This window comes from Megascapheus bottae, chromosome 3 (assembly GCF_031878675.1).
Source record: "Megascapheus bottae isolate mThoBot1 chromosome 3, mThoBot2.hap1, whole genome shotgun sequence".
In the NCBI taxonomy this organism is placed as follows: Eukaryota; Metazoa; Chordata; class Mammalia; order Rodentia; family Geomyidae; genus Megascapheus; species Megascapheus bottae.
Window position 1 is genome coordinate 64,670,794 of NC_143511.1, and position 264,767 is coordinate 64,935,560.

The 264,767-nt window shown below is 38.6% G+C and overlaps 2 protein-coding genes across 2 annotated transcripts; one reads left to right on the forward strand and one right to left on the reverse strand.

Moving 5' to 3' along the window:
- The first annotated feature begins 11,908 nt into the window (after positions 1–11,908).
- Positions 11,909–240,894, forward strand: Plppr1 (phospholipid phosphatase related 1). Its single transcript, XM_090329153.1, has 8 exons — positions 11,909–12,207; positions 141,009–141,117; positions 197,555–197,743; positions 214,198–214,330; positions 228,398–228,648; positions 232,060–232,236; positions 236,272–236,403; positions 240,592–240,894. The coding sequence occupies exons 2-8, from the start codon at positions 141,055–141,057 to the stop codon at positions 240,622–240,624; spliced, it is 978 nt and encodes a 325-aa protein (XP_090185279.1). The 5' UTR covers positions 11,909–12,207; positions 141,009–141,054; the 3' UTR covers positions 240,625–240,894.
- An 11,426-nt stretch (positions 240,895–252,320) lies between these two features.
- LOC150065695 (acyl-coenzyme A amino acid N-acyltransferase 2-like) lies at positions 252,321–257,116 on the reverse strand. The gene is made up of 3 exons (XM_090329154.1): positions 256,619–257,116; positions 255,853–256,055; positions 252,321–252,956 (listed from the first exon to the last, which is right to left on the reverse strand). The coding sequence occupies exons 1-3, from the start codon at positions 257,079–257,081 to the stop codon at positions 252,363–252,365; spliced, it is 1,260 nt and encodes a 419-aa protein (XP_090185280.1). The 5' UTR covers positions 257,082–257,116; the 3' UTR covers positions 252,321–252,362.
- Positions 257,117–264,767: the final 7,651 nt, after the last annotated feature.

Sequence of the window (264,767 nt, forward strand, 5' to 3'; positions counted from 1 at the left end):
ACCAGAGTTCTTTTATATTACACCCAAGGGAAGGGAACTGGTGATAAGATTTCTTCTGCTATCCTTTGTTCAGGCCTAGAGTGCTTCATCTTCTCTTTCTTGCCCTTCCTTTCTTCCTTTCTGCCTGCCGGCCTCTCTCCCTCCTTCCCTCCCTCCCTTCCTTCCTTCCTTCCTTCCTTCCTTCCTTCCTTTCTTCCTTCCTTCCTTCCTTCCTTCTGTTTTCTTCTTTCCTGCACCCTTCCTTCTCCCTCCCCTCCCTCCTTCCCTCTCTCCCTCTCTTCTCACTCTTCCTTCCTCCTTCCCTGCCCTCCCCCTTCCTCCCTCACAGGTGTTCCTTCTTTCTGTTCCTTCTTCTCTCCCTCTCTTATTTTCATTTTTCCTCTCTTCCTTCCTTCTTCCCTTCTCTTTCCTCTGTTGTCCTTTCATTTCCTCTATCTTCTTTTCTCCCTTCCCTCCTTCTCTTCTCTCCTCCCTTCCCCTTCCATTTACCCATTTTCTTTCCATTTACCCTTATCTTTTTTTCTTCTTTGGGCTAGAGGTAGAACGCATAAGCCCACATGTGCTAAACATGAACTTTACAGGGAGCTACACTCCCAGCCCCTCTCTATTCATTTCAAACCAGACAATCCTATAAACGAGTGAAACACAGCAGAAACATTTTTCTTAAAGTGAGATACTTCCAAGAATTATTCCCTTACATCATACACTAATTTTAGTAGAAAAGCATAGTTATTAATAGTGACACAATTTCCTTTAAACTGCTAGTGCCTACGTTAATGATTTAAATTCTAGGCACTGCATTGAAATAGTGATCCAAACCTCTTTTGTTTGTTTCTAAAACTTCTCTCTGGTGAATGTCCTCTCTACCTCAGAGGCATCATTTGTAAAACGGGTACAAGTTTTAAAAAAAAGCAAAACACTTTTTTGGATTAACACATGGATTAAATTACACAATCTCTTACACAGGTGTTATTCACATTCACTTTGCATGGTGGAGAAAATCTGCAAATTGCCCATCTGTACGCGCCCTGAGAAGGCTCGGGGTAAATGAACTATAGGAGTGTGTTTGCTGTTGACTGCTTAGCAGCATGGGGTTCTGCTAGCTGATGGTGGTAGGGATCTCAGTGGCCACCACCAAAAGCCACACAAAATGTCACCACCCACTGAACATGGAAAAGGACAGTCTTGGCTGCTTGCCTCTCAGCAGATGCTTTGTTAGCAGCCCCTCAGATGGTGGTGTCATGACTCCAGAAAAGTAGGAATTGGAAAAGAATAATTTCTATATTCAATTAGTTTTGGTCTATAAATGGAGTCACATGTTGCTTTAGTGTGTGTGTGCTGGTATAACAAAGTATTTGAGACTGGGTAATTTTTTTTGTCAGTTATGGGGCTTGAACTCAGGGCCTGAGCACTGTTCTTGGACTTTTCTTAAGGCTAGAGCTCTACCAGTTGAGCCACAGCACAACTTCCAGCATTTTCTATGTATGTGGTACCAAGGAATTAAACCCTAGCCTTTGTACATGCTAGGCAAGCACTCTACCACTAGGCCAAACTCCTGGCCCCGAGACTGGATAATTTCTAAAGACAGAAATTTATTTTTCTCATAGTCCTGGAAGCTGAAAAGCCCATGGTCAAGGTACCACTATTTGATGAGACCCTTCTTGCCCATTCCTCTGTTGGTAGATGAGCCACGGCACCACTTCGAGCTTTTTCTGTGTATGTGGTACTGAGGAATCGAACCCAAGGCTTTGTGCATTCTCGGTAGAGCACTCTACCACTAGGCTACATTTCCATCCCCAGAAGCACCAACTCTTAACAGTATCACAGTAACCATTAAGTTACAGGGGAATAATTCTAACCATAGTGCACATATGAATGTGTCATTTCATACAATATGACAATTGCTAGGTAGATGTAACCTAGAATGCTTGAGGAGCTTCGAAGAAGGTTACTTCATTGCCTGTCCCCTACCTTAGGGTATTTCAAGGAGGCTTCTCAGATGAGGGGTGCCTGAGCTGACAATTGAAACACAAATTAGACTCAGGCAGATATGAGGAGGAAAGTGGAACAGCATGAAGAAAGTACTTGTCAAAAGAAGACTTGACACATTCAGGATGGCTGACAGGAAGCAAGATCAGGGTGAGTGATGAATGAGGGTGGCTGGGGCTAATCTATTATCTCGACCAAGGACATGATCTTGATCTTGAAGATCAAGCTGTGACTACCACAGTGAGGTAGTTTAGATTACTACTATATACAGAATAAAAGATGAACCTAGTAAGGAGGATGAGCCAAGAGAGTTCCTCTTTCTCTTTGAGGTGGATATTCCTTGACTGAACAATTCTCAGAGCTGTGGGAAAGGAGGAAACATCCATGGAGCTGATGTCACACCAGCCTGGCAATCCGGGAGTGGCAGCTGTTCTATGAACTCTCCTGACAACCCCTGTGGTGCAAGAGCCTAGGGGATAGTAGCAGGCTTTATCCTGCCTTCTGCCAAGGGACACTACTGGCCATACGAAGCTGTGACTGGCACACAGACCACATCACACCCAGGATTTACAATACCACTGTCACCTACAGGAGCCTGGAGAAGCTGACAGCAGAGAGCTCAAAGCAGCTTTAGCTGGATAAGGACAGCAGTGGTGGTTATGGAGTAGAGCTGGGCCTACAGCCAAATGAGTTGGCAGGGTTTGCTGGCCTCTGTCTTGCCCCCTTCAGCTCCATCTGTCTAACAGTGGGTGTTAGCCTTGGAGAGCACCACCTTTAAATCTGGCTCTACAGTATAGGGGGAGAGGACACAGAAGATGTGATTGAAACTGCCTAAAATACTCAGACTAGAGAACAGTCACAATATAGGCCTAAGGACTCATTAAACACAGTCCCTGTCCCTTGTTTGTTTCCCCTTTTATTTGCAATTATCACTCTGAAAAGAGACACCAAAGAAATGTGTCCACAAAGACATTACCAAAGGGGCAAGGGAATGAAAACCTAATTCAGAATTCCTAAGCACAAGTATTTTAACTATTGTTAACTGAAATGTCCGGTATTTTTTTTTAAATATCATCTTGTTAAGAATACCCTCTTGCCGGATGTGGTGGCTCATGCCTGTAATCCTAGCTACTCAGAAGACTGAGATCTGAGGATTATGGTTCAAAGCCAGCCGAGGCACTAAAGTTCTTGAGATTCTTATCACCAATTAACCACTAGATTAACCACTAGAAAAACCAGAAGTGGCAATGTGGCTCCAGGGGTAGGATGGTAGCCTTTAGCTACACTGCTCAGGGACAGCACCCAGGCCCAGAGTTCAAATCCCACAACTGACCAAAAAAAGAAAAAAAGAAAAAAAAACCTTGACTAACTAGGTTGGGGTTCTATACCCAGGTTGTGGGCAGGAGGGTTTGTTAAACCAAAAACAAGTCACATGGATTAGTAGGCAATGATGAATGGTTTCTTAAAGGAACTATGGATACCACTCGTGGTCAATAGAAGACAGCAAATAAAAAACAAAACAAAACAACAACAACCAAAACATAGCCAGCCTTGTATCCAGCTTACTGAGTGACTAATTCTGAGAAAGATTAACTGCTGATGATGTAGATTGTCATTGATATTTTGATGAATAGGTTTGTATGATGTGTTATCATGAGAGTTTTCCTAGCGAGGGGAATGGGGCAGGCACATATTTTTGGTGGTTAATGTATTATTTGCTAGTTATGTGGGACATAGGATAACTCAAGTATTTGGAGATAAAATTTCAGTCAAGTAGGGCAATATGGCCTGAGCCTGTGACCTTTGAACTCTGGGGGCTCAGGCACAGTCATTCAAGACTGTGAATTGGAAGCCAGCTTCAGCTGCCTAGCGAGAAACTGTTTCAAAACAAAGCTCACCAAGTTTAGGCCAAAAATTTGAAATCATAGGTCATACCTACAACAAAGTTAGTAAAAAATGTGAAAAGTCTTCATGAGATTCTTATCTCCAATTAAGTACTCAAAAACTGGAAGTGGAGCTGTGGCTCAAAGTGCTAGCCTTGTACAAAAGAGCTCAGGGACAGTGCCTAGGTCCTGAGTTCAAGCTTCATGACTGACCCTCCTACCAAAAATGTATTTTCCTGGGGATTGCCTTAAACCATTATTCCTTCCATCTCAGACTACTGACTAGCTAGGATTATAATCCTAGTTTTCTCTCTTCCCCTCTCTTTTTCTCTCCCTCTTCCTCTCTTCTTCTCTTCCTCTCTCTCTCTTGGTCTCTGTCTCTCTGGATCTCTCTCTCTCTCTCTTTTTCTCTTTCTCTTTCTCTCATGTCAGTTCTCAAACTCAGGGCTTAGACATTGTCCCTGAAGTTTTGTGCTCAATGCTGCACTCTACCATTTTAGTTACAACTCCACTTCTGTCTTTTTTTTCGTAATTGGAGATAAGACTCTCATGGGCTTTCCTGCCCCAAATGGCTTCAAACCATGATCTTTATATCTCAGCTTCTTGAATAATTAGAATAATTAGGATTACATGCATGAGCCTTTTTTAATAATCTCAGTGGGCATGAAGTAACATCTCACATAATTTTGATTTGGATTTCTCTGAAGATTACTAATGCTGAACATCTTTTCATATGCTTATTGGTCATTTCTGTATTTTCTTTGAAGAAATGCATAGTCAAATTCTTTCTATTTTTGTTATTGCTCTTTTTTTTTTTTTGCCAGTCCTGGGCTTGAGCTCAGGGCCTGAGCACTGTCCTTGGACTTTCTCAAGGCTAGAGCTCTACCACTTGAGCCTCAGCACCACTTCTGGCTTTTTTCTATGTATGTGGTACCGAGGTATCGAACCCAGGTCTTCATGCATGGTAGGCAAACACTTTAACCACTAGGCCAAACTCCCGACCCAGTTATTCTCTTTTGTAAGTATTCTTTATATATATCCCGAAGCCAATCCTGTGTGGCTCATGCTTATAATCCTACTTACTTAAGAAGCCAAGAGCTAGAGGATCACAGTTCGAAGTCAGCTTGGGCAAAATAATCCATGAGTCTTCATCTCCGAAATAACTAGAAAAGACGGGGTTGGAGGTATAACTCAAGTAATAAAGTACTAGCCAAGCAAGCTTATGGATCTGAGTTCATACCTCAGATGTTAATGTCTAACACATTAATATCATCTATTCATCTATCTTTCTAGATATAGAGATATATCACATAGCATTTTAAAATAGTTTTGCCTATTCCATGGACTTTTCCCTTCATTTTGTTGATAGTGTCTTTGATGTACAAAAGTGTCTATTTCTAATATAGAAAAATCTTTTATTTTTTCTTTTTGTCAAAAATAAGAAAACCACTGGTGAATCCAATGTTATAAAGTGTTTCCCTCTGTTTTATTTTTTTTACGTGTCATTGTTTTACTTGTTATGTTCACATCTTTTATTCATTTTAAGTTTACTTGAAAAGTGGGCAATGGTGATTCATTACTCAGGAGGCTGAGATTTGAGAATCACAGTTCGAAGCCAGCCTGGGCTTTCTATCCTTGCTTAACCACCAAGAAGCCAGAACAGTGGCTTAAGTGATATAATGCTAGCCTTGAGTAAAACAACTAAGAGATTATCCCCTGGCTCTGAGTTCCAGTCTTAGGACTGGCACCAAAAGAAAAGTTTGCTTGCATATGTGGTGGGAAAAGCGAGTCTAGTGTCATTATTTTGCATTTAGATCAGCAGTTCTCCCAGTACCATTTATTGAAGACTGCCTTTTTTTCCATTGAATAGTCTTGGCACACTTGGCAAAAATCATTTTGACCATATGTCTGGTTTTATTTCTGGGCTCTCTATTCTATTTCAGGGGCCTATATGTCTGTCCTTATGCCAGTGCCATGCTATTTTGATTAGCTTTAGAGTAGGTTTTGAAATCATGAAGAGTGAGACCTCCAATTTTGTTTTCCTTCTTCAAAAATCATTTTGGTTACATGGAGTATACTACGGTTCCATGAGAATATTAGGATGTAATTCTCTACTTCTGCAAGAATGTTGTTATTTTAATAGGGATGAATTTGTAGATTACTTTGTAGGAATAAATTGTTTAGATAGTTTAATAACTTTGGCTTAATGTAAAAGACCCAGCTAGCAGCTCAGTATGTATAAGTTGAACTCAGTATAGATGTTGTTCCTACACTGGGATTTATGTAAGATTTTTTAAAAATTGGGGTTGAGTTTATTTATCTTTAGAGAGGCAGCTTTCCTAAGTTGCTAGTCATAATTAGACTATTTACCTGTTATATTTTAAAAGGTAGGAATAACTTGCTGACATTATTTTTTCATTTTCCTTTAAAATATCCCTCTCATTAAACTCCTTGGGTTGCACAAATTACTTTTTGGCTAAAAATAGCATGGTTAGTGTTGCTGACAGTGTACCATGTGGAAAACATAATAAATGAATTTACAAATAGAAAAAAATTACTACATTCTTACTATGATGTGATTGCCATGCTTGCTGACAACGAGTTCGCAAGTCAATAATGGACTAAGTTTTTCTGACCCAATGCCCAGATTTTTTATGATTTTCTAACAAGCAGGATAGAAAGAAATGTTCAGGTTCTTTCTACCCAATATATTGCTAATGACAGACGTTAAAGACAGAAAATCAAGGATTACACTTAAGAGTTTCCAAACTACAGTTTATGGAACAAACCCAGCCCATCACATGTTTTATATAAAAAAATATACTGGAACAGAGCCATTCCTTTCATTTTAGGCATTGTTCATGGCTGTAGACTTGAGTAGCTGTGACAGAGACCATATGGCTCACAAAATCTAAAATATATATTAACTGGGTCCGTTACAGAGTAAGTTTGTTGATCTCTGGTCTAGACGACTAAAAAAGTGATGATTGAGTAATTTAATTTAGTCTTCTCACTTTAAAGATGATGAAAAGGAAGATCAGCCATTGGGAATGAAAGAGCCCAGGTTGGCAACATGCGGAAGAAAGAAAAAGATAAACAGACTTTGGCGATTCTGCCTGCCCTGGATTGGGGCATAATTCAAAGACAGGAAAAGTGAATGGTGGAACTGTTTACATCTTGTGAAGTCTAAAAAGGAAGTTGAGTCTGAATTCTCCTAACTCCCATATGGGCTTTTACTAGGAGGTAACAAGTAAGGTGCCAGGATGAGAACCAAAAAGTGGATGTATCGACGGCAGGTGCCTGGTGCTGCTAGCTCATGTATGATCATCTTGGTGAGGTTTCCAGGAACAGATACACATGGGCCCTGTGGACTAGGCCGTAGGAAGCATTAACCCAGAACGTAAAGTATGATATATATGGGGAAATCTAGATATCAAAGTACATGAAGTAGCAGCTAACCTTAGGTCCAAGGTGGGTGAGATGAGTCCACAATTTTAAAAGAAGCAAGGGAACCAGGTACTGGTGGCTCAGGCCTGTAATCCTAGCTATTCTGGAGGCTGAGATCTGAGGGCTGTGATTAAAAGACAGCCAGGCAGAAAAGTATGTGAGGCTCTTATCTCCAATTAACTCCTGGAGCCAGAAGTGGAGCTATGGCTCAAGTGCTGGATCACCAGCATTGAGTAGAAAAGCTCAGGGATAGAACCAAGACCTGTGTTTTATCCCTGGGACTGACACACACGTGTACACATGTGTGCATGCACACACCCACCCCCCCCACACACACACATACACACACGATTCATATCAGTTGGTTTTCTTACAAGAAGCACAGACACCCTAAAATTATCAATCAACTGAAATAATCTGATGACAAGTACCAGGATTGGTCTGTCTGTGTGGGTTTTATGACACAGTAGGATTGATGGTATGTTACTTCAGATCAAGTTATAAAAGACTACAGCATCTGTCTTTGGATCTCTCTTCTCTCAGATCATTGTCAGTAAACACCCTTACTAGATGTATGACTGAGTGAAAAAGACAAATAGGATACCGAGCACTTGGTTCTCTCATTTTCCTTTCCCTGTCTTAAATTGGTTTGGATCAGAGCTGAGCCCTTTCTCAGTTTAGCCTCCCTTCATCCCCACTTGAGCATCCTCATCCTCATCCTTGAAAATAAAACCAGCCTCTTATGGGTCCCTTTTCATTTCAGTTATGGAATAGATGCCAAAGCAGATTCCTTCGCATTTTGGATTATTTGTTTTGAAGACAAAAATGCCTGACCACTATTGAGCCGATTATTTAATTCTTAAATGAGAGACATTTAGCACATTATTATTCTGGTGGATTAGTTTTTCAGCATAAAGCTGCCCCTTGAATAATAATTCACTTTGAACCAAAATGCATTCACTTTCTGAACCAGAAAAATTAGAAAGAGCTTGAGTTATCTGTTACCAAGGGGATAAAAACTGTCTACAGAAACCTGCTTTGCCTTTTTCATCTAAGCTCTTATTTTTAGATAATCACATACAAAAGCTTAAAAAATTATTGTCTATTGACTTCATCACCTATTAGGACTGCCAAGTGTCATAGCACTTGAAAATTCTTTTTCAAAGTCAACGTATTACCAGCATAAAGTAATTCTGGGCTATGTACTCATTCACTCTTTAAATATTTCCTAAATTTGTACTACCTATGTACTTCACAAGGCATTACAAATAAAAAGAAATTTCTGTCCTGAAATGGCTCATAACCAACACAGATGGGGTAAGTTTGAAATGCAGAAAGAATTGACGGGCCAAGAATACTTTCTTTTATGTGTATAGGGTGATAGGAATATTTTTATAATTATAGGTATAGTATATAGTACAAATAAGATGTCTATCCCATTTGAGTGGTACTTGGAAATGATCATAATTACAGATAGGGATATAATGCAAGTGAAAATAGGATGCCTCATATTTATTGGAAGATCAAAGCAAATCTTTTATATTTTATATATATACACATATAATTCCTTGCTAAAAGTGCTTCTATTGTTTCACCAATTATTAAATTCTGGCAATGATTTTCACATAATTTCCCAAGAATCCAAGTATTTGTATAGTAGCCATAACTCTTGGGAAGCTTACTGTACAATTGGCTTATCTATTACTTATTTTTATTCTAGAATTAGTTTGTATCAATATTATGTTCTGTTAGATACAATACTTGCTAACATGAAGGGTAAAGCTGTAGACATTTGCTGGTCTCTGGAGACAGGTGTAATATTTAGGGATTGTCTTTCTCTGGGAAAGGAGGATAAATGTTAAATATGCAACCTGAACATAAGGGACCAGTAAAAATATCTGGAGCCCCTGGAATTCTTTGTCTCTCAAACTTATCTGTCTCTCAAAATCATTTGCAGATGTAAATTAATTAATTGGTGCTAGGAATTCTATAGCTAGTAGAAATAATGCATTTAATAGATAAAATTAGAACAAAGGAAAACAATACAAAGGCTGTTTGCCAAGATAGTAGATTATTACAAGAAATGGAAGACAGGTGGGATTCCTAACCATGTGCTATACAAATAGTATTTTTAAAAAAGCTTGAGGTATATTACAGGAAGACAATATGTTCTCAACCTATGTCTAGATTTGAGTTTGGAGTGGTGAGAGTTGGAATTATCCAACATTCATACCATTTAGCATTTTGTTCTTTTTCTCTTTTATACATGGAGTTAAAAGCATCAGGATGATTGGTGAGGGGGGCAACAGAAGTAGCCAGAAAGAAAATTGTGAGGCATGTGGCTTTCATCTGTTTTACTTGTTTTAGCTTAAGAGAAAAGATGTTCTTAGCGTTTGCTTTAAAAATAATCATAGTAGTAACAATGTTAATATTCAATAATAGCTACATATTTTGGAGAGCTTGTTATGTGGCTGGCCGTTGTGGTGTTGTTTTATGACTTCATCTCATTTAATGTCTCCTTGTGCTTCTCAGATTTTCCCTGAGTGATACAATTTATTCTAGAATGACCCCATCAGGATCCTCTACCACAAGTGCTTTAATCAAGGGATTCTCCCTTACTTGCAAGCCCAAACTTATAAGGTCCCCTTCATCCTTGACCTTTATTAAGAGCTATATTGTATTTTAGGGTGGTGAATGGGCTGACCCTGAGTTCAGATCACCCAAAGGTAGGCTCCAATAAATGAGTTTTGTTCTTGGAACTGGAAAAAGGATCACTTTGGTCATATTCTCTACTGAGAAAAACCATAAAATTGAGACTTGTGCCTACCTAAGCCCCGTCTCTGTCTTCTGGGTCTCATCCAGTTCTTGCATTCATTCAAAACCATCACTTGCCCTTGCTCTTATGTAGTGCGTATGCGCGGGCCTGGCAGGGCAAGAGGCACAACTTTTCTATTGGAAGGAATCACTGTGAGGAGGCACCCGCCACAGCATTCATAGACTTTCTCATTGAAAGAACTTTGCCATTCTTCTCTCCTTTCCCTGAAGTCCTTCCTCCCCCCAGCTTGGGCTGTTGGGGTGTCATTTAAACATGCTGTTGTTCTCTCCATCGTTGTTAGATATACCCTAGGATTTGATCTAATTGCCCTGCTGCGTGACTGTCATTTGGCATTATTACGGGGAAGATGAATGGGCCCTGGGTCAGAGTTCAGGGGGAGAGCATCTGCTGGCTCGCTCTGCATAGTGGAAGCACTCAGAGGTGATCTTTAATGAAAGCTTGGAAAAGATTTGCACAGAGCAGCCTGGTTTTCTCTTTCCCCCCTCTCTTCCAATGGCAGGTAACCAAAGGGCAAATAAATGAGTCAACAGGGATAGAATGTCTGTCCGGGGAATTTCTTGGATTGAAAATGTCTTTTCTGTAGGGGATGAAAGGGAGGGAAAGGCAGTAAAGAGTCAACGGAGAGAGAGGGGAAAAGTGGAAGTTTCGGAATGGGCCCTCACCTGTTCTACACACAGAAGAGTTTCCACTCCACTAGCAAAGGCCCTGGTCGGCGTTTCCCGGGGGCCTCGGGTTACTGCGCCCTCTCAGGCTCAGGTTTTCATCCTGGATTCTCTTCGAGTTGACAGGTCTCGAGCTTCACCACATAGCCAGAAGCCCAAGCGTGATGAAGGCTTCTACACTGGAAACGACGGGACAACCATTCTATTGTTCCTTTTGCTCTCCTGAGTAGGGGCAAATGTGTCCTCTAACTGTGTCAGCCAGGGAGTGGGGGTGGTGGGGCTGGGAGACTCACCTTCCTCTCACACTCCCCCACCCACGCTTTGTTCTTAGGAAGAAAATTACTGTGTGTTTCTTTCCTCATCTTCTACCCACCAAACCTGTTTGGGGGCCCTTGAGTGATGACTGCCTTCCCCCTGCCACCCCCTTCCACTCCACTAAGTGGAAGTCGCAAGGTTCAGTTCAGTTCAGGCAGCCCCCTGCAAGCCCGCGTTTTCTCCTGGACCCATGGGGCAGATGCACCACGGATTTTCCCCCCTCTACCCTCCCCCGCCCCGGGATCCCCAGTAGAAGCACTAAAAATATCCAGGGCCAAGGAGAACCACGAGGAGTGGCCAAAAAGAAAAAGCCAAGGCTGGCAGCAGAAGCAATGTTCCAGGTGGGGTAGGAGCGAGCCTACTCCAGACGTCCAGCACCAGGGGAGCCCCTGAGTCCCCTGGCAGGGCGCGCGGGGTGACGGGCTTCCCTGCTGCTTGCCGGGAACCCCGGCGGAGGAACCCGGGCTTCTCCGGGAAGTGTGTGTGTGTGGGGGGGGGGGGGGGTCCACCTCGCTCGCCAGGCTAAGCAGCTCGCTCTACACGCACCGCCCGGGATTCTCCAGCGAGCGCTGGGTGTCTCACCGAGCATGCGCAGCCCCGCGCCCGCCCTCCCCGCCTCCCTCTCCGCCCCCACTTTTTGCCCCCCCCCCCCCCCCCCGCCCGCCCGCCTCTCCTCGCTCCTTTCCTTTCATTAAACAAACAGGAGATCCCGAAACCCGGACCCTGTGCCGGCGGCGGGCGGGCAGCTGCGCCGGGACGGGGGGGAGGAGGAGGAGGTGGAGCGCGGGATGGGGGCCGAGGGGAATCTGTGAGCTCCCGCACACCCCCTACGACTGCCCCCTGGCACACATTCACACACACTCACACACTCATCACACACACTCGTCCACGCCCGCGTTCCCCCCTCCTCCCCCGCGAGCGCGCGCGCGCCCCGGCTCGCTCTCCCACGCAGGCAGGCGGAGGCTGCAGCGCCGGCGGAGCCTGTGAGTCTCCAGCCGCGGCTGTCCGAATGCACCTCGCCGCCCGGAGCCCCACGGCCCAGTAGGGCGCACGGGAGGACGCCCTGCCACCGGAGGTGAGTACGGCGCGGGTGGCTCGCCCGAGGCGCGCGCGCGCGCGCGCGCGCACACACACACACACACACACGCATTCCCGACCCGATGTCCAGGTGGCCCCAGCCTGCCTTGTGAGGTTCAAGGTGCGGATGCAGGCAGAGCCCGTCCTGGGCAGGCGCAGGGGAGGCCGGAAAGGGGGCGATCCCCACCCAGGGTCCCCAACTGCCAGGTGTCAGATTGACCCAACAGAAAGCTACCACCGCCTCGCCACCGCCGCCGCCGCTAGTAAACTTTCCTCTGCTGTCATTTGGGAAACGTGGAGACAAAGGGGGCGTGGAGGCTCCTTCTGTCCGGTTCCACCCTCCTAACTGCATGCTGGGCTGCCTGGCAAGCGGGTACGCGTGGGCCGGCGTGTGTGTGTGTGTGTGTGTGTGTGTGTGTGTGTGTGTGTGTGTGTGTGTGTTGGGGGTGGGGGTACCAGGCGCCCCTCAGGTAGCAGATGTCAAATCCATCCAGGCAGAGGTTGGGATTTGTCATTCCCCAGTTGTAGGTGGTAAGATTGTTGTTATTATTATTATTTTTTCCTCAGGCGTGGGCACCTGCCATCCTTCTCTGCCACCATCCTGCGCCCTGGGCGTATAGTAGTGTGTGTGTGTGTGTGGAGGGGTGTCACCTGGAGAATTGGAGGGACAGGCATAGGCTTTTGCATTGGATACTAGAGCCAAAGCCGGGTGAAGCTCAGGTCAGGAAGGGCAGAATGATGAGTTACTGAAAGGCTTGCCATAATCACCTCCTGGTAAGGCAGGGCTCCAGCTTCTCTCCTTCCCAGGGGAAGGGGGCTGTCCTTCATGCAGGGCTGGGAGCCGCTGGGGCTGCAGCGGTGGCTGCCAAAGCTGAAGCTATATTTTTGCTCTGGATTTTATGACACGCACGTGTGGAATATGTGCAGGGTTCTGGGTTAGTTGTCTTTGTGGGGAATCTCTCTCTCTCTCTCTCTCTCTCTCTCTCTCTCTCTAAAATTCAATCTCTTTCATAGAAGAAATATCTTTTTACTACAGTTTGATATTGAGCTATTAAAAAGGCACCGTTCTGGATAGATATTTCTTCTGCTCAAGAGAAAGGCTTCTGAGAAAAGGATTTCTTAAAATGCCAGCCCACTGGGGGCAGGATCCCATAGAGTAAAGAGCCTGCCTGAACCAGGGCTTGGAAAGCAAGCTTAAAATCGAATGACGTTTTGAAACGGCCAAGACTTGGTTAGCACGTAAGGGGGCCAGAGCCAGGACCAAAGAGAATAGAAGAGGGAAGGGATGGAAATTTAGAGGAGTTGTGAAGGCAGGGAGAGGTCAAGGCAAAAGCCCCCTGCAGCCTTCAAGGAATTCATATTCCACTTCCTACGTTTGGATGGGCTGCTCCTATTCACAAAGTGGCACTGTGTGTCTGGAGTGTCCCATGTGGAGCAGAGAAGACTTGATTATTCCTGGGTTTACCTTTAGCATAATGGCACATTAGTTCTTTTGGTCTAGAAAATGCATGTGTGCAAGCCCCCCCCCCCCCCTCTCTCTCTCTCTCTCTCTCTCTCTCTCCATAGGTTCTATTTAGAGTAGAAGGCAGGGTGGGCACACAGGTATATGTTGTGTCTTCTATATCCTAAGAAGCTTGGATTTCTAAGAGAAGCCAAGCCCATGGTAGCCTAGGAGGCTCAGATCCCAGGACTGTGAGTCATCAAAGGGGCTTCTTTTTACTTTGAGATGAACGTATAAAGACACCTCCATGCTGCTGCTTGAGGCAGGGGCCTTAGTTGTTGCTTTAAAAAAATTTTTAAAAATGCTTTTCCAACTCTGAAGTTGGAAAAAGCATGATATAGGAGATTTATTAAGAAACTTAATAAATAAATAAATAAGAAACTTGCAGGGTTTGGTGGCTCATACCTCTGTAGTCCTACTTACTCAGGAGGCTGAGGTCTGAAGGATCTTAGTTCTGGGTAGAAAAGTCTGTAAGACTCCAAAAGTATCAAAATAATGCTGGGCTACAAGCATGGCTAAAGTGATAGAGTGCTAGCCAAACAAGCAAGCTGAGTGTGCATAAGGCCTTGAGTTCAAACCCCAGCATTAACAGAAGAAATAAAGGAAGATAGCTGAAGGGGGAGAGATTTTTTTAAGAAAAGGAAAACAGGAGGTTGGATATTGTGAAAAAGATGCATGTTGTTAAAACAGACTGTATTTTAATGTTTTTTTAAAGCTATTCAGTAAGACATGAATATTTTTTCTTTTGAATAATGAGTGAAGGAAAGACCTTTCCAAAAATATTTTCCAGCTGAAATTGGCATAGTAGGGGTCTAAAAATAATTGTCAGCATATGTCCTTTTGATTTCATGGTGAACATTCCCATCATTTTCTTTGCAAATCCTGGCAAGAAAAGATCAAGATTTAATATATATGTATATTACTAGAGTTCTTTATTTGCTGTTATAATGTATTTCATTTTATTTTGGTCATATGCAAATTCCATTGCAAGTGCTTATTGAGCATCTATCCTGTGTTTAGCATTGAAAGCCTATAAAATGCATAGCACAGTCTTGTTCTCAAAGAGTTTACAATCTTGTAAATACAAGATTTACATGTGTGCAGTAGTAACTAACAGAGTAGCTCTGTGTTATACCGTGAGCTCTTTAACGCATGTACCATATATTCCATTTCCTCTGTGTGGATCTTCTCAATATCAGCATTTTTTATGTAGTAAGGTTCAGAAAGGGGGAAAAAACAAAAGTAAAAAAGGTAAAAAAAAAAAAAGGGTCGCAACCTTCCAAGAAGAAAGAAATATATATAAAGCTCTCTGTGATGCAATCTGACTTATTCTCTATTATTTCTTCCCTTAGGGGATTCCAGTTAGTAATTTTTGAGATATTTTTGAAAAAGCTAAATACTAGTCTTCACCAGTGGGGGAAGGATAGGAAGGAAATTCTAAGCAGAGGACATGTATGGGAGCACTTGATAAATTTGAGTAGCTATAAGCCGTTCTTTTGGCTAGAGCCATACATGGATGTAGAGCACCCAGATGATATTAATTAATAACTAATTCTGTGAGTGAATGTTTGGATAGAGATATGGCTAGGATTCTAGGAAGGCAGAAAGTGTAGATGGGGAGTGGCTTGCAGCAAGAGGATCACGAAAGTTTCTTGGGAGGTTGATATGTGCGAAGTCTCAAATGAAGACAAGAATAAGTGAAAGACTTCTGAGCAGAAGAACTATGTGAGGACTAGGTGTAGTTCTCTGTGGCAGCAGTGAGTGATGTAGGGATTTCTGCTAGTTAAATGATCCCAATATCAAGCCTGAGACACAAGCAGCAATCAAATATGAATGGAACTGCCCCTAGCAATATGGCTTTAAGTTTGTGCAAAAGGCCAGGAGTGTTTGAAGGTTGGGAAAGTTTGAGACACCATCAGATGTGTATCAGAAAATGACCATAGCATGTAGGGTGGGTGGGGATTGGTGAGCCTGAAGGCTCGGACCTTGTTATGGAACTCAAGGTATGATGTGAAATGATGAAGGTGGTTAGTGGTGCAGGGTTGGTGATGGGGAGGTGGGGTTAGATCTGGGAAAAATAAAACCTGCTGATCTTGAAGGGCCAGTTCTCCCTGTGCTCCTGCAGTACCTCTACTTCTCCAGTATTCCTGTAGTATTTTGGGGGGGTGGGGGGGTGGCATGAGGCATTTATAGACATATCTTTAGCCTTTAGTACAGGTCTGATATAGAGACTCAGTAAATATTTGTTGAGTGAATAAGTAAATGAATGAATGAGAAATCCAATTGTGAAGTGATTGTCATTAGAATAATGACAGCTCAATCACTACTTCTGTTTCTTAAGGGGATCAACTTTCAGGAGATCAATGGCAAAAATGTGCCAGGAAGGCCATAGATCAAAATAAGAACCTATTTGCTGAGTGCTGATTGATCATTCATGCCTGTAATCCTAGGTACTGGGAGAGGCTGAGATCTGAGGATCAAAGCCAGTCTTGCCAGAAAAAGTCATGGAGTCCTGTCTCCAACTACCACCAAAAAGCTGGAAGTGTCACTGTAGCTCAAGTGAGAGAGCACTGGCTTTGAGCATAACAAGGATAGCACTGTGGCCCTGAATTCAAGTCCAGGATGAGCACAGAAGCACACTCAACACACACACACACACACACACACACACACACACACACACTTACAAATCCATATTTTTATAGCTACTTCTGTGAAAATCCACTAAGAAATAATATAAAAGCATTATAGTTTTTAAGCTGAGCACGGTGGCTCACACCTGGAATCCTAGCTATTGAGGATCTGAGGATCTCAGTTCAAAGCTAGCCTGGACACTAAAGTCCATGAGACTTATCTTCAATTAACCACCAGAAAACTGGAAGTGGCACTGTCTCAAGGGTTATAAGGCGGTAGGTAGCCTTGAGCTGAAGAGCTCAGGGACAGTGCCCAGGCCCAGAGTTCAAGTCCCATGACTGACAAAAAAAAGTATTATTGTTTTTAGATATACTTTAAAACCTATCATTGCTGCATCTTTAATGTAGCATCAGTTATACAATATTTGTTACATAGTAAGTTGGCAGTTATGAATGACTTCTCCCCCCTTTGTCAGAATTTCCTTATTTTATGTACTTTGTAACAACTTGTAAAGTCTTATTCAAAGAGTTCATGACCTCTTGTCATCAAGGATTGTGGGTTAATCCACCTATATCTACAATAGTTCACCTAGGACACAAGCTATTTACCGGATCAAATCCAAATATCTAACATTCCAATCTGAAATCTTATCATAAGAAGACTAAATGAAAAAAAGCACAGGAGTTGTTTTCAGATCTGACTAATTCCACCTGTGCCAGAGAAGGAGCATCGCAGACAGTACTTTGTGTTTGGCCTTTGGTAGTTGGACAGATGGCAGAGTGAGCTTATGAAGACAAAAGACTCAATGAAGTTTCACAGATGTGTATTTTGAGGTGACTCTGAACAGCTTGGTTAGGACTAGGAAGGACCCCAGCATTTTATGATTTCACAGTAAATGGTATCATTTGTGCCCAGGGAAAACATGGAAAGAACAGAAGGCATTTAGCAGCACGAAGGATAAAGGAGAGGAATAAACTCTAGGAGAGAACATGGGATGGGAATGCCATCTGGCTTAGACATCTATTACCTCAGCAGTTTACTGATCTGACTGGCTAGGCCAGTGTCCCTGTCCTCCCTCCCTGTCCCACTTGGATCCCTCCTGCCAAGAGGCTGACCTTCCGCCATATAGGAATACTGTTCTTTGACCATGGGTACAGAGTAGCTGCCTTCCCCTGCTAGACCCTCCAAAGAAGCTCTACAGAGAGCAGGGCAAGGGAATTCTCAGATAAGATGTGAATGGGAAGGAAATCGAAAGCCTTCAGAAAAATAGCCTAGGGGAAGCCTGCCATAAGAGCCCCCACAGGGAATCTCATTCCACTCCATAACCCACACAACTCCTTTCCTCACTTTGTAGCCCTGGGCACCTGAGCCAGGTCTCAATCATTTTGTCTATGCTTACCAGCTTAGTGACAATCAGGGCTCTGGTGCCGCAAAGCTCGTGTTTTATAATCCTACAGATTGTGTCCCTTCTTTAAAGGTGTATATTCCCAGGATGACTTTAATTGAAGAGAGGCAGGGAGGATTGATGGCAGGGAACTTTACAAATGACAATGACCATGAGTTCAGGGGTTACCTTCTGGGAGGAAGTTTCAATACGAGTGTGCTCCCAAGTAATATTTCAGAGGTGAGTGAAGGAGAGATATCCGGACAGCATATACCTGTCAGTCACCTAGGAGATATGGTGGTGAAAAGAGTTATGGGGCCTTGGGGAACTGGTGCAGTGAGCTTAAGCAAGTTTTTATCAAGGGAGAACAGATGGGAAGAACTATCTACGAAGAATAAAAGTATGGGAAATGAGAACAGGAGAGGAAGATGCCTCCTTCTCAAGAGTGGTGGGAAGGAGTTGGGGATGGATCTAGGATGCCCTTCTCCCCATAAGGAAATGGCTGTGTTGTTTTCCAAAGCTTGGACTGTCTCCATCCTTGAGTGTCCAATTATAGTGACATCACATGGGCATGCAGCAGACATGGCAGAGAATGTAAACTGTTTCCAATCAATTAATACCGATGAGTCTGGGATTCTCAGCTGACTTTATTCTTCATTCTGCCTCTGCCATTATCAACTGTGTGACTTTGGGCACTTGGTATATATACGCCTCTCTGTGCTTTCTAGTTATTGCTATGTTTAAGATGGAGATATTAGTGGAACCTATCATGGAGAATCATGAGGATTAGAAAAATTAGTTGTGCATTTGGGAGCAGAGTAAGTGTGCATAAGGGGTAGAAATGTATAATAACAATGAAGTTAAAAACAAAGCTTTGGCTCTTTGTGCAAGTCTCTAGAGATGGCATGCTTTGGTGTCTATTAAAATATTGTTTTGGGGCGACTCTAAATACCTGGCTCTTATTCTATCTTCTTAGGTGCAGCACTTAAATTCTCAGACACAAATATGGCAACCTCAGGGCAACTTGGCTGTCATAGTTTAGGTGATGTAGACATGTGTTGAGGGTGTCTGCCTAAAACATGTGGCTAATTGTCTCCTTTGCGCACCTGTCTGAGTAAGATGAAAATCTGCATGCCTTAGGCAGGTCCTTGCATTCTTCAGGGTTAAGCCATCACACAATGGGGACTTACCTGTTGTGCAAATTCTTTTCAGAGAACTGAATACATGTACTAATTACAGCCCCTCATTGCTACTGAGGAATCTAAAATCCAACTATCTTACTAACTTACATGAGAGGTATACAATATTTAATGCTACCTTTCTTCTCAAGGTAAGTTTGTGCTGTTCGAAAATAGAATTCCAGATGTGGGAAGCACTAGCAGCTGCGCAGAGACTAGAATCCAAGTTGCATTATACTCTATCAGATATTCTATTTTTCCCACCCATCCTACTTATGTTTACGTCATATTCAACTTCTTACATTGACAGTTTTCTTATCACCTTCAGCATTTTTGGCTTTGCTTTTCCTTCTTTCTAGGATTCCAACCTTTCTGTACTCTGCCTAACTCCTTTAATTTTTTTTTAAGGCTTATAGTCACTTCCTAGGGAAGGATATCTTTAACTCTTAACCTTCAGTTTGCTTCCTTTTTTTGTGTGGTATCAGTTGTCTCCTATTCTGTATTTTCAATGCCCAATTTAGTTCTTGGCATGTAGTAAGATCTCAGTAGACATTTGGGGTTAAAAGTCTAAAAGAATCAATCTTACCCATTTAATCTTTCTTGGGAGGTGGTTTCTGGTACTGGTTCTGGGGTCTGAACTCAGGGCCTGTGTCTTGTCCCTTAGCTTCTTTTGCTCAAGGCTAGTGTTCTACCACAACCCCACTTTTGTTTTTGTTTTTTTGTAGTTTGGTAGAGGTAAACTATTTTGTGGAGATAAACTCAACAGACTTTCCTGCCCAGGCTAGCTTGGAATCATGATGCTCAGATCTCAGCCTCCTGAGAAACTAGGTTTATAGGCATGCGTCACTGGCATCCATCTCTGAGTCATTGCTGATGCCCTCAAATAAGGCTACTTCATGTTATGAAAAAATCAGAATTCAAAGTTCAAAAATTGTTAGAATGTTATCTAATCAGATTCCTAAGTAAAAAGATAGGAGGAACTAGGAACAAGAAGCATAGCAATATGCCTGGGGACACTAGTTAGGAAAGAAGTGTAGGTAAGTAATGTCAGAACTGAGGCTGAAACCCTTGTCTTTTGATTTCTGACCCATACTGCTCAGTGCTAGTGTGAAGCAAAGGAAGTAGAGTTGCATAGCACAATGTTGGTCCCTGTCTTTAAAATTTAATATTTTTTATGAATGATGATTTAAAAATTACTTCATTACAGTATTGCTTATATTGCTGGTGATTTTTGAGATCCCTTTAATTTTTGTTATAGCTGTCTTGCTCATCTGACTTTACTCTCTCCACAAAGTATCACTTTCACCTATTCACCTACTCTGTATAAGCAACTGTAGCTATGTATGGCAAGCACCCACACTGAAATCACACTGATTGGGATAAGAGCTGCCAACAAATGTTCTTTGACCTGGCCGATCTGCTAACCAGTAAGCAGCTGATGCAGACAAGGCCAAAAGGACACAAATGAAACTTGAACCAAAGCCCTATCCCCCTATCAATTATGTTTATCTCTGTCTCAGGGCTAGAGGGAAATGTTGAGATTATCTCCACTAGTTCCATCCTGTATAGATTCGTGTACGTGGATGTCTCCTTGAGGTTTCTGAAAACTCAAGATAGGAAAGGGGAAAGCTGATCTTAGCTTATGACATTGTGGGTTACTATTGAAGAATGGAGATCAGAAGGAAGAAAGACAATTTGGCCATTTCTGGAAATAGTGGGGAATATAAGCATGAGTGGAAAAGAGAAAAGAAAAAAGTTAAAGAAAGAAGCTTCCTGTATCCGCAGTACTATATAGGTTCAATCATGACCTATACAAGGGGCTTTACATGACTTACCTCCCAATTTTTTTTTATAACACAGTGTTCCATAGTGATTGATAACCTCATTTGACAGCTGAGAAAACCAGGCTACAGGCAGTTGGGCCAGCTTCCCCAAGCTCCCTGAGCTAGAGCAGGGTTTCAAGTCTGCTTATGTTATTTGATTTGATTAATTCTCAGGGCTTGGGGTTTGAGATGGTCTCAGAACCTCCCCAGTCCCTGTGAAGGCTTAGGCAGTGAATGGGCTTCCATGAGTGTGGCTTGTCTGTGTTCATTTACTGGGGAGTCAGCAGTCAGCTCTGTATCCTACCATTATTTCTTCCTTACACAGAACATTTATCTTTTCTCATTCATCAATAACAACAGGAGAATAAATACATCTGCATAGCATAAAAAATTCTTTGTGTGAATATCATCAATTTTTTTCAATGACCTGAAAGCCCATATTTTATATTGTTTCTATTATATCAGAAAGGGCTTTTTCTTTGGGTATTATGGCATCAAGTGTTCTTGAAATGCTCACTGACACAGACTGATGAAAAGATGATCATATTGACTCGGGCAAACGTGTGGCAAAGAAAGTAATGTATTTTGCACGGCTGACCGGCAAATCTTTCTAGGTGCCCTTTTTATTGAGGTTTCTAAATGAGAAGCATAGAGCAGAGGCCCCTCATCAACATTTAAATTCAATGAAATACATAATCAAGTGGAATCAGATACAGTTAGCATGGATAGTGTCTGGTAGAGAGAGCTACTGCTCAGCTCAGCTGTACAAGCCAGGCATGCTTTATCATTCTTCTTGTCTTCCAACTCAGCTAGCTATCACTTTCAGGCAAACCCACTCACTCAAATAATCAGCCCATAGCCTTTCTCCTGAGGTTCACATGAACTGAAAAAAAGGGGAAGACCTTTTCATTCACACTTGAATCAATGGGAAAATCCATCTCTGTGGATGGCTTTCCCCGCCCCCCCCCAATGTAAGAGCAAAGCAATGTCTTTTGGTTTGAAAAAAAATCTTTTGTAATCTTTTTTTTTAAACAAATTAACATCTACCATGTAATAATCATGTAACGTATTTCTGGCCAGGCTAATTTGGAACAATGAAAACATTATATTTTAGCAACTTAAAAATTTATTTAGCGATGTAAGCTGGGCATGGTGGCTCTCACAGTTGAAAGCCAGACTGGGCACTAAAGACCAAAAAAACTCTTATCTCCAATTAACCACTAGAAAACTGGAAGTGGCGTTGTATCTCAAAGGGTAGGGCGGTAGCCTTGAGCTGAAGAGCTCAGGAGCAACACCCAGGCCTAGAGTTCAAGCCCCACAACTGAAAAATGCAGATATAATGATGTGTCTGGTGTAAAAGTTTCACTCAGATTTCTCAGAAAACCACTGATACTTGTCTGGTAGGTGTTCCTCCCAACTTTTTTGGCCCATGAGCATATACACAGAACATTTTTTCCTTTCTTTAAGTGGTAGTATTATATTTTACTTACTAATTTATTACTTTAGGTATAATTTTGAATGGAAGAAGTTTCTTTAAACAAGGAAACATTTACCAAATAACAGTATAGAGATGATGAATGCTTTTAATTTTAATTGAAATGAACAAATGACTTATGAATACACATCTTCGGTGCTTTTAGAAGAGTTCACATTCTAGCAAGAGATAAAATAATAAAAGCATTGAATTTGAATTTAATCCATGGCAACAGCTGCCAATTCTTGATTTACCAAATTGCTGGAAGGGTTCATCTGTCCCTATTATCTTTCTACCTTTCCAAATAAGAAGGTTGAGGTCCTCTGAGGTTAAGTGACTTGTCCAGGGTCCACAACTAGAGATTGGACAGGCCAAGATGACAGGTTATTTTCCAGCCCATTAACCCAAGGCTGATTCCACTACACCTGACTGCAAAACAATCCCCAAGACAGGAAGTAGGAAAAGAGGGATCTCTCTTTACAAAGTCTAGTTTGGACAACATATCCCTACAGACATTGCCTCTCCATCCTCCTATCCCAACCTGCCCATCCAATCCCTTCTACCCTCTTTGTTCTCTTCCTCTGGTATTCTGGAATGTATCTTTTGATACTTAGAAGCCAGGTAACAGCTGCAATGTGAAACGAGATGTGACCCTCATTAAAATATTCTTCTGTGAACATGTTGATAGAACATGTTGAAAGAACCTTCAGGATCAAATTCCTAAATTAATGCATTTTACTTGCCAAGAATTGAGCAATGAACTATCTTCCTTATCTAAATTTGTAAATTTTCTTTTTGCCTCTGGTGAAGTACAAATAAATATCCAATTCTTAAATACCTTATCATATCTTGCTTTCATACTTGCTTTGGAAACAGGATGATGAAGTAAGTTAGTTCAAGAACTATGGAGTGAGGTGAAGCTTATTCAAGCCCGAGCTTTGCCATTTTCTTGCTTTGTAATATTGGGTCATCCTATTAGACTTTCCAAGTCTCCTATCTTTCATCTGTGAGAAGGAGATAGTATAAGGGAAAATAATTAATTTGCCTTAGCACATGTAGTAAGGATGAAAGAAAGTATGACTACCATTACTTTTCATTATCTATGATACATTCAGCATATAGCTACTAATATATCCTCAGAACCACTTAGATGTCACCTTTATGTTCCATTTTCCCCTGCAATACTCAAACTCCAAAAAATAAGTCTTAAAGAAAGGAATTGACACTATTGTTGGGTATGATGCTGACCCAAAACTTTGTCAGGTCTTTGTTAGAATATCACCCTCATCACTGCTGACCCATGAGACAACCTAATGCATGAGATTCAACAACCTAATACACGGTGGAGAAATGGAAGGATTTGGCAACTATGTCAAAACTCAGCTTTAAAAATGCAGTCTCAGCCCTTCTTATCCTGCATGGTTCTGCTTTCCTGGAGTTTGGAAGCTGATGTAAATGCTTCCTTAAGCATGCAAACATTTTAAATACTGTTTTTTTTTTACATATGTGCTGAGTCTGATTTTCCTTTGTTGTGCTGTTAGGTTACCAACACACACACACACACACACACACACACACACACACACACACCACACACCACACACGTACAAACACCTGTATGTAATTAAAAAAAAAAACACAAAAAACCTGTCTTGGAAATGGTAAGAATTCCAAGCCACCCAGTTTTGGTGTCTCACTTATTATACCACGTGCCAAGCTGTCCAGTCTCTCCTTTCCTCTGTTTTTCTTTAGGTTGGTGACCATACCAGAAGTAACAAAAAAAGAAGCCAGCTAGGACTGAGCTATTGTTGGCTAGAATCCTTAGAGCTGGGGCAGAGAAAGTAGCCTTGATGCTCATCAAATGCTCAAACATGGTTTCACCCAGGTTCATTGTGACTGTGGTTTACACAGTCTGGAACACATGCTCTGTGACAATCTGCATGTCTTCCTTTCCTATCATAGCATACTTCTGCCTAAGGGTCACCAGACAGGCCTCCTCCAATAACTGTCTAAAACCAGCCCAAATCCTTAACCATGAACTCTAGTTAACATTCTTCCATTAGTGTTGACATTTTTCACATGTGTGTTTATTTGTTTATTTGCAATAGCTTCCTCTTCTAGACTATAAACATCATAGGATGAGGGAATTTTATTTTATTTTTTTGTCTGTGTTGGGGCTTGGACTCTGGGCCTGGGTGCTGTCCCTGAGCTCTTCAGCCCAGGGCTACTGCCCTACCCCTTGAGCCACAGTGCCACTTCTGGTTTTCTAGTGGTTAATTGGAGATAAGAGTCTCATGGTCTTTAGTGCCTGGGCTGGCTTTGAACCACGATTCTCAGATCTTAGCCTCCTGAGTAGCTTGGCTTAAAATGAAGGAATTTTTATGTTTTTGTTCTGAGTTATATACCTAAAAGTTCAGAGATTGTTTGTCACACTCACTAAATCTACCTAAAGTTCACTGAATAAATGAGAGAAAAGAATAACTGTGCTTTAAGAATGGACATAAAAAGTCAATAGCCATTAACCAGGTCCAAAAAGAAAAAGAGAACATCTCAAAATAAGAGATCATTCTAGGGATTCGCAGAAGGTTTGACTGCGTGATGGCAAATGGGTTCATCTGAATGAGACAAAGATGTCTTAGGGACAATCTTAGCTTTCAGTCATGTGATGCTCTAGTAGTTAGGGAATATGCCAGGAATTGTTTTTTTCTATATTGAAAATCCATTTCACTCTGGGAAACCTGAATTTGTGTGTGTGTGTGTGTGTGTGTGTGTGTGTGTGTGTGTGTGTATAGGTCATAGGGCTTGAACTTGGTCTGGGTGCTCTTCCTGAGCTCTTCAGCTCAAGGATATCACCCTACCCTGGGCCTGGGTGCTGTCCCTGAGCTCTTCAGCTCCAGGCTACCGCCCTACCCTTGAGCCAAGCCCCACTTCCCGTTTGCTTGCTCGAGGTTAATTGGAGATAAGAGTCTCAGGTCCTTTTGTGCCCAGGCTGGCTTTGAACCTTGATCCTCAGATCTCAGCCTCCTGAGTAGCTAGGATTACAGATGTGAGCCACCATGCCCGCAGCAACCTGAAATATTAAAGGGTTGTAGTTTGAGCTGATTTTTTTCTTCTATATACATTGGGAAAGATGGCCATGTTTAGGGTAAAGATGAAATTAAGAGGCACTCATAGAAATTAAAACTCAGTTTTACATAAAGGCTCATTTGTATTGTATGTTAGAATATTAAACTGTTTGATAACAGATGAAGGAATATATTTGGAAAACAAAATATTTAATTACATGTTCCTTATATTGAGTGAGAATATGTAAATTCATATAGTACATTAGCTGTCTGGAAATGTGTGTGCATGTATGTGACTGTGCATTGAAGAAATATAAATTCATATACCATATTAGCTGTCTTGAAGTGTGTATGTGTCTGTGTGTATATGTGCTTGTATTGGGGCTTGAACTCAGAGCCCTGCCCTTACACTTGGCTTTTTCACTCAAGGTTGATGCTCTGTCATTTGGGTCATGCCTTTACTTCTGGCTTTTGGCTGGTTAATTAGAGATAAGAACCTCACAGACTTTTCTTCTTGGGCTGATTTCTAATTATTATCCTCATATCTCATCCTTCTGAGCAGTCAAGGTTTATAGGCATGAGCCACTAGTGTCTGGCTTTGAAATCTTTAAAAATGAGTTTTCCTCTGGTTACTAGGTTTGGTTCTAGGTGAGATGTTGGCAGATATTCTGTGTGGTTTGGTGTGATTATTGTGGTCTAGGATGTAATAAACCTCAACAAATACTGCCAGAGGGAGCTCTTGTAGGACTACGGGCTCCTAAAGAGGCTGCGTGTCTCTCTGAAGTTGTATCTACAGTTTCCCCTGCTATAAGAGGCAAGTCTATATTGCCTGAGAACATAATCTCAGATCTTGATCTTTGTGGATTTCTTTGGAGAACACTTATTAGTTATTCTGTGGTACTTTTGCTTTGAATTAAAGCTTTTCCTTACATAAATGCAAACTGGATGAAGGTCATTTAACAAAGTAATTGGAGGAAAGTATAAATTCTTAGAAAATGTAGCCATGTTAAAAGACAGTATGATGCCATCCAGTGTGTGTGTGTGTGTGTGTGTGTGTGTGTGTGTGTGTGTGTGTGTGTATAGTGATGTTAGGGATAAAACCAAAACTTCATGCTAGGTAAGCATTCTACCATTGAGCCAGGTATCCCCAGATATCAATATAGTTAAAAGGTGTCAGCTTTTCAAAGTATTATCAAGAAAAAATGAATCTGGATGTAACTAGTGGCAAAAGTAACCTCGATGACTCTGAGCAAATAGAATTTATAGAGAAAGAACTGGAAGAAGAGAAATTTAATCATTCAGTGCTGAAGTCAGTGCATCCCTTTTTATAGCAAGAAGGTTAAAATCACTAGGGAAAAATTCAGAATTTATGTGATAATTAATAGCTTTCCCAAATAAATGTCTGGATCAATTTCACATATGGTATTCTTTCACCCAGAATCGTATCTTTAATGTATGTCTTCGTTACTCTTCTTGTTCCCTTTGGATAAAGAATTCAAAATTCTTTATCCAAAGAGATAATCTTAAGACTTGCCCTCTTGTGTTCTTATTCCTTTGGAATCACTTTGTGGCTCAGCCCAAGAATAATTTGTTTAGGTTTTTGTCTAGCCTATCACATCTTTCTGTAACAATGTAATGTCTGCTTGCCAAAAATTTTTCTCATTTCTTTTTTTACCCCCAGAGACTAGATTCCTTTCCCTATTTCATTCTGGAGACTATGGTGGGTTACCTTCAAGAGTTATTCTGTTTTTAAATCTGTCTACTTACTGAACATGCAGGAGTACAGAAAAAATATTTTGAGAAATGTTCATTATCTTCAACTATAAGTATAGATCATTTCTCAATTTGAGTTTAAGATACTGATTAAATGTTTAACCAAAGAGAAGCTGAAAGTATCATATTTTGTATTTTGGATAATATTTTGTAACTGAGAATGAAGTAACATTCTAATGATGTAGTTGAAGATAATAATGGTCCCTTCTTGTGAACAATGACACATAGACATTACTTTTCTTCAGATGTTTATATGGACTTCATTTTGCTAACTTTCTCTTGATATTTTCCTAGGCCTCTGTCCCATTTTCCAGAGCAGCTACTTCCCTGCTTTGGTGTTTGTCTATTTTTTTGTTGTTGTTGTTAATTTTAGACTTTCTTGCTGGAATCCCTAATTCACAGCTCCCATCCTCTCTCCTGGTCCATGTTTTCCCCCTGAGAAGAGAACATAGGAAGCACTTGGAAATGATGAAATGTAGAGGACAGAATGTAAAATGTCAATCAAAAGCCTTGACTGAGCTGACTGTAAACCAAGGCATGTAGTATGAGTCATGCACAAGCACATGTGCTGACAGAGGATGCAAACCACCCTACGATCACATGTGTTTCTCTTTGATAGGACTGGAGTGCTCTATTCAAAACAGAGTTCAGGCCTGACACTTTCACAGAGAATCACTTTACTTAACTTGCCCCAAATTACTTACCTAAAGCTATTAAGGCCTATGCCTGCTGTGTTCCTTTTAGAGTAGGAAGAGTGTCTGGGATTCTCCCAGGAGAAGTTAAGGAGGTTCTCTACCTCAATTGTGAAACTGTCATTTGGTTAATGGGGGGAGTAGAGACTGCTTATAAAAGAAAAAAACACAGAATAAAGGTGGCAGTGGACTCAGCTGAGCATGAAGGAATTGGCACATTCATATAAACTTAAATTCAAAATCCCAAGACTTTGCTACACATGACTGTATGGTTTAAAAGTTAATGTCAGAGCAAGGGTTACTGCCCTCTACCTCTAGAATTGGAGCAATCGAAACTAATTTTTACCAAGATCACCAGGAAAATTCATTTGGATGGATATTCTGGGCAACTGGGAAATTCAACAGGATGAACATGCTGGATAGACTATGAATGGGTTGATTGAGGTCTTGACAGGTAACAATTGAAAGTGAACACTGTTATTTGGCTTATTAGACATTTCAGTATAGGATAAATGTGTGTTGAATGAGTGAGTAAATAACAGTGTAATGAGTGAGTGGAAAAGAATGAATAAGTGAACCAAAAGTAAATAATGAGTGATTAGAATGACTGTGCATCTGAAAGTTGGAAGTTGGATGCGTAACTGGTAATCAGAAGGGAGAAAGTAAGCCAAAAACGCATTGGGTCACAGATTTCAAGTGATTTTTTTTTTAGAAGAGAATATTTTAATAAGATGGTAATATAAAAGGTGGGACCAGAGATATAAATACTTGGATGGTGATGCTACCATGTTGTTGAAAGGTTGTGATATCATTAATGCTCTGCTCCAAGGACAGCTCAGAATGTTGGGGAGCCTCTGGGCCCTGGATTCCCACTGATGCTTTTCAGATTTGATTTACTAGCATTGACCTGAGCAACATGGTCAACCTCCCTGATTTCTCATTCTTCCTCTGAAAATGGGCTCATCACTGGAAAATGGGCTCATGACTACCGGAAGGAGAGCTGTCTATAAACCACCTAGTATACTTTTCATTCTCAACAAATGTCAGTCACTTTCTCATTTCTTTAATATTAGTGTACCAAAAAATATGGAACCATCAGTAAAGCCCTCAGGATACAGACATGCTAAAAACAAGCAAACAAGCCTCACAGGTAAAGCCTCCAGCATTATGGAAATTCAATTCACTCGTCAAAAGTGGTTGATTACTACAAAATATGACCTAGACATCATTAAGTACATATGTGTCTTGTAGGAGTATCACACTGAGAACACACTAAGCACAAAATCCATCTTGTTACTAATTCTGTGTGGATCTCTCTTCTAATACTACTCTGGTCTTCCAGGATGACTCCGCTTATGTCTCAGTCTATTCTCTCACCTGTCATAGATGGCTTGATGTATCGTCCATGTTTCTAAGAACTGCCCAGTCCTACTTCCTCATTTCTATCGTGTATCTCCACTCATATTCCTAAAAATATCCACTAATGAGTCTTCTTCCCCTCCTTAATATTTTCTCAATATTTCCCCTTACTTCTTATTATTAACTAACTTGAAAATCCTTACTTTATTGCAGTGCTTTCATCTTGTTTATGTGTCCCATGAGTTTATGTGTCCCATGAGTTTTAAAATGGGACTTACTGAAGACTTCTCCCCCATATTCACATTAGTCTCCTCAGGTAACTCTTCTTTCCTTCCCCAGCTGAATCATTTGTCGTTTTGTGAGTCATATTTTTGCTCTGAGACTCCCCTTCCCCCATATTACACATTTACTGCTTTTTAGTCACTTGTTGACTTTTAGATAAAGCATTTTTTCCTTGTTTCTTCTGGTGCAGTCCTTGCAATGTGTCTGTCTGGTTCTCAGGAACTCTCGTGTTTCTGTTTTGAAATTATTCTTTGCATGTTTACCTGACAGTAGCACAGAAGGCATTACAGAGCACAAGTCTACTTATTGCTTTCCTCTGCCCACTGCGAAAGGAAATGGAATGAAGGCTGTGGGTTTGGGCCCTGGTCCCGTGATGATCTGTCCATTCATTTAAAGATTCTTGTGTTCTAGCCCTGCTCTGTCTCACTTTTGTCACTACTTTGTAGTTTGAATCAAGAACAGCAGTCTGCCATTATCTTCTTACAACTGTCTATTGCTTGTGTTCCCTGCTTTCACTGTTTTGCCCTACTGTAGCTGCTGTGAACCCATCCTCAGCTCTGAATTGTGTGAGTTCTTCCCATTGGGTGCTCAGTACTTGTAATTACTAAAACTATTCGTCGTTTGTGTTAATCATAATTAATCCCGTGTTCAAATATATCTGTGACTACAGAATTTAAATATGTGACCTGTCTTTGAGCAGCATTCAGCGCCTTTTTCCTCTTGCCCTTCTTGATTATGGCTATGTTTCCTCTGCTTCTCAAGCTATTGACCATATTAGAATAATTTTATGATTTTTTAGGAACTGAGTCTTTATTATTGAAGGAAGCAGTTTAGCTCAGGTGCACCTTAGGATTTCCCTCAAATTATATACCACGCTGGTATATAGTCCATAGAAGCTCAGTAAGCCATTGCATGTGGCATACACCTATGGGCAATACACACTGGACTCTACCAATGCGCACAGCTATTATGTATCAAGGAAAGGAATAAGAAATTTATTGACTGAATATATCACCTGCTTTTTTTTTTATCCCATTCACCATTCTTAGCCACGTGGCTTCACTTTATTTATTCTTTTCCTGCATCTCAAGAATTATGTCAGGAGAAATGTGCCAAAGAAACAGGTCCATAAATAGATCATTACTCACAGGGAGAGATGCCAAATGGCCTTGTTCTGTGTCCAAGAAAACACTGGGACTCCTGAAAAGCAAAATGAAAAATGACAACGGAGCATATCAATTCACTGGGAAGACAAAAGGCATGGAGGCGGAGGCCAAGATGATGCTTGAGTCTTTAGCTTTCTAAAAAAAAACTGTATGAACTTACCAAGTCTCTCTTTTTTTTTTTTTAACAAGATCAGGGAAGAATGCACTAGCACAAATGACACTCACAGCAAGAAAGCAAATCTTCATCAACCCAAAGAGATCCTCGGTTTAGGAAAAGCTTTCTTTTTCTTTTGGTGAGGTATAAATTTAGATGAATGTGAGGCTGTCTCATTTCAGAGAGATTCATAGACACATTGATTTTATAAGAGGAAGCATGGACATTTGCTAATGCATTTGCATTGAATGCTCAGACTTCAATAGCCACAAATCCTCAGGGGCCAAGAACCATTGGCTAGAGAAGACCATTCACTAATGCAGACAGATGATGGAATTTTCAATGATGGGAAGATCACAGTGGTACATAGGAACCCAAATGGGTTAGTAAATAAAATACAAAAGAAGAAATGCGCAATAATAAAATGGGAAACAAGTTTGAGCAAAGCAGTCATAAAAGAGAAAATGCTAAGCCAACAATGGTGGCCCCTGCCTACAAGCCTAGCTACTTGGTGACAGAGATTAGAAATTTGCAAGGGTTTGTGTCACCCCATGGTTAGATGTGACTATTATCCAGCTACTGCAGAAATACCATGTCTGGGTTCAGTGACATGTGTCTGTCATCCCATCAACATGGGAAATGTAAGTGGAAAAATCATAGCCCAGGCTAATCTGTCAATCAAATATTTCACTGAAACTCTACCATCACTCTGGATTCTCTTTGTTTATCTATCTGACTTCTTTGACAACATCTTTTCATGGATTCCCTTTTGCCTCTGTGGCTTCTCATTTTCAGTCCACTTTTCTAGCATATCTACTCCATTTCCCCTTAAATGGTGACATTACTAAGCTCACATTCTCTGCCCTCCACAATACTCCCAGCATTTTGCTGAAGTTGTCATTTTGTTGTTATGTCTATTTTCACTCATATCTTGAGTGATCTCTTGTGTCTATTCTCTTATCCTCTCCATTTTTTTGTAACTAGTTGTCTTATCTATCAGTATATCTAACATACATTTCTAATCATGATCTGCCTTTCCTCAGCAATTTTTGGGAGCTCACAATGAAATTTTGACTTCATTCTCACATTTCCGAATCTCCTACTACAGATTCTCTTCATCTTTTCTCCTATTTGTTCAAGATGAACAAAAAACTCTTGCCTCCGCACAAGCATACCCTGCTTATTCCAGCTTTGATGTTTTGATGTTTTTGACTTTCATGTCCCATGAGCACTCAGACACATTGTAATGACTTGTAAGGGCCTAATAACCCCTCCATCTTAGTAGATGCCTCTAGTGACAAGTTTTCATTCTCTTCTTAATTTTGTGCTGCATTTTGCACTTCTATTAGAGCCCATTTCATTTTTTATTTTTCTTTGAAGCTACTTCATATCTATGTTCTCTTCCACTTTCTATGTATCTCCTTGAAGGGAGATAGTATAATTACAATACCTACTAGCGATAACTACATTCAGCATTAAAAATGACCTTGAATTAATTTTACAAAAGAATCTTGATTCAGCTTGTCAGGTTATGTGTACAATGCATCTTAATCAATGCCACCTTTTTCCATCATAGTAATTATGTAAACTTGGCATATTTAATCTTGCTGAACTTGAATTCCCCAGTGTGTAAAATATAAAAAATAACACCTACCACTTATTCTTGAGGTCAGGTCAAAAAATTATACCCCAGTGTATATGACAAAATAAGCAAAAAAAAAAATCTGACCCTGTCTTTATTACATGGTTTTCAATGGTGATCTTTTCCCACCTCCTCCCCATAGGACTTTTGGTAACATGTAGAAACATTCTGACTCTCATGTATGAAGGGAGGAGTGGGGGAGGAGGAATGCATTGTTATCTAGTGGGTTGTGACCAGAGATGCTGCTAATATGCAGGCCAGTTCTTAAATGTCCATAGTGATGATGAGGAGAAGCCAGTGAAGGTGTCCATGAAATGCTTCGACATAGGTGGGGTATTCAGTGTGGCTGAGGTGAAGAGGATGCACTCTGATTGTCTTCTCTGGAGGAAGCTAGTGTGGGTTGTTCACCTGTTGAGGGAAGAGTGAGAAAGCAAAGTTTAATGTCTTTGCATCCTTTACCCATGTCCAATATCGTCTATGATCTTGATAACCATTGGCCCAAACAAGTCTATAGCCAAGCCCTGATTCAAGGGGCAGACAGATAGTTCCACTTTTTGATTGGTGCTGAAAACCACTATAACATTTGCTTGCTTGCTTGCTAGCTTGCTTATTTATTTATTTATTTATTTATTTATTTATACCACGCCTAGGGCTTGAACTCAGGCCCTGCACTTTTTGTTTGCTCAAGACTAGTACTGTACTACTTTAGTAACAGCTCTATTTCTGGCGTTTTGGTAGTTAATTTGGAGATAAGGGTTTCATGGACTTTCTAGTCTGAGCTGGCTTCAAACTGTGGTCCTTATATTGCTGCCTCTTGAGTAGGTAGGATTATTGGAGTGAGTCTTTTGCACCTGGCTTAGGACTTTTATTTTTCAATCTATCACATAGTGTGGGAAGATTTATTCTAAGACTCACTCTGCTAACATGTCCTTCACAAGGACTGTTCCAATTTATTCTATTCAATCGACAACACTTGTATTTCATTATCTCACAGTTATTTTTAAATTGCTACTGAAAAGTTATTATTACTGAGAGTCTCTGAGCGACTGGGTGAGTGTAAAAGAATAGGATAGAATTGGAACAAAATGGGAACTTTGGGTTAGTTCATTTTGGATATGGCCACTCAGAGTGACGTGTTAAATAGGAGGGCATCTCAATTTGGATGTCACACTGTACCAAAAACAAAAGAATTTACCTTCCCCCACAAACCTACATTTCATCTACTTCCCAGTTCAGTTAATAATGCCATCCATATTACCTAACCAGCCAGAACACCAGAACTCCTTTTGATTCCTCCTTCTCTTTTCTCTCTCTTACTTCTTTCCTTAATCAGTCACCAAGCTTTTATTCTCTCCTTGCTTCCCAGCTTGTCCTGTGTCTATTTCCCATCTCCACGGAATTCATTTGGATTTTCTCGGATTCTTCCTGAGTTCGTTGCAATTATCTTCTACGCCTATCATCAGGCCTCATCTCCTCTAATGATTCCAGAGCCTTTCCAAAGAAAAACTAGAACAAGTTGATTTGAAGACCCCAAATCCCTTGAATTTTCGTGTCCTTGAAGAATTAAATACAAATGCCTTAGCATGTCATTAATAGTCCTGCTCTGAGGGTCACGATGCATCCTCTACCTTCCTTCTAATACTTGAAATAAGTGTGCTATCATGTCTGTAAAATAAATGAGTATCCGAATTAGTAGGTATTTTTATGGAAGCATTTCTGTGTGGCTAGAGTAAAGGATTTTGAACACAGGAAATGACATGGCTTATAGGGTATTTTGGAACTTGATAAGCATTAGCATGTGTACCAGACATGGCTGCTGTTGTTCATGGTAGAGCACTCGCCATTTTCTGCTGCAGTGTAATCAGTCAAACAGCCAGGGTTCTTTAATAACACAAAGGCTTCAAATTCACAAGATAATTTCACAAACCTCTTTCAGGCATTTTTCATCATTTTTTATTGTAGTTAGTAGAAGGATTACATTATATTTGCCAGATAGAAGGTGCATTACTTCATATACATTGATATCCCTTCTCATGTTTTTGTCCCTATCTCCCCCCACCCCATCCCCTCATCTTGCTTTCCCCCCTTTCCTTTCCTATTTCAAATAAACAAATAAATGAATATACAATATACCAGGTAACAAGGTAAGATACTGTGACAATATGAGAATAACCAAGGGACAAAAAAAGAGGTAAGAAATAACAGTACATTAAGAACAACAATCACACATTATATGGCTCTTGTTTCCATATCCTGGAGGTCCTTTCATGTAGCCTCATCCTATATGGCCTTATGTTTTGCTTTATTGTAATCCTCTGCTAGGAGAGTCCAAGTTTTGTATTAATTATTACAAATGAGGGAAACCATTGAGCCTATGTTCCTTTGGGTCTGGCTTACTTTACTCAATATGATTTTTTCCAAGTCTTTCTATTTCTTTACAAATGGGGTGATATTATTTCTGATCGCAGCATAGAATTCCATTGTGTATAAATACCACATCTTGTTGATCCAATCATCTACTGAGGGGCCTCTAGGTTGGTTCCATATCTTTGCTATGGGTAAATAGTGCTGCAGTGAACATAGTTGTGCTAGTGGGTTTAGTATGTCCTTGTTTCTGGACCACTGGGTAAATGCCAAGTAGTGGAATTGCTAGGTCATAGGGGAGCTCTATGTTTAGTCTTTTGAGGAATCAGGCATTTTTTTTTAACATACCCTTTGACCTGAACCAGAATAGGTTTCTAACATTTCCAAAGTGAGTTGACCATGTCAACCTGAGCAGAATCCAAAAGGGTATTAGTGCACTGAATCAATCTCTGTTAGGTCTGCCTACTTGTCTTAAGCCATGCTTTGCACCATTCCAGTAGCCCTCTTTCAGACAGGATTTGTTTTTCACAAAGACTTATTACCTCTTACTCAGTGCCCTGTGATCCCTGAGGATAGTGCAGATTGATTTGTTTCAGAGCATTTTCCAGGTCTCAGCCATTGAAATCCTTGACCATCCAATTGAGAGATTCACAAATACAGAAACAATCAATGAACCTCCTTTGTTTCAATCTCTGACTCCCACTCTGCAGCAAACCTTCCCTGTGTGCCTTTGCTGTGTCAGCTGAAAGTGAGACAGGAGGAAGGCCGCTAGGAGCTGAAACAGCAGGACTAGAAAGGATGGCCCTGCTTCCAGCAAGAAGGTGATGCATTTGCATAGAAAGTGACAGAGGCACACTTTTCTGTAACACTTGTGCCCTTTGAATACAAACGACTTCAGGTGGACTGTGTAGCCTGGACTCCTCAGTTTAGTTGTTTAGGGCCCCGGGTCCCTTTTAGATGAACTGTTAATTGGGTAGAGGTTATTATGGGGCTGGTGACTGGATTTTTCCCACTTGGAATAAGATCATTTTTGTTGGAGGAATTTGACATCTCATAACAGGACAGTCTGCAATATTAGTTTCTGAATATTATACTAACAATGAAAAAGATTTAAAATTCCATCCTATGATACTTCAGGAAGCATCTTTTTACTGTTTTCTGAACAAGAATGTTATGCCAAATAATGGACCATGGAATGTATTGTGAGTTGTTTCATGTAAGACAGAACTTACCTGTAAGTCTTCTGCCAAGACAGTTGTGTTCATTATTTTTTCTGAAGGCAGTTAGGCCAATGTGTTTCAAGTAAATCACAAGATCAGCTAATCAATTCCTTACTGATTCTAATACCTTCTCTCATTTCAAATGGCAGCTTTATGTTTCATCATTGTCTTGAATAACTTTAAATACTCTATGCTGTCTTCCTGCTACATTATTTATGTAATCGCTGACCCTTGATATTCTGCTTTAGGTCATATAAAATCACTTACAGATATTTTCAACATGCACATGGAGGCCCTTTATTGTCATAATCCAATTTGATGGGTTTTTCTCCTTCTGCATTAGCTCGTGTGGGAATACTTGTTTTAACTTTATTGATCTGTCTGGTTATTACGTTGGGCTCGATGGCTCTCCTTCTCCTGGGTAGGATGGAGAGGTGAAGTGAGCAGATGTACATCTGAGAACACAATTAACTTCAGCTCTTCTGCCTGCTAGGCTTACGGTCATTGTTTGCTTAGAATACATTTGGGTTTGACATCATGTTCCACAAAGCAATTTGCAGTTGACAAGTTCTGCTTTATACAAGTTATTAACACAAAAGTCACAGTAAGAACAACTTCCATTTATTAAATCTTTGGAAGTGTCAAATGCTATGTAAGTGCTGTATATGCATTGCCTTATTTTTAGCTTTTTTAGTTTTATGTTACATTGCCTTATTTATGTTTTCTTGAGAAGCAGAGAAGCACATAGTTTTCTTTCTGTATCCCTGGGGGATTGATTCCAGGACATCCCCTTCCTTTCCCCTTCAGGATACTCAAATGTGTGGATACTTAAGTCTTTTCTTTAAAATGACATATAATTTGCATATGCAAATTATAACCTACACATAATTTTTTTTTCATAGGGTCTGGGCAGTGTCCCTAAGCTCTTCAGCTTGAGGTTAACCTTCTACTGCTTCTGGTTTTCTGATAGTTTATTGGAGATAAAAGAGTCTCTGAAGTCTCTTTCATGCCAGGGCTGGCTTTGAATCATAATCCTCAGATTTCAGCATCCTGAGTAGCTAGGCTTACAGGCATAAGACACCTGTATCCGGCTTTCACATAAATTCTCGTATAAATTAAACTATTGCTAGATTGGTTTTTGTATGTTTGTTTTATTGCTACTTGAGTGTGAACTCAGGGCCTCTGTGTTCTTGTTAGGCTTTCTTGCTCATGGCTAGTGTTCTACTGCCAGAGCCACATCTCTAGCCTGGCAGGTTGTTAGTTAATCGGAAATAGACTTCCTGTTAGACCTTCCAGGTTGCCTTTAAATCTCAGTCTTCCAGGTCTTAGCCTCCTGAGTAGCTAGGATTATAGCCAAGAACCACTAGCTGGCCACTGGCTTCTAGATTGTATATTAAATCTAATGCGATGCAAATATGTAACAACTATAGAATGTAACACCTACAGAAATAGTTGTTATACTGCATTAAGTGAATGATGACAATAAAATTCTTTTGCATATTTTTATGAATAATTTTGATTGGTAGTTAGTTAATTCCTACGATGTGAACTCGTGGATAAAGTTTTCTATTATTATCCGTAGTTTTCCAGTGATAAAAAAAGAGGCTCAGAGAAACTGCGTAACACAGCGAGTGAAGCTGAACTTCCATGTTAAAAAATCCATGGATTTAGCTCTCAAATTTCCTCATTATATGTACAAGAAAAATTGTCTATTCCATCTGTCAGTTGTTAGAAGATTTTATCTTCAATGTCATGGAAACCTCCTGTTTATTTATTTATTTATTTGTTTGTTTGTTTGTTTGTTTCTATTGTGACTGTTTTGGTTAGGTAAAATGGCTTTTTGTTCTCTCAGTGGATGATTTCTTCTTACAAGTGAGACATCCCTAATTTTATCTGGAGTATGCATTGGGCACTTGACTCACAGGATTTTATATTCTCATTTAAGTGTTATTCATCCTTCAAAACATGTATCTTTTATAGAGAATGCTTCTCTATCATCAACACTATTTCATCAAAACTATTTTGGGTCATTTGTCCTCTGTGCTGTTGGTTTTGTTTGTTTGTTTTGCCATGTGGCTCTATCTATTTGATCTGGACCAGACTGCATCTACACATCCTTTTTGGCTAAGACAAGGTCACCTGGAAGTTTCTGCTGTTGTTAAGGCACCGTTAAGATGGAAAGCTGTCTCATTGGCTCAGAATGACTCCATAGAAGGAGTCAAAGGATCTGATTTGTTCTGAGAGATCAAATGGATCCATCTTCATTGTCAAGCAGAATCAAAGGCTTATAACTTCTCAGGGGTCGGTGAGCAGCTCACCTAGGATTAAATGATATTTAGGCGAGTTGTCCTGAAGACTTCCTAAGTATAACTATGATTAAAATACATGCACATAAAGATAGATATGTGTATGTCTGTGTCAGTATGTCTGTAGGTGGAAAGAAATATACTTTGACAGATCCTCACATGTCCTGAGTCCTTTCCTTTTTAATATGGAAACCTGGGAAATTTTATTCTGGCAGATTGTTTGTGCCATTTAAAATGTTCAAGTTCATTTCTGAGTGGTCATTAATGATGCTGTTGATCCTCCGCTGCAGGGGTTGCTGACACAGACGTTGACCCACACTTACTTTCTGAGCTCAAGTTCACTCCAGGGCTTGGTCACTGGTGGAGGAGAAACAGCTTCTGGGAAATGTCACTAGTTCACAGGCCTTTTTCTGCCCGCATGTGCCCCACCCCCCTCCCAAGGAGAAATATCCAGTTTAATTCCATTTTCCCTTTTCCTTTGCGGTGACTTATAAAGAGTATTTACAAAGAAATTACCAGGCTCCATAGCTCAAGTCCTGTCATCACCTTTGGGTCCTGCCTACCCTTGACCATTTAATTAGAGATTGAAAAAAGAGAGAAGTATAATTTCCAGTGAGGCAGAATAAGAAAGTGAAAAATGGTTCCTGACAAATTAAAAACATATTGTAAAACATGGATGAGTCCACCTATCACAGTATAATCACTGTATAATCACAGTATAAATCACTGGGCTACTCAGTGATTTCTCTCTGAGATATTTCCTTTTGTCTAGCCAGTGACTACAGGCCCTGACAGGAGAGAAGAGAGACATTGTTTCTTATTTTGTCAACCATCTCCGCCTAAAGCTTCTCAACCCCACCCCCCCCAAGTGATTAGAGAACATATGTTCTGTCTATAACACCATAGGAATAAGGCATTTCCTTAATCTATGTAACATAGGCGAAATGGTATTTTCTATTTCATAACAATATCCAACAAAGCATAGCATTTAAATCTTCTGTTCCATTTCATTCATTTCACATGCATCAACTAGGCAAATAGGAGAGAAAACTGAAGCACAGGAGAAAGTAGAGTTACTGAACCTAATAATAATATGAATAACACTAATGGCAACTAATTAAAAGTAATGGTAGCAACAACTAATTAAATCCCAAGGCATTATGCCAAATAAGTTATACACAGTATTGTTTAATTCTTAAAATTACTATGATATAAGTATTGTTATCGCTTCTATACAATTGGTGAATACATTAAGCTTCAAAAAAGTTAACTTGCTCAGAGTTATACAGCTAACGAATTGTTGAGTTAGGTCCCAAATCCACCTAGTCTCCATCTAAAAGTCCACACCACCAGCTACCTGTTATTCTGCAGTAGGCAGAACTAGAACCCTGATTTGCTTTTTTCTTATGAAATAGCCTTTCTGTCTGCGTCTGCCTGCAATAGGATTTTTCATTCTTATGACGTGGCTACTGAAATACGATTTTCTGTATGATCTTTCATCAATGTGTATCTAAAAGGAGCATATGATTTTCAAATGGATTCATTTCCTATTTCCTCTGCTTTCATTAATTTGAATATCAAAGCATTTACTTGTTTATACACACAAGAATGAGCACAATAAAGGAGACAAAAGCAGCTCTGTGGAAACATTTTTTTTAGCGTGTTTTTGTGAGTGACAAATATTTGTGTGAATCATTCAGGGTTTGTGTGCATTACACACAGTAAACCAAATGAGCATAACAAGTTAAATTTATGAATTAAAGATCTAGTAATTCATCAGCCACCTGCCTGCAAAACACTTTTGAATTCAGTGTATAAAAAATACTTCCTAATATCACATGGAGGGAATAGACATTATGGTTGCAAAGCAATAAGATTTAAAATATACAAGAACTTAAATCTTTTCAAATCGTACATCTGATAAGAGTTTTAGTTCTAAAATATAGAAGAAGACTGCATGGTGACACATGACTATGATTATCCCAGATGGTACATCCCAACTGCTCAGGAGGCAGAGGTAGAAGGATCACAGTCCAGACAAGCCCAAGAAATGATATAAAAATATTAAAAATCCTAAAAACAAAGAACTATGAAAATGATGTAAGTGGGAGAATTCCTGCTTAACAAATGAGAGACCATGATTTCAATTCCTAGTACTCTCCTCCCCCACTTTTTTTCCAGTCCTGGCTTGAACTCAGGGCCTCAGCACTGTCCTTGGGCTTTCTCAAGACTAGCGCTCTACCACTTGAGCCTCAGCACCACTTCTGGCTTTTTTCTATGTATGTGGTACCAAGGAATCGAACCTGGGTCTTTGTGCATGCTAGGCAAGCACTCTACCACTAATCCAAACTTCCGGCCTCCCATCCCAATTTTTAAATATAAAATATACAATTTTTAAAAAGTAAAATGTAATTAAAAGTCCAAAGAAATTCATTTTTTAAAAATGGACAATGGGACCCGGAAGTTTGGCCTCATGGTAGAGAGCTAGCTTAGCATTCACGAAGACCTGGGTTCGATTCCTTGTTACCACATACATAGAAAAAAGCCGGAAGTGGTGCTGAGGCTCAAGTGGTAGAGCTCTAGCCTTGAGAAAGTCCAAGGACAGTGCTCAGGCCCAGAGCCCAAGCCCAGGACTGGCAAAAAATTGGATAAGGGACCTGAAGAGTATTTCTCAAAAGAAGACATACAAATGGCCACCAGTTATATGGGGGGGGGGAAGCACCTAGCATCACTAATCATCAGGGAAATGTGAATTACAACTAGGCTGAAATATCACCTCATATACACTTGAGTGGCTATTCAAAAAAAAAAAAGAAAGTTGCAAGTTTTGAGGATGTGGAGAAAATGGCACCTTTGTGTAGTATTGGTGCAAATTAGTGAAAAACAGTATACAATGTCTCAACAGTTTGTTTTTAAAAAATAGAATGACCATAGGATGCACCACTAGGTATAGATCCAAATCAGTGGATTAAAAAATACATCTGCTCTCTTATGTTCATTACAGCACTATTTATAATAGCCAATTATTTGCAACCTAAATAGCCATTAACTTATGAGTGAATAAGAAAAATGTGAAGAAGTAGTGCAGTGGCTCAAGAGGTAGGGCGGCAGCCTTAAGCTGAAGAGCTCAGGGACAGCGACCAGGCCCAGAGTTCAAGCCCCACGACTGCCAAAAAAAAAAAAGTGATACAGACAGGCAATAGAATAATACCCAACCACTAGAAAGATTTCCTGTTGTTTGCCATAACACAGATAAACTTGGAAGACATTATGTGGAATGAAATAAACCTATCACAGAATGGTAAATACAGTATACTATCACTTAACTAGGGAATATAGAATCTGAACTTATAGAAGCAGAGTAAAATGGCCATTCAAAGCTTAGGGGTGGGGAATTTGGGGAGATGTTGCTCAAGGGAAACAGAATTTCAGTTAGCCAAGAAGAGTTAAGTTCAAGAGGTCAATTCACCATCATAGTAGCCACTGTTATAATTTGAAACTTGCTAGAAGAGTGGGTTTTAAGTGTTCAGGTACCAAAAAGTGGTGTTTTATTAGTAGGTTAAGTTAGCTACCACATAATACATACATATATTAAAACATGTCATACACTTTACATTAACACTGACTACTAAAAATAACACATATACACACACATATATGTGTGTGAGTGTGTGTGTGAATTTAGATTATTCAATAACACACATTTTCTTGAAAATGCCTTAAATAATATATGAACATTCTGGTGTATGGTGAGCTGGAGAGAGTTTATTCATGAGAATATAGACTCTCTGTAACATTGTCACTTAGAATCTATATTCCTTCATTCCAGTGAGACTGCCATTTGTTTTTATTGGTCCTGGGGCTTGAACTCAGAGTCTGTGTGCTATCCCTGAGCCTTTTCACTTAATGATAGTGTTCTACCACTTTGATCCACAACACCTTCCAGTTTTCTGCTGGTTAATTGGAGGTAAGAGCTTCACAGACTTTCCTGCCTGGGCTGGCTTCAAACTGCGATCCTTAGATCTTCCTCTCGCATAGCTAGGATTTCATGTGTGAGCCACGGGTGCCTGGCAAGACTGCCGTATTTTAGAATGCTTGAGTTTATTTTTTCCTACATGAATCTCCCTGAGAGTCAGTTTATAGAATGGTCTGTTTCATCAATTTATAATCACTCCCTCCTAGAATTCATTTTGTTCACCAGACCTTGTTTCATTCTGCCCTTAACTATTTCCCAACACCAAGCTCATTGTCTTAGTGAAGATGTGTCACCACTGAATACAGCTACAGGCCTGAAGAGAAAGCCCCCAAAGTGTTTCCAATAATTAACTTCCCAGTATAGATGACACCCTCGCTGGAGCTAAGTGCCTGGAAGTGGATAGAAATCGCATCTTCCCTTTATAAGAGCAGATCCATAAATGTAAACCTGTATCTTTTTAGCTCTCAATTCCTCTGTGAAACTAGAAGTGTATTTCTGGCTAATGTAAGTTATTCTTTGGAGCTCTTCATCTCATTGAATTTCATTTGGGATATGTTTTCTTAAAATAGCAAATTAATTCAGATATAACTGGTAATACACATTGTAATTTTTTTTGAGAGAGAGATTGGCTTTCAGGAATTGAAGATTTTGGCTGCAAGATACACTTCCGGCATCTGATTCAAACACAACTCAGCTAGACATCTTGATTCTGGAGCACAAGTCATATTTTGAAGTTATTATTTTGGGTTCCTCTCTCAGATTTGAAATATTTCTTCCAGAGGGGTTTGAAGTTTCTCTTTGAAGAAGTTTATTGAAAGATAAATAAAAAATATGTATGTGTGTGGGGTGTGTGTATGTGTGTAGGCAATTTGTGATTGCAGGGGACTTAAGATATGCAAGGGAGTGTTGGGATCCAGGAGCATGGCCTAATGGTAGAGTGCTCGCCTAGCCTTCATGAAACCCTGGTTTCGATTCCTCAGTACCACATACACAGAAAAAGCTGGAAGTGCTATGGCTTAAGTGGTAGAGTGCTAGCATTAAGAAAATCCAAGGACAGAGCTCAGGGCCCTAAGTTCAAGCCCCAGGACTGACAAAAAGAAAGAAAATGAGGAAGAAAAAAAGGGAGCCTCATCTTAAGGAGAGATAAAGAAGTAGTTGAATTTTATCTTTGATGGACTCCCCTTTCATTCTGAGAACCCCTCTCTTAACCCACTGTCACTCCTGATATTTCTAGTTCTGATATTTCTAGAGTTGTTACGGACCATGGTTTTCCTATTATGCTTCGGCCATAGGTTCAAGTTGAGGCATGTACCACTACACTCAGCTTTTCCTGTTGAGATGGGGTCTCACGAATTTTTTTTGTCTAGGTTAGCTTCAAACCTCAATACTCCTGGTCTCTACTTTTCTGATATCTAGAATAATAGGTCTAATGACCATATGTGGTCATCCAATTCTTTTGACGTCACTTAGATAGGGTTTTGTAGCTGTGGTGTGGTCATTTGTCTCCATGGAAGTAGCAGGAGGAGTCACAAGAGCTGGTTGATCTGAGTACAAATTGATAGCCATGAATTAGTCCTATGTTCACAAGCAAGTAATTTCTGGATTCAAGGCAGCAGGACCCAGGTGAGTTCTGGGTGAGGCCTCTTGTTGTTTCTATAGCTGAGACAATGAAGTAGCAGAGAGTCTGGGAGGTGAGTAAAGCTACTACAATGAGTAAGCTACAGATGATTTAAAATACACAAGCAAGTGTACATAATTTTATGCAAATACAAGAGTCTGAAGGTCAGGATTTTAGGTTGCACCAGGGATAGTCTGAAGCAGGGCTTCCTGGAACCCATTCTCAGAGGATATTTCAGGACAATTATTCATGTATATTCTCTACACAAGAAGTGATCATGGACAGAAGGCTTAAGGCAGGGCCGGGAGTTTGGCCTAGTGGTTAAAGTGCTTGCCTAGCATGCATGAAGACCCAGGTTCGATTCCTCGGTACCACATACATAGAGAAAAGCCGAAGTGGTGCTGAGGCTCAAGTGGAAGAGCTCTAGCCTTGAGAAAATTCCAAGGCCAGTGCTCAGGCCCTGAGCTTAAGCCCAGGACTGGCAAAAAAAAAAAAAAAAAGAAGGCTTAAGGCAGAAGCTTAAAGCTGCATTAAATGTGAGAGAGGAACTTCCTCCACTCAATAGGAAACCAACAATGACATTCACCTTCACTGAGTGTATCCAACCACAGGGCAAAGGGGACCATGGTGCCCAGTAGACAGAGGCCTTGAATGAGTCCTAAAATAGGTATTTTGGGATATTAGTGACTGTTCTCTAGATTAAGGATGATGTAGTCTTTACTCAGGGTCCTCAATACATGGTTGTCACAGTAAGCACATAGTGAAACAGCACATGGTGAAACAGTAGAACATAGTGTGTGGAATGAGTGAAGACATAATTGGTCTGAGTTTCTGGATAGCAGTGTTAGCTGCTTTAGGATGGAAACCTACATCTCAAATAGGAACAGGATCTTCTGATGAGAAAATCAGCAAATAGCTACATGCTGATTTGTCTCAAGTCCTCAGGAGAAATAAGAACCATCATGCAGATGGCTCGATGGTACATGTCTGTAATCTCAGTTGAGGAACATTATGAGTTTGAGATATATAGTTATACTTTGTTTCAAATAACCAAACCAAACCAATATAATAACAACAACAACAAATCATGATATTTTGGGGGAGAATCTCTTTTTAATAATTGCATTTTTATGTAGCTGGTTACAGAATTACATTGCAAAAGCTAAAGTGACCCACATCAAAAATAATTAATGTATGCCTTTTCTAGTTGTTGGACAAATTGAGTGTCTTTCATGTATTGCTGGGGCACTCACAGTAATAATGGAGTGTGTGTATGTGCATGTATATATGTGTGCATGTTTTTCTTTTTTGTAATTAATAGAAGGGTTACAGTTATATTTGCCAGATAGAAGGTGCATCACTTCACAAACATTGATACCCCTTCTAATGTTTCCCCCCACACCACTCCCTTCATCTTGTTTTCCCCTTCCATTTTCTATTTCAAGTAAACAAATAATCATATATGCAATATACCAGATAACAAGAAAAGATATTGTAACAATATGAGAATAACCAAGGAAAAACAAAAGAGATGAGAAATAACATAGTACATTAGGAACAATGATCACACATTATATGGCTCTTGTTTCCATATTCTGGAGGTCCTTTCATTTACTATATAGCCTTGTGTATCTAGGTTTTGAGCTATTATAATCTTCTGCCAGGAAAGATGTTATGTTTTTCTTGATTAAACCTAATGGTTTTGTGCTGATCACATTAAAACATAACATAGTTTCTTGTCAGAGATTAAATTTGTAAATGGGGCTCACTGATGACTTAGTTATATTTCAGGTTAATGCTCATAAAGCTTACTTTCCTTTAATGAATATTACACATCAACTTTGAGTAATATCTCCTTTCTTATTTCTGGTTTGTTTTAAGGTTTTTTTGGAGTGAAATAAATTGAGGAAATGTATTTAACTTCTGAGACCCTTGTACATTTGTTTTATAAAGCACATGTAGTCCCACTTTTATAAAAGTTTCATAGCAGAACAATAAAGAAATATAACCAGTGGTAATTTATGAGTCTGTTATTAGCTGAAGGACTTTAAGAAGAGAGTGTGCACTGTGATTCTTTGGTAGTTCGAGGTCTGGAAATGCTGAGACACGAAGAATTCTTGCAAGAGCAGATATTTAAGGAATAATGAAACATAAGGGATCCCTCAGCATTTGTTTCTATTAACTGATAAAATTATTGAATCCAACCAGTCTCTATAATGTTTTCAGATTTTTAAGATGTAGAGAGAAGATGATTTTAAAGTTGTGTGCAAAGCTATGGGAATTAGAATAAATACAAAGTCAATATAGTGACTTAAAGTGGAGAGGGAAGGTTGCAGAGCAGACACATTAGAGTGTAAATGGTAAGCAGAGATACTTGAGAGAAAGATTTCCACTCAACTTTGAAAGCTTTGTTGGTCTGAATTTATGGTACAATGCCCTATATCTTGGTTACCAAGCCTTGTTGGCAAGGTCTTGTGAGTGATTTAACATTTGGTGTGTGTGTGTGTGGGGTCAAGATTTATGAACATACATTACCATGACCAAGGAGAAAATGCAAATGTGGTTTCATGGGCTCCATGATCTCTTTCTCAAATATCAAGAAATAAATATGTTTAGGACCTACCAGTTAGTGTGGGGGGGCATGCAATGATTTCATTATGTTGCAGACTCCACTAAGAGAGGATGTGATTCATGTAAAGCTATCCAAACTATAATCCACTGCTAGCAAGAGAAGACAGAATGCCACTCCAAGTGACATATCAGCGTTGCTTATTATGCACAAGGGTTGTAGAGGATAGCAAAGGAGATTTGTCTCCTGAACCACCACTTAGAATTGCTGTCTATTACCGTGGGCAAACATTTCATAAAGTAAAACATCAGCTTTTGCCTATGATAGCTTTGGGAGCTAAGGGCAGGGGAGGAAATTAACTATGGAAATAGTTCCCCTGACAGGGCTTAAGCTGATCTCAGGCTTCCCTGGTGTCTGATATTATTTTCTATGTGAAGTTCTGTTTAAAGCAGTAGCACCATCTGCATCTTTTATGTTTTTAAGCTGCAAACATCTTATGTTTAACTAGCATCAATAGCCTTACTAGTCTTACTCAAATGTATTGGCCCTTGCTACTTTTAAGATATGAGGTACAATCATTCTTCTCAAGCTTTCAGGAAACAACCCATAGGTGAGAAATGATTACTTTCATTAAAATAAAGAAATTGAATCTGAGCGGAGAGCAACTTATCCAAGGTCAAGTGATTAAGGCTGAGGTGGGAATCCTACACCTGTCATTTCTAGAAGCTATGATGAAAATTTCTGTGCTATCTCCCCATGTCATGCCCAGGCAACATGTTTCTGAGTTAGAAGGAAACTTGGAAACTCTACAGCTTTCTAACTTGTCTAAACATTGATATTACCTGGAAAGCTGGAAAATATACCAATATCTCACTCCCAGATTGTCAGATCTATTTGGTGTTTATGTAGCACTGTTGATAAGGGAAAAATGATAGCAGCCAATTTCCCAGTAGCTCTAATATATTAAAGACTGAATCCCTGGCCCTTTATGTAAAACAGAGTTTGAGGATGGACATTAAGGAAGGATAACCATGTTCTAGAAGAAGGGAAAAATAATGCAAAGGGCTGGGAAAGAAATGGCACTTAGAAAAATCATAACTATGTCTTTGTGCCTGAAATACAGATCTAAGGGGTTATAGGATCCATGTTTTCACATAGGCTAGACATGTGTCTACACCCAAAGTTTAGCACTGCCTGCTTCTTCTGTCCATCCATCCTCCTTCACTTTAAATAATACCATCTTGCAGAGAGCCTACAATGGTCTCATTGAAATGGTAACCTTTCCTCTAAACTTATCTCTCTTCATTTTTTTTCTATTTTTTCCCATAATACTTACAATGTTCTAAGATACAAGTGATGTTTACTTACTTTGGCTTGACTACATATCACCACACTAGAATATATGCTCACAGAGATTCCAGACCTTATCTTGTCCACTACTGTATCAGTCAGCACTGTATTTGTGGAGAAGATCATTAACATAAACCAGGGTAGGTATTGCTTACTTTAGCTGGTGCTTGATTGTAAAACCAGTCATGACTTTAAGAGAGTAAAGAACGAGATCACATTTATAATATATTTTCAAATCATTGTAAGCCAGTGCTTACAATAGTAGATTGAGGGAAAAATAAGATGTCAATATGGATAGTAGGATAGCGAGGGGAAATGAGCAATCAGGCGATTAGTAGTGCATCAGTTACGTAGGATATTTACTTATTAACCATCTCTACATTCATAGGTCAAAACCCTGGAAATTTGCTTTTCATTTTTGTAGGAGCCTACTGTTAGCTGGTTGGGTGACTCATGTGGACAGTTTGCCTTCAAATTGTAATTCAGTCCCCTAGCACTCCTTATATGTTGTGGTTTCTAGGTCTTTTCTGTACCACAAAGTTACTTTTGGGAAGATTCTATGGGATATCCAGAAGAGGCCAACAGCATTTTCAGAATATGATATTATAGGCACTGCTTACTGTATGCCCCGGAGGACACTGGCTTGCTATATAACTAGTTAGGCTCTGAGACAAGTAATAAAGGTGAGAGTAAAGATTAACCGGAGGAATAACAGGAAGTAAATTTTCATGGTTTCTGTTTGTCAAGATTTCAAGGAGAAAAGTTGATTTTAGTGCATTGTTTCAGAGGTCTCAGTCCATGGCCAGTGGGCTCCATTGTTTCTGGGACATGATGAGGCAAAACAATGTGGCAGGTAGCAGGTGGTGGAGCAAAGCAGCTCACTTCATTGTGGACAGGAGTCAGAGAGACAATAATGCACCTTTCTGCCTGGAATGCATCCACTTCCTTCAACTAGACTCTACTTCCTAACAGAATCATCAGCTGGTGACCAAGCCTCTAGTCTCTGAGGGACATATCAATCCCAAAGCACAATAGAATAGCTATTGGACAAGGAGAATTGACAATAAAATTGGTATTGATTGGTCCTGGGATGGAGGATAGGCAAAGAATATGTATTTCAAATGTCATTGCCACCAGTGAAAGTATGTTTATTTCTATTTTTCATTTTCTTTTATCATCTTCTTGTTTATTTCTTTCCTTCCTCTCCTTCTCCTTCCTTCCTTCCTTCCTTCCTTTTTCTGTCCTTGCTTCCTTCTTTTCTTTTTCTTTCTTTTATATGATGGCCCTAGGGCTTGTACTCAGGGCCTAGGGTGCTGTCCCTGAGCTTCTTTTGCTCAAGGATAGTGCTCTACCACTTGAGCCACACCTCCCCTTCTGGATATTTTGGTAATTTAGTGGAAATAGGAGTCTCCCAGACTTTCCTGCAAACCATAATCCTCAGATCTCAATCTCCTGAGTAGCTAGTGTGAGCCTCCAGCACTTGGCTGATATTTATTTAATATCCCATTAGAATCATATGTTACTATTCCCCAACTCTTGTCATGATGGGCTCTGCCTTTGAGCTAGAGACAAGAGAAAATATTATAGCAATTCACTGAGAAGGCACAAAGAGAAGCTTGCATCTATAGGAAAGCTTTTTAATTCTCCCATGTTGATAAAAGAATTTAATTTCAGCATGTATACTATTAAAACTTCAGGAAAGCAAGTATCCAATATAATGAGATTTAAGAATTCCTGTTAGTTTACTAAGGGACAACAATGCAGACATGCATTTGGGAAAATTTAGTGTTTTGCCTCTATATCTGTCTATATCTATATAGCTTGACAAATCTAGAAAATAAAAGGGAGCATCTACTATTACTTAAATGTAACAAAGATAGACAAATTGTACAAGAATGGACCAGCTCAGGTGAGCTGAACATTGAGTAATAAATCATAGCATATTCTCATAGCAAGGCAATAGGCTAAAATCCTATTTTTTGCAAGATTATTTCTCAGAGGGCTTCCAATTCAATTGTAGCCCACCAATACAAGATTTGCCATTGAAATTTACTTTGTAGCCAATCTTGCACAAATTGAAGCAGCTGTGCTCAGCGTGTGTTTCGTTTTGATGACTCTATCATGAGGAGGGTGTTATGCATAGGGCCACTAATCAAGGAAAAGGATCTTTTCAATTGGCAACTTCTCAGGGCCACTTGTAAAGGAAAAATTGCATGTTTCATTAAGAATGAATGAACCTATTGGTTTGTGAACAACCTGTATCATTTACATTTTCAGATTTTTTTTTAGAGAAAGAAAGCTTAGATGCTATTTCCAATCCCATGTCTTCCCCCAGTTCATTAGCCTGAATAAAGTAAGTTCCCTGGGTGGAGAAATTGATTGAAGAACCTCTGAGGGTTTCCTGGGGCTGGCTGTTGCAGCATATCCAGATAACCTTAATAAGATTAGTCTTGTCTTTTTCCTATGGGCTTTGATGATGGCAATCTACCATATTCTCCAATTAAAATCCTCGTCACACTTGACTTTTGTTTTGTTTAATTTTTATAGTGTGTGTTCAGCTTGAAGAGTAAAATAGATTGATCTGTTTCACTGACTTTGAGTTAAATTGTTTCCCTCACAGAATTCTTTGCCCTGGCTCTTGTTTGTGTATTTGCATTGAAGCATCCGGCACTGATCTATATGAATCTATTTTATAGGGAGAGAAGAAAGTATGAAACCATGAATATTAATATCCTATTATCATGTGAAGATATTCCAAACACATCCACTACAAACACCTACCGAATGAGAAAAGAAAGACTCAAGGGTAGCTATATAATTCCTGTCCCAAAGAACTGAAGCCAGGAAAGAGCAGGGAAGAAGCTACAATTCCAGGCCTAGCTGTAGTAGCAAACTGTGACTCCAAGGTTGTAATTCTTGAGTTTGGTCTTGAAGTCCCAGGAGATATTGGAAAATATGAGGAAAAGGGAGCATGTGTCCAAAGTTTGTGTGGATCGATAAGCTGTGGGACCTTAACTTGATGCTTTGTGAAAGCTCACATACATTTCAGTTTAGGCTGTCTTTCCCACATTATATGATAGTAACAAATTCACACAAGCCACTCCTTCCTTCCTTCCTTCCTTCCTTCCTTCCTTCCTTCCTTCCTTCCTTCCTTCCTTCCTTCCTTCCTTCTTTCCTTCCTTCTGTTCTCTCTCTGTCTCTGTTTGTCTCTCTCTCTCTGTCTCTCCATGTCTCTGTCTGTCTGTCTCATTTTCTCTGGGCTTCAAACTCACAATCCTCCTGCCTCCACTTCCCCAGTAACTGGAATTATTAGTGAGTACCATCCATCATATGTGGGCTGGACTCAGTTTAGTCTTAAACAAATGTCATTGTTCTATAATCTTTGAGAAACGAGGCAGTACAGACTACACTAGAAAATTGGTTTCCTTTATCTAAATATGACTTTATGACCCTATTTGCTTTGATTGGTGTCTTAGTACTTACTGAATATTTCTATATGGTAGAAATATTTTCTGCAAGTATAACAGGACAGCAAGAGAAGGATATATGAGAAGGCACTTGTTTTGCAGAAAATAGTCTAAATAACAGAAGCATATTTGGTACAACAATTACAAAGAGAAGACTACTGACACAGTTTATGAAGTACCATTAAAAATCCTCAGCAGGATCCAATTCTAAAGTGCAATGTTTTACTTCCCTTCGCTACCAAAGGAAATTAAGGGAGAGCACTTACTGTGAGTCACAACATTTGCACCAAACATTAAGCATTCTATGAAAATAAATTTCCATGGCCAACAGTTGTGAGAAACCATCCAAATGAGAGTTTACAAAATAAACTTTTGTTTTTAAGCACAAATGGCCTATGCTTGTTATTGTAGCTACTCAGGAGGCTGAGTTCTCAGGATCAAGTCCTAAAGCCAGAATGGTCAGACAACTTGGAGAGTCTTATCTCTGATTAAACAACAAAAAGCCAGAAAAGGAGACAGGGCTCAGATGGTAGAGTACCAGCTCTGAGCTGGTGCCTGGAGTTCAATACCCTCCCCCATACATGCACACACAGCTGAAGAACATGCAGCTGTTAAATAATATAGTGTTTAGAGCAGTGGTAGTTTATATATATTTTTAAACTTAATTTTATTGTCAGGGTGATATACAGAGGGGGTTATAGTTATGTATATAAGGTAGTAAATATATTTCTTGTTGGATGTTGTTATCCCCCTACATTTTTCTCTCACTTTCCCTTCCCATCCCCACCCCTAAATTATAGAGTTCATGTCCAATATAATTGTCTTGTGTGTGTTACTGGTACATTGGTTCAACCTTTGTCCTTTTTCTTTATTAGGATGGAAAGCTGAGTTCTTCAAATCGCCCTAACATTACAAAAAAAAAAGAGTATTTTGAACATTAGCATTTCATGTTATAGATTTCTAGCTTGGTGATACATCAAAGGTCTTATACCTGAGATAAAGAGAATATTACTTGTGTTCTATTTTAAATTGTTTCATTTTCTTATAATACTAAACTATTTTAAATAAAATATCTTGATGGTCTTCATTAGAATAAGGCTATTATTACCATGTTTATTCTCTGATTAGTCAAACTCCCTGATATCCATTACAAAAGGGGTGTAATACATCCTCTAATTGCAGAAGAGGTGGAGATGAAAGGTTGCTAGATGAGAGTAATGGTCTTATATGAGAGTAATGGACAGAGATCAGGAGAGGTGGAGTTGTTAGATGCCTGTAGGCCTAGTGATTTTTTTTTTGTGAGTGGGAAATTCACACTGCATATCTAGTCTTCTCACATATGCCTTGGTCATCCAAAAATTATTCATCATTTTCTCCCAATATTATAGATAAACCAGAGCTAGAGGAAGTGCCTCCATGATAAACCATGCCTGTAGGAGTGCCTCTCTCCATGGAACCTTCTCTCTGTTAAGAGAGAAGATAATGGGACTATTAGCAAATAGTGCCACATCTTAGTAGAGAGAGTGGTGTGTAGGTAGTTCCTTAAGCTACAGAGAGCGGGTCCTTCTGAGAAGATATGAAAGAATCAGTTTATGGGAAAAGACTTAAATGCAAAGACTGGGAAACAAGGGCCATTGTCAGATGTTGAAGGTCAAGAAACCACTGTGGCTGAGGCATAAAATATGGACAAGAATGAGGGCGCTAGCTGAAGCTAGAGGCTTGCCAGAGCCAAGCAGATGCAATGGTTCTCAAAATGTAGTACCCAGATGATACCACTATCATCTGAGTTTGTGAGCAATACTTCCTCAGGTTTCCCCCCCTCCCATCTCTCAGACCTGCTGAATCAGTCTCCAGCAGGGGATTCAGCAGTCTCCAGGCTACTCCCCTATCTGCTCAAGACTCATTGGTCTACTTAGTCTAGACTAGAGCCTTGTTTGCCATTATAAGGAATTTAGATTTTATTTTTCGATGGGAATGTTTTTAAGCTGGAGAGTGAAATAATGTGACTTATGTTTGGAGAAGATAACATTGGCCTTTGTGAGAAGAATGGACAGATGGATACTTATTCTTTTATGTATCTATTCTGACCAAAATTGTAGCTCAGTGGGGAAGAACAATTAGCAGATTCATGCTGAGCTCTGTTTACTTTTATTGTGAAGGATAATTGTGTTCAATCCCATGCCTAATTCCCAGATGTTAGGTACCTGAACGTGTAAATAGCGCTTCCTTGCTGTGAGGTGTCAGATAGAAGAAATCCAAACACACTTGTGGAAACGTGAACCCTTCATTAGTTGTCTTAAAGTAAGACTTCGCCTCAGCAATGGAATATAATTAGGCCAGTTATAAATTAATAGTAGCTGTTCATTCGAGATATCAGTTCAAATCTGGGACGGTATACTCAATGTGTGTATCTCTGTAAAAACTTATCTCTATAGTGGGAACTAAATTCTTCTATTGTAGATTGCTCTGGAAATTACAAGTTTCAATGGATGATCCAAGGTTTTTCTAGAACAGGTCTTTTTAGGTTACCACTTACACTTTCTGTTTTCCCTTTACTACTGGTTCCACTTCCACTTCTTGTCATATGTAAAGTTGTATGAGGATGTCCTGTCTGCATCACAACTATTCAAGAAATACCCATATTAGCACCTGTCAAAAAGCTGTTGCCTTTTTTTTTTTTTGACAGTTGTCGGGCTTGAACTCAGGGCCTGAGCACTGTGCTCTAGACTTTCTAAAGGCTAGAGCTCTACCCTTGAGCCACAGCACCACTTCCAACTTTTTTTTTCTAAGTGTGTGGTACCAAGGAATCAAACCTGGATTTTCGTGCATGCTAGGCAAGCCCTCTACTAGTAGGCCAAACTCCCGGTCCAGCTGTTGCCTTTTTTAATACGCTGCTATAACCTTGTACAAACATGCCTCCTGGATTAGTGCTTAGATTGCTTTTTTTTTTTTTAAAGCACACATTTTTGATGCCATAATTAGATAGACTAAACCCAAAGAAATGCTGTCTCCTTGCCATGTCACTGTTGTAAGGAAGAGTCCCCTTTCTTCCTGGGGCTCAGATAGAATGCCTTAGAGACCAGTTCTCTGTGGATGACTCTGTTTCTCTTTCTTTATGTATCATTCTGTTACCAACTCTCACTGTCCCCACACACCTGTCTTACTCAAGCATTTGCTTCACTTTGAATTTTACTGTTCCTGTTTTCCTGTGTTAGAGTAACAAATAGTATTGCAGATTGCACTGAATGCTTCCATTAGATTCATAACACTAGCCCTTTTGTTTGTACTTTGGTTTTTGATTTTTAAAATTAGCATCTATTCATTGAATAAAGGAATTTTTATTGTGGATATTTCCACACACGAGTGCCATCTACTTGGATCAAATTTATCCCCATATTAGTTTTTATTATCCCCCTTTAATATAGCACGTGATAGAAAACATTCTCAGTGAACACTGATAATCATTCTTTTCCGTGTATTTGGTCATCTATCAGGAGCTAGAATGGAAGTAGATATGGAGGTGCTGAGGGAAATGAGAAGACTCCAGGAGGAAGCCATGTATACAGAGGGCCATCACTGAGGCCAACAATAGAGAGGAGCCTGTAGTATAAGAAGAGAAACAAAAGCCATATAATGAATGATTGTTGTCCTTAATGTACTATGTTGTCTCTCATCTCCTTTGCTGTCCCTTGGTTATCTCATATTGGTATAGTATCTCACTTTGTTATCTGATATATTGAATTTATTTGTATTTGGATATTTGAAATTTGATAGGGAAGGGGGGAAAACCAAGATGGGTGGGGGGTGTGGGGGGGGAGGGAAACGGGTACCAAGACATGTGAAAGGGTATCAATGTATGTGAATTAATGCACCTTCTATCTGGCAAATATCATGTAACCCTTTTACTAATTACTATAAAAAAAAAGAAGAGAAACTTTTTCTTCTATATCTTCTGATAGCAATATTTTCATTTTTTTTCTCTTGACTGGTTCTAGACACAGAGAAGCCTGTTCCCCTGCCTAACTGTCAAATCTGAGGGCTGAGGCATGCAAAAGGACCGAGGCTTGGACATTCAGTAGACGAATGGTCAATGTTCTGTTATTTTCAATATAGCACCCTGCCCTCAACTATACCTGCGCCCAGTTCAGAAACTTTCTGATCCTTTTCCTAAGAATAAATTCCCACTCTCCAAGATGGAAGAACAGCAATAGGAAAAGACTTTGGGGAGTAAACCACTTCTTAAAACATTTATCTAAGTCTTTCCATTTCCTACAAATGGGACAGCATAGAATTTCATTGTGTATAAATATCACATCTTGTTGATCCACTCATCAATCGACGGACATCTGGGTTGGTTCCATATCTTTGTTATGGTAAATAGTGCTGCAATGAACATTGTTGTGGTAGTAGATTTAGTATGCCCTTGTTTCTGGACTATTGAGTAAATGCCAAGTAGTGGAATTGCTGGATCATAGGGGAGCTCTATGTTTAGTCTTTTGAAGAACTGCCATACTGCTTTCCATAGTGGTTGAATGAGTTTGCACTCCCACCAACAGTGTAGTAGTGATCCCTCCTGGCCACATCCCCTCCAGCATCTGTTGTTATTAGTTTTCTTGATCCTAGCCATTCTAACTGGAGTGAGGTGGAATCTTAGAGTTGTTTTGATTTGCATTTCTTTTATGACCATAGATGTCGAGCATTTCTTCATGTGTCTATAGGCCATTCTTATTTCTTCTTCAGAGAAGACTCTTTAAATCTTGGCCCATCTTTTAATGGGATGGTTGTTATTTTGGAGATTAGTTTTGGATTGATTCAATTTTTTGAGCTGTTGATATATTTTAGATATGAGGCATTTGTCTGTTGTGTGGTTAGTGAAGATCTTCTCCCATTCTGTAGGCTTCCTAATTAATTTACTAGTTATGCCCTTAGAAAAAATCATATTAAGTGAAGTAAGCCAGACTCAAAGGAACATAGGCCCAATAGTCTCCCTCATTTGTCATAATCAGTAGAAACCTTGGGATCTCCTAGCAGAGATTTACAATAGAACAAATAGTATTATTAGGCCAAATAGTATGACACTAAATGTAAGGAACTCCAGCATAAGGAATCAAAAGCCATATAATGAGTGACTGTTGTCCTTAATGTACTATGTTATCTCTCATCTCTTTTGCCATCCCTTGATTATCTCATATTGTTAAAATTTTTCACCTTGTTATCTGATATATTTTACATGTGCTTAATTGGTTATTTGAAATTGCATAGGGAAGGGGGAAAATCAAGATAAGTGGGGGGGACGGGGGGGGGGGGAGGGAAATGGGGACCATGTCATGAGAAAGGGTATCAATGTTTTGAAGTTATGCACCTTCTGGTGAATACAATGTAACCCTTCTATTAATCACAATAAAAAAATTTGAAAAAAAAACATTTATCTAACAAGGCTTCCTGTTTTTAGATCTAAACATCTGCTTCTTTTTTTTTCTCTCGTGGAAATATCTGCTGCCATTGATTCTCAAGCCTCCTTGCAGTTCTGTTTCTCGCCTTTCTCTTCAGCTGATTTAAAATTTTGCTTTCCCAAGTCTATCAAGTCAGGTACTACCCATCCATTCACTTTCTAACTGCCACCATTTTAGTTTATTGTCTTATCTACCACTTGGTGAGTTCATGCATTAAAAATACTTTCCTAAAAAAAAATACTTTCCTAGGGAGTTAATAGCACTTGAGAAAGAGTAGAAAGCAGTGCATTTGTTTAATGCACCATTTTGAATTAGAAGTTCCTCTGAGCTTAACTCCTTCTCTCTAGTCTGAATTTGGTTAGAAGTGGAGAATGACAAGAATTATAGCATTCATTCTATCCTTCTTCTCCATTAGAAACCTGAAAGAGCAATAGTTAAGTTCAGATTGGAAAAACTTTTCCCTTCTATGTTGTATGTTGACGTGATCCAATTCTGTTTCTGTCTAACACAAGATGAGCAGGAACGTACAGTTAAGTCTCAAGAATTTGAATGGAAATTAGATAATAGCAGAAATCTCCTGACTGTGTGGGATGCTTGAAATGCACTATCAAGGGACTCTGCCGAAGCCTGTGAGTGACTGGATTGACAAAGAGCTTCTGGCAAAACCATGGATCTTAAGGTAGCATGAACTGCCTTTGTGAGGCATAGCAATTAGTGTAGGTAAAGGCTCACTCTGCTCTTCATCTGGATGGAGAAATATCTGCTTTTAAGTGGATGCAGTGCATGTTTAGATATTACTAGCTTGTTCCTAGGAGGAGTCACTTACATCTAATTAGTGCCTGGACTTCATTCTTAAGAGTAGTATGTGTAGCTGCTGCCAGATGGACAGGGTAACTGAATGAGAATGTGGAGGTGTTGGGGGGGGGGAGAGGGCCCTCTGGCCACCCATGATGACAAACATCACACACAACCTACCCATTAATAATACATCTTCTAAGTCTTGCTGGGAAGGTGCTGTCTGCTGGCCCCTCCTGCTTTCATAGAGGATGACTTCCATAGACGTCCCTCTGCCTTTTGTTTCACTTCTCAGCTGTCCTTCACATTACTAATAATACTAATCTTTTCTTTTTTTCTTTCTTTTTTTAAATGTTGAAGAATAGGGCTGTTGGGAAGAGCAGGAAAGCTGTTGTTTTTTCAAGGAGAATAAGCACAGCCTTGTAGCACAGTCACCCTTTAGTGTTTTTTGCTAGTATAACTGTGAGGCCAGGGTTGCAGGAAAAAAATCCATCTTGACCAGATGTGACATTGGACTGGATTTATGTGAACAAAAGGAAGTTGTCACTTGCTGTTTTGTACTGAAAGGTTAACCATGCCTTTTTTTTTTTCCAGTACGGGGGCTTGAACTCTGGGCCTGGGCAATGTCCTTGGATACTTTTGCTCAAGGCTAGAGCTCTGCCACTTGAGCCACAGCCCCACCTCTGGCTTTTTCTTTGTATGTGGAACTGAGGAATCGAACCCAGGGCTTCATGAATGCTAGGGGAGCACTCTACCATAGGCTACATTCCCAGTCCTGTTGACCATTTCTTGCCTCCCTAAGTTTGAATTTGGAAGAAGAACACTGATACAAGGCTTGTTTACTTTGCCAGGATTTTCTAATCCCATGTTGCTGGCAGCCTTGTTGCTCAGTAGACAAGGAATGAGACAAGGGATTCTTACTCAATGGGCCCATCTGTCTATAATGCTGGTCTAGCTAATTTCTCAAATTCTCAGTTCCCTTATATATAAAATAAGGATAGTGTCAGTTCTCCTCTTAGGGTCACTGTGAAGGTTGATCATATGTAAGTAAACTGCTCAAATAACAGGAGGTCACTGCCATCATCCACAGTTGTTTTTGCTCCCATCACTGTTTCAAAGAAAGGGAGGAAAAGGCCTTTTAGAAGAGGCTGGGGGTGGGTAGGGTCAAAGGAAAGAGCGTAGATGGAAGAAGAGAAGGGGAGAGAAGGCAGTCACAAAAATTCAGTATATGTCTGACAAAATTAAGAAAAGTAAGGAAAGAGGTGGCTTGGGAAGGATAGGTGAGAATGTTGAAAAGGATGACATTGAACAAGATGTTCACAATCTATTTTGTTAAATGGCAACTTCTTGGTACAACTACTTAAATAAACATAAATAAATAAATATAAATACATAAATACATATATAAATAAATAAGTAACTATCTATGGGGGGAAAAAAGGAAGCACAGAATGATCAAAATTAAAAGCCAGCCTTCGTTCTCCATGGAATCTAGGTTAAGAATTATATGAACTTGGTTCCACAGCACAAACTAGCAAGCAAGTTCTGCTTTTATGAAATGTTCACTAGCTTTCTCTAGAATGTACCCATCACATACAGCCACCCTTTTCAGGCCCTAGAACAAAGCTCAGTGAAATAGTGCTCAGCCTTTTCAAATTCCCCTTCATGAGAACAACTCCCTGTGTTAATCTGAACAAGCAGCCAACATTGTTACTATGCAGAGAATACCAATAGCGCAATTGAATTTCTCACATATATCATTTTTAATCAGAATATTTTTAAATGATGAAACTATGTAAAAGAATACATATTGCCAGGAGTGGTGGCTCACGACTGTAATCTTAGCTACTCAAGAGGCTGAGATCTGAGGATCAAGGTTCAAAGTCAGGCAGGGCACAAAAGGACCTGAGACTCTTATGTCTAGTTAACCTCTAGAAAATGGGAAGTGGGGCTTTGCTCAAGGTAGGGTGGTAGCCTTGAGCTGAAGAGCTTAGGAACAGTGCCCAGGCCAAGTTCAAGGCCCATGACCCACCCCCCCAAAAAAAGAAAGAAAGAAAAAGATAAAAAAAATACTTGTTGTTCATAGCAATTAGCACATGGAAAATTAGCAGGATCTCCAAACCTTCTAGTTAAAGTATATGAACAAATCTGGAATGAAAGTCCATGTAGGAAAATCAAAGGATCTATGATTCAGAGCTAGCTTTTCAGCATTTTTTTTAATCGACTCAAAAAAAAATTGTACTTAGCAAGCAAAGTCTTTTCCTTTATTATGCGTCAAATCAAATACATTTCATACAGAGCAGGGGCCTCTTAAAATGAATGCAGTGAAGCCTGCTTTAAGCATTCACTCTAGGGACTGACAAAAATCAATTGGCTACTCAAAGTAGAGCTTTAATAAAAGATTGAATCAAAATGATACGGAAAACTGTATCCATGACATAAAGAAGTGGCTCTGTAAGAGAGGTGATAGCTTGCATCCTTGAAACAGGTTCCATTATCTATCTCAAAGAAGATCCAATTGAGGAATGCCACGCTGAATACAGTATGCCATGCTTCCACGTGTTTACTTATTCACGATCAGATCCTTCATCTTAAATAACTGAGAGGAGGGAGAGTATTTCCAAGCTGTGTAATAACAACAATGAGTATATTTATGTGCAATTCTCTGGACTATTTCACTTGGCTGATACCATCTAATTAATCTTTACAGTTCGTCTTCAAGCAGGACATCCTTTTAATGTGCCTCAATCTGCTGATCTAGTAACAGAAACAGAAAATAAATGGAGTTTGTCTTGAATGGCTGGTTATAGAAGCATTCTTTGTAATCCCAATAATGGAGCCTATTTTAGTTTTTGTGCACGGGGGCTTTCACTTACAGCTTGCTGGCTTGTATTTTGGGGAGTTTTTTTTTTTTTTTTTTTTTTTTTTTAAGTAGGGGCAGTATTAGAAAAGTCCAGGTAGTCTCGGCTCTTGAAGGAACAACACATTCCTTGATATACTGGGGAACTGCTAGAGTCTACTCTTTTTTAAAAAAATTATTAAATTTAAATTTTAAATTTTTTATTGTTGTGGTAATATGTAGAGAGGTTACAGTTACATTTGCCAGGTAGTAGGTGCATTACTTCTCACACATTGATACCTCTTCTCATGGTCCCCATTTCCCTCTCCCCACCCCTCCCAATCATCTTATTTTTCCCCCGTTCCCTCCCCTATTTCAAATAAAGAAATAAACATATATACAATATACCAGGTAACAAAGTGAGGTATAGTAACAATATGAGATTAACCAAAGGGTCACAAAAGAGAAGATAAATAAAATAGTACATTAAAAACAACAATCACACAAGATAAAACTCTTGTTCCTTTCATTTAGTCTCATTCTATATGACGTACGTACCTAGGTTTTGAACTATTGTAATCCTCTGCTAGGGGAATCCCATTGTGCACTAATTATTACAAATGAGGGAAACCATGAAGCCTATGTTCCTTTGGGTCTGGCTTACTTCATTTAATATGACTTTTTCCAAGTCTGTCCATTTCCTTACAAACGGGGTAATGTCATTCTTTCTGATAGCAGCATAGAATTCCATTGTGTATAAGTAACATATCTTCTTGATCAGATTATCTACTAAGGGGCATCTGGGTTGGTTCCATATCTTTGCTATGGTAAATAGTGCTGCAGTGAACATCGTAGTGCTAGTGGGTTTAGTATGTCCTTGTTTCTGGACGATTGAGTAAATGCCAAGTAGTGGAATTGCTGGGTCATAGGGGAGTTCTATGTTTAGTCTTTTGAGGAACTGCTTTCCATAGTGGTTGAACGAGTTTGCACTCCCACCAACAGTGTAGTAGTGATCCCTCCTGGCCACATCCCTTCCAGCATCTGTTGTTATTAGATTTCTGGATTCTGGCCATTCTAACTAGAGTGAGGTGGAATCTCAAAGTTGTTTTGATTTGCATTTCCATTATGACCAGAGATGTTGAGCATTTCTTCATGTATCTATAGGCCATTCTTATTTCTCCTTCAGAGGTCTCTAGCCCACCTTTTAATGGGATAGTTCTTTGAAGATTTGTTTTGGAGAGATTCAATTTTTTGAGCTGTAGATATATTTTAGATATGAGGCACTTGTCTGTTGAATGACTAGTGAAGATCTTCTTCTGCTCTTGCTAGCTATGTCCTTTGCCATACAGAAGCTCTGCAGTTTAATGCAGTCCCATTTGTCCAAACTTTCTTTAATTTGTTGTGTTTCTGGGTCTTTATTAAGAAAATTGCGACCTGTGCCAGGGAGACCTAGTGTATCTCCTATTCCTTTTCGTAGTTTCCAAGATATCTGCTTTTACCTCACGGTCTTTGATCCATTTGGAATTAAGCCTGTGCAGGATGACATAAAAAGATCCAACTTTAGTTTCATGCGGGTGCTTCACCCCTTGTTGTAGAGGCTGTCTTTCTTCCATTCTATTTTTGGCATCCTTATAAAAGATTAGGAGGCCATAGGTCTGTGGGTTGATTTCTGGGGCTTCAGTTCTATTGGTCCTCAGGCTTGTTCTTATGCCAGTACCAAGCTGTTTTGGTTACTATTGGAGATTCTGTGCCTAGTAAGAAAACTTTTTTCCAGGGGGAAAGAAGGACCAGACTTGAGTATATTAATAGTGAAAGCAATATGATGTCCACAATGAAGGTGTTGAAGTGACAGTGGCCGTGATGGCTGACTTTAATTGAGGACTACTCAGGCAAATCCAGAGCCAAGTGCTCTATTTGTTTTATCTTCTTCAATCAACACTACTTTTTATGACATAGGTACTATTATTATACCCCATTTATAGGGCAGAATGTAAAGACCCTGGCCTTTGTTTGAAAACAGAGATTTACAAAATGAGTAATGCTTTTACAATAAAGAATAAGGAGTCATTCATAAAGAAATGGAAAGATCTGGAAAAATTATATTAAGCAAGTAAGCCAGACTCAAAGAAACATAGAATACATGTTATTCCTCATTTGTAATCATTAGAAGGTACCTTTAAATCTTCAATTAAACCCAGTGCAGTGGATAGTAAAAGATGACAAAATTACACTTGGACATGATAAATTCAACAAGACTCTAAACAGTCATATGAGACCAAGGGGAAATAATCTTAGGAAGTGATCCAAGGGCTCAATACCAATGTGCACATAAGCATATAAAATGATGATTACCAAAATGAACTCCAAGAAATGGAAACAATATAGTTTTTTTTAGTTACTCTGACTTTGTTATCTATTTTACTTTAGTGATCCAAAACTTAAATTTATATGTTTGTTATTCTCAGAAAATGTACTGGAACACACAAGTAGCTGCTTTTTTAAACTGATGTAAAGAAGTGCCCATGTAGTTCATAAAATTAATTATCCTTTGAGTTGTTACCTGCTAGCTTATCTTGGAGTGGGGAGAAGTTAACTCATTGAACAATTCCATACACCAAAAAAAATCCTCATAGAATAAACATTTGGTATCATTTTCTTCAGAATTACCTAGTTACTGTTCACTGAGGCAAAAGACTCTTTCATAAATGAAACCTAAAAGTTCAATTTGTCAATATGTGGGGTCAATCTATCTCTGTCTCTTTGATAAATGCAGCAGAAACTTGAGAACATAGTCTTGGTAGAGATGTGTTTAATGCTCAGTGAGTAAATACTCTTCTGTAGTCCTTCTCAAATTTGTGTTAGAACAGGACCCCCGACTGACATAGTATAGAAATGCACAGATGCATTTGAGTCTCCTGGGCTTTTGCTCTTACTTTTCCTTTCCCCTCTAGATGACAAATTGCATTTAGAAGTAGCAAAGAACTTCAAGCTGCTTTTTCTGAAAGATGACTTTATTAGCATGTATTAGTTGTGTGAGCAGAAGTTCATTATATTTCTATACATATGTACATATAACATACCCTAATCAAAGTCATCCTTTCCCTCTCCCATTTCATCTTTTTTTCTCTCCTTCTTAAAAGCATTTCAGCAGGTTTCATTGTTCTATTTTCATACATGCATATGAATTACTTGGCTCATATTTATCCCCACTCACTTGTTGCCTTTATTGGCCTTCCATGGGTACCTGTTTCCCCATCAGTATGGAGGTTCATCAACAACTAAAAATATGCCCCATGACTCAGCCATACCATGAGTGAGTGTGTATCAGAGAGAGGATAAATGAAGATACCTGGGTAATCACATATGAGGCCATTTAGAGAGAGAAGGTAACTTTAAAGAGCAATAAAGCATCTGTGATTAGAATGCATAAAATCTACTTTAAGTAAAATGTTGTACTTCATGAAATAATGGCTGTTGGCTTACTTGCTGAGAGTAATGACTTCATTATGTGTATACATATCAAATAGTGCTCTGTATCTTAAATTTATGCAATGAAAATAAGAATATGATAAATACTACAAATTTCAAAGCATAAATAAGTTCTAGGATTTAATTTTTGCCAGTCCTGGGGCTTGAATTCAAGGCCTGAGCACTGTCCTTGGTCTTCTGCAAAGATAGAGCTCTACCACTTGAGCCACAGCATCACTTGTGGCTTTTTCTGTGTATGTGGTACCAAGGATTCGAATCCAGGCTTTGTGTATACTAGGCATGCACTCTATAACTAGGCCAAGCTCCTGGCCTGTGAAATGTATTTTTTTATTAAAGAATTTATTGACGTTGGTTTTTATATCATATTTCAAGTGACATGTTTAACAAACAAGTATTCAGAAGGGAATCTCTATATGCAATCACTGGCACTTATATTTTAGAATATAATTAAAATTAGGCTGAGGGTTTATATGTCATATATATTAATCTATGTAATAAAATATTATGTCTATAGAGTCACAAACTTTTATGTCTATATAGTTCTGTTTATATTTCCAGTACCATGTCCATAGCATTGGGTATGCAACTATTGAGTCCTTGCTCTTGTACTGTTTGGATCTAATAGCCACATATTAAGGATACCATGCGCCTTTTGTTCCTTTGGTCTTGACTTGTCTCACTCAACATGATTCGCTCTAGATTCATCCACTTCCCTGCAGATGCCATTATTTTATCTTGGCTGTTGGTTATGTAGAATTCCATTGTATATATATATATATATATATATATATATATATATATATATACACACACACACACACACACACACACACACACACACACACACGTTCTGTATCCATTCATCTGCAGTAGGGCATCTAGATTGTTTCCATTGCCTGGCTATTGTGAATAGTGCAGAGATGAACATAGCTGAGCAGGTGTCTTTATAATATCCTGGGTCATGCTGTTCAGGATAGATGCCCAGAAGTGGTATGGCGGGATCATAGGGAAGGTCTATTTTCAGTTCTTTAAGGAACCTCCACACTGCTTTCCAGAATGGCTGAACTAGTTTACAATCCCACCAGCAGTGCCATAGGGTTCCTTTTTCTCCACAACCCCGCCAGCAACTGTCATTGTCTGAGTTCAAAATCTTGGCCATTCTTGTTGGGGTAAGGTGGTATCTTAGGGTTGTTTTTATTTGCATTTCCTTTATGACCATAGATGATGAACATTTTCTGCCATTTTAACCTTTTCTTTTGATAAGTCTCTCTTTAGTTCCCTTGCCCATTTAGTGATTGGTTTGTTGGGTTTGGGGGTGGAGTTAGTTTTTTGAGTCCCCTGGAGATACTGGATATTAAACATTTGTCTGATGTATTATTGGTAAATATTTTTTCCAAGTTGGTTGGCTGTCTTTCTACTTTAGTAACTATGCTTTTGTCTGTGCAGAAACTTTTTATTTTTAGGTAGTCCCATTTGTCGAGTCTCTCTCCAATCTGTTGTGACCCTGAGATTCTGTTCAGGAATCTTTTGCCTGTGCCTATGAGTTCCAGTGTCTCTCCTACTCTATCGTGTAGCAGTTTCAAGGTTTCTGGTCTGACATTGAGGTCTTTGATCCACTTTGAGTTAATGCTTGTGCATGGTGAAAGGCTAGGGTCAATTTTTAGTTTTCTGCATGTGGCTGCTCAGTTTTGCCAGCACCAATAATTGAATAGACTGTGTTTGTTCCAATGTATATCTTTGGCTCCTTTGTCCAATACAACTTGACCATAGGTATGTGGTTCTATTTCTGGATCTTCTATTCTGTTCCATTGAACTTCTGGTCTATTTTTGTGCCAATACCATGCTGGTTTTGTTATTATGGCTCTATAGTAGAGTTTGAAGTCTGGTATTGTAATACCACCAGCATTTGCTCTTTTTGCCTAGAAATGTTTTGGCTATTCTAGGTCTTTTCTTGTTCCATATGAATCTTTGGATTATATCTTCTATTTCAGTAAAGAATGTCTTTGGGATTTTGATGGGGATTGCATTGAATTTTTTTTTTTATCAATTTTGACAGGATGGCCATTTTCACTATATTGGTTCTCCCTAGCCATGAGCATGGGATGTCTTTCCATTTCCTGGTGTACTCTTTAATTTCTTTCATTAGGCTTTTATAATTTTCATTAAATAATTCCTTTACATCTTTGGTTAAGTTAATTCCTAAGTATTTTATTCTTTTGGGGGCTATTGCGAATGGGATCATTTTCTTGATTTGGCCTTTTGTTTGTGTATTGTTGGTGTTCCTTTGTGATGTATCTTGATTGTCATTACACTCAAGAAAATTTTGAATTTCTTCTTTGATTTGTTCTATAACCCAGGAGTTATTCAGAAGTGTGTTGTTTAGCTTGCAAGTATTTGAATTTTTTTTTATCTTTTACTGTGTTGTTTGGAACTAATCTGACTCCACTGTGATCAGATAGAATGCATGGGATTATATCAGTCCTATTGTATCTGTTTAAGTTTTCCGTATGAACTATTACATGATCTGTCTTGGAGTATGTTCCATGTGCTGCTGAGAAAAATGTATAAAATTTCTCTGTTGGATGGAAGACTCTGTGTATATCTGTTAAGCCCATCTGGGCTATGGTGTCGTTAAAGTTAATGGTGTCTTTGCGTTCTTTTGTTGAGTTGACCTGTCATTTGGTGAGAGTGGTGTATTGAAGTCTCCCATTATGAATGTGTTTGAGTCTATCTTGTTCTGTAATTCTAAGAGAGTTTGCTTGACAAATTTGGGTGCTCCCGTGTTGGGGGAGTAAATGTTTATAACTGTAATATTATGGGCATGGATTGTACCCTTTACTAATATGTAGTGGCCATCTTTATCTTTATGTACTGATTTTACTGAGAAGTTAATTTTGTCAGAGATTAAGATTGCTACTCCTTTTTTGCACAGTATGTTGGAGTATAAAATTCTTTTCCATCCTTTCACCTAGAGTTTGTTTCTGTCTTTGGCAGTGAGGTGGGTCTCTTGGAGGCAACATATGGATAGGTCTTGTCTCTTAATCCAGTCTGCTATTGATTGGATTGTTCAGCCCATTCACATGATGGGAAATTATGGAGAAGTGGTTGGTGTCCTTTGTCGTTATTTATTTTTACTTCTGAGTTTCTTTCTCTCTCTTTTTTCCCCTTTTGTGTTTAGTGATTTATAAGTGATAGCTTCTGGATGGGAGTTTTGTTGTTCTGGAATTTATTCTTGATTATTTAATATATTTGTTATGCTGGTTTAGTGTGCATGTATTCATATAGTTTCTCTTTGGAATGAAATATTCTTGTTTCTCCCTCAAATGTAAATGCTTGTTTCGCTGGATATATCAGTCTGGTTTGGCAGTTGTTGGTCTTCAGGGTATAAATGATGTTTTTCCAAGCTTTTCCTGCATTTATGGTTTGCATAGAGAGGTCTGCAGTTATTCTAATTTTTTTCCATTGTATTATAGCTCTTTCTTTGTTTTTGTGGCATTTAAGTTCAGCTCCTTAGTTTTCAGGTCTATTGTTTTTACTATGATGTATCTTGGCGAGTTCCTTCTACGATCTTGCCTGCTTGGAGTTCTGAAGCCTTCAATAATATATTTTCCCTTTTTAGGTTGAGGAAGTTCTTTGCTATGATTTTTGTGAATAAGGATTGCATTCCCTTATTAAGAAACTCTTCCCCTTCTTCGATTGCTAGTATATGAAGATTAGATTTCTTGGCTGCATCTGCCAGGTTCTGGAGTTCTCTTTGGTGAATTCTGACTGATTTTTCCAGACTGATGATTCTCAGTTCCAGCTCTTGTGTTTTATCTTCTGTTCCTGATGTCCTATTCTCCATCTCAGCCAATCTGTTACTTAGTGCTTCCATTTTTGTTCGCATTGTGGACACTAAGCTGAGCATGTCTGCTCTGAGGGTATTAATCTTATCTTCTAGGGAGGTATAATTTTTTCTATCTTTTTTTGAGATCCAGGAGCTCCTTGTTGACTTCCTGCTGATGTTCCTGAAATTGTTTTTGTAACTCTCCTTTAATCTCTTTAGTCATGTCTGCAGTCATCTCCTTGAACAGGGTCATGTTTCCTGTCTCTTCAGGTGTCATTTCTTTGGATGGTGACATCTCTCTTGTCCTCGCACTCTTGTTTCCTTTTGGGCTTTGTGTGGGACTTTGATTATTTATGTTTTGTGATTTGTCATTGCGATTTCCTATGCATTGAAGACTGTTGTTGTAGGTTTGCTCTGTGGTTGGTAGGTGGCAGCGGTCTTTACTTGGTTTGGAACTGGAGGTTCTGGGAATCTGTGTATAGGTGTGGTTCTCAGCCAAATTACTTCCACTGCTAACTGGGTTGGAGACTGTAGCTTTTACAGGTGTGTCAGCCCGTTCCCAGAGGGTGTGTGTGGTTAGCTCTCAGCTAGCCCAACCAGTGGCCCAGCTGTGGGCCTGCAGTTTGGGGGATTCGGCTGTGGGGCCCGGCAGCTAGTTTGCCTGCCCTATTCCCAGGGGCAGGGCCCTGCTGAGGGCCTGCGTTTTCAGGGCTTCTGGAGCCTGGGCTAGCTTGTTGTCCTGTTCCCTGGGGGGGGGGGGGCAGCAGAGGAGGAGGGCTCTGAGGGTGGAGCCTCGCCTTTCTGGATCTCCTGAACTGGGCCCCTGCTGGTCTGCCCTTCAGTTCCCTGCTGTATTTCAGGGAAGTACTGGCCACTTTGGCTGAGAGTCTTTCTGTGATTCGGTGGGGGGCCTCTTAGTGTTGTCTTGCTGGAGGCTCCCAGCAGGAGGGCGCCCCACTTAGGTTTGGGTCATTCAGATGCTGGCATACAGACTCATGCACCCCCACCCGCTGTTGGAAGGCAGGGTCTCAGCAGTTTCAGTGGCTTGGCAGAGGAGGCTGTTGGGCAGGTGGGAGAAGGGACACACCTTCACCCCCTGTGGTGGGGTGCTGGGGCTTAGCTCCTGCCCGCCTGTCAGTCTCCAGTCAATGGCCTGGGGGAGGAGGCTATTGGGGGAAGGGATAGGATACTGTATTCCTTCCCCCCCCACCCGCCCCCAGTACTTGCCAGTCTTTCTTGGGCGGGGTAGAGGGGTCTGGGTTAAGTTCTGTAGCTCACCACCAGCTTCTGCTTTCCCGATGGGTTTGGGGAAACCCGCTGAATTACTTACTGGTCGGGGTTTGGCTGTGAGCTTCTCTGCGCTGTTGGAGGGTCATTCGCTTCCCCTCTGGTCTCCGCTGCTGTCTGTACTGTCTGCGCCCAATCACTGTGAGATCCTGCATCTGGATTCTGTTGCTTGCTGGAGTTAGGGGCTTCCTGGCTCAGCGCCAGCCACTGCTGCTTTTGTGCCCAGTCTATGTGGGGTTCTTGCGTCTAGATTCCGCTGCTTGCTGGCATTGCTGGAGTTCGGGGCTTCCCTGGCCTGGTGCCCTCAGCTGTGGCTTTCATGGCAGCCAGGGGTTGGGGAGGGGTCCTCGCATTTCGGATTCTTTGAGAACATGGGACATAATAAGCCTTATCTGGATTTCTTTTCCGGTTTGTGTACTTCTCCATTGCTTCTTGAATTTGTAGTTGTGGGTTTTTTTTTTTTAAGAAAGCTGTCTCGTGGGATTCCCTGATTCTCTCTTTTTGTGGGAGAGAGCTAGGCTGCGTCCCTATTGTTCGATGCCATTTTGTTTCAAATTCTGAAATGTATTTCTTTATAAAGTTACTGTCTCCTCTCCACTGTGAGAGTCACATAGGCCCTGTGCTAATTAAATGAAATAACCACAGGGATAATAATAAGAGTGGAAAAAAGTTTAAATGGCCTTATTTTGTGTATACTTCTTGTTTTGGACAAAATATAGCATTTTGTTTTAAAGCATTGAGCAACCACTACCTTAGTGATGATTGTATCAAACTTAGGGTCTTGAGTTTGCTAGGCAGGTGCTCTATCGTTTGAATCATGCTTTTTGCTTTTATTGTTGTTTTCCAAATAAGGTCTTGGGCTTTTGCCCAGGGCTGGCCTCATACTACAATCCTTTTACCTTTACCTCCATGTGAGATATATACCAGTGTTGCATTGCTTGTTGTTGAGATAGAGTTTTCAACTTTTTGTGGGGGTTAGCCTCTGACTATGACCCTCCCATCTCCATCTCCTTAGTAGCTGGTATTAAGTGTAAGTACTCCTGTTCCCTGTTCAGATGATCTTAAGCAACCAGCAATATAATTTTCTATTGTTGAGCTCTATGTGAACAACAAAAAAAAGATGTTTCTCATGGTTCTCACTCTATAAAACACTTTCAGGGAATTTCAGCAAGAATCACAATGAGAGGTGGTTGGCAATGATATTTCAGCTGTCATTTATTATATTATAATCCAACATTTTTAACCTGCTTGGACTTTTATTATTCTCTTTATAGAAATTTTCTTTACACTGAAATGATAACTTTTACCAAAAGAGTCATGTTACAAACACAAAAGGGTTACTCAGATTCATTGTGCTGAATTCCTGAGCCTGAATGGTTTGTACTCAGTTAACAAAACAAATGTTTTTGACACTCTAAAGCAATTCCAAATGGTGAACTCATAGAAACCTGCTTTTCCTGCTTTTCAGATTCCTAATGAACAGATACTAGGAAACAGGGATCTAACACTGAGTAACATTTATAGAATACTTGATATTTTTTAGTCATTGTGCATATATATTTTATGTCCATTACGACACTCAATCCTATAACCATTGAATGTGAAACTTCTTGTTCTGATTTTACAGATGACTAAAGTGATATTTAAAATTAAGCATAGCCTGGCATTGGTGGTTCAATTCTGTAATCTTAGCTATTCATAAGGTTGAGTTCTGGGGATAATGGTTTGAAGCCAGCCCAGGTAGGAAAAACTGTAAGACTTTTATCTCCACTTAACCAAAAAGATTGAAATAGAGTTGTGCTTCAAGTGGCAGTGGTAGCCTTGAGAAAAATAGCTCAGGGGCAATTCTCAGGCTCTAAACTCAGACCTCAGGACCCCCACAAAAAAACACAAAGACAAAAAGTGTTAAGGACTTTCCCAAGAACACATGGAGAGTAAAGGAACTAGATTGTAGCAGTAAAATCAGTCATGGTACTGCTGTAAAAATGTAGCATGAACATGTTTTCCATTTCATTAATTTTCTTCTAAAGTTTCATTTTAATAATGTTTGACACATGGTGTACCATATTTTAGATTATAAGCATATGATTTAGTTGATGAATTTTTGAATTTTTAATCTAAACTATCATCATGAACCTTCTTGTTTTATTGATATAAATAAGTAGAGATTGATTACTATTATGTATGTGTGTGTGTAAAAGTGTGTGCATGCGTGTGTGCACATACAAATGTGCATACATTGTAAGCCAGTACTGGGGCTTGAACTCAGGGAGTCTTCTTTGCTCATGGCTGCCACTTTATCACTGTAGTTAAGCTTCTAGCCATGCCTTTTCTGATTTTTCTTTTTAAGATGAAAACTTGCAGACTCTTTTGCCTGGGCTGGCTTCAAACCGTGATGCTCTGATCTCAACCTTCTGAGTAGCTAGGACTACAAATGAGAGCTACTGGCACTTGGCCAAAGCTATTACTTTACATGTATTTCATATATACTCTACACTGTTACATCAGGTGCCTTCAAGGTATATTAATTTCCTACTGCTGTAATTTCCTAGTCCTAGGAACAAAGCACCAAGAAATGGAGTAATTCAGAATAACAGAAATTGTCTCCTGGTCCTAGAGGACAAAGTGTTGACAGGGCTACCCTCCCTTCTGAAACCTATTGGGGGAGGACTCTTCCTTACCTCCTCCAGGTGTGGTAGCCCCAGACATTCCTGAAGTGACAATATCACCCAAATCTTCTTTATATCTCTTCCCATTGCCTTCCCTTTGTGCTTTGTCCAAATGTCATCTTTATATAATGATACCTACCCCTATTAGAATCCATCTTAGTAACCTCATCTTGATAAATATCTCTGAAACCCTGGAAGTGGTGCTGTGGCTCAAGGGGTAGGGTGATAGCCTTGAGCTGAAGAGCTCAGGGACAAAGCCCAGGTCCAGAGTTCAAATCCCACAACCAACAACAACAAAAAAATCCCCTCTAAAGCCCTATTGACAAGTACTGACATTATGAAATCTGGGGGTTAGAGCTTTCCATGTATATTGATGTTTGGAGGGTGGGGCACATAATGCAAATTGTATAATTTCAAGTACAAATAATTTCAGGTTGCATAATCTTTATCTATGTGTCCTAATGTTGGTTATGGTGATATACACCTGTAATCCCAGCACTCAGAAGGTACAAACAGGAGGACTATAAATGTGAGCCATGTCTAGGCTACACAGTGAGGCCTTGTCTGAAAAAGAAAAAAAGCATGAGATTTCTTCAACAGGACTTGACAATTTTTTAATAAGTGGGAAGATTTTATGTTTTTTCACTTTAAGAGATGAAAAGTATATTTATAGGCACATGCTATTTGGTTTCTATTAAGATTGTTCAATTTCTAGTGGGTCATTACATTCTTCTTCCATTGTCAACAACCTGACTTCCAATCCCTTAATTCTTCCTTTCACTCCTCTTACTTGATCTTTCCAGAGTTCCAGGGAGGAGACCCCTCCCTCCCTCCCTCCCTCCCTCCCTTTCTTCCTTCTTTGTATACCTCTCAGTTTTTACCTTCTCTGATCTCTTCAATAACAATGAATACTTATGACATCTTGAACTTTGCTCTGAATTTCCTTACCATGTTTATGTCTTGTTTCTTTCTTGTTGACTGCTTCTTTTCAACATTGCATGCTTCTCTTTCTTTCTTCATCATCTAACTTCTGTTGCCCTTATAGCTATATCCATTTTCCTTTTCCTCCTCCTCTGCCTTTATTCCCTCCTTTCTGTTCTCTATCTTTCTCTTGTTCTCTCTCCCTCTAGGGGATCACCTCTACTTGGTAGCCTAGGTTATGCTTCTCAAATCTTTATCTCCCATCCAATAGTTTTGAATATTTGGACTCTTCATTTGTCAACTAAACAGCTATCTTCACAGGTTCCTTTCAAGTTTCTAATCTCATCTTCTACCACTACACGAGGGAATTTGTTCTTTCTTCCCTATAATTCCCTACTACTTTTTTCTCCCATTTTCCTCTGTTTTGTCTTGCCCCTCTTCTCCTCTCACTCTTCCTTTCTAATCCTTATTCCTTCCCTTCTCTTACTTCCTTTTCCTGTCCTACTTGCCTTCTCTCTCTGCTCTTCCCTCTTCTCTGATCTTTCTCTACTTTGCTCCCCAAAGGCTATAAAACAACTAAATGAACTATAGTCACACCTATCATGATTTTTGCAGAGGAGAGTGAAGAAAGGAGAAAATGATGTTGCCAGCTTTGAGTGATTTTTCAAATTTGATAAGAATAACAATTGTGCTTTCATCCAAATTACAGACAAAAGTGTTGAACAAGATTAAGCGAAGTATAGAAACCTTTCTCTTTATGTTAACACTGATCCATTAATCAGCACTCCCACTTATTAATATTCCATTGCCAAACCCACGTGGAGAAATGGAAGTCTAATACAATCACTGGGGAATCTTGAAAGTGCGATTGAATATGAGAGAAAACCCATTCATTCCTTTATTGACCCTGTTGAGTGGTCACTTTATATGGAGCCCTGACATCTTTATCTAAGTATTCTGGTTGTGGCATGAATACACAATCTCAGTCCTCTGTGTGTGTGTGTGAGTGTGTGTGTGTATGTGTGTATAGAGGGGTTACAGTTACATTCACCAGATAGATACTACATAGTACATGCATTACTTCTCACACATTGATACCCCTTCTCATGGTTTTGTCCCCATTTCCCTCCCCCACCTCCTCCCAATCATCTTGTTTTTCCCCCTTCCCTTTCCTATTTCAAATAAACAAACTTATATACCAGGTAACAAAGTCAAATACAGTAAAACTATGAGATTAACCAAAGGGCCACAAAAGAGAAGAGAAATAACAGAGTAGATTAAGAACAAAATCACACAAGATAAAGCTCTTGTTTCCTTTGTATCCTGGAGATCCTTTCATTTAGTCTCATCCTATATGACCTATGTATCTAGGTTTTGAGCTATTGTAATGTCTGCTAGAAGAGTCCTATGTGTGTACTAATTATTACAAATGAGGGAAACCATTGAGCCTATGTTCCTTTGGGTCTGGCTTCACTCAATATGATTTTTTCTGTCTTTCCATTTCCTTACAAATGGGGTGATGCCATTCTTTCTGATTCCTGTGTGTTTTGATGCAACCAACTCACATTGAACAGCCATTGGCTAATTTTGTATGTGACCCCAGGTCCTTCTGCTTGGACTTTAGATTTTCCATTTACCTACTTCACTGAGGTATGTTCATCATCACTGAGGTATGCTTCATCTTTTCTCAAAGAAAATGGAGATTGTGGCTGTCTCTTTGCAGTACCTTGTTTGGTCTGCTTTATCATCCCAGAAGTAGCAGTCATGAATCTGTGAGTCATTGCTGGTGTTCTGTGACCTTTTCCCCAGGGAGCAGGCTCATTACAATGTGTAATGACAACTTGGCAGTTTTTCTGAAAACACACACACACACACACACACACACACACACACACACACACACACACAAACAGAAAACAACAAAAGAAAAACCAGCTTACCTTTGATCATGTGATGATCTCTAAATCTAGTCAATTCTACCTCTGTACTCCTGTTCCCATCCTTTATGCTCCTCCTTTTCTCCTCTCCCCACAGTATCGTGATATTCCATCTAAATTTGCAACAGAAGGTTCTAGAAGTATCCTTCTTCCTGCTTTGCTTCCCACTGCAACCCAAGCCACCCTCCTGCATGAAGACCGTGAGTCACTCCTTCTTACTTTCAGCCTTAGGTCCATTGTCCCATCAAGACATTGAAGGCATTTTGTGATTTGTTCCAGTATTATTCTTGTTTGGCCCTTCTCCATTCTTTGCATAGAGATCTACTTCCATTCCTCAAAATGAATTACATTGCTCTTCCTTTATGCTGTGAATGTTTTCTTCCAAATATTGTTCTTTTCCCTCCTTCTGCCAAAATACCTGAGAGTTTGCACAAACATATGGGGGAAGTTCTCTAGGTCATAATTTCTCACCCAAACTAGGCAGAACTGCCTATTCTTTACATAAAAATGACTTTTGTTCTTAATGTACTATGTTATTTCTCACCTCTTTTGTTGTCCCTTGGTTATTCTCATATTGTTAGGGTATCTTACTTTGTTATCTGATATATTGTATATATGTTTATTTGTTTACTTGAAATAGGATAGGGAAGGGGGAAAAAAGATGAGGGGAGGAGGTGGGGGAGGGAAATGGGGACAAAAACATGAGAAGGGGTAGCAACGATTGTTAAGTAATGTGCCTTCTATCTGGCAAATATAATGTAACCCTTCTATTAATTACAATAAAAATTTTAAAAAGCTATGAAAAAATGGAGTTAATAGATTGTTGGTCCTTTGAGGCTAGAGAGTATATTTTGCCTTTCTATATTCCCAACAACGAAAGCATAGCAGGCACATATTTAGCAACTGGAAATAAGTAATTTATAAATTTCATCATACAAGAAAATTCTTACAAGGTCCTTAGTCTATGCTAGGTGCCAGTTCTAAGGATTTGGATTGCTTTATTTTAAGAAAGCACACAGCCAGGCACTGAAATGTGATGTAAATATCCAGAATTATGAAGCCCATCCTAGTAGCCATTCTGACACTAACTCCTAGCCCTGTTCACTTGATTCTACTTTTTCTAGCTCACTAATAACCTCCCAGTAGGCTTCAGACCATTACAGCTCAAAGTATTGAAGAAGCCCTTTGTCTTCCGTGGTGAGTGGCATGGTATTCACCACAGGCTCCAGACAGGGAGAACTTTGAGTAATTTCACTGGAGGTAACATATCTCAACAGTGGCCTTGTAGTCAATGTTTATGTAGCTCTCTGTCCTTTGCAGAAACCTTTGAGACTGTCCATTTCAGAATCATCTACTTTTGCTCAGATTTCTAAGATTGATGTGCTTTCTTATTTTATCCTCATGTGCCTTAATTAACAGCATGGGATATCTGACTTAATCTCTAGTCTAGGACTGCATTTCAGAATATCTGAGATAATTGGGGCACCTGGAAATCCCTATATTCTGCACTCCACTGGGTTCTTCCCTAACACCTATTGATAGAAGCACAGAAACTGACCATTGACTTGGCTGTTGGTCTTCTCTTCTCTCCCTTCCTATCCCCTCCCATACCCTTTGCCTTTCTTTTCTTCTCTCCTCCCTTTCCCTCCCCCTCTATTCCCCTCTTCTCTTTTCTTTTCCTCTCCTCTCCCATCCCCTCCTGTTTTTTCTCTTCTTTTCCTCTTGTCTTCATTTTTTTTGCCAGTCCTGGGCTTGAGCTCAGGGCCTGAGCACTGTCCTTGGACTTTCTCAAGGATAGAGCTCTGCCACTTGAGCCTCAGCACCATTTCCTGCTTTTTTCTATGTATGTGGTACCGAGGAATTGAACCCGGGTCTTCGTGCATGCTAGGAAAGCACTCTATCACTAGGCCAAACTCTCGGCCTCTTGTCTTCATTTTTGACGGTACTAACATTTGAACTCAAGGCCTGAGCTTCCTAGGCTAGCACAATACCACTGAGTATGTATGTGATCTATACCTCCAGCTCTATTTCTGTTGCATCGGTTATTTTGGGAATAGGGTCTTGCTTCCTTTTCAGGTGCATGTTGGGATCACAGGCACTCATTACCATTTCCAACTTCCTTTTAAGGAGATAGATGTGTCTTCTGGCCTGGAACCACTATCCTCCTATCTGACACTCTCAAGTAGCTAGGACATAAGCCATATGCACCTGGCTTCACTGCTAGCTTTCTGAATTTTGTCCAGCCATTGTCTTGGAGCTCCTTGGGCCCTCTGCAGATCTTCCCTGGATTGGCTGAGTAAGTGGAACTAGTTTCTCAATTCCAACCTTATCTGCCTGTGTCATAATAGCTTTAATATCAGAAAGCATAGATTGTACCTTATTTGGCTTACAATGCAATCCTTTTCAAAGTTAACTTTTCTTGTTCACACACTGTAAGTCAGACATAAAACTATTACATAAAAGCTTCAGGGCAAAAATCATGATCTACCTTCTAAAAGTGAATTATAGTGCTATAATGAAATGATTTCTGTCCAAGTTGACATGGTCAATAAACAATGGAGTCAAGATTCAGACTGATCTCAGTCTGACTCCAAACACCAAGATCTTTCTCTAGAAATGGAAGAAGGAAACACTTGGAGCAAGCAGAGAGGTATTTCTGGGCCTCAAAGAAGGTTGAGTTTATAATAAGTGTTTGATCAATACTTCTTGGTTTAGATGTTGGCTCAGTATTTGCTTCACAGCCCTTCTTATTGATTGCGGCCAAGGCAATTGTAAAATTTTGAACCAGAACCAATCAAAAACTTCCCTGAAATGAATGAACATGGGATGCCTATATGACTGTGGGCTGCCATGCATGACAGAAGATGTGGTTAAAAGCACATTCAAATTCAGAGAAAGACTTGCGAATTCAAGTCATGTTTTTGTTTTTGTTTTTCTGTTTTACAGGTAGATAGAGGTGTTTGAGTGTGGTAAGCCGGTGTAAATTCTGTGTGCACACTGGTATATTTGAGCCACTCTGAAGGTCATGACAGGCAATAAGGCAGCAGATTCTGCAAAGTCAAGAGCATAAGTAGAGAGTCTGGATGCCAGGGAATACCAAGTTTTCCCTTGTGAAGAATACCACAGAATGGAAAGTTGGCTGAACTAAAGCTGCCCATGATTATCTGTGGCACAGGTTAGTTAGCCATGCATCCTCAGTACAGAGGCAGTATTGGGGTGAGTAAGTGAGTAGACATGACCAAGTGTCATTGGAATAGGACATAAAGCATGGCAATGGTTTTATGAAATGTTTGTGTGAATGTGTATCTCCTCTGAAAGAAAGGTAGAGAACAGCTAAATAAGCTCAGGAATGTGAAGTTTAAAGCAGTGAGAGGTTGAATTAGGACCTGGAAAATCATGATTTTAAGTGAAGTAAGTTAGGCTCTATCTTATTTGTAGCAGTTAGATCTAAATTATAAATATACATGTAAATATATACAGGGTCTCTGTTGAGGGAGACAGAGAATGATGAAAGTGGTGATAAACCGACATGTTGAATTGAAACCCCTTTGTACAACTACTTAAGGACAGGAAAGAGCGAAAGAAAGGAAAAGAGAAAAGAAAGTATGGAAGAAAGAAAAAAATTTTAATAGCACACCGAATATTAGCACATTTCCACAAGTATGTCTGCTCTGGAATGGTTTTGCAGTAGCCCAGTCTCTGAATATTGATATATGGCCTTAGAGTTATTTACCATCAAATTCAATAAAGTTTTTTTTAAAAGCTAACATGTGGGACAGTTTTACTGAATGTGTGTGCCAGCTGCTTGAGTAAGTATAGTGTGACAGCTAGGTGGGTGGATTTCAAACTTGAGTGTGCTCTGCAATTACCTGTGGAGCAGGAGTTGAAGGGACTGTTCCCTGTTGTAGCTGATTAGAGTAAGACTGAAGGATGCATACTTCTAACAAGATTCCATGTGGTACTGCTACTGCTGGACCAATAGAAAGTCCTGGAGAGTATGCAGTTCAGGGTGAACATCCAGGAGACAGGGCAAGCTGAGGAGATCCCTCGTACCACGCTGCTGGCCACTCTCTGGTTTTTGTTTTGTGTGTGTGTGTGTGTGTGTGTGTGTGTGTGTGTGTGTGTGTGTGTGTGTGTGTGTGTGTGTGTTTTAAGCAATGGAGTGGAAGTTTTATTACGTAGTGTACAAGTACCAGCATTTCAATAGATTTGGGTCTTATGAGCAATAAACTGAAAGGGTCATGTTGAGTTAAAGTTGGGAAAAGGGAAAGAATTCCAGGGATGGGTTGGAATTGTCCCAGAAAAAGATGATTCAATCTCTAGTACTGCCAAAACAAACAAGACGAAAAGAGATGGTGGCATAGATCCTGTGGGTAAAGTCTGGCCTACTACACCTGAGACCAATGGTTTGATTGCCAGGATTGAAAATGAATGTAAACACTGAAATATTGTGGAACAATATTTCTGATATAACATTAGATTTTTTGTCCTCATTTCTAATGCAACTACCTAGAGTGATATGTATCAAAACATATTGGTGGGTTGTGGTAGGATATTAATGGTTGACATTAATTATTTTGTTAAATAAGAATCTGTATTTACTATGTATTCTCCAAAGAACAGGGTATTACTGCTGTCCAAATAGAAGATAAAAGCGATAGAAATCATTCTAGAAAATAAAAATAAAGCCCAAGAAGAAGTTCCTATGAAAGGCAGAAAATCAATCCCATCTGAATGCTATTAGAATATTCAATGTCATTCCCACAGTCAAATATGTTTATATTGCTTTGAGGATTTAACATAGAATTTCTTTATAACTGAAGTCCTCTCTACCTAGCAACTTCTTTAATTAAATGTTTTGGTAAAGTTCTACCTATGTTTGCTTACTTCAAGCAATATTAAACAATGCAATTTGATATAATTGGTCAATTTTGTGTTGGTTTGCTCATGTTTTCAATACATTTTGCTTCAACAGACCAACTATGAAACAATGTCAGTTCCTTTGGGCAAATCTCAGATACCAAGTAAAGGCAAAGTTGTGAAAAGTTGCTTTATTATTTTCTGAATCTCTGACCACAAAGCAATGAATAAATTTCCCTCTGCTGGGCTGGATTAGACTGTAGCATTTGGAGACCTTCAGTCTACTTCACCACTGATAACCAGGCAGGTTGAGGCTACCCGCTGTTAGAAAGTCTTTGTAATATAATTGAAAAGAACTTCATTTTCCAAATCTTAATCTTTTAAAATAGATAAAACTTCACTTTCAACCTTACCTCCTCCCTTTCCCAACCCTTTAGCATGCCTGTTTTTTTTCTTTTTTTCTTTTTTTTTTGCCAGTCCTGGGGCTTGTACTGAGGGCATGAACACTGTCCCTGAGATTTCTCAAGGTTAGCACTCTATCACTTGAGGCATAACACCATTTCTGGCTTTTTGGACTATGTGGTACCAAGGAATTGAGCCCAGGGCTTTATTTTTTTCATATAATTTTATTGTAATTAATAGAAGGGTTACATTATATTCACCAGATAGAAGGTCCATTACTTCACAAACATAGATACCCTTTCTCATGTTTTGGTCCTCATTTCCCTCCCCTCACCCCCACCCTTCATCTTGTTTCCCCCCTTCCCTATCCTATTTCAGATAACCAGATAAACATATATACATTATATCAGATAACAAGGTAAAATGCTGTAACAATATGAGATAACCAAGGGACAGCAAAATAGATGAGAGATAACATAGTACATTAAGGATATATGGCTTTTGTTTCTATATCCTAGAGGTCCTTTCATTTAGCATCATACTATATGGCCTTATGTATCTAGGTTTTGCTCTATTGTAAATCTCTGTTAGGAGAGCCCAAGGTTTCTACTGATTATGACAAATGAGGGAAATCATTGAGCCTATGTTCCTTTGAGTCTGGCTTAGTTTACTTAATATTATTTTTTCCAAGTCTTTCCATTTCCTTACAAATGGGGCGATGTCATTCTTTCTGATGGCAGCATATAATTCCATTGTGTATAAATACCACATCTTGGTGATCCACTCATCAACTGAGGGACACCTGGGTTGGTTCCATATCTTCGCTATGAACCCAGGGCTTTATGCATGCTAGGCAAACACTCTACCACTAGGCCAAACTCCTGGCCCTAGCATGCCTGTATTTAACAAATGGAACCTCAGAGCATCATTCAGTAATGTCCTGTCCTTATATACACCCCTTCTCAGCAGGCAAGCCTGCCAGTTAAGCATTGTATTTAAAGACAAATGCAATCTGATAGTCCTAAACACTCAACCTGTGTGTGATTTTAGCATCCAAGTCCATGATTCAGAAGCTTTGGCACTATAGAAGCATTTTAGTGTTGAAACAGCTTTCCAGGTACTATCATGTGTATGTTGCATTATGAAGTCCTTCCATATGTACTTAACATTCAAATGTATAGGTAACAGGTATTTCTCACATAGATATTAAAAACTGAGAACAGAAAAAAATAAATAAATTCCTATTTCACTAGGAATGTTGGGTCTGTTGTCCTCTAGTTGGTATTGAGTTCATATTTTTATAGGATGCGATTTTAGAAGTTTCGCTATTGCTTTCATCTAAAAATAACCCGGATTAACAGCTTTAAATGAAAACAGTGTTATTCACAGCAATTCAGTGATTTTGTATTAAAAAACCCAAACACTTCCTCTTCTTGCATTTAGTCATTGTTTCCCCTTGGCATATGGAGCCCATGCTTGGTTCCTTGGTTACCCCAAGAAGTGTGGAGTGGAGCTTGACGGTTTTTATGGTGCCTCACACTTTGAGGAAATGTGGCAATGAAGAATGCTGAGCATGCATTTTTCACTCCTCCGCCTTGAGATAGGAAATTGTGCTGGCATCTGTCTGACTATGAAACATCTGGGCAGGTGTGTTCAGCTTTCCTCTTTAAACTGTGAAACGCCAAGAGGCTTAACTGTCAGAATAAGCTAGCCCAAATAAGGTCATGTTTAGATTCTCCTGGGATGAAGCAGAAATTGACCTCACTGTACAGACATCTGCCTAGGTGTTTGGACTTTTGCTGTGCATATACTTTGGGTCTTAAATGATCGATCCTTTCTTCCAATTTTTGCTTCTCTTTTTGGGAATGGAATCTTACTGGGAGATTTGATGACAATTGCATATTGTCAACTTCAGCCCGTGGTGGCTTTTCTCTTTTAGCTGTAGACATTCAAGTTCAGAAAGTACTAGAATGACAATTAGAGGCAGGAGCAAAAATAATGAGTAGAGTTTTAGTCTTGCTGAACTCATATGTATTTTAATCCTTCTCTGGAGGGTAGCTTCCTTTGTGAACCCTGAATACTGACTCTAGTTGACTCAAACCAATCCAAACCAAGCTCAAATAAAATGCTAAGAAATTAGGTCAGTATTGCTACATTTCTGCCTTCTTGCTCTATAATGTGCTGTTTGATCTTACAGGAGCAGGAGGAAAAGATATGAGAAACGAACATGTGATTAGAATTTATATTTTTAATTTTCTGCAGGAAACGAATCTCTCACGGGCTGCAGTAGAAAATTTATCATCTCAAGATCTTTACAAATTAAAATTCAAAATGAATTTCAAATACCCATGAAATCTCAATTTACATTCCTAATGGGAATTTTTTTACTATTCCTTAAATATTTGAGTATTGAATCTGCTTGGGGGTAAATGTAGTGGTATTAAGAAAGAACAGACTATATCAGACTCTATTTTATGCTGTTTTTGAAGGTTTTCATATGTTAAAAAGGCAAAAACAAAATAGAAATCTTAGTTTCTAGTGATTCTTTTGCGCTAGGAAACAATAAAATAATAATTTACATATTGTAGAAAGCTATGCTTCTGGGGCTCTTTGGTTACATGGCAGAATGGTGAAGAGACTTGTACCCAGCAATGAGGGAAGGCAGACATGGAAGGGTTAGTCACAGAGGCCACAGGCAGGGAGGAAGGCCTATAAACCGTAAGCCTTCCTAGAACTCTTAGGATAGAATAGGAGAAGGCATGGCTGGAGGTAGGAGAGGGTGAGAAGAAAACAGTGGTATAGCATGGTTTAGGAGGCTCTGTAGGAGCTCAGGTAAGCTGTGGAGGTGTTCTGAAAGGCAGCTAGAAATCTGAGAATATACAATATTCAAACATAAGGAAGGCAAACAGCAGCATCGAGACTTTACATATAGCAAACTCTCCAGTCCTTACCAACGCCTTCTTTTGCTTTCCTCTTTAGCCTCATGTCTCTCTACACCCCTGTTGCTTACAATCTTCTGCCTCTGTTTTTCCCAAAATGTCATCAAGCATTTTTCATGACTCAGGGCCTCTCCACAAGCTGCTAACTCTGCCTGGAATCCTCTGACATCCTTTCCCTTGCACTTGGTATCTACTCTCCTTTGTTTTGTTTGACTTGTATTCCTTCAAGGTTACTTCAATGTAACCTTTTTTTAGAGAGGTCTTTAAAAATACTATTATCTTTAAATAGTTGTACAGAGGGGTTTTCATTTAACAAAGTAGTTAATGAACAGAATATATCTTGATCAGTAATCACCCCTTTCAACAGGCTCACCCTATTTTACCCACCCCTTCCCTTACTTTTCTGAAGTTTGTAGTTTATGCAGTGAGTTCTTTACTGCATTATCCCTTCCTTCTCTCCTTCATTCACCTATCCTCTCCCCCTTTACCTCTTCCCCTTGCAGGTACTCATTTCCTGGTGCCGATTTTGTTGGGCTTTGACTTTGTTTAAGGAATTACACTGTTTGAGTAGACTCTCTCAAGAATCTACCATATTTCAGTTACCACATTTGTAACTATTTGCACACTGCACATTATGTTTTCTTATAGATTTATAGGCAAATTCTAGCTACCAGAAATGAGGGAAACTTTGTTTCTCTGTGTCTGACTTACTTCACTTTATTTAATTTTTTTCCAAGTCTTTCTACTTCCTTATGAATAGTACAAAATTATTATTTCCAATGGATGGATAGAATTCTATTTGTGTATGTGTCATATATTCCTGGCCTGTTTGTCCATTCAGGGATATCTGGGCCAATTTCATATCTTGGCTATAGTGAATAGTGCTGTAATGACATTTTAATTTATAGTGGAACGCCTGCCCAGGCCTTAAGTAAACCCCCAGCCTCCTCTTTATGGTGCTTATTAAAATATGGAATTAATTGTATTAATTGTTGTTTGTACTTTCCATTAGCCTGTAGGTTCCGTAAGATTCAAGGATCGCGCAGATCTTACCTTTTCCCTATCTGGTCAGTCTGCATCCCAGGACTTGAGATACTAAATATACATTAAAGTCATTCATTAATTATGAAGGAATGAATGAACAAATAAAGACAAAAAAAGGAGAGTGCATGTTTGAAGCAAAATATATTTCTGGGATGAGTTAGAAATGCCAATACGAGTACAAGAGCAACAGTGTACAAGTGCAAGGGAAATAAATGATGAATGAATTGGCTCTAAACCCTCCTGATTTCTAGAACTAATGTATCATCTCTTCATATAAATTTCATCCAGGTAAATTTAATGGCTTAGAACACTGACATTAAATGGAGGGCTTAAATTCTGAATAAGATGTAGTTGATTTTGGGATCCAAAGTGATTATGATGTGAGGAGAATGACCCTAAGTCTATGGCCATGGAGAGAAGGGTACTAAGAAATTCATTAGCAATGCCTGAGCATTCTGTCCAGGCCCTCCTTAGAAGGCTGCATGAGGTCTCCAAGCTGACAGCTCCCTCCATTAAGCTTTTCTAGAATCTTCTTTTTGTGTATGTATTGTGTGTGTTGTGTGTGCTTTGTGTGTGTGTGTGTGTGTGTGTGTGTGTGTGTGTGTGTGTTTAATATCCTTCTTTCTCCCCCTCTCCCTTCCCCATCTTTGTCCCCTCCTGTCAAAGTTGAATTCAGGTTCACAACTTCAGTGCTTACCAAAATACCTATTGATAAATAATAAACACTTTCCTTTTCAACTATGATTGCCTAAATAGTCAAGGGTAATCTGAGCTCCTTGTTTTCTCCTTTTTGCTTTGTGTTTCTGGCTAGATTATAAACTCTATCATCTCTTACATTTTCTAGAAAAATGTGCAAATAGAGGATTCTTTTGTCTTAATTTGTGAATTGGTTTATTGGGAAGGCAAATCGGACCACTAGACAGAGAAGAACAAGTATGCTTCTGACTGGATACATAGGTCAGGCATGAATAATGGATCACATGCATTCCTCCTTCTCACAGTTAACTTTTCACTAAAGGTTGTCATACAAGACAAAACAAATTAACTATTCTAGATTCAAATCTTGGCCACCAGAGGGCCTGACTTCCACTTAGGCATTGAATGGGACCTACATGTGGCCTTGGGTTAGACAGCCACTTTAATAGATCCATATTCATTTAGGAACCTAGAAACAGTTGTAATACACATCATGTATTAAGGATCAAAAGTTATCTGCACTGTTATTTTTCTGTACAATGTAGAGAAGCAATGAAAGAAGGGAAAATGAAGAATAAGGTCCATCTGAGGCTAAAAAAAAACCCCAGAGGCTTTTGTAATACGTAATTAATATTTCATTGAGCACTGTTCTGATTGCTCTAAATGTGTTATTTAGTCCTCACCACACCCACGTGATCTGTTACTGCTGTCACTCCCAGCATAAGTGAGCAGCTTGAGACCCAGAGAGGTGAAGAAATTTGCCGAAGCACACATCAGGAATGGGGTACCAGGCAGTTTCCCAGTGTCAGTCAGAGGGCACACTTGGTTGGTGAGTGATTTAAGGAGGCCTTAAACTTGAAGATCCAGAAAACAGACAGGGCTATGTAGATAGAGTCACCTACTAAAGACTGACACTTTGGGATGAGAAAGGCAGCTGGCTTGAGGTAACCTGACTGGGAGACAGATGATGGAATGTACACAGGTCAGACCAAAGACTCAGACCAGGAGGAAGAAGGTAGATCTATAGGCAAGCAGCACTGAAAAATGTATTTGAACTGCATCTGGTTCCAGAACAGGGGCTTGCAGTAATTGCACATGTCTGCCTCTCACTCTAGTACAAAGTGCTTAAATGAGGGCTGGAGCCAATTTAATGAAGATTTGAACATGCAGCAGGGGTGGGCTGTGGGTGTTACTTATCTTCCTGAATTCATTGAAAAGCACAGTAGGGACATACATGTACAACACTCCCTATATGGTGGCAGCTAAGGACCATTTACAAATGGTCTGGTTTGATTAATTAATTAATTTTTGGCAGTCCTGGAGCTTGAACTTGGAGCCTGGCAGTGTTCTTGAGCTTTCTCAAGGCTAGCACTCTACCACTTGAGCCACAGCACCACCTCTGGCTTCTGTTTATGTGGCACCGAGGAATCAAAACCAGGGCTTCATGCATGCCAGGCAAGCACTACTAGGCTATGTTCCTGGCCCGAAGTTCCCTTTTAATTTGTTATCCCTATTTTTCAGAATAGTGTGAAGGCCTGCTGGTGCTGGAGATGACTCTCTAGGTAGCTTCAGCAGCACACCCCTTGGCCAGCCTGCCTTGGATTCTGCTGCCTGTTTGTTGTCCTTCTCAATCTGCACACAGCAGAAAGGACATTCATTTGCAGCACTCCCTTCCATTTCCACAGCAAAGCCGAGGTGAACTCAGATGCCTTCTTCATGCCAAAAGGTGACTTTCTCTTTATCCAAACCAGACCTCAGGATATGTAGGGAAAAGAGCCAGCCTAACATTTGCATAGGTCTGTGTAGGTGGGCTTATTCACAGAACAGCAGCAACCTGCATCCATTTAGCCTAAAACAGTGGTTGTGGTAGCTGTGGTGACTGATTTCAACTATGCAATTATTTATCGAGGCCTGACCACAATGGCAAACACTGGGCATGCAGTGATGAATATAACAGAGATAGTCTCTTAATACTTTCAGAATTTTACTTTTTTGTTATTGATGGTAGTGGTCGTGGGTCTAGGCACTGTCTCAGATCTTTTTGCTCAAGGCTAGTGCCCTACCACTGCAATATCTATTTTTGTATAATAGTGTTGAAGGCTACTTTCATACGTGGCAAAAATCAGATTTTCACTGGCTACTCAAGAACTTCACTAATAGATATCTAACCTTAGGTTACCATGACGAGCCTAAATAGATAGTTCTTCCAGCATTTTGCCCGTGCTTTATTGTTTGCTTTCTGACTAAAAAAGGCTACTGGGTTATTTCTGGTAACTAATTTAAATTTTACATCATCTGCACACTTAAAGCTAAGCTCCAGCCTCTTTTTACTATTGGCTTCCAAAGTGAAAAAAAATACCTTTATACATATCATAAGGAAAATTATCATCTGCCACATACAAAAGTAGGAAATGAAAATTTTTGCAATGTATTTTTAATCCTCTTTACTCTGGATGTTCCCTACCTTTATTCTGCTATAGCAGCCAATGGAATAGACTGGGGATGGAGCTCTTACTGGTCATGATGGCTAGAATTACCAACATAACATTGGGTGACTTCTTTAGAAGAACAGTAAAAATGTTCAAGTTCTGGGTCCAAAAGTTTGGCCTAGTGGTAGTGTGCTTGCCTAGCATGCACGAAGACCTGGGTTCAATTCCTCGGTACCACATACATAGAAAAAAGCTGCAAAGTGGTGCTATGGCTCAAGTGGTAGGGCTCTAACCTTGAGAAAGTCCAAGGACAGTGCTCAGGCCCTGAGTTCAAGCCCCACAATTGGCAAAAGAAGTTCAAGTTCGCTAGCAAATATCTTATGTGGTCTTTATGTTGCCTATATTACTCCTCCATAGCATCACGAGCATCCTATTACATAGTGTCTCAAGTGGCTTACCCTTCTTTTCATGGTTGTTTAGAAATAAATACTATTGAATGACCATATGGGTGAGTATCTGTCACATCAGTGTTACCCTGTTTTATCCAGCAGTTTTTCCATTTCTTGGTATGAACAAAGCAAATGATAATATATTGTTTCTTCTTTCAATACTACGTAAATATTGGGTCAAATTAAAAAGAGATTTTTTCATATATTTTTATTGTAATTAATAGAAGGGTTACATTATATTCATCAGATAGAAGGTACATTTCTTCACAAATATTGATACCCTTTCTCATGTCCTGTTTCCCGATTCCCCCCGCCCTCACAACTTGATTTCCCCCTTCCCTCTCCTATTTCAAACAACCAATTAAGCATATAAAATATATCAGATAACAAAGTGAAATATTGTAACAATATGAGATAACCAAGGGACAGTAAAAGAGATGAGAGATAACATAGTACATCAAGGACAACAATCACTCATTATATGGCTTTTGTTTCTATATCCTGGAGGTCCTTACATTTAGTGTCATACTATATGGCCTTATGTCTCTAGATTTTGTTCTATTGTGAATCTCTGCTAGGAGAGCCCAAGGTTTCTACTGATTATGACAAATGAGGGAGACTATTGGGCCTATGTTCCTTTGAGTCTGGCTTACTTCACTTGAGGCAGGGAGTTTGGCCTATGGTAGAGTGCTTGCCTAGCATGCACGAAGACCCGCATTTGATTCCTCAGTACCACATACACAGAAAAAAGCTGGAAATGGTGCTGAGGCTCAAGTGGTAGAGCTCTAGCCTTGAGAAAGTCCAAGGACAGTGCTCAGGCCCTGAGCTCAAGCCCAGGACTGGCAAAAAAAAAAAAAAAAGATTTTTGAGGAGCAGTTGACTCAGCCACTCATCCCACTTAGATTAAAAAATCTCTATACCTTGGGTGAGGAATACAACTCTATGTGACCTTTTCTATTCTATCATATCCAGGATTTAGTGGCTTTTCCAACTGATCACCCCAACATAGCTTTTGCATTCAGTATATTGATATTTTACTTCGTGGCTTAGAGGATAAAAATAGAATCCATCAGTGAGTAGCTATTACAGAAAAGCAAATTCCAGCTCCATTTAAAGAAGCATTTTCTAATAATTAAACCTGTCCAAAGATAAATGGGGCTGTTTCACAAGGGGGTGAACTGCAGTCACTGGGGGTTTAGGTTGGTGAGAGCCTGCAAGGTTACTTGTCACCAGTAGCTCTCTCTGATGGTCAAGGTCTTTGTTTAGAGTCTTCTTAGCATTCAGGGCACAAAATGATTATAGGCTTCTAAAATGGATTTCTGAAAGTTTCTATCAATATGTGGGACCGTAGCCAGCAGAATAGTGCAGTAGATTTTCAAGCAGTATCTAATTTTGCTTTACCAGAAAACAAGAAATAAATTAGCATTCATTGAACTCCTGCTTACCAAGTACTCTGCCAAGCTCTTATCTTCTTTAATACTTACCACTATAAACCTTGATTATTCCTTTTATTTCACAGGTACATAAAGTGAGACATTGTACAGAGTCACTTGTCCAAGGTCATATCATAGCAGAGCCCAAGTCTATAACCAGACTTTGTGAAGGCCTAGTTACTTCACCATTTCTCATAAAGATATCAAGGGTCTATTTATCAAAGTTTTATTCTTCCTAGTGTCACCATGCATTCCAGTCACAAATCAAAACAATATTTACAATAGGCATGCATGATGGAGAAGTTTGTAATTTTTTTCCCCAGTAGCTGTAAGGGCAATATAGCTTAGCTTAGGACCATGTGTGAAATTGGTTCTCATGTCTGAGGGTTAACAAACAGAGTGGGTGTGTTAATCGTGGAAGATGAAAAATAATTGGTCATCTCAGATTTGCAAGAGTTGTGAGATTAAAAAAAAATACCAGCTATCCGGTGATAATTGTAAGTGAGAACAATGAATGCTTCTAGAAGGTAGCAGACTGTATCTTTGCTCTGATGCTAGCTGACTCTTTCTCTGTATATCTTCAGGTATGATGTGTGGACTAGGCAAGCCAAGCCTGATTAAAAAGTGGCCATGGTAATGTGGTTATCTGATTCCATCAGTTTGTGGTTTGAAGAATGAAGAGGTCAGACCTCCAGGAAACTGGGTTATATTTCCCATTGCTATTTGCAAAGCTGGAGTACATGTAACAGTCAGCATTTTGCTGTTTAGTCCCTTTATATGAAACCAGACATTGAAGCTTGCTTTGTATTCATTTGTTTCCAGGTTAGCTCTTGCAATTTTCTTCCAGTGTGCAGAGAGGGATTTTGTAGAAGAATCTGAGCTATAACAAGGAATTGTATCTGGCAATGTTCCCTAATCTGTCACTGTTGGCTAATCTTACCACAGGAACACTGTCATATATCATAAAGATACATGCCATCTCTCAGGAGTTGTAAACCCATTCATCTTTCCTCCTTTTGCAAATACTTGCATTGTCTATTGTCATTGTTAGTTTTAATAATATTACTAGGAAAACAATTAATTGTAGTTTTTTCTCTGCCAGTGCACTAACAGCTCTGTATTGCAACCAACTCTGTGATGATTTTTGTTTTCTTGAGGTAGTACTACCTCAAGCTTAATACTTTTTTTTAATAGCTGAGGAAAAATAAGTCCAAAATTTAAAAGAAAATCCTGCAAGTTTTAAGGTGAATATTTGGTTTAAAATAAAACAAAAACAATTTCAGTGAAGGGTATATTACAAGTTATTTATGGAGTCATAACTTTACTTATCTAGTGTTCATTCTTATGACTAATTCAAATCAATAGATCCATTGAGCTAAATTTATTAAGAAATAATAGCCTGCTCTAAAAATGACCCAGAAAAAGCTCTGTCATCATATGTATGCTGTTTCCATCTCCATTACTACCTAACCAGTCTTCCTGCTAGCACTCAGGAGAGAATGGAGAATGGAACTACATCCATATTCCTCTACATTAGTTTTTAGAGTTGCACATAGTAACATTCTATAGATGGCTTTGTCTAACCTGCAATGCTTTGGGTGAGGGGTTTCTCATAAAGCATTCTTTCTCTTATGCTTAGATTTAGTATTCATATAATGGGTTTCCCTAGATGCCAAATCAATGTATCTCTACATTTCAAACAATTCTAAGCAAGATCCTGTGTTCTGAAATTGAGATTAAAATATGAAAATTTCCCCAAGTTGAAGATACTGAATAGTTTGTGTTATTCATCCTTTTGTCACTAGAATAAAATACCTGACACTGGCTAACTTATAAAGTAAAGAGATTTACTTAGTTCACAATTTGAGAACCTGAAAACCCTAGAAGCCTGGTATTTCTCCTGGTGAGGACTCACACTTGGCTGTATCACCTCATGGTATCGCAGAGGTAGGAATGTTTGTAGCAATGGGTGGTCTTCTCGTTTGACAGGAAGTCAGAGAGAGACTTAGATCCCACAGTTCCTTTTGAGGGCATACTTTTAATTGACATAAGGACGTAGTAGGAAGTAGGAGGAGCTTTAGTAGGAAGTAATTAATGTTAACATCTCTACCATTTCCCCATACTGCCACCTTGGGAGCCACATTCCCCTAATATTAAAACTTCAATGAATAACTGTGAACATATAGACCATTTTCAAGCCGCTCTTTAACCCAGTCTGTAAGTTAGTCCCAAGTCCTTCAAGAGCAAAGAAAGTGGAGCACCTGTATGATTACTTCTCTAGGATTTAAAATCAAATATTCTGAGTCTGACCCTGTCAATCAAAGTAAGTGTGGTTTACTCTAAGTGTCATGGGCCTGAGATAGATGACTGTGATGGATGACCATGTGAGGGTGGTACAGGAGGACAAAAGGAACAGGTATGTAGGGAGTTAGGCAATTACTTCAAATAGATGTAGGGTGAGAAGTAGAGAAGGAGAAGGAAGAAAAGGCGAAATAAAACACACCAGGTGCTAGTGGCGCCTGCTCATCAGGAGGCTGAGATCTGGGGATGGGGGTTTAAAGCCAGCCTGGGCACAAAAGGACCTGAGACTCTTATCTCCCATTAATCTCAAAAAGAGCCAGAAACGGTGCTGTAGCTCTAGTGGTAGAGTACTGGCCTTGAGGAAAAGAAGCTTAGGAACAGTATCCAGTCCCATAGTTCAAGATTCAGGGCCAGAAAACAACAACAACAACACATTAACCATAGGGTGGAGGATATTGAGTGGGAGAGTAGAGATGAGGATTAAGATGACCAATTTCTAGACAGAGTAGTTCAAAGACTTTTGTGGGAGCTAGAAAGACAAGTATTTGGGAGAAGTTTTTGTATTGTGTAGAATTGAGACTCTTCAAAGAAAAGCTGTAACTTGTACTGAGGAACCAGGATATCTGTGGCTCCATTAGATCAGTGTATGTAGTTGCAGTGAAATTTTAAGGAAGAAAAGCACTGCTGGAATCATAATCTGCACAACCTGTCCTTTCACTTTGCCTTTTATATTACAGAACTTCTTCCCTTAAAAGGATATATATTTGTGTTAAAAGCGAATAAAAATCGGTGTTTCCTTGAAATGCATGCTTTCATCATTGTATCTATTTATGCCTGTCCTGGAAGCATCTGAGTGATAGTAGGCAATGTATTGAATGCCAAACACAATTTCCAATTGCTGCTGCCATGACATGGAAACCAGAAATTCTTTCCAACCAGTGATTGCATAGTGCATTTGGTACTTAGCAGAATGCAGGCTGCCTGGGACAAGACAGTGGCATTTGTTCTATTGGTGTGCCCATATTGATTTGTGGTATCTCTCCAAATACATAAGTAGTCACCCATTCTCTGTGCCTAATCTATATAATCTGTGTGGTTGAGAGATTTCTCTGATGACAGTTTTGGAAGGAGACACCTCTGAAGGACTCTGCCAATGACTCATTCATTCCATTCTTTCTTATTTATCTGAGAAAAATGAAAACCTAAGTGACTTTTATTTGAATATTCATAGAAGTTTTATTTGGAATACTCTAAGCTGGAAAGAACTAGAATAACTATTCACATACAGGTGAATAGAAAAGCAAATTGTGAAGTATACTATTTAGCAAGTCCCTCTCAGTAATAGCAGTGGACATGAACGAACCATTGATATGTATAATAGCACGGATGAGTTTCAAAAAAATTATTCTGGCTTCAAGAACAAGACAAGAAAAATGTATGCTGTATAACTCCACTTGGTTAAAAGAGAAATCCACGATGACAGCATCTAACGTAGTTGCCTTGGATAGGAGGACAGAGAACGGATCCTAAAGGGAAGTGATGAAATTTTGGGGGGTGACACGTCTGCTCAATAACGTGATAATGGAGGTCATTTTCTGCATACACACACATGCATATACATCATTAAGTTTTCCCTTTAAATATGTTCAGCTTGTTGATTATACCTCTTTTGAAAAGTACAAAAGAATAAAAAGAAACAACCTGCACTGAAACTATTCTACATCCAGTGTTGTCTTATCAACTCCACATTTCCAGGCTAAGAGGTTCTCCTCTTGAATGCATCAGGGGCATGGAGGTCAGACACAGGCTGTGTAGTCTAAGCCTGGCCACTTACCAGCTGCCCAACCGTGGGGAAAGAACTCTGCCCTACATATCAGTTTTCTCTTCATGAAACGGAGCTCAAAATATGCCAACCTCAGAGAGATGTTTAAAAAATGAAATTTGATAAAGGTCTGGTACTCCACAAATAATAAATTGTTATTCATATCTGTTATTAAATATAGCTAAGGGCCCATTTTTATGTATTGGTCCTAGGATTTGAACATAGCAGGCCCCTAGGTGAGCTTTTTTTTGCCCAAGGCCACTTGAGTTATAACTTCACCTGTGGATTTTGGTGGTTAATTGGAGATAAGAGTCTCATGGACTTTCCTCTCTGGGATGGCTTCAAACTCCATTCCTCAGATCTCAGCTTCCTGAGCAGCAAGGATTATAGTCATGAGTCACCAGGCACCCGGCCAAAGAATTCATTTTAGTTTTTAATGAGACTGGTACAAATGTATTGAGAATTTTCTTCAACTTACTTTGTTTTATTAATTCCAAACCCATTTTTTAGAGTAGAAAAACAACAACAAAGAGTAGAATATGCTGAAACAGAAATAACACAAAATGACTTTATTTTCCATCTGTTGAACTAAGCCGACGTGATGGCATATGTATAAGGATGTCCGTTTGTTCTGAATGAAGCGTGGGGTGACGCAGGGACATGTGTCCAGGACAAGTCGAAATTGATAGCCTGGTCAAGGAGTACTTGAAAGGTTATGGGTTTTGGTTTTGACAGGTCTGATTTTAAATGTGAGCTATGCTGCTTATTATTTATACATGAAGTCCCAGACAGGTTATTAAACTACTTGCTGGGGTTTATGCATGTGTATGGCATAGATAATAGCACGCACATACAAAATTTTTGTATGAATAACAAATAGCTATACTGATATTAGAAATAATTTCAAGAATAAATGTGTGTATGGCTCCTGAATACTTTTTATTCTTGGTGAGGACAACTGTGTAGTTAATAATAATAAACATGTAATTTGCTTTAAGCTTACTAGTAGATTTTTTATATAGCTTATTATATTTCAATAGCAAATTTGCAGAAATAGCACAGAAGATAGAAAACATTAAAAACATGGACTTGAATGAGGAACACCTCACATGTAGAAAAATATAGTGAATAGATGAAATCTTCTGAACAATAAAGATGCTACAAATACCACTGAATTGGCATCAATATAGGGAAAAAATGCGAGCACTACTCAGAAAAATTTAGACTATAATTGCTCAAAACAGTTAGATTGGGATTCATGTTTTATGTTACCATATTTATAATAAAAAATAAAACCAACAATGAATATGAAAAACTGCCCAGTACTGATTTCTGTACTTAATTTTTCTACTTTCAATCATATGTTTAGATACCATTTGACCCCATGATGGTGGGTAACTAACATTCAGACTACTAATAATAAAAAAGAAGAGAAAAATGAATCTCTTTTTTCAGAAACAAATGTGTCCTCATACAGGGGACTATTACGGGCACAGGCTTACTGCCCAGGTGCCCCGGTAACTTTGGGCAGAGTTGTTACACAGTTGATGTGAAAGGAAACAAAACAGGCATTGCTAATTTCCTACAAAGGCAGTAGCTGTGCCTGGAAATTGCAGATCTGTTTTGAAGTCTTGAGCAATTTCTGACACTGGACACTGGAAGCACAGTATATGAATAAAAAGTTCAGGAATGTCCCATAATTAATTTCATCCAGTGCCACAGCCCCAGGCCTGTAAGGATGATGTTCGTTCATCCCTCCAGTAGAGGATGCACTTTTGTGACTAGCTTTAGAAAAAGAAAATCTTTTAGCTTTAATATACTAGTGTCAAGTGGATTTAGTATGCCCTTGTTTCTGGATGGTTGGGTAAATGCCAAGTAGTGGAATTGCTGGGTCATAGGGGAGTTCTATGTTTAGCCTTTTGAGGCACTGCCACACTGCTTTCCATAGTGGTTGAACGAGTTTGCACTCCCACCAACAGTGTAGTAGTGGTCCCTCCTGGCCACATCCCCTCCAGCATCTGTTATTATTCGTTTTCCTGATCCTGGCCATTCTAACTGGAGTGAGGTGGAATCTTAGAGTTGTTTTGATTTGCATTTCTTTTATGACTAGAGATGTTGCGCATTTCTTCATGTGTCTATAGGCCATTTTTGTTTCTTCTTCAGAGAAGATTCTCTTTAAGTCTTTGGCCCATTTTTTAATGGGATGGTTGTTACTTTGGAGATTATTTTTGCAGTGATTCAATTTTTTGAGTTGTTGATATATTTTAGATATGAGGCCTTTGTCCGTTGTTTGGTTGGTGAAGATCTTCTCCCACTCTGTAGGCTTCCTAATTAATTTACTAGCTATGTCCTTTGCCATACAAAAGCTCTGCAGTTTAATGCAGTCCCACTTATCCAGCCTTTCTCTACTAGCACAACAATGTTCATTGCAGCACCATTCACCATAGCAAAGATGGAACCAACCTAGATGTCCCTCAGTTGATGAGTGGATCAACAAGTTGTGGTATTTGTACACAATGGAATTCTATGCTGCTGTCAGAAAGAATGACATCGCCCCATTTGTTAGGAAATGGAAAGACTTAGAAAAAATCATATTAAGTGAAGTAAGACAGACTCAAAGGAACTTAGGCTCAGTGGTTTCCCTCATTCGTCATAATCAGTAGAAACCTTGGGCTCTACTAGCAGAGATCTGCAATAGAGCAAAATCTTGATACATAAGGCCATATAGTATGAAGCTAATTGAAAGGACCTCCAGGATATAGAAACAAAAGCCATATAACGAATGATTGTTGTCCTTAATGTACTATGTTGTCTCTCATCTCCTTTGCTGTCCCTTGGTTATCTCATATTGGTATAGTATCTCGCTTTGTTATCTGATATATTGAATTTATTTGTACTTGGTTATTTGAAATTTGATAGGGAAGGGGGGAAAACCAAGACGGTTGGAGGGTGTGGGGGGGGAGGGAAATGGGTATCAAGACGTGTGAAAGGGTATCAATGTATGTGAATTAATGCACCTTCTATCTGGCAAATATCATGTAACCCTTTTACTAATTACAATAAAAAATGCAAAAAAAATAAAGTAAAAAAAAATACTAGTGTCAAGTTTTATCACAATACTAGACATCTTAGAGAAATTTAAAAGGAGGCTTGGGAATATTTCTAATTAGAAAAAAAATATATTTTGCTTCACAATGTATTTGAGAGTGATCATGAGTTTTGCATGCAATCTTCTTAAAATATTTTCGAGAAATATCTTTAAATAGTTGTACAAAGAAGTTCACATTCAACACATTTGTATATGTGTATAATGCAATGTGATCAGTATTGCCTCTTCTATCATTCTCCTCCAACAACCACTTCAAACCTATCCATCCCCTCAGTTTCCTAGTTCCATTTTTTTTTTTTTTTGCCAGTCCTGGGCTTGAGCTCAGGGGCTGAGCACTGTCCTTGGACTCTCTCAAGGCTAGAGCTCTACCACTTGAGCCTCAGCATCACTTCCGGCTTTTTTTCTATGTATATGGTACCAAGGAATTGAACCCGGGTCTTTGTGCATGCTAGGCAAGCACTTTAACCACTAGGCCAAACTCCCGGCCCCTCCTAGCTCCATTTTTATCATCCACCATTCTTCTCTCCATTCTTCTGTTTCCTCAGACAAGACATGTTTCAGCTTCTTGGTGTACACTTTGTTAAACTTGCTGTTAATTGTTCAATACCATGGAAACTTAACTCTCTGCATACCTATACCATACCTTAGTCAGTCTGATCATAGACAGCTTAAACACATGAGAGAAAACATGAACCCTTTGTCTCTCAGAGCCTCAATTATGTCACTCAGCATAATTTTTGGTATCTATTCTTTCTCCAAATGCCATTATTGTTATTATCTGTCTAGCTATTTATCTATCTATATCTACTTACCTATCTCTCCATCTGTATACATATCTATCTACCTCTACCTATCTACCTACATATCTATCATCGATCCATAATTTAAAAAAAAACAGTAGATTGTAGGGCCTCTGGGCTCTATTATGAACAATACAGTAATCAATAGGAGGGTTCAGGTTTCTTTGTCATATCCTGACTTGAAATTTTGGGGAGAAACACTGTTATTAATGGATCATAGGGTAGTTATATTTTTAGTTTTTCTTTTCTTCTTTTTGAGGCATCTAGATACTGTCTTCCATAGTAGTTGTACCAGTTTACATTTCAGCCAGTGTGTTAGGGTTGTTGAACCTTCACTAGCAGCTGTTGTTTTGCATTCTTGATGATAGTTATTCTGAGTGGAATGAGATAGAAACTCGCTGTATTTCAGTTTTCATTTTCTTTGTGATTGGGAATATTGGCTATTTCTTCATGTATTTATTAGCAGATTTTTTTTTCTTGGTCATGGCACTTGAACTCTGGGCTTGGGCATTGTCCCTGAGCTCTTCAGCTCAAGACTAGTGTTCTACCCCTTGAGCCATAGGGCCACTTCCTATTAGCAGATTTTTACCTTTTTTTCTGAGAATTGTTTATTTAACTCCTTTGCACATTTATTAATTGATTTATTGATTTGGAGTAATTATTATCTGGATATTAAGTCCTTAATATATGTATGACTGGTAAAGAAGATCTCCCATTCCACAGGCTGTCTTCTCAGCATAATGATGATATCTTTCACTGTGCAGAAAATTTTTAGCTCAATATAATACCATTTGTCCATTCTTTCTCCTACTTGCGGATGCCCTAGATTCCTGCTTATACCAGTGAATTCTAGTCATTACCTTGATACTTCATGCAGTACTTTTAAGGTTTCAGGCTTTACATTGAGGTCTTTAATCCATTTTGAGTTGGTGACAGATAGGAATCCAGTGTGAGTCTTCTATATATTAGTGTACGGTTTGCCAACATGAGTTTTTGAAGAGGCTGTCTTTTTTCTAACACGTATTTTTGCCTCTTTTGCAGAAAAAAAAATCAGGTGGCTCTAGGTGTATAAGTTCCTTTCTGGGTTTTCTAGTCTATTCAATTGTCCTTCAGGTCTGTTTTTGTAACAGTACTAAACAGTTTTTGTTACTATGGTGACAAACTTTACTATAGAAAAGTGTGAGATCTGATAATACTTCCTGCATTGGTTTTTTTTTTCATCGAGGCTTATTTGTCTATATGAGGCCTTTATGTGATTCCATATGAACTTTTGGATTACCTCCTATATCTTCACAAAGAATGACATTGGGATTTTTATGAGTATTGCACTGAGTTTATAAGATTGTCTTTGACAGCTTGACCATTCTCAGTGTTATAAATTCTGCTAGTCTATGAGCATGGAAGTTTTTCCACTTTCTGATGCTTTACATTACTTTAAAGGTTTATAGCTTTCATTGTTTATGGCAAGCTGCTCAGAATGGTTCCTGGCTGTTAAACTGCTTTTTGCATGTTTGCTATGGGAAGTTTCCTAAGAAAAGAAGTTTTTGCATATTAGTAACAGTATAGCTTTGCATAAACATAATTTTCCTAGATTATTTGTTTATAGTCTCTAATGACATTGTAAAACAGTTTAGAAACTGAGAGCTATAGACATAAATTCCTAAAATAAAATTAGTCTTATGAAGATCAATCACTACTAAACCTCTAGATATGAGCAGGGTATAGATGCATCCAAGAATGCATCTTGGCTTCACACTTAACTTGAATGACTGTAGTCTGAAACACTGACAAAGCCAAATGCTGGCAGAGAGCAACAGGAACTCTCATTCATTGCTGGTGGGAACGCAAAATGCTGTAACTACTTTAAAAGACAGTTAAAACTAAGCTCGTCTTTCCCATATGATTTAACAATAGCAGTCCTTTATATTTACCCAAAGGACTTATGATTTCAAGTGCACAAAAAAGCCTGCACATGGATTTTTTGAGCAGGTTTATTCATAACTGCCAAATCTGGATCAACCACGATACCCGTTAGGAAGTGAATGGACAAGCAAACCATGGCAAATCCAGACAATTGGATATTATTTAGCCCTTAAATAAGCTATCAAGCCATGAAAAGAATTGGAGAAAATTAAAATGCCTGTTATTATGTGGAAGAATACAGTTTGAAAAGGACACATACTGTACCATTCCAACTATATGACTTTCTGAAAAAGACAACTATGAAAAGAATAAAAAGTTCAATGGTTGCCAGGGGAAAAGGGTGGAAGAAAGGATGAATAAGCAAATTACAAAGGATTTTAGTGTGATGAAAATACTCTGTAGAATGCACTAATAATGGAACAGGTCATTTCCCAGGATGTAAGCTTTGAACCTGAATATATCAATGTGGGCTCCTTAGTTGCCAACTAATGTACCATTCTACCAGAGTTTCCTGGTGTGGTGAGAAGCTGTACATGTGTTAGGACAAGAGAGAGATGAGAAATTCCTTTATATTTCTCTCTATTTTTATGAACCTACAAGTGCTTAAAAAATAAATTCTTTAGCCTCATCCTATATGACCTTATGTATCTAGGTTTTACGCTAGATAAATAATCCCCTGCTAGGAGAGTCCTAGGTACTAATTATTACAAATGAGGGAAACCATTGAGCCTATGTTCTTTGGGGTCAGGCTTACTTCACTTAATATGATTTTTTTCCAAGCATCTACAGGATATAGAAACAAGAGCTTTATCTTGTGTGATTGTTCTTCATGTACTATGTTAATTCCCTTCTCTTTTGTTGCCCTTTGGTTAATCTCATATTGTTACTGGATCTGACTTTGTTACCTGGCATATTGTATATTTGTTTATTTGAAATAGAAAAGGGAAGGGGGGCTGGGGCCGGGAGTTTGGCCTAGTGGTAAAGTGCTTGCCTAGCATGCACGAAGACCCAGGTTCAATTCCTTGGTACCCCACATACATAGCAAAAAGCCAGAAGTGGTGCTGAGGCTCAAGTGGTAGAGTGCTAGCCTTGAGAAAGTCCAAGGACAGTGCTCAGGCTCTGAGCTCAAGCCCAGGACTGGCAAAAAAAAAAAAAAAAAGAAAGAAAAGGGAAGGGGGAAAAACAAGTTGATTGGGAAGGTGGGGAGGGAGGGAAATGGGGACAAAACCATGAGAAGGGGTATCAATGTGTGAGAAGCAATGCCTACTATCTGGCAAATATAACTGTAACCCCTTTATACATTACAATAAAAAATTCTTAATATAAAAAAGAATGTGCTGTGGAATTGAAAAATGTAGTTGTCTGTCACTGGAATTGAATTGATCTTAATCTCTTTGTGAGGCTTTCAGGAGCTTTGCATAAAGCTCCCTCAGTAGCCATATTACTTGCATATATTGGATGATTATGCAAGGATTGTGGTTTGATTCTCATGTCTAAATTTGTCCACCAGCTAGATTCAATCCTGCTATAAAACTGTGTAACTGAATTAGTGTTGAGTTGTGATAGAAATCTTTTGGAAATCAGGCTCCCAATAGGCAATACAAAGAGGAACTTGAATAACTGTCTGATTTTTCTTCCTTTCCCTATACATAACATTCTCCCATCAATATCCGTTTTGATTCACCCTTTAGTGACTGTACTATCTGTATGCATAAATGAGACAGGCTTTTGAGATCTATCTTGAAGAGCAATTTTATTTTAATAAGTGTATGGTTCAATTGCTGGGAAGAATATAGATTTAATGATTTCCCCTTTGTTTTATATCCACTATATGAGAAAATTTGATTTAACTAAGTCAGGCAAACATGATAATTTATAATAGTATGAGAAAGTGGGAAAGAAAAGAGGTTGAATTTGGTCTCTGGTATCAGATGAAGCTGCATTTGAACTCTAGCTTCCCCTTTTTAAGCTGTTCGTTACTGGCTGAATTATTTCACTCGGGTTTCAATTATTTTACCTGTAAAGAAGAAAAGAATAGTTGCGCATCTCTCTCTCTACATGTATGATAATTATACAACTTGTCTTAGATAATTATAAGGATTAAAGTATGGGCCATGCAAAATCTTAGCATACTGCCTTGCATGCAGAGAACACTAAATAATACTCTTGGTCAGTGCTCTCAGTTTAAAAAACAGGGAACTGTCAAAATCAGTAGGAACCTTGGGCTTTCCTAACAGAGATTTACAATAGAACAAAATCTAGAGACATAAGGCCATATAATATGACACTAAATGTAAGGACTTCCAGGATAAGGAGACAAAAGCCATATAATGAGTGATTGTTGTCTTAATGTACTATGTTATCTCTCATCTCTTTTGCTATCCCTTGGTTATCTCATATTGTTACAATATTTCACCTTGTTATTTTATATGTGCTCAATTGGTTAAATCAAGATGAGTGGGGCGGGGGTGGGGGAGGGAAATGGGGACCATGTCATGTGAAAGGGTATCAATGTTTGTGAAGTAATGCACCTTCTGTCTGGTGAATATAATGTAACCCTTCTATTAATTACAATAAAAAAGAAGGAAAAAAAACAGGGAACTTCCAGATGAAAGAATGACTATATTCTTTCTCTCCCTCTCCCCCCACCCCTCTCTCTCCATGTCCTGATGCTTATTTGTATCATGAAGTATGAAGACATATAAATTACCTAGTAGTATAGTATTGGGCTGCAAACTTGGTCTCTGAATTTAATCCATGTGGGTTCAAGTTCTAGGTCCATTCCTTCCTACTTGGTGAGCTTGATTAGCCTGCTTGACGTTGGTGCCCCACTTGGCCCATCTACAAACTGTATCAATAGAAACTATTTGGTAACTATGTGAATTAATTGGGTTACCAAGGAAACACTTGGTACCTGTGACTGGCATACTGAAAGCGTTTAAACATTTGAATTGGTAATAGCCAGGAATATTCAAAGAGATCATAGATTGCAAATACCCTAACCAAGCATAGGTTTGGGTTTAGAGTTCTAGGAAATGTCCATGCATTTCCTTCTACTGTAGAAAGATGAAGTTTTTCTACTTCTCTTCAGGCTAGGAATATATCATCATTCAGCCTTTGCTGATTGTTTATGCTCTATAGAGTACATAAAATTTTCACATTTGAAGATAAGCCTAATATACCTCAAATAATTTTGAAGAAAATGCCTGAAGTAATACCAGTAAGCCAGTACATAAAGACAGGAAAATAACAGATTAATCTTAGTGGACCAGAAGTAACATCTCAGAATGATGTCCTTCTAGACAATATGCTGCATGACTAAGAAAGTCTAGAAGACCAAAATGCAGAAAGGATGGATCTAATTCCTAGTTCAAAGAACAATGGAGAAGAAATGGTGAGGCCAAGGATAGCATTTGTGGAACCCAGGACACGAACGAAAGTGCTCCTCTAATGAATCAGAACACATCTGTGAACAGATAGTAACAAATGAGCCTGTGAATGGCAAGGGAGGCTGGAGGATCTTTAAGGCCTCGGATGTACAGCTTGACTCCTGTCTTTCTTCATTTTATTGGTGAAATGATGGAGATGTTTTAGGAAGTCTCTCTCACTGATTAGAACTAGAGCTGGCTGACCCCAAGAGCTCTGACTTCCTGAAGAATGAATTTGTAGTTGCTTCACAGAGTATAAAGAATTTGCACTTGGCAAACCCTGAATGCTCACTTCATGGTCATCTTTCCAATTGAACAGATTAATTGTTACCTTTTTTCCCCTATTTCCTAAAGTGAAAGAATTAAATGTTAGACCCACATAAACTCCCCAAACAGAGGCCTTATAATCCCCACCAGGAATGCTCAGCATGAAACAAGCTTTTGATTATTGGAGTGCTGGCTCACAAGCCAGTTCTGATTTCCAAGGCCAACTGCTATTCCCAGTATTGCACCCTTTGCCCTCATTTACTAGGATTTCAAACTTAAGAGTCTCATTTTTGTTCATACATTTAGATACATATGCATAGCACCCAAAGCATTTACTCATATATTTACAAGCCTAGCTTCCACATATGAGAGAAAATAGGTAACTTTTGGCTCTCTGCACCCAATTTTTCTTCACTTAACATAAGTAAATCCTTTGCATAGTGTATAAGTGCACACAAATGTATTAACTGAAATACTGTAGATTTGAGGAGAACAATGTAATGTCTTAGAAAAGTGAAATCAAAGATCAACAAAATAAACACCAGGAGACAGATACTTGAAAGGGGTGGTGAGGTCAAAGGGACAGGTATAGATAAATGAGAAGAAAAGGAAGAGAATGTAGTAAAAAATTCAATGCATATCCCACACAATTAAGAAAAGTGAAGGGGGGAGTGAGTTAAGAAGAATGAGAGAGAATATGCAAAGGGTTGACATTGACCAAGACACATTGCATTGAAAAACCACTTTGCTGAATGGCAGTTCCTTTGTACAGACTTAAAAACAATTTAAAAAAAAAGTATTTTTTTTACAAAGAGTCTCATTGGTATTATTGCCAAGTTAAATGCCTCCATGTTCTTTTCTTTTCTTCCTGCAAAGCAGGTTTCCGTTTTCTCTCTCACTTTAACCAAACACTTGGAGCTCAATGAAGTGTTATCATCCTCTACTTAAACGCTACTGCCAGAATTGCTCTCCCTGGCCCTTTACTAATATCTACTGCTCTAGAGTTTATATTCTCCAGGGCTATCACAGAATCATTTCAGTCATTAGATTAGAGGGAGAGAGAGGGGTTGCCCTTCTGTTTTGAGTCATCTCTTGCTGAAAGGCTATAGTCCTATGCTGTGGACATCCTTTTGATAAGAAGCCTGAGGTGGGATTCCTTTGGGGATTCCCATTTTCCTGGACATTCTTAGATTGTTTCTACCTTTACATTAAAAAAAATATTTCCCCGTTTGTCCCCTAGGACATGGAAAGAAGAAGCAGAAGCAGAGGAGAGGGTAAAACCTGTCCATGAACACAACCCATAGTTTATTTTAGATAAGCCAGATGGCTGTGCTGGGAAGAGAAGGCAAGCCAGCCAGTCTGCAAACAAAATGCAAAAGCAGATAGTACTATGACAGAGGTGGTGGGGATTTAGGCACATGTTATATTTTGCATTTCCATGAGGCTTATTTCCCCTCCTTCACCTGTGAGTGGGTGCAAATCACTTCTGAGCTCTTTTCTCACCCTCCCCTTCTCTACTTCCTCCTTCCATCCCCTTCTCTTTACAATCTTTTGTAGAAGGCAAATGAGAATTAGTTGGGAATAATTATCCCATCTCTTTTTTTCCTTTATCATTTATCACCAGCCCCTCCCCTTTCTGACATGCAGCGTGCAAGTTGCAAATTGCTCTAGAGTGTCCTGAGGAAATGTATAATGTTCATGGGAAAAGCTTAGGCTGTCAGAATTAGAGTTGGGAGAATGAGTGCATGTATATTCATTGAGTCAAATATAATTTCACTGTATACATTAAAATTTGAAACAAAATGACTGCGGCTTCATTTTTACGGGTCCTATTTGATGCCACTGAACACATGGCTTGCCAGGAAGCATTGTCGTTTCTCTAATGAAGCTTCTGCCTTTACTTATCTAGTTACTATGAAATCTTTCACTTGCATAGCACGTTTGTCCCTATTAATGAATGTTTTTTGTTTGTTTAAAAGACATGAGTTGCAAGTATTCTGCCATGTTTGCTTTGAAGGACTTTATGTACTGGCATGTGTGCAAGATGAGGACTTAACTGCTTGTAGAATTTGGCTCTTCTGACTTCACAGTCAAGATGTTTTTCTTACTGAGCTCATTCCTTTAGTTCTTCAGGGAAGTCATGGAGCTGATGTCCTTTGCCAGACAGGGGTGTAGACAGAAGAGCAGAACAATCTGAGCTCAGAGGATTTAAAAACTGCACATAGGCAAAAGAAGCAGCAATCAGCAAAGGAGAAGCAGCATGCTTTTTACAGCTTTGGTTTGTATAAATTGGTTGTACAGAGGTGTTTCATTATGCTATTTATATACACACCAAATTCATCCACCAGATTCATTCCACCTGTATTTGTTCTTTTTTTTTATGGGTAGTTTATTGGAGATAAGAATCTTCTTGGACTGGCATTGAATCTCGATCCTCAGAGCTCAGCTTCCTGAGTCGCTAGCATTGCAGAGTTGAGCCATTAGCAATCAGAGACTGGGCTTTAAGTCCCTATTTTACCACTCCCTGGGCAATGAGAGTTGAGGCAGTTTCTTTTTTTTTTTTTTGCCAGTCCTGGGCTTGAGCTCAGGGCCTGAGCACTGTCCTTGGACTTTCTCAAGGCTGTAGCTCTATCACTTGAGCCTCAGCACCACTTCTGGCTTTTTTCTATGTATGTGGTACCGAGGAATCGAACCCGGGTCTCCATGCATGCTAGGCAAGCACTTTAACCACTAGGCCAAACTCCCTGCCCTATTTGTTCTTTTTTAATCTCCTTTCTTCTCCCTCCTTTCAGTTTTAGTCAATTTCATTGGGCTCTTTTCATCGTATATGTAATCACATACGTCTATTATGTTCATCTCACCTCTTCACCATCACTTTACTCCCCTTTTTCCTCCTGTTACCCTCTCTCAAGTGTCCCTAATCATATCATATTATTATTATCATTATTACTGATCTAAATTCCGCATATGACTGAAAAACAAAGTGGTAATTGTTTTTTGATATTGGTTCATCTCAGTTGATGTAAGCTCTATTTTCATCCACATTCCAGTAAATGACATAATTTCATTATTTTATTGCTGAGTAAATATGTACACACACAACATCCTTTTATCTTTGTCTTGTCACCAGTTATTGGGCACCTAGGCTGGTTGTAAATAGTACCACTCTAAACACGGGTGTATAACCCGTGTGCTGAGTTGCATTCTTTTGAAGAGATGTCCAAGAGCTTTGTAGCATATGGTACTTCTATTTTTGGTTTCTTAGGGATGTTTCATGCTCATTTCCACAGTGGCTAGACTAATGAACATTGCAACCTACAATGTACCTGGGTTTTTCCACTTCTCCTCACTGATTCTCACCAGAATTTGCTATTGTGTCCTTGGTGATTGCTATTCTCACTGGGATAAGAGAAAATGTCAGTGTCGTTTTTAAAAATTGTATTGTTATTATCTATAAGTCATTGTACAAAGGAGTTACCATTCAGCTAATCAACTTTATAAATACAATGCCTTAACCCTTCATCATTCTTCCCTTCAACCCAATCCCTCTCCATGTTCATGTTTTCACAGGATATGCACTGAGTATTTTGACTACGTTCATCCCCCCTTCCTCATTTTGATGTGCATATCCTTTTTGGAAATTGGCTATTGAGAATTTTCTGTTCATTTTCTTAACATATTTATTATTAGATTATTTGTTCTTTTTTTCTTTTTTTGCTAGTCTTGGGGCTTGAACTCAGGGCCTGAGCACTGTCCTTGGGCTTTCTCAAGGCTAGGAGTCTATTACTTGAGCCACAGAACCACTACCAGTCTTTCTGTGTATGTGGTACTAAGGAATCGAACCCAGGGCTTCAGGCATACTAGGGAAGCACTCTACCTCTAGGCCATGCTCCTAATCCCAGAGGTTATTTGTTCTTTTGGTATTTAGATTTTTTGTAGTTTTGATGTGTTCCTTTGTCCAATAATACTTGCAAAAATTTTCCCACGTTCCTTGTTTGTCTCTAATTCTGTTAATGCTTTCCTTTGATGTCCAGCAGCTTTTTAATTTGATGAAATACTATTTGTCAATTCTTGCTGGTATTCATATTTTTATTGTAATTAATAGAGGGGTTACAGTTATATTCACTAGACAGAAGGTGTATTACTTCACACACATTGATACCCTTTATCATGCTCTTGTCCCCATTTCCCTCTCCCCACTCCCTCCCCTCATCTTGTTTCCCCCTTCCCTATCCTATTTCAAATAAACAAATAAATGTATATACAGTATACCATATAGCAAGGTAAGATACTATAACAATATGAGAATTACCAAGGGGCAACAAAACAGATGAGAAATAACATAGTACATTAAGAACATCAGTCACATTATATAGCTCTTGTTTCCATATCCTAGAGGTCCTTTCATTTAGCATCATACTATATGGCCTTATGTATCTAGGTTTTGTTCTATTGTAAATCTCTGCTAGGAGAGCCCAAGGTTTCTACTGATTATGACAAATAAGGGAAACCACTGAGCCTATTTTCCTTTGAATCTGGCTTTCTTCACTTAATATGATTTTTTTTAAGTCTTTCCATTTCCTTACAAATGGGGAGATGTCGTTCTTTCTGACAGCAGCATAGAATTCCATTGTGTATAAATACCACATCTTGTTGATCCACTCATCAACTGAGGGACATCTGGGTTGGTTCCATATCTTTGCTATGATAAATAGTGCTGTAATGAACATCGTTGTGCTAGTGGATTTAGTATGTCTTTGTTTCTGGACGAGTGAGTAAATGCCAAGTAGTGTAATTTCTGGGTCATAGGGGAGCTCTATGTTTAGTCATTTGAGGAACTGCCATACTGCTTTCCATAGTGGTTGAATGAGTTTACACTTCAACAGTATAGTTCTTGCTGGTATTTCTTAAGCAGTTAGAGAGTCCTATCAGAAAATAATAGCCTTTGTCACAATCCTCATGTGTTTTCTCTGTGTTTTCCTGTAGCAGTTTCCAATTTTTTAGGTATTATAGCAACATCTCTTATACACTTAGAATTAATTTTTATACAGGGAGAGAGATGGGGGTATAGTGTTAGTCTTCTATCTGAGTATCCCATTTTCCTAACACCTCTTGTTGAAGAAATTACCTTTTCTACAAGGTGCATTCATTGCTCTTCTGTCAAAATCAGATGGCTTTAGCTGTGTGGGTTTATTTTTGTATATTTTATGAAATGGTATTGCATGTCTTTGTTTTTGTGCTGGTACTATGCTGTTTTTGCTACTGTGGTTCTGCAATATAGTTTCAATTCATATTGTCATTTTTTTCCTTGGTCTTTTTGCTCAGGACTGTTTTGGCTCTTTAGGGTCTTTTCTATTTCCATATGATTTGGGGAGGGGATTGGTATTTCTATATCTGTGAAGAATAATGCTGGGATTTTGATGGGGACAGCATGAACTATGTAGATAACTTTCAGTAGAACAGCCATTTTCACAATATTAATTCTACTAATCTATGTACATGAGAGGATTTTGCTTTGTTAGTTTTTTTTCAGTATCTATTTTTGTTTGTTTCTCAATTTCTTTCTTCAGTGTTTTATAAGTGTTCACTGTAAAAGTTTTTCATATTTTTAGTTCATTCCTAGGTAATTTTTACGCTCCTATGAATAAGATTATTTCTCTGATTTATTTCTCTGCATGTTTGTTGTTGGTATATAAGAGGACAGTTTTTGTAATTTTTTTAAATTCTCAGCATATTTATTTTTAGTATGTTAAAAATCCCTGTGTTTTAAGATTCTAAGCCATATTGATTATGTACTTCCAGTTGAGACAGAAAAGTCAGAACATAAAAAGAAATTAAACTTGAAAGGTTAAGAAATAAGTAGAAGCCAGGTGCTGGGGTCTCATGCTTATATTTCCTATAATTTCAGAAGGCTGAGACCTAGACGAACGAAGTTTGACATCAGTACAGGCAGAAACTTTGGGAAAGTCCATTTCCAAAATAGCTACTAAAAGGCAAGGAGAATGGGATACCCGATACACACACACACACACACACACACACACACACACACACACAACCCCTTGTTGCAACAATTGAAAACAACAACAATAAAATAAAAACAGGAAACGGAAAAGGGAAAGAAATTACTTAAAAAGAAATAGAGGAAAGAAAAGACCAAAGATACTGCAAAGTGTCGAGATACCATTAGCCCACATTCTTCCTTTGACCAAGCTTTATAAGTATATTTAATAGTATTTGCAAATGTCTTTACAAATTGATGTTTCCTATTAACATTTGTCACTTTCCTTGCAATCAAGTCTTATTCACAAACCAACCTTATCTGAACTTTTTACCGTAATTAATAGAGGGGATACAGTTAAATTTGCAAGATAAAAGGTGCATTACTTCACAAAATTGATACCCAGGGGCCAGGAGTTTGGCCTAGTGGTAGAGTGCTTGCCTAGCATGCATGAAGACCTGAGTTCGATTCCTTGGTACCTCACATACATAGCAAAAAGCCGGAAATGGTGCTGAGCCTCAAGTGGTAGAGTGCTAGCCTTGAGAAAGTCCAAGGACAGTGCTCAAGCCCTGAGCCCAAGCCCAGGACTGGGGGTAAAAAAAAAAAAAACATTGATACTCATTCTCATGTCTTGGTCTCCATTTCCCTTCCCCCACTCCCGCCCCTCATCTTGTTTTCCCCCTTTCCCTACCCTATTTCAAATAATCAAATAAATGTATATACAATATACCATATAACAAAGTGAAATACTGTAACAATATGAGATAACTAAGGGACAGCAAAAGAGATGAGAGATAACATAGTACACTAAGGACAACAATCACTCATTATATGGCTTTTGTTTCTATATCCTGGAGGTCCTTTCATTTAGTGTCAAACTATATGGGCTTATGAATCTAGGTTTTGTTCTATTGTAAATCTCTGTTAGGAGAGCCCAAGGTTTCTACTGATTATGACAAATGAAGGAATTGGTTCCTTATTTTTGCTATGGTAAATAGTGCTGCAATGAACATCATTATGCTAGTGGGTTTAGTACGTCCTTATTTCTGGACTATTGGGTAATTGCCAAGTAATATAACCCTGTTCTCTTAGCCTCATGGCATAGATCAGAATATTACCTAGTAAAGAAACCAGGTAATAGCAAGTACATTAGATCAGTTGATCAATTAAGTGGGACAGTCAGAATTTAAATTGAAGCCCTCTGAGTGTAAATCTTGAGCTCTATTGCTGTGTTGGCTACCCACACATCAGAAAGAATAAATTAGGCTGTGCGTGAATTAATATGACCAGCCTTCATGCATATGCATAATTTAGTTGTACATATGCAATCCCTACAAAGGCTAAGTTATGAAGATGTGATCATTGCAACTCTGTCATCTTTTTGCATTCCAGTTTGGATCAATGCAGACTGGTGTTCCTTCCACTGAGATGATTTAGAGAAAAGAATTTCTATGCCTTAATTTCTTTACTTGTAAACTGATGCCAGTTAGAACTCTTCCCTTATTCACTGAATTGTTAAATACTATAAGCCCATGTCAGAATGTTAAAATTCACATATCAAAAGTTCTGTTTGTTTTATTTATTGCATTATCTGCAATGACTAGTAGCGGACAAGTAGTACATCTATTTATCTGTCTATCTAACTGTTTATCCATTTATAGTCACATGTATAGATTAGAAAGCAAATGAGATAGAAAGATAGATATTAGAGAGAAAGACAGATGAATTTAAACATATACTGCATGCTTAATACTTGCCAGGTTTGATACTGTAGACTAAGTATTACCTCCATTCTGCAAATAAGGAAATGTAGACTAAGAGACTAGATCACCAAAAGCCATGCCACTAGTAGTAGCAGATGCAGGAGAAAATTCAAATACTGGATTGATCTCAAAACTGCTCTTAGGTATTGGAATAATTTAAAGATTAGGTATAGTCAGGCACTGGATTCAGCTCTGTACATAACACCAAGATTAATGAATGAGAACTTCTTTCTGTCTAAATCCAAACATTTTGGAATGTCTCTAGAATAAACAAGTAGAAGAGGTTTGACTTGGTAAAGAACTCTAAAGACTGGCAGATGAGATTGTTCTTTCCCCATCACTCTTGGTGCAATCAATATTTCCTGAGGTGCCAAGTGCTGACATTTTCTCCTGGAAGCACACGTCCTTTGAGAGCTCCAGTGATTCGTGCTCTTTCAGGTCTCACAGCACCAGAGACAATGCTGTTGGCTTCTTTCCAGATGTGTGGAGGAGTAATCAAAGGAGACTAACATCCCAACAGAGAGATAAGCACAGTTCTCTGTCCTTAGAATGAATTCATGCCAAGGGGCCTCATAGCTCACCCATTTTTCAATCACTGGTTTCTTTTGTAAAATCAGTTTGCTTTGAGATGAATAACATATATTACCTCTTCTTTTGGGAACAAGAAAATGGATGCTATAAAACGTTAGGTAAATAAGCATAATGAAGGATACTGAGAGAAATAAAACAGCTGCTGGAGTCTCCACCTTTTTAGATGAAAAGCACCGTAAGGATAGGCATGCGGAAGTGGCTCCAGTTCATAGAGAACAGCAGCTCTGACTCTACACACCTCAATAGAGACCTGGGTTCCATTCCTTGGTAGCACATACACAAAAAAAGCCAGAAGTGGTGCTGTGGCTCAAGTAGTACAGCTCTAGCCTTGAGAAAGCCCAAGGAGAGTGCTCAGGCCCTGAGTTCAAGCCCTAGGATTGGCAAAAATCAAAAAACAAAACAAAACAGATGAGGTGAAGTTTTAAAGTATAGTCTCAATGTGAAGGAGAATATGAGAACTCAAAAGGTGCTAGAAAGATGTGATTTCCCATCTACTCATATCACTCCTCTCTACTTCCTCTCCTGTCACTCTAGAGTGCTAAGGTTTTAAAAAAATTCCCATGAAAACTGCTCTTGAAGAATAGACTTGTTTTGTAGAGAAACAGAAAGCAAGGTTACTAAGTAGATGACAGACGGTCATAAGTAAATGAAATAGGTTCTCCAAAGGGGACTGAAGTTCTGTGCTTGGATGTTGCAGATCATAAAAGGAATTGTTACTTGAAAAGCCAATAAAATAGAACATCATTGAAATCATGAGGGTGGAAATTGCTGTGTAGTTTTCTTTGTACTTCTGCATGCATTGAAAAGTGATTCAGTGGCAGGCTGGAGTGCAGAACAAACTCTTTCCCCAGAGACTTTCCCCCCTTTTCACTAGTAGTTCTTTGTCATTTCATCTATTACACCAAAGTAAATGGTCCCTTCTATAAAATACAGTGTAGGTATTATTTAATATCAATGAATAATCAAAAGAACAGGCCATAAAGATTGCTGTTCCTTTACATGAATTATGTAAAGCCTCTAATTTGGCTAGTACCTACTGGGGAAGATTGTTTTGATGGACTGTGAATAGGATTTATTGATCACACACAGTTTGATGTAAATATATTATGTCTAGCTAGATAGGAACTTTAATACAGGGCTACAATGGCAGGCTAAAATATGTGGCAGCCATGAGACACAAGAGAAACCTGAGAAAGAGACAGAACATGCTCCAGGCAGTTGTGGCCTCAGGGTCTGACCTATGTGTCACTCTCTGCTTAGAGGTGTCATCAAAATGACACTTGGAAGGACTCCTATGAGAAGGGGATCTAAACATGGAAGTTCCTGCCTGGAAGAAAGCACAACACTTCTGAATAGCTTATCCCTGGGTAGATATATTTATATTTGTTTAACAGACATTTCTCAAGTAGAACATAAACATCGTATTAGCTACACAGGACATGGCATTCTACTAGACTGGGCTAAGAGAGATACTCTAGGAAAGCCTATGAGAATCTCTTGTGGCAGAAGGGGGGAAGATTTTAGACTGTGAAAGTATTGGCTATGTCTAATAGTATTTAACCACTCTTGACCTTCTATAGCTGGAACCGTGCTCTCTGATGAGCCTCTTGTGCTCCCTGAATCAGCCCCTGTACACACCGAGTGATTTTCAGTTCCAAACCAATGGCATGGTTGACTTTGTTTCTGAACTTTTGTTGCCTAGTAGTGTAGAAAAGAAAATCAAAGCTCTGTTAATTGGCTATATCAATACAATTTTATCATTTCCAGACCTGATTTGGTACTCATTGTGATTCTTAATTCTATTTTCTGTCCACCAGTGGCTACTCCAAACTATTACCACATTTTTGTTAACCAAGTCCGTATGATCCTCTTTCACACTAGATGAACCACAATTCTTCTTTCACACACACACACAAAAACCCTTCTCAGCTGAGTGCCAGTTGGCTCACACCTCTAAATACTGGCTATTAAATAGACTGAGACATAAGGATCATGGTTCAAAGCCAGCCTGGGCAGGAAAGCTAATGACAATTTTATCTCCAATTAGCCAGCTAAAAGCTGAAGGGGAGCTAAGCTCAGGGACAATGCCCAGGCCCTGAGTTTCAAACCCTATGACTGGCACACAGACACAAAAATCTTGTTTAGGTTTAATATTATACATATGTAAATTGAGACACAGAAGGCTAAGAAAGTTGATCAATGTTTTATCGCTAATTACTGTGGAGATGGTATTCACTTTTAAAATCAAGCTGTAGATTTGCCTGTTGACCCACCACTACTATTACCTCCCTGTCTCTGTTCATCTATTTTGAGTGAGTTAACTTATTAATGAGTGAATGGCTTAAAGAAGAGTTTAGAAGTTGAAACTTGGTCTATTCTTGACTACAGTAGCCCAGTTATTCTTGCATTTCTGTAAGTTGGGCTTGTACTTCAACATGGCCTTTCGATTTGGTTTGACTTGGTTTATCCTTTCCTCAGGGACCAGAACCATAGGGAATTTCCTCTGAAACTTAATCTTTCCACAGTTCCTAAGGCTGTGGGGCCCAAGTCACTGATTACTCTGTCCTTTTCCTCTTCTTTCTATAACTCTTTTCCTCTATCCCACATCCTTTATAAAGATTCTCCCAAGAAAGTCCTAGAATCTTCCCCCAAGCTCTCCTAAAATTTTATCTCTTGAATCTGTCTCTTTTTTAAAATCATTCTTTGTTGCTTCTGTAATTCCTTTGTTTAACTCTTCTTTTGAGGATTCACTGAAGTGCAGACAGATTTCCTAACCAGGAAATTCGTATTGAAGTGAGAGAGGGAGGGCTTTGGCTAAAGAAAGTGATTGAGATACATACTATGGAGTGAATCAAATCTAAGTTAGGAAAAGCAAACCTGGAAAGGGGTTATCGTGAAGCATGCTATGGTATAGCATGAAGTTACCGACAGTTCCCCTGAGGTAGATGTTCATCAGTTTATTGTGAAACCAGACATATCAACTGAGTGCATATTTCTCTCATTATAACTTCTGTCTCCTTGAATGAGGCATGAAGAAGGTAAATGAATGGCATCTTTGAATTCCTCACTATCATTTATTTGGGTTGCTACAAAGCTTGCTCAATGGTCCCCTACCTCCATTTTCCATCCATATGCAACCCCATAAGGATGCCAGCTCTTCTTTGTAAGAGAGAAGTGTGTACTATATTGTTGCTCTGAGAGGAATGTTCTGATGGAACTTCTCCTCCCGCAGTGATTCCCAAGTCTTTGTCTATTAAAATTCATTTAAAGTTTTTCAGGTAGATTGCTACCTCCTTCCACACATACCCTATTCTATTTTCTAATTTGATAAGTCTGAGGGGAGGGTTATAGTCTAAATTGTATATACTTTTGAATTTATGTTAAAGCCCTAATCCCCCAGTACTTCTGATTATGACTTTATTTTGAGCAGTTACATTAAAATGAAGTCATTAGAGTAAGCCTGATCCAAGGACTGTGTATTACAAAAGTAGAAGATGAGGAGGACTCACAGAGACAGGGTTTAGGAGAGCATGCTGAGTAGGAGCCATATACCAACCATAAAGGGGTTTCAGGAAGCAAAAGCAATCACAACAGGAAAAAAAAGACTTGCTGACACCTTTACCTTAGACTTCCTGCCACCAGACCTGTGAGAAGCTAAGTTTCTTTTGCAAATCTCCCAGGTTGGTGATATTTTTGCTATGAAAGTCCTAAAAATACAGATAGGGCAGAACTTTCATTTCTCACAGCCTCTCAGACCATTCCGACTTCCAGAGAACACACTTGGAAAATACTGGCCTGTAGAATAACTTGCTTACTCCTTTAGGAACGAATATAGTCTACTTCCAATTTCATTTAGCCACCCTTTTATTTACTTATATCAAGAGCTTTCTAACCAACCAGAATCATTACAGCATTTTCAATATGCCAAGAAGCTTCTTTATCCATTATCTCTCTACTCATTGAGTTTCTCTTGCCTGAGTAATTTTTCCACTCTCTCTGTATGGTAATAAAGTTCCTGCTTATCATATACTCTTTATCTCTTCCTACTGCTTATTTCCCTTAACAGAATTCCCTCTAGACTCATCTATGGTGTTGCTTTCAAAGAAGCAGAGCATAAAAATCATGGTTACAAGAAGCCAGAGTACTGGGGAGATGGAGGTCAAGAGCAAATCTCTCAGTTGACAAGACTGAGTGAGTTTAGGGGACCTATTGTTCAACATGGTGATTAGCTATTAACAATGTCTTGTACCTTGAAAATTTGTGAAGAAAACATTGAATATACTCATCACAAAGGATACATATGTGATAAAATGATAAATATATTAATTTTGTTGATTTTGTCTTTCTATAGTGTGTACATATTTCAAAACATATTGAGCATAGTAAATATATAGAGTATTCATTTCTCTGATAAAGAAAACATGCCCATAAACTTAAGAAAAATCAAAACAAAACCTTGGCCTAAGCATAACTTCTGTTAAGAATCTTTCCATCATCTTGCAACTTGGGTAAGGTTAATTTTACTTGAGTTCACCTAGCATTTTCTTTATCTCCTTGGGTAATTGTTTGTGGAATAAAACAATTCATTCTATGCTTCTTGCCTACAGTCCTCAGCCCTACAGATATCAACTCTCCTAGTGACCAGCACAGGAATATATGACAGATACTCAGTAACTGTTTCTTGATTATTTGACTGATTACATTGGCAGATGAACTCTTGTGATTGGAGAAGAGTCCTCAATGAAAAATGATGACAATATCTTATTTTAAAAGTCCAATATTAAGCCTTACTGGATCTAGTATAGAAAGTTTATCCCACCCCAGAAGGTGATACCAGAAGTAGCTAGTCCAATTTAAGAGAACAGATTTATTAGCTATGCTGAAAGAAAAGGAGAATATTTCCAAATTCAATATTCCATATAATCTTTCTTTTGAATTGTCTAGGAATCTTAGTAGCCAATACAGCAACATCATTGGGAGTTCAATGGAACCAACAGGATCAAAAGGAATAATTTTCCTTACTCTCCAGCAGGGGCCTAAATCCCAATCTTCTCTTTGCTCCAACCAGGACAAATCATATTTTCTGAACTCCAAATGATAACAGACTACTTGATCGTACCTGGAAGGAAGTTAAAATGTGGCCAGAAACATCTGGAATTAGCTCTTGACATATATAGATGCTTTGTTTAGTGATGTTGATATTTTGTAACTTCCAGGCTTGTTCTTGTATTCTTTTTATTTTCAATCTCCTCAATTTATTTCCAGCCTTGTTCTTATTCCATGCAGCATTAAGATTTTTGAGCTCTGATTTATGTTTCTAAATGGATGTTGTTAACACCATATTGTTGGGTAAAACTATCACTTTGGCAGTTTTAATATGGTGAAATTGTAGAACAAGGCTATCTATTGTCATTAAAACTAAGAGATGCTGAGTGACTCCCAGCCTTACTCCACAAAAGAGATCCCGTGCTTAGAATCACTTATTCATTGACCTCATGTGAACTTCATTCACAAATTGCTATCTGTGGCCTAGAGTAGAATGCTACCCAGTTCTTAGTGGTCTAGTATATTGCAAATTTATGAGAAATGTCTTATATTTGTTCACAGTAAGGGCATTCTGTGGAAATTACTTCAGTTTCTGTTTTAGTGTAGTTTTCACAAAATAGTGACTTAGAGTACAAGGAAATTAGATTATTCATTATATCCTAGGATATGATTGCTGACTTCTGTTGGAATTAAGAGGGAAAGTTTTATACTAAGCACCTTTTCAACTCCTCCTTCATCTCAGACATGATGAAAAGAAGAAAAATCACATATATGTAAGAAGTATAGACATTGTAACATCACATTGGTTACAAAGCATTTGTTGATTGAATGATTGGATAAATAAGTCAATGAAAATTCAGATATGAATTAAAAAAAACTCCTGACCTTGTGATCATTACCATTTTATATGTTCACTGGGATGAATCAATCAGAATTCTGTAAAGTCATATCTTTCTAATTACCGGTATTTCATCAGCGATTCATAGTGGCCTTACTCCTCAATGAGGCCATATCTGGTATTTACTGGAGACCATTAGATAATGAGCTCAGTTAGAGCTGTTTGTTAAATCTATGGAGCCCATTTTCCTCTCTTTAGAATTGTATCCATATTGCTTCATTGCAATCCACCCTTAATGTTACTAGTCAATATCTACTTTTTAAATTCTCATTGACTATTATATTAATTACATAATATAATTATACTACTCTTTGGAATTCAGCACTCTAGCCATATTGCATCAGGTTTTCTTAAAGGAAGGTATATCTATTTGTCTTCAGTTTCAAGTATTTAGTCTGTGGCTGTTTTTTTTTCTCTTATATCGTCGCATATTCTTGCCTTATTATTTCTTGTTCTGTCTTTCAGTAGCACCAATTACAGGTACGTTCTTATCCTCTTCATAATCTTTTTTATGTTCATGGTAACATTTTTTTCTCTGTTTTATGTCTCCTCTGGCAGGCTCTTCACTAAATCCCTGGCTCTGTTTTCTTTTGGGCTTCTGTCTGTGCCTCGAAAGCCACATTCATCTATAATGTTTTCATTTTCCTTTTCTTGAATTCCATGTCATCTTCTATAATTTAATGATGATGACTTATTTGAAACCATGTATCTCTTCTTACAGCTCTTTCTATAGCTATTTGTAATGTTAAATGGTTGTAATCTATTTTTTCTTCTGTTGTGATTCAGTTTTTTGTGTATTGTTATGTAATTTTGCTTTAGTTTGTAGCTTTCATGAAATGATTTTAAGTCTGTATCATCTTATTAGTTATTTTTAATGTGGACTTGTGAGTTTCAGATTGTGTTAGAATACAGGTAAAGGAAGGACTTAGACTAGGGCATTTCATTTATTTGGCTGAGCCTTCTCATTTCAAAGATCTTTTCACAAAATTTGTTTTGAGTGTAATTATTTTCGTGTTAGTCATCTGATTTTAATTTGTGTTACTCCAAAGTCTGGAATGGTTTTCACCAAAACCTGTAAGCATTATAATCTAGGTACCGCTGTTTCTTATACATTCATCACCCTGTTTTCCTCTCAGTCTTTGAAACAGGCAGTGATTTCATTGGGGGATGGCAACAATGACTCAGGGTTCATTCTTCAGACCCACCTCCCTGCTTATCTGTCAGAATACAACCTGTTTCTTTTGCAACACTGCCAGCCCCCACTGCGTCAAAGAAAATGACATTTCCACAGGCCTTGAAGGGTCTTCATTTCTTTTGTTATTGATACAATCTGTTTTCTGCAAAGGAATAAGTGTTCTCTTTCCATGTCTTCACTTTCACATTATTGGCATTCTGTGCTATAATAGTTGGAGCAGCATTGCCATTTCCAGTTAAATGGATTTTTTCCATGAACAGCTGTTTTTAAATGTGGTATTTGACTGAACAAAATAAAGTGGAAATACCTTTGCATCCGCAAGCTGAGGTCCAGATGGTATGTTTTGAAAGGTCAAATCAGATGTAACAGCCCTATGTGGCTGATCTAACATATTTTTTGAACTAGATACTACCAAGTAATGGGCCTTTGTTATCATTATTCTTTGACTGTAGTTTGTAGAAACCTTTCTAGGAAGGAGAAACAACTTTGAAAGTGTAGGGCAATATTTAAATATAAGATGGAATCATTTACTATGGAACAGAATTTATTCAAATCTGGGTCATCCTATACTTATTTGCTGGCATGCTTAAAGACATTTTGTTTTGTTTCTTTGGTTCCCAATATTTGTATTCTAGCATTGTTTAAGCAAAGGGAGATATCAACTATTGCAGTAATAAAAGACAAGTACTTATTGCTTTAAAATAGTCTGCAATCAGACTGAACAGCAGAGGACAACCTAATAATTTATGAGGCAATTACCAAGTTCTCTGGCATTCTGGACCAATGCTTCAACACGTACCATGAAGCTTTGTGCCTGGCTGCATTACTGTCACCACTTCTGCCTTCTGGTTCACAAAAGGTTGTTAGCTATAAAGCAATGATGCAGCTGTTCCTTCTTGCTGAGTTCACAAATGAGTCCTAATTCATCAATGTGTGCTCTATGCTGTGATCAAAGATGGCCTCAGAATCACTGTTAATATAAAGCTTAAAGCATCTACCATAAACTCATTCTAGTTAGCATGACAAAAGCAATCTGTCTGCCACTCTTCCTATTCTTGGTATAGATCACTGTTAAGCATCTCTAGGTGATACTCCAAATACACTAATGAGCAAGAAGAAAGGTGCAAAATTATTTAACAAAAGGTAATCTTTCCTGTCCCAAATACTTGATCTGTTTATTTCCTGTGTCTTCTGGATAGAGAAAAACATATTCAACTCAAATAACATTGATGGATGCCACTCATGGCCGGTGCTATAAAACTAAAATAGGGGCACTAATAAAATCTAAGGGATTATGCAAGTTGTCAATAAAGGTTTATTGAATATTTTGTATGGTAGACATGGTGTGTGGTGCTGCAATTTCAGCAGTAAACAAACTATACACTGACCTTACCCTCATGGAATATACGATTTAGAGGGCAGAATAGGAATTCAAACATGTCATGGTTAGCTAGTAAGCACACAAAGTGCCTAAAAGTTGCAGACTATATACTACTACTGGCATTTGGCCGTGGATTCTGAGTTTGTTGTGGGTGAGGCAATTTGCCTTGTATTAGGTATAGCCACAGAATAATATATAACAAGTATAACTTGAGGTGATATATACAATATGGCAATGATATGCAAAGATCAGAAGGAAAATCAAAGTTGTAATGATTAGCTCTGTCTTGCAATGAGTGGGAAGCACAGAAAGGGAAAACTGGAAATTCTGATGAATAAATAAGATGTCAATGGACAGATGAAGAAAGGGAGATTTACAGACAGATGAAAGATCTGGAGTTTAAACACTGTGGAGATTTATCACCAAGTATTGGAAGAAAACCATTAGTGATTCTGAATAGCAAGCGGTAGGCAAGGTAAAGATAATAAAAGACCCATGTGTCATATAAAGATGTCTTAAAGCTTGTATAAATGACAGGAACTAATAAATATTTCTCAATCCTGACTCTCAATATCAGTGGACTTAACTCTCCAACTAAACAACATAGCTTATCTAGTTGGATCAAAAAACAAGATCTATCGTTCTGCTGTCTTCAAGAGACACATCTTACACAAAAAAATAAACACCTTTTGAAAGTGAGAGGTTGGAATAAACTCTGTCAAGCTAACAGCCCCCATTAACAGGCTGGAGTTGCCATCCTCATATCAGATAAAATAGACTTCAAACTAAAATTAGTGAGAAAAGACAAAGAAGGTTACTACAAACTACTAAAAGGATGTTTCCTCCAGGAGGACATAACCATCCTAAATATCTACACACCGAATCCCGGAGCTCCGAACTTCATCAAGCAAACTTTACTTTCACTGAAACCATACATAGATTGAAACACAGTGATTGTTGGTGACTTTAACACACCAACCTCACCTGTGGACAGATCAACAAGGCAAAAACTCAACAGAGAAACCTTAGAATTGAACAACTATTTAGACCAACTAGATCTAACAGACATCTACAGATTATTCCAGCCAACAACAACACAATATACAGTTTTCTCAGCTGCACATGGAACATTTTCCAAAATAGACCACATTTTAGGCCATAAAACAAACCTGGACAGATTCAGAAACACTGAAATTATTCCCTGCACTCTCTCAGACCACAGGGCATCAAATTGGAACTGAACACACATCTCCACCAACGAAAACCCTGTAACTCATGGAGATTGAACAACACATTGTTGAATCACCAATGAGTCATCGAAGAGATCAGAACAGAAACCCAACAGTTTATGAAATTTAACAAAAAGGAGCACACAAAATACCAGCTCCTTTGGGACACGGCAAAGGCAGTACACAGAGGAAAATTTATATCTCTGAGTGCCTACAATAACAAATTGGAAAAAAATCACAAACCAACAATTTAATGTGTCACCTTAAGCTCCTGGAAAAAAGAGCAACAAATCAACCTTAATCCCACTAGAAGGAAGCAAATTACTAAAATCAAAGCAGAGTCAAATGAATTGGAATCCAAAAAAACTATAGAAAGAATGAACAAAACAAGGAGTTGGTTCTTTGAAAGAATTAACAAAATTGACAAACCCTTAGCAAATCTTACCAAAAAAAAGAAGGGAGCATACCGAAATAAACAAAATCACAGAAAAAAATGGTAACATCACGGCAGAAATTACCAATACCCAGAGTATCATGAGGGAATACTTCTCAAACCTTTACGCCAACAAATTTGAGAATCTAGAAGAAATGGACGAATTCCTAGCCAATATTAACATACCCACACTGAACCAAGAAGAACTAACCCAACTAAACAGGCCTATTTCAAGCACTGAAATAGGAATGGCAATAAGAGACCTTCCACCTAAGAAAAGCCCAGGGCCAGATGGATTCCAGCTGAATTCTATCAGGTCTTCAAAGCAGAGCTCACACCAATACTCCTCAAGCTCTTCAACGAAATTGAAAATGAAGGTTCTTTACCAAACGCATTCTATGAAGCCAGTATAACCCTCATCCCCAAACCAGACAGAGACTCATCAAACAAAGAGAACTATAGACCTATTTCTTTGATGAACATCGATGCAAAACTCCTCAACAAAATACTGGCCAACCGTCTACAACAACTCATCAAAAAAAATTATACACTATGATTAAACAGGTTTCATCACAGGGAGGCAAAGCTGGTTCAACATACGCAAATCAATTAATATAATTCAACACATCAACAGGAGCAGGGACAAAAATCACATGATTGTCTCAATAGATGCGGAAAAGGCATTTGACAAGATCCAACACCCCTTTATGCTAAAAGCTCTGGAGAAACTAGGAATCCATGGAACATTCCTCAATATAATAAAGGCTGTGTATGACAAACCCACAGCTAGTATTATACTTAACGGCAACAAGCTAAAGCCATTCCCTCTAAAATCAGTAACGAGACAAGGATGCCCACTCTCTCCACTCCTCTTTAACATAGTATTAAAATTCCTAGCCAGTGCAATAAGGCAAGAAGCAAGCATAAAGAGGATCCAAATAGGGAAAGAGGAAGTAAAACTTTCCATCTTTGCAGATGACATGATTCTGTATTTTTTTAAACTTTTTTTTATTGTAATTAGTAAAAGGGTTACATGATATTTGCCAGATAGAAGGTGCATTAATTCACATACATTGATACCCTTTCACATGTCTTGGTACCCGTTTCCCTCCCCCCCACACCCCCCACTCGTCTTGGTTTTCCCCCCTTCCCTATCAAATTTCAAATATCCAAATACAAATAAATTCAATATATCAGATAACAAAGTGAGATACTATACCAATATGAGATAACCAAGGGACAGCAAAGGAGATGAGAGACAACATAGTACATTAAGGACAACAATCATTCATTATATGCATGATTCTGTATTTAAAGAATCCTATGGACTCTACTGCCAAGCTCCTTGAGCTGATTCAAAATTTGGGAAGGGTAGCAGGGTATAAAATTAACCCTCAAAAATCAACTGCCTTCCTCTACACCAACAGTGAGAGGAATGAGGCAACAATCAGGAAAGCAACTCCTTTTGCAATAGCCTCAAAGAAAATAAAGTACCTAGGAATTACCTTAACTAAGAAGGTGAAGGACCTTTTTGATGAAAACTTTAAAACCCTGAAAAAGGAAATTAAAGCAGAACTGAGGAAATGGAAAAACCTCCCATGCTCCTGGATTGGAAGAATCAACATCGTGAAAATGACAATCTTGCCAAGGGCTATCTACAAATTCAACGCAATACCCATCAATATCCCAATGTCATTCTTTAAAGAAATAGAAGAGGCAATCCAAAATTTCATATGGAATAATAAAAGACTCCGTATAGCAAAAACACTTCTTAACAAAAAGAACAGCGCAGGAGGAATTTCAATACCAAACTTTAGACTCTACTACAGAGCTATAATTATCAAAACAGCTTGGTACTGGCACAAGAGCAGGCCTGAAGACCAATGGAATAGAACTAAAGACCCAGATATTAAACCACAGACCCATGGCCACCTAATCTTTGACAAGGGAGCCAAAAAAATAGAATGGAAGAAAGATAGCCTCTTCAACAAGTGGTGCTGGCAGAACTGGTTAAGCACTGCAGAAAACTAAAGTTGGATCCTTCTTTGTGACCCTGCACTAGAATTAACTCCAAATTGATCAAAGACCTGGAGGTAAAAGCCGACATACTGAAAACTTTACAAGAAGGAATAGGAGATACACTAGGCCTCCTTGGCACAGGTAGAAACTTTCTTAATAAGGACCAAGAATTACAACAAATCAGAGAAAGGCTGGATAAGTGGGACTGCATTAAACTGCAGAGCTTTTGTATGGCAAAGGACATAGCTAGTAAACTAATTAGGAAGCCTACAGAGTGGGAGAAGATCTTCACCAACCATACAATGGACAAAGGCCTCATATCTAAAATATATCAACAGCTCAAAAAATTGAATCACTCCAAAACTAATCTCCAAAGTAACAACCACCCCATTAAAAGATGGGCCAAAGACTTAAAGAGAGTCTTCTCTGAAGAAGAAACAAAAATGGCCTATAGACACATGAAGAAATGCTCAATATCTCTGGTCATAAAAGAAATGCAAATCAAAACAGCTCTAAGATTCCACCTCATTCCATTTAGAATGGCCAGGATCAAGAAAATTAATAAGAACAGATGCTGGAGGGGATGTGGCCAGGAGGGATCACTACTACCCTGTTGGTGGGAGTGCAAACTCGTTCAACCACTATGGAAAGCAGTGTGGCAGTTCCTCCAAAGACTAAACATAGAACTCCCCTATGACCCAGCAATTCCACTACTTGGCATTTACCCTATCATCCAGAAACAAGGACATACTAAATCCACCAGCACAACAATGTTCATTGCAGCATTATTTACCATAGCAAAGATATGGAACCAACCCGATGTCCCTCAGTTGATGATTGGATCAACAAGATGTGGTATTTGTACACAATGGAATTCTATGCTGCTGTCAGAAAAATGACATTGCCCCATTTGTTAGGAAATGGAAAGACTTAGAAAAAAATCATATTAAGTGAAGTAAGCCAGACTCAAAGAACTTAGGCTCAAAGGTTTCCTTCATTTGTCATGATCAGTAGAAACCTTGGGCTCTCCTAGCAGAGATGTGCAATAAAGCAAAACCTTGATACAAAAGGCCATATAGTAGGACACTAAATGAAAGGATCTCTAGGATATAGAAACATAAGCCATATAATGAATGATTGTTGTTCTTAAGGTACTATGTTTTCTCTCATCTCTTTTGCTGTCCCTTGGTTATCTCATATTGTTACAGTATCTCTCTTTGTTACCTGATATATCAGATGTATTTATATTTGGTTATTTGAAATTGGATAGGGAAGGGGGGAAAACAAGATGAGGGGTGGTGATGGGGGGAAGGGAAATGGGGACCAAGACATGTGAAAGGGTATCAATGTATGGGAATTAATGCACCATCTATCTGGCAAATATCATGTAACCCTTCTATTTATTACAATAATAAATACATGAAAAAAACATGTCTTAATGTTTTTTGAATGTACTGTTAAGTCTGATAGTGACATAATTGTACATATTAAATGTAGATCATTTGGCAGTAGGATTGAGCATAGTTTTGGGATAGAACAAAGGGTAGAGTTAAGGAATTCAATTTGGAGTGTCATACATACCATGTGAAAAAGCTAATGAATTATAATGGGCTATTTTAACGATTCATTTGAAATTAGCTAATGTAGTTTACACTTTTTTAAAAATTTTGTAACAGGCCTGGAGCTTAAACTCAAGGCCTGGGTGAGGTCTCTGAGTTTTTGTGCTCAAGACTAGCACTCTGCCACTTGAGCAACAGAAACACTTCTAGATTTTTGGTGACTAATTGAAGATAAGGGTCTCAATCTTACCTGCCTTGAATGGTTTCAAATCCTGATTCTCACATTCCAGTCTCCTGAGTAGCTAGGATGATAGGCATGACCTCCCATCCCCTAGCATAATTTACAGCATCAGTAGTTTATTTGGAATTACTAGGGAATATCAGTGGTTGAAAGGAAAAGTGAGTCTGGAGGAAAAACAGTCATCAAAGGATACAATCATGAAAGCTGATCCTATGGGCCACTGGGACTTAACCCAGTAGGAACGTTGTGAATGAAGTAGAAAGTTGTGAATGAAAGTATACTGCATATCTAAAGAGTTTTCTCATCTAAGTGGTGAGGGAGCTGGGACATTTTTACTTTGACAACCATCAGATGTTGATTGAAGGCTGTTTTTTGTTGTTGTTGTTGTTTTCAGTCCTGGGCTTGAGCTCAGGGCCTGAGCACTGTCCTTGGGCTTTCCTCAAGGCTAGTGTTCTACCCTGAGCCACCACACCATTTCTGGCTTTTTCTATGTATGTGGTACTGAGGAATCGAACTCTGGTCTTCGTGCATGCTAGGCAGGCACTCTACCACTAGACCAAACTCCCAGCCCCTGAAGGCTGTTTTTTAGGAGTTTTAATTCTATTGTACTTCCATCTTGCCTTTCAGACAATGGAGTCAAACATCCTTGCTTCAGATAAAAATAGCCCCAGGCAAAGAAATTTTTTGTAGATACCACTTGGTTGGGAGTTATGCCAAACTGATTGAAATAGAAATCTCAAGGTATGTTTTCCAGGCATTAACAGTTGGGAAGATTGGCTTTTCAACAAATGGTATGGAAACATGGAACTGAATAGGTTCTTCTATTACTTTTCATGTAACAAATTATGCTCAATGTAGCTTATATCTTTCTCATACATTCTCAATTTCTTCTTCTTCTTTAAGTAGTTGTACAACGGAGTTTCCAATGAACAAAAAATTTATGAATACAACCAGTTTTAAGAGTCAAAATGTGGGGCTGGGAGCATAGCCTAGTGGTAGAATGCTCGTCTAAAATGCACAAAGCCCTGAGTTTGATTCCTCAGTGCCATATACACAGAAAAAGAAGCCACAGTGATACTGTGGCTCAAGTAGTAGAGTACTAGCCTTGAAAAAGCCCAAGGACAGTTCCCAGGCCCTGAGTTCAAGCCCCAGGACTGGCAGAAAAAAAAAAAATGATCAAAATGTGCTAGAAGAAAAATCTTTTTCCTCACCTAACATATACAATTAATTAAATACATAAAACTTATGACACCTAGTTTTATTTTCAATAGGAGGGTAGGAGAGAATCTTACTTGATATCTCATCACAGATCTTGCGACAATTTCTGAAATTGGAATTTCAGTATGAAAAAAAATTAAGCTCATGTGACTATACAGAAATTTTAAAAATCACTAATAAAATTCATGTTGAAAATATATGAAAGCATTTGAAAAAAATTCATGTTGATATTTAAAAAGTTCTACTAAATTTCAAAACACTTTATCCCTTAAATAATTCACAATCCTTAAGCTAAATCATACTGTATTTGATTTGTTATTACAGAGATTTATATCTAGGCACTAGCCATTGTTTGTATCATATTAACTTGTAATTTGGGCTATAGCATGATAATTCCTTTTGTTTGTTCTACTCTGAGGTTTGCATCGAAGTGATTTTGCTTCTGTATAATGATACTAATGATACAGTTTTCATTTGAACATCATTTTTTTGATGTTCCTCAACATCGAGGCAGGGAGCCATGGAGTTTATAAGCCTGGTCATTTTATATAACTTTTGAAACTCAGTGCATTACGTATTTGATGACTTCTATGAAGAAGCAATAGCTTGCAAAACAAAAGACAAAAACTAAATGGAGTCAGGTGTGAGAGTGGAGGTGATCAGAGCTGTTCTACAAAAGAACGGCAACAAAAAAAAGCTCAGAGAAGAAAGGATTGTAAAGGGATCATTTTACAAGCAAAAGACAAGGGACACCATAAGAAATGCAACCACAGGAAGAGAGAGTATTGTCAGGAGGTAAGCAAGTAAACAGGAACAGTTCCTATGTTCCAAGCTATGCATTGATAATGGAACTTTTGTCTTCTTCCCCCCCAGGGACCAAGGCTTTAAGATCAAGATTATATTAAAATTTTAAGATTCTCCCACCAAAAGAAATCACAGTAGTTATTGTGACATGATGCCATGAGATGTGACTCCTTTAGGATTGTAAATTCCATGATGTGGTATGCATGACAAGCATACAAATTTAAATTGTGGACTTTAAGCCATTAAAATGACTAATTGTTTAAGATAGACCAAAGATCAGCAAAAAGCTAAGGTTTGGTGAAGAGCAGAAAATGAGGCAAATTTCTGGATAAAGGCTTGTAATCTAATTTCCCACCAGGATTCCATAAATATTTATACAAAAATCTTAAGACTGGAAAGAATTTCAAGCACATGCAAGCTGATTTTTTAAGTTCTTAACTCCTTTGGTCACTTTAATCTCTTTTATGCATTTAAAATGTCATTGAAATATATAAAAACTATTTTAACCACTTTGGTATGACAAGTTGTCTGAATGGTTGACTGGATAAATAACATTGCATTCCTTCAGCTATTAAAGCTGTCCTTGCAAAAGAGTGTCTCTCAATTTCCTTCAAGATCACTTGTGCTCAATGAATAGCATTAAACCTCTTTGCTTTTGTATTGTCACTTCATCAGCATGGAATTTTGCCCTTGACTTACAAAAGATATAAGTGGGAGGTTTCTAAATGAATTGCATGGCCAGCTGATCATAAGTGTGATTCAAGATCCCCAGAACTTACTCTGCAGAACAAAGTAAGAGTAAAGAAAGGTTTTGTTTGCTTTGGGTTCAAGTTTAAGCTCAATACATGCTGGTTGCCTATTGATTCCATTAGACTGAATTGTTCTGGCTCTAAGGACCCAGACAAGAAGAGATAAGCTTGGATGGATATACATTTAGTTGAAGAAGGGATTGGCGATCTCTCTGTAGGCTTGAAAATAAACACAATTGTCCACTGATAGCAAACCAGAGAGTAATAGAAAATTATCAGGGTTTTTTTTTGCCTTTTAGTACACTGTACACCTCCTTATCGCTCTTATAGCTTACAAACTACATGAATAAACTGTGTATATATGTTTACATTATAATCTCTCTCTCTCTCTCTCTCTCTCTCTCTCTCTCTCTCTCTCTCTCTCTCTCTCTCTCTCTCTCTCTCTCTCTCTCTCTGTCTGTCTCTCCTCTCTTTCTCTCAGTGGTACTCTGTAACTGAGCCATGTCTCCAGCCCTTTTTTGCACTGGTTATTTTTTAGATAGAGTCTTACTGTCTGCCCAGGCATGTTTCACGACTATGATTCTCTTGTTTTCTGCTTCACACCGTAGCTGAAATGATAGATGTGTACAGCACCACCATGCACAGTTTTTTCTGTTGATATGGAGCATTGTGGAACAGAGATGGCCTGAAAATGTGGTTCTCCTGATATTAGGCCCTGCATAGGATGACAGATATATGCTACAGATACCTATTTTTTCCATATAATTTTTATTGTAATTAATAGAAGGATTACATTACATTCGCCAGATGGAAGGTGCATTATTACTTCACATACATTGATACCCTTTCTCATGTCTTGGTCCCCATTCCCTCCCCCCACCCCCACCCTCTTCTTGTTTTCCCCCCTGTTCCTATCCAATTTCAAATAACCAAATACGCATATAACCAATATCAGATACACTCATTTTACACTCGGCCTAAACTATAGTTTTTGTCTGACCTTGAACAGAACACACAACTACTCGAAACCTCAGTTTCCTTGTCTGTTAAGTGGATTTGTTGATAATAGTGCCTATCTGGAGATATTATCATGAGGTCTCATTAAGGGAAACTGGAGAGTAAAGCTTTGCCTGGTTCCCAAAAGTATTGAAGATATTTGATTGATCTAGTAAAATAAAAAGAAAAGCATGTCTCCAAAGGCAGTATACCTGGACATTAGGATTCATTTTTTTTCTTTGAAAATCATTACTTTTCTAAAATTGTAAAACTCCTGCTCGGAAAGTTTGCATGAGATGATGGATGCTTAGAATGCTTCTTTCTTGAAGACACCATTATTTTCAGAACTTACTTCACAGTAAGCACATAGGGTACATGTTTTAATTTTCTTCTCTCAAAATACTGATAATCCAGCTATCCTGGATCAATGTTGCATAGGATAAGGAGCTAGAATTCTAGAGAAGAAAGCTCAGGAGCCAGCAGGCCTAATTTATGTTGCAGTCTTGGTTCTGCCTTTCCTTGTAACCATCTGAGATGAGTTATTCAACCTCTATAAGCTTCAGTTCCACAATTGTAAAGTGGGAATAGAGAGTCTCATGCTAAATGATATGGCATTGGATATCTAGAAAACAATTTCTGCCTTCGACTGGGCATGTCTTTGAGTCAAACAAAGCCTGTTCCCTTCCCTCAAATGGCAAACACACTTTCTCCTTTGCTTTGGCCCTAACACAAAATGAATGTAAGATTTTGTGTGGCACTGAAGGCCTCCTGTAAATGATTCAATTAAAAAGATTTGGGGTTCATCCACCACACAGTCACAAAAATTCCTACCTTCCCAGGGGCTCAACACAGACCTTTAAGACTGGCTTTCCTTCTTTTTAATGCAGAATTTGTCAATTTTGTGCCAATAGTACATGTGTTCCTTTGTGCCATCATCTCTTCTCTCTAGAGCTTCAGGCTTTTCCAGGCATGGTATGTTAAACTGGAGGGGATGGGCCTCAGTTTATTTCTGAGTTTGGGGCCATCTTAACCTTTGCCTCACCATTGCTTTGGATTGTTTATATTCTGGAGCTTTTTAAATCATAGAGCTTAGCCTACCACTTTGCATACATTGACCCTTCTCTGAGCTTTACACACTGAGTTTGTATTTTCCTGGCTGCCGAGATGGTTTTTGTGTGGTGTTGTGAAGAATGGTTAATTGCAGGGTTCAGGCAGAAGCCAAAAGTGCTTTTAAAGTTTTTCCTGCTAATTGGTTCATCACTCTCTTTATCTTATTACCCATACTTCTTTTCCAGTCTTAGGAATTAATTGTTTCCCCATAAAACCCTATTAGTTGATATGTATCCTGCACACTGCTACCTGCTTGACTGCCTTATGGTTTCTCTGGGAGAAAATTGTGAAATAAACTCATATTCTTATCTGAAGCTTTTCTGAAGGTAGATATATATAAATCAGGTACCCTGGGAATTACCCAAAGCTAAGTAACTGATAATGTTTTTATCTGTTTGAATAAGCAGAATGTTTAATAAGTGGCATTACTTTCTTATGAAGAACAATTATATTTTAGCTTCATCCTAATTGATGAGTTTTTGCTACCCAAAGACAAACATAGAAAACTGAGCTACAGAGTCTGAGTACAAGGGGTATTCATTCTGCAAACATTTACAGAACACCAGTTCTAAGCTGAGTTCTGCTACCTGCAGCCTCACTGTACATTCCCGTTCCCTCTTCTCTGTTATAGCCACATCGCTCTCCGTTCCACAAGGAAGACTTCTCTGGTCCTCAGACTAAAGTAAATACTCCATTACAGGGTTTGAAAGGATAGCCTGTATTTTTGTAATTGTTTGATGCCATCTTTTCAAGAGACACTTAATGTGCCATGACTGAACTGAAAAGACAAGGAGTTGTGCAATTTACAAAATGGCGGTTGGGAGAAGACAATAAATATACCTAATAAGTAAATACCATAGTATGTCAAAAGATAAGTAGAATAGATTTAAAAAATGAGGTAGATATAGGATAAGGAAGACCAGGAGTGTTCAATGAGAGTAGCAGGTTGCAATATTTTTAAGAATGATGAAAATTGCTCTCTATGACATAAAAATTGATAAATATTACAGAGTGAAATGTGAAATTGGAAATGAAATCCTTGCATAAAACCTGGCATGAAATTGTAAATCTTCAGTAAATATTTGGCCAGGAGACTAATGAGCAAATATATCATTATTATACTCATTCAAACACCCCTAAAGCCCAGATCGCCACAGAGCACATGCAACGCTCCCCTGAAAATATTGTAGGGTGGCAAATTGTGACTCCATCTGGGATTCTCTGTATCATTGTCCGTAATCTCCCAAGGTGAAGGAATTCCTCTCACTTCTCTGTCTCCTGTGTGATCCCAGCAAAGTTTGATACAAATAATGAACCAACTGATGATGAGGGTATTTAGTACTTCAACCCTCTACCACTTGAGCCACAGCACCACTTCTGGTTTTCTGGTGGTTAATTGGAGATAAGAGTATCTTGGACTTTTGTGCCGGGGCTGGCTTTGAACAGTGATCTTCAGATCTCAGCCTCCTGGGTAGCCAGGATTACAGGCATGAGCCACTGCTGCCTGGCATGGTGGTTTTGAAGGTACCAGACCATGAGCATGAGAAACAATACCACTGTGTTCCTGAGGGCAAACATACAGGGAGATATAGTATCTCAGCTTACTCATGATTTGTGCTCACATTTATTCATTCATTCACCCATTCTCTCTCTGATACACATGCACACACATACACATAAATACACATTTTCTTTCTGTCTCCTCTTGTGACAAACAGCTTGGCTCCTGGGCAGCTTAGCTTTAAATTGGAAAACTCAGCCTTGCTTGACAGAACAACAGTATCACAGCCTCCCCACTGTTCACAACAGCTTGTGACATACAGCCCTGCAGGCCAGACCACAGAGGGATATCTAATATCCTGGAAGCATCAGGTGTGAAAGGATTCCCTGTGTAACTTCTTTAGAACACTAGTCTATGGGGGAGTTTCCTTTCTTCTCCAACAGTTTCTTATCCTGGATTGAATCTTAGGTTCCTTTTCTTTTTGATTAATGATCTCTGTCTCTTCAATCAGTAGAAACCAATGTGGCACTAGAGAGGAAGACCAGACAAGAATGCCAAGGGCAATGGAAAGAAAGGATGACGAGAGAACTAAAGGTCACTTTGGTCCCTCTTGACAACATAACAAATGCTTCTTTGAGGCCACTTCATAGAGGCCTAGATTCAAACCAAACCAAGCCAAAGATACACAACTTGGACTGCAAGCATCTCTTGCAGTTTTAACTATTTGAAAAAAAAAAACCTAAATACATATGGCCCCTGATAAATCTCTCCAACTTCTGTGGTTACATGTCGCCCATCTTGCATTCTTTGAACCAAAGTTATTGATGAACATTCTCTTGCCTCCTTTGCCCATGCCATCCCTCATGTCTACAAATCCTTCTCCTTCTCTTACCTACACTCACAGGTCCAGCTTAACTATCATCCAAGAAAATGCCTCTCCCCTATGAGTTCTCATTGCACAACTTGTTTTTGTTGTTGCTTTAAGATTCTGAAGGATTCTGCATTGCTGCCGGCATTTTCTTTCATTCTGGGTTGTGAGTTGTGTGCTGTGGATACTGGTTTGACTTATATGGGTGTCATTTAATGGTTCACCTCACATTGTGCTTTGCAAGGCCTTGCTGAATTGTTAGGTAAATGATTATAATGGAACCTTCTTTTCAAAGCCTGTCTTCAACAAGGTTTAATGCAAACAGGAATACCAGATCATTTGTATAATAAAGACTATGGTCTATCTTAGAATAGACTAACATTGCATATGCTAAGGCATGTCAATGGACATTTCTCCCTGAAAAAGTATGAAAGACCCCAACAAAACAATGATTTGACCATAATATATCATCAGCCCTACAGTATTCACCATGATGATGTGACAAGGGTTTTTTTTTAACCTATTACTTTTTTATATAGAACCAGAGAAGGATGTGAAAGAACCAAGTACTAACTATGCTGAAGTATCACAGTCATTACCTTTCAGTTGAGAACAAGAACATATTCTCTACCTAACGTCTCCCCAGGTTGAAAGCTGAGCATATTTCCCCGTGACTTTGCGTCTTGGAGCTTCTGGGATGTGTGGGGGAGTGTGTGTATTGGTGTGTGTCCACATGTCTCTGTGTGCTTCTGATTCTAGCTCCAGGGCCTCAAGGTTTCTGCTAATAGAGCACTGAAACTTCATTTCCTTCCAGCTTTTAGTTTTATAAAAGGAAACATTAACTCACCGCTTTGTAATTAGGAAAATGTCCTTGTGTACTTTTATTTCACAGCTATTTTTCCTAATGGATCATTATAGGTAAACGGTAGCAATAGATAGGGGTGATGCCCTTCCATCTGAGGCTGTGGTTGCCCTCTTTAGAATCCAGGCTATGGATTCTGCTTGCTGCCAAACTGCTTCAGGGCACCTGCTGAACATTGTGCTTGGTCTTCTCTTCATGTTTACTGTTGTTGTTTTTTTTTAAATGGAAATTTACTTTTAGATGGGCTTTTAATTTTTTTTTTAAGGTTTTACTGGAATAATTTGTCTTTTTAGTCTTATCCTTAAATTTTAATTTTCAGCACTGGGGATTGAATCCTGAACCTTGTTAAGCAAATACTATGCCTTCTCTGCATCACTCCCAGCTTTTGTTTATATAATTCCGAGGAATCAAACCTAGGGCTTCATGCATGCTAGGCAAGCGCTCTACCACTAGGCCACCCTCCAGGCTACCCCCCCCCTTTTTTTATGATCAGTCATGAGGCTTGATCTCAGGGCCTGGGCACTGTTCCTGAGTTTCTTGTTGTTGTTGTTCAAGACTAGCACTCTACCACTTTGAAAGACAGCTCCACTTCTGGTTTGGACTTTCCTGTTTGGGTTGGCTTTGAACCACAATCCTTAGATCTCAGCTTCCTGATAGCTACTATTATAGGCATGAGCCACTAGCACCTGACTCAATCTTATCTTTGAAAATATGTTTTACCAGGTTTAGATCTTGGTTTTAGGTTTTTTTCACTGTTCTCTATGCCTAAGTTAGAGTGAAATTTATTTGGAGAAAGTAGAATCAATTGAACCATGACCTAGTCTAGGACCATATTGTTAAGTTAATGTAATATATAGAGACATTTGACTCAAAAGCTAAGACTAATCAGCTTAAGAAACTGACCTACTATGTGTCAGGTCTTAGTGACAATTCCTAAAGTTATATAGTAATGCTGAATAAGATAAACATGGCTCTGCCCTCAGGGAGTAAAGCTGGATAGTACAGATATGAAACACTTACATAATAAATGGTGAAATGTATTAAAAGTCAACTACAGACCTCAGCAGTCTAGGAGGATAATGAAGATTTTCATCTTGAATATAGCACTATATTGCAGACTCGAAGAAGAGTGTAGAGTTGTTTCCAAAGCAAATATGGAGACAGAAAGCGTGTTCTAGGCAGTGTGGGAGAGCCCAGGGCTGAGAAAGAGCTTGGTATATTGAAGGAAAGGAGGACCTGGAATGCAGAAAGCAGAGGAGGGGTGTGGGGTGGAGACTGTTGTAAAATGGAAATGCAGAGGTTTTGTCTCATGTGGAAATCAGGCATGGACTAGCTTTGAAGTGAAAGAAAAGTGAAAGTCTGTATTGCAGTTTGATGATCACTGATCTTAACCAGTTTGCTTGTGACTATTTTGCTTACATGAACTCCCTGTTCCCTACCTCAGTCTGGTAATGTCTAAGATATATGGTACGCTCAAATATTAGCCAGAGAACTTCCTTCCTTGGGAAGCTGATTCAATTGTGAGGATCTCAGTAGCAGCGACCCTACATATCAAGGAATGCTGTGTGGTGATGGGCTTTGGAATTGGTAAATTCAAAAGAGTGTCATGGCACACACGACAGAGTACCTGCCTAACAAATTCAAAGTCCTGAGTTCAAACTCCACAGCCACACATGCAGAGAAAAGATTCATGTAGGTAAATACAGAACCCAAGTCCTGATTGCTCACTGGAGCCCAGGCAAGATTCCAAATTCGGAGAAAAATTGAAGTAGTAGGAAAACATTCATCAGACTCGAGTAATAGGAACAAAGGTTAAAAAAAAGATATTATTAACCTAAAGAAATTTGGGATTATCTCAGTATAAGATAAATTAGGACTCAGGGCCCGAGAGAGCATTCTGGCTTAATAGGCCAAAACCAGACCCAAGGGAGACATTGCTTCAGAGCCTCTTGTCTTTGCCCCCTCTCTCCCTTTCTAGTTCTGATAGCCTTCCTGTGACCTTGGATAAAGGGTTTGCAGGCTGAACCTAATCCAACCAATTGAGTGTTACTTGCAAAGCACCTAATTAGAGTAGGGCAACCAATAAGAACACAGCTCAGGGTACAGTATCATCTAGGCTCAGAAAGAGGGACAAAGACACAGACAGCCACCTGAAGAAGACAGGGTGGATGATGATGGGACTGTGGAGGTGACAGCAGTAGGCTTCAAGCTAAATACTCCCCTTTTGAATGAAAATCTTCACACTCACCTTCCATTGTCCTGTGTACATTCTTGAACTCCAGAGACACAAACCAGAGGAGGCTCTAGCAGCCTGGTTAGGAGACAACAACACTGGAAAGAGATGTCTGTCCTGAACTCCAACATAGAATACTAATCAGGCATTGCCTACTACGGGCGTCAACCACAGTGGTCTTTACTGGGCCAAAAAGGATGTGTGGACTCTAGCCACCACCAGCAAAAAGTTACCGAGGAATGATGTAGGAGTGCAAGCAACCACCCAGGGCCCCTAAATTTGGTTGTTGGGCTAAGGTCTGACCCAATTCTACTTTTCCTCTGATTGTGGGCTTTATGGGTTTGCTGTTGTTGTTGTTGTTATCCCTCTGCCTTAATCTGAGCTTAGTTAATGGCTAGCTACAGAATACTGAATGTTTACTGAGATTCATGATCCATGGCTGGACCATAATGGTAACTGTGGGGAGCAGGAGGAGGGAGATTGGAAGGAAGGAGTATGGCTGCCACCTCCTATTGTGTGTGGGTCTGTGCATTGTCATCCTTAAGCATTGAAAAGCATGCCCCAAATTAAGCAGTTTAAAATCTTTCTTCAAAGCTCAAGTAACACATCCCTAAGTCCCATGTAGTATACTGATGAAGTCTAGCTCACCCTCACCTGCAATCTTCCTTCATTTGTGCTCATCCTGTCATGCCTTTGTTGCTTTAAAAAAAAAACAAAAACAAAAACAGAGCTAGATTGTTCCAGCTTTGGAAAATGAAGTGCACACTGTGATGTTGGTGGGAGATCATGTACTGAATAGAAATGATGGAGTAGCAGGGAAGGAAACTCGGTACCACCCAGGAAGTTAACGCCTCTTTAACTGTGTTGGGGATGAGCTGGCTGTAGTTGGAGGATTGGGGCTCACCCTAAGTACTGCAAATAAAATGAAATGTAACTCTCACAACTCATATATTTTTCCCCCACTGCTTTATTTTTCCTGTTTTCTTTTTGACCCTCTGGCACTTCCAACTAGCATTTGACAACATAGAGAAATAAGTTGTAGCTTTCCCCCTGTTCATTTTAGTCATGGTATCCTGTTCATCTTAAACCAGGAAGTTTCACTGATGTTAAATGTTATAAAACTGACATGGGAGGAATGCCTTTGACATGCTCTGAGTCACGGTTTGTGCGCTCAAGGAAAGTGGCACCAGGGAACACCACAGGGAGTCCCCAAGGTTAGACCTTAACTTTAAAGTGACAGGTGCTGGTGCCTCATACCTGTATCCTAGCTACTCAGGAGACTGAGATCAGACATTTGTGATTCAAACCCAGTTTGAATCCATGAGATTCTTATCTCCAGTTAACCACCAGCAAACCAGAAGTGGCACTGTGGCCACTGTTAGAGCGAAAGAGCTCAGGACCACACCTATGCCCTGAGCTCAAGCCCCAAAGCCAACAACAACAAGAAGAAAAGAATCTAAATATCAATATTCTATAGTAGACAAACTAAAGAATAAAAATAGTATAAGGACTACTTCCTATTCCCATAAGAAGGATAAGAAGGATTCTTCTGTCTGGCACAGTGGCTCAATCCTGTAATCCAACTGCAGGTACTTGAGAGATGGGGAGTGGGGTGGTATTAGCAGTAACAAGAACACCTTTCAATAAGATGCATTATTGGGGGTTTCCTGGGAAGCAGCAGAGGAACCTTTCTCCGTTTCGGCCAGGGTAATTTCAGAGACAATCTATTAAAAGCTTGTCCCTTTTCTCAGCACTAATGAGGAGCACCTCCCCAATGTAGCAGCAGCATCCGAGGCCACGTAGAAGCCTGACCTTCCTTTCACATAGGAGTAAAGGTTGTATTTCCAGGTCATGTGCTGTAGCAATATCAGGGGAGGTGTGATGAAATAACACCTGACAAAATTTCAATGGAAAACAATTCTATGGAGAATGAGGATGATCTCAAATTAAATGAGAAGATAATCAGCAGATGCCATTGCCAAGATCACACAGACATTAAAAATATCTGAGAATTATGTTAGCTTTGATGAAAATGTTCCCGCCTTACTAAATATTACTTAATCACTTTCCCAGATGGGTATTCTAGAAAGCACTAAGGCCAGATGCGGGAAGGAGAATCTGCTGTGTATAACATGCTAACTAGCAATGGAGGCTATCAGATGACTTTTTTCAGAAGCATAAAATACTACATTGTTTATTTTCATTTTCTTTGTCTTTTTTAAAATAATTCCTAACATTTCATTTCATTTTATTTTATGTATTTATTTTTTTGCCAGTCCTGGGCTTGAGCGCAGGGCCTGAGCACTGTCCTTGGACTTTTCTCAAGGCTGGAGCTCTACCACTAGAGCCTCAGCTCCACTTCCGGCTTTTTTTTAAGTATGTGGTACCAAGGAATCGAACCCCGGTCTTCATGCATGCTAGGCAAGCACTCTACCACTAGGCCAAACTCCCAGCCCCTAACATTTCATTTTAAATTGACATTGATTTCTATCTTTTATATTTTTAAATTTCTGTTGAAAGTATGGGTTAGCATTATAATAGAATAAATATATTCAATGGTATTTAAATTCAAAGCTCAACAAGAAAAGTCTGATTAAATTTTATTATGCTAATAAAATGCAAGTATAAAAATACATGATTAGGAAAATTGAAAAGGAAACAGAGCCTGGAAGAAAATCATTGCAAAATACACAAACAATACCTTGTATTGAAAATATACAGGGCACCTTTGAGTAATCTCGAATTGTTACCTGATATATTGTGCATATGTTTATTTGTTTATTTGAGATAGGAAAGAGAATGTGGAAAACAAGATGATTGGGAAGGGGTCAGGAGAAGGAAATGAGGACAAAAACATAAGAAGGGGTATCAATGTGTAAGAAGTAATGAACCTACTATCTGGAGAATGTAACTGTAGCCCCTCTATATAATACCTTGATAATAAAGAAAATTTTTTAAAAAAGAAAATATATAGGGCACACCTTGAAAATAATGAATGATCAATCCAATCATAGAAAATCAGAAGATACAGACAGTTGTTTTATAAAAGGAGATATACTAATGGCTAATGGGCCTAGGGGAAGATGCTCAACATTATATGCTATTAGCAAAATGCAAATTGAAAGCAAGAATGATATATTATTTCAGATATAATAAACAGATATAATAAATGGATATATAATGGATATAATAAAATGGCATGGTAGATACTGAAAATGTAACAGGGAATGTGGAGAAATGGGAATACTCAAATAGTGTTGGTAGGAGTAGAACAGGACATAACTCCTTTGGTCAGCATTTAGAAGGTGTCTTAAAAATTAAACATAATTGGGACCGGGAGTTTGGCCTAGTGGTTAAAGTGCTTGCCTAGCATGCATGAAGACCCGGGTTCGATTCCTTGGTACCACATACATAGAAAAAAGCCGGAAGTGGTGCTGAGGCTCAAGTGGTAGAGCTCTAGCCTTGAGAAAATCCAAGGACAGTGCTCAGGCCCTGAGCTCAAGCCCAGGACTGACAAAAAAAAAAAACAACCCAAAAATTAAACATAATTTAACATGTGACCCAGGAATTCTCATTGATATCTACCCATCAGAAGGAATGAATTTGCCTAAAGACTTAAACAGAGAAAATCATAGAATCATTACCCATTATGTTTTATATATAACTAATACTGGATTTAGCAACAAATTTGAGACAACCTAAATTTCCACTGATTGGTAAAAGTGATAGAATCATTCAATGGAATATTATTTGCCAATAATAAGAGGAAAATATTCATGTGTTACAACAAGAAGGAATTTCTTAGGCCTTGTTCTAGTTGCAAGACACAAGAAGTCACATAGTGAATGCTCTGTTTACTTGAAATATCCAAAAAAGAAATATCTCTAAAATCAGTAGGTGCATTTAGAGTTACCCAGGCTTGGATGGTTGTGAAGTTGGTAATGATGAGACTTAATTTCAGTAGGCATGAGAATTCTTTTATTTCATATGACAATGGCACAACTTGGTAAATATCCTAAATGATCACAAAATTATACATTTGAAAAGGTGGAATTATGTGACATATGCCTCAGTATTGTACCCCAAAGCTTATCTTGTATTTTATCCTATTTTTGTTCTTTATTAATTGTCTGGGTCATTTAAAGTACTAGGTCTCTAATACCTTTTCTCTTTTTGATACCCCTCCCTTGCCACTTGGGTAAGATTAAATTTTTGTTTTCAAAGCAAAATCTTTGTTTTTATATCTGTATCTTGTTGGTGCTAACAAGAACTCATCTGAATGATAAATATGGACAAATGAATTCTTAATAAATTTTGACTTAGGGCAAAATAAAAAGAATGCATGTAAATCAATAAGAATCAAATCAATATATAGGTTTTTGTTTGTGGGTCATGGGACTTGAACTCTGGGCCTGGGCGCTGTCCCTGAGCTCTTCAGCTCAAGGCTACCACCCTACCTTTGAGCCAAGCCCCACTTCCCGTTTGCTAGAGGTTGATTGGAGATAAGAGTCTCAGGTCCTTTTGTGCCTGGGCTGGCTTTGAACCTTGATCCTCAGATCTCAGCCTCCTGAGTAACTAGAATTACCGCTGTGAGCGGTATATAATTTTTGATGGATTTCTTTCTTAATATACAAATTAGTTCTTCCTAACTTCTGAGATACAGTGCAACTGTGCTATGGATATTCTTTTATAACAAATACTACCATTTTAGTTGGAAAAAGTTAAATAAAATGTATATAATTTAAATATTGTGATAGGTAGGGACTTTTAAGCATATAATATTAAATTTGATCAGAGAGATTTTCTTGACAGGGGAGATGTTGGTATCTTTAAAAAGAAAGAAAGGGGGGCAGGGAGTTTGGCCTAGTGGTAGGGTGCTTGCCTAGCATGCACAAAGACCCAGGTTCGATTCCTCGGTACCACATACATAGAAAAAGCTGAAAGTGGTGCTGAGGCTCAAGTGGTAGAGCTCTAGCCTTGAGAAAGTCCAAGGACAGTGCTCAGGACCTGAGCTGAAGCCCAGGACTGGCAAAAAAAAAAAAAGAAAGGTAATGTAAAACTCCATTCCAGAAGAGGCTTAAACAGCACTTAGTAGAAAGAAAAAATAATTAGACATTAGCATTAACTCATAATCTATTTTTAAAAAAGTGCCGAACAAGTGAAAAATAGTAAATGTTCAGAGCAGATACAGGAAACAAGTGAATCATTGCTCTAACAGAGAATAAAAGGTGTTGAAAAAAAGTTCTTTTTAATCTGGCAATTTTCATAAAAGCCCCAAATCTTCATTCATTTTTATGAAGGAGAACTCAAACTGTTCAGTATAAAGCAGAACTTGGATGTTCTAATGAACTATTTAGCAGAAATCTGCTATTGTCTAGCTACTCCCTTCTTATAAGTAAGAGAATGTGTTACCGTTTTAATGTTTTGTGTTTGGGTCACATACTCAGGACAGAGGGCATATAGAGACACACTAGTGATGTATTAACTCAGAATTGTTCATGGCTGAGTAATCAAGGGAACAAGGGCAAATCATGAGGAGGAAAAGACGTTGGAAATGAAAAGCCTGTAGTAAATGTCAACCCCTGAGGGAGGGGCAAGGGCAAAAGCAAATATGGTTGCACTCTAGGGGAAATCAGGCACAGGTAGAAGAGTTCCATGCAGTATGGAGACAATCACAAATATTTGATAGAAGAAACTGTGTTTTATGACATGAGAGTAATCTACTAGGCAAAGGCATTATGGAGCCCAGGGAAATTATAATTCTGCCTGTTATAATTCTGCACAGGAACTTACCTACCTGGTCATTTTGCCTCTAAGACTAGTAGTCATAGCTGGCATGCTCTGTTTGCTTTTCATTGGAGTTATTGTTAGTCTGGATTTATTGTGTCATCATTTTGAATTGTTTAAAACGATGATATTTTAGTGTGTGAATCTAAAGGACATCTCAACATGTGGTTCTTATACCATGCAAATGATTTCTGTTTCAGGCTGGACAGTTTTAGATGGTGTGGTCTTGCTTACATGCTCTGAGAAATGGCTGTAGGAAACAACACACAACGAAGTTATTCCATCATCCCGTGTTTTATATTTGTTGAGGTATGTGCATTCCTTTACATCTTTATGCATAACTTGTAATATTGATCACAAATTTATGCTGAGAACTTAGGTGATTCATTAACTCTTTTAATCTTATGAGTGGTATGAATTCTTACAGCACAGATGTCAAAGGACTAATAAATTGACAAAATGTTTCCTATCTAGGAAGCCATAAAGTAAGGTTTATAAACTATGTCTTTGGGGCACAGCAAAATTTCTTATATTTGTTTTATTTTTATCAGTGATATGACTATATGAACAATGAAAGCTACAGCAGCATTTTAATTAAATTCTATTTTACAGTCAATATTCTTGCTCAGAAATTCAATATGTCAGGTACTCTACTGATGTTAGTTTATGGTATTCTGCCTTGAATCCAAATATAGAAAGATGCTAGAACTGACCACTTCTTTACTAACTATTTTCCTTTAGTGAGGTCTTGGTAACTTGTATAATGTGTGAAATGTTAGGCAACATGGATTCCTATGGTAAAAAGGCTACACTCTAGATATCTCAGAATAAGGTGTTAATTTGCCAATGTAATTATTGCTTTTGTATTCTCAACTTGATAGGGCATTAGGTTTAAAATAAGACAGTATAAACAAATGAAACGTGAAGATCTAGACATCGTTTCTTGTAACTGCCTAGATAATCTGTCATGTCAAAAGTCAGATGTAGCATTTTCTATGTTAGGACATCTTTTGGCTGACTTTGGGAGAAACTCATCTTGATCTCCTTAACTGTCTATGTAAAAACAGACACTTGGGCTAACCACTGCTTATAACAACCACAATAGAATTCCATGTGACTTTTTTTTTGCCAGTCCTGGGGCTTGAACTCAGGGACTGAGCACTATCCTCAGGCTTTCTCAAGTTCAGCACTCAACCACTTGAGCCACAGCACCACTTCTGGTTTTTTCTGTGTATGTGGTACCAAGGAAATGAACCAGGGTTTCTGGGCATGCTAGGCAAGCACTCTATCACTAGGCCAAACTCCCGGCCCCCATGTGACTTTTATATACAACCTCTGAATTATTTTGAAGAATGTTTTTCACTTAAGTCTCTCCATATATATTTTTTACATTTACATATATATAATATGTATACTCATACATTATATTTATATATTGTACATATATAAAATATGTGATTATATATTTATATATATTTTTGTCCAAAAATCATAACTCAAACTTGCTATTTGACTCTTACTTTTGTTCATAGGCTGTTGCTCTACCACCTGAGCCATGCCTCCAACCTATCCAGCTGTATTTTGATTATCATTATTGGGCAGTTTAACCTTATTGAGGATTTATTCTCTGTGGGTTTGTGAACCAGGGTGCTTGTATTTCAGAATCCAGTAGAGATAGGAGAGAAGGCTGAAAGATGTTACTGTAAGTCATGGTACATATATACTCAATTTAAGCTATACCTCTTTAAGGGAAAACACAAAACTTGTCATATAGCAGCAAATACATATTCTTTAAAATTTGCCTGCAACTTGCCACACAATGCCAAAGCCACCTCCACTCAGACATGAAGTACACCTTCTGTGTATTAGGAAGTGTAGTGATTATTCTTGTGAAAGTCGTGAGGGAAAGCAGCCCCTTTCTCAGCCCATGATGCAGAAAGGGTAGAAGGGCTAGCACTACCTTTTGAATCATCCTCTTTCTCATTTGCTATCAGAAAGGGTTATGCATTACAGCTAAATTAATAAGCTTAATTGATTTCCTATGATTCTCATTTTACTTACTCAGTTATTTGATTTAAATGGCCACATTTGCTACAGAGGAAGACATGTCAAGTACTCTCTTTTATACTGTTCTTCTCAAGTATTCACTTGACAGAGTTCAGAATCCATATCTTTAAGTCTCAGCTTCATTTGATTCATTTCATGGGTATAATTCTCCTTTGACAACTCTGAAGTTTTATTATTTTCTTCTTGTAGCTAAAAAAATTTAAATATGCTTTTTAAGTAATAAAAATAGGTAAGCTAGGGGAAATTAGGGAGTAAGTCTTCCGTCACCATCTTCATCCTTCTAGCAGCATTTATCTTAAAGTTTCTTAAAAATCAAACAGGAACCAAGGCTCAAAGTAAGAGATTTAATTTACTGCTAGAAGCTGTAATCTCTGAAGGTCTTTGGCTTTCTAATGCATGAATGATGAGCTTAGCTGGCGGAGCAGAAACGAGAGAAATAAATTACGCTTTCTGTACCTCATCTTGTCACAAATATAAATACAAGTCTAAAACTCGGAGAGATGAAAGATGGTTTATTCTTTCTCTTGTTGTATTGTTGTACTTATATCATATGAAAGTTTAAGATATATCAGTAGCTTACTTAGAAATGGACAGGAGAAAGAAAAAAAGAAGTGAAGTACAATATAATAGAAAATTGAGAAAGGATGAATTAAGTAAATCTCCAAGTGACTCTCAAGGTTTTCATGCATACCATTGATCAAGTTCAAACCATTCACCTACATTCACCCAGACATGATAATAAGGGTAACAGAAAACTTAGCCCAAAATAACATGGTTAAGATGTCAGCTGCATCTATGAATATATTTCTTTGCTGGTTTTTAATTAATGAAAGAACATAAGCACAGACACCCCTCCCACAATCACATACATACACGTACACACACAAAAGCAGACAACTTCAAATTTTGCAAGATTTTCTTAAACGTTTTTGGAAGGAAAGAAAAATGTTGTAGGTATGGCCGAAGGCTTGCTGTCCCTGAACTCATTATGTGGATTCTGTATCTGTGTATGTGTGAACTTAGAAATTTACTTAATCCTACATGATTCCCATGCATATTTTATAATTTTCATACACACACACACATATATATATGTTTGCAAATACTGTTTTGGGTAAATGTTCCATAAATCATACCATATAAACCTTCCATTTATTATTTAATTTTTCAATCACTGTTTCTGACCTTATCCAGATTGACAGTTCATTCATTTACTCATTTTCCATTTTTTGATTGTATGAATATACCTACTGAGGTACAGCTTGAGCCACATGTTTGCTTAATATTTTACTTTATATATATAATTTTAATTAATATTTTGCTTCATATATTTAAATTAAATATTATTTTAGTATATCAGCATTTCTCTCTCTGTATATATATATATATATATATACACACATATAGTTACATTTTCCAGACATTTTTTTCTGCATGGACCATGGCCTTCAACCCTGCTTTTTGCTGGTTGTTTTGGAGATGAAGTCTCAGGACTTTTCTGCCTGGGTTGCTTGTGATCCTCAGCTAGAATTACATGCCTGCTTACTGATTCTATTTCTATTGTAAAATTCACCTGCCAATTTTAGGCATATTATACTTGACTACACACAGCAACATTAGTCAATAGTTCAGCTATTCTCTTAAATAACCAAATCTTAGGCCCTATTGAGTTATTATTATTATGATGATGATGATTATGATTATTATGCCAAGCCTAGGGCTTGAACTCAGGGCCTGGATGCTGTCACTGAGCCTCTTGTACTCAAGGCTAGTGCTCTACCACTTGAGCCAGAGTGCCACTAAGGAAACAAAAGCCATATAATGAATGACTGTTGTTCTTAATGTACTATGTTATCTCTCATCTCTTTTGCCATCCCTTGGTTATCTCATATTGTTACAATATTTCACCTTGTTATCTGATATATTTTATATGTGCTTAATTGGTTATTTGAAATTGGATAGGGAAGGGAGAAATCAAGATAAGCGGGGGGAGGGTGGGAGGGAAATGGGGACCATGTCATGAGAAAGAGTATCAATGTTTGTGAAGTTATGCACCTTTTATCTGATGAATATAATGTAATCTTTCTATTAATCACAGTAAAAAAAAAGTTTCATCAACTTTTCTGCCCAAGATGGCTTCAAACTGCAATCCTCAGCCTTCAGCCTCCTGAGTAGTTAGGATTTTAGATGTGAGGCACCAGCACCCAGTGATTTTTTTATTCTTGATTTTTTTTTTGCCAGTCCTGGGCTAAAGCTCAGGGCCTGAGCACTGTCCTTGGATTTTTCTCAAGGTTAGAGCTCTACCACTTGAGCCTTAGCACCACTTCCGGCTTTTTCTAAGTATGTGGTACCGAGGAATTGAACCCGGGTCTTCGTGCATGCTAGGCAAGCACTCTACCACTAAGCCAAACTCCCGGCCCTTATTCTTGATTTTTATATCTTCCTTAAGTTTTTAAGTCAAACTTTCTTAAAACTGTCCCCACATTCATCAATTTTCTTCATTCCTATTGTTTCTCTTACTCCTGGCCTCTTTTAATTACCTAATTCAATGAATTGAAGTTATCCTTTAGGGATTATTTTAAGAGGGATTAATTAAATCATAAACATCCTTAATATTTACCTGATGTTGACTTTATTTTGTGACCAGTCTAGAATGGTGATGGGTATTGGCATTGAATCTGAAACAGAGAAGCTTATATCCCACCTGTTTTAATTTATCCTTCACCCCAGCCTTTATTATTGCCAATCAAACTCTTCTCTTATTGCCCTTCTCAATAAGTGATCCACTTTTCTAATTGCTTTTATTTTTTTTTCCTCTTGGGTATCTTTCAGTTTAGAGGAGGGAATTTATACTGCCTGTGACTTGTTTTGTACCTTGTGTATGAAAAGAATCATAATGCTTTAAAAAAAGACCTATTCATCACCTGTATAGATACCCTCTCTATTCCCATTTACAGTAATTGTCTTCTTTCTATCTTGTCTCCTCACCCATCATATTATTGTTGCTGATATTTAATTTCCAGAAATTCCATGTTTGTTTTTAAAATATCTAGTTTATGATGTTTATGGCTTTGTTTCTTGTATGTCTTTAATTATATGACTATATTTATTTTAGACTGTTTCAGACTACTATCTGAAACAATTAGTACTCTGATCTTGGTGCTTGCTGTGTCTGTCATCTGTAGCTGTGTAGATTCTTATATTTATTTTTGTGGGGGTTTTTTTTGGGGGGTCAGTCCTGGAACTTGAACTCAGAGCCTCAGCTCTATCCTTGAGCTTTCTCAAGGCTAGCGTTCTACCACTTGAGCCACAGTGCCAGTTTGGGCTTTTTCGGTGTATGTGGTACTGAGGAATGGAACCCAGGTCTCTGTGCATGCTAAGCAAGCACTCTATCATTAGGCCAAACTCAAGGCCCCTTTATGGTTTTTTTTTTAAATCAATGGATTATTGTTACACAAAATACAAAGTCTATTTCTTTTTTATATTTTTTATTATAATTAATAGAATTTACATTGTATTCACCAGATAGAAGATGTATTACTTCACAAACAATGATACCCTTTCTCATGTCTTGTTCCCCATTTCCCTCCTCCACCCCTGCCTTTACAGGTGTTTTTAAGATCAGATTTTTAGCAGAACATGCTGAATTCATCTGGGACTTAAATTTTCAAAGAATCACGTTAGAGGGATTTTGTATGAATACTTCCTTGGGCTTTAGCTTTATATTTAAAACCTAAATTTGCATAGTCCCAAAGTCTAGCAAAATTTGTCCTTCTTGGGGCCAGGAGTTTGGCCTAGTGGTAGAGTGCTCACCTAGCATGCCCGAAGACTCTTTAGTACCACATACATAGAAAAAAGCCAAAAGGGGTGCTGAGGCTCAAGTGGTAGAGCTCTAGCCTTGAGAAAGTCCAAGGACAGTGCCCAGGCCTTAAGCCAAAGCCCAGGACTGGCCAAAAAAAAAAAAGTCCGCTGTAGCCTTTCTTTTTTTTTTTTTTGGTTTTGCTTGACAGCTCTTTTCTTAAATTTAATTTTGTTTGATTGTGAAGATGATTCAGACAGCTTACAATTACATAAGTAAGGTAATGAGTACATTTCTTGTCAAACATTATAGCTCCCCTCCCTGGTTTTCTTCTACTTTCTCTTTCCCCCAAGTTCCATCCCCTACTAGGTTGGAAAGCTCATTTCCAACATAGTATCTTGTGGGTGTGGCTGTTACATTAGTAAACCCTTAGTCCTTTGTTTCACCCTTTTTTATTCTCCTTCCTTTTCTCAACTCAGAGATAAACATCTATGCAAGACAAAGTAGTCTTTCTATACTTAGTAGGTGAGATTATATAGATACCTCTCCCCGGCACCCTCCCACCCCAAATACTTGGCAAGTAAAAAGTAAGTTTCAGGACTATGAGAACTCCTATGCTTTTGTGTAGTAGTCTCAGTTCTGACTCAAGTCCTCATACTTTATTTCCAGGGACATAAAGCCCAAGCTCCAACCCTGAGACTGCCCTGTATCCTTTCTTCTACCCACCAACATCCACTTTGATTTTTCAGTACCCTTTTGTTTTAGATTCCTTAAGTAAAGAAAGAAAAGAAGAAAAGAATGAACAAATGATGACCATTGTGATGCTTCCAGTAAGACATTGTGGATGCATTTTTGTCTCATAAATGTAATCAAATCATTCAGAACAAACTTAGGTCTTGCTTTTTTCTTTCCCTTATTACATGTTTCACTCCACCCCCTTTTATTTTAACATAATAACTATGCTTCTATAACTGAGCTCTAACAAAATTCATTGTAAAGCCAGGATTATTGCCGTGTTTAAAACATGTGTGAGGAATAAATGGTGAGAATATGACACATAACTGCCCATAGTGGAAAAAAATGATGTGTGTTTTTCTGAGGATTTTAATTATGTAAGCACGGTGTGTGGTCTTGCAGTTGTTTTGTTTACCATGGCAGTGGATGAGAAGAAGGGATGAAAACCAACCTGTAAAATTTGAAGTTCCTTGGAAGCAGTAGCCTGTCTGGCTTCCCACCTCAGCCCACTCAGAAAGTTTAAATAATGGTGGAAAAGCATCCTTGCAAAGCAGTGGGATGCATAAATGCTCTCAACAGTGAGAAGTCAGGAGCCATATTGCCTTGGGTACTAGATTGGCTCTAAAATGACTCATTCAGTTGTCACTAGGGAGAAGACAAATTTTGTTGCCTACAAGAACACATGTGGAAGCAAATGAATGGTTGAAAGGGAAAAGATGAACATCAGGAGAAGAGAATGGGTTAAAATAGGGTTTGTGGTATACAAGGCAGGTTAATTCTGGAAATCAAATCCTTGAGAGTTGGAAATGCAGAAAAAAAATGTCTGGAGTGTGCATCACCCTGTGTCATCTAATCTTTAAATGTGTCTTTCTGGACTCATCAGAGCCTCTTCAACTACAACTCTTGACAAAAAGATAATGACCAAAAAGGCTAACAAGAGAGAAATACAGAATCACTAAAATTCCTAGATGATCCACAAAATATTTCTGACCAAGAAAGTTCAGCTCTTCACTGCTGTAGTTATACTAGATGAGGTAAAGATTAGCAAACGCTGGACTAGACAAATGGTAGAAATTCTACAGAGTAGAAAACGCAAAAGTTAATTTTTAAATGACCATGAAGATATTAATTTTTTGTTCCAGGATATACTCACGGAACAAACTGGGTACAAAATAAAAATAATGAGAAAAAATCAAGTGGTCTAAGTTTTCCTTTCTCAGTCTATTTTTTTCATTAGAGCTTTCTTCCTTCTTTTTTCACACTCTTCTCTTTGATTCATATTTATTCTCCTCTCTCTTCCTTCCTTCCTCTCTCTCCCTTCCTCCCTCCCTACTCTTTTCCTCATGCCTCTTTTTCTCCCCATTGCTTTTTCCTCTTATTACTTCTTTAACTGTCATTTTAGCAACACCTTTCATAATTGAGAATCTACAAAAAAATGACAGAAAACACCACTCAATTAATTTTTCAGCATCTGAAAAAAATAACAGTCTAGGACTCCATCTGGGTGGTCTCTGAGCTCCCCAACAACTAATGCCAGATGTAATTTTCCAAATTACCAACCCTTAAATGTTTGCTTCAACAAACTTCCCCAAAGATCCTCCCAAGACAAATTTGTTTCCATATTCTCTCTAAAATCCTGACTAGCAGACTGTCGAGTTTCTTTCAATTATATCTGGACTAACAGCAAAACTTTAAATGGAGCTTCCCTTCTGCAGCAGACAATATGAAGTACCAGGGCTTTGGATGAAATGAATGCAATTGTAGCTTGATATGCATGGCAGGTTTTTTTTTTTATCATTTTGATAGTTGCTTGTATTTGCAGTTCTTACTGCTTACTTTTGACAATTCATTTTTTTCTCAACTTGAACCTATCAGGTGATTATTATAAATCACTGTCAGAAGATAAAGAATGTCATGAAGCTCAGCAAGAATTTGTTGAGTTCAATGTATTTCTCTAGGGTAGAGGTAAATGAATGGTTCATCATCACTTTTGGATACTAAGAGATAGCAAAGCTTCCCTAGTCACATGTACTTTGGGTTTTGGAAGTAGAATTGATCTTGGTCTTCTTAGCTGTTCTGTGCTCATAGATGTTTAGATTCTACAGTACAGAATGCTTTGATTTTGAGTCTCAGGTTGCAGTTCTCAAATTTTAAAAATTATTATCTTTAAATAGTTGTACAAAAGAGTTGCCCTTTAACCAAGTATATAAGTACAGTATATCTTGGCAATGTCACCTCTTTCAGCATTCTTACCCAGCCCTCCCCAACCCACTGAGTATTGTTTCATTAAAACAAGAATTTTGCGGGTTCCTGCTAAGGAAAAAGTATTAAAGTTGTATCTGTATATATATGTATTATATATATAATATATAATAGCCAGAAAAGCAAAAATAAGATAACATCCACCAATCTGTGTTTAAGTCTTTGTTCTTTCATTGACAGCAGAAACTTGTACTTTCTTTAGATCTTTTTTATGGGTGCTTTTGCAGAATAATGAAATAATATACCCGACCATTTTTGCCAGGAAATAAGTGCTTAATAAATATTACTACAAATGAACTTTAATAAGCATCTACATAGAGTAAAAGTAAGTCAACCCTGTGCACAGGCACACATGTGTGGTACACACACACATACGCAAACACACATATATACATACTTTCTCCATTTCCTTTCTCCTCCCTCCAGAATGACAAACTTTAACACTGTGAGAAGAAATCTAGGAAGGTGAATCCCCAGATACCTGACTGATTTCTGGACTTAAAATGTTTTTAGACTATTTTGTTGAGCTATTACTAGATGAGACTTCAAACAAAGCAATGAAAAACTTTGTAATCTTTGAAATAACAGTGACTAATACAAATTGTGAAGTATTTTTCCTGTATTTACTCACTTAACCATCATTCTGCTTGTGTTTGCAATACGGAGGGAAAAAGTCAATACTACAGTTCACTGATCTATTTTTCATAATAACAACTTGCCAGTGTTAGGTGTTGAAATGACATATTACTCCTGTCTTCAGATGTTTCCCAACTGAGTGAGGGACCTTCTTACTAAACATTTAAATTGGATATCTGGGGGTCAAGATTCTATCTAAAGTAGATTATCACAAGATGAAGAGAAGTTAGGACTAAGAACTAGATCTGGCCCTGAAAGATAAGGAATGAGAAAAGTAGAGAGGGGTTCTGAGGAAAGTTACATGATGACACCCCAAAGAACAGATGAGCTATTGGCTCTGAAAACCTGCTCATGGTGTTCTATAATTCTGTCACACTCTCCTTTTCTTTTCCTCTTTCCCCCAACTAACTCCTCCAAAGACAATAAAGACCTCATATAATTCTTGAGGAAAGTAAAAAAAAAATAGTAAGTACAAGAAAATATGTACAGACTTACTAGTAGTAAAAAAGGACAGCCAGAATAATATTTTCTAGTACAGAATTAATATGGAGTAAGGAAAACATTTTCAGTATATTTATAGCCAGAAACCAGCCATAGACATGCTGAAACAGGAACTTCCTTTTCTATAGTTTGTCTTCCTTTAAGTGCCCAAATAATATACATATGTACATATATATATATATGTATATGTATTTTTTTGCCAGTTGTAGAGCTTGAGTTCAGGGCCTGAGCACTGTTCTTGGACTTTTCTCAAGATTAGAGCTCTACCACTTGAGCCACAGCACCACTTCTAGCTTTTTTCTATGTATGTGGTACCAAGGAATCGAACCTGGGCCTTTGTGCATGCTAGGCAAGCATTCTACCACTAGGCCAAACTCCCCTTCCTATTTTTATATTTTAATCCAGACAAGTGTCAACTATCTTCCACTCCCTGTTAATAGGGTAGTGTTATTTGATAGAGTTTTGACTTGACTAATGGTAATCAGAAAACCTTTTTGATTGTAAACATAATGGCTTGAATATAACAATAAGAAAAGAAATTATTTTCACATCTATAATTGTTTTTAAAATAACATTATTTAAAATGCAATCGAGTGATCTCAATTATACTCTTCATAATAGAAAATGACTTAAAAATCTTTCAAGTAACTGTAATCCAGTCATATAAAATTTAGTATTTTGGTGCTATTGAGTTCAGATTTAAATACTACTAATAAAATATAATAATAGCCAGGCGCAGTGGCTCACCCTGTAATCCTAGCTACTCAGGAGGCTGAGATTTGAGGATCATGGTTCAAAGCCAACCCAGGCACCACAAAGCCTAAGAGACTTGTCTCCAATTAATCATAAGAAACCTGGAAGTAGCACTGTGGCTCTAGGGGCAGGGCAGTAGCCTTGAGCTGAGGAGCTCAGGGACAATGCCCAAGCCCAGAGTTAAGCAACAACTACAATAATATATATATATATATATATTTAAATAATTTCACATACTCTTCCTTCCAGTATATTGTTACTTTTTCTTTATAGTAACCACCAAGTTGAATTTGGTATATACAGTTTTTTAAGATTTAAGCAACTTTTAAAAAAATTTATTTGTTTATTTTACACATTAACCCATTCAAAATATTGAAAGCTGTTATTGTGTGTGTGGAGGGGGAAAGTCCTGTGGTTTGAACTAAGGCCTTAGACACTGTCCTTGAGCTTTTTTTTTTTTTTCTCAAGGTTTTCTACCACTAGAGCCAAAGCTTTACTATTGGCTTTTTGTTTTTGTTGTTGTTTTGGTTTTTGGTAGTAAATTAGAGATAAGAATCTCATGCACTTACTTTCCCTGAATGGCTTTGAACTATAATCCTCAGATCTCAGCCTGCTGAGTAGCCAGCATTATAGGCAGAGGCCTCCAGCTTCTGGTAACTGTTACTTTTTTTTTAATGTTATAGTAACTGAACACAAGTGATGTGTTTAGGCATGCTATCATAGCCCTAGATTTATAAGAAATGGAACCAAAAATATAGTTTGTCTCAGGCTATACTTTGTAACTTGGTATTTTTAAATTAACCTCAGTATGGGACAGGATCTGCCATGATGGTTTTGTATACTTTGAGTCTCATACACATGCATGGATGGGTAGGTTCTGCTTACCACAGTCTTACAAAGAATTCTTACTTTTGTTATCCAAAGGATCAGCTCTCCTTTTCTTCTAAAGTCTAGCTATGTGCATCTACTTCCTCAAGCCAAGAAACCACATGTCACTGCTAACATTACTCACAGAGTGGATGCTAATAACAAGAAGCCCTGCAGGTACACTCGATGTCTGCTGGGTCACTTGATCATCCATGAGCTGCTGAGTCTTTAGGGTTTCTGCTTGCAGCCCTTCCTTTCATATGACTCAGACACTGAGATCCAAAGAGGTTAAGTAACTTGCTCAAGATCGCACAACTGGCTATCAATTTGACTTTACCATCATCTCTATAATTCTATACTCTCTCCTAGTCAGTGGTAAATGATGTATCCACTGGTGAAATTTCAAAAGTAGAACTGTAAAATTATTTCAAAATGTTTACAGCAAAAACAATTCTGTAGCAATACCATGTATCTTAATGGCTATGGAGGAGCCTTCACGTATAGGAGACGTATGGCCTACAAAGATTTCTTAACAGCTCTGGATCCCTTGTGCAAAGGTGCCTGCAAAGTATCTCTGGGAAAGAAATCTCTGGTCACTGGTGTGATGCTCTTCAGGTGAATGATGGAGCTGACAGAGGTTGATTCCACAAGGCCAGAGAGTAGAGGATCCAGTGGGAAATGGTGAGGGAGCAGATTGTCAAGGAAGAGAGTGACCAAATCATGAAACACCTTGAAGGCCATATCACCCAGTTTCTTTGTCCCATATGAAATCTCTGGGAAAACCAAAACATTCCTGACTATCTAAATGTATGCCTTACCTGGCAACATGCAACATCAGAGTGGTGCCTAGAACCTGCAACCATGGCAAGGAGGCATGAGTTCATATTTTCAACAGTTTTCCATAGATGCATCTCTGCCTATCCATACTACAGATTATTCTCCTGCAGGGAAAAGTGTCATGGCTTCCATTGTTTGTAGAAAACGGGTGAGAAGGATAAACATAGGCAGATTCACTCTGCTTTTACAATGATGCCTTGTTGCTGTGTCCTCTGGAGGGAGAAATGGCTTGTCTTCACATGGCATTTGGAAGAAGGACATCAGAACTGAAAGCTGCACAAAGCCTTTTTCTTAGAGCCTTCCTCTCACTCAGCGAGTCACCTTCTTAATGTTTAGAGCCGCCCCCACTCTAAACATTAGAGACTCCCCTCAATGTTTTCAAATTGCCCAGTAATTTCAACACCATCATTTTAGAGGGACAACTTACAGATTCTAATAACTTCAGCCCCATCTCTTAAAATCCTCAATGAGTGGACAGTTCCACAGAGTTAAGATAAGGGAGCTGAAGCACATCTTGAAGAGATGCTAGTGGGAGGAGATAGATGAATCAACTGACATTTCTTCAAACCTTTCTTTGTTGTCACTTCTGACAAATCACTTTGGAGTTGAATTATTGGTGTTCTTTATTTTCAGTCCCAAAGAATGGTATTTTTGGTTGAAAGTTTGGATTTTTAGTGTCTGACAAAAGAGTTCCGTGACCTTCAACGCGTTACTAAGCAACTGACTTCCAATTTTCCAACCCATAAAAGAGAAATAAGATCTGCTGTACTAGATTGTGCTGCAGGTTAAGTAAAAATAGAAATTTTAAGATGCCTAATTCATGGCAGGTACATGTTTAAGTAATCATTAGCTCATATGACAATCCATCTAGAAGCACACACAAGAAGTCAGCATTCCTCAGCTCAGAAATGCCCGGGAGCTCTCTTACCATAAGTTTCATTCAACTTGCTCTGCTCTGTCATTTTCATCCGGTGACCCCTGCGTGGCTAATGACATGCACAAGATTTTACAGTATAATTTGTTTGCCTTCCACAGAAATTAGTCTATTTTGACACAACAATGTAATCACACAGAGTTTTGACAGTCTTCAAACAGGAGTGGTAAAATAACCAGCTAATGTTATTCAGCTAGGTTTTTTTTTTGGGGGGGGGGAGGTGGAGTATCTAATCTTCCCACTAAAACAAACAAAACTACATACACACTCACACACCTACACACACTCCCTACAACCTAACTAAAAAAGGTCCTTTTGACAAATTTGTTCTTAATGTTATAATGTTAATGGTGGGAAATCTTCCCTTATGAAAAGGATTTTTGTTTCATACTTCCCAAATATTGTTAAAACTCTTATCATGCCTCCCTACTTTTAACTTTTGGAGAGTTGAGATGATACTTTTCTTTTTAATTTTTGTCCTAAGACATAGTATAAAATAATGGTTTATAAAGAAGTTATGTTTGTCTTAGGTTGAATAAAAATAGAATAAGTATTCGAAGTCAAGGTATTTATTTGGGTACCAGTCTCAGAAAGTACTTAGAGCAAGGAGATGGGAAAGAAATGAGGCCCCTAGGCATATTACAAGCAGGTTTTCATTGCGAAGAAGTGGGGCTTGATGAATACTAGAACCTTCTGGGTAGCTGCCCAAAGCATATCTCAGCATCATCCCAAGGAAGCTGGCATAGTTATCATTTGGTTGCAGTATTTGGTGCAGTTTTATTCCTGGGTCATTGATTCATGGGCACTTTGATTCTGCCCTGCATGCAGCCAGTGCACTGCTGTACCTCAGAAAGCCCTCAGGCAAAGAGTCATTCTTGTAAGGAAACAGTTAGTGCCAAGGGACTATGGCAGGGCACTAAACTGCCTCTGCTCTAATGCTCAATAAACTCCTAGGGCACAGTACACAACTGAATGGGATTTGCCAAGAGCTGTAAGAAATGTCAAATGACCCTAAGACTTCCCATCATTGATTTTTCACTCACCTCCTGCAGATCCATGTTTTAAACAACATCAGCTCTATCAGTACTGAGTACTCTGAGGGCAGTGCTACCTTTAACAGTGGCAGCAAGGCACTTTCTCTTCTACTGCTCTAGTGGGCTGACTTCCATACCCAGACTATGAAACAGATGGAGCAATAAAATAATGTGCGTGTGTGTGTGTGTGTGTGTGTGTGTGTGTGTGTGTGTGTGTGTGTGTTAAACCAATCTATATGGGTCTCAGGAAAGTCTGTTTTTTGGTGATAAAAATACTTTGGCTTTTTGGAAACAATGCTCAACCAGAAGTCAGAGAAATTGGATTTTTATCTCCTTTCTCCTGTGATTTTATAGCCATATGGCTTTAAAAGAATCACTTTGAACTTTCTAGACTTCCTTTTGCCCATTGTATAACATGCACAGACTGGACACTAAGCTTTCAGATTTAAGTGTTATCAGCTATAAAAAAAGACAATGGGACTTATGTATATAGATCCAATGAGAACTGGGAAAAACAATATAAACTTTCACTTATATACAAATATCCATATCTATTTAGGTTACCTAATTTTAACATATACACGTATTTTATATATTTAATGTTTTATATTTTAGTATAAATACATTTACATATACATCTTTATATTTATATGGGAATAATATATAAAATATAATATATAAATTATGTAATGTTTAAACTTTTTAAAGAGAGAAAGTTTCCCTAGTTCTTTTTACTATAAAAATGTTTTTAATGTGGCATTAAAATTATTTCATTATCCTGAAAGAAAATATATTCCACTGCTTGCAAATATAAACTTGTTTTCCATGTTAGACCCACAACAAGACAGCTAATTTGAGAGTGGTATCTTTTCTTTGCTTGATGTTGGCATGATTAAATGGTCTGTAAAAATGACTGTCAATTGAAATTTTGTGTATGAATAACCCAAGCTTATTTCTTCAAGTAATGCAAATTTCTTTTCATTTCCTATTTGTCTTCAGAAGATCAGAAGGATTATATTAAAATAAATATCTCTTAGCGCTAAAAGAAAGAAAGCTTGTAGTTTCCTGTAGCCCGTGATGAGTATATTACCTATTAAATGCAATCTTCTATTCTACTTCTTCCTGGTAGAATGGTCTAGAAGGAGCACTAGCATTCAGCTCAAAGCCCACTGAGAATTTTTAAGGTTCTCCTGTAAAAAAAAATCCATGTCTCACAAAAGTACAATACTCAATGCATACAGAATAGATGAATCTTTAAAGGAGAACCTAAGCTACTCATCCTCTTCATCCTCTGTAGTCTCCCCTCCCCCGACAGGAAATGAAAAAACCTAAGACAAGAAGGAATTAGAAGCATTAGGGTAGACTAACTGACCTGTAGAAATTTTACAGAGGCATCCTCTCCCATTCTTTAGTCATATGTGGATCAGAAGAACTAAGTAGAGATGTCCAAATCCTTAACTGTTTGATTTTTTTTTTAAATTATCATCTGAGAGGCCAGGAACATAGCCTAGTGGTGGAGCGTTCGTCTAGCAAGCAGGAAGCCCTGGCTTCCATTCCTCAGTACCACACACACAGAAAAAGCCAGAAGTGGTGCTGTGGCTCAAGTGGCAGGACACTAGCTTTGAGCAAAATGTGTCTAAAGACAGTGCCCAAGCCCTGAGTTCCAGTCCCAGCACTGGCAAAAAGAAAATAAAAGAACGAAAGAAAAAATTATCATCGCAGCTTTCATTTTTTGAGCAGCTGGATAAAGGGCTGTCTTGGAGCCCACGCTCATTGTTAAAAAGGTGGATTTGGGTTGTGGGAAGTAAGTGGGAGTAACTTTAAAGAATAGAACCCACACTTTCCCCCCTCTCCTTATTAAGATGCCTCCCTTACCAGCTATAAAGCATCAGGACACTCACATTCATCAGTATTGGATTGATAATATCTCAGCATGTGAAGTGGCCAAAGGCAATTGCTGAGAACACCAAGATCCACCTGCCTGAGAGGAATTCCTGGGAACAATTTGAGCCTGGGAACCTTTTGGAAAACAGAAGTGCTTTCCAAGGTGGGGATGGACTACACCTCTAGAAAAAATTGGGGGAAGAAAACAAACCAGAGAAGGACTTCCTGGAGCCCAAAGAGAAGTTCCAAATATGAAATACAGATTATTTTGTTTGAGTTATACATTGGTATCATATGCCTCTAGAATTCTAAACTCTGGGAGGTAGAGGGCAGCTTCACCTTTCAGTAAAGAGTGTGTGTGCGTGCGTGCGTGCGTGCGTGCGTGTGTGTGTGTGTGTGTGTGTGTGTGTGTGTGTTAGTGTGTTAATCAAGTCCCACTGCTACCTATTATTAACTTATCTTTCCCTGGTTTCACTTATTTATATTGAGCCCAGTAGGCTTTTCAGATTTCACCTCTAGTCTGTGAACTTAATTTAGGGTTAGTCGGCAGTTGATAGTTCATTGAATACAGGAGCAAATGGCAGTCCCTGTTTTCTTGACTTGTTTGGATAGACCAATGGCTGTGAGAAGTTGTGGTTCTTATGAATGATGAAGCAGCCATTGCAGAGACCATTTGTCATTGCTATAGTGTGACCTTGTAATCATTTTTCTTTGTTGTTTCATTTTCTTTGCTTATCAACACCTTGCTGTGCATTTTAGGCAATTTGTGCTGATTTTTCTATAAACACTCCGTTTTGGATAGTATAGCTATTCTTTAATCTTTATACCTCAACCTTCATTTGTTCCAAATGGCTAAGTAGCTTCCCTCTGGAAAATTTGCTTAGTTTCAGTAAATGTGTGTCTGTTATTAGTTCAGATTAGTTTTGGCAAATCACTGAATATAATATCCTTAGGGTAGAATAAATTAATACATTTTGTAAAGGTAATTCCACTAATTATTTTTTTTCTTCCACGGCAGTCAGAAACAAGAAAAAGAAAATTTCTAATGATGGCCTTGGAGAGGTTTTCTAAATCCCTACACAAATGCTAATTAGTTATAAACTGTAATTTTGCCATTTACTTTTACAAAGGTGGAACCACTTCTCAGGCCCCTCGTTTTAGTGCCCTCCAGAGGAACCAGACTAGAAGAAGAAAAGCATTTAACTTGAGCATGCCATTTGTTTGTCCTTGCCCCCATTTTCAGACTCACTCACTAACAGCTATTTATTGAACATTATTTATCATTAGTTATTGAACATTATTTATTGAACATATGTGAAAAGGAATGGTCAAGGAAGGAAAGAGACTTCCTCTCAGCTAAGAATCAAGAAAAATAAATGAATTAGTATTGTGGATCCCAAAGGAGGATCTACAGCTAGCATTCCTGAGAACTTATTGAAACAGATTTTTTTTTCAATGCATCCTGCAGAGCTAAGAAATTCAAAAGTTTAGGAGTAGAGCTCAGTTTCCAGGGTTCTAGCAAGATCTCCAAGTAAGTCTGGCAGGCCTAAGTTTGAGAATCTAAGCATGCCACATTCAATTTATAGAAACCATTCTCCAAGTTTCTCCCTAAAGCTTCCTGTAAATGAAAATAAACGATGCATGAGATCTGTGATTCAAAGGGACAGATACATTTTTCCTTTGGGAATTTTTCCTGCTTAGTAGACAGGTGTGTTGGGTGTACATTTTAGCATAGATGTGTTGTAGACAGGAACAACTTTTAAGGAACTGGTGGAACCAATGAGACATTTTATTTCTTGTGTATCTATTTGATTAGGATTCTTTCTCAGAACTCCTGGTCACATTGAATCCCCCAGCACCTCCACAGCCAAACAATATGTGCCACTTCCTTTGTAACAACCTCTTTTCTACTCTTTCTACATCACTAGGAAAAAAAGATCAACCAATTCAAAATATGAGGTCCATTTGATACATGGGCATACATACGATATATCCTGGATATTTGAAGCCATTGACAATGTATCTTTCATTTTTTGTCAAAGTATTTGATTCCACAACAAAAAATGGAATGGAATCTGGCCATTTGAGGTGTGTCTAGTTTTTATCTACTGAGATAATCTTCCTAAGGAATTATTGCAAATATTGATAATTTTTTCCAGTGCATTTTCATAATAGTGCTATTAACTACCTCTAAGTCTCAGCTTTACTGAGCTAATAATTTTCTCTCTCTATTGCAATGCATTGATTTCTACAAAATTTTAGCACAGTTCCTGTTAATTCAGGTCTAAGCCCATGAAAAGTTAGCTATAAAGAGTGAGCAGTATTGAAGCCATTGACTATAATTTTTAATTAATCCACTCATGCACTAGAAAATATTATATTCATTAATTTTATATGACATTAAACTTCTTAATTTCTACATCTTGGTAAAAATTCAAACATTTAACTATATTTGTCATTTGTAATGTTAATGTTTACAAGGGTAACTAAAAGTCTTACTTGAGAGAGGACTGTGGAAGCAAGAACAATTAAGTAAATAAAAATTTTAATTGATTTTCTGGACCTGATTTACTTCATATATACATATGAACACACATATATTGATTCATTAATTCATCAAGGGTGCATGCAAGCTAACTGCATGGCTTCAATATGACAAAAATGCTCTAGGATATTTCATTAAGGCACATATATGGACAAAGACAAAAACTAACAAACAAAAATGATTCCTTCTAACCTCTTGAACTTCCCTGAAGATATGTCTTCCTGCTTTCCCTTTGTACTTACTTTTTATATATAAAACATAATGAGTGACTGTTGTACTTAAGGTACTGTGTTATCTCTCATCTCCTTTGCCATCCCTTGGTTATCTCATATTGTTACAATTTTCTACCTTGTAAATCTGATATATTTTATATGTGCTTAATTGGTTATTTGAAATTGGATAGGGAAGGGGGGAAATCAAGATAAGCTGTGGGAGGGTAGGAGGGAAATGGGGACCATGTCATGAGAAAGGGTATCAATGTTTGTGAAGTTATGCACTGTCTATCTGGTGAATATAAAGTAACACTTCCATTAATCACTATAAAAAAAGAAATATATTTGATTGAAAAAAAAAGAGTGAGCAGTACTTTCTAGAATTTAAGAAGAGGAAACACTACGTAAAACATCAGGGAGACACTTAGTTGAATCATAAATGTCCTAGACACAGATGTCCTTATTTTGTTCATAGAAAGTTAAGTACTGGTAAAAAGAAAGAAGAGAAAGGCAGGAATGTGTAATGAATGAATGAAATTATTTTTCCATAGTTTATTCATAAACCCCTGATTGCCTGCACTCAGAGAAAGAAGCAGAAATGCCAGCCACTTTGTAGAAAAGTACTTGTCTGCAGTTTTGGATCTCTTAGGAAAATGTGTGATTCAGTTAGTCATCTGCAGTCAGTTCTGTCATCTCTTTACACATTTTTTTTTCTGGAAGCTTTCCAGAAAGAGAGGGATGAAATATCAAAGTAAATCAGGGAGAAGAGGAGCTTAAGGAGTGCTATCACTGAAAGACTAAGGCTTAGGTCAGAAATGTTCAGGCTCACTCAGGATTCAATTATGTGATTCTTTAGCGATGCTAGAGAAAACCGCAATTTGACCCTGTAATCTAAGGGCCTTTTATGCACTTGATGGCTCATGAGTTGTGCCTGCACTCAAGGAGCTAGGGACATCCTCTCCTCCCGTCTCATTCTAATCCAGCTCAGCACTTTGCTCTTCACATTCATAGTCTTAGAATCATACTATATTTGTGCATCTGTGTATATCAATATACACATCCAACACATATTCACACCTCAATATATTGTGTAATATGAAAAGGCCATAGTTTACATGTATAGATACCACTATTATAAATTGTTTTTAATAAATGAACATATTGTACATCAGTAGCGTTTTGCTCGGTTGGGAAATTGTATATATCTTAAGTCTGTCTGTAGTACTTAAAATTAGTTTCTAGGTCTATGCTGTAAGAACTAAGTTAAAATAAGATAACAAGGAAACCTGTGGGGGATAATATATGTTTTAGATGAAGAGAGCAGGGCAGGGAGTGAAATGGAAGGGTAAAATTGGTTGAAAGACCATATAAACATGTGTAATGATATAACAATAAAAATCCCCCTTCTGTGCCTAATATAAGCCAATAAAAATAAGTTTATTATAATAAAAGAAGACAAATATTGGAATTCATAAATTATATTTCCTTACTGCTTGTAAAACTAAAGGAACCAGTCAATTTCTCCTCAGATCATACATCTTAATAGACTTCTTTTCAATAATTATTCTTGCCAGGCACTCAGTGGCTCACATGTGTAATTCTAGCTACGCAGAAAGCTGAAATCTTGAGATCAAGGTTTGAAGCTAGCCCAGGTAGAAAGTCTGTGAGACTGTTAATTCCAATAACCACCAAAAAGCCAAAATTGAAGCTATGACTCAAGTGGTAGAGTACCATCCTTGAATGAAAAAAAAAAACTTCAGGGAGAGCACCTGGGCCCTGAGTTCAAGCTCCATGACCAATACAAAAATAACAGTTATGAGACTGACATGCTACCTACTATAGTAAGGAGGCAGCTAAAAAATTATATATGTATACAAAGTGCTTAAAACAATCATTTAATAATAAAGTGGTTCTAGTTTAAAACAAATTATCTTATGAAATATGTAAGAAAAACAAAAAAATCTGCGAATTTCACTTGATAAAGACGTGTTAAAGTAGATGAAATGACTGGAAATATAACTTAATTGGTAAGTGCTAGTTCAATTTTGCCAAAATATTAACAGGACTTTAGTTTTTTTTTGTAGAAGCTAGCTTAAACCTCACTTGCAAAAACAAACATTCACAAAAATTAGTAACTATTTTGAAAGGAAGTACAATGAGAGTGGTAAATAACCTCACTCAAGGAACTTACGTTAAAAGACATCGGTGAATAAAATTCACAACTAAAGCAAGGTTTCCCAATATTGGCATGAACATTTTGGGCAAGGTAATGCTTTCATGAGGAACTATCTGTCAGTGCTATTCTTGCAAAATGAAAAATCTTATGTGTGCTTCATGATACACACTGGAAGGATCCAGAGAAGCTAGAACTAAAATACGATCTTGGGGTTCTAGCTCAGGAATCATTCAATGCTGAACTAGTAATCTGGGTCTGCTTTATTTGGTTTCATTTGGCGTTACCCCAAGCAAGTTATCACCCCTCTTAAGACTGTTTGCTTTTATACAAAACAGATATAAATAAATATCCTAAAACTACTACACGACTTACATGACATACATACTAAATGACATGGCACAATGCTTTCGGTGTTTATCTGGTACTATTGTTATCATTTCTGTGGTTTTTATTAGCAAAGCATGGGAAATTAACGGTTGTTTTTGTTTTTGGTGTAGATACTATGTTAACTTGTATAGTTCAAAAAACAGCTCAGTGTTGTCTTTTCAAAATGTTGTGATTGAGACTACCTCACATCTCAGCAGGTAGCAAATCAAAAGTGCAAAAATAGGCATAATAAAAAGAATGCTTCTAAGACGTCACCAGTAGAAATGAAAAGAGAACTACTGGAATAGCCTTAAAATAAGTTGCTAAGTTCAGCCGCAGAGACAATTAGAATGAGTACAGGGAAGCATAGCAAGGGATAATAATGGAGCTGCCACTGTATGCACATGCACATGCATGCTTATACACATCTATATGCCCCTTAGAGGAGCTGACTGAGTCAGGAACGGAGCAGAAGGCAGTCATTAAACCAGTCATGCCAGGAGCTTTCTCCTTTCTCCAGCTTCTGCCCCACTGAGAAAGGGGAAGGAAACCACTTCACCAACATGAGTGACAGGAAGCTTTGCCTTGAGAACTGGTTCAATGTCCTTATCCTCACTTCTAACTGTAGGTAGGTGGGCTCTGGATACTCCACAGATAGGTGTCTCATTGTTGTTGGGTTCCCAACAAAGGTTCTAAGCACCTCTGCTCATGTCTGGGAGGGGTAGACACCACTGACTAGCTTCAGGAGAAAAGAAACATTTAATTCCCAAACTAGAAATTGTTCTGTAATTTGTAACAACTACCACTGCCACAAAGGGCAAAGGAAGATGATTATTTCTAGACCTAGCTAACTCCTCCCCCCCATGTTTTTGGGGTTTTTTGTTTGTTTCTTTTTAACAACTGAGACTGTCCTTACACTGAATTAGGTGATGTTCCATTTTCTCACATGCCAAAATGGGCAAACATTCTCATCATGGAAAGTTAGATGCACTGTGTTTAAGGTATTTGAAGTTATACATAATCTAGTGGTTGTTAAGAGCTGGTTGATTATTTGAAGGTGTTCTACTTCTTGTGACAGCAGTCTCTCCACTTTTTGACTGTGCTTTGGCTCAAAAAAAAATGTCTCTAGTCACTGTGAAATATTTATTGAAGGGCAAAATGTAAAAAAATGGCCCTGTTTTCTACATTGGTGGCTTTATTCTTTTATGTTAAAAATACAATTTCATTGAGCATAGGGATTTGTATATAATGTAGCTATTCATCACATCAGTGATAAAAGGGAAATTTATTATTGGACCTTTTTGTCTGGTAGGGAAATGGAGTCTATCTGCCAACACATGATGATAACTAATTAGTAGTGATATCAATCAAATAGTAAAAAGGATCCATTTGCATATAATGCAAAGTCCATATGTACACAGGTGCCAGGGAAGGCTTCACTGAACAGTTCAGATATGTTGGTACTTTTCTTTTCCTTCTCCACCACTATTTCCCAGTCTCTCAGTTCCCTTTCGAACCCTCAGGTTTTACCTTGTGACACAATAGATCTAGGCTTTCCCTTTGTGGTAGAAGTTCAGGCCTCACACTTACATATAACATCATCCATGTGGAGAGGCCATCGTAGAGAGAAGAGAAAAGCTCACTCCTTTTCCTTTATGCTCTTAACAAAAAAAGTTTCAGGGGCTTATATGGAGAGGTGCCAGCTAGAGCCTAGTAGTGAGAAGGCATGTTGATAGATCAGCCCGTGAACCACACAGTGATCCTTGAACAGAGCCTCCTCAGCAAGGGAATGGCTAGAAGAACTTCATGAGATCCCAGGGATCTTTCCCTACCACTTCTTTTGCAGCTACTTGGTGAGGTGAGGTCTTTGTACACTACTTTAAAGACAAAGAAATGGGAATTCAGAGAGGCAGTGTGGATGAAAGAAGTAGCATAGCAACTCATGCTTGATAGCTCTTTCACTCCAAATTTTTGTGTGTTTTGGCCCTCCGCATGAACACCTTAGAAGAATGTATGTTTACCACTTACTGAGAATCTATTGTTTGTCAAACAGTGTGCTCACCACTAACAGTATTTGGATAGGAGGGAATACAAAGCCTTTTCCTCTTTCCCCAAGGGGGAAGAATGAATGGAAAGGAAAATAAAATAAAATATGAGATAAGGAGAGGATCTTTGACCATTCTACAGTAGGGATGACCCAGAAATTTCCCATCACTGTAGCACAGCAACAGAGAAGCAGCTTCTTCAGCAGCAGTGTGACTTCAGAGTCAGTGGCACCAACTCCCCAGAGAAATGGGCAGTGGCCAGGGCAGTCTTGCAGCAACTTGGGAATCAAAACAGGCAGCTGAAAAATCAGAGGGCCCAAAAGTGTGCGTGACAGTCCCATGGCAAAGCATCTCAGCCCTGTGCCAGGCTGCTGTGCTCTGAAGAGAGCTCTGGCAGAGAATGGTGGAACAACACAACATTTTAGTTTTGCTAAAATCCCAACAGTTTAGTCTTTTTTAATTTTAGAATTTTTAAATCATCTTTAAGTAGTGGTACAAAGGGGTTGTCTTCTAAGAAAGTTTCTGAAAACAACCTATCTTGATCAATGTCAACCCTTTCAACATTCTCATCCATCCCCACCTCTTTGCTCACATAGAACATCGTCTGTCCATGTGGACAGACAATCTTAGGAAGAAGACAAAAGCCTGCTCCTTTTCCATTTTCTTTTTTCTTGTTAATTTTGTAGGATCTATGTTGGATTCTTGTCTGCATTTCCTATTCTCTTTCCTTTCCCCTTGACCCCACCCTACCCCTTTTGAGTTGCTGCTTCCTAGTGTTTTATTTTCCTGAACCTTTACTTTGTCTTTCTAAGAAATTATGCTACTTGAGTTCTCCCTTGAATACACTTTATTTCAGTTAATATATCTGTATGCATTTGCATACCACCTAACATATTTACATATAGCTTATAATGTAAATATAGCTTCTACACATAAGGGAAAACAGGATCAAACAGTTTTGTTTTGAAAAAGACAAACTGGGAGAGTATTTGTTCTTTCCAGGCTACCTTGAAAACCAGTGTTAGTGATATCATTTCACCTATTAGAGGATTCTGTACATTTATTTCTGCTCTGGCAAAGACTGTCTTTTGGTTACACTGAAACCCAACAACAAAAGCCCCTATCCAATTCAATCTGTGTTTTCTGCTCCCTAAATCCCCTTAAACCTTTAAAGGATTGCAGCCTTTGAATCAAGATCTGCTATTCATTCCTTGGGTCCATGATTCATAATTTATAATCAAGATGTTCAGAGATCATAGACAGTTGTATATGATTTGTGATGTGCTACAAATAATGTAGAGAAAGAACGCTCCATTGGTTTCTGCTGAAAACTAAACATCTAGGAATGAGTCTCAAAGATGGCTAGAGGTGGATCCAGGAGGAAGAAAGTGTGTCTTCTTTCTGTACTTTGCTTCCTGGAACACTCCACTTTATGCCGCTGCTAATCCTGGACTCTGTGTAAGATTATGGCTGTGACATTTCACTGAGAGCCAAGGTTAAAAGCCATATTTCTCAAAGAAAGCACATATTGACTACTGAAAGTCTAAACTAATGGGGGACAAATCTCTCCTGAATTTGCATGGAATCCTATTAGTTGTTATGTAAGAATGCTAGTACAACATCCCAAACATAGATGCTTGGGAATATGTGTCATCGGAGCCTCTCCCTGATCCAAGGAGAATTAAATCCTTTCACAAATTCACCTGCAGTCCCTAAAAACCTGTGATGATACATTCTCGGTGATATGCCAATGCCCCAGGCACTTGGATTGTCCATGGCATCTATTGCTAGTAAAAAGCAACTACAGATGATTTCCCCTCCTCTACCACCTGAGAAGATGTGTTTAAAATGTGGATGGGGGACATAATGGTGTATTTGGAGGCATTTGAGTGCCCCGGGAAGTGATGAAATGGTGATCCTACTGTAAAATAAAAAAAAAAAACCAATCAACTTAGCTGTGTCAATTTTGAGAAATTCTGTGCAAATGTATACCTATGAACTATATAAGAACTAAATACATGTGTCAGCCAAGCCAGTACCTTATCTCTGTTCAAAACTGAATAGGTTGTAGGCTGTATTTGAAGAGAGTTGCAGAAAGCTCTGTAGCAAGATGAACTCCCTGCCTACATTTATTTTCTATTCCTTTTAATATACTACAACCTATTGTTTAGAGTCTGAATCTAAAAATCTTCCCCTCTTGGAGAATATAGATCTGGTTAAAAAAAACAAAAAAACAAAAAAAAACTTCTGGGGCCAGGAGTTTGCCCTAGTGGTAGAGTGCTTGCTTAGCATGCACAAAGACCCCGGTTCTATTCCTCGGTACCACATACATAGAAAAAAGCCAAAATGGTGCTGTGGCTCAAGTGATAGAGCTCTAGCCTTGAGAAAGTCCAAGGACAGTGCTCAGGCCCTGAGTTCAAGGCCCAGGACTGGCAAAATAAAACCCTCTCCAAATAAACCCTCAAAGAATCAACAGCCCAATTAATAAATGGGCTAAAGACTTAAAGAGAGGTTTCTAAGTGGAAGAAGTAAGAATGGCCATAGACACATGAAGAAATGTTCAACATCTCTGGCCATTAGAAAAGGCAAATCAAAACAACATTGAGATCCCATCTCACCACAGTTAGAATGGCCTTATGAAGAAAACTAACAGTAACAAATGTTGGCAGTCATATAGCCAAAAGAGAACTGTATTACACTGTTGGTGGGAATGTAAACTTGTTCAACCACTGTGGAAAGCAGTATAGATGTTTCTCAAAACACTAAATATAGAGTTTCCCTATGGTCCAGCAATCCTACTCCTGGGTATTTTTCTAATAGAACAAACATGGCCACACTAAAACAGCCAACACAACAATGTTCATTGCAGCAATGTTCACAATAGCCAAGACATGGAATCAACTCAGATGCCCCATAGTGGATGAATGGACAAAGAAAAAAAAAATACACACATATACACACACACACACACACACACACACAATGGAATTTTACTCTTCCCTCAGAAAGAATGATGTTTTGCCAGTTCTAAGGAAATGGAAGGACTTGGAAAAATATATCTATTAATTATATAAATTATATTAATTATATTAATTGTAGTAAGCCAGATCCAAAGAAATATACATTGTATGATTTCCCTTATTTATGATAACTAGAATGTGTTTTTTGTTGTAGTGGCTGTTTTTGTTGCCTTTTTTGTTAGTTTATTTGTCTTGGGGAGTTTGAGAGAAGGCACATTAAAGGTGGGACAAAGAGTAAACAAACACAATAGTGGTACCCACTAGAGGCTATGTGAAAAATGAACTTCACAACTTGTGGATGAGGACAGGACAGAAAATCTGAGAGATAACAAGGAAAGGAATGATATGGTTAAAAAAATAAATGCTGTAACCCCTCTATATCACCTGTACCATAACAACAAAATATAAAAAAAGTTAAACCCATGCAAAAGCAATGTCCCTATTTTAATTTCACTTAATTAAATGTTATACATCAAATACAAAGAAAAATAAAAAATAAAATTCCTCTATCTTTTAAAGTAGAATAGCAAGCGCTCTAGCTTTCTACAAAAGCTAGTATGAAGAGTAAATAAGAAGGTCCCACTGGGCCTTCGCCTTTGGCAACTGACAGCATAAGAACTTGAAGAGAGTACGCAAAAAGATTTTTCTCTATGAATCAGAGTAGGAGCTCTTCACTTCTGTTGAGTTATACATAACTGATGACTGAAAAGTATTCTCCAAAGGAACCTGAGACATTTCCAGGGCCATATGTAAAACAAGATAGATTCAACTATTCCAGCAGGAATTATTGAGGCAGGAAACTGAGAGATTGAGGCCCGCCTCGGCAACATAGTGAGACTGTCTAACCAAACAGACAAACAAATAAATAAATAAAAGTGGAATCAACTGAGCTCAGTATATATGCCAGAGAGAACTACATTTTTGTCACCTTCTAAAAGACTAGAACAGTAAATTCAGCATGGCAGTAGAAGGTGATTGGGCAGGTAACAGCTAAATTTTGGAGGAAAATGGCCAGGAAAGAAAAGAGGAGGTAGATGGGAAACTCACGTGGGAGAAATACTAAATAAATCAGTTGAAATCATCAAGGAAGTGATCACCCTGTCCAGCTATTATCTACCTGGCAATCCACAAAAACCACGCTTGTGTTACAGCCCCCAAGGACACTCAATTGTTAAACTGGAAACTTCATCTGCCTTTTCAAATACCATCCAATATGTAATCTTAAAATGAGGAAATTGCTGGTTATTTGTCTGGAAATTTTGTATTTGGTTTTGTACCAGAGATCTGACCCTTAGTCAAAACAATAGTGACACTTTTATTCTAAAACATAGTGTGTATCAAGATTTTTCTCCAAGAATGTTCAAGCTCAATTATTTCTTAAGAAAATAATGTTGTGGGAAGGGGTGATATTGATGGAGATGCATTGTACTCATAAACTGCTTTCTACTCATACAACTACTGAAAGACAAAAAATAGAATTTAAAAAATGTGGTTGGATATGGTGGCTCACCCTTAAAATCCAAGTACTCAGGAAGATGAGACAGGAGGATTGAAAATTGAAGTCCAGCTGGGGCTGTGTAACAAGTCCTATCTCAAAAAACAATGATGTGTAACAGTCAGATGTTAGCTATGTTTATTATTTTCCACTTCATCAATTTCCACTCTCCCCAGTCTCAGTGCCAGAAACAAAATCCTGTTTTCCTAAGTACTCTAAAGGCAGTTTGGAGGCATTGGTTCACTCCTTTATGAGAATATACAAAGTGTAGACATTGAAACTTATTTTCCCTATTTATTAAACAAAAGGCCATATTCAGCAAAGAAAAAAAAGACAAAAATAATCTACTGTTCAATCATCTCTAAAAAATCACTTCTAGGGCTGGAAGTTTTGCCTAGTGGTGGAGTACTTGCCTAGCATGCATGAAAACCTGGGTTCAATTCCTCGATACCACATATATAGAAAAGCCGGAAGTGGTGCTGTGGCTTAAGTGGTAGAGCACTAGCCTTGAGAAAGCCCAAGGACAGTGCTAAGGCCCTGAGGTCAAACCCCAGGACTGGCAAAAGATAACTTCTAATAACTTGAGATATTTATTTCCAATATTTTCTAGGCACATTCGAGTTCATAATTGATAGCACCCTTATATTTGGTAGCTAGTTTCTTTGTCATTAGAGGACATGTAAAAATGTCTCTCCCTTCTTTTGTTAAAGAAGGCACATCATTTGAAAATGCCATGCATTTGAGAGCTTTCAATATCTTGCATTTCTACCATAAGACCTTCACAAAGTCTTTCACAGGAAGTAAAATCTAACACTATAAATGACTATAAATTTAGAGAACCCATTTGTAGGGTCAAAGTCAGCACATTCAGATTCTACAGCCTCTTCAATGTCTGTGCCTCGCCAAATGACCAAGTTGAGAGGCAATTTGACTAGTGCCTTCTGACTTTAATTAATGTTTAATACTCAATGGCAAAAGTATGCTTCCTCTTGTAAGTTCTCATTAAGTCCCTTTTGAATCAGTTAACACTCTGTTTATAAAGATGTGGATATTGTCTCTAATTACTGTAATTTTGACTGCTGCTCTAAAAACCAGTGCTCTGTGCCACACCATCAGATATCATCATTACAAATGCAGACATACTTCTCCCCTCCCTCTTCTGGAACCAATCCAGTCATATCTGCAAACTAAATGCACTAAAGGTTTAAAAATAGAAATTAAAAATTATATATGTATGTATATATATAGTATCTCATGTCAAGCCATTCTAGGATGTATTCATCAATATGCTGAAATATGGTCTGTTTAAACATTAAGGATTATTGATACAGAGTTCTGTTTCTTATAATAAATTTCATTATTATAAAATCCAATTCATTCTGTTGAGCAAGAATGAATTGTGATGACAGATGCTTGCTGAGGCACATTTTTCATGCATGGTATTTCCAATAATATATAGAGAGATCTGGAAAGGATACAAACCCTGGCTTTTGTCTCCAATCCATTCTCCCCTAAGATGGAATACATGATAGACAAGTTTGAAAACCTGGACAAGAATGGCTCATTCATTAATTCATCAGAGCCAGATACCACAGGAAACATGCATTAGTGGAAACACCCTTATATGTGGCTTTCTAGCACAGACTGAGCAGTTATGGCTGCCCAATTCTGTGGTTCAAAACTGGGAGGGCCATCCAAGCCAAAACTTCTAACATATTCTTGAGACGTATGGAGAATGGTTTCAATCTCTTACCTGTGGGGTGGGCAACAAATGAGTGCTATTTAACTGGCTCTCTTCACAGTTAACACCATTAAATACAAAGGCTAATTCCAAAACAAACACCAGACATTTAAAAAGAAAGATAACAAAAGAAAGATTAAAGAAATCTGAATATTTTAAATAAAAAGGAAAGATAGGGAAAAGAGCTAGGTGAAGTGGTCAAAAGAATGTCCTCACACATTAGCATTTTTTTTCTCTCCCTGTACCAGGGATTAGTTATCCTATTTACTGAGCTCAAAACAGGGAAAGGTTTCAGACTATTCAGACTATTCAGTTCTGAAGTCAGGACATGGGTTTTCAAAAAATTCTCTCTCTCTCTCTCTCTCTCTCTCTCTCTCTCTCTCTATCTCTCTCTCTCTCTCTCTCTCTCTCTCTCTCTCTCTCTCTCTCTCTCTCTCTCTCTCTCTCTCTCTCTCCCTCTCCCTCTCCCTCTCCCTCTCCCTCTCCCTCTCCCTCTCCCTCTTTTCCTCTCTCCCTCTCTCCCTCTTTCCCTCTCTCCCTCTCTCCCTCTGTCCTTCCCTCTCCCTCTCACTCTCCCTCTCCCTCTCTGTCTTCCTCTTCTCCCTCTCTCCCTCTCTCCCTTTCTTTTCCTACCCTGAGACTCTGCCTTTCTACATGTGCTCACTGAAGGAAAGATGTGAGGGAGGAAAGGAACAGAATACAATGTCATAGACCCAAAGAAACATACATTGCATGATTTCCCTCAGTGGTGATAACTTGAATATGTCTATAAATCTACAAGTAAACATATTGGATGGTAGAAACAAATACACTGGAATATGATACGCTATATACAGGTCTCTAAACATTCACATTGAGTGAGACCAAAGGAGGAAATTCTTAGGAGAGGATCACAAAAGTGTAATATTGTGCATCTGATCCGATGCCTAATATTTATCAAAATGAGCTGCAGGAAATGGAAGCAAGGTGGTTTTTTTTTTAAACCTTTTGTTTGTTTATCTGTCTTTGGGATGGTAAAGGAGGCAAAGAAATGGAGGGCAAAGGGTAAACAAATTGAGCAATGATACTCACTATGCACTATGGTAAAAATGAACTATATAACTTGTGGGTTGTGACAGGAAGAAAAAACTGGAAGAGAGCAAGGGAAAGGGTAACATTGTTCAAAAAGAAATGTACTCTATTGCTGGGCACGGTGGCTCATGCCTGTAATGCTAGCCACTCAGGAGGCTGAGATCTGAGGATCAAGGTTCAAAGCCAGCCAGGGCACTAAAGACTCTGAGACCCATCACTGATTAATCACTAGAAAACAGGAAGTGGGGCTGTGGCTCAGGGGTATGGCAGTAGCCTTGAGCTGAAGAGCTCAGGGACAATGCCTAGGTCGAAAGATAGGGTGGTAGCCTCTGCTGAAGAACTCAGGGACAGTGTCCAGGCCCAGAGTTCAAGCCCCATGACCCACACACACACTTACAAAATGTACTCTGTGTAACACCTCTGTAAACACCTTTACAATAACGAGAAAAGAAATTTAAATTAAAAAGAATACTCAAAATAGGCCAATATTGTGCCTAAGATCCATCTACAGTATAATATCCTCTGAGTATACATTGGTTCATTCTGGTTTTTTTTTTAATTTTAATTTCTTTCTACCCCAAGATTAAGCCATAAATATGAACCAGGAATTTAGTAAAAATTAATCAGTTGATCAGTTGCAAGAGTTTAGTTTTTCAAAGAGAATTCTACACTTTTTTTCTTTCTAGGTATCTTATGTTATTCATTGATTTGATTAGGTTTTTAGTTAATTTGATTAGGTTTTTCAATAGCAGAACAATTGTAATGGATGTTTCTTCCAAACGAAATAGGTTGTTTTAGAAATATCACTGCAAAAGACAGATTTCCTTGAATTTATTACTCAGTGAATTATTACATCTGAAAAAGTTAAGATCTTAGTCAGCCATAGTGATTTATATCTATAATTCCAGTACTCAAGAGGCAGAATAATCACCAGTTTGAAGCCAGTCTGGGGTCCCCATCTCAAACAAACAAACCAACAAATCCAACAAGGGCAAGATTCATGTATGTCCCTACGTTCATAAAACTCACAATTTAGTAATTCATTCAGGTATCCTTTACTTATTATTGATTTATGTTCTATAAATAGTGCCATTTTCCTTTCTTTTCTCTAGGCAGCACTAGGAGGGGCCATTCTAACTCGTTGACTGCATTCTAACTAATGGCTCCATTCTGAGTCCCCCTTAGTGTCTTTCCCATTTTTTCCTTATGTTTTTAGCCTTGTGCTCCACGGTTTCTATTTTTGATCATCAAACCATGTGGCCTGATTAAGATACAATCCCCAAGGTGCTACACTCTCAAAGGTAAATAGAAAGGTTATACACAAATGCACATTTAAGCCTTTTCATGTTTGTGGAAGCAAACTGACATGAGAAGAGTGGCCAAGACAGCCACATATTTACTTGAAGTTGAACTGAATTATATATACAAGGCCAGATTTTTTTCTGGCTCTGCCTTGGGCTTTTGTTTTTGTTTGTTTTAATCGTCTTTGAGAATAAATAATTTTCAAAGAAACTCTCTGTTCAAGGCCTCTGAGTCTCACTGAGACATTCTAGGATGCTATTCATCTGCTTAGCAAAAACTGGTCCAAGTAAACAATAGCCTTAGACTATGCTTCACACTGAGGATCAGTGTTCCTGGGTGTCCTGCTAGAGAAAAAAGCCAAATTTCACTCCCCAAACAAAAAACATTTTGTTTGGGGAGCTTACTTCAGGCTGAGGAAATTATTTTCTCCTACTTCCATCCACTTATTTAAAAAAAATGAAGAAGCTAAATTTATGAGTAACTTAATATGCTCAAGATCATAGATCTAACAAGTAGTCTGTATTGAGTCTGATTACAAATCTGTGCTCTTTGTACTGCTCAGGGGAGCTTTGATATAGAAATAGTCTTGATATTCTAATCACTGCTTTCATTGTCTGGTTGCTGAGCTCCATCTGTGGTTCATGGAGAGTTAGGAGCTGCAATACAGTAAACCCACCAGCACAGCCATGTTTATTGCAGCCAAATAAGGAACATCCCAGATGCCCTTCAGTGGACAAATGGATCAAGAAAATGTGGTACAGAATGGAATTTTGAAGTGGAATTGTATTCATCCATCCGAATGATATGGTACCATTTGTTAAGGAATGGAAAGACCTGGGAAAAAATTATGTTCATTCAATGAAGTCAAGCCCAGAAAGACAAACGATGCATGTTTTCTCTTATTTGTAAAGGCTAGATTTAGCTTATAAGTTATAAGTAAATATGTTGGGTGGTATACAAGTGCATACAAATGTATTCATTGAAATACAGCAGATTCAAGGGAGAACTCAAATAGGGTAATTCCTAAGGAACTTTAGCAAAATAAAACAGTAGAAAGTAGGTACTCAAAAGGGGGTAGGTTAGGGTCAAGGGAAAGGAAAAAAAAAAGAGAAGAATGGGAACTGCAGACAAAAATCCAATGTATATAAAAGAAATACAAAACAAAATAACTTTGAGATTCCACCTCACTCCTGTTAGAATGGCCACTGTCAAGAAATCTAATAAGAACAGATACAGGCTGGGATGTGGCCAGGGGGGTTCATGCCGTTGGTGTTGTTCAACCACTTTGGAAAGCAGTATGGCAGTTCCTCAAAAGACTTTTCTCTCTTTTTCCCCTTATGGTTAAGCCCATCTATGCACTGCCTCAACAATTAAATTAAATTTTAAAAAGAAAAAGAAAGGAAAGGAAAAAATCCAGTGTATACCTCACAAAATTAAGAGGGGGGAATAGGTGAGAATATTGAAAAGGATGTCATCGATGAAGATATAGTGTATTCCTAAACTGCTTTGTTAAAAGGCAGCTCCTTTGTACAGATACTTAAAGATATTTTTTAAAAGAACTGTAGTAATATTTCATCCTCATCACTACTTCATCAATTGAGGCCAGAATATAGATGAGCCTTAAAAGTGGGAAGGAATTATCCTTCTACCGCTTCCAATAGACTTAAATCTGAGAAAATCTTTGGTGTGTGTCCTGGGGGTGGGGGATGCACATATGCATGGGTGTCTGCCACTGGCTCTCAGATCTGTCTATGATCTGCTCCTCAGAACCTTGTTGTTGCTTGACAAGCACTGTACCACTTTAACCACATGCCCATTCTTTTCCCTTTTGCTTTAGTTCTTTTTTTCTCTTTTCTTTTTTTTTTTGTCAGGCGTGGGGCTTAATTTCCGGGCGTGGGTGCTGTCTGTGAGCTCTGCAGCCTAAGGTTACCACCCTACCCCTGGGCCTGGGTGTTATCCCTGAGCTCTACAGCTCAAGGCTACCAGTCTACCTCTGGAGCCATAGTACCACTCCTGGTCTTCTGGTGGTTACTTAGAGATAAGAGTCTCACTGTCTTTAGTGCCTGGGCTGGCTTTGAACCTTGATCCTCATAACTCAGCCTCCTGAGTAGCTAGGATTAGAGGGTGAGCCTGGAGTTGTTTTTTGTTTTTGTTTTTTTTTTTTTTCAAGTAGGATCTTGTATTTTGGGCCTAGAGTTAGCCTCAGACTGATTCTCCTACTCACATGTACTTAGTAGCTGAGATTAAAGGTATAGACACACTATGCCCTGTGTGTCTTATGACAACCTTTTTTTATATCTATTTTATTTATTATTGGGCTAATATATAGAAGGGTTACAGTTACATTCGTCAGGTAATGGTTGCATTATTTCTCAAACCTTGATACCTCTTCTCATGTCTTTGTCCCACTTTCCCTCCCCTCGATCATCTTGTTTCCCCCCTTCCCTTCCCTATTTCAAATAAACGTATATATAATATACCAGGTAACAAAGTCAGATACAGTAACCACATGAGCTTAACCCTAAGGGGAAGAAAGAAAAAAGAAATAACTTCACATAGTACATTTTGTTGCTCCTTAACATCTTCAATTTTGTTAAGTCTCAAGATTCTCAAATTTCCATGGTGTGAAGCTAAAATATTCTTGAGGCCAGAAATCATTAAACCTGGGATATTAACATTTTCTATAATATGTAGTAAGTCATAGATAATTATATCTGCTTGTCACACTCACATGGTGGAGGATGTGTGGGAAATGTTCTTGTTTGAATTAATGTTTAATTATCATTCCACTGAGACAGTTTTCAGGGTTTTAGTGTGCTTTAGGGTGAAAGTAAATGCAGCACTTTATTTCTTCAGCTGGGTTCCCCAATGCTACCAATGTCCCTTATTTTCTTATTCCCATCATGACTGGATGACTTTGCCTGCACTGGCTGAAGGAAATCAGAAGAACAAACCAGCATTTGTTGCACTGGAGAAGTTTCTAACAGAGGAAAACTATTTAATTTCACTCTATGGTTAAATGGGAGCCTGAACATTAGTGCTGTTCCTTCACTAGGATGCAAATTCAGCTCTCTTCTCAATCCCTAGTCTGGGAAACACTGAGTTTGCAGCTGCCATGCTATTAGTCTCTCTCTCTCTCTCTCTCTCTCTCTCTCTCTCTCTCTCTCTCTCTCTCTCTCTCTCTCTCTCTCTCTCTCTCTCTCTTACACACACACACACACACAGACACACACACACACACACAGACACACACACAAACAATTTTATAAAGTCTTTATTATCTTTTACTCATCTTGGATTAACTAGATATGTACACAGGGTGCTTTTGTCTCCTAAAATTTCATTTAGAACAGAAGAAAAAATCATTTCAGCTTTGGCTTATTGATTATTTTAAAGTGCTCAGAATTAGGAAAAGCACTGAATGGCCAGGTTGATATTCCTGCTGATAGACCAGCAATGCCCCCTGCTGAGAAATTTTCCTAAAGCTTTCCTAAGAACAGGAGAACATAAGCCTTCGCTTATAAGGGGTCCTGCATCCACTTGCCTCATTTCAGAAAGACGTGTGCTCCTAAGGTCATCTGAGTTTGCCTTATTAGTCCCTCATTAGTGAAATTTCCTCTATTACTCTCCACTCAAGCAGCTACACAGTTATTTCATGCTTGGCTGGCTGTATTAGAAAAACAATTTCAAATGTATCAAATGAGCTTTATACCTGACAAAATGAGAACCAGAGCGAACATTTGATTAGGGTATTCTAATTCCTGTTACATTATGTTTATATTAAAAAGGAGGAAATGTCTCTGAAAATACGTTCACATTTGTCTTTCTATCTTGTCAATATTTATAAAATTTCTGAGATACTGTGGCTTTAAAGTATGACTTAAGGGGCCGGGAGTTTGGCCTAGTGGTAGAGTGCTTGCCTAGCATGCATGAAGACCCGGGTTTGATTCCTGGGTACCACATACATAGAAAAAAGCCAGAAGTGGTGCTGAGGCTCAAGTGGTAGAGGTCTAGCCTTGAGAAAGTCCAACAACAGTGCTCAGGTCCTGAGCTCAAGCCCAGTACTGGCAAAAAAAAAAAAATCATAAAGTATGACTTGAATCCTTCTCATGCTCCATCCAACAGTGAGTATGAGAACTGTGCTTAGTTTTGTTTTGCTGTTTCGTTTTCCTCCACCAGTAGGGCAGCCTATCACATCTTTGAACAATTCTTCAAAAAGGCTCATGCTCATTTTTTCTGTTCAGAAATCAGCCAATTTCTACCCATTGGCTGCTATAACATCTCTAATTCGTAATTCGTAATTCTTCAAATAATTTTGTAAAGAAGAATCATGCCGGTCTCCCACCATTCATTCCTCTCCTCTCCAGGAAGGGTAATGTCAACTGTCAGAGAAAGGCCAAATGTTTTTATCAATGTGAAACCACAGGCCAGAATGCCAATATGCCAATGCCAATATGTTATTGAATTCCTATTTTAAAGTGATGAATTCCTTGTACTAGAACCAGAGTTTGAATTCAGTGTCTTGGGCTCTCAGTCAGCTTTCTTGGTTATGGCTGGAACCATATCATTTGAACCATGCCTGAATCTAGCATTTTGCTGGTTAACTGGGGAAAAGCATGAGAAAGGGTATCCATGTTTGTGAAGTAATGCACCTTCTAGCTGGCAAATATAATGTAATCCTTCTATCAATTACAATAAAAAATATATGTTAAAAATAAATTGTTCTTTGATAGTACAATTTTCTGAAGATAATGAAGGTGGCATAACTTGTATTCTCTAAGAAGCAGGTGCTGAGGTGGTATGAGTGTAACAGATTTATTGGGGAATAATGCATGTGGAAAAAAATAGGAAGTAGAACCAGACAATATTAGCCCAGGATGCAAATAGAGCAAGTCTGTAGCAGCCCAATGGGGAGATCTATAGGAAGAATTACTCATCCACAGAGCACTCACTTGTTCAGAAATAGCTGGATCTTTACACTCCCTCTAGTTGAGCCATTGAGTGGAGGTACTGCATGAATGTGGTATTGGCTACCATTGACTGACACAATCATTGGCTAGGGACTTAGATGAGGAGAGCCTGCTCACAGCTCAGGTACCAGGTAGATCCTGCATGACTGAAAGCTACCAGCAACAACATCCCTTGCAATTGAAAGTGGGTCCTTTTTTGAAGGGAAGTAAGATATCCCAGTTTTGTCACCATGATTTGTTTTCTTCTCCCTTTTATTTTTTGTCTTTAAAAAATATTTTTGTCAGTCATGGGGCTTGAACTCGGGGCCTGGGTGCTGTCCCTGAACTCTTTTTCTCAAGAATAGTGCTTTAAGTGGTGCTGGCAGAATTGGTTAAGCACTTGCAGAAAACTAAAGTTGGATCCTTCTGTCACCCTGTACCAGAATTAATTCCAAATGGATCAAAGACCTGGAAGTAAAAGTAAATACCCTGGAAACTTTACAAAAAAGAATGGGAGAGATACTAGGTCTCCTTGGCACAGGCCAAAACTTTCTTAATAAAGACCCAGAAACACAACAAATTAAAGGATGTTTGGACAAATGGGACTGCATTAAACTGCAGAGCTTCTGTATGGCAAAGCACATAGCCAACAAGTTAAATAGAAAGCCCACAGGGTGAGAGAAGATCTTCACTAGCCATACAACAGACAAGAGCCTCATATCTAAAATAGATCTGTAGCTAAAAGAATTGAATCTCTCCAAATCTTCAAAGAAACAACCATCCCATTAAAGGGTGGGCTAAAGACTTAAAGAGAGAATTCTCTGAAGAGGAAATAAGAATGGCCAATAAACACATGAAAAAATGTTCAACATCTGTGGCCATAAAAGAAATGCAAATCAAAACAACTTTGAGATTCCTCCTCACTCCAGTTAGAATGGGGATTATCAAGAAATCTAATAACAGATGCTGGAGGGGATGTGGCCAGGAGGGATCACTATTACACTGTTGGTGGGAGTGTAAACTTGTTCAGCCACTCTGGAAACCAGTATGGAAATTCCTCAAAACACTAAACATAGAGCTCCCCTATGACCCAGCAATCCCTCTCCTGGGCATTTACCGAAATGTCTAGAAACAAGGGCATACTAAATGATGTTCATTGCAGCGCTATTTGCCATAGCTAAAATATGGAACCAATCCAGATGCCCCTCAGTATATGACTGGATCAAGAAGAGGTGGTACTTTACAGAATGGAGTTCTGTGCTGGCATCAGAAAGAATGACATCACTCCATTTGTAAGGAAATGGAAAGACTTGGAAAAAGTCATATTAAGTGAAGTAAGCCAGACTCAAAGGAAAATAGGCTCCATGGTTTCCCGACTCTCCTCGCAGAGGATTACAATAGCTCAAAACCTAGGTACATAAGGCCATATAGGATGAGACTAAATGAAAGGATCTCTAGGATGTGGAAACAAGAGGCCTATCTTTGTGATTGTTGCTCTAAATGTACTAGGTTATTTTTCTTCTCTTGCTCTCTTTTTTTTCCCCCTTTGGTTAATCTCAAAATTTTACTGTATCTGACTTTGTTACTTGGTATATTGTATATTGTATATACGTTTATTTGAAATAGGAAAGGGAAGGGGGAAAACAAGATGATTGGGAGGGGGTGGGGAAGGGAAATGGGAACAAAAGCATGAGAAGGAGTATGAATGTGTGAGATGTAATACACGTACTACCTGGCGAACGTAACTGTAACCCCTCTATACATTACCACGACGATTAAAAAAAAATAATGTTCTACCACTTTGAGCCACAGCGTCACTTGTGGTTTTTCTGGTGATTAATTGTAGATGTGACTCTCATGGACTTTCCTGCCCAGGCTGTCTTTGGACCATGATCCTCAGATCTCAGCCTCCCATGTACAGATATGAGCCACTGGTGCTCAGCTTCTTTTGTTTTTATGAGACCCAAGTTTGAACTCATGGCCTCACTCTTGCTCAGTTTGCTTTCTCAGTTGGCACCTCTATTCCTAGAGTCATGGCTTCAAACTGCCTTTTCTGCTGATAGGTTTAGAAATGGAGTCTTGAGGACTTTTCTACCTGAGATGGCTTCAAACAGAGATGCTCTAGATCTCACAACAATTTAAGTAGTTAGAATTAGAGGCATGAATGGCTTCTGGCTAGCCACAATGATTTCTTTTTACCAAGTCCTTCTTTAGTCAATATTTATATTTATTTTTTTTTGCTATTTGTTGCTATATAACAAGTATAACAAATACTTCATTTTAATAGTTTAAAATCTCCAGTTTAATAGGCTAAAAACATTGCTTCAAGATAGTCTATAAAGCATACCTTGTGAGTTTTAAGGCATGGGAGAGAATTTGGGCTGTGAGTATCGTGGTCTGTTTTACGCCTTATCTGACTACCGTGGCTGCACCTTGCAGAGTTCTATCTTCTATTCATTTACTGATCTCATGGAGCAGCTGTCTCATACCAGGTTCTGGAAACACAATACCTGAGCCATTCACAATCCACAGGAAGTCTCTTAGTCTGTACATTGATTTTTTTCATTGAGTCCTAGATGGAAGGACCTGACTTCAAGCTCCAAGTGCTCTATGCATATATCTATAGAAGTGAAAGGGACTTAAAGTGGTTGTTCTGCCTCCTGAGGATCCTGGGTCTTTGAACATGCTAAGTGACTGTAACCTCCTCTTAAATCTACCCAGCTATAAGTAGTTTTCCTGATTCCCAGGGAAAGGAGTTCCTAAGCACTCTTACAGAAAATAAAAGAGCCTATGTCCAGGAAAGGAGAAACCTATGCCTCACTTAGCTCATTCGGCAGTATTGAGTTCTCTGAATCTGTACATGGAAAGTAGAAAGGGGACGCTATAAGGAATAGTGTATGGTTTAGAGCTCACAGCAGCACCTTGACTGCCCATTCCAGTGAGAAGAGTTGGGACATCAAGCATATCAGGAAGGTAAGAGATTATTGAAATGGCCCGGCACAGCCTGATCTCCCATCCTTCTGGAGGGATAGGAATGTAGTTCAGTGGCATTGCACTTGTCCAACATGCACAAGAGCTTGGATTCCATCCCTAGCACCACAAAGAAAAAGAAAAGGATCTTGTGATTGTTATTGACCGTCTAAGAATGCAGCTTCCTGAACCTTTTCAGCTCAATATGTTCGTCCTTCATCAAATGTTCTCCATATGTCTTCTAAAGTGATCTCACATCTCATTGAATAAATTTCCCTGGATAAGATATGCTCGGTCTATACACTGTAGACATGTTTTATTACATATAGTAATATGTATCTATGACATATAAACCCTCAGCTTAATTTTAATTATGTTCTAAAATCTATGTGCCAGTAATTATATATAGAGATTCCCTTCTTGAATACTTGTTTGTTAAACATGACATTTGAAATATGATGTAAAAATCAATGTTAATAAATTCTTTAATTAAAAAAATATGCTCAGTCCTAAGAGTCTCACAGAACGCCAGAGTGTTTAGATTGCCAAATGAAACAGATGATGCAGTGTGCCATGTTCAGAAAGTTTCCAAGTGGAACAATCAGCATTTTCAAAGGAGCAAAAAGCAGTCCACAAAAGATAAAGGAAAAGTTGGGTTGATTTTGCAGAGCCTCCAATCAAGCATAGACAGCCGCAAAGTGACTTGCGCTTGGGTTTAGAAAGACCATAAGGGAAAGGAAAGAATGACATCACCCCATTTGTAAGGAAATGGAAAGACTTGGAAAAAAATCATATCATTTAATGTCTACTTGTATAAGCAAAATTGCTCAAATGCCTGTGTGGGAGACCTGGACATTCCTTGCAAACACAGAAAGAGAAGTAAGATTATTCCCATGACAAAACTCAAATTGAAAAAATGGCCTTGAAGATTGTTATGGAATACAGTCGGATACAACTTAGCCTAAGATTTGAGATAAAAATCAATATAGAAAACTTGGCTCCAGTCAGTGCTTCTGAATTTTGTAGAGGCACTGATTCCACCAAATGTCATGACACTTCAACACCATGAGCCAACAGATTTAGGAGCAAGATATATTCATCTTCACTGAAGTCATCTACCTTCCTCTAAAATTAAATTACACCCTTGATGAGCAAGCACTTGGCAATGTACCGTGCTAACTTACCTTTTGTGTGCCTCTCCTCTGTAGAAGATACTCAATCAAGAATTTTATTGACTGAAGACCCTGAGGCATTTATTTTAAACCTTGTGATATTCTGACCCACTTCAGAACACATTTCATATATCTACAAATAAAGTACTACTTCTATCATCAGTAATAGCCCAATTCTTGTGAATTATGTCTATACTAGAACATAGAAAATTATCAACAAGAAGGAACCTGAGAATGATTAATGTGTCTGTCATAATTAAAGGTTGAAGATAGTGACATTGTGTGCTTTTGCCATTTCTAGTTTTGTTTATTCCAAGCTGTTACAATTGCCCTTGCATAAGGCATCTCAAAATGTATATTTGAAACTAAATCTCTTATCTATGGCCATACCACTGTGAGTATGCCAATCTCATTTAAAATTAAACTTCTTATTTCTCCTAGTCCCTAGATCTCTTTTTATAGTCTCTCCCATGCAGAAACACTTCATTTTATATACCACTGATCCCAAGTCCTGCTTGTAGTAAGAACTCAATGAAATTTTAATGACTAAAATACTATAATTCATAATAATAATTGAGGTTTGTTTCTTCTATCCTTAATTTCTTCAAGGTTTGTTTTTTTAAATCATGTTGAACTTGGCTAAAGACCTTTTCTGTATCTATTGAAATTATCATGTGATTTTTGTCCTTGATTCTGTTTTTGTGTTGTATTACATTTATCAACTTGCGTATGTCAAACCATCCTTGCATTCCTAGGATGAAACTAATTTAATCATGGTATATCATCTCTTTTTTGGTATATCACCTTTTTAACATGATTTTGAATTTGCCTTATAAATATTACATTGAGAGCCTTTAATCTATGTTGTGTCAGGGAAATTAGTTTGTAGTTTGTTTCTTGTTATTATTGTTAATACTTACACAGTTTTGGTAACAGATTAATAGAATGGCTTTACAGAATGAACTTGAAAGTGTTCATAACTTCTATTTTGTGGAATATTTTGAGGCTCATTGGTGTTGGTCCTTTTTTTGTTGTTAAAGGTCTAGTCAGATTCAGCAATGAATCCATCCAGTCCCAAGCTTTACTTCTTCAGTCTTGTAGTTGTATATTAGAGGTATTCTGAGTACCTAACAACTGACTTGCAAATAAACTTTCACACAAAATCTGAATTCTTTTAATCATGTCTCCGCTCCAGTCTCATCTAGGTTACTCTCTTCTGTGGCAAATCTCATCCATCTGCTTTCCTATTCCAGATTCTTCAGTGTTTTCATTTGAAATATATGATAAAATTCTCCCTCTTGTAGCCAGGGATATCTTCTTTTGAATTTCTATTTATTTCTCTTTCCATTCATCCTATAACAGGGCCCTTCTCAATCTAATAACCCTAAAGATGATCTGTTCCTGAAATACATCTTGTCCCTGATAAAAAATGAGATTGGGTGGAAAAAAAGGAACATTTAGGGCCACGTATGTGGCTATAAATAATCTCCCTAAGCTAGCATAAAATACTGTTCACAATAGATTGTGAAGAGAACATCAGGCTATGAAACAGCCAAAGAGATGAGATTCTACTTTGTAGACTTTAAAAAGTACACCTACCCAGGCACAGTGGCTCACGCCTATAATCCTAGCTACTCACGAGGCTGAAATTTGAGGATCACGGTTCAAAGCCAGCCCGGGCACTAAAGTCTGTGAGACTCTTATCTCCAATTAATCACTAAAAAATTGAAAGTGGGTCTGAGGCACCAGAGGTAGGCTGGTAGCCTTGAGCTGAAGAGGTCAGGAATAGAGCCCAGGCACAGAGTTCAAGTCCCACAACCAAACCAAAAAAAAGTATATCTGTGGGCTGTGTGTATTTATATGCATGGAGTACAATAAAGTCTGGAAGAGTCTGTATACACCAAAAATTGATAGTGATTTTCCTTCAAGACTAAGTAACATTTGAGAGTCTGTTTTCCAGTTTTTATGTATGAATTAGAATAGTTAATAAAAATATGTCTATATGCTTGGTTCATGGCACTACCATCATACTCTGTTCTATATGTAGTCATTAGCCACATGAACCTATTTAAATTTAAATCAATTTAAATGAATTATTTAAACATTCTGCTCCACCATGGCACTATCCACATTTCAAATGTTCACTTGATTGCCTTCCTTGGGCTAATTGGCTTCATTTAGATTCAGAGTAAAGCAGGTGCAGGCCTGAGCACCTGTGATCTGCCAGCAGCTAAGAGTGGGTGAGGTCCCCCTCTGTGTGTTCATTTATGCAGGTTCTTTGCATGTGATTGGGAGCAGTGGTATCTTAAAAGCAACCTGCAGAGTAATTTTAAATGGAAATAAGCAGTATCCTTACCTAGTCATTTTTTAAGGAAAATGAGAAGATCAAAACTTTTGCAATGTTGATATTTACCTGTTAGTTGGAAAGAAAAACAAACAGATTGATTTGGAGAGAATATTTTTTCCTCTTCTTCTGCATTTCCTAATTTTCAAGTAACTACCAAGGCATAGGGAGAAAAAAAAAAAGAACTGTGTTTCTTTCTGACAGGGAAATTAAAATGATATCCAAACTATCTATAAAGCTGTTTTAAAGTAAACACAGGTAAGTCTACCTTCTATCTTAGTTTTGTTTTTCCTTTTGGTTCTCTTCCATTATTGATTTGCAGGAGGTGTGTGTGTGTGTGTGTGTGTGTGTGTGTGTGTGTGTGTGTGTGCATGTGTTTGTTATGCTCCATATTAATCATATATATTTTGATTATTATAAGTAATTTCTCCTAATCTGTTACCTTTCTGCTGACTTTGTTGAAGGATTGCTCAAATAGAATGCTTTGAATTTTGATCAAACTGTTCCATTTTCCCCCTTCATGTCATTTGTGTTTGGAAACTCATTTAAGAAATACATCCCCATTAAGTGTGTTTATTACTGTTTATCAAATAAGCACCAGGTTCCATTCTTTCTGCTTGAGACTCAAAGATGAACTCCTGGGGAGCTTGCAATAGAGTGACAAGAAAACAGGGCAATTAAATCATGCCAGTACAACACAGAATATACTTAGTTTTTGCTGCGTTTTCAAATATGTCGCTGTGTCGCCAACATTATATCTGTAGAAACAATTAGAGTGAAATAGGGTATGTTTTGTAGTGATTTCACAGTTTTGAATTATGCAAGCTAGTAGAAGTAAATTAATGATTGCTTATAACTTCACAAAGCTTCCTAGCATCTTGGGAATTTTGCCTACTGTGATTTGAGAAGGTCATCTGAAAATAAAACAACCTATGATCACCTTCTAGCAGTGATGAAGTTCAAGCCCTGTATTCTATCTCGAAGCCACCCGTTTCTAAAACATCATCTGACCACATGCAGAATCACTCCACTTCATAGTTTCTTCACCTGCTTCTCCACTGGAGACCACCTCCCACCATGCCATTCTCCTCTTTCCCAGCTCCCTCTGAACTACATCTAAAATTAGTGTTCTCCCTGAAAACTTCCTCTCTATATTTCCATACATTTAAAATAACATACAGGTACTATACATAATAATGTGAAGAAACATGGGAGTTTCATTTTTGAAAGATTGTATGGATGCTTGCCTCCACTTTCACTTAATGGTATGATTATATAGAATCACATCCAGAGGAACCTTGGAGAAGTGTCTTAACCTTCTAGAGATATTGTTGGTGTTGCTGATGCTCAATCTGACTGGCTGGAATCAGCAGGAAGAGCTTGTGTACAGTTAAGATGCCCCATTAGGGTGAGGGCTGCATGAACTGCCACTGCCATGAAGATAACATTTTCAACAATTGTTTAAGCATTGTTCATAAACTACAAAAGAGATGGATAGTTGTAATCATAGAAACTCCAGTATACTCTCAGTACAGAAGAGATGCTAAATTTCTATTTCTATTTGCCATGTCCTTTTTTTTTTTTTTTTTTGGTCAGTCATGGGGCTTTATTCAACTCAGGTCCTGTGTGCTGTCCCAGAACATTTTCGCTCATGGCTGGTGCTCTAACACCTTTAAGCCACAAACTTTCCTACCCAGGCTGGCTTTGAACCATGATCCCAGCCTCTTGAGCAGCTAGGATAATAGATATAAGACCCTGGCACACACCTATATTAACTTTATAATCTTAGATTGGCCTGCCATATGGGTACTGGTGTCTCCAGAGCTCAGATGGTGGGAACGGGGTCCTGAACTCTGAGATGGCATCTGTGTTTGAGATCCTGACCAAAGTGTAAGTGTTCCCATTGTCCCAGTTGTGGTCATTGGTTCATTAGTCAAGAGAAGACAGTACATATGATATACTGTGCTAGTAACTGATCTTTGTTTTCCTTATTTGATATACATAATCAGGCTGTTTATCTCTCTTGCGCTCTCTCTCTCTCTTTTTCTCTCTCTCCCACCCTCCCTCCTTCCCTCCCTTCCTCCCCCCTCTCTCCTGTACATACACAGAGAGAACAACCAAACATTTACATTATCATTCTTTTATTTGTCCCTTTTTCTTGCCCTACTTCCAAATCAGAAACTTGTCTGAACATTACAAACTGAGTTCTATGAGTATTCTATAAGGTTTTGATAATTGTACCATATCAAAATAGATAAGTGTGGGAAATTCATGCTCAAATGCGGTTTGAAAACACAATGCACACTAAAAGATGCTTCTGGGAAATCCACAATATTGATATCCCCTGAGAGTATTCCAGTAACAAAGCCTATTAGATAATTGTCCTTTATCTAAGGTCTAAGTTTATATTTATATCCTGACATAAATTACTTTTACTTGAGACTGGCAACATCATGCATCAACATTTTAATGCAGACATAGTTGCAACATGACCATGCTGGAAGAAGTAATGATAAATTTCTCCTTTTTCTTCTACTTAGATCCAAGACCCGAGATGATTTCTTTTTTTTTTTTTTTTTTTTTACCCGAGATGATTTCTTAGGATAGGTTTGAGGCTTAGAACCACACCCAACCAATTAAGATCTCAAAATGTAACAGCTACATGAGGATAATTCAACACCAGGGTTTTGCATTCCCTGTGCTGCCAGGTTTTGCATACACAATGCCTCCTGATGAAGCCATCTCTCTTTCTTACTGAAAACCTCTTTCAATTATGAATGAAGGAAATATTAAAGATGGTGAGAGAATTATGTTTCCTTTAGAAATTGTAAGTGCCATTTCTTCAACTGGCTGTTTAAAAATTGAGAAGGCCTTATCTTCTTAGATTAATGAGTAGTCTCTATTCTTACTTAATGTGTCTGCTGCAAGCTTCTTAGCTGTCAGAAGTGATACACATCTAATTTTATGAGTGTCTTGGGTAAGTATTTTGGACATCTGTAGAATCTTATCTTTTCAGCTTCCTCATTTTGTTTCAATGTATTTTGGCTGTGGCAGATGGCATATAAAAGGCTCTGTTCTAACATCTGCATCCTTCTCCTTCTCCCTTCCTAAGATAAGAGAATTAACAATGGCGTTAGCACCTAAAATCTGGCATTCCAACAGCATGCATTTATGCCTAAGAAGAAAAGTTCTGGGCAGGTGAAAGCCAAAACTATTGTGGATTTAGATCAGAAGCCCATTGCAGAGTCCATGTCTTAATTTCCCCAGGCACAAGATAAAGTGTTTCATCCATGATTCTTTGAGTTACCAAGATTTAATATAAAGCCAAAGGAGAATATTTTTAATAAGGACAAAAGTGACTCATACAAAGTCCAGCATAAATTGGACTCAGTATAAACTACAAGGAAGACTACAAGACCCGGGTTCGATTCCTCGGTACCACATACATAGAAAAAAAGCCGAAAATGGTGCTGAGGCTCAAGGGTGGATCTCTAGCCTTGAGAAAGTCCAGGGACAGTGCTCAGGCCCTGAGCTTAAGCCCAGGACTGGCAAAAAAAAAAAAAAAAAAAAAAAAAAAACCGTAGGCAGAGGGCTGAGAGTTTGGCCTAGTGGTAGAGTGCTTGCCTAGCATGCACACAGACCTGGGTTCAATTCCTCAGTACCACATACGTAGAAAAATGCCAGAAGTGGTGCTGTGGCTCAAGTGGTAGAGTTCTAGCCTTGAGAAAGCCCAAGGAAAGTGTTCAGGCCCTGAGCTCAAGGCCCAGGACTGGCAAAAAAAAAAATGTAGGCAGAATAAAAACCAAATAAATGCTTGCATTTTCTAAAATAACTATGTCTTAGCTCAAGGTGCTATAACAAGAAACAAGGTAGCTTTAGCAACAAATATTTATTTTTCATGATTTTGAAGCCTGGACAGTGTCTGGTGAAGATCCTTAGCTGTCTTCTTGTATATCTGTGTGTATGGATACATGAGAGACATGTCCCTTCTTTTAAAGATACAGATCTGTCTTATGGAAAGTTCCATTGACCTCCACCTCCCAACATCACCATTCTAAGAATGTAGAATTCATCTTGTGAATTTGGAGACAACTCAAACATTTGGTCCATGAGAAGCCAAATTCTACAGAAGTATCTAGCAATAGCTCTGCCTAAGACTGGTAGCCCTGTAACAGCAGGATAAGTAAGTGATGGCATGGGGTAGCAACAGCAAGCTGTGGCAGGATTCCAGTAGTAGGATGTGGAGCTTGAAAAGGACAGTGGCAGAAGTAGCACTGTGGCTTAACAGGTAGGGTGGTAGCCTTGAGCTGAAGAGCTCTATGACAACACCCAGGCCCAGAGATCAACCTCATGACAGACAAAAAAGCGGGGGGGCATTAGCAGTAGGCATAAGAAAGATGGGGTAGGGGGAAATGGGGACAAAAACATGAGAAAGGGTAGCAATATTTGTGAAGTAATGTACCTTCTATCTGGTGAATATAATGTAACCCTTCTATTAATTACAGTAAAAATATATTAAAAAAAGAAAGATGGGGTGAACACAAGGGGGCAGGTGAGTACAGATGGACAATCAAACATGAACATGTATGGTGCAAGTTAGCGGAAGGAGGTAAAGATGGCATTGAGAGTTCTATCCTGTGAGGCAGAGAGGATGAAGAATTCAAGAGAAACTGCATCTGGCAGAGGAAAGAAATGTTGGGTTCCCTTATAGGTATGTGGCGTTTGCAATGTCTGTGAGCAGCACTATGTTGCTGGGCAGAGGAACACACAGACCTGAGATATAAGAATGGACACAATGGAAAGAAAGGAGATGTTCCAAGAGGAGAACAAATGACAAGGAGTTTAAGGAGAGAACCTTGGAGGGCACCACCACTTCTAAACCAGGCCCAAGAAGAGGAAAAAGTAAAGCAGATTGAGAAAAAGGGAGAAACATCATATATAGAATGTAGTGTTGGTTATAGAATTAGGAAAATAGATTAGTAGCCCAGTGCCAGAGGCTCACATCTGTAATCCAAGCTACTCCAGAGGCTGAGACCTGGAAAACTGAGGTTTGAAGCCTGGAAATCTGCAAGGCTCCATCTTCAATTAACCAACAAAAATGCTGGACTGGAGGTATGCCTTCAGTGGCAGAGTGTCAGTTATGAGCAAGAATATGAGGTTTTGAACTCAAACTCAAGTACTGGCAGGAGAGACAGACAGACAGACAATGGGAAGAGCACAGTCAATCTCTCACACCAAAGGCATGTGGAAGAGGAAATGGGTTTTTAAAAACAAGAGAAAGAACCATAGCCCTTACCAAGCACAAAGTTCACTATGCAATTTTGCATAGGTCATCTAATTCTGTTAACAATAGGTTGTATGTGTATGTGTGTGTAGCAGAATAGTTAAATAGCACAAGAAATTCAGATCCCAGGTCTACCCATCTACTAGTTTTGTGAGTGAAGATAAGTTTCCTCTTTATTAGATGAGGATGGCTGATTGCAGCTCACAGGGTATCATAGAAAAAAACTTTAAAGTTATGTAGTTGGCTATATAGCCAATGAGTGAGACTCTTATAGACGTTCCTTTTACCCTATTTTCATGAGATTGTTCATTGCCACAGAAAGCCAAATAAATCAAAAGATCATGACTTAAAAATAATCTGGCCGGCGCAGTGGCTCATGCCTGTAGTCCTAGCTACTCAAGAGGCTGAGATCGAAGGATCAAGGTTCAAAGCCAGCTGGGACACAAAGGGATCATAAGACTCTTATCCCCCATTAACCTCTAGAAAACAGAAAGTGGAGACTGGCTCAAGGGTAGGGTGATAGCCTTGAGCTAAAAAGCTCAAGGACAGTGCCCAGGCCAAGTTCAAGCCCCATGACCCATAAGAAAAAAAAATCTGTAAATAGTTATACAAAGGGTTTTAATTCAACATGTCAGTTTATGAATACAATGAATCTTGACAGTTTTTGAAACAGCTGAATATTTCCAAAGTCTGCATGAAGTAGGTACAGAGTATTAGTTGAATATATACAGTCTCACTCCATGGTTGTTCTTAAAGAAGAAAGAATGAATTTTAATATATACAGAGATCCACTTTTGGTGCCTCAGTATTCCCGAGAGGATGTATTTCTTAACTATTGCTTAATAACCTGCTAATATAGAGAGGCATGTCTACATTTAACCAGCCAGGAGTTTGCTAGGAGAGTAGTATAACTGGTTCATATTACAAATGAAGAAACTGAGACACAAGAATTTATGTCATACAGCTGCAGCAGAGCTGTTTTTCAGTGACAACAAACAGGCTAGCCTACACTCAAACTTTTGCTATGATCTCATTCTCAAGTTTAGCCTAGACTGAATCAGAATGCCCACTATTTCCATTTTATCTCAGAGTTGTTTTTGTGACTTTTGCCAATATTGTGTGTGTGTGTGTGTGTGTGTGTGATATGAGGATCAAAAACTTAGAACCTTTTGAATGCTAGCGTTCGAAACCTCTATAGATAAGATATCCCTAGCCCATATTAAATATTTATTGAATGGGTTTGAGATCTTATATAAAGAATAGCACCATTGCGCATCCATCAAGTCAGTACCAATTCACATCCTTCATGAGAATGCCAAGGTCCTTGTGACTTTCCTGGTCACAATATCAGAAGCCTGGTACTTATCCTTAACTATCAGTTTGTTTGTTTGTTTTTAATCTTATAGATACTGTGAAATGTGTAACAGATTCATGTCTGTGTATCATATTGACTGTTAGATGTCTTACACTGAAGGATAATTCTTTTTTATTGTTTTATTTTATTTTATTTTTATTGACGGGGTCATGTACAGAGGGTTGCAGTTAGATTTGCCAGGCGGTAGGTGCATTGTTTCTCACACATTGATACCCCTCTCATGTTTTTGTCCCCATTTCTCTCCCCCAACCCCCACCCAATGATGTTGTTTTCCCTCCCTTCACTTTCCTAACTGAAGGATAATTCTTGTCTTTATTGTATGTCAGCCTGCTAATTCCTTTTTTTTTCTTTATAATACTGTACGTTTTTGTGCTGCAGTCAGGAATGACCACTTTTGGGATTTTATATGTATACACTGTCTTTAATTCCTTACCCCATCGTTCATACCACAGACCACAACACAGGAACTGCTTCAGAGGCTTAAACCAATTCCTTTAAGAATAGCCTATAAGTTATATGATACACAAGTGATTACAATAAAAATGTTGTAAATGAACACATATGTGTGATACAAATTTATACATATAAACTCCATTTTATGTACTCTATTCAGCCTGCTAATTTCTTTTCTGATTCTCTTCCAACTTCTTGCTGATGCTGGCTTGCTTTATTTGGTGACAGTTGATATAGCTCTGTGTGGAACAAAGTGAGAAAATGCAAATGTGCCTCCTTGCATCTTTATGAGACAGTTATTATTCACTTTCATACAGAGGAAGGAGCTGACCCTCAAAGCCATTTAAATGAAATATCCAAATATGTTCCACATAGTTTAGCATTTAATAGTGTGCTGACCCATTTATAATGTGATTTCCTCAGGCCACATAAATTTTTGTGGAGAGATATATTTAATAATCCCAGGTTCATCCCTATGAATTATGTGAAATTTCAAGCAATTTCTCTGTACTTTTTTTATTTATCTGTGAAGTAGAAATGATAAGATGCCTATCCTATAGAATGACTGAGTTAATTTTTAAGTTAGTATGGCCATATATGACTATAAGCTCAGCTACTTAAGAAGCTGAAGCAGAAGGATTGCTTGAACCCAGGAGCACCAAGCTAACATGAGGAAAATCCTGGCACATTCAACACTAAAGAGTTAATTTCTATAAAGCACTTAGAACCATTTTCAGGGTACATATATGTAGTATACTTATACCATCTCCTTTTTCTTTTCCTTATCTTCCTGTCTTCCTCCTCCCTCTTGGCTCATGTTATCAATTTTCCAGCCTTTCTCAAAGGATCACACTAACTCTAAGTTGCAAAAAGGCTCACTCTACATTTTCTCACATTCCCTTCCAACTTATTCAATTGGTCTCAACCCTGGAGCACAGATACAGTTGGCACTTCGTTTCTGATTCTGTGAGGCAAGAGCCACACTTCATGCATTGTCTTACCTTGGATTGTACTAGGGAAGTGAGGGCTACTGAGAGTCCCTAGGCCTGGATTTCCTCCCACAGTCATAATTGCCTCGGTCACACTGACATCGTCAACCCTACTACTCAGTCCCACACAGCCTCACCATCTGCTCGTGTGACAGCAACATGATGGCCTCCCTCCATGCATTCCTAAATGAGGTTGTGAAGGAACCAGAGATGGTGAGTATGCCAGCTGGACTCAGTGACACAAACCTAGACACAGATGAATCATGACCCAAGAAGGGAGGAAGAGAAAGTTTTCAGATGGCTAATTGTGTGATATCATTGGTGCAATGGGCACACCTCTTCGCTCATGGGCATGAATGGAAAATCCATTTATTTTGTTTCTCTTCTTCCACTGATGACAACATACTTTTTTTGTTTTTTACTGTAAAAATCATCAAAGAATATTCAATTAGAAAAGAAGTTGTTCTGTTTTTTTGCCTCTTTGCATCTCTGAATGGTATTGGATATTCCTGGGAGTTGGCAAATTGCAGAAAAGGGGTTCCAGGCAGCTCAGAAGAAGAAAGAGCCAAGGCAAGTTGCCTTGCATTGTGCATCAGTACAAGCTGCTCACATCCCCACCCATCTCTATCACTCTGAGATTTTTCTGGGTTTTTTAGTTGTTCTCTAATGTACAGTACCGCAATTGTTTTGCGTATTTGTTCCTTTCTCTCTGCTGTTTCTAGGATTAAGTCTTTTCCAGATTTGTTCCATGGGTTTCACAGTTACGCAGAAGATGATGTTGTCTCTTGGTTACCACTCATGGTGCTGCTGAGATGGTTGTCATTTATGTTAAGCCATCTCTGTATTTTAAGCTCTTATTCCTTACTCTTGTTATGGATATACCTTTCTACATTCGTTTCCTTTGCTTTTACATTTCTTTTTAAATAGAAGTCACATAGGTGTTCAGTAAGATGGAACCTGCTTCCTCTGCTAGCTAGATGCTAGTCTTGCTTATGGTTTCTTTTTTATCTAAAATGCCTCCTCTCCCAGATTCTGCCTGTTCCCCAGGCAGCTGTCTCCTACCAGCTGATGAAGTGAGGCTAGAAATGTGCTTCCAGCCACATGGAGGGGATGGATGCATGCAGAAACTTCACATCGATCCTGTGCAGATAGAGACAGATCCAGAGGCAGAGTCCCCAAACTGCTGAAATCCCAGCATCATCTCATTTCTAAAGCACTCAAGGCAGCTGGCTAGGTTTCATCCCACCAGGCCAACTCATTTGAGCAGTCAGGCACCAAAACTCCTTCGTCCGGATTTTGTGAGCCAGTTGGGGATAAGAGCACCATCCGGAGGAAGAACTGTGGAGCACCTATCTCTTAGCCTTGTAAGAAACCTAATTATCCATGATTCCTCCCTGATGCAATCATTGAAACAAAGTCGTGAAACAGGAGAGGTGGCTGGCATGAAGTTCGCTGATTTGTACATCATATCAATGAACAAAATCTGGAGAAATAACATGGGAAGATTTTTTATTAAAGAATTTATTAACATTGATTTTTACATCATATTTCAAATGACGTGTTTAACAAACAAGTGTTCAAGAAGGGAATCTCTATAGACAATCACTGGCACTTAGTTTTTAGAACATAATCAAAATTAGGCTAAAGGTTTATATATCATAGATACATATAAATTTATGTAATAGAACATTATGTCTATAGAGTCATAAGTTTTTATGTCTATGTAGTTGTGCTTATATTTCCAATACCATGTCCATAGCATTGGGTATGCAAATATTGAGTCCTCACTCTTGTACTGTTTGGACCTAATAGCCACATATCAAGGAAACCATGTGCCTTTTGTTCCTTTGGTCTTGACTTGTCTCACTCAACATGATTCACACTAGATTCATCCATTTCCTTGTCTGTTGGCTATGTAGAATTCCATTGTGTGTATACATATATATATATATATGTATGTATGTATACCACATTTTCTGTATCCATTCATCTGCAGTTGGGCATCTGGATTGTTTCCATCACCTGGCTATTGTGAATAGTGCAGAGATGAACATAGCTGAGCAGGTGTCCTTATCATATCTTGGGTTATGATGTTCAGGGTACATAGATGCCCAGAAGTGGTATGGCGGGATCATAGGGAAGGTCTATTTTCAGTTCTTTAAGAAACCTCCACACTGCTTTCCAGAGTGGCTGAACTAGTTTACAATCCCACTAGCAGTGTGGTAAGGTTCCTTTTTCTCCACAACCTCGCCAGCAACCGCCATTGTCTGAGTTCAAAATCTTGGCCATTCTTGTTGGGGTAAGGTGGTAGCTTAAGGTTGTTTTTATTTGTATTTCCTTTATGACCATGGATGATGAGCATTTTCTCATATGCTTTTCTGCCATTTTAATCTCTTCTTCTGATAAGTCTCTCTTTAGTTCCCTTGCCCATTTAGTGATTGGTTTGTTGGGTTTGGGGGTGGGGTTAGTTTCTTGAGTTCCCTGTAGATACTGGATATTAAGTATTTGTCAGATGTATTATTGGTAAATATCTTTTCCCAGTTGCTTGGCTGTCTCTCTACTTTAGTGGCTATGCTTTTATCTGTGCAGAAACTTTTTATTTTTAGGTAGTCCCATTTGTCGAGTCTCTCTCCAATCTGTTGTGATCCTGGGATTCTGTTCAGCAGTCTTTTGCCTGTGCCTATGAGTTCCAGTGTCTCTCCTACTCTATCGGATAGCAGTTTCATGGTTTCTGGTCTGACATTGAGGTCTTTGATCCACTTTGAGTTAATGCTTGTGCATGGTGAAAGGCTAGGGTCAATATTTAGTTTTCTGCATGTGGCTGCCCAGTTTTGCCAGCACCAATAATTGAATAGGCTGTGTTTGTTCCACTGTATATCTTTGGCTCCTTTGTCCAATACAAGTTGACCATAGGTATATGGTTCTATTTCTGGATCTTCTATTTTGTTCCATTGATCTTCTGGTCTATTTTTGTGCCAATACCATGCTGTTTTTGTTATTATGGCTCTATACTAGAGTTTGAAGTCTGGTATTATAATACCACCTGCATTGCTCTTTTTGCCTAGAATTGTTTTGGGTATTCTAGGAATTTTCTTGTTCCATACGAACCTTTGGATTGTATCTTCTATTTCAGTAAAGAATGTCTTTGGGATTTTGATGGGGATTGCATCGAATTTGTATATCAATTTTGGCAGTATAGCCATTTTCACTATGTTGGTTCTCCCTAGCCATGAGCATGGAATGTCTTTCCATTTCCTAGTATCCTCTTTAAATTCTTTTGTTAGGCTTTTATAGTTCTCATTAAATAATTCCATCCTTGGTTAAGTTAATTCCTAAGTATTTTATTCTTTTGCAAGTTATTGCGAATGGGATCATTTTCTTGATTTGGCCTTCTGTTTGTGTATTGTTGGTGTACAAGTAGGCTATTGACTTCTGAAGGTTGATTTTGTATCCTGCCACTTTGCTAGTTTATTAATTCTAGGAGTTTGGGAGTGAAGCTTGTTGGGTCACTCAAGTAGAGGATCATGTCACATGGGAAGTTTTGATAGAAAAGACACTGTGGAATCCCTTGGTAGCAAATGTGGGATATAAGAAGAATAATCTGTGTAGGGCTGAAACACGTCATATAAATATGAAGTGGAGCCCAGACCCTGAGTTCAAGGCCCAGGACTGGCGGAAAAAAAAAAAAACATGAACATGAAGTGAAGGGGAATATGGTTTAAGTCATATAAACATGAAGTGGAGGGGAATATGGTTTACTATCTACCTGAGTAAAAGACCTTTACATCAAAGGTTACGAGTTTGTACTGACATTGTAAGGAGGAAATGTGAAAAGCTTTTGCATTGAAAAAGAAAATCGGTGGCAATGTGGCCAATGAGCATGATAAGGCAGGAGGATCATGAGTTAAAGACCAACCTGGGTTATATTTTAGACTAGGTGCTGGTGGCTCATGCCTCCTAGCTACACAGGAGGCTAAGATTTGAGGATCATAGTTCAAAGCCAGCCCAGACAGGAAGGTCCATGCGACTATTATCTCTTATCTCCAATTACTCGGTACCACATACATAGCAAAAAGCCAGAAATGGTGCCGTGGCTCAAGTGATAGAGCCTTAGCCTTGAGAAAGCCCAAGGACAGTGCCTGGGCCCTCAGTTCAAGCCCCTGGACTGGCTAAAAAATAAAAAGGGTGGGGGAAGTCATATAAAGAATTAAAAAGAGACGGTTGGGAGTTTGGCCTAGTGGCAGAGTGCTTGCCTAGCATGCATGAAGACCTGGGTTCGATTCTTTGGTACCACATACATAGAAAAAAGATGGAAGTGGTGCTGAGGCTCAAGTGGTAGAGCTCTAGCCTTGAGAAAGCCCAAGGACAGTGCTCAGGCCCTGAGATCAAGCCCAGGACTGGCAAAAAAATAAATAAATAATAAAAATAAAAAAGGAGGAAATTGGAAAGGGTGGAGAACTGTCTTAATTCAAATTAAGGAAAATGATGCCTTTACTTCTGGTAAGGTAGAGTCACAGAGGTACCCTCCCAGAAGATGTGCTGGCTCCAGAAGTATGTTGGAATGAGCAGGTTGTTCAGGCTATGTGCTTCTGGTTTCTCATCTCTGTTCTGTACAGAAATGTTGCCTTGGTTTCTATGTATCCACTGAGAATGTAGCAGCAGACCCTGGGTCTCTCCACAAGCCTTGCTGTGATCTGCTTTTCAGATGGGCGCTGCATATTATTTGCTGGAAGTTTTCTGTAACAGATGTTACCAGGCAGAAAAGCAAGCACAGGCTCCCGGAGTCTAGAGTATGCTGCACCAGGCACACACGCACCCACATACACTTGCCAATACTAACACTGGGTGATGGAGGGAGTGTGCTCGAAGGGGTGAGCCTTGTTCCCAAGCTCTGCTAACGCCTGTGTGGGGCCATGCTGTATTTTCAGCTTGTCATCATGGCTGGGACAGTGCTGCTTGCCTACTACTTCGAATGCACTGACACTTTCCAGGTGCATATCCAAGGATTCTTCTGTCAGGATGGGGACTTAATGAAGCCTTACCCAGGGACAGAGGAAGAAAGCTTCATCACTCCACTGGTGCTCTATTGTGTGCTGGCTGCCACCCCAACTGCTATTGTAAGTATAGAAAGAGACTTCCTGCTTCATTGTCAGATACCAGAGCCTCTTTCCTGTTCTGCTTTTTCTCCTCTTTCCCCTCTTTTTGTACTCACCAGCAATCTGATCAATGGGATTCTGTTTCAACCAAGCAGAGTAAATAGAGCTCTGCATAAAAACTCATTGAACTAGGTCTCGTATTTTGTAGGGTTTTTATTAAATTTTAACATCTGAATTTAAAATATACATTTATATTTCTATGATTTGAATATATAGGCATGTATATTTATGTGTATGTTATATATTTGACATAATATATAAAATATATTAACTGGTATAAATATATATAACTGGTATATAATTAAATATATGTTTATGTGAGTATATATGAGTGTTTTTTTATAAGCAAATGTGTCTTAAGTCAATAGGAATGACTACCTGAAATATTAAGTACCTCTGTTCTATGCTCCTGAAAAAACAAACAAACAAACAAACAACTAGTGATTGGGTACATTCAGGGGAAAGCTTGACAGAAAGTGCTGGCTTGGCATAAAAAATTGGATCATGATAGAATAAATTCCACCTAGCTGCTATGTCCTAGTTTTGATTGACTTTCCAGAGAGGCCAGAGGTGCAGGAAATCTCCCTACCCAAAGGTTGCTGTTACTCAGCAATAGTTGTCATTGTTGATTCTCATTCTGTCCACATTCCATCACATTCAACTCCATTGAAACTTTTGCTTCTTTTGTTTCATTTTGTCTGATGAAGCAAAAAGAAAAAAAATGGCAAGACAATCCTGTAGGAAATATCTAATTTCTAAGTGACTTAACACTTAGATATACTTATTTCAAAAATGATAGGTCATGGAAATTTTCTAAAGTAGTAATTTCTATAGATAAACATACAACAGGACCTAGTGAAGTCTCAGTTACCATTCTGTCCTTTCCCCAGCCCTTTCTCATATCTCCTTCTGTATGGCCTTTACTTTGTTTATAGGGGTCTAAATACTGAAGTGCATACTGAGCAATGTCCAATGTATATTTCCATTTTCCTGGCTTAAAGGAAATATATATATACATATATACATATAATTTTGAGAAGTAATGAAAACATTATGGTCAGAGTACTTTACTCTATTTGGATCATTTATTCCAAGCTTAACAGTGTTCCATCTTAAATAGTGAAACTATGCGATAGGGACTAAGTGCAGCAATAATAAGCTGAACCATGATGTTTCAGAGTGGTTAAATGCACAAGCTTTATCGTCCAATATATCTACCTTTATATCCTGGTTGTGTGACTTTGGGCAGGTCACCTCCCATACTTTGTATAGGAGGAGAATTGTCATGAGACTTAGAAATGCGTGTGTGTGGTAGTTTACATCTACTCAGTCTTAGATCATTAATGGAAAGTCTTCTCCAGGCTACAACTTTGAATACTATCTCTACCTTTGATTTATGTCCCCAGACATGGCATTGAGCTGCAGACCAAATGATCTAAGGGGAAAGATACACAAAATATTAAGAATCTTCAGTTCCTCTGGAGCTGTTGATTATGAAACCATGATTCAACTTTTCAGTTCCTGCTTCTCTGGATGAAACTATGACCCATAATATTAACAAGCCTCCAAACATGTGCTTAGGATTAGCCCATAAGTAAGGGTAGTAAAAAGGAAATTGCATAATTTACATATATTCTTCAGTCTTCATCTGACTGATTCTCACAACAGTCCAGTGAAATTGAAAAGGGACATTCCAAAGAAAACGTGTGTCATCCAACACACTTTATTTTTTAGTTGAAAACATTGAGACTCAAATTGGACAAATAATTTGGTGAGGGTTCCTCACAGTTCTATGCACAGTTGGTAAAGAGCCACCCATTTGGTTCCACATTTATTTCCCTCCTAGAAAAGGCATATTTCTAGGAACTAGGGCTGATCATAACAGATGAGTTAATGGCAGAGAGTGGTGGTGTGTCCTTGAAACCCTGCTTCATCTATCCTAAGACTTATAAATAAAAAGTGAGATGAAACAGGGCAAGAAGCAGAACTCTTCTTGTATTCAGGAAAATTTCCTGGAAGCAAGGAATTACTTTTACTCCTGCTCCCATCACACCAAGGTATAGCTTATTCAAGAGCAGCCTTTGTTGAACCAGTAGTGGCTCATGCATTCCCCAGTGTTTTCCTCAGCACACACCCCTACTTCACAGCATGAACCCTTTCTTGTTCTTACCATGTCATCAGCTTCCTCAGACTCTTTCTAACTTGAGAGGAGGGGCCCCACACACCTCTGCCTGTGGTAATTGTATGATTTCTGGTAGGTTGTGGTCCCTCCGTGGATTCAATTTCTTCATCTTTATACCAAAGAAAGGGTGAGGCTAAATGATTTCCAACATTCTTCCAGTTCTCAGATTCTATGGGAATGAAAGAAGAAAAAAAAAGAACATTCTGAATGCAAGTCTTTACATATGGATTCCCAACTCCCACGTCACAGTTTTCTTTTCTCATTTTGTTCTTCTGTACCAAACCAAGTGTTCAACAGAACAACACAGTTGTTTGTGTTTCCCTCCTAAAACTGTTTCCCATTCTCTCTAGAGTATGATGAATGCAGGACTCCTTGGAGATGATAGTGCAGTGCTAACTAATGATAAATTTTAAAAAGTAACTCCACTTGGGTTTGTCCTTGCCTTTCTTGCATCTTCCAGCATTTGACAACGTAAGAACCCATGACCTGGCTTGCTATATAAGCAGCAACAGCCCCATCACAGATGCAGAGCTGCAGAAGGTGGGCATGAGGGGGGGAGACACTGCCATTTGACCTGTCATTTCCTATTTCTCCTTTTCTGCTTTTCTGTCCTAAAATATCAGCATCCGATTGAGATAAAGCCTCTTGGGATAAACTGCATAGGACCAAGGCCACGGAAGTCCTAGATCTGTAGGGAAAGTTTGCATGTGAAATTATCATGTCCTAAACTGTTTAGCCAAATGTAGTAACCCTCATACTACCCTGAAATCTGTGCTATGACTAACTGAAAATTAGGGATAACTGCTGCCTTAGACCTTCAGAATAAACTGACACACTCAGAGTTAAGCTACAAAAGCCTGCTTGGATAAGAGGATTTCCTCAGTGGACAATCTGATTTACCCTTATTTTATCTCCATTCCAGAGCCACAAGGCATGAAAAAATAGTTATTAAACCTTTTTTTTGGCCTCACAATGAAGTGACAGGGGAGTATTTAGTATTGAAGTAGCAGAACATTTGACTCCTAGCCCAAGAGAAGTGGAATAGCTTACAGTTTGCATGCCAGTGTGCACAGAGGCATATACAAAACACATCTGCAATTTCCTAGGAAGAGGCGAACACAATTTGATAGAAAAGCATGATTTGAAGAAAATTGTGGAATCATTATTGGGAAGTGTCTCAGCACTAAGCTTATAGGGAATGTAAAAGCACATTGCAGATCACAAAATGAACTCAATAATGCAAATCTTTTGGCTGGCAGACAAGGGCTGCAGCTGTTAGAGCAAAGGGGACATTGTAAGGCCTGTATCCTCTCATCATTTGCCCCTGAACAAGCTCGTCATGAGACTCCTTAACATTCTGTAGTTCACATCTTTTTCCTTTTTGTACATTAATCACATGACTACTTTTTAAAAAATCCTGTGACTACATGTCCTTTGTTGCTTACAATTCACATTTCCTTCTGGAAAAGACAAGTAGATATGCTATTATATTTTGTAGACTTAAACAAAACTTAAACTGAACATTTATTTCCCCATTTCCTGCTCATACTACTTATGAAAGATTCAAAAATCCTTCAAGAGATTGTTTTTGCCGGCCACAATTTCACAGAGAGACATATTGTCCAGCTTCAAGGTGTTCTACATAACATTTGGTGACCAGACCATTGGGTTAAGAACTAGGTAAAATGTTTCTTATAAAGAATATTATTTGCCTGAAAATACATAATGATCAGTTTACTGGAGATTATAATTCATTTCTCTGAAAGAAGTAGTCTGGCTATTTTCTTGTAAATTCCTAAATGGGAAATGTACTCATGTTCCAGAAAAACAAGATATGAGAGGATGCTATTCTTTAAAAATAAATATATACAAACAACAAAAAATAAATATACAATACCAATTTTGTGTCATGCCTTATATAAAGTCTCACTTTAGATGGATGGCTTTCTAAAAACAGGTGACTGTGTCTTTTAGAGTAACTGGTAGGAAGAATCCAGGACTATCTCAGATACTGAATGATGTGATATATAAAATGCCATTATGGCATCATAGTATAGAAGTATTGAAAGTTGAGGTCCAATTTTTATCTTTTTATGATAAAAACAAGAAGTCAAGAACTCTTGAAGCAACCAAAGATCAATAAGTAAGAGAACTGAACTCTTTTGCAGTTTTGAGGCTGTCCCTGGCACTCGTCAGGAAAGAGAAAAACCAAGCATGATGCTGGAAGTCAGGAATAGAGTTTATAGCATTGAAGTTTCTTGGTTCACTTAGTGTGAAGAATCTATGCAACAAAAATCATGTCCTTCTTGAGAATGATAAAGTTCCCAGGAAAATACTAGAAGAATCTAAAAAATCAGATCCTGAGATTTATAAAGTCATTTAGACACTGTGAAGAACAGTTTCAAGAACACCTCTTTTCCACAGTGTCAGAAATAGCTAGAGAGTAAACAAGATTTAGTCCTAGCATCTTCAGTCCTTAAACAACATGAAATGAGAGAGATAATAAGCAATATGACAGCTGTAGAATAAACTGCATCTACTTTGTTTTTTAAGAAAGGTTACTCAGTAAGGGCAAAGTCCTGGCAGAATAAGGGTTAAAGACACCAATATGGCAAGAAATCACAATAGCCTTGGCGATTTTTAATTGACTGGCTGAGATTGAATGCAGTGCAGAGATTTTTAATTTCCCTTGCTAAGCCTTTTGTCAGCTTGTATCATAAACATGAGGATGATAGAGCCCCAGGATATCACATTAAGGACCTTCTAGCCCAAATTCTTTATTTGAAAGATGGAAAGCTGAAGCCAAAGAAACCAGTTTAAGATCAAATACCTGGTTAGGGTTACGTAAAACAGGATGAATCCAATGATTTTTTTTCTACTTCCATGCATAGTCTTGAATAATTAGGCCAACAAATATGCTGACAAGTGAATACAACAAATTGTCAATTAATGTCTACAGATAATTTCTTATACATTTTTAATCTCAATAATGTTTGGATTTAGTATAAAATCATTTTTTAAAAAGTTTACATAAGGTACTTCCTTTTTAATTTTTTTCATTGTATTTTATTGTCAGGATAATGTATAGAGGGGTAAAAGTTACATTTGTCAGGTAATGGTTGATACCCCTTCTCATGTTTTTGTGCCCCTTTTCCCTTCCCCCCCCTCCGAATCGTTTTCCCTTCCCCTCTTTATTTCAAATAAATAAAGTGTATATACAATATACCAGGTAACAGAAGTTTGGCCTGGTTGTAGAGTCCTTGTCTAACCTGCACAAAGACCTGGGGTCAATTCCTCGGTGCCACAAAATAGAAAAAGCAGAAGTGGTGCTGTGGCTCAAATGGTAGAGCTCTAGCCTTGAGAAAGCCCAAAGACAGTGCTCAGGCCCTGAATTTAATCCCCAGGACTGGCCAAAAAAAAAAGCAACAAAAAACTGCCTAACATAGGTACTTTCAATCACTTAGAAAAATTGAGAGTTGGGATTTCAACTCCAAAATCTACATCCAAGATTCAGCACCAACTTTGATATTTCTTTGATGTTAGAGCCAACAACTTTGATATTAGATGATCAAGGCAACTATATGAACTCAAAGTGCATATTCTAGAAGTTCCAACTGTCTTGAAACAACAATCACATATGACATACAATGAGATCATAATAAAACTGGTTTATATTTTGTCAGTTATTTTACATTGATTACCTCCTCCATACAAATATCAATTACAATAATTGTCTGCGTACAAGATTATCTTTATAAGCTCTAAGGCATCCTGGTTATAACACAATAATAAAAGACATGTTAAAGAAGGTAGAAAGGACAACTTGTGGCACTTGCACCTCCTTTCCCAGAACTCTAGGCATTCCAGCATAAGAGAAACACAATCCAATTGGCAAATAAAAAGATGAAAGTGGTCCTTCACTTCTTTGGTTAAGTTAATTCCTGCATATTTATTTTGAGGCTATTACAAAAGGAGTTGCTTTCCTGATTTCAGCCTCGTTCTTCTCAGTGTTGGCAACTGGGAGAGAGCAAGGATTGACACCATCCAAAGAGAAATGTACTCTTAATCTGACTAACCTAACTGTAATCCCTCTAAGTATCACCATTAGGATAACAATAAAAACATTTTTTAATGGAAGTGAGCTGAGTACCAGTGGTTCATTCCTGTAATCCTAACTACCCAAAGGCTGAGATCTGAGGTTGGAGCCAGCCCAAGCAAGAAAATCCATGAGACTCTTACCTCCAATAAACTACTCAGAAAAAGGCAGAAGTGGTGCTGCAGCTCAAGTGGTAGTACATTATTCTTGAGCATGAAGAGGCTCAGGGATAGCACCCTGGCCCTGAGTTCAAGCTGCAAGACTGGCCTACCCTACACCCCTCCCCCCAAAAAAAAAGGATGGAAATGAAAACAAGATTATCTGGAAAACAAAACCCTAATTCTAGGCTTGTCTCTGTAATACCCAGCACCAGGCAGCCTCCATGGTCTCAGACTCAAGGCCAATACCCATGGATTAAGACTCCAGATTTAACCCAGCTCCAAGCTTCAGACATGCAATGTAAATTTGGTCTCTTATCTGCACCATCATCAGACCAATCTCAGTGGCTCTTGAATATGGAGTGAGTGACAGGCAGGACAATATTCCCAGGCCTCAGATGTACACCAGAGGCAAGCATACCAGTTGTAATAGTCATGGGCTTCAAACACTGCCTGACATTTCTGGATGGACTGACTAAATGGAGCAATCCAGTCTCTAAAGACTATAATAACTACTTGTTTCTTTAAATGCACAGACATATTACAGTCAACCTGCTCTCAAATTTTAAAATGCAGGATATCTGAATGGATTCAGTCATATACGCTTCATACAGGATTCACATTGTAGTAAGTACACACATACAAAGGGAAGGATGAAAATCAATATTCCATGCAAATGAAAACCAAAAGGAAGCTGAAGTACAGGCTGCGTATTCCTTAGTCAAAGTACCAGGTAGCAGAAATGTTTCAAACGTAGCATATTTGGGGATTACAGAATTATTGCATAAACTATATCTGAAAACCTAAAGTTCTCCAAAATCTGAAGCTTTGGGAGCACTGATACTTAAAGAGCTTCGTATTTATATTTGAGATGCTGAGCTTGTAACTACACCTATTTGTAAGTATCTATATCAAAATATATACAGAGAAATATATCAAAATATAGAAAAATAAAACCATTACATAATGGTAAAAGGAGTAACTCAGCAAGAGAATCCAAATGTTCTAAATACCAAACATTGGAGAACCTAAATACATAGGCAAATATTAAGAGCTGAAGTGAGATATAAATTGCAATATAATCATTTCAACATCTTAATTTTTAGATATTCCAATATGAAACCAAGAAAAAACATCAGATTTAAAATTCCATTCTAGGGCTGGGAGTTTGGCCTAGTGGTAGAGTGCTTGCCTAGCATGCACAAAGACCCAGGTTCAATTCCTTGGTACCACATACTTAGAAAAAGCCAGAAGTGGTGCTGAGGCTCAAGTGGTAGAGTTCTAACCTTGAGAAAAATCCAAGGACAGTCCTCAGGCCCTGAGCTTAAGCCCAGGACTGGCAAAAAAAAAATTCCATTCTAAATTAAATATATGTATATATGCATAGTAGACAAACTAGATTCCTATTCACTTTAGAATATATACTCAATATAAAGAATATATTTTACCACTATAGAACATATATTCTTCTCTAATTTATGTGATCATTCACAAGGATAGAATGTATTAGAACACAAATAATCCATAACAAATTTAAGAAGATTGAAATCCTGTTATATTTTTATCATAATGGTATAAATTTATAAATCAACAACATGAAGAACTTCACAAAATTCACAAATAGATAGAAATTAAGCAACATTATCGAGAACAACCAATGGATCTATGAGGATATTAGCAGAGAAATTTAAATTTTTCTTGAGACAATCAGTAATTTCTTTTTCTGTTGGTCACGGGGCTTGAACTCTGGGCCTGGGCACTGTCCCTGAGCTCTTCAGCTCAATGCTACCACCCTACTTCTTGAGCCACAGCACCGCTTCCAATCAGTAATTTTTTTAAAAAGATACCAACACCACAAAAGCAGCAAAAACATCTCTGAGTGAATTTTACATCTAAAATCATCTACATTAACTGGATATAGAGAAAACATAATAGATATAGAGAAACTAAATACAGATATTAACTAGATTAGAGAAAGCAACATAATATTTCACATCAAGGAACAACAACAACAACAAAAGAAAAACCCAAGTGGGCCTAGAGTTTGGCCTAGTGGTAGAGTGCTGCTTAGCATGCACTAAGACCCAGGTTCGATTCCTCAGTACCCCATATATAGAAAAAGACTGGGAATGGTGCTGTGGCTCCAGGGATAGAACACTAGCCTTGGGAAAGCCCAAGGACAGTGCTCAGGCCCTGAGTTCAAGGCCCAGGACTGGCAAAAAAGAAGAAAAGCCCATATTAAAGAGAAAGATACATAAGTATAAGAGAGGCATAATGGAACATAGACTAGTAAACATAAACTAATCATGTGTATGGGAACACATTGAACATTTTTACAACTGGTATACACTGCTTAAAAAAGAAAACTGATAATGATTTTTAAATGAAGCTTACTGAATGAAGTGTATGTTGCATTATAGAGTTAAATAGTTATAACATTACATAAGAGACAAAACCATCACAAAAATTTATAGAAAAATGAGTAAACTGAAAGACATTTCATGTCCATGGACTGCAAGAATTTATTTATTTTTTTATTGGTATTGTAGAGCCAAAGTATGGAGGGGTTACAGTTTCATGAATTAGGTAAAGAATAATGAGTACAAGGAATTTACATACATTTTAATATGTCCACATTACTCAAAGCAGTCTTCAAATTCAGTATAATTCCTGTCAATATACCAATGATATTTTTCAGAGAAATAGAAAAGAATGTTAAAATTCATCCAAGACTACAAAAGTTCCTTGATGGTGAAAGATGAGTGAACATGCAGATGAACATGAGCAAAAAGAACAAAGCCAAAGGTATCATACTACCTGATGTCACAGCACTGCACGAAGTTACAGTAACCAGAGTAGCATTGACACTAGTACAAAAACAATAACTAGACCAATGGAAAAAAGACCAAAGAACAGTGTTAGCAAAAGCGTGGAAAACAGGGTGTTTCTGTATGCTCTTAGGAATATATTTTATTGTATCCTACAAAGTATATGAAAATGTGTGATCATTATGGAAAATATGGAGCTTTCTTTAAAAATAAATATAGAACTAGCATAATATTTAGCAATTTAAATTTGTGGCATATAATCAAAAGAAATAAATGAAATTAGTATGACAAAGGTAGCAAATGAATCTTATTTAAGATGCTTATTACCAATTAACCAGTAAAGAAAAAACCAGAACTGGAAATATGACTTGAGAGTTAAAGCACCATGGGTAAGCCAAAAAAAAGGTGAGAGCACAAGGCTTAGAGTTCAAGAACTAATATCAGCATGTGCGCGCACACACACACACACACACACACACACACACACACACACACACACATACACACATATATACACGCAATGATAAATGATAGAAATAGATATATAGATAGACAGACTGGTTAGGGGCATGGCACAATTTTATGGTACTCAACTTTCAAATGTGATGCTCGAAATTCAAACTGTAGTGCTATCAATAATAAATAAATAAATAAAATGGTAGATTTTAAAGACAACACAGAGAAATGATGTACTATGCTTCAGAGTTGTTTATACATTTGCCATTTGGGTTTCCATATGTGAAATATAACTATCAAGATACAACAGATGCTCTCAATTACTTTGAGTATATTTACTATTATCTAAAGGTTATATGTTACTCACACTTTAGCTGGCATAGTAGGGAAACCAAAATTCACCAAAGGAATTTATTTGTGGTTCATTCATTGCCAAAGCTAGCTTGGCCTTGACCATTTGTCACTGGAGGACTCCCTGATTTGCCATGATTAATAGAATGTTTGCTAGCCAACAATCAGAAAGGCCCAAATAGGCAGGCAAAGCAGCCAGGAATGAGCACATGGAGGATCCCACATGCCCCAGCTGCTCTCTGAGTAGAGTGATAGATTGAGACAGAGTGGAATGGCAGAGGTACAGATGGAGAAACCCTATCATTGCCAAAACCAGAGTCACAAATCTGCCATCATGGGCAAAATGGTATCCAATATGGGTTGCCTTGACAGAAAGAAGAAAGACACTTTACCTTCACCATCTTTCATTGTCCAGGCAGAACTACACTGTAGGACCCAATGAATGTAAAAACAGTATCCTATTTTCCTAATGGAAAATTGTTGTTCTTGAAGCTCACTCTGTAGCCACGAGAGCTGGATTGTTTTATCAGCCACCTTTGTGTCCGTAGTAGGTTTCCTAAAAACCAGGAATAGCTCAGTGCAATTTGATTATAAAATGACATAACCCCCTTGCTTGTCCTTCTTCCCCTCATTTCCTTCTTCACTCTTCCTTCCTTTTTTCTTCCTTCTTTCATGTTTTCCCTTTCCTTCCTTTTTCCCTTATTAACTTCCTTCCTTTCTACCTATCTACCTACCTACCTACACAATTTTGTGTTACTTATTTCTAGTGACATTCCTAGAATGGTCACTTTAATAGAGAGTATGCATGTTTGGGGTTTCCAAAATGACTAAGGCATGCAATGATTTCTTTTCTTATTGTCAGTTCTCATTTATTGGTCAGTCTGCATCTTGTCTCTCCTCTCCCTAGCTTACTTTTTTTTCTGGTCATGGGGCTTGAATTCTGGGCCTAGTTGCTGTCCCTGAGCTCCTTTACTTAAGGGCATTCTGCCACTTTCAGCCACAGGTCCATTTCTGGTTTTTGAGTGATTAATTATAGATAAGATTATCATGGGGACTTTTCTGCTCAGGCTGGCTTCAAGCCACAATCTTCTTATCTGAGCCTCAAGTAGCTAGGATTACAGGCATGAGCTACTACTGGTGCCTGGCCAGTTTACTTTTTAAATGTGTGTAATTTCCAGATAGTTCTAAAGTAAAAAATGGACTTTTTTCTACTGTCTTACAAAATCACTTAAGGTAAGACATGTAGGATTTGTTCCACACACAACAAGCAACTCTATCTAGCACATGCCAAGTACTCAGCCTGTGTTTTAACTCAATTCTGAACCAATCCACCTGGAGTTAGCTTCAGATTACATGAGTTGAGGGCACAGTCTCACAGTCATACAAAATCTAAAACCACTCACTTGACCTATAATTCTGGGAATTATAATTCTGAACCCCATGGTTCCCTTCTCAAGTCCAATCCATTCCTAGGCCTGCAAAACTCAAGGTATCACTCGACTAATAGACAGACAATGGTCAGATAAAAAGATGTGTAGGTCACAGCATAAGGAAATGACCATGGAGCTTCCATGCCTTCTCTACCATGTCATTATCCAGGAACCTCCTCCATATATTCAACAGTCCAAAAGCTCTTAGAACTCAGTCTTTTGGGGATTTCATGGAGACTTCATCCCATAGGTATAACTCACTATGGGTGATGAGCTCAACTTTCAGTCGCTCTCCCTTCCTCAAATGTGGAGTGTGGATGGAAGTGATAATTCTCTAGTCACATGGTTGATTGTCCCACAGCCTTAGGAGCCTATCACAGTCATCCCATGAGAATCCAAGAGGCTCTGAGTAGCTCACAATGATCCGAATAGCTCTGTCTCAGGACTTGGGGCCAGAGAATAATCTGAATATTGTAGAGAATATCATCTGTTCATTTTCAGGTTCTCTTTATTAGTAAGACCTTTAAATCGAGCTTTTATTCATTCAATAAATATTAATTAAGTCTACCACATGTCAGGTTCTGTTCTAGGCAATCTACAGAAAATGTAAGTAGAAATGATTCTTCAAGGCTATCACAGTCAAATCAAGAGTGATATATATAGGGGCCGGGAGTTTGGCCTAGTGGTAATGTGCTTGCCTAGCATGCACGAAGACCCGGGTTCGATTCCTCGGTACCACATACATAGAAAAAAAGCTGAAAATGGTGCTGAGGCTCAAGGGTAGAGCTCTAGCCTTGAGAAAATCCAAGGACAGTGCTCAGGCCCTGAGCTTAAGCCCAGGACTGGAAAAAAAAGAGTGATATATATATATATGTATACATATATATATATATATATATCAGCAATACCTACAATTATTTGGGTGGAAGTCAGGACAGAGAGCCATGCAATGTGCTATGAAAGCTACAGTAAGTTGGGGGTCTCCTTTTGCCTGAGGAGATCTGGGAAAGGCATCACCAAAAGTAATGATATTTCCACTGGGTCTAAAAAAGATAAATAATAGAAAATTTTCTTCTTTTTAGTCTGGTTCACTAAACATATATCCTATGAGGTCTGCATTAATCTGATAAGCTTCATTCATTCAACATTAAGTAACTACTATGGACTTTATGTTAGGACAGCCTCTGAGGTATAGCAGATAAAAATAGAAACACAAAGTAAGAAATTAACATAAATAAAAATAGATCATCAATCTGTAGGACTAGGGAAAGTTCCCTCAAGGGGAATACTCTTTCATTTGTGTGAGCATGCATATATCTAAATAACTCCATCTGTTCATTAAGAAGAATCATTCCATAATTCAGTAATGCATGAGCATTAGGGATGATCAAAGCCCCTTGGCACTTACTTTGGCAGAAATATGCTTTACAAAGAAATGGGCTACTTAAAGCTATCCAAATATTTCTTCATGGAAAAACATCAATTCACTGTTAATTGCAAGGAATATTAAGGGGTAAAGCATTTCTAGCTCTCTCAGCCATTCCTCCAACCTGCCTTTTGCTCTGGTTATTTTTGAGATACTGTGTAACATTTAGTCGAAGGCTGCCTGTACAGCAGTCCTATTTATACTGCTTGCCTTAGCTGGATTGACAGACATATGCCACTATACCCAGCTTTTTCTGTAAAGATTGGACCTCATCAACATTTTGCTGGAAGCTATGAATCATGATCTTTCTGCTCTCTGCCTCCCGAGCAGCTAGAATTACAGGCTGAACCACCACAACCACTCTGATTTTACAAGTTCTTTATTTGTATATGCTCCTGTAAATTGTTTTCAAGTAGATGAAGTCTTTTACTTATCTTAGAATCTGCTTCTCCAGTAACCTGGCAAAATGTGTGTGTATGTGTGTTATTAGTACTGGCATTTGAACCCAGGGACTAGGTACTGTCCCTGAGGGGTTTTTTTGTTTGTTTGCTTGCTTGCTTTTTTTTGCTCAAGGCTAGTCCTCTATCACTTTGAGCTACCACTCCAGTTCCTGTGTTTTGGGGTGTGTGTGTGTGTGTGTGTGTGTGTGTGTGTGTGTGCTTTTAAGTGGAGATTAAGTGTCATATTGACTTACCTGCTCTGGCTCATTTTAAACTGATATCCTCAAATCGTAGCTAAAATGACAAGTATGAGCCACCAGCGAAGTATGTTTTTAATAATACCATAGCAGTAGTAATAATGATGATAATGACCATGTTGGCACTATTGTTATTGATTTAATAACAACTTCATCTCCTTCTATAGTACATATTTGCTGTAACTGTTCTACATAGTTCACATATATGTACATATACATTATACAGTACATATTTGTGTGGCTATATATGTGTGTGTGTGTATGATTAAACTTAGAATTACTGCTATCCTTATTTCATCTTTAAAATAACAAGGCCTAAAGTTGTTAAATAATGAGAAAATAACTTCAGAAGCAGCAAAACCAGTTTTGAAGCCTGGGAAAAACTGTCTTCAGTCCTTTTTCTCTACCATTCTACTTGAGCACAATAGTGACTCAATGAAACTGCTTGGTGTGCATTTAATATCAAGGACACCGGGAGATAAATAGGTTACGTGCAGTATCCTTTAACTGCTCAAAGACTCATATACTCCTAGTATAGTATGAGATACAGGTGCGGTGGAAACACATCCATTGGCCACACTCCAGAGCTGCCTCAGGTACCATCTGTCTGCATGTGACCAACTTCCTGACATAAAGGAAAGGAAAAAAAAGAACACATAAATGACTACACATATGTTTTTCAAAGTATTATCATCTCCATCCATGCAAACAGATGGTCCATGATAACAAGGAGAATGCAAACCATGGGCATTCTTTTTTTTTCGATTTGCGTTTTATTTACATATATTTTATTGTAATTAATGGAAGAATTACATTAGATTCACCAGATAAAAGGCGCATTACTTCACAAACATTGATACCCTTTCTCATGTTTTGGTCCCCATTTCCTTCCCCAGACCCCCACCCTTCAACTTGTTTTCCCCCCTTCCTTATCCGATTTCAAATAACCGAATAAACATATATACAATATATCAGATAACAAGGTAAAATACTGTAACAATATGAGATAACCTAGGGACAGTGAAAAAGATAAGAAGTAATAGTATATCATTATATGGCTTTTGTTTCTATATCCTGGAGGTCCTTTCATTTAGCGTCATACTATATGGCCTTAAGTATCTAGGTTTTGCTCTACTGTAAACCTCTGCTAGGAGAGACCAAGAATCATGGGAATTCTTATAACGTGGATCATTTATTTCTTAAAATCACAGGCCTGTGTATAACAAAGGAAAACATGGTCTTCAAAAAATGGTTATGTCTCAATGATGCCTCTAGTAATATAGATGTAGGATACTACTGTATCATCCCTCTGTCAATATAAAATACCTTATACCTGCTTTATGATACGTAGTAGTGACTGTGCTTTATCAGAGCTGTTTTTAATGATGTTACTCAAGGATGTTTTCTTTCCAGATGATGATTGAGAAACTAATAAAAAAAAATGGTGCCAGGTACCACAACAGTAACAGACCTTCGCATTTTTCTGGGGTTTTGTTTTTTTATCTTTTTCTTTGTATTAATGGAGTGTGCTGGATGTCTAATTTTGTTCAGACGACTACAGAACCTGGAAAAGTTGTTGCTGCTATCAATGTATAACATACTGCTATTATTGATCTTTTTGTATAAATGTAAATATATATACATATATAAAATTTGAATTTTTGGAAACTTTAGCTGTGCTGTCAACTTTGGAACAAGTATCCCAGTTTACTGTATTGAGTTGGCATCGTAGAGAAATTAATAGTTATATTGGTCTAAAAACATTAAACTTATTTTTTTCATTTGTACAGTGGTAAACACACTATTAAATATGTAAGGTCTTATCTATGTGAGTTTGATTACAGAAATTAATAAAGTATTCTCTAAACAAAAAAGTTTACATTAAGATTATGAAGATTAATAAAACAGCATATAATGTTATGGGAAGTTTGGAACTCACTCTCAGCTTTACATATCCCACCTGTGTGCTTTTGAGGACATTTACCTCTCCAGTAAAGCACAGGTCATGATGCATCTCTATACGAGGATGAGCATGGTGTTATTCTAAAATACCTAGTACTAAGGTTTCAGTAGATGCTGTAAGCAACTTTTTATTCTCTATGATGGGCCTCTGTCTTTAGTTGTAGTAGTGTCAGGGCTTGTTAAAACTTATCTCAGGCCAATGTATTGCTAGTCACAATATCAATAATTTAAAATTTTAAGATGAGATCCAGACTGTCCTATCAAGGAACTTACGATTCACAAAGGGACATGATAATTTAACCAGTATGTTGATGAGTTCAAGGAAACAAGAGATAAGTGTCAAGTAAGTGCCATGGACAATCAACCATTTGAGAGTAGAAGAAAGGTGCCATAGTAAACAGAATGAAATGAGGATTTATAATGCAAACAATGATATTTTCCACATAATAAAAATTTATTGTGACACAATGTTTATATGCAGTCTTCTCAGGTGCATTGGCTGTCTGAATTGTACAGACATTGTTTCAAAAAATCAGTCCTATCATAAGCTTTATCATATATTCAGTTACAATTTATTTCAATTTATGTTTTGTGTGATGCTGAATTTAATGTCATGCCCTGAACTCTGTCTGCAATGATTAATTTTGCTTTCTCTATTTTTTTCTGAAGAATCAACACAGATTAGTATCTTAACTCCTCTTACCTCCAATATACCTTTTCAAAGAACTGTGAATTCTCAAAAGTTTTGCTTGAAATTATATGCATAAATATATAACTTCTTAATTCAGTAATTCTCCAGCTTGACATTCCTTAAACATTCCTTCCCTAGATTTTTATTGGCGAGCTATCCATGTATTTCATAAAGTCAACAAGGGAATCCCTGATTGCTGAGGAGAAAACAATTCTAACTGGAGAATGCTGTTACCTGAACCCATTATTACGAAGGATCATTAGATTCATAGGTGAGTCACAAGAATCTGCTAAACTAAGTGTTCTTGTATCGGTAAAACTTACTAAGCATGGTGAAAACAGTGGATGAAATAAATCTATGAAATGATCACTTTTAAAAAACAAAAGCCTCCATGACTTTTCTAAGAAGGATAGAAATTTAGCCCCATTCTAATGCCAAGTCTGACCCTTGAAGTAAAGATTTCTAGTGTTCTTAATATAACCTGCAGAGCCCTTCATGAACTTGAGATTCAAGAGGACCCTCAAAGGATTAGGAGATGCTTTGATTCAGACCCTGTTCCTGTGCTGTGCATGCTTAAAACATTCCCTTGTTATTCCCTCACCAGAAAAGCTATCCAAATCCTACTTCTCCTACTCATTGTTCAGCATGTTGATTAAACATTACCTGTCTGCCCCATCCACACAACTACTAGCTAACCTTGTCTTCTGAGGCCACACTACATCTTTTACAGGCAATTACTCTATTAATGCTACTCCTAATGATTTGTGATTCTAGGAAAGCAGAGATTGTATCTTGATCCTCACATCAACGGTTTGCTGGACAGAACGTGGCATATAGATTTTCAGTGTGAGAAATGGTGGAACTAGTTTTTGTTTTGTTTTGGTTTGAGTTGAATACATAGCAACCATAAATAGTTAAATCATATCTATTTATTCATATATATACATATATATGACTAACCCTAATTACAGACTTTTTGATTCTTCAATATCCATTTGCCTCATTTTAAATGACCTTTATTAGCAGTCTTAAGCTTAGCTCTATGATGTTGAAGTATACACAAAGAAGACAGCTTATCAAAGAAAGTCTGAGAAGTATATTGTAATATGTTGTAGTACTGGAGGTAGAGAAGTGGCAAGGAATCTGACTTGAGAAAGATAACAATATTTCTCAGTATCTATAATAAAAAGGACATTATTCAGAAAATGAAGAAAATGTGTTTCTTGGAATCAACATCTTTTAAATGTTTTCTTTGACAAAAATTCAAGTAAAATAAGGTAATAATCAAGACATATTAGGAACATTATTGCCAAGAGTTTAATTGTCTTTTTTCTAGCCCAGTAGCCACCAAAATGCATGCAATTACCTTTGGAAAGCCACAGCTATTTCAGATAACTATTCTAATTAAGCTGAAATGACACAACTTTTCTCTTGCAATTTATATAATTATTCTAGAATCCATTATAAATATTATTTCCCAACCAATCAGATTTACATTGCAATACATTTTGTTAAGAAAATACTGTTTTATGTAGCCAACAATGGGGGGGAAATGGTATTCTTCTAAGAGTAAATTCATATGCCCTTTCTGAAGTACAAGTTGGCAGCCTATTTTAGTATTCTTAGAAATATTCCTTCCTGCTTTAAGAGAAAAAAGTGAAACATACGTGCCTTAAATTATACAAGGAAATTTGATGAGACTGATTTGGGAAGGAGGAAGAGTGAGAAAGGAGAATGATAGAGGGGTATGATCAAGAAACCTTCCTTATGTAAATGGAGTTGTTAAAAAAAAAGACACCACCCATACAACTAATTGATGACAATAGAAACAATTTTCTTTTACTCTTGGAATACACGTCAAGTAATATATCATAAGGTAACAGAATTAAAAGTAATTTTATAGACTAAAACTATTTTGTCATAATAAAAGTTATAAGTATCTAATGGAAGCAAGTTATAAGTATCTAATGGAAGCACTTTTATATAATGCTACCAACATAAGTTGTAGTCTGAAAAAATATTAGGAATATTTATTGAATGGAGATTATTTATGGCATACTGTGTGAAAAAGCTGGGACTTGTCTATGTTTATAAACAAAAAAAATGTTACAGCCAGTGTGTAGTGGTGCATAGCACTCTGGAAGCTTGAGGGAGTGTGAGTTGACTACATAGTAACATTTTATTTCTTGTGTGTGTGTGTGGACTCAAGTTTCAGTTTTTAGTTAACACTGGAAGTTGACTGACCTTCACTTTAGTTGTTGACTAATATGTGAGTGATTTTCTTTTTCTTTCATTTTTGTCTCATAATTTCCATTTGTTTAATCATGAATAGGTGTAATTTTCTAAGTAGAAGAGGAGCTAAAGATTATTTAAGATATATGTGACAAAACAAAGATTATTGATCAACTAGAGGGCCTTCAAAGTAGAAAGGAGAGGTGAAAATGCCCTCTAGCTCTCTGACTCTTGTTTTCTCTAATCTTTATTGGATAGTCCTGATCTATGTCAAAGACCCAAATCAAACTGTAAATGAGAAAATGAGAAGGTAAAACATTTAAATTAAACCATCTCCTCCTCCAGAAAAATGCTAATGTTTATTGACCTTGATGAAATAGGTTGAATTCTTATGATCCAGAAGTCGAACAATAAAATGTTCTCCAAGCTTCTTTTCTCATTAGGGAATGTTTGACTGGTCTTTTAGGTGTTAAATATAATCCTTCTTAGCTAAACTCATCTACCCCTTTCTAAACCACTGTGTGTTTTCTGAGGTCATATTTATAGGGTATAGGGGAAGGGAGAAAAGATAGAACTGCAAATTTTACCACATTCTCTAAAAACAAAGGTAAGCAAATTAGCAAGTTTTTAGACCTTTCCTTTTCCTGATTTCCCCCTCTCCATTCTTTTCCCTTCCATAAAGCTGCATTCCACCATTTGGGAACAGCAATCCACAGATTTACATTCTCCAGGAAGATAAGCCTATGGCATAACATTTTTAGCAGCAAAGATATAAAGAAGTCACATTTTCCCACAAATATATAAAAGTAGATTAGATTCTGTTCAATTCTATTCATTCAATTGAGCACTGGTATCTTGTAGCTGTAATCCTAGCAACACAGGAGGTTGAGATATGAAGATGGATGTATTATGGTTCAAAGACAACACAGGCTGGAAAGTCCTTGAGATTCTTATCCAATTAACCACCAAAAAGTGAAAAGTGGAGTTGTAAGCTGGGTGTGGTGGCTCACCTGTATTCCTAGCTACTCAGGAGGATGAGATCTGAGGATCAAGGTTTAAAGCCAGCCCAGGCACTAAAACCCATGAGACTTTTATCTCCAGTTAACCACTAGAACACCGGAAGTGATGCTGTGGCTCCAGGGATAGAGCAGTAGCTTTGAGCTGAAGAGCTGAGGGACAGTGCCTAGGCCCAGAGTTCAAAGGTGGAGTGCCAGTCTTAAGCAAGAAAGCTGAAGACAGCACACAGTACTGGCACACACACACACACACAAACACAAATTCTATTCATTCAAATCAGTAAACTATACTTGTATATATCAATTATTAAAGATAATATTTAGATTTACTATTGAAAAGGAAGAAATAGAAATCATAGGTGCAGTTTGCATGCCAAATTAGCTGCTTTCTTTGGAGTCAATGAAAAAACCGCTAATCCAGACATGCCAAGATTCGAATGTCTATTAATAGTTAAAATAGCCTGTCCTACAGAAATTAACTATTATGGTCTTTTTTAAAATTATATTTTTATTATCTTTAAGTAGTTGTATGAAAGGGTTACCATTCAACAAAACAGTGTTTGAATACACTGTATCTTGATTTATAATCACTGCTTTTCTCTTTTTCCCTCACCCTCCCAATCTAACCCCTCCTCTTAATTTTCCTAGTTTCACTGAGTATACATTAAATATTATAAATAAATTTCCCCCTTCTTTTCTTCATTTGTCTAACCCCCTCTGTTTGCCTGCCCCATATACACATCTTTCCAATGCCAGTCTCCTGGTTTTTGTTTTGCTTCACTGTCAGTTTTTCATTACTTCTAATGGATCTGTTTAAATGGTTTTATATTGTCTTAGCTCATTTTGATACATTGCTGTTATCTAGAAATGCATTCACTTCTGCCATATTATCCGTTGGTTTGGCACAAAGTTTTGCTAAGTATTCCCTGATAATATTCTGAATTTTACTCATATCTCTTGTAATGTCCTTTTTTTCTCTCTGATATTATTTATTTGTGTGGCTTTTCTTTTTCTTTGATCAGGTTTGCTAAAGGCTTTTCAATTTTGTCTTTATTTTTCAAAGAACCAGACTTTTGTTTTGTGGATTCTTTGTATAATTCTTTCAGTTTCTAATTCATTTATTTCTGACTAATCCTTATTGTTTCTTTTTGTCTGCTGGTTTTATATTTTCCTTGTTTTTGTTTTTTCTAGGAGCTTGAGGCATATCATTAGAGTATTAATTTGAGATTTCCCTAATTTGCTGTTGTAGATGCCCATAGCTGTAAACTTAACTTGGAGTACTACCTTAGCTATGTCTCCCAGGTTCTGGTATATCATGTGTTTGTATATACTGGATGAAAACTTGGGGATTTCCCTTCCTATCTCTTCAATGACCCCTGATCATTGAGCAGTGTGTTGTTACAGTCTCCATGAATTTGAATATTTCCTGTGGTGTATTTTGCCATTAAACTCTAATTTTATTATGATCTGATAGGATACAAGGGTAATTACAACTCTCTAAAATTTTTAAGACTTGCTTTATGACCTGTGCTTTTAGACCTATGGCCTATTTTAGAAAATATTTCATGGGCTGTCAAGAAGAAAGTATAATATACAGCTGCAGAGTAAAATATTCTGTAGATATTTTAGGTCCAGTTGGCTGTACAGTCAATTCACTCTAAGGTTTCTTTACTGAGTGTGTGACTGGATAATCTATCCATTGGTGACAATGATATGTTGAAGTCTCCAATAATGCTTGTGTTTGGATCTATGTCCATTCTGAAGTACTAATGCTTGGTTGACAATGTTAAGTTCATAGATGCAAAGAATTGCTAAGAACATTAAGAATAGTTATGTGGTTCTAATGGAGTTTCCTTTATTACTATGATATATCCTTCTTCATCTCTTCTAAGTCATTTTAATTTGAAATCTTCTTTATGAGCGATTAGTACCACTACCCCAGCTTACTTATGAAGACCATTTACTTGAAAAACTATTTCAGCTTGAGCAGATATTTGGTTTTGTTCGTTAGATGTATCTCTTGTGGACAGCAGATAGTTGAGTCTTACCTTTTGATCCAACTAGCTAATCTATGACTTTTGGTTAGACAACTTAGACCATTAATATTGAGTGTTAGAATTGAGAAATATGTGGTAGATCCTATCATATTATTCTGGAATTTGTTGTGTTGTTTCTTTGATTTCTCATGTTTATCTGCTCATACGTTAGGGTTTGTTTCTTCTTCCTCTTTCATGTTTATGTGGATCCTCTGTATACAGGATGTATTTTAGTATTTTCTATAATGCTGGCTTGGTTGTTTTATTTTTGTTTGTCATGGAATGTTTTCATTTGCCTTTCAGTTATGAATGAAATCTTGGCTGGATATAGTACTCTCATTTGAAAGTTGTTTGCTTTCAGTGTTTGAAATACATCACACCAAACCCACTTTGGTTTAAAGGTTTCTGCTGAGAAATCTGCTGTTATTCCCTAATAACTAACTTGTCTTTTGTCTCTTACAGCCTTAAGTATCACCTCTTTATAATATTTTTGTCATGATGTATTGATGAAAAGTTCTGTGGTATTCTGGTCTACTATACCTGGATGGGCTTCTCTCTTACAAGATTTGGAAAGTTTTCTGCTATTATTCTATTAAATATATTTTTTTATAACTTTAACTATCTTCTCCTTCCTCAATACCTATCAGCTGCAAATTGGATCTTTTACTTGAGTCATAAAGTTCTTGTAGACTTTTACTGCTTCTTGGAGGCGGGAGAAGGGTGTTGTGTTTATTTCCTCTCTATTTATTATATTTATGCTACCTCCAAGCCCAGGGGCTCTGTCTTCCATGTCATTTTCTACCTTATCCATCTACCTTTGGTTTGATCATTTTTTTCAAGATTTTTATCTCTTTTCAAGTCTTGTATTGACTTCTTCACTTCAATAATTGGTTTATATGTACCTTCTTTGATTTCTTCTAGGCCAATAGCTATACTTTCACTGGAACTCCTTTGCATTTTCTTGGAATTCATTTAGCTTATTGTGTTCCCCATGCTTCCTTCTATTACTCTTTGATTAACCTCATCACCTTCATAAAAGTCATTGTAGAGCTTGTGTCTTTTTATTCAGATGTTTTCAGCAGCAGCTCTTTGAGCCCAGTTTGTGAGTTTTCTTCTAGTTCACTATCATTTTGTTCCATAGTTGCATATGGTTCCATCGTTGTTTATGTTTTTGTTCTATCTCCTTAATTTCTCATGTGTTTCATCTTTCTGTGACAGGCTTTACCCATTTGAAACCTTTTTGTAATTGACTTTCCAGTGCCCAAAGTCTTCTTGATGGACTGTTCTCTGTTGACCAGGTGTTGGATGGTGTTTTAAGGCATGTTTCTTTTCTGATGTGGGGTGTATGTCAACTCTAGTACCCTATCCCAATTTAGATAGATTGAAATCTTACAAACTAGAATGTACTGTCCATTTTCTTTATACCTCCAGTCTCAACTTGTGGTCAGGTTAGGGTAAGAGTTCAGCTCTTTGGGGTAGGCGGGGGTGAGGCAAGAAGTACGGCATAAGGTAGGTAGTGAATCTGTTGGTATAGAGATTAGTTGTGATGGGGAGCAGTGATGTGAGGACTTACATGTAATACCAAAGAGTAGGATTCTAAGAGAGGGAAGGAGAGGGAAGAAATACTATTCCAGAAGGATGAGTGGAGAGAGAGAGAGAGACAGAGACAGAGACAGAGACAGAGAGACAGAAAGAGACAGAGAGAAAGAGCGCGCACACAGAACTAGAGAACTGGCTCTGCAGCACACAGGCCCAAGCCATGGATCTACAAAGTGGTTAGGATTTTTGCTTGCTTTTTCTCATCTTTCAGAACATTAAGATTTGATACTTTGTGATTCACACTAAATTCTATTTATAATTTTCCTGGTTTCCTCTCTTGAGCTGGGTTTCCCTGCTAAAACCCTGTTTCTTTAATTGATCAGAGGAAGCTCTGTTTTTTCCCTGTCACTACTTCACAATCTTCCAAGAATCCCTTATTATAGTCATTTCATTGAGTATCATTTAAGTATCCCATTATTACTTCTAATGCTATTTCCAGTAAAAATTTAATTAAATACTAGGTAATTCATTGCCATTTAGGTCAAGTCTAAGGATTAAATGGCACTGGACAGAATATCAAATACCATAGTAAACCATTAATTAATGTAACCCTAATTAATTGGCATAAATTAAATGTGATCTAAATGAAGCATGAATATTTCAAATGCAGCTTCAAAGGTCATGGTGTTTTATAGTTGTAAGAATTGATAGCCAGAGACAAGTTGAATGTCAGCCCTTTTGAGAATTAATTCTTCTCAATTTTCAAAATCATTTAAATGTATTTCATCTGAAAAGAAAACAGTCTTTGTTCGGCTTAACCAGTGTATTTGGGCTTTCATTTAGCATTTATGATTAAAATATGGGCAAAGGACTAGTCATGTTTATTCAATTTTCAACCAATAGTTGAGCATTAATAACATGTACTGAATAAATTGGAAAAACTTAATTAATCAAATGGAGTGGAATTTTCACTCTTTGAGTTTGTATTCTTGTAGAGAATTGATATAGATATTAAGGATATATTTATACATATTAAGGAAAATAACTAAATCATAGACCCTGTTTGATCATATTTTATAGACAAATATAATTAGGGAAATGAAATAAGGAATCACTATATTCTAAATGGAGAGGAAAGCTCCCATATTATGAGCATTGTCTGTAGTCAACCATGATGTGAGTGAAAGAATAATTGAGATAAATGATCCCAGGGAATCAAGGATCCAGGAAACTGTATTCACTGAAGTTCAACTCCCTCGGGTCATCTAAAAACAAGTCACAGAGTCCAGGCATCTAACTTAGTTTCTGAACCATAAGTCCAGACTGTAAAAGAAAAATATCAGGAGAAAAGCAAGATAAACAGACATAAGCAGATGGAGACATTTCTAGAATTTAACAATAGGAACCAGAGTTGAAGCTCAGGTACATAGATCAGGAAGAAAGATTCAGGATTCAGGATTCAGGATGGATATTAGAGGAGTATGGGTGGGGTGTTGGAATTCTAGTTTTTAAACCCCACAAGTTGAGACTAAGGTATTTGGTGCTTCCCAATAGGGAAGCCTGGTATTTCCCTACTATGAGTGGGATTCAAGAATCCAGGATGTGCAAGGTGACAAAGAAGGATCCAACTTGAGTTTTCTGCAGGTGCTTAACCAGTTCTGCCAGCACAACTTGTTGAAAAGGCTGTCTTTCTTCCATTCTATTTTTTTGGCTCCCTTGTCAAAGATTAGGTGGCCATAGGTCTGTGGTTTAATATCTGGGTCCTCAGTTCTATTCCATTGGTCTTCAGGCCTGTTCCTGTGCCAGTACCAAGCTGTTTTGAGAATTATAGCTCTGTAATAGAGTCTAAAGTTTGGAATTGAAATTCCTCCTGCGCTGTTCTTTCTGCTAAGAAGTGTTTTTGCTATACGGGGTCTTTTATTATTCCATATGAAATTTTGGATTGCCTCTTCTATTTCTGTTGAAGTGCTTCTGTGTGGAGAGCATTAGTCCTCTCAGCACCCAGGAGTCTGGTTTTGTGTCTTGCTTGGTTCTGAAGGAGTCTGGGTATAAGCCCTATTCATCAGTTACCAGTGAAACAATATTCAGTGGCTTCCAAGACCCTCAGCATGCACATTTCCAGATTTTTGGCACTTCCACTCTTGGAAGAAAGCACTGGAGCCGTGCGTAAGAACTGGGTCTAAGCATTTCATTTTGTGTCCTAACATACTAGTGATGAAAGATCCTAACTTGCCCAACAGAGTGGTATCTGCAACCAGACAAGGCCAAGGGAAAGCATGGGAATGAAATGGGAGACTTCAACACTTTTATCTGCTCGCTCTTCATGCTTTGGCTTGCCCAGCAAGTGTCAGCTCTTTTCAACCACAAAGGAAGGACATACTACAGTTTCTTCAAATGAACCATGTCACCAGGACAGGAATTATGACCATCACTGGTAGATGCCAATCTCTTTGTCCTAATTTCAGGCTTTGTATTTCCCCATTTGACACCCCTTCCCCATACCCATTGCTCTCACCTTGTTGCTCTGAGGCCAAGTTGAATGTAAGTTATCTAAAAGTTTTGCAGGGCTCTTGAGCTGTGTTCTGAAAGACATATAACACACTTCCTTCTGCATATCTAAAGTGTCATTCTGAAGATTTTGACTAGCCAGCCCCTGAGGCCTGAAGACAGCCCAAGGCAAGAAGCATAGAAAGGCCTTTCTCCTCTCCATCAGCCAGACCTGGCCACGTTGTCCTCCTGTGGCATCCTCACTTACATCCTTCCTGTTCTGTATTAGACCTAAGCACTTTACCTTAGCTAATTAACTGGATAGAAGAGTGTCATGGACTCTCCTGCCTAAGCTGGCTGTGATTCTTGATCCTCAGATCTCAATCTCCTGAGTAGCTGGAGTTACAGGCAGGAGCCATCAGCTGCGTGGCTGATTTTAGAAACTGTTTTCTCATCCTTCATGCCATGAGTCTTGATCCCTCAAATTAAGTCTTTCAGATTTCAGAACAAACAAACAATAGGAACATTGAATGTCTCAAATACACAGCTCTGGTAAAGTGTTTCAATCTAAGCCTCATGTCTGCTGTAAATTCAAAAATCCTTTCTGAAATGTACTGTAATCAGCTCCATTGAAGCAAGGAAGGGCTATTGATGGAACCAGAGCATAATACAAAGAGCACCAGTGGGGCGGGGAACAGAAGAATGATAAATGCGTTAAAATTCCACAACATGGGATCCTCCTCTTACAGAACTTTAGACATGACAGTGAAATACACAGATTTTTTTAATGTCCTTTAAATCATACATTACTACACAATACACCATGAATGGTATGTCATCAAGACTCTAAGGACAGAAGCAGATTTGAAGTTTCTGGGCTTATAGAACTAGACACAAGGTGTTCAGGGTTAGATAGCAGAAGGATGCTTTCACTTCTTTACCAAAGCTCCCTGTGATCTTATGCTACGTATACAGTCACCCTGATCTAATGCCACGTATACAGTCACTACTGCCCTTTAGGATGGCCTGGGTCAGAAAGTTGTGCTCCCCAAATGAAGGTGTCTTTCTCAGACTAGATCAAATGCATCAGAAGAAAATGTTAGGGAAGTAGACATCATTAACCCACAGGGAAACGCTGACTCCATCTAGAGGATGCAGAGAGAAGTAACGCTCAGCCAGGGCACATAGGCCAGGAAGGGAATAGCAATCAGTCAGAATTATTGTGACCACCAAGCTGACATTTCAGGCACTGATCCAACTTGCCTAGAAATCCTTCCTCTGAGAAAAAGCAAATCTGCCTTGATAATGGATGAAATGCTAGAAGAAAATGCTGTCACCTTTCCTTTCATAAATTATCCTCGTTTCCTGGAAAAGTGTGTCTAGACAAACTGGGAGACTTGGTCTTTGAAAATCTTGCCTGAGAATGTAAAAATTTTTCAACCATTCAGACTTCAAGAATCTAGGGGTAAAACCTGCCAGGCATGATCAATGAATGCTTGCGCTCAGGGGTCAGAGCCTGTAAGTAGAAGCCAGCTGAAGTTATTAAAAGAGCTGGTTCTCATTGTGATAAAGCACATTCTGGCAAAGCCACAGAAAGGAAAATTATAGCAATCAATACCAATCAAACTGAAACCGGATAAGATTTCAGCCAAATTTGTCTTCCCTTCTATTACAATAGATTCACTTTGAGGTGCTGAAATCAGCACAATTTTCAGATTCAAGGCATTGAATGGTGGAAACAAAATTGGACAGAAATGTAATTAAAACTCAAGCAGAGCCTAGACACTTACAAAGGGTTAATGCTGGCTCTTGTGCTTGGCAACTTCTCCTGCTGCTGCTTTGAAGTTGTTTTTATCTCCTCATTCCTTGTGGACTTGTGTTCTATTCCACACCTCTTAACAAATTTAACATCATATATTTAATAGATAGAATGAATAAACTTTACAGCAAAGCTTCCTGTAAATAATTCTATTAGACATATTAAATGGCCAGCGAGTACATGAATGGGTACAAGGGAGAATCTGGTTACAACATCTGTCACCCCATTGATCCTAGGGTTCCTGCAGGGAATCCCCAGATGTCACCTCCCCCCTACCCACACACTCCATATAAAACCTTGTCAAAGCCATATACTTGAACTACCATTCTGCAGTCAAGGTAAACAAGTAATGATGGGCCCCTGGAAAAACATCCAAAGAAAGCTCCCAGACACATCTCAAACAAAGTTCTGCCTGTTTCAGTCTACGTTTCTTTAAAAAAAAAAAAAAACAAACAAAAAGCCCAGGAAGCTCAACATGAAGAGTCATCAGGGGAAACAAATCAGAACGACAGCTAAGAATGGCTGTTACCTGAAAGGTAACATGGTCGTGGTGTGAGAAACAGGGAAGCTTTGTGTACTGAGTATAAATTAGCACAGCCATTATGGAAAACAGAAGAGCAGTTTCTCATGGGGAAAAAAATCACAACAGAACTGTTATATGATCCACCAATACCATTTGGGGGGGAACATATCAAAAAGAAATAGGAGTTTGGCCTAGTGGTAGAGTGCTTGCCTAGCATGCACGAACACCTAGGTTTGATTCCTCGGTACCCCACATACATAGCAAAAAGCCAGAAGTGGTGCTGAGGCTCAAGTGGTAGAGTGCTAGCCTTGAGAAAGTCCAAGGACAGTGCTCAGGCCCTGAGCCCAAGCCCAGGACTGGCAAAAAAAAAAAGAAATAGAAATGAGTATGTCAAGGCCACCTCAGCATTCTCACTCTTCACAATAGCAAAGAAATAGAAACAATCTAATTGTCCAGATGAATGGACACACACACAAAAAAAATTAGTACCTGTCTACCATGGGATACTATTTAGCCAGAAAAAAAGGTAATTAAGTTCCTTCATATTTGACAACATGGATGGAACTAGAAATCATGATGCTAAGTGAATCTATGTGGAATCTAAAACAGTTATCTCACTGAAATCTGAGAGTTAACTGAGGGCTACCAGTGTCAGGAAAGAGTGGTAGGAAATAAAGGATGGTGAAATGCTAATTAATATGGACTAAATTTTAGTTCAAAACAAGTGCCATATTCTGTTCATTGCCCAGTACAATAACTTTAGATAACAATCCTGTGCTATATCAAAACAGAAGTTTAAATATACTTACTGTAACAAAATAACCAATATTTGAAGACATTGAGATAGATAGATAGAGAGATAGATAGATAGATAGATAGATAGATAGATAGATAGATAGATAGCTATAGCCTGATTTAAACATAACTCAATATACACACGTTGGAATACCACCTGGAACCCTATAACTAGGCATCATTTTATGCTTTCCTCTGCCTACAAAAAAATAATCCTAAAGGAAAGAATGCTGTTTTTCCATATTCATGCTTTTGTTGATGCTGATCCTGTGAAGTTCACCACAAAGAAGATAAAAATCTAGAGAGAGATGTCCTCCCCACAGCATTCTCAGCCAAATACCATAGTCAGAGAAGTAGTTTGCCCACTCCCCACCAAAAGATTGCCAAGCCCTGCCCTGGAAAGCTGTGGATACCTTACCTTAAGAGACCAAAGGGGACTTGTCAGGTATGATTATGTTAAGACTCTTGATAGGAGCAGATCATCCTGGATTATCCAGGTGGAGGATTTATAACCCCAAAGGTGCTTTTAAGAGATAAGCCAGGAGGTCAGGGCAAAAGGAGGTATGTGAGAATGGTGGCAGATGTTGGAATTGTGGGAAGTTTGGAAAGAGGCCATAACATGAGGAAGGAGGGCCCTTCTAAAAGTTGGAAACAGCCAGGCAGACACTTTCAAAAACTACACAGCCTGCCAACACCTTGAGCAGAACTGAGTAAAATCTTACTTCGGGCTTCTAACTTCCAGAATTCAAGGATGACATATTGAAGCCAGTTGGTGGGTTTTTGCAGCCTCAATATTGTAAATAATATGAATATCACTAGCAAGATGTTCCCTAGATTCTTATTTCTTGGCCCCCTCACCAAATAAAACATTCAAATTTTTGGAACAATCAAATTATGAGAATAATATTTTTCCTTTATAGGCATAATACTCTGAAAAAGCTTATCTGCATGCTCACCTCCCATGTTGTTGCAGATAATTCCTCTTAAGAATATTTATTTTGATTTGAAATTTGATAGGGAAGGGGGGAAAACCAAGACAGGGGGGTGGGGGGGAGTATAATGGGTACCAAGACATGTGAAAGGGTATCAATGTATGTGAATTAATGCACCTCCTATCTGGCAAATAGCATGTAACCCTTTTATTAATTACAATAAAAAATATTTTAAAAAAAGAATATTTATTTTGGGGGCCAGAAGTTTGGCCTAGTGGAAGAGTGCTTGCCTAGCATGCACGAAGACTCCAGTTTGATTCCTCGGTACCACTTACATAGAAAAAAGCCGGAAGTGGTCCTGAGGCTCAAGTGGTATAGCTCTAGCCTTGAGAAAGTCCAAGGACAGTGCTCAGGCCCTGAGCTCAGGCCCAGGACTGGCAAAAAAAAAAACCAAGAATATTTATTTTCTTGTATGAGATCAGGAAAAATAATTTCTACAGAGAGAAACCTGATATCTAGTGATTACCTGAAACAAGATACCATAGTGGGTATTTTGCACATATCTGATTTCATCTTCTGAAACTATCTGACCTCAAGTTTTATACTAAGAGTACCAAGGTTTAAAGAAGCTAAACAGTGTTTATTATAATTAGCTCATCTAAAGGGAGACTGGAGCCCAGGTTTGTGACACTCCATGATTCAAACTCCTCCCATTATTAGAATATACGGCTCAATTACTTACATCACACAATAAAATGGTAACAGTAGATTGCCTCAGCTTAGAGAACTGGTGCTTTGGAAAGCAGGCTCTCCCCCTGGGAAGATAACGGTGAGAGATGATCTTAAAGGTAGGGTGTTCTTAGAGTCTTTGTGATGAATCATCTCGACTACTCTTTCTTCTCTGGTGAGAAACTGGTCAAGAACTGCATGCCACTGAACTCTGTTCAATCTCCTTACAGGGGTATTTGCATTTGGACTGTTTGCTACGGACATTTTTGTCAACGCTGGACAAGTGGTCACTGGGCACCTCACACCATACTTCCTGACAGTGTGCAAGCCAAACTATACCAGCACAGACTGCCGGACACACCACCAGTTTATCAACAATGGGAACATTTGCACTGGGGACCCAGAGGTGATAGAAAAGGCTCGGAGATCTTTTCCCTCCAAGCATGCTGCTCTGAGCATTTACTCGGCCTTGTATGCCACGGTGAGTCTCCTGTGGCCCTGGTGCAGAGGTTTGGCTGGGCTGTGCACGCACACCCCCACCACGATCTTTCTCCTATCACCACCCTGTCACTGGCAAATGAAATTTCAAGTCATGTATGACATGTTCCTCCTGAATCATATTGTTCTGTTGGTATAACATCTCAACCCCACCTCTATCATTCCAGCATAATATCCTGATCTCATGCCTCAAAGATATTAATTCTCCAATTTTTTTGTTTTTTATTTGAAGATTTTATTAACATTGATTTTTACATCATATTTCAAATGTCATGTTTAACAAACAAGTATTCAAGAAAGGAATTGCAGAGAAGTTTTGATAATTCCCTTGTTAGAATCAGAAATCATGGCTCAGCAATGACTTAATTGCTCACAGTAAAGCTGAAATGGAGACTCCTGGTACCAGGATGGAGATTCTCTTATCCATTAGAACAAGGTTGCAGGACAGCTTGCCCTTCCCATATCATCTTGCAAGTGTGGCCTTAGGTATATGGCTGTACTTTCCCTATGCAAACTGACTAGAAGAGTTACACAGCTTTCCTTTGCCTCTTCTGACACTTTGTCAATTTACTGGAAGATACAGTGATCTTAAAACCTCAATGATCCAGAATTCATATCTCACTGCTCCCATAGATCCTACCACCTTCACTGCCCCATTAGGGTGTAAGGTTTTCTTGAACATCTTGGCTCTTGGTGGAGGAGAAACAGTGGTATCTTCTTTGTTTCCCTACCTTTTAACTGTATCCATATTGGAAAGGACCATGTTTCACAATTCTCTCGTCTGTGCTTCCCTTCAACCCAGAACACAGAAACAGCAAGATCAGTTTAAAGGCACACATACTAATACGATAAGCTTCCTGGTAAGAGTCACCTACATTTGCCAGTGGAAGTATCTATTGGCCAGAAACATCCCTTTGGCAAAGAAAGCCCCCCCACACTTTTGAACAACTCATTCTTCCCAAACACTTTGGGGTACTCTCACCCCACCACCTTCTCTCCATTGGGGAGCTGCAGAAGGCACATTCCATCTCTGAGGGAACTGGCTTCCACCCATGGTGCCAAAGCTAGAACAAAGATGCTAATGACAGACCCAATCTAGGCAGCAACATTTAAAGCAAGGCGTGAGCCTCACACACCCAGCGACTCACACTTGTAATCCTAGCTACTCACGAGGCTGAGATCTAGAGGATCACAGTTTGAAGCCAAGCCTCACAGAAAAGTCTGTGAAACATTTATCTCAAATTAACCAGTATAAAGCTGGACTGGAAGCATGATCGAAGTGATATTGCACCAACCATGAGCAAGAAAGCTAAGCATGAAACCTGAGTTCAATCTCCAGTGCCAGCTAAAAAATATGTAAAAATAAAATAACAATGAATCTCCTCTTTCACACTACCTGGGGCAGGGAGTGCCTTTGTGTTCCATTTATACCATCTCATCTCCAGGGTGCCCGCTCCTTATGGTCTACATAATTTTTTAAAAATGATTTCAGCTGCCCCCACAGTAAGGAAATGTGAATGCAAGTGACACAGAAGCCTTGGTTTACAAACAGATTGCCACTTGTTTTGAGTTCTTTACAAAGGAAGAAAAAAAATGTATGCAGGTATTATTCTTCTGAGACATTCATTATATTTTCAAGTTTTTAAGATATTGCTTTGTTCTAAATTCTAAGTTGCATACAGTAGTGTACTCTCAAACCTTTTCTTGCACTTTTATCAGATTCAAATCGCTGCTGTAGGAAATTAATTGTGCTGATTTCAGTAAAAAATAAATAAATAAATAAATCTGTTCCCTAAACAAACCAGTCTTATCAACAAATGAGACTTCTTCCTCATTGGGGAAGAAGAAAGTGGAGAGACTGTGTGCACAGGACAGGAGCTGCAAAAGCACCCAAGTTCAGAATTCAGATACAACCTGATGACAATGCCTCCCCCTAGGACCAATGAGCCTGAACGCACAGACATCCTCAGAGCCTCTGTATGTGTTAAGTGCTTATTACTTCAGAGTGATGAATATGCTAATTACTGGTTGCTGATCATCACATAGAAATGTATTGAAACATCGTAAATCTTTACAATTAGGGTATGACAAGCACAAAACAATGTCCGAGCTCCCAGCTAAGACTGTGAAAGTTCTAGTTTATACTCTTGCAGGAAAGACTTTTTAAGGGATGTAATTACAAGACAATGTTGGAGCATTCAAAAAATAAATAAACCAACATTGTAAGCATCTTAATCAGTATTTCCCACATGGTGTCAGAATACTGTAATAACAGGATGCGATGTATGTAACTTTGATCTAACCATGTGTTTGTAGGCAATGAAGAGGTCTATTTCTTGGTTTTCGTGTTAGCGTTAAAACCCTTTTCTAGGAAATTTAGGTATCCACTGTAATATTGTAAGGAGAATCCATTTCAACACATGTGTGCTTGGATCATGTGAACATACTAGATGCTATATGACCTAAATATCTGTGTCTGACTTTTAAGGGTTACTAAACCAAGTGCAGTTGTTTAGAAATGATGGACCCATGATGCCCTCTAGTGGTGGTTTGCCCATCTTCTTAATTCTGTCATCAACAATACCTGAGTTGTTGGTTTCTCTGATTCTACCATAAGGGATACATTCACATACTTAAGCTATGAACTCAAGTCTCACAATGAAGTAGTAATAACAACCCACATCTTATGTGTTATAATTACATACTATCCTTTACTTAATTCAAATCTTCCAACCCTTTTGTATGTTGTGGTACACAGAGGAAAGTTGTTTAATGTTTTCAAACACCTTGGAATAAATGAATGTAGGGACCCCAGATGTCCCAGGAAATGAGGAAAAAACATCAGCACACCTATCATCTGTGTCTGATATCAGCAATTGGATAGTTCTATTTCAGTCCATCAAATAGTCAGTGAACACTTGGTATTATTGCCTGAAAGTGTGTGAAAACAGGCAGAATTATGGGGACCAAAAGTCAAATTATTGTTGCTCACCTTACTGGCCTTCTTTACCCTAAAATTAATTCTCACAGCAGGATTTTTTTTTAAATTTAAGCCTCTTTCATGGGTTTCCAGGAAACCCCACATGATCTTCTAAGTTTTGCATGTTCTAAATCTGAGCATTCTTCTCCTGTCATTTCTTACATCAACATAACTTCCCCTCCCATGTCCTCCAGAATAGAGAGGACTTACTAAGGTATATCTGTTTAATGTCATTGCTGCACTCCTTTTCCTACCTAAACGTGTTACTCAGGAGCTCAGTGGAGTCTTTCATGGGCAAGTGGTTGCTTTGGGCTGGACCTCTGTTCAAGAATCCGGTGTTGTGCATACATGGACGGGTCCATGCCAGCAGGAAGAAGCCGTCTGGTCACTCCCTGGTTTCTTCTCCCATTCCAGATGTATATCACAAGCACAATCAAGACAAAGAGTAGTCGACTGGCGAAGCCAGTGCTATGCCTGGGGACCCTCTGTACAGCTTTCCTGACTGGCCTGAACCGGGTCTCGGAATACCGGAACCACTGCTCGGATGTGATCGCGGGCTTTATCCTGGGCACAGCAGTCGCTCTGTTCCTGGTAGGCTAATATCCTGTACTCCCTTTCTCCCTTCTTATGGTGAGCTATGGAGGGCCATGGTGAGAGGGAACGCGCACACTTCGCTCTGTCTCCCTCTTGTCCCAACCTAAAACGAATTCTCTACATGCTGTGCAACTCTTTCTGAAAGGGTAGATCTAAAACACCTTTTCTTTCTGAAATATGACTGGCCCACATGGGAAGCACATGTCACACCTTTTTTTTAACCTTTTTTTCTTTTTACACATTGCCATTGAAATATGATTGGTATATAATGATCACTGACATGGAACGTGTCCCATTTGGTAAATATTTGTCAAAGAGATATACCATGTGTCTCACTTTCTCTTGTCCCTCATTGCCAGAAAACCACATCTATTTGAGTTTCACATAAATGGAATCATATCATACATGTCATTGTTCTGGTATATTTTATCTAGCACAATTCTTTTAAAGATCCATTCATGTTGTAGAATGTATCAATAACCCATTTGTGGTTCCCAGAGTATCGTCTTCCATTCCATGGGTATACTATGGTGGTACAGCGATTTTATTTTAATCCTCAAAGACTTTATTTCTTAAGAAGGCCCAAAGGACTTACTGTAAGTCATTAGGCCTGGAAGAAACCCCCTGTCAACAATCAGGCCTACCTAAGGAGAAGAAGAGCCATCATAGTCTCAAAAGAACCTCTCCCCTATTATATCCTACGATCCAAGTACCCTTAAGAACGCAATTACACCCTGACTGATTGTACAGTCATATGACTTAGCTACTTTTCTTTCTTTCCCTCCTCCCTGTCCTCCCTAACATACAAAACACACACATGCCTATCCTATCCTCTCAGTTTCCCAACTTTCTTCCACACTGCATACATGCAGAAAACACTTGTACATTTCTCCTACCATTGATTGTGAAGCTTTGTTATGATTCCTGTCTTTGAAGATACCTAGCCTGTCTCTTTATATGAAATGTGACAAGGCCCTGAAATTCCCTGCAAATTCCCAGGGTAACCTTATAAAAAAAAGTATGCTTAAATGATTCTCAGATATTGATGTCTCGTATTAACTGCTTTTTTTTTTGCCAGTCCTGGCCTGGAGTCAGGGCCTGAGCACTGTCCTTGGGTTCTTTTTCTCAAGACTAGAACTCTACCACTTGAGCCTCAGCACCATTTCTGGCTTTTTCCTATGTATGTAGTACCAAGGAATAGAACGTGGGTCTTCATGAATGCTAGGCAAGCACTCTACCACTAGGCCAAACTCCCGGCCCATTAACATTCTTTTTAAAGTGTATTTTATTGTTGAGATAATGTATAGAGGGGTTATAGTTACATTCATCAGGTAGTAGGTACATTACTTCTCAAACACTGATACCCCTTCTCATGTTTTTGTCCCCCTTTCACTCTCCCTATCTCTCCCAATCATTTTTCCCCTTCCCTTTGTCCCCCTTTCACTCTCCCTATCTCTCAATCATTTTTCCCCTTCCCTTTCCCATTTCAAATAAACAAATAAACGTATATACAATATATCAAGTAACAGTCAAGTACAGTAACAACATGAGATAAATCATCAGGGGAAAATAAGAGAAAAATAACTTTACATTGTACATTAAGAACAACAATCACAAAGATAAACCTCTTGTTTCCATATCCTAGAGTTCATTTCATTTAATTTCATTCTATATGGCCATATTACATAGCTTTTGAGCTATTGTGATACTCTGCTAGGAGAATCCTAGATGTGTTTATATTAACATTCTTGTAGAATGTTTTTTAAAGAGAGGGAAAAGAATACATGGGAATTCAAGAGAAAAGACCATCTGCAAAGAGAGATTACTGGAACATAAAGGAAATTGGGCTCAAAAGGAAAATCGAACAATTTTGTCATCCATCAATCAGTTCTAGAGCCAGCCACCTGTGACTAAAGAGAAAGCACAGTTTGGACTGGCTCCAGCCATTTCATGGGGTCTTTGTTAGATGATGTCTGACAAAGCTTATATATTTCCTTTTTATCTTTCACATTTATCTTTTATAAACTATTTTAGGTGGTCATATGAAGAGGTTTCAAGTCAATATGTCAGTTTATGAGAACAATGCATCTTGATCAATGGTGCTCCTTTCATTTTCTCCCAGTCTTACCCATCCCCTCAAGTTTCCTAGCTCCATTTTCACATATATATTGCAATATTATGGCTGCATTCTTTTGCCCTTCTTTTCTCCTCAGCCCTTGATCTTGCAAACCTCGCCCCCAGACAACTCAAGGATCAACTTCCTGATATCCATTTTTGCTAGACTGCAAATTTAGTAGTTCTAAGGAATTATGCCATTGGCATTCTTCCTCGTATATGCCACACTTTAGTTAATATATTTGTGATTTGTGTATATACATATGACCTTAAATATGTTTACATGTACGGTCATCAATTAGATCTAGCTTCCTCATATGGGAGAAAACTCATGTCCTTTGTTTCTCTGAGCCTGACTTAATTCACTTAACACCATCTTTTCCAAGTTCATCCATTTCTCTGCAAATGACATATCAAAGCTTCAAATACAAATCATGTTTAACAATGGGCTTGTTTTCCCTCTGTAACTTGTGGTCTTCTTTTCCACCACTTGCTTACTATTGTTGTTACTTTTAAGTGATTTCCTAATCACTGTCAAAATTTTCTCTCCCTAAATGACCATGACCTAAGAGTCAGGGCTGCTGTTGAATATCTGTCTTGGGAAAGAGCATCCTTTCTGCTCGCATGCCCACCACACTGATCTGGGGAAAGGAAGTAGTAGGCAATCATGGAAGCATTCCAGAGCAGAGGTCTGGAGAGGAAACAGGGACAAAGGCACAAACAAACATACCAAATCAACCATGGCAATATACTGGCTCCCTATAGGCAATATTGTTTTACATGTTTATATTTTGTATGATGAATTAATAGTGGTAAAAAGACAAAAACAATTAGTTGATAAAGTACTATGTGGCCTTTACCTGATGTGCATAATGACCAAGAGTCACCCACCAAGAAGAATGAATTTATGCCTGGGACCCTTACGGGCCTCCGTGTATGCCCTCCTTGCATTCCCTAAGTGCAAGAAGTTTTAGCAGAGTTGTGAAGCAAGACAAAAAGTATTTATGTAAATGCTCTGTATAGATTGAAGACAAGCAGGAAACAGTGAGAAACGCTGCATGCAAAAATCACGAAGAAATGCAAAAATCATGGAAGAAACTGTAGAAAGCATTTAAACTCTCCTTAAGCTAAAGGAGCAAAGAAAATGGGGGGGGGGGAGATAAAGAGATTAAAAAAATAAAACAAGTGGCTATCACTCTGGTATAAAATACAAAAAGTTGAGTTCTAATTTATAGATGAAGTTTGTAATGACAGCAATTTCAAAGACTATTACTGGTGCATTATTTAACTCCAAGTAACAGTAGCCCACCATTTGAAGGTGGCCCTGTTAGGGAGTAAACATTGGAGAGCCGCCAACAGATGGTCCTCAGACTGAACTCCTGTTTGGATACACGTTTGGCACTTCTGGAGAAACAAAAGGATGTGGTAGGATGATGTAGGGACTTGGGAGTTTAAACCTCTGTGTGACTTTGGGAAAGTTACCTAACCTCCCTTATCATGCTACAGGGGACAAGTTATTATGTGTCTTGGCACTACTAGAAGCTACTGGATGAGTTAGGCAAGATGAGGCAATACTCTGAGGAGAGTGCCAAGTATATAATGATCCTCAGTAAATATTCTATTATTAGGAAATTATTTATACTTATCATCTTTAATCGTGGCAAATTGATGAGGTTTGGTATTCGGATTCCATGGTGTGGATAGATTTTCCTGGCCATCTGGTAAATACATAAGTAGATGCTTCTGTAGCTCGTCAGATGTGCTCAGCAGATAGATTCCTCAAGTTTTTGCTCATCCTTACCTTCTCAAAGAAAAGACATTACTGTGGCCCTGCTATGCAGAGAGAAAGACCTGCTGTTCTCAATGATGGCCAGATGGTGGTGGCTGTGGTCTGAGTGTGGTGTTTTCTTCCTACAGGGAATGTGTGTCGTTCATAACTTTAAAGGAACACAAGGATCTCCCTCCAAACCCAAGCCTGAGGATCCCCGTGGAGTCCCCCTAATGGCTTTCCCCAGGATAGAGAGCCCGCTGGAAACCCTAAGTGCACAGGTATAGTAACATGGTTTTCGTGACCCAAACCCACAGGCTCAAATCTTGTCATCCATTCTCCAGAGGACACCACTGAATCCAACCATCATCAGTAAGACTCTGGTTCATTGTAAAGACCCTTGAGACAGAAGTCCTCATCGCCTCCCTCAATTAGCTCTGAATTTGTTCAGGTGCTTTGCAATCCTGAAGTCTCAAGAAGTTCTCTATGCTATGGAACTTAAAGCTAAACTTCTTTACAATACTTTTGCCTCTAACAGAGGATCACAAATTCTTGACATTGGAATTAACCATGTGGGAGGCCAAATTTGATTTAAATTGAGTTGTCCCCTGCAAGGTACAAGTGTCCCTTGGTATTCACAAAGGATTAGTCCAGGAATTTCCAGATTAAACTGAAATCTGAAGTTGCTCAAGGCTCTTCTAGAAGATGGTATTTGCATATTACATGTGCAGAAATTCCCATATGCTTTAAATTATCTCTATGTTACTTGTACTTGATAAAATGTAAGTGCAAGTCAGGTACTGGTGCCTCGTGCCTATAATCCTAGCTCTTCAGGAGGAGGAGATGCAAGGATTACAGTTTGAGGCTAGGCAGGGCCCACAGTTCTTACCATCTGAGAATTTTTTTTGCCAGTCTTGGAGCTTGAACTCAGGGCCTGAGCACTCTCCTTGGGCTTTCTCAAGGCTAGAGCTCTACCACTTGATGATCAAAACCATCTCTGATGTATTTGTTTATTTTAAATATATATATGATTTTTAAAAATATCTTTAAGAAGTTGTACAAAGGGGCTGTTTTAATTCAACATGTGAGTTTAAGAGTACTATGTCATCCCTTCCATCTCCCTTATGTGACTAATTTATATATAGCCTCTTGGTAAATAACACTTTACAATGTATAATAGTAAATAACAACACCTTATAATGAATAATAGTAAATAGCAATATCTTACAACAAAATGGGAAAAGTGAATCTCTCACCAGCTTTTCTTCGCTCTCTAATTTGCTTTCAATGCCCAATCAGTTCAGAGAAATGACTGCTTTTTAAATTTTTGCCAGTTCTGGGGCTTGAACTCAGGGCCTAGGCACTGTCCTTAAGCTTTCTGAAGGCTAGTGCTCTACCACTGGTGCCACAGCCAGCTTTTTCTGTGCATGTGGTACTGAGGAATCGAACCCAGGGTTTCATGCATGCTAGGCAAGCACTCTACCACTAGGCCACACTCCAGGTCCCAAGCAGCCACTATTTTTGAAGTGAGATTACTGAAGACCAAAATGAATTTTGAAAAGGAATGAGAAACATTTGCAGGTTCCCACCAAAACATCAATCCACATTATCTGATACATTCTTTCCCCTGGGTATCTTAGTCTAAGAATGTCTTTGTCCACTGTCATTCTGTCCTGTGCTGTCCAGGCATCATCCTTTATATGAACTCTTCCCCAGATTTCTTTCTCCCTTTCCTTCATGGTGGTTCATAGTTGGCCAAGCTAAGGGAGGTTTTACTTATCCTAGAAAATGAAGTACTGAAAGTTTCAAAACAATACTTCTCAAAAACAACAGAATTCTATATAACTGTATCATACACTACAGGTTATAGCTGAGCCTCTTTCAAACTTTTCAGTGTGTCCTTTCAGCTATGCATGTCATATAATTGAAAAATAATACGAGGACTTTCTGAACACTAAGCTTGAGTCAAAGGATTTTCAGGGTCTCTCATATCACTGCCCCTCACAAATAAAAGTCAATAATTTTCCCTCATATTATCTAAAGACTTGAAAACTTTTGATCTTTGAGAAACCAGGCTCTGTGAACCTTGTCTTACTTTGTCTATATCCTGCCACGCAATAGGTATGAATGGATGAACAAAAGCCAGAGCTAGATACTTTATTCAAAACCAGGAACCTCAAATCATACACCTGTCAAACTTCCATGGCAAGTAGAGGCTTGGAAGAAGTGGTGAGCAGAACTTGTGCAAGTAACCCTAAATGAAAGCCACAGAAATCTAGGACTTCTCACATGATGCAAGGCCATACCAGTGGTGGAAATTCAAGATACAAAGTATCTGCTTTTATATCGAATGGGGTTTTTTTGTTTTTGTTTTTTGTTTGTTTTTCTTTTGCCAGTCCTGGGCTTGAGCTCAGGGCCTGGGCATTGTTCTTGGGTTTTCTCAAGGCTAGAACATTACCACTTGAGCCACAGCACCACTTCCATCTTTTTCTGTATATATGATACCAAGGAATCGATCCTGGGTCTTCGTGCATGCTAGGCCAGCACTCTATAACTGGGCCAAAGTCCCAGACCCTGTTTTATTTTTTTAAGTATTTTGAGTCAGATCTTCCTATGTAACCATACACCTGCCTCAAACATCCAATCTTTCTGCCTGTGTCTCCTGAGTGTTGGGATTGTCCTGTGAACTGCCAGGCTCAGGAAGATATCTTTTTTTAACATTAAAAGAAAAATCCAGTTGTCACCAAGCCCACAGATGCTTAGACCTGGGCCACAAATGATTATTTTTCAGGAGGTGAAGATTGAGAAAGAAGATATTCCCAGAGCATTCTTCTGAGAGACCCTGCTTCAGGCTAAGTGATATTGTAGATGTTGTGTTATTTACTAGTAGCATACCTTAGCTACACAGGGTGATGTTTCACAGTGATAGTTCCACTTATGCATATAATATACTCTAGTCCGTCTCACATGTTCCATCACTCTTCTTTCTTCCCCTCCTAAAATCATCTCAACAGGTTTTGTTATTCTACTTTCATGCATGCAAAACTATCTTTCTCCATCCATATTCATCTTCATTCACTCTCCTCCCACTAGTACCTACTGTCTTTTATATTCTTTTTAGATAAATAAATAGACAAATAAGACTAGAAATTTAAAGAAATCTGCCCAAAGTCACTCTGGTTATCTTAGGATATTGAATGTTTTTATCTTTACTATCTACTATTAGATTAAATCATATAAACCTATAAATGGCATAAGTATTAACCCCTCTCAAAGTGACTACAAAAAGAAAGCACGTTTTAGTAAGTCAGCAGTCACAAAGTTTTCATTCTTCTCAGTGACTATTAGGCAATAAATTTAGCGTAAGTATATAGATTAATTAATCCTCCTTAAACCATATGAAATGAAACAAAAACTCTAGTGCAAGACCATGATGCAAGTCATGGTCAGTCCTGGGGCTTGAACTCAGAGCCTGGGCACTGTCCTTGAGCTTTTCTTGCACAAGGCAAGTCCTCTACAACATAAGCCACAACACCACTTCCAGCTTTTTCTATGTATGTGGAATCAAGGAGTCAAACCTGGAGCTTCATGGATGCTAGGCAAGCACTCTACTACAAAGCTCTGCATCACGCAGACCACATGATAGGGGAAAAAAATGAACTAACTAAATGCAACCTCAAACCACTGGGACATACTGAACTCAATTCTATAGAATTTATAACTAAGAAAAGGTAATATAGACTGGTAGCTTATGCCTATAAACCTAGCTACTTAAGAGGCTGAGATCTGAGGATCCAAATTCAAAACTAGCCCCTACATGAGACTCTTATCTCTAATTAACCACCAGAAAATCAGAAGTGGCCCTATAGCTCACAGTGGTAGAGCCTTGAGCGAAAGAGCTCAGGCACAGTGACCAGGACTGAGTTCAAGCCCCATGACCAATGACAACAGCAACAAAAAATCATATAGACTACTTTTTTAAAAAAAACATGGTATTGAGCGTGGCCTAGTGGTAGAGTGCCTGCCAAGCATGCATGAAGCCTTAGGTTCAATTCCTGGGTACCACATACACGGAAAAAGACAGAACTGGTTCTGTATCTCAAGTGGTAGAGCGCTAGCTTTGAGAAAGCTCAGGCCCTGAGTTAAAGCCTCGGGACTGGTAAAAAAATGACATCAATCAATATGAAAACATTTTAAAAATATGGGATGCAATTGAAACCACTTTGAGATACCTACATGCTAATATTACAAAAATATCATTCGAATTATTAAAATGACATAGAAAGACGTTTCAGTGGAGCAATTATCTGATCCTGCTTTAGTTGAACACTCGAGGAAATGTTTTATAGGAAAAGCCCTTTAGGAGACCACATGGAAGAGAAGCAAGAAAACCCAAGCAGGTGAGTGAATGTATGTAAAAGGTAGGCAGCACAGTTCTGAGGTCCTTTCTGCTTGTGTTTTCTCCACAGAACCACTCAGCCTCCATGACAGAAGTCACCTGAGAGGAGTAAGGTTCACTGCTGTGCTTTTTTTCCCCAATCTCCAGTTCAATATTTCAAAATACACAGTTACCCAATGTCCAACTGTGAAGACAAGTATTATGTTTATCTAGTTAGAAACAAATGTTTTGTACATTTTTTGTATGAAGAAGTGATGTAGCTTGCCCTGATCTCTCTCTCTCTCTTTCTCTCTCTCTCTCTCTCTCTCTCTCTCTCTCTCTCTCTCTCTCTCTCTCTCTCTCTCTCTCTCTCTCCCTCCCTCCCTCCCTCCCTCCCTCCCTCCCTCCCTCCCTCCCTCCCTCCCTCTCTCTCTCTCTCTCTCTCTCTCTCTCTCTCTCTCTCTCTCTCTCTCTCTCTCTCTCTCTCGCTCTCTCTTTTATTTTTTTTAAATTTGGTCATCTTTAATATATTTATGCCAGAATTTTAAAAACCAACAAAATTTTCTTGTTCAAGTGTGCATTGCAGAATCACATTTATTCAGTGGTGGATATTGTTTTGTGAGATTTGTACACAAACTTTCATTTCTCAGTTTTATAGACACAAGGACAGTGAATATGACTTCAGACTTTTCTTACCACAGTTGTTGCCTCCTCCAGAATTTTTGCATTTTAATGGAAGTTAAACTTTTGAGTGGCAGGAAGGATAATGTTGGTTAATGGTAAATCTTAAAATCAACTGTAGAATGAAAAAATTCAGCAGGAACTTACTGTTCTGATCTAACAGTTTATTTAGCCCATTCAAAGGTAAAACATTAGTGAATTTGTCCAGTTACACAACAGTTGGCAGAAAAGCCTCGATTGGGGTGGGGGGGTGGAATTTATAGCCATTTAGATAATGGCTTTACCCACCTAACAAACTCATAATTTGCCTAGAATTCTGTCCCTCAGCAGGCAGGTGACACCAACCTTCTTTCCAAAATGCAGCTAGCACCAACCTTTCCTGTCAACTCTGCAGTTTTGTATCTTAAATTGTATGGACTTTCTATGGAAATGAATATTTTACAGTGTACACAGTATTATTTTACAGAAAGGTTTCAGAGCATCTACAACAGAGAGTCCCCAGAGCAACATCTTCACTCTGTGGCTTTTAACTCTTCTAGGATTTTAACTGCATCCTGTTTTTTCTAGCATGGTGATAACTAACTAACGTGTACCTCCTTTGAGATAAGGAGCTCCTTGTCTGTACCTATCAAAATGTTTTCTTACATTTTCATGTGGATCCTTCTTAGCTTTTTTTGTACATATTTTTTTTCTAAAGAGAGAAAAAAACTATCAAAATATATTCTGACTCTTGTCCTTTGTTTTAAGTTTGGTGCACTGGGCAAAAAAGGGTATTTGCCAAATGACCACAACAGTATCTCCACAAGTGTCCATTCTTTTCAAATCCATGTGACCTCAAGCCCAATAGGGGAATGATTGAAAGCTTACTACATGGGTATGGGTACAGATGGACCTAAGGAACTGGTAAAAGGCAGAGATTTCTTTAAACTATACTCACATATATATTCTACATACCTGTTCTTCAGGTAGTTACTTATGAGTTGTCAATTATTTTCTAAATCAGTTAGTTTTTAAGAAAACTTAACATTTTCCTAACTTCTTACTTCCTTCTTGCCTAAACTTATCTCTGCACACATATACACACTCTTACATATCTTTGGAATGATGCTAACTAATGCTGGAAAAGGGGGACAAGGGATATTTTTGTTTCCCTTCACCCTAGATGCTAAACCACATAGTTTCCTATATATAATCAGGTGGATTTCAATACAGTATAGTGATCCTAAGGAAGCTGCCAAAAACCAGTACTATATACCAACATTATAATCCAGATCTAAGTCACTCCAATTTCCACTCTTTCTGCTGCATCCAGATGCTTTTGATCCACGTCTGCATCTTTCCACAGGATTTTCAGAGATAAACCAACTTAGCTGGTTCAGAGGAACGAGGGGTGAAGAGAACAAGGAAATAATGAGAATCATTTATGGCTGGGCAGTATGACTCACGCCTATAATTCCAGCTACACAGGAGGTAGAAACTAGGAACATTGTCATTGGAAGCCAGCTTAGCCAAAATGTTAGTGAGAACTCAACTCAGCCAACACTCTTAGTCTGGTGGCACATAAATTGTCATCCTGACTAGGTAGGAGGCAGAGGTAGTACTGTCTAGACAATAATGTGAGGCCTTATCTGAAAAATAACTAAAACACAAAAGGACTGGGGATAGGGGTATAAACTGGCAGAGCAACTTCCTAGCAAGTGCAAAGCCCTGAGATCAAACCCCAGGACTTCTAGATAGATAGATAGACAGACAGACAGGCAGACAGATAATAGTTTGAAACTTCTGGGCTCTCTAATCTTGTATATGCTACTTAGGTATAATGTCATCCAACTTTAGAATGATTTTTTTTCCTAAACATGCTTGAGGATCTTTTAATTTAAAAAAAGCAAAGAAGACTTATTTTTCCTAATTCTTCCTAAGAGAGGAGAGGGGAGGGGAAGAGAAGAGAGGGGAGGGGAGGGGTAGAGAGGGAAGGGAGAAAAATGGAGGAGAAAGGAAAATGGAGGAGAAAGGAAGACAACAGGTCAGACTCCATCTTCCACAGGGAAGGACTGTTTATTATGATAGAGCAGCAGTGAGGGACACAGCCTCCTACAGGCTTGGAGACTGTCCAAGCTGGGACAGGAGCTGGGTTTTATGGAATCTGTGCAAGGGGGAGAGGTGAATGACAATGCCACTAGGTCAAGGGAGGTGAGAGCTTCTCTCTTGGGCCCACGATGGAATGTTTGCAGCTGGACTTAGATATATTGCCCTGCTGGAGTCAGGCAGTCTGCACTTACGGCCTGCCTGATATCTATATGCACCTAGAAAACAGGGTGGGGTGTTAATCTTTGGATACATAGAAACAATGGGCAGAGGGGAGAGGCAGATCCTTCATATAGGGTCTTTTACATACATAAAAAATATTGGGCTGAGGGGAGCAACATGGAGTTATGGGAACAAAGCAGATTCCCATCATTTGAAACACTGAAGGAGTAAAAAAGTCGCGGGCTGTTGTAGTCTTTTCTGGCTACTTCCTGCTGACATGAAGGTGTTGAGGAGTTACTGGTGTCTTCTGGGTCCAGGTCTGTGCTGAGCAGGGCAGGGCCAAGAGAAGCCTATAGTTGCCTGCAATAAGTAGTAAGATGGCCTTGATATGCATCCAGGTAGTGCCCTGAGTGAGCGCTGGCATTCTGATAAGGAGGAACTTGGAAAAGATAAGATCAGGTAAAAAGCTGACAACGAGGCAGGACTGTATCAATATGAATGACACAGACAAACATGCCCTGGGCCTATGTCAGAGAAGTTCTATTTGGAACATAATCCCAATTATGGCCTATTACAGGGAAGAAGGAACTTGCATTTAACTAGACATCTCAGGGAACAAAGTGAAGAATGGTAGTTCTTGTCCAGTTAGAAGGCAAGAGGAATGGATATTAGATAGACTTGCTTATTAACTATTTTCTTTTGATCTCCTGGCTCTAGCTTGTTTTGAAAGGACAAGCACAAAGTGATTCTATTCCGGATATGACACCATCTCCTCTTAGTTGAGCAGTTTTCCCAACTGTCATTGTGTGGTGCCTGGTCACTGGGCCTGTCCAAGAGGATCTGGGAGGCTTCTCCTTGCTGGGATGCTATTTGGCATTGCTCATTGCTGGGAAGACATGTCCCACTTGGCTGAATCCCACATTGGAGGGGGTGATAGAGTCTGTGCTCCCTTTATTTCCAATTCAAGCAACAAGGAGACTGAATAGAAATAGCCTTTAAGCAGGGCTTATCTGAAACTTACTAAGAATCAAAGTTTAATCTGACAAACCTGTGAGAGTCACCCATCCCTCTGTGAGTCTGAGGCTAAATTCTATAATGATAAGCTCAGTAAACATGAGCGTTTTAAAACAACAACTGATTGAACAATCTAGTATTAACTGAACATAGCACTTTAGGATACTAATTCCTTGGGAAACAGACATTAAACAGGGAAAAGTGGCATTTGAGTTAAGAGGTGTTCAACAAACAACCCACTTAGTAATTAACTCCTTTGACACAAGATTTACAATGTCAGTCAAGGAATTAAGGAACATAAATTTTTAGAAAATATCAGTATCAAAACTAGAAAATGATAACCTTTTACACCATAACAGTTCTTATGTATTACAATGACATTGTATTGAATCTATTTATTCACACACATATTTTTTAAAAAGTTTTAAGGTGAGCATAGGTTTAAAAAAAATGAAAATAGGCCATAAATTTTTGGAATTCCAATGGCAAAATGACAAAAGATATTTTTTCCCCACTATATGATAGAACCATGCCGTCACTGTAAAAAAAAAAAAAAAGAAGAAGAAGAAGAAGAAGAAGAAGAAGAAGAAGAAGAAAGAAAAACAGGTAATACCAAGCAAAATACAATACAAAACTTAGGATTTAACCAACAACAAACGGAATTTAACAGAATCTGCATGCTTAGACAAACATTGATAACAAAAACAGAAAACCTTCAAAACAGTGTTGGTAATGAGACAAATTAGTATATGAATCGATCTTTTAATACCTAGAAGCATGAAGAGGAGTAATCTTGGTGGAGTGGGAGTTGCAAAAAAACCACCATGTGGCCTTTGTCTCTTCCTAGGTGTCAGTCTCCAAGGCCTGGAGAGAGAATTGGGGGTAGGGTGGACCAACAGGCTTCTAAGGAGAGGAGGTAACAATTTCTACCTGTAGACATTTTAAGGGGAGGATGGGACACAGCAGAAAAGGACTTGATGGGCAGAACAGGATGAGCAGGGATTTCTGGAGTGGCGTTAGAGGAGGACTTGGGTGTAGGGGACCTCAGACCCCTCACCATTTCACTGGAGAATTGTTTAAATCAATAAGAGTAAAATCAAAGGTTCCAAATTGTGGCCAAACATGGCCATTGTTTGTGAGGCCACATTTTGGTAGACAAGTCAGTTTTCTTTCACTGTAAATCAGTCATCCTGAGTCTTAAGATTAGACTGCAGGCAAGCCTGTGGGATGTCTCTGGGAGATAATTTGGAAAATAAATTTGGTAGGAATACTGAGGTGACTTGTCTGGCTGCTCCAGGAATCCCCGGTGCTTTGGGAAAGCAAAAAAAAAAAGAAAGAAAGAAAGAAAGAAAGAAAGAAAGAAAGAAAGAAAGAAAGAAAGAAAGAAAGAAAGAGAAAAGAACATGCACCCAATAATTAGAGGGCGTCCCCAAAGTCCTAATTAAAGGGGACCAGGGGGTCAGCAGAGCGTGAGAAATTCCTGGAGTCTCTGGGGACCCCACGGACAGAGAGTGGGGGACTTCTAGTCCTCAGGGACTTGAGGGACTCCTGGAGTTCCCTGCTCTGTGTCAGGGTGCATCCAGCCCAGACCTCAACCAGTTACCTTGTCCTGAAGGCTTTTGGATGTTGGTTGGGGCTGGTCAAATGACAATGAACCTCTGGCCAGGAGATCAGTCCCAGGATAAAAGAGAGGGGAGAAGAAGAGGAAGGTGGAGAAGGAAGAGACACAGAGTGGGCCTTGGAGAGACGGTTAGGGTGACAGGAGGCCCATGGAGGGGACCCCAGTTACTCTTTGTACTTCTCCTCTCCCGGGATTCCAGCACCATATTAGGAAAATGGGAGGAGAAAGGAAGGAAACAATCCAGACTCATCTTCTACAGGGAAGGACTGTTTCTTGTGATAGAGTAGCAGCAAGGGACACAGCCCTCCTGCAGGCTTGGAGACTGCGTGTCCAAGCTGGGACAGGAGGTGGGTTTTTTTGTTTTGTTTTGCCAGTCCTGGGATGAGCTCAGGGCCTGAGCACTGTCCTTGGCCTTTCTCGAGGCTAGAGCTCTACCACTTGAGAAACAACACCATTTCCGGCTTTTTTTTCTATGTATATGGTACCCAGGAATCGAACCCCAGTATGTGCATGCTAGGCAAGCATTCTACCATTAGGTAAAACTCCCTGGCGCCAGGGAGCTGGGTTTTATGAGGCCTGAGTAAGGAGGCAGAGGTGAATGCAAATGCCACTAGGTCAAGGGAGATGAGAGCTTCTCTGTTGGGACCATGATGGAATGTTTGCAGCTGGACTTTGATATATTGCCATGCTGGAATCAGGCAGTCTGCACTTGTGGCCTGCCTGATATCTGTATGCACCTAGAAAACAGGGTGTGTGGGGGGAGGGAGGGGGCAATCCTTCACTAGGTATCTCCATTTTTTTAATTTTTTTTGCCAGTCCTGTGCTTGCGCTCAGGGCCTGAGCACTGTCCTTGGACTTTCTCAAGGTTAGAGCTCTACCACTTGAGCCTCAGCACCATTTCGGCTTTTTTCTATGTATGTGGTACCAAGGAAACAAACCTGGCACTCTACCACTAGGCCAAACTCCCAGTCTGGCAGCTCTTTTAAAAAAGAAAATGCAAATAGCCATAGTTTTGTACTCCAAAGAACAGAGACTGGGTATTATTTAATGAGATCAGTAGGTGATTTTGTGAGAAAAACTATAAGAGGTTATGTTATCTCAGTTTCAAAAAATTGTCTGGTCTCCCTGTTGAATGTAATTATAAGAATCCAAGGGTGTTGTAGGCATACACAGCAAGTACTTGAGCTCCCCGAGTTTATTTTATTTTATTTTATTTTATTTTATTTTATTTTTTGCCAGTTGTGGGCCTTGGACTCAAGGCCTGGCACTGTCCTTGGACACTTTTTGGTCAGGGCTAGTGCTCTGCCATTTGAGCTACAGCCCCATCTCCAGCTTTTTCTGTTTATGTGGAACCAAGGAATGGAACCCAGGCCTTCATGCATGCTAGATAAGCACTCTACCACTAGGCTAAACTCCCGGCCCCTACAGTCTCTTTTTTTCCATATATTTTTATTGTAATTAATAGAAGGGTTACCTTATATTCACCAGATAGAAGGTGCATTACTTCACATACATTGATACCTTTTCTCATGTCTTGGTCCCCATTTCCCTCCCCCAAACCCCACCCCTCATCTTGTTTTCCCCCCTTCCCTATCTTATTTCAAATAACCAAATAAGCATATATACAATATATCAGATTACAAGGTGAAATACGGTAACAATATGAAATAACCAAGAGACAGCAAAAGAGATGAGAGATAACATAGTACATTAAGGTCAACAATGACTCATTATATGGCTTTTGTTTTTATATCCTGGAGGTCCTTTCATTTAGTGTCATACTATATGGCTTTATGTATCTAGGTTTTGCTAGGAGAGCCCAAGGTTTCTACTGATTATGATAAATGAGGGAAACCATTGAGCCTATGTTCCTTTGAGTCTGGCTTACTTCACTTAATATGATTTTTTCTTTTTATTTATTTGTTTTTTCCATATATTTTACTGTAATTAATAGAAGGGTTACATTATATTCACCAGGTAGAAGGTGCATTACTTCACAAACATTGATACCCTTTCTCATGTCATGGTCCCCATTTCCCTCCCCCCCACCCCTTGCTCATCTTGATTTCCCCCCTTTCCTATCCAATTTCAAATAACCAATTAAGCATATATAAAATATATCAGATAACAAGGTGAACTATTATAACAATATGAGATAACCAAGGGACAGCAAAAGAGATGAGAGATAACATAGTACATTAAGACAACAATCACTCATTATATGGCTTTTGTTTTTATATTCTGGAGGTCCTTACATTTAGTGTCATACTATATGGCCTATGTATCTAGGTTTTGCTCTATTGTAAATCTCTGCTAGGAGAGCCCAAGATTTCTACTGATTATGACAAATGAGGGAAACAGTTGATCCTATGTTCCTTTGAGTCTGGCTTACTTCACTTAATATGATCTTTTCTAAGTCTTTCCATTTCCTTACAAATGGGGTAATGTCATTCTTTCTGACAGCAACATAGAATTCCATTGTGTATAAATACCACATCTTCTTGATCCACTCATCAACTGAGGGACATCTGGGTTGGTTCTGTATCTTTGCTATGGTAAATAGTGCTGCAATGAACATTGTTGTGCTAGTGGATTTAGTATGTCCTTGTTTCTGGATGGTTGGGTAAATGCCAAGTAGTGGAATTGCTGGGTCATAGGGAAGCTCTATGTTTACTCTTTTGAAGAACTGCCATACTGCTTTCCAAAGTGGTTGAATGGGTTTGCACTCCCACCAACAAGGTATTAGTGATCCCTCCTGACCACATCCCTGCCAGCATCTGTTGTTATTAGATTTCTTGACCATGCCATTCTAACTAGAGTGAAGTGGAATCTTCAAGTTGTTTTGATTTGCATTTCTTTTATGGCCAGAGACGTCAAGCATTTCTTCCTGTGTCTATAGGCCATTTTTGTTTCTTCTTCAGAGAAGACTCTCTTTAAGTCTTTGGCCTATCTTTTAATGGGATGGTTGTTTTTTGGAGATTAGTTTTGGAGTGATTCAATTTTTGGAGCTGTTGATATATTTTAGATATGAGGCCTTTGTCCATCGTATGGTTAGTGAAGATCTTCGCCCACTCTGTAGGCTTTCTAGTTAATTTGCTAGCTATATCCTTTGCCACACAGAAGCTCTGCAGTTTAATGCAGTCCCACTTATCCAGCCTTTCTCTGATTTGCTGTGTTTCTTGGTACTTATTAAGAAAGTTTCGACCTGTGCCGAGGAGACCTAGTTTATCTCCTTTTCCTTCTTGTAAAGTTTTCAGTGTGTCGGCTTTTACCTCGAGGTCTTTGATCCATTTGGAGTTAATTCTAGTGCAGGGTGACAAAGAAGGATCCAACTATAGTTGTCTGCAGGTGCTTAACCAGTTCTGCCAGCACCACTTGTTGAAGAGGCTGTCTTTCTTCCATTCTATTTTTTTGGCTCCCTTATCAAATATTAGGTGGCCATGGGTGTGTGGGTTAATATCTGGGTCCTCAGTTCTATTCCATTGGTCTTCAGGCCTGTTCTTGTGCCAGTACCAAGCTGTTTTGATCACTATAGCTCTGTAATAGAGTCTAAAGTTTGGTATTGAAATTCCTCCTGCGCTGTTCTTTCTGCTAAGAAGTGTTTTTGCTATACGGGGTCTTTTATTATTCCATGTGAAATTTTCGATTGCATCTTCTATGTCTTTAAAGAATGACATTGGGATATTGATGGGTATCGCACTGAATTTTAGATAGCCCTTGGCAAGATTACCATTTTCAGAATGGTAATTCTTCCAGTCCAGGAGCATAGGAGGTTTTTCCATTTGCTCAGTTCTGTTTTAATTTCCCTTTTCAGGGTTTTAAAGTTTTCATCAAAAAGGTCCTTTACATTCTTAATTCCTAGGTACTTTATTTTCTTTGAGGCTATTGCAAAAGGAGTTGCTTTCCTGATTGTTGCCTCGTTCCTCTCATTGTTGTCAGAGAGGAAGGCAGTTGATTTTTGAGGGTTAATTTTATACCCTGATACCTTGCCAAAGTTTTGAATCAGCTCAAGCAGCTTGGGAGTGGAGTCTATAAGGTTCTTTAAATACAGAATCATGTCGTCTGCAAAGAGCTACAGTCATTTCTTATAATTCCATGACAAGTCTGTAATAAACACAAAGCTCCTGCTCACATCCTGCCTCTTGAGCCAGGATGCAGTAGGATTCATTGATACCTTCATAATTATATAATGAGCACCTATAATGTAGTAACAATTATTCTTAGAACAGGAAACATGAAAAAATATAGATCTGCTTCCTACCCTCATGAGTCTGAGAGTTGAATGAAGAGAAAGGTGGAAAAGCACAAGACATGCAATGCATAGTGCTTTGAAAGGATACTTAATGTAAAAGAGAAATTGTAGGCCTTCACAGGAATCAATCCTCTATCTTTGTGTTTGTGTGTCTGTCTGCCTATCTGTCTGTCTTTCTCTCTCTCTCTCTCCCTCTCTCTCTTATGCTTCTAGTGGGGCTTGAACTCAGAGCATTTTATTCTCTTTATTTTTTTATTGTAACGTATAGAGGAGTTACAGTTACACTCACCAGATAGTAGGTGCATTACTTCTCACACATTGATACCCCTTCTCATGTTTTTCCTCATTTCTCTCCCCCCACCCACTCCCAATCATCTTGTTTTTACCCCTTCCTTTCCTATTTCAAATAATCAAATGTATATACAATATACTAGGTAATACAGTCAGGTATAATAAAATGAGATTAACCAAAGAGAAACAAAAGAGAAGAGAAATAGCATAGTACATTAAGAACAGCAATCACACAAGATAAAGGTCTTATTTCCATATCCTAGAGATCCTTTCATTTAGTCTCATCCTATATGACCTTATGAACCTAGGTTTGGTGCTATTGTAATCCTCTGCTAGGAGAGTCCTAGATGTGTACAATTATTACCAATGAGGGAGACCATTAAGCCTATATTCCTTTGGGTCTAGCTTAGTTTACTTTCACGGCCTTTTATTCTTGTGTGGCTTTTTTCACTCAAAGCTGGGGCCCTACCATTTGAGTTTTACCTCCACTTTGGATTTTTGCTAGCTACAAGTATCTGGAAATTTCTTTCTTTCATATATTTTTATTGTAATTAATAGAAGGGTTACATTATATTCGCCAGATAGAAGGTGCATTACTTCATATACATTTATAACCTTTCTCGTATCTTGGTCCCCATTTCCCTCCCCCCACCCCCACCCCTCATCTTGTTTTCCCCCCTTCCCTATCCAATTTCAAATAACCAAATACAAGTATGTCCAATATATCAGATAACAAAGTGAGATACTGTAACATTATGAGATAACCAAGGGACAGCAAAAGAGGTGAGAGATAACATAGTACATTAAGAGCAACAATCACTCATTATATGGCTTTTGGAAATATCTCTTTTAAAATGTTTCAATTTTGAAAATTTTCAGGCCCCCATAAAAACAGAGAATATTATAAGATATCCACTGATTATCTAAACTCGCTGCACAGTTTCTTTGCAATGTTCTCGTATTTAAAAAAAAGTCCAGATATTAAGATCCGTTATTGCTAAATATTTCAATATATATTTCTAGTGACCTTTTAAAAATATAAATACTAGAGCATTTCCATGCCTAACAAGATCAATTTCTTAGTGTGATTTAAAATCCAGTCCATTTTCAAATTACTCTGGCAGGGAAGGAGGACTAAAGACAGAGAGGAGGGTGTGTTGATGTTAATCAAACAGCATGAAGCTTCAAAGTATCAATGGGACTGGAAGATTTGTGGTAAAGTCTGTGGATAACATGGTGGCCCCTGTCAAGAAAAATGTATTTATATATCAAAATTACTAAAAGCATACATTAAAATATTCCCAGTACCAAAAAATCCATAAATATGTGATGTGAGTGATGCTACCTTAACTTTATATAATTATTCTGAAAGTTATATGTATATACATTGTACTTTCATAAGCACACAATGATTTTCATCAATAAAAAATAAAGCTTTCCATTTTTCTCCATCCCTCAATTTCTCTTTACAGTTACATTGAACAGCTCAAAACCACATCCAGTATTTGGACAATCTGTTGTGTCTTACGATTCCTAATATAATTTCTTTAGGGAAAACAATCAAGCAGATGAAAGGAAATAGAGGAGACAGGGATGTCCTCAGATCAGATCAGGCTTTAATTTTGTCCAACTTCCAGTGGATTCATGATGACTGTGACTCTTGAAAAACACACCCCATCTTTACCTTATGCTCAGCCTCACCCCCATTCTCTCTTCTCTCCCCTTCCCTGCATCCCCTCCTCACACAGACTTTTGCTCACAGTTTGCTTGTGGTCTGGGTGAGGTGTTGCCAGAAGAATTTCTGGATCTCTCCCCAGGAGTGTTCCTGGGCTGCAGCATGGGCCGCAGGATCCCCTCCCCACAGGTAGACCAAGCTAGAGCTTCGGAGCCAGGAGGCAAAGCACAAGGGAGAGAAGGGCGGCTCGATGAGGTGGCCGGCCCCAGGGTAGAGCAGTATCCTTCCATTGCTCTTCCCGTGGCTCTTCAGCTGCTCCATGGCTTGTTCCGCATGCACTCGACTCTCGAGGCATTGGTCATTCTCTCCTACGATAAAGAGGAGCCATCCCTGGGCTTTTTCCACTGGAAGCAGGCTCTGTGGGTTCACATCTTTCCGGGGGTCTCCTTTAATGTAGCGCAGACACAGAGCCCCGGAGATGTGGACCTGCATGCGTTCCGCAGCTGAGAGGGTGGGTGACACAACCAGACCCCGGTACTTGAGTGGGAAGTCACAGACGGCATTGGACCCGTTGATGCAGATCGTAGCCACCACCTGCTTCAGGTAACAGGCCATCGCCAGCCCGATCTCTGCGCCTTTACTCACGGAGATCACGCCAATGCCTGCCCGCCGGATCTGAAGCACAAATCAGAGCGAACCCATTACAGCTACTCTGAGAACCCGCTGTCCCGAAGGCCAATATCCTGACATGATGAGAAGAGTCAATCACAGAACCAAAACCAAAGAAGTAATAATTAAAAGAATGTAAAGAGACATACATACACATATATGCAAACAAATAAAGAAAATAAAAACAAAGAACATAAAACAGCCAAGTGTTTAACCTCAGGTTTATCAGCTTCTGCAATAGCTTTACCGACTGGCTTTCTCGAAGCAGTCTCAGGGTTGTAATGAAGATCAAATGAAGCCATACAAATCAAAACTCATCTAAAGTAGAAAGGTCGCACCAGGGAGAAATGTTTTCTTCCCTCACAGCCTAAAAGTTGCCACTCAGCACTTGCAACCCAGGCAACGGGCATACCTGGTGGCAATGAGAGGTCCCCTCCCCTCCTCTGAGGTCACCTCCCCTCCCCTTCTCTGAGGTCACCTCCTCATGCGCCTCTTTATTATCTCTCTCTTCCTGCCATAAGCTCTTTTGCTCAGGACACCTCCATCTCTTGGGGGCTGGCAGTTTGGTTCCTCTTTCTCCCTCTTCTAATAAAGTCTTTTCCACCTGAACAGGGTAGAACTTTCCTTTCTGCAACCCTTACAAGTATTAAGAAACCTTACCTCACAAGGGATCCCCTGAGTTCAAACCATTACTGCCATCACCAAAAAGAAGAAAAAGGGGGGAAAAAAGTTGAGTTCTATAAATGCAATCAGAGAACTGTGCCATTTAGGTATCAGAAAAGGTGAGTCATTACTGCTTTTCAAAGAATCAAATCCTCTTCTTCATCTCAGAACAACAACAAAGATTATGTTAACTATGTTCCGTGAGATAATGTGCATGCAGTTCCCATTTACATAGCATTGTGCCACCATGAAGATTTGTGTCTGGATTACCTTCCATTATTTGAAAGATTGATTCTGCAGGAGTGATACTGTAAAATGTCCTCAAAGACATTGAGGTGAACAACAGATGGGATGGGATGGGGGTGGGGTTCACACTTGTAATCTTCGTTATTCAAGAGTGGAAATCAGCAGGGACACTTTGAGGCCAGTCAAAGGCCACAAACAAGCTGGGCACGGTGAAGAGGTGCTTGTCATATAAGAGAGGTATAGATAGGAGGTGACAGGCAGAGGCTGGCCCAAGGGAAAAAGTGCAGAAAAATAAAGCAAAAGAAAGGGAAGAGGGCTGAGGCACAGCATAATATCAGAGCCCTGGCCTAACAAATGCAGGTATCTTCATTCAAACTTCATTAGTCCCCTGCCTCAAAAAAAAAAAAAAAAATCAGATGAGGAAGCAAGGGAGGTAATGAATGAACTGTTGTAGCAGTGCTGTAGATAATTAAGACTGGGGAACTAAGGGGAAAGGAACAGAACAATGGGGTGGGGAGGGGAGGTTGCAGGCAAGAATTCATCGTATATGCCACAGAACTGAGAAAAATAAGGGAAGGAATGAGTGGAAGAGGAGTGAAGATGTTGAAGAGATGATACAGATCAGGGTGTATCGTATACATAAACTGCTTTGCTGAATGGCTAAAACAAACACCAATCCATTTATAACCTAAAAATTAAGAAAAGTGAAGGAAGGGTGAGTTGAAAGGGTAGAGGGGAATGCTGAAAGAGGTGACATGGATCAAGATGTATTCATAAACTGCTTTGTTGAGTGCAACTCTCGTATTACCACTTAAAGATAACAAAAATAATATTCAAAAAATAAAATAATAATGACAGAGGGGGGAGAAGTGCCATATATTGAAAAATGATCTAAGAGTAGAACTCAGAAACATTTGGGATGACTTGAGAATTTGTGTGAAGAGAGAGGGAGGATACCAGATAGCCTAAGATAGTGAGTGGATTGACTGAGAGTTGGCCACAACTAAGTGATGTACAGATGTTGTCTCACGGCCTTTGGGATGGATAAACAAGCATAAGAAGTGCATGACTTCTTTGACGTCACAATACTATTTAGGACAGAGGTGGAAACTAAAGCTCATTTGCTCAATCTAAATCCAATTTTGATTTTCCCAATTGGTTTCCTCCGTCAAACATCATAAATAGTTAAATTTCAGTTTTTAAAGAATAAATTAAGCTGAGTGTACTGAATGGCTCATGCCTGTAATCCTAGCTACTCAGGAGACTGAGATCAGAGAATTACAGTTCTAAGCCAACTCATGCAGACGAGTCTGTGAGACTCTTATCTCTAATAAACCACCCAAAAACCTGAAAGACAATTGTGATTCAAAGTAGTAGAGTAGAGTCTTAAGCAAAAGAGCTCAGAGACAGCACCAAGGTCCTGAGTTCAAGCCCTATGACTGACCAAAACAAAAACAAAAACACCCCTGCCTTTTTACATTCCTTTCTCTTCTTTGGTGCTGTTAGTGGATATTTACTTAAAATTTGGGTTCATCCCTGAGCTCTGAAACTTTACTAAAGAAGCAGATAATGGATAACTTGTACCTCATTTCCAATACTGAGCTCATGCATTGCTCTTAAGTCTCACAATTCTTCCATGTAATTTGTACTTGCTGAGATAATCACTGAAGTCAAGCTTATTATTTGAAGAGCCACTTACAAAAAAAGTGACAAGCATTTCAAATGTAAGGAATCTTGAAGGTTCTCTTTCTCTCTCTCTCTCTCTCTCTCTCTCTCTCTCTCTCTCTCTCTCTCTCTCTCTCTCTCTCTCTCTCTCAGAATTATCATGTGAGCACCAGGTATTGCCTTCTGGGTGCCAGTAAATATTAATTACTAATCAACTCAACAACTCAACAATCTTTCTAGACACAGAAGATGCCTAAATCTTCACAGATTGATAAATGGGAGTAGACATTTGTGTAGTATTACAAGATAAAACAATTACTTTAAATACCTTGGGATGAGCCAGTAGAAAGTTGGTGGCTTCCTCAAAATATTCCAGATCTATCTCCAGCAGTGAGTTAGGAAGGTCTTCATAAGCAAAGTAGGCTAATGCCAGCACTGCAAAGCCACGAGCAGCTAAAAGACTGGCCCGGAATTCAACTAAACCCCCAAGACCTCCAAACAAATCAATGATTCCTGGGAAAGGACCTTCTCCTGAGCAACAGAGACAAAAGAGAATGGTATCTAGTGAGTAAGGAAGTTCTAGAACACTTAGAAATGCCTCACTTGGGTGCACAAGCACCAAAAAAAAAAAACAAAAAAAAAAACAAACAAACAACAGAATGTGCTGGGGTCTGGGGGCTCAAATATCAAGCTAGCTCAGGAGTCCATGCAACTCTTATCTCCAATTAACCAGCATAAAGCTTACAAGTGTACATTTGTACATTTGGCTCAGTGATAGAGTGCCATCCTTGAAAGAAAAAGCCAAGTAAGAATGAGAGGAACTGAATTCAAGTATCAGCCACACAACACACACACACACACACACACACACTCACACACACACACACACACACACACACACACACACACACACACACACAATCACACCACATATCCCAAGATGCAAACCTGTTTCTGTGTCTTCTTTGCTCTGAGCCCTCAAACTCTTAGTAGCTCATTAGGCTGAGCAAAAATAACTTCATCCGTACGGGCATATGCATGTGTTTTTATTTCTGTCAACAAAGTATTCTGTAATCATCAAAAACTAGTCTTACCAGGAGGGAGAAACAGGACTCCACGAATTCGACCTTCTCGGATCTGCTTTCGTTCTACCCCAGGGCGTGAGAACCAACGCTGCACTACCAGGCTAGCCTTGGGCTTATCTGTGGGCAAATCACTGAAGCAAATGGAATCATACAAGTCTAGAGTCACCCAAAAGGGGCTGTTCATCACATCCCGCTTGAGTAATCGCCCCCAGTCCCTCTGAGGTTTCAGTGACCAGAAGAGGCCCATTGGATGGATGCCTACATAGTCACCTCCCAAAGATGGATCTCTCTCCAGGTCTACCTGGCCAGCCTCGTTAGCCCTGTAGAAGGCTCTTGACAGGAACAACTTCCCCCTCTCATCAGTTAATGAGGCCTTTAGAGTTACCACCTGGGATGGAGGCAAGCCTGTCACCTGGATGGCCAAGGGCTCATCTGCCAGGGCACTTTCCGGAGTGGCAGTCAGCTGAAGCATGGGGATTGTGGCAAGGATAGCAACAGATGCTTCCTGTCCTGTGGTGGGAGAGAAGATTGTGAGTTGGGGACTTAAATTCCTCTGAAGGACATTGGGTGGGACTTAGTACAAAGTATAGTATTCCCAGGAGGAAAAGAAAACAAAACCCCCAGAGTACTCAAGATCACTTTACAGATGAAGATCTGAGTTCAATGACCTGCTCACTTCTCACGCATGGATAGGCTTACTCATTAAAGCATTGTGGTTAGTGATTAAAAGAAACTTGAGTGTTCATTCTTCAGTTGAAATAATACCCACCTAGGTGAGCTATTTAACAGGTTGTTTGTTAGCATAAGATGTGGTTAATGCCTGATAAAGGGCTTTGGAGACCGCAAGGCTTTCTACTACCCATACAAGGGTGCAGGGGAGGAGTTACCTAACAGGTGGTTTATTATGGTGGTGATAGTTCATACTTAGCATCTAATACCCACATGCTATGTTAGGTGTCTAGTTTCCTATTATTTATTCTCTCTCTCTCTCTCTCTCTCTCTCTCTCTCTCTCACTCTCTCTCTCTCTCTCTCTCTGTGTGTGTGTGTGTGTGTGCGTGTGTGCGTGTGTGTGTGTGTGTGTGTGTGTGTGTGTACTAATCATGGAATTTGAACTCAGGGCCTGAGCACTGTCCCTGAGCTTTTCTTCTCAAGGCTAGCACTCTTATTACTTGAGTCACAACTTTACTTCAACCCGTTTGTCGTGGCTAATTGGAAATAAGAATCTCACAAGCTTCCAGAGTTCAAGACCCACAAAAAATAAAAATCTCATAAGCTTTCTTTCTCTGGCTGGCTTCAGACTGCAGTCTTCAGAGTAGCTAGGACTACAAGCATGAGCCACCGGGGCCAGACATTTGCTCTTTTTTTTCGTATATTTTTTATTGTAATTAATAGAAGGGTTACATTATATTCACCAGATAGAAGGTACATTACTTCACAAATATTGATATCCTTTCTCATGTCATGATCCCCATTTCCCTTCTCCCCTCCCACTACTCTTGATTTCCCCCTTCCCTGTTCTATTTCAAATAACCAATTAAGCATATATAAAATATATCAGATAGCAAGGTAAAATATTGTAACAATATGAATTAACCAAGGGACAGCAAAAGAGATGAGAGATAACATAGTACATTAAGGACAACAATCACTCATTATATGGCTTTTGTTTCTATATCCTGGAGGTCCTTACATTTAGCATCATTCTATATGGCCTTATATATCTAGATTTTGATCTATTGTGAATCTCTGCTAGTAGAGCCCAAGGTTTCTACTGATTATGACAAATGAGGGAAATCGTTGAGCCTACGTTCCTTTGAGTCTGGCTTACTTCACTTAATGTGATTCATTTGCTCTTTTAAAATAACATCAACTTTATGTTCTTTTCTCTGCTTTTATGCCTTTCCAATGTTGATAAATGCCAATGCTGTTTGTAGTATTGAGACTTTAATATACAATAGCCCATTTCAAACTATACTCCATTATGAAGAAAATTAGGACTTCCTCTTTCCTTGTCTTTTTCTCTTCCCTTCTTCTGCACATAACTTGTTCCACAAAATATTTAAACCTACTTAAAGACAACAGGTAAAAGTGAAATAAAGGGCCAAGAGCTTGGCCTAGTTGTATAGCATGCACAAAGACCCGGGTTCAATTCCTCAGTACCACATAAATAGAAAAGCCGAAAGTGGTGCTGTGGCTCAAGTGGTAGAGCACTCACTAGCCTTGAGGAAAGCCCAAGGACAGTGCTCAGGCCCAGAGTTCAGTCCCCAAGACTGGCAAAAAAAAGTGAAATAAAGGCCAGGCCCAGGCATGGTGGTACATGCCTGTAATATCTGTTACTGAGAAGATAGAGATGCAGGGAGAGGGAGGGGAGATTGTACACAAAGATGAGCCCCAGACAAAAAGTACAAGATTGAATTTGGGGAAAAAAACTTAACCAATAAAGCCTAGTGGTTAGAGTGGATCAAGTAGAACAGCAGTTGTCTAGTAAACACAAACCCTCAGTTCAAATCCAAATAACACACATACAAACACACACGCACACACACATGTGAAATAAAATATGATTGAGGAACAAATGAACTGGAGTCACAGACAGTGGAAAGAAATTTTGAAAAATGAAAAGTATAGTATTTGGTAGGCTTTATGTTTGGAACTAAAGTCATTAGAGCTAAAAGAAAGGATACTATCTTGTCAATTCTATTGTTCTATTTATTCTCACAGGAAAAGTTTCAGTTGGGAAAAGTGGTTCATATCTGTGATCCCAGCTACTCAGGAGATGAAAGTTCCAGACTAATCATTGCTAAACAGTTAGGAAGACTCCCCCCACACATTCCTATCTGAAGGAACAGCCCCTGTGGTCCTGCGTGCCTATTATCCCATCTGTATATATATAATATAAATAATAGGATCAGGGTCGGATATCAGCCCAGGGGAAAACATGAGAGTCTATTTTAAAAAGTACCTAATACTAAAAGGTTTGGGCATGACTCCAATGGCAGAGCACCTGCCTGGCAAATGCAAGGTCCTGAGTTCAGTATCCATATTTCCATACAGAAAGTGCCATCTTGGGATCTTGGTGGATAGTGGGGACTTTCCCCAAAACTCTGGAGGTAAAATACCATTTCCCCACCCCCACCCTGGACCTCAGGTATTAGGTGCCTGAATCCCTAGAAGCAGGAGTAGGGACTTGGGAAATGCATTTCCCAACCTGCTAGGCCTGCACTATGAACTCCCAGGACTCTGAGCTCTCCGGCTCCCTCTCACCCTGTTTCCTAATCTGACCTTATTTAGTCCTCTCTACACCTGCCACCGTTATACCATGCCTCCTGCCTCCTGACTCTCTCCAGGTCACCATGGTGTCCCTCTTCATCTCGCCAGTAGAGTTGATCTGGTTTGTTGTGGTTGTTTTCTGTTCTTTCTTTACTACCCTCATGGCTCCTAATGGTGTTAAATGAACTGGAGATTGAAGTTTGGGGGGGGGGGCCCTGTCCGCTCACAGTCACCGACTTTCTAATAAAGATTCCCAATTCAATCTCTCACAACATGCCTTTTCTGTGTCTTACAGTTGAATTTCCACATAACAGTACTACAAAAGAAAAAAAAAAGTTCTATAGAGAAATGGAAGAGATGAGGCCTTTCCAAAAAGGGAATTTCTCATGTGAAACTTTGTACCACCATTTTTTATCTTTACTTTGCTTATAGTATTGATTCTTTGTTCAAGCCTTTAGAGGACCTGAAGTCACTATACCCTCTCAAGAGAGTTTACAGAAAAGTTTTATACACTGGTACAAATCTCCTCTTTTATGCCATAGTCCATTTAAGGAGCTAATAATGGTATGTGTGTGTAGTTTAGAACAATATCGGTTCTTTTTTTGCCAGTCCTGGGGCTTGAACTCAGGGCCTGGGCACTGTCCTTGGGCTTTCTCAAGGCTAGAGCTCTACCACTTGAGCCATACCAGCACTTCTGGCTTTTTTGTATGTATGTAGTACCAAGAAATGAAACCTGGATCTTCGTGCATGCTAGGCAAGCACTCTGCCACTAGGCCAAACTCCAAGCCCAATATCTGTTCTTTTAACCATACATTTCATAATAAATTTGTTTAGAAAAACATCCACTTATAATATTTAATCTGGTTCTGCACCTGAATTTTACTTCAAAGTCACCCTCCTGCTTCTATGCTTGCAATTTTACAATGTAAATATTCTTGTTTTGAAAAAGGTCTCAAGTAAGAGAAGAAAGCTTATTTGGAAGATAAAGAGTTATGTGGATAAATATAAGTGGAAAGAAATGCAAGATGATAAATTTTAGAAAGTTATTCTTTAAGAAAATCTGTCTTGAAGCCAAAATTTTATTGTCAGGTCTCAGTATTGAGATGACTATTGAAAGTTTGATGTTTTGTCCCTCAACTTTTCTGGAGTGCTAGTCAAATGCATTAATTTAATGATTCTGATTTTTTTCCAGAAAGTTCCTATGATGCTTACTGCTATTTTGTTCTAGATGTTTGCCATGCACACTAAGGTAAATGCAAAAATTAAATCAAAATGAAAATTACAAGACCTACACATCAAACCATAAAACAACCAAACAGAAGAGATCACTTAATCAGTCCACATTGTGTGCTGTGAATGCAGTCTCAGGTTTCCCAACCAACAAAGACTAGGAATGGGTCTTATGATCAGTAACCTTATAGTCATAAGTGCAATAGGTGCTAAGGCTCCTTCTTGCACAATTGGCCAAGGCATAGTTTGCCTTTATGAAGATATAGTAGGGATTAAAGGCAGAGTTCAGCAGATTGCCTTTCTGAAAATTGCTCTGTCGATTTACAATAGAACAAAATCTAGGGACATTAGGCCAAATAGTATGACACTAAATGTAAGGACCTCCAGGATAAGGAAACAAAAGCCATATAATGAATGACTGTTGTTCTTAATGTACTATGTTATCTCTCATCTCTTTTGCCATCCCTTGGTTATCTCATATTGTTACAATATTTCACTTTGTTATCTGATATATTTTATATGTGCTTAATTGGCTATTTGAAATTGGATAGGGAAGGGGGAAATCAAGATAAGCGGGGAGCTGGGAGAGGGTGGGAGGGAAATGGGGACCATGTCATAAGAAAGGGTATCAATGTTTGTGAAGTTATGCACCTTCTATCTGGTGAATATAATGTAACCCTTCTATTAATCACAATTTTAAAAAAATCAATAAAAAAAGAAAATTGCACTGTCAAATCTCAGTCTTACCAGGCCCACCTATTATCTGTTATTAATATAACAGTGGAAATAAGAATAATCCAGGATTAAAATATACAATATATATAATACACACCAAAGACTTCTTGCCTGTATGCCAGAGATTCTCATCCCTAGAGTCCTACAAAATGTTACTAAGTTCTCTATAAAAGCTTTAAATTTACAGCAACAAAAATAATAACGGAAGAAAACACTTTCTGGTTGTCAAGTGTCATGTGGAATTAATGATCACAATGATGAAGAATTATTTAATCAGCCTTCTTAGTGATTTCTAGTGCAACATGCACAAGTACCATGTTGTATTGCTTGAGTCTGTTCTAAGCTTCACATCCCAGATAGGGGAATTCTTGATAATCAGAAAGCAGTGTATGCATGGAGAAGCAAGAATAAATTGACACTTTCCCAAATATACCTCATACAAATTATCCTTGCCTTAGTAGAATTAGCAAAGGAACTGAGCAAACTTTACTGGTGTTAGTCAGAAGGAAATTTGCATTCTTGAAACTGAATTTTTATGCAGTACTACTCAGTCACACTCGTAACACTTTACTGTTACTGAAAATATTGCAAAGTTTGAACAGCAAAAGAGCATTAGAATAAAAATATGTGACTTTTGTGGAATTTCTCTCAGTTGATGAAATCAACTTGATCATAGTGTATTGGGGTTTCTTTTTATTATTTTTTGAAATTGTTTAACAAATGAAAGCCCATTATTTGATATTTCCAATGGCATGTTCAAAACAACAATGTCTCCAAGCCAAAGCCCTCCAACCATCTCTTACGTGATTATATCAACATGTTTTTTAGCTGTCTCTCCCTTTTACATGCTGCCCAATAAAATAGCTGTTGGTCTCAAGTGGTTAAGTTCAGTTAATTAAAAGCAAAAAAAGTCGGCATGTGCCTGTAACTTTAGCTACTTAGGAGGCTGAGATCTGACGATCACAGTTGGAAATCAGCCTGGGCAGGACAGTCCATGAGAATTTTGTCTCCAATTAACCACCAAAAAGCTGGAAGTAGAGGTATGGTTCAAGTGGTAGAGTGCTAGCTTTAAGTGTCCAGGAGAGTGTCCAGGCTCTGAGTTCAAGTTCCAGGACCAATACATTCATACATACATACATACATACATACATACATATGTATGTACACACACATACATAATTACAATTATAATTGTAGTTTCGCACTTACTTTTTAACTACGCTAACTACTTTAACTTTATTCATGGTCATTGTAAAGGTGATGTACAGAGGGGCTACAGTTAGTCAGGTTTCTTTTTGAACTGTGTCATACCTTCCCTCACTCTTTCCCAGTTCTATAGTTGTGTAGTTCATTGTCAAATAGTGTCTAGGGAGTATTACTGCTGCATTCATTCACCCTTTGTCCTACACTTGAAATTGCTCAATAGCTAACTTGTAGCTAAAATCTAATGTATTAAACAAAATGTATTAGATATAGAAAGTTTCTATCATTGGCAAACATTCTATTGCAGTCTAGCACTACTATAGTTTATAAATCCCTCTACAGCAGAAATTATACCTTGTTCAATACTATATTCCTCTACTCCTAACACTGTGCCTGGCTCCTAGTTGATAAATGGTTGACTAACCAAAAGAAAAAATCAATGATATACACAAGAAAAAGTCCGATGAATTTCTTGAGAGAATATGAAAAAGAAGGCACAAGAGCCAAATTATGAAGGTGGGGAGCATTCAACATTCAATTGTATGGATTTGCTAAGTTCTCCTTAGAAGGTAGAATGATACTATTGCAAGGTATACCAGAAAGTAGTATGATACAATTGCAAGGTAACAGCAAAAGAAATTTGCAAAACAGCCAAAGGACAAACAACCATCCTTCTGCAACAAGCAGATTGAGTCTTGAAATGGTTGAGGGAGAAACCTCCAGCAAAGAAAAGCAGCCTCATTGGTGGTTGAAGATGAAAGCCTGGGTTCTAACAGGTCCTAGACCTCCAGACTCGCAAGGTGGGCAGAGCAACAATATGAGAAGACAAGAAACAAAAAGCAAATCACAATAGAGGTCACCGATGGTCAATAAAATTTACTAATTGAAAAACACAATCACATTCTCTTTGCAGCCTGTTGTTGTTTTTGCTACAAAAGCACTTCACTATTCAGTCCAGAGAGGAATATCAACCTACCAGTCCATTTTCCTCACACACATGCACTGAATTCCAGGGAGATTTTTTTCAAAACACTACAGAAACAATCTCTTTGTAGATTTATATACTGACATTTGCATTTAAGTTATACCTTTCACCTCCAAATTGTCACTGAAATGGCCTCCTGTTTATGTTGATGGAGCTGACATAAAAATTGGCATTTCTGAGTAGTGGGTGAGTTCTAGCCCCTCAGAGAACCTTGCTAATCTTTTCAATGAGAGAAACACAGAACAAAATAGCCTTTTCCAGATGCCCTGCAATTATTTCAGAAAGCACACTATTCTGATTAAACAACGCTAGACTGCCCTACCCCCAACTATTCTGAATTTAATTGCAAAGGCAAGCTAGAGTGAAATTATTTGCCGAGGTTAGATGCCAACTAGAGGCTTGGGGTGCTTACCTTAGCTTTCCAATTTTTATCATTCAAAACATCTCAACCTGTTTTGGCAAGATGAAATTGTCTCCATGGACACCCAGCAGCTGGTGATCTGTCCTAAGTCCCAAGTGACGTTGGCACAGCAGATGCCAGTGTAAAGACGGCAGAGACTCTCTCTCTCGTATGCTGTTCAATCTAAGAGTTTCATGATGGAGTTTAATCTTTCATTAAAACACTTTTCCCTTGGCTCCCCCTCCTCTTGACTTCTGGCAGTATTCGCTTTTACTTTTTAGTTCCTTCTCTGTCTCTGCCTCTAAGTCATCTCTTAAGATTCCTCTGTAATATC

What these genes read in the sequence shown, in the direction of transcription:
- Plppr1 (XM_090329153.1), top strand. Translation starts at nt 141,055, where the DNA reads ATGGCTGTAGGAAACAACACACAACGAAGTTATTCCATCATCCCGTGT. An exon ending in CTGCCACCCCAACTGCTATT is followed by an intron (nt 197,744 to 214,197) that starts GTAAGTATAGAA and finishes TTCCTTCCCTAG; the next exon opens with ATTTTTATTGGCGAGCTATC. An exon ending in ACTCGGCCTTGTATGCCACG is followed by an intron (nt 228,649 to 232,059) that starts GTGAGTCTCCTG and finishes CTCCCATTCCAG; the next exon opens with ATGTATATCACAAGCACAAT.
- LOC150065695 (XM_090329154.1), bottom strand. Translation starts at nt 257,081, where the DNA reads ATGCTTCAGCTGACTGCCACTCCGGAAAGTGCCCTGGCAGATGAGCCC. An exon ending in AGTCCTGTTTCTCCCTCCTG is followed by an intron (nt 256,056 to 256,618) that starts GTAAGACTAGTT and finishes TCTGTTGCTCAG; the next exon opens with GAGAAGGTCCTTTCCCAGGA. An exon ending in TTCTACTGGCTCATCCCAAG is followed by an intron (nt 252,957 to 255,852) that starts GTATTTAAAGTA and finishes TTTGTGCTTCAG; the next exon opens with ATCCGGCGGGCAGGCATTGG.